This window comes from Macaca nemestrina, chromosome X (assembly GCF_043159975.1).
Source record: "Macaca nemestrina isolate mMacNem1 chromosome X, mMacNem.hap1, whole genome shotgun sequence".
In the NCBI taxonomy this organism is placed as follows: domain Eukaryota; kingdom Metazoa; phylum Chordata; class Mammalia; order Primates; family Cercopithecidae; genus Macaca; species Macaca nemestrina.
Genome location: NC_092145.1, coordinates 25,525,564 through 25,779,096, shown reverse-complemented (window position 1 = coordinate 25,779,096; position 253,533 = coordinate 25,525,564). Strand labels below are relative to the sequence as shown.

Below are 253,533 nucleotides of genomic sequence, written 5' to 3'. Positions count from 1 at the left end.
ATAGTATTCCATTATGTAGACATACCACAGTTTCTTTATCTAATCTTCCGTTGATGGAAACTTAGGTTGATTCCTTATCTTTGCTATTGTGAATAGTGCTGTGATAAACATACTATTGCAGGTGTCTTTTTGATATAATGATTTATTTTTCTTTGGGTAGATACCCGATAGTGGGATTGCTGGATGGAAAGTAGTTGAATTTTTAGTTATTTGAGAAATCTCCATAGTTTTCCATAGAGGTTGCACTAATTTACATTCCCACCAACAGTGTATAAGAGTTCATTCCCTTTTCTCCCCATCCTCACTAATATCAATTAGTTTTTCTCTTTTTAATAGTAGCCATCCTGACTAGTGTAAGATGGTTTCTCATTGTGGTTTTAATTTACACATCTCTGATGATTAGCAATGTTGAGCATTTTTTCATATGTCAGTTGGCTATTTGTCTTCTTTTGAGAAATGCCTATTTATGTCCTTTGCCCACTTTTTAATGGGATTACTTGTTTTTTGTTTTTTTTAAAAAAAAAAAAAACGGCCGGGTGTGGTGGCTCAAGCCTGTAATCCCAGCACTTTGGGAGGCCGAGACGGGCGGATCACGAGGTCAGGAGATCGAGACCATCCTGACTAACACGGTGAAACCCCATCTCTACTAAAAAATACAAAAAACTAGCCGGGCATGGTGGCGGGCGCCTGTAGTCCCAGCTACTCGGGAGGCTGAGGCAGGAGAATGGCGTAAACCCGGGAGGCGCAGCTTGCAGTGAGCTGAGATCCGGCCACTGCACTCCAGCCTGAACGACAGAGCGAGACTCCGTCTCAAAAAAAAAAAATAAAATAAATAAATAAATAAATAAATAAATAATAAAAAATAGAAATAAATAAATAAATAAATAAAACATCTCCTCCTCCCGTTTTCCTTATTCTTACTGAAATGCACATGATGTTTACAGACGGCAACATCAGGCAGTTCTACAATCACAATTGTTATGCTGCTTTGCAAAACATAAAAACAAAAAATTAAAAATCAAAAAAAGAAAATATCTATACCAAAGCAAATACAGACTATAATTATTTTCTAATTTTGGAAAGAAGCAAGTCTTGAAAGTAGCTTTGTTACTTCCAACAAACTATATACAAAGAAATTCTGTACAACTTACAGTAACTATTTCCCAAGACTGTCGCCTATTTCAGGGTGGAACAGTTTGAACTTATTGAACCACAGTGGGAAAGACAACTACTTAGCTTAATGGGGTGGGGAGGAGTACTGTATACTTCCATGGTAACTGTCTGCAAGTAAATGGACAAGGTCATAATCTATTTAGGGACCTGTTTTGTATGTCTCCCAACCCTGTACCCATCTTTTGTTTTGTTTTGTTTTTTTAAAGTACTTTCAAAAATAAAGCAAAAAAAAAAAAAAAAAAGATTGTAGAATTACAAATTCCTCCAACTTTTTTGTTTTCTAGATGGAGTCTCGCTGTCACCCAGGAGGCTGGAGTGCAATGGTGCAATCTCAGTTTGCTGCGACCTCCACCTCTGGGGTTCAAGGGATTCTCCTGCCTCAGCCTCCCAAGTAGCTGGGATTACAGGTACCCGCCACCACACCCAGCTAATTTTTGTATTTTTAGTAGAGACGGGGTTTCAGTTTCGCCATGTTGGCCAGGCTGGTCTCAAACTCCTGGGCTCAAGTGATCTGCCCACCTCAGCCTCCCAAAGTGCTGGATTACAGGCATGAGCCACTGTGTTTGGCCTCCTTTAACTTTAGAACTTTAAATAGGATGTCCTCAAATGGACTTATTTTAGTTGTTAGGGAGTCAATGTTTGATATTTAAATACAGTTCAGTTGCAGCCACAAGAGTTTGAATGTATTCCACACACTTCCCTTTGCCTTCCTGAACACCAGAAGAGGTGGGCCACAGAGCAAGGAATCTCAGGTGACTTAATTTAGTTCACCAGTGCCTACTCTGTTGAAGATCTGGATTTTCATTCCAGAGGAGAAATTCATGGGAAGGAGTGTTTCCTTTCAGAGGGTCACATACTAATTTTGAAAAAATATAGTTGGTGCAACTTATGCCAGGTAATTATGCAGATTTTTTGCTCTGAGTATTGCATGAAGGCTACAAAGTTGGAACAGGCAAATCCTGGGTATGAAAGCTTTAATTTAAATACTTCACTTTTTTTGTAGCCATAGTCTCTCTTTTCCTATTTTATGACCACTGAAGTATTCCCAGGCCCTGTTTGTTTGTTTGTTTTTGAGACAGAGTCTCACTCTGTTACCCAGGCTGGAGTATAGTGGTGCGATCTCAGCTCACTGCAACCTCCGCCTCCCAGGTTCAAGGGATTCTCCTGCCTCAGCCTCCCAAGTAGCTGGGACTACAGGCATGTGCCACCACGCCTGGCTAATTTTTTGTATTTTTGGTAGAGATGGGGTTTCACTATGTTGGCCAGGCTGGTTTCGAACTCCTGACCTCAGGTGATCCACTGACCTTGTCCTCCCAAAATGCTGGGTTTACAGGTGTAAGCCACCATGCCTGGCCTCTGCCTTAAACCTAAGTGTTATTAGTGGAGGGTGTCCAGGTTCTTGTTGTATTGGACAAAACAGAAAAAGCAAGGAAAGAATGAAGCAACGAAAGCAGATTTATTAAAAATGAAAGTATACTCCACAGTGTGGGAGCAGGCATGAGCAGCGGCTCAAGGGCCCAGATACAGAATCTTCTTGGGTCCAAATACACCCTAGAGGTTTCCCATTGGCCACTTGGTGTTCACCTCATGTAAATGAAGTGGTGGCCCACAATCACTCTGATTTGTTGCTGTCCGCAACCAATTTTGAAGTTACAAAATTACACTCTTATGTAAACCTGTGATTGGTTTTTGCAACCAATCAGAGGTACTTTCAAATTCCCATCTGCTGGGCAGAAAAGGTGGAGGTTTGCAAAGGGAATAGTCTCCGGTCCTTTTGTTATTTAGGTGTGGAAAGTTGGGGCTTCCCTTTCAATTTAGTTCTAGGAAGTCAGCATGAACCGGCCTTGGGTTCCCTGCCTCCAGACCCTATTCTCCTGCTTCATAAGAGTTGATGTATTGGTGGGAACAGCTGGACATGTAAGATGTTTTCGTGATTCCTTTTTTTAAATCACCTTTTGTATATGTAATAATACTGAGCAAACAATGAAGTGTTGCTCTAACAATTAAACCTAACTTGTGAGTGGAGAAATCATTCCCCTCTAAGTAGAAAGCCCTTAAATGTGCATCAAAACTGTTACCCAAAGTTTTGTATCTTAGTTACTGCACCTGACTTTAGGATACAAAATGTTTTTTGTCCAGTCGTGCCTTTCCTTCTGGAATTGTAAGTGAACACAATAATAATACTTCTTTATGCTGTTAAGTGGACATGTTACAGAGAACACAGTAGTGGTTTTTCCACTGTTGAACTAATGATGCTTTGTGAATGTACGATCTATGGAGAATCCCCTGTAGTTGTACCTGCTGATGCTGTCTTGTCTGTTGGGAAGACAATTTTGCATGTTTTTCTCTCCAAAATAATAATTATACCATTTATATTACAATCAGTATTATAGTAAATGTAAATGAAATAAGTACTGCACTCAAAAGTAAGGGATAGACTGGGTGTGGTGGCATGGTGGCTTATGCCTGTAATCCCAGCACTTTGGGAAACTGAGGCAGATCGCTTGAGCTCAGGAGTTCGAGACCAGGCTGGGCAACATAGCAAAACCCTGTCTCTACAAAAAAAAAAAAAAAAAAAAAAAATTAACCATGCTTGGTTGCACATGCTTTTAGTTCCAGCTACTTGTGTGGCTGAGGCAGGAGGATTGCTTGAGCTTGAGAGGTCGAGGCTGCAGTGAGCCATGTTCATACCACTGCACTCCAGCCTGTCTCAAAAAAAAAAGTAAGGGATTATCAGACTGGATTTAAAAACAGGATCTAACTATATGCTGTCTAGAGCAGAAACTTTAGATTCAATATATACTATAAATAGGTTGAAAGGATGGAAAATAATATACCATGCAATAACCATGAGTCAGCCGGCTATGCCAATGTATTAGTTTTCTATTGTTGTGTAACAAATTATCACAAATTCAGTAGCTTAAAACAATACCCATTTATTATCTCACAGTTCTCTAGGTCATAAGACCAGGCAGGTTCTCTACTTAAGGTTTCAAAAAGCCAAAATCAAGATGTTGGCCATGCTGGGCTCTTATCTGGAAGTTCTAGGGAAGAATCTACCTGCAAACATAAAACAGAATCTGCTTCCAAGTTCATTCAAGTTATTGACAGAAATGCAGTTCCATGAAGCTGTAAAACGGAACTCTCCATTTCCTTGATACAGTGGTCCCCACTACCATCAACTAAACAATAGAGCATCAAATCCTTTTTGTGCTTTGAATCTCTGATGACCTCTTCTGGTATTAGCCAGAGAAAATTCTCTGCATTTAAAGGGTTCACCTGACTAGGTCAGTCCTATAATCTCCATATACTAAGGTTAACTGACTCATGACTTAAATTATATCTGGAAAATTAATTCCTTCAGATATAACTCAGATTAACATTTTAATTTATTTAAAATTGATTATAATATAATTGACAAATAAAAATGGTACATATTCATGGTGTATACAACATGATGCTTTGATAGATGTATACATTGTGAAATGATTAAATCAAGGTAACTAACATATCTGTCACCTTACATACTTATCACTTACTTATCACTGGTGGGAACAGTTATCCTAGCACCATTTGTTGAAAAGACTGTCATTTGCACATTGAATTATCTTGGCACCTTCATCAGCCATCAACTGACCATAATTAAGGATTAATTTATGGACTCTCCATTATATTTCTATCCTCATGTCAGTATCTCACTGTCTTGATTACTATGACTTATATATACAGTAAGTTTGAAAGATGGAAATGAAAATTCTCCCATTGGCTCATTTTCAAAATTGGTTATTCTGAGTCCTTTGTATGTCCATATCCTGTACATATTTTAGGAGCAGTTTGCCAATTTCTGCAAAAAAAAAAAAAAAAAAAAGGAATGCTTGCTAGAATCTTTATAGTGATTTTTGCTTAATTTCTATTTTTTTTATTTTCGGTTTTAGAGATGGAGTCTCACTCTGTCATCTAGGCTAGAGTGCAGTGGCATTATCATGGCTCACTGCAGCCTCAAACTCCTGGGTTCAAGCGATCCCCCCACCTCAGCCTCTGGAGTAGTTGAGACTACAGGCATGCACCACCATGCCAGGCTGGGATGTCGTTTAATTTATAGATCAATTTGGTGAAAACTGTCATCTTGGCAATATTGGGTCTTACAATTCATGAAGATGGAATTTCTCTCCATTTACGTAGATCTCTTATTTCCCTGAACAATGTTTTATAGTTTTTGTGTATGTCTACATTTTTTGCTAAATTTATTTCTAAGTATTTTATTCCTTCTGATGTTGCTGTAAATAGAACTGTTTCCCTAATTTCATTTTCACATTTTCACTGCTAGTATATACATGATTTATTATATTTAACTTTCATCTCATATGCTTGATAAACTCACTTATTAGCCTAGATGCCTTTTTGTAGATTCCATCTGACTTTTTACATTAAAGATCGTCATCTGAAAGGAATGCTGGTTTTACTTCTTTCTTTCCAACTTGAACGGCTTTTATTTCTTTCTTTCCTGATTGCACTGGCTTCAAATTTCCAGGACAGTGTTTAACACAAGTGGCAAGAGTAGACATCCTTGACTTGTTTCCAGTCTTAGGAAGAAAGTGTTCACTTTCACCAGCAATGTTATGATGATGTTACGATGTGAGCTGTAGACTTTTCTCGTGACCTTTATCAGTTTGAGAAATTTACCTTCTATTCTGATTTTGTTGAGGATTTTAAAAAATTGTGGTGAAATATATGCAACATAAAATCTAACATTTTAACTATTTATAAGTGTATAGTTCAGGGACATTAAGAACATTTACATTGTTGTGCAAGCATCACCACCATCCATCTCCAGAGTTTTTCATCTTTCCAAACTGAAACTCTGTACCCATCAAACAGTAACTCTCCATTCCCTCTGCTCCCAGCTCCTGGCAACCCCCAATCTACTTTCTGTCTCTATAAATTAGGCCACTCTAATTACCGCATGTAAGTGGAATCCTTTTGTATTTTTTCTGATTCTATTTTACCTCCACCAAAAAAAAAAAAAAAAAAAATTTTTTTAGAGACAGGGTCTCACTGTGTTGCCCAGGCTGGAGTACAGTTCACAGGCACAATCATAGTGTATTATAGCCTCAAACTCCTGGGGTCAAGCTATCCTCCTGCCTCAGTCTCACAGGCACGCAAAATCTATTTTATCTCCATCAAAAATGGAGATAGGCCGGGCACGGTGGCTCATGCCTGTAATCCCAGCACTTTCCAAGGCCCAGGTGGGAGGATCATTTGAGGTCAGGAGTTTGAGACCAGCCTGGCCAACATGTCAAAACCCCATGTCTACTAAAAATACAAAAATTACTCCGGCATGGTAGCGCATGCCTGTAGTCCCAGCTACTCAGGAGGCTGAGGCACGAGAATCACTTGAACCCAGAGGGGAACAGGTTGCAGTGAGCCGAGATAGTGCCACTGCACTCCACCTGGGTAACAGAGCAAGACTCTGTTTCAAAAAAAAAAAAAAAAAAAAAAAAGGAGATAAAATAGAATAATAAAAAATACACAAATACACAATCCAAAAAAAAAAAAAAAAAGGCAGGAAAAGAGAAAATAAAAGGAACAAGTGGGGAAAATATAAAACAATTACAAAAATAATAGATTTAAACTTAATCATAGGCTGGGCAAGGTGGCTCACACCTATAATCCCAGAACTTTGGCAGGCCGAAGCAGAGGATTGTTTGAGCCCAGGAGTTCAAGACCAGCCTAGGCAACATAGCCAGACTCCATCCCTACAAAAAAATTTAAAAATTAGCTGGGCATGGTGGCACTCACCTGTAGTCCAAGCTACTTGGGAAGCTGAGGCGAGGCTCGCTGGGACCCAGGAGTTTGAGGCTGCAGTGAGCTATGATTGCAACACTGCACTCCAGCCTGAGCACTCCAGCCTGAGCAATAGAGCAAGACTCTGCCTCAAAATAAATAAATAAATAAACAAATAAACTTAATCATATAAATAATCACATTAAATTAAAATGGCCTAAATACTCCAATCAAATCAAAGATTATCAGATTGGATAAAAAAAGTAAAAACCAACTATATACTATCTATAAGAAACACACAGGCGAGGTGCGGTGGCTCAAGCCTGTAATCCCAGCACTTTGGGAGGCCGAGACGGGCGGATCACGAGGTCAGGAGATCGAGACCATCCTGGCTAACACAGTGAAACCCCGTCTCTACTAAAAAATACAAAAAACTAGCCGGGCGAGGTGGCAGGCACCTGTAGTCCCAGCTACTCGGGAGGCTGAGGCAGGAGAATGGCATAAACCTGGGAGGCGGAGCTTGCAGTGAGCTGAGATCTGGCCACTGCACTCCAGCCTGGGCGACAGAGCGAGACTCTGTCTCAAAAAAAAAAAAAAAAAAAAATGGAAACACACAGTCAGGTGCAATGTTTCACACCTGTAATCCCAGTAATTTGGGAAGCCAAGGTGAGCAGATGGCTTGAGCTCAGGAGTTCAAGACCAGCCTGGCCAACATGGCGAAACCCTGTATCTACAAAAAAAAAAAAAAAGAAAAATTAGCTGGGTATGGTGGGGTGCGCCTATAGTCCCAGCTACTTGGAGGAGGCAGAGGCAGGAGGATGGCTTGATCCCTGGAGTTCAAGGTTACAGTGAGCTATGATCATGCCACTGCACTTATCCTTGGTGACAAAGTGAAACCCTGTCAAAAAAAAAAAAAGAAACACATTTTAACATGAAGCCACTAATAGGGTAAAAAGTAAAAAGGATGAAAAAAAGACATGTCATGTTAACGCCAATCGAAAGAAAGTTCTAGGAGCTATATTAATATCAAAGTGGACTTCAGAGGAAAGAATATTACTAGAAATAAAAATGGTTATTTTATAATGATAACATGATCGATTCATCAAAAGGACTTAACAATCTTAAATGTTTATGCATCTGTGTTCGTTTTCTATTGCTGCATAACAAATTGTCACAAGCTTAGCAACTTAAAACAACATATATTTATTATCTCTCAGTTTACATGGATCAAAATTTTGGGAACAGCTTAGCTAAGTCCTCTGCTCAGAATCTAAAGAGGCTGTAATCAAGGTATTAGCTGAAAGCTTTGTTCTCCTGGGGAAATTCAACTAGGAAAGAATAATTTCCAGGCTCATTTCAGGCTCATGGTTGGCAGATTTTACTTTCTTGTGACTATATGACTGAGGGTCATACCAACTCGACACATTGACCAACTTCACCTAATTGACATTTATAGAACACTCCAACCAACCACAGCAGAATATACATATTTTTCAAAAGCACACAGACCATTTACCAATATATACCATACTTTGAGCCATAAAACAAGTCTCAATAGATTGTAAAGGATTCCAGTCATAAAAAGCATTTTCTCTAACCACAACTGAATTAAATTAAAAGTCAATAACAGAAAGACTTGTGGTAAATCTTGAAATATTTGTAAATTAAATAACGTATGCTAAACAACCCTTGGGTCAAGGAAGATATCAAATGGAAAATTAAAAAGAATTTTGAGGCTAGGCACAGTGACCCACACCTGTAATCCTAGCACTTTGGGAGGCCTAGGCAGGTGGATCACTTGAGGCCAGAAGTTCAAGACCAGCCTGGTCAACATGGTGAAAACCCATCTCTACTAAAAATACAAAAATTAGCTGGGCGTAGTGGCATGCACCTGTAATCCCAGGTACTCGGGAGGCTGAGGGAGGCAAATTCCTTGAGCCCAGGAGGCAGAGGCTGCAGTGAGCCGAGATCATGCCACTGCACTCCAGCCTGGGTAACAGAGCAAGACTCCATCTCAAAAAAAAAAAAAAGAAAAAAGAAAAAACAAATATACCACTTACTATGATTCCATTCATATGAAATATCTATAATAACAGGCAAATCTGTAAAGAGGAAAAATAAATTAGTGGTTGTTTATGGCTGGAGGTGGGGAGATGAGGAAAGACAGCTAATTGGTACAGAGCTGCTTTTAGTGGGGAAAAAATGTTCTAAAATTGATTTTGGTGATGGTTGCACAACCATGTGACTATATTTTAAAACATTGTATACCTTAAATGAATGAAGTGTATGATATGTGAATTATATTTCAACAAAACTGTTAAAAAATTCTAAACAAAAACAAATTCTAAACAAAAGTTAAGCAAATCAAATTCAACAATACATAAAAAGGATGATATATCATGACCAAGTGGGGTTTACCCCAGGAATGGAAACTTGGTTCAACATTAGAAACCCAATCAATTCAATTCTCATATTAACAAACTAAAGAAGACAAACCATGTGATCGCTCCACAGATACAAAAAGAGCATTTGACAATCCAAATGTATTCCTAATAACTCTCAGCAAACTAGGAATAGAAAGAAAATTTCCTCAACCTGATATAGGACATTTACCAAAATAAAAAATCTATGGCTAAATCATACTTAATAGTGAAAGACTGAATGCTTCTCCTAAGATGGGGAGCAAGACAGGGATGTCCACTCCGACATCTCTATTTAAAACACTGTATGGTAGGTCCTAGTCAATGCAATCAGATAAAGGGGAAAAAATGAATGCCATGAAGATTGGAAAGGAAAAAGTAAAACTTTTCTTTTTTTTTTTTTTTTTTTTTTTACAGATGACATGATTGTTTATGTAGAAAATTAGACAGAAACTACAAAAAGCTACTAGAACTAATAAGTGACCTCAGAAACATGACAGGATAAGAGATCAATATACAAACATTAATTTCATTTCTATATAATAACAGTGAACTAGAAATTGAAATGTAAAAAGCAATGCGGTTTTTTTGTGTGGTTTTTGTTTTGTTTTGTTTTGTTTTTTGAGACACGGTCTCACTCTGTCCCGCAGGCTAAAACAAAATAAAACGAAACCACATTGATGAGGGTCTTCCAAAGAGACACAGGATTCTGAATGGCATTTCTGTCAGGGAAAGAAAAGAGGGAGAGAGACAAGAACCAACAGAAAGAGTGCTCAATGGTCAAAGCTCTTATAATTTCAGCAATGAAATCAAGTACTGTTGGATTACAGCAAAAATTATAAAATAAATGCCCATGAGTGCATATTGGTATAAATAAATTACTAAATAAATTAATAGATATGGAAGAATAAATAAATTTCACATGCAGAAAGATTCCAAATAATTTATGTAGGCATTCAGCCCTAGAGGAAGGAGTCCATAACTCTCCACTCCTTGAGTGTAGGCTGTACACACTCGAAGAGTACAGTAAGGAAAACAAGGGGGAAAGGAATAACTTTACAGGGAAAAACCTAACGAATGCTGCCTCAGCCAGGTGATGAAGGACTCTGCTATGGTTCGGCTCTGTGTCCCCACCCAAATCTCATCTCAAATTGTAATCCCCACATGTCAAGGGAGAGACCTGTAACCCCCATGTGTTGAGAGAGGGAGGTGATCGGATCATGGGGACAGTTTCCCTCATGCTGTTCTCTTGATAGTAGGTGGGTTTTCACAAGATCTGATGGTTTAAGTGTCTGACAGTTCCTCATTCACATGCACTTCTCTCTCCTGCTGCCTTGTGAAGAAGGTTCTTGCTTCACCTTCACCTTCCACCGGGATTCTAAGTTTCCTGAGTCCTCCCCAGTCATGCAGAACTGTGAGTCAATTAAACCTCTTTCCTTTATAAATTACCCAGTCACAGGGAAGTTCTTTATAGCAGTGTGAAAACAGACTAATACAGACCCCATCAACGGTGAGATGTCATGTCGACAATATGAGCCTTTTTTTTTTCTTTTTTTTCTTTTTTTTTTTTTTTTTACAGTATGTGCCTTTGATATGATGCGATGAAATGGCACTTCCTCCCACAACCCACAATCAAGTCTACGCATGAGAAAACAGGCAAATCCCAATGAAGGGGCATCCTACAAAATACCTGACCAGAACTCTTCAAAACTGTCAATGTTATTGAAAACAAGGAACATCTGAGAAAATATCACAACCAAAACGAGCCTAAGGAGACTAAATGTAGCGTGATATCCTGGATAGAATTCTGGAATAGAAAGAAAAGGAGATTAGGTAAAAACTAGGAAAATCTGACTGAGTTTGGTTAATAATAATGTGTCAATACATTATTATAATATTAGGAAATTAGATCCAGAAATATATAAAAACGATATCATGACCAAGTAAGGTTTATCCCAGAATGCAAAGTTAGTTTAACATTTAAAGAAATCAATCAATGTAATTGACCACTTTAACAGAATAAAGTTTTAAAAAGTATATATTCATTTTAATAAATGCAGAAAAAGCACTTGAAAAAATCCACACCAGTTTATGATATTTTTAAACTTTTTAACAAACTAGAATTTTAAAAGAATTTCCTCAATCTGATAAAAAAGAATCTATGAAAATCTTATAGCTAACATGATATTCAGTGGTAAACAATTGAGGCTTCCCCCGCAAAGAATGGGAACAAGGAAAGGATGTCTGCTTTTACCATTTCAATTCAACATTGTCTTGGACGTCCTAACCAGTGCAATAAGGCAATAAAAAGAAATCAAAGCCATCCAGATCGGAAAGGAAGAAATAAAACTGTCGGCCGGGCGCGGTGGCTTAAGCCTGTAATCCCAGCACTTTGGGAGGCCGAGATGGGCGGATCACGAGGTCAGGAGATCGAGACCATCCTGGTTAACACAGTGAAACCCCATCTCTACTAAAAAAATACAAAAAACTAGCCGGGCGTGGTGGCGGGCGCCTGTAGTCCCAGCTACTCGGGAGGCTGAGGCAGGAGAATGGCGTAAACCCAGGAGGCGGAGCTTGCAGTGAGCTGAGATCCGGCCATTGCACTCCAGCCTGTGCGAAATAGCGAGACTCCGTCTCAAAAAAAACAAAAACAAACAAACAAACAAAAACAGAAATAAAACTGTCTTTATTCATAGATGATATCGATTTCCATACATGGAAAATCCTCAGGATCCTACAAAAACCAAATGCCAGAACTAACTAGTGAATATAGTGATATCACAGGATACAAAGTCAATATACAAAAACTAATTGTATTTCTATATGCTAGCCAAAAAAAAAAATTTGGAAATGAAATTTTACAAAATACCATTTATAATAGCATCAAAAATATGAAATTCTTAGGGACAAATTAAAGAAAGATGTGTATAATTTCTACAATGCAATATACAAAACATATAGAGAGAAATTAAAGAAGATTTAAGTAAGTAGAGAACTATACCATGTTCATAGATCGGAAGACTCAATATTAAGATGTCAGTTAAGGCTGGGTGCAGTGGCTCATGCCTATAATCCCAGTACTTTGGGAGGCCGAGGCGGGCAGATCACTTGAGGCCAGGAGTACAAGACTAGCCTGGCCAATATGGTGAAGCCCCGTCTCTACTAAAAATACAAAAATTAGCCAGGTGCAGTGGTGCACGCCTGTAATCCCAGCCACTTAGGAGGGTGAGGCACGAGAATCGCTTCAACCCAGGAGGCAGAGGTTGCAGTGAGCCGAGATCGGGCCACTGAACTCCCGCCTGTGACAGAGCAAGACTCTGTCTTATTAATACTAATTTAAAAAAAGATGTCAATCCTCCTCAAATTTATCTATAGATTCAATTAATTTTAATCAAAATCCCAGTAGGTTGTTTTTATAAAAATTGACAACCTGGTTTCTACAATTTATGTGGAATAGAAAAATATCACCAGGCATGGTGGCACACACCTATAATCTCAACTACTTGAGAGGCAGAGGTGAGAGGATCGCTTGAGGCCAGGAGTTCGAGTCCAGCCTGGGCAACATAGCAAGGCCTGCCTCATCTCAATTAAAAAAAAAAAAAAAAAAAGCTGGCATAGTTATTGTGTAATAATAGACAAATAGATCAATGAAAGTGAATAGAGACACCGTAAATAGACCCACATGTTTGTGGTGAATTTATATTCAACAAAGATGCCAAGGCAATTCAATGGGGAAGGATGGAGCAAATATAATTTGAAGAAATAATGGCAAATGATTTCCCAAATTTGGTGAAAGACATTTATGTTTAGGGTTAAGAAGTAATTGAGGCCGGGCGCGGTGGCTCAAGCCTGTAATCCCAGCACTTTGGGAGGCCGAGACGGGCGGATCACAAGGTCAGGAGATCGAGACCATCCTGGCTAACACAGTGAAACCCCGTCTCTACTAAAAAATACAAAAAACTAGCCGGGCGAGGTGGCGGGCGCCTGTAGTCCCAGCTACTCGGGAGGCTGAGGCAGGAGAATGGCGTAGACCCGGGAGGCGGAGCTTGCAGTGAGCTGAGATCCGGCCACTGCACTCCAGCCTGGGCGACAGAGCAAGACTCCGTCTCCAAAAAAAAAAAAAAAAAAGAAGTAATTGAACTCAGCTGGATGTGGTGGCTCACGCCTATAATCCCAGCACTTTGGGAGGCCAAGGTGGGCGGATCATGAGGCCAGGAGTTTAAGACCAGCCTGGCCAGCATGGCGAAACCTTGACTCTACTAAAAATACAAAAAAGTAACCAGGTGTGGTGGTGTATGCCTATAATCCCAGCTACTCGGGAGGCTGAGGAAAGAGAACCGCGTGAACCCGGGAGGTGGAGGTTGCAGTGAGCCGAGATCGTGCCATTGCACTCCAGCCCAGGCAACAGTGTCTGACTTCGTCTCAAAACAAAAACAAAACAAAAAGAGGTAACTGAACTCAAGAAGGATAAAAACAATGCCTAGGTGCATTATAGTCAAACTGCTGAATACCAACAATTAACAGAAAATATTTAAAATACCGTGAGAAAAATGATATACTACATACCAGGGAATGGTAATTTGAAAAACTGTTAAGTCCTCATAAGAAACAATAGAGGTCATTCAGTTAGGTATGATGAAAAAAAAAAATTGAAGATGAATGGTGGGGAGGGTTTCACACTAATATGAATGTTCCTTTTTTTTCTTTTCTTTTAAATAGAGATGGTGTCTCGCTATGCTGCCCAGGTTGGTCTCAAACTACTGACCTCAAGTGATCCTCCCACCTTGGTCTCCCAAAGTGCTAGAATTACAGGTGTGAGCCACCATGCCCAGACCTGAATGTTCTTAATGCCACAGAACTTTGCACTTAAAAATAATTAATTCTCGACCGGGTGCGGTGGCTCACTCCTGTAATCCCAGCACTTTGGGAGGCCAAGGTGGGTGGATCACAAGGTCAGGAGTTCGAGACCAGCCTGACCAACATAGTGAAACCCCGTCTCTACTAAAAATACAAAAATTAGCCAGGCATGGTGGCACACACCTGTAATCCCAGCTACTCAGGAGGCTGAGGCAGGAGAATCACTTGAACCAGGAAGGCAGAGGTTGCAGTGAGCCGAGATCATGCCACTGCACTCTAGCCTGGGTGAGAGCAAGACTCTATCTCAAAAAAAATTAATTAATTAACTCTGAGAAGATGCATTAGAATAAAAGGAAAAAACAAAAATGGTAAAATGGTAAATTTTGTTTTGTACATTTTACCACAATTTTTTAAAAAGAAATTATAGAGTTCAAAAGACAGTGGAACAGCATCTTTAAAATGCTGAAAGAAAGAAAGGACAACAATCAGGCTAGAATTTTTTTTTTTTTTTTGAGACAAAATCTCACTCTCTTGCCCAGGCTGGAGTGCGGTGGTGTGATCTTGGCTCACTGCAACCTCCACTTCCCAGGTTCAAGTGATTCTCGTGCCTCAGCCTCCCGAATAGCAGGGATTACAGGTGCCTGCCACCACGCTCGGCTAACTTTTGTATTTTTAGTACAGACATGGTGTCATCATGTTGGCCAGGCTGGTCTTGAACTCCTAGCCTCAAGTGATCCACCCATCTCAGCCTCTCCAAGTCCTGGGATTATAGGCGTGAGCAACCACACCTGGCCCAGAATTCTATATCTAGAGATAATATCCTTCAAGAATGAAGGTACTCATTACTCTCACACACTGCTGGTGAAAATATAAAATAGTACAGCCATTTTAGAAAACAGTCTGGCAGTTTCTCAAATGATCAAACATAGAATTGCCATATGACCCAGCAATACTCAAAAGAATTGAAAACAGAGACTTAGATGCTTGTACTTGAATGCTTACAGCAGCATTATTCGTAATATCCAAAAGGTGGAAACAGCCCAAAAATCCCATCAGTGGATAAATGGAGAAACCAATTGTAGTATATCCAAACAATGGAATATTATTCGGCTATAAAAAGGAATGAAGTACCAACACATGCTACCATGTGGATAAACCTTGAACACCTTATGCTAAGTGAAAGAAGCCAGTCACAAAATACCACATATTATATAATTCCATTCACATGAGATGTCCAAAAGAGGGAAATCTATAGAGACAAAGTAGATAAGTGGTTGCTTATGATTGTGTTGAATGTGGGAATAAAGGAATGGGGAAATGGAGGAATAGCTTAAATACAAAGTTTCATTTAGAGGTGATAAAAATGCTCTAAAACTGACTATGGTGATGATCACACTTATCTGTGATTATACTAAAAACCATTGAATTGTACACTTAAACTGAGTAAATCATATGATATGTAAATCATATCACAAGCTGTGGTTTTTTGTTTGTTTGTGTGTGACCAAGTCTCACTCTGTTGCCCAGGCTGGAGTGCAGTGGTGTGATCTCGGCTCACCGCAACCTCTGCCTCCTGGGTTCAGGCGATTCTCATGCCTCAGCCTACTGAGTAGCTGGGACTACAGGCATGAGTCACCATGACCGGCTAATTTTTGTATTTTTAGTAGAGACGGGGTTTCACCATGTTAGCCAGGCAGATCTCGAACTCTTGACCTCAGGTGATCCACTCGCCTCAATGTCTCAAAGTGCTGGGATCACAGGCATGAGCCACTGTGCCCCAGTTTTTGTTTTTGTTGTTGTTGTTGTTTGGAGTGGTTTTTTTTGTTTTGTTTTGTTTCTTTCTGAAACAGAGTCTTGCTCTGCTGCCTAGGCTGGAGTGCAGTGGCATGATCTCAGCTCGCTGCAACCTTTGCCTCCCAGGCTCAAGCAATTCTCCCACTTTGGCCTCCCTAGTAGCTGAGATTACAGGCACACACCACCATGCCTGGCTAATTTCTGTATTTTTTGCAGAGATAGGGTTTCTCCATGTTGCTCAGGCTGATCTTAAACTCCTGATTTCAAGCAATCTGCCACCTCGGCCTCCCAAAGTGTTGGGATTAGAGGCATGAGCCACCACGCCCAGCCTCAAGCTGTTTTTTAAAAAAGAATGAAGGTAATGGTGCTGGGAAAATTGGCTAGCCATAAGTAGAAAGCTGAAACTGGATCCTTTCCTTACTCCTTATACGAAAATTAATTCAAGATGGATTAGAGACTTAAATGTTAGACCTAATACCATAAAAATCCTAGAGGAAAACCTAGGTAGTACCATTCAGGACATAGGCATGGGCAAAGACTTCATGTCTAAAACACCAAAAGCAACGGCAGCAAAAGCCAAAATTGACAAATGGGATCTCATTAAACTAAAGAGCTTCTGCACAGCAAAAGAAACTACCATCAGAGTGAACAGGCAACCTACAGAATGGGAGAAAATTTTTGCAATCTACTCATCTGACAAAGGGCTAATATCCAGAACCTACAAAGAACTCAAACAAATTTACAAGAAAAAAACAAACGACCCCATCAAAAAGTGGGCAAAAGATATGAACAGAGATTTCTCAAAAGAAGACATTCATACAGCCAACAGACACATGAAAAAATGCTCATCATCACTGGCCATCAGAGAAATGCAAATCAAAACCACAATGAGATACCATCTCACACCAGTTAGAATGGCGATCATTAAAAAGTCAGGAAACAACAGGTGCTGGAGAGGATGTGGAGAAATAGGAACACTTTTACACTGTTGGTGGGATTGTAAACTAGTTCAACCATTATGGAAAACTGTATGGCGATTCCTCAAGGATCTAGAACTAGATGTACCATATGACCCAGCCATCCCATTACTGGGTATATACCCAAAGGATTATAAATTATGCTGCTATAAAGACACATGCACACGTATGTTTATTGCGGCACTATTCACAATAGCAAAGACTTGGAATCAACCCAAATGTCCATCAGTGACAGATTGGATTAAGAAAATGTGGCACATATACACCATGGAATACTATGCAGCCATCAAAAAGGATGAGTTTGTGTCCTTTGTAGGGACATGGATGCAGCTGGAAACCATCATTCTTAGCAAACTATCACAAGAACAGAAAACCAAACACCGCATGTTCTCACTCATAGGTGGGAACTGAACAATGAGATCACTCGGACTCAGGAAGGGGAACATCACACACCGGGGCCTATCATGGGGAGGGGGGAGGGGGGAGGGATTCCATTGGGAGTTATACCTGATGTAAATGACGAGTTGATGGGTGCAGCACACCAACAAGGCACAAGTATACATATGTAACAAACCTGCATGTGATGCACATGTACCCTACAACTTAAAGTATAATAATAATAATTAAAAAAAAAAAAAAAAAGAATGAAGGTGAAAAAAAAAAAAGACATTTTCAGATAAAGAAAAACCAAAAGAATTCATCACTAACAGAGTGCCTAAAGAAGTTTCTTAGGGTTGAAAATAAATGATGCTAAGGAAAGTCAAATCTTCAGGAAGGAATCCTAAGAACATCAGAAATGAAAAATAACTGGGTTATTTTTTATAATAATAACTGGGTTATTTTTATAATAATTTTATCTAATATAAAACACTATTTTCCGCTTAATTTACTAAAAATACCTTAAATTTATTTTTGGTTTACAGAGATGGGGTCATGCTCTGTCACCCAGGTTGGAGTATAGTGGCGCAATACCAGCTCACTGTAGCCTCAACCTCCCAGGCTCAAATGATTCCCCCACCTCAGCTTCCCAAGTAGTAGCTGGGACCACAGACAAAACCCACCATGCTTGGTTAATTGTTTATTATTATTATTATTATTATTATTATTATTATTGTAGAGATGGTGTCTCACTCTGTTGCCCACGCTGGTCTCAAACTCCTGGGCTCAAGCAATCCTCCTGCCTTGGTCTCCCAAAGTGCTGAGATTACAGGCATGAGCCACCGCACCCAGCTATAATGTTTTAAAGCCAAAATTGTAACATTATCTCATGGGGTCCAAATATGTAGTTGTAGCACACACAGCATTACAGTATAAAGAATGGGTGGAGGAAGATACTTTAAAATTTCCTGTTGCTTTTATTTCTCTTCTTTCTTTCTTTTTTTTTTTTTTTTTCCAGAGACAAGGTCTGGCTCTGTCACCCAAGCTGGAGTGCAGTAATGTCATTGTAGCTCACTGTAGCCTAAAACGCCTGGGCTCAAGCAATCCTCCTGCCTCAGCCTCCCAAGTAGCTAGGACTACAGGCGCACACCATGATGACCAGATAATTTTTAAATTTTTTGTAGAGACAGGGTCTTGCTGTGTTGCCCAGGCTGGTCTTGAACTCCAGTCTCAAGGGATCCTCTACTCTCAGCCTCCCAAAGCATTAGAATTACAGGCATGAGCAACCTTGCCCACCCTACTACTGCTTTTATAATCTGGGAATATGAAGATACTTTTCTCTTTAAGTTTAGGAACTGAAATAGCAAACCTGAATAAAATGTGTATGAGTTCTTAGATTAGAAATGACTGTGTGCCAAAATATTTTGTGCCTAAGAATTAATGTTAATCAAATATTTCCTCATTATACACGGTACCATATTGTTGATAATTATTGTGAGCAGTAGCATTTTCAGTTGGGAGGCCGAGGCAGGAGGATTACTGGAGCCCTGGAGTTTGGGAACAGCCTGAGCAACACAGCTAGATACCTATCTCTACAAAACATAAAAATAAAATCAGCCACGCATGGTGGTATGTGCCTGTAGTCCCAGCTATTCAGGAGACTGTAATGAGAGGATCACCTGAGCCTGAGAGGTCAAGGATGCAGTGAGCCATGAATGCACCACTGTACTCTTGCCTGGATGACAGAGTGAGACCCCATCTTTATATATACATATAAAACTTATCTCAGGTTAATGCTTTTGGTGATGTATGCTTATAATCAAATGCCCTATCTCTGACATCTTAACAATTTAATCAGGTAGAAGTCAGCAACTCTAAACCTAGTACAGAGAGGGACTGGGTGTCCACAGTTACTAGCTCATTCCCAAAAGCCCTCCTTAGAAGTTGGGTTTTTTTTGTTTTGTTTTGTTTGTTTTCAGAATAGAGACAGGGGTCTCACTACGTTGCACAGGCTGATCTTGAACTCCTGCGCTCAAGCAAACCTCTCACCTCAGCCTCCCAAAGTGCTAGGATCACGGCCGTGAGCCACCACACCTGGCCCTCAGAAGTTTTTGATAAGCTGAGCATGCACCTGGTATCCCAGCCACTCTGGAGGATGAGACAGGAGGATGCTGGGAGTTTGAGTCCAGCCTGGGCAACATAGCAAAACCCTGGCTCAATATAAAATAAAAATTTTAGGCTGGGCATGGTGACTCATGCCTGTAATCTCAGCACTTTGGGAGGCCAAGGAGGGTGAATTGCTTGAGCCCATGAGTTTGAAGCCAGTCTGGGCAACATAGGGAGACCCCCGTCTCTACAAAAAATTTAAAAATTAGCCGAGTGTGGTGGCATGCGCCTGTGGTCCCAGGTACTCAGGAGGCTGAGGTGGGAGGATCACTTGAGCCTGGGAGTTTGAGGCTGTGGTGAGCTATGATTGTGCCACCATACTCCAGCCTGGGTGACAGAGCAAGAAGAAGTAAAATTGTTTTTAATTATTAAAAATAAATAAGCAATAGAAGTTTTTATTAACACATTGACTTCCTATATTTCTCTTTTAAATTTTTTTATTTTTTTATTTATTTTTAGACGAGGTCTCATTCTGTTGCCCAGGCTGGAGTGCAGTGGCACAATCTTGTCTCACTGCAACTTCTGCCTCCTGGGTTCAAGTGATCCTCCCACCTCAGCCTCCCAAGTAGCTGAGACTACAGGCACATGCCACCATGCCTGGCTAAATTTTGTATTTTTTGTAGAGACAGGGATTTGCCATGTTGCCTCAGCTAATCTCGAACTCCTGGGCTCAAGCAATCTACCCGCCTCGGCCTCCCAAAGCACTGGGATTACAGGCATGAGCCACCACACCCAGCCCTCTTCTTATTTTTTTTAAAACTTGACTATGCTTACTGGATTCTTCCTGTATTTCTAAATACTGTTGCATGTTAACTATTATTAATTTGCATAGCTCTCATTGAGCATAGGATATATCTGTTTATCCAAATTTGTACAAATTACATAGACAAACACCATTTTGCAGCTCAACTTTCAGAATCATTTATTCTAAGCAGTAATATACTGACAAATGTTTAACAGACTGAGATAGCGGGAGGTAATGCTGGCTTGTAGCATGCTGGTTTCCATTATGTAAATATTCCCACCGTGGCCAATTTCAAATCACCAATGTGAAGTCAACCAGCTCATGAAGTTCCTGAAATTCTGACAATCAGCTTTTGGGAGCTGGTATGAGCCAGCTCTAGTACTCCACTGACTCTATGCTCCTTGATTTACATCTTCTTAAGGTTTTGGGTGACAGATAGAGGTGTAAGGAGAAACAAAAGCCGGCCGGTCGTGGTGGCCCACGCCTGTAATCCCAGCACTTTGGGAGGCCGAGGCAGGTGAATCACTTGAGGTCAGGAGTTCAAGACCAGCCTGACCAACATGGTGAAACCCCGTTTCTACTAAAAGTACAAAATTAGCCGGGTATGGTGATGCATGCCTGTAATCCCAGCTACTTGTGAGGCTGAGGCAGGAGAATCGCTTGAACCCAGGAGGCAGAGGTTGCAGTGAGCCAAGATCACGCCGTTGCACTCCAACCTGGGCAACAAGAGAGAAACTCCGTCTCAAAAAAAAAAAAAAAAGAAAAGAAAAAGAAAAGAATTAAATCACATGAAAACATATGTCCACACAAAACCAGCCAAAAAGTAGAAACAACCCAAATGTCCATGAACCAATGAGTTGTTAAATAAATTTGAGTCTATCCATATATTGAGAAACTATTCCGCAATAAGAAATGAAGTACTGGCCGGGTTGTGATCCCAGCACTTTGGGAGGCCGAGGCGGGTGGATCACAAGGTCAGGAGATCGAGATCATCCTGGCTAACACGGTGAAACCTCGTCTGTACCAAAAATACAAAAAAATTAGCCGGGTGTGGCGGCGGGCACCTGTAGTCCCAGCTACTCGGGAGGCTGAGGCAGGAGGATGGCATGAACCCGGGAGGCAGAGCTTGCAGTGAGCCGAGATCATGCCACTGCACTCCAGCCTGGACGACAGAGCGAGACTCTGTCTCAAAAAAAAAAAAAAAAAAAAGAAATGAAGTACTGATATATACTATAACATGGATGAACCTTGAAAAATTATGCTAACACAAAGAAGCCAGTCACAAAATACCACTATTTTATGATTCCATTCATATGAAGTCTCCAGAATAAAATCTATAGAGACAGAAAATAAATTAAACAATTGCTTAGAACTGGGAGGGGAAATGATGGGGGGTGATGGCTAGGGGATACAAGGGTTCCTGTTGGGATGATGAAAAATGTTCTTAAAATTTACTGTGGTCGTGGTTGCACAACTCTAAATATACAAAAAGCCATAGAATTGTACACTTAAAAAGTAAAAAAAAAAAAAAAAAAGACTGGATGCAGTGGTTGACTAAATCCCAACACTTTGGGAGGCCAAAGCGGGAGGATCGCTTGAGCCCAGGAGTTTGAGACCAGGCTGGGCAACAAACTGAGACTCCTGTGTCTACAAATTTTTTTTAAAAAATTAGCTAGGCGTGGTGGCACTCGCCTGTGGTTCCAGCTACTTGCGAGGTTGAGGTGGGAGGATCACTTGAGCCTGGGAGGTCAAGGCTACAGTGAGCTGTGATCTTGCCACTTGCACTTCAGCCTGGGCAACAGAGCAAGACCCTGTCTCAAAATGAAATAAAATAAAAGAATAAACCATTGATTGGCTGGGTGCGGTGGCTCATGCCTGTAATCCTAGCACTTTAGGAGGCTGAGGTGGGTGAATTGCTTGAGTACAGAAGTTTGAGACCAGCCTGGGCAACATGGTGAAACCCTGTCTCTATTCAAAAATAAAAATAAAAAATATGTATACTATTGATACAGACAATAACCTGAACAAATCTCCAGTGAAAAAACCCAATCCCGAGAAGTGGCATCCTGTATGATTCTATTTATATAACATTCTTGAAATGAAAATTTATAGAAATGGGGAACAGATGAGTGATTGCCAGGAGTGAAAGAGGAGGCAGGGGTGGGAGAGAAGTGGTTGTGCTACAAAAGGGCAACATGACTGATGCTCCTGGTGATGGAGTTTTTCTGTACCTTGGCTATATCAATATCAATACCCTGGTTATAATATTGTATTAGAGGTGGGGGGGTTTTCTCCTTTTTTTTTTTTTTTTGAGACAGAGTTTTACTCTGTCACCCAGGCTGGAGTGCAGTGGTGGGATCTCAGCTCACTGCAATCTCCACCTCCTAGGTTCAAGCAATTCTCCCTTCTCAGCATCCCAAATAGCTGGGATACAGATGTGCATCGCCAGGCCCAGCTAATTTTTTGTATTTTTAGTAGAGACAGGGTTTCACCTTGTTGGCCAGGCTGCTTTTGAACTCCTGACCTCAAGTGATTCGTCCGCCTCAGTCTCCCAAAGTGCTGGGATTACAGGCGTGAGCCACCGCATCCAACCACTTACAGTTGTATGTGAATCTACAAATATCTCAAAATTAAAAGTTTAACCAAAAAATAACATAATGGATGTTAAACACTCTAAATTCTATAATTGTGAGCAAATTATTATTATGTATCTTATGATAACCATAGCATGGAACTATTATGACTTTATTAACTTATTAATTTATTAAAAGCACTTAAGTCCCTACTATGTTCAAGGACTAGGTTAGATGTTGCATAGCATACAAAGTTATAAACTTACGGTAAAATCGTAACTGTTTTCATGTTGCAAGCTTTGGCTAAGCCTGGGTCCTTTTTGTGAAATATAAGTTGGGTGAAATATAAATATACTTGTGATGGGGGATATACATTTTTATTTACTGATAATCACTGATAGCTATAATCAAGATCAAATGCTGTTAACTAATTATCTTTCACAATTCCTATACCCAACTTTATAACTTGACAAAAAACCTCAAAAGTATGCCGGGGGCAGTGACTCACGTCTGTAATCCCAGCACTGTGGGAGGCTGAGGCGGGTGGATCACCTGAGGTCAGAAGTTCGAGACCAGCCAGGCCAACATGGCGAAACCCTGTCTCTACTAAAAGTAAAATAAAAAAAAAAATTAGCCGGGTGTGGTGGTAGGTGCCTGTAGTCCTAGCTACTTGGGAGGATGAGGCAGGAGAATCGCTTGAACCTGGGAGGCAGAGGTTTCGATGAGCCGAGATTGTGCCACTGCTCTCCAGCCTGGGCAACAGAGCGAGATTCCATCTCACAAACAAACAAAAACCTCAAAAGTATAACAGTGAACATTTGATCTCACTCCCCAAATCTGTTCCTTCCGTCACTAACTAGTCTTCTCCATCTCAGTAAATAGTCTACCACTCACTCACTTGTTCAAGGCAGTAACTCAGGCATAATCTTTCTCTTTCTCTTACCTCCCATATTCCTCTGGTGGGCCCATCAATAACACCACCTTATTCTAAACTATCAACATCTTCTGCTGTGCTACACAATAGCTTCCTGACTGGTTTCTTTGCTTCTACTGTTGCCCCCCTCCAATCCACTCTCCACACAACAACCAAAGTGATTTTCTTAAAACTGAGATTGTCGCCCCACCGACATAACCCTTTATTGGTAGCCTATTTTACTTAGACAAAATTCAAACTATACCATGGCCTACAAGGCCCTACATGCTCTGAACCCTGCCATCTCCCCATCCTTCTCCATCATTTACCTTCTTATTCATCATGATCCAGCCGCACTAGCCTTTCAGTTGCTAAAGTATACCAAGTTCTTCCCAACCCTGAGGGTCTGTGTACACATTCTTTTTGTTTTGTTTTGTTTTGTTTTGTTTTGTTTTGTTTTGTTTTGTTTTGTTTGAGACAGGGTCTTACTCTGTCCCGGGGTGAGTCTGCAGTGGCATGATCATGGTTTACTGCAACCTCAACCTCCCAGGAGGCTCAAGTGATCTTTTTTTTTTTTTTGAGACAGAGTCCCACTCTGTCACCCAGGCTGGAGTGCAGTGGCGCAATCTCGGCTCACTGCAACCTCCGCCTCCGGGGTTCAAGTGATTCTCCTGCCTCAACCTCCCAAGTAGCTCGGATTACAGGCGCCCGCCACCATGCCCAGCTAATTTCTGTATTGTTAGTAGAGATGGGGTTTGGCCATGTTGGCCAGGCTGGTCTCAAACTCCCGACCTCAGGTGATCTGCCTGCCTCGGCCTCCCAAAATGCTGGGATTGCAGGCATGAGCCACCGCACCTGGCCTCAAGTGATCTTACCTCAGCCTCTGAGTAACTGGGACTACAGAAGTGCGCCACCACACCCAGCTAATATTTTTGTAGTGAGAAGGGTCTCCCTGTGTTGCCCAGACTGGTCTTGAACTCCTAGACTCAAGTAGTTCTCCCGCCTCAGCCTCCCAAAGTGCTGGTATTATAAGCATGAGCCACTGTGTTGGACCCACATTATTTTTTATTTTCTTTTTCTTTCCTTTTTTTTTTTTTCTTTTTTTTTTTTTTTGTGAGACAGATTCTCACTCTGTCACCCAGGCTGGAGAGCAGTGGCACAATCTCGGCTCACTGCAACCTCCGCCTCCCAGGTTCAAGCAATTCTCCTGCCTCAGCCTCCCTAGTAGCTGGGATTACAGGCACACCACCATGCCCTGCTAATTTTGGTATTTTTAGTAGATACGGGATTTTGCCATGTTGGCCAGGGTGATTTTAAACTCCTGACCTCAAGTGATCCACCCTCCTCGGCCTCCCAAAGTGCTGAGATTATAGGCATGAGCAACCGCACCCAGCCAGCCCACATTATTTTCTTTGCTTTGAACACTCTTCCCTAGTTCTTCGCAAAACTGGCTCCTTCTTATCCTTTAGATCTCAGCTAAAATATTGCATTGGCTGTTCCATAATTCTACATGAGAGGAAAAAGGGGCAGCAATCTGATTAAAACTATGAAGGGGGAATTCTTAGGGGATCTATCTCAAAGCTGCATTTGCATAGCAAACACACTGTCTTTACTTAGATTAAGTAGAGACCAATAAAAATGTCAATGTTTTCTAAAATGCTTTTATTCATACTTTATATAAGATTAAGAAAACATCATCTGTCCATAAAAATATAATTTGGAGTACCCTGAGGGAAGTGGCAAGTGTTTCAAGAGGATGGAGAGGCTGACAGGGACTAGAAAGTTTTTTTAATCTTGCGGATAAGGGTCTATTTGCATCTTTTAAGTAGGGGCATGCTGTGGTCTAATTTAAATGATTGGCTGAAGTGAGACTAAAGACTAAAAGGTCAGTAAAATCATTATTGTTATTAATATTATGACATTTATTGAGCATTTAATATGTGACCAATACGTTGTCGCTCAGTATCTGGGAAGGACTAGTTCCAGGACCTTCATGGATATCAACATCCAAAGATGCTCAAGTCTGACATAAAATGGCATAGTATTTGCCTATAACCTATGCACATACTCTTACACACTTTTTTATTTTATTTTATTTTATTTTATTTTATTTTATTTTATTTTACTTTATTTTATTTTTTGAGATGGAGTCTCTCTCTGTCGCCCAGGCTGGAGTTCAGTGGCACAATCTCAGCATACTGCAACCTCCACCTCCTGGGTTTTAAGCAATTCTCTCTGCCTCAGCCTCCCGAGTAGCTAGTATTATAGGTGCCCACCACCACGCCTGGCTAATTTTTGTATTTTTAGTAGAGATGGGGTTTCGCCCTGTTGGCCAGGCTGGTCTTGAACTCCTGACCTCAGGTGATCCACCTGCCTCGGCCTCCCAAAGTGCTGGGATTACAGGCGTGACCCACCAAGCCTGGCCATTATATACTTTAAATCATCTCTAGATTACTTATAATACCCAATACAATTTGAATGCTATGTAAATAATTATTATACAGTATATTGTTTTATTGCATGTTTAGTATTGTTTTGGGTTTTTCTTTGTTGCCGTTTCCCAAATATTTTCTTTTATTTATTTTTAAAAATAGAGATGGAGTCTCACTCTGTTGCTCAGGCTAGTCTTGAACTCCTGGGCTCAAATGATCCTCCCACTTTGGCCTCCCAAAGTGTTGGGATTACAGGATAAGCCACCATGCCCGGCCTATTATCCCCATTTTAAAGATGAGAAAACAGGCCGGGCGGGGTGACTCATGCCTGTAATCCCAGCATTTTGGGAGGCCAAGGCAGGTGGATCAATTAAGGCCAGGAGTTCGAGATCAGCCTGGCCAATGTGGCGAAACCCTGTCTCTACTAAAAATACAAAAAAAAAAAAAAAAAAAAAATTAGCCGGGAGTAGTGGCGTGCGCCTGTAATCCCAGCACCTCAGGAGGCTGAGGCAGGAGAACTGCTTGAACCCGGGAGGCAGAGGTTGCAGTGAGCCAAGATCAGGCCATTGCACTCCAGCGTGGGTAACAAAGCAAGACTCCATCTCTAAATAAACAAATAAATACGAGGAAACAAAGGCACAGAGAGTTAAGAGACTTACTCAAAAATTATAAAACTAGGCTGGGCACAGTGGCCCACGCCTATAATCCTAGCAGTTTGGGAGGCCAAGGCGAGTGGATTGCCTGATCTCAGCAGTTCGAGACCAGCCTGGGCAACATGGTGAAGCCCTGTCTCTACTAAGATACAAAAAATTAGCCGGGTGTGGCAGCGAATGCCTGTACTCCCAGCTACTCAGGAGGCTGAGGCAGGAGAATTGCTTGAACCCGGGAGGTGAAGGTTGCAGTGAGCCAAGATCACGCCACTGCCCTCCAGCCTGGGTGACAGAGCGAGACTCCGCCCCCCCCGCCTGCCCCCCTAAAAAAATATATACAAAACTAGTAAGTGACAGAGCTAAGATTCAAACCCAGAGAGTCCAGCTTCAAAACTCAGGTTCCTCATCATGAAATGAATTTATTCGTTCATTCTTCATATTTAATTTCATGAGTATAAAAATGCTATAAAGCTTCCCTTTTCTATAAGATTACTGCAATACCACAGGCTTGAAATTGCAAAGGTCTGAACTAATACAATGGCAAACACGATGGAGAAGGGTAAGGAGATATTTGAAAGAGACTCAGGGAAGTAAAACCGCCAACGTGGGCAAACAGCTGTGGAGCGTAAGTGGGAGGGGAATCTAAGATGACTCTCAGACTTCTGATTTTAGTAACTGGGTAGTTGATGAGCCAATCATACAAATGGGAAATTCAGGAAAGGAACTCTAGTGGAAAAGATAGAAATTATTGGTCATTTCATGTTTGATGTGCTTTTGGGGCAAAAGGAATAGCCAGGAGACAATCAGATATACTAGTCTGGAGCTCAGGAAAGAGATTAGGGCTAGAGATGTAAATTTTGTTCTCATACAGGTGTTAAAGGCAGTTTCACTTAGGAAGAGTATCTGTAATAAACAAAGAGGGCTCAGAGCAGAATTCTCAGAAACATCATCATTTGTCGGGCGCGGTGACTCAAGCCTGTAATCCCAGCACTTTGGGAGGCCGAGACGGGCGGATCACAAGGTCAGGAGATCGAGACCATCCTGGCTAACACGGTGAAACCCCGTCTCTACTTAAAAAATACAAAAAAACTAGCCGGGCGAGGTGGCGAGGTGGCGGGGGCCTGTAGTCCCAGCTACTCCGGAGGCTGAGGCGGGAGAATGGCGTAAACCCGGGAGGCGGAGCTTGCCGTGAGCTGAGATCCGACCACTACACTCCAGCCTGGGCGACAGAGCGAAGACTCCGTCTCAAAAAACAAACAAACAAAAAGAAACATCATCATTTAGGGAGTAAGTATATTAAAAACATCCAGCAGAGAAGACTGAGGAAGATGGTCATAGGGTTAAGATACCAGGAGAGAGTGGTGTCATGAAATCTCAGGATGGAGTTTCAACAATGACAAAATTGTCTTTAATCCCACTAGAAAGTAAGCTCTAGGAAACTATGGGACATATCTGCTTTGTTCACCAATGTATTCCCAATGCCTAGAGGCTTGGCACATAGTAGATGGCCAAAAACATTTCATGAATAAGAAAACAAATTAGCTGGGCGTGGTGGCTCACGCCTGTAATCCCAGCACTTTGGGAGGCCAAGGTGGGAGGATCATCTGAGGTCAGGAGTTCGAGACCAGCCTGACCAACATGCTGAAACCCCGTCTCTGCTAAAAAATAAAAAAATTAGCCAGGTGTGGTGGTGCACGCCTGTAATTCCAGCTACTCGGGAGGCTGAGGCAGGAGAATCGCTTGAACCCGGGAGGCGGAGGTTTCAGTGAGCCGAGATCGCGCCACTGCACTCCAGCCTTGGCAACAAGAGCAAAACTCTGGGAAAGAAAGGAAGGAAGGAAGGAAGGAAGGAAGGAAGGAAGGAAGGAAGGAAGGAAGGAAGGAAGGAAGGAAGGAAGGGAGGGAGGGAGGGAGGGAGGGAGGGAGGGAGGGAGGGAGGGAGGGAGGGAACAGACAGTTATTAAATACCACACAAAGTTCTAGGAACCCAAAGACTGAGAGGTATCCATTTTATTTAGCAACTTTGGGTGTCGCTGATCTTGTCCAGAGCAATTTCTGTGGAATAATGGGGCAAAAGCAAAAATGGGAATGGATTAAAAGAATGAAAAGAATGTTCTTGTCTATTATTTTTCTACAATCATCATATATATATATATATATATATATACACACACATATATTAGGCAGGGCCCAGTGGCTCACGCCTGTCATCCCAGCACTTTGCGAGGCCGAGGCGGGCGAATCACTTGAGGCCAGGAGTTCCAGACCAGCCTTGCCAACATAGCGAAATGCCATCTCTACTAAAAATGCAAATATTAGCCGAGCATGGTGGCAGGCGCCAGTAATCCTAGCTACTCCGGAGGCTTAGGCAGGAGAATCGCTTGAACCTGGGAGGCAGAGGTTGCAGTGAGCCGAGATCACGCCATTGCACTCCAGCCTGAGCGACACAGCAAGGCTCTGTCTCAAAAATAAATAAATTCTTAAAAGTTGATGGGAGAAAAAAAGTTGTTTAAAATAATTTTTTTAAAGTTGATAGGAGGTGAGGAAGCGTAGCTACTGACGGCCCATTCTTGGATAAAATATTTTGACTCAGGAAATGAAGAACAGAGCTGCAATTACAAGGGATCAAAAGATATTTTTCCTTAAATGGAAGGAAACTTGTTTTGTTCACCATCGGATCTCCGGGGCCCGGCACAATCTGGCCACTTAATGGGCATTCAATAAACCCCCGAGCTGGCTGGTGGCCGGCTTGCAGGACGCTGTCGCACAAGGACGGGCGCTGGAGTCTTTCCTTCTGGATTATGTAGGGACGAATGAAGGCGCGGGCTCAGTCCCTAACAGCGCAGTACCTTCGCCCTAAGCTAACCCACCCTGGGCCGCGTGGAAACCAGGGACCAGGAGGACAGACACCGGCGCACCAGAGAAATACGGGGTGGGTGGAGAAAAGAAAGCCCCACCCGCTGACAGCCGTTTCATCTCCAGCCTCGCCGTTTTACGCAGGCCCCTCCCTACACGGCTCCTGCTTCTCACACGCCTTGTACGCAACGGAACTGACGTGTACGTCGCGAGCGATTGACGGAAACAGAAATTGCTTTGCGGCCGGCACGGAAATTGCTTTCCTTCGGCTTCCGTTCTTGGTCCATGTGAGAGAAGCTGGCTGCTGAAATGACTGCGAACCGGCTTGCAGAGAGGTGAAGGGCAACGAGGGGAGTGGGGATTCTGGGTCTCGTTGGGGGCCGGGTTCCCCAGCTTTTGGGAAATGGGCGCCCCCTTTTAACAGATGGCAGTGGTTCCCCTCAAGAGCTGGCCACTTGTTCCTGTTTTCCGCGATCCAGCCTTTAAAGCCCTTTTAATTTAATTCACTTACTCCGCTCCTCAGCTGTATAGCCGCATCCCTGTTGGTCCTGATGCTGTTTCTGCCTCCCCAGCTCTTTTACTATGTTTCACATTCCTCGTCACGTGACCCCTTTTTCTGCCTCTGCCGCGGCCCGATTTAATCCTCTGCGCAGGCAGTGCAGGCGTTATAAACTCCCCGAATCTTCGAAAGCTTTGCTGACTGGAGTCATCGCCACGTTTTGGCTCCTATGATGTTTTGTGCCTCCCCTCCCCGCCCCCGGAACTAAATGTAGTCCGTTTAGGAATGTTGGCTTTGCAAATACTAATAATATATGCTGTTAAGTAACGGTAAATTTTGTAATTTGTGGGTACCAGTCTCCTTAGTTAAGCACCTACTTTGCTAAGCAGGCCCCAGGGAAAATGGCTTACTCAGCTGCTTTCGACCTGTTTCTCCATTCCTGGGAACAAGTGATCAAGATGACACTTTTGATCAGGCTGCCTATCAAAGAGTCAAACATGTGGAGGATGCTTAGAAATATTAATCGTGAAACTGCCTTGCCTCCAGGGCTAGCAACAGCGTCTTTGGCCATATTATTCTAGGGTCTGACATTTTTACAGCTTCCCATAGGTCATAGGAAATGTTGTGCCAATCACTGAAAAGTGTTAGCTCTTTTACATGCAGTTTTGAGTCAGGCATCATTCCTGGAGGTGATGCCTGACATCAGTCTAAATTTCACGTCTTGACAAGTTTTCAAAGGCGTTCATGCTGCTTTATATATCTTCTGAGGGATAGGGCTATTCTGTGTTGAAGTTACAATGTTTACGAGATTGTTTTAATAGATTAGACATTGCTTCAAATAACAATATTTCTCTATTAAATTTCAACTTTTATTATAATTAAGGGATACATATACAGGTTTGTTACATGGGTATATTGCATTCACATTTCTTTGTTGCCTCTTTTAACAGCCTTCTGGCTTTGAGCCAACAGGAAGAACTAGTAGATTTGCCAAAAGACTACCTCTTGAGTGGGAGTGAAGATGAGGTGGGTGACAATTGCTAAACTGCCTTCAAAATTAGGGTAGAGAGCACATTCCTGGAATGGAAAGGTGTGACAATATTCTATGTATTTGTTCAGGTCTCTCAAATTAATTACAAATGGTTAGTGTTTCATATATAAGTTACTGTATCATATTAAGTGCTATAAGGATTTGGAAACTAAGTTACACTCACTACCCGCAAGTTGCATAAGTATAATTTATAAAACCAACCAAAACAGGCCCGGCTGGTGGCTCACGCCTGTAATCCCAGCACTTTGGGAGGCTAAGGCAGGGAGATAACCTGAGGTCAGGAGTTCAAGACCAGCCTGGCCAACACGGCAAAACCCTGTGTCTACTAAAAATACAAAAATTAGCTGGGTGTGGTGGTGTGTGCCTATAATCCCAGCTACTATTGAACCCAGGAGGTGGAGGTTGCAGTAAGCCAAGATCACGCCACTGCACTCCAGTCTGGGCAATAGAGCAAGACTCCGTCTCAAAAAAAAAAAAAAAAAAAAGACTGAAACACATGGTCCTCATATGATATGATTTCCCAAGTTTGGATTTCTATAGAGCGTTATTTAATTATCTGACTGAAATATGCATATGTATTTTAGGCTGGATCTCCAACAGATGCTATAAGAATTCCAATTCTTTATTTCCTTTACAAAAAAACACTTTTTTTTTTCCCTTGGGTTGGGGGCACACAACACATCTATTTTAATAACAAGGAGGGTGTTTTTTTTTTGTCTATTTTTTTCTGCTTGTCGTGTTCTTCGTAGGAAAAGCCAACTTAACTTGGAGGCCGGGTGTGGTGGCTCACACCTGTAATCCCAGCACTTTGGGAGGCCAAGGCGGGTGGATGACTGGAGGCCAGGAGTTCAAGACCAGCCTGGCCAACATGGTGAAACCCCATCTTTACTAAAAATACAAAAATTAGTTGGGTGTGGTGGCACTTGCCTGTAATCCTAGCTATTCCAGTGGCTGGGGCAAGAGAATCACTTCCAGGAGGTGGAGGTTGCAGTGAGCTGAGATCACACCACTGCACTCCTTCCTGGGCAACAGAGCGAGACTCTGTCTCAAAGAAAAAAAAGCCAACTTTGTAACTGGCTATGACTTACACTATATGTCAGGGTTTCCATGTTAGATCATACTATATATTTTATACAGAAACACCATTTTAAGCCCTTTTTGTCTAGAAGCAAGTTAGGACAGACACATGACATTAGCTCCCTTTTAGTTTGAGCTGGAATGCTTGCACACCAGACCTCTTCCAATTCCCCAGTTCTCTACTGACCAAAAGAACAAGAGATTTGGCCGGGCGTGGTGGCTCACGCCTGTAATCTCAACACTTTGGGAGGCCAAGGCAGGCAAATCACAAGGTCAGGAGATCGAGACCATCCTGGCTAACACAGTGAAACCCCATCTCTACTAAAAATACAAAAAATTAGCCAGGTGTAGTGGCGGGCGCCTGTAGTCCCAGCTACTCAGGAGGCTGAGGCAAGAGATTGGCATGAACCCGGGGGTGGAGCTTGCAATGAGCTGAGATCATGTCACTGCACTCCAGCCTGGACCACAGAGCGAGACTCTGTCTCATAAATAAATAAATAAAGAGCAAGAGATTTTATGTGAGACTCAATTTCCATGTTGTCTTTTCCCTCCCCCTCATCGTGATGGTTTTTCCTTTTCTGTGTCTTAGGGGGACAATGATGGAGAGAGAGAGCATCAAAAGCTTCTGGAAGCAATCAGTTCCCTTGATGGAAAGAATAGGTAACGTTCCTGTCAGTTACGGCAGGTTACATAGTTGATTCCATGAGATTTCTCTGCAGCTAATATTTATTGAGTGCTTCATGTAAAGACCTTAATACCAGTGCCTAGCATATAGTAAGCATTATGTAATTGTTAGCTATTACTAGTCTTAGTGCTATTACTGTAAGCATTTGCAGTCTTATTCCACAATGAAAATCTTTTAAAGCATTGAGTAGGCATTACTTAACCCCATTAGAGAAGTAAATTGACTTACCCCCAAGGTCAGCTGGCTAATATGTTATAGGTTCAGGTGTGTTTAATCTAAGTCCAATATGTTTTCCACTATGCTTACCTTGTAATAAAGAGAAGAGATGAGGGTTAGATAACCAAGTCCAAGTTAGGAACAGATCTCCTTGCTGCATCATGACAAAACCTGACCCTAGAAGAAATACAAGAAACCAAAGCCCTGTATGAAGAGAGAAGTGTTTGTCTCTCCCACCCCTAAGCCCCCATAAAATTTATCCATTCCTATTATATCGTTTTGCCTAATTTCAGGCGGAAATTGGCTGAGAGGTCTGAGGCTAGTCTGAAGGTGTCAGAGTTCAATGTCAGTTCTGAAGGTAAGTTGAACAAAAGAAGATACCCATGCATGAAACTTGTGGGGTTCCAAGGGCATAGTGTTCACCTCACCTCCCAGGAACTGTTTTTGATGTGGTTAATGACTCATACCATAAATACCTGGGAGAGTGGGTGAAGAAGTATAGTCAGATGCCCTTCAGTTTCTTCCATCTCTCAAAGCCTAGAAGGCTGTGGTCAAGATATGCTACCGAGTTTGATGAGATACTTCTAGGATAGAGGGACATGAATGAAGACAGCTGCCTCTTAGTAACTTAGTCATAATTCATATTTGTACAATTTCATTTTAATTTCAGTTCTCTTAACAATGCTTTGAGTTAGGAGACAGGCAAATGTTCTCTTCAGCCAGAGCTCAGAGAAGTCAAGTTACTTGTTCAAGGGCCTTTGCCTAGTACAGTGTTTTTCAACCTTTGCTTTTTTACTGCTCCCCTGAGAGGAGCCTTTTAAGACATTTTTTCCTCATTGTATCCCTCCCACTATGCCCCTTCCCCAGGAAATCAAGTCCTAAGGAATAAGAGTTTGTTGGACAGAGTTGAGCCTTGGAGGGACACAAAACATTGTAATATCTAAGATTCTTTTCATACTCCTCCAGAAAGAACCAATTTTCACCCTGGGGTGGGGGGGGTGGTAAAAATTGCCCCTGTTCAGAATACATGCTCTAATAAGTGGCAGCCGTGGGATTTTATCCTAATACTGAGTCTAGATGCCAAATCTTTTTCACCCTGTTCACAACTTAGGCAGCTAGAATGGGTTTTGCATTCGTAGTAATCACTGGTGTAGCCTCCTAGGGCAAATAACAATGTATTCCAAGCATACTCATTCAGCGGATATTTATTGTGTTTCTACTAGGTAGCAGTATCAGGAAGTGTTGTAGATACCAAGGCCACAGTAGCGAATAAGATGTGAGCTCCTGGGGCTTACTTTCTAATAAAGGGAGACAATAAGAGAGGATGATGCAATAAAGCGACTAAGTGGCTACTTTAGATTGGTTGGTCATGAAAGGCCCCTGAAGAGGCAAAATTGAAGCTGAGATCTGAATGACAAGTCAAGTGAACCATGCAAAGATTAGGGAAAGTATTTCAGGCCAGGGAACAGCTAGCACAAAGGCTCTAAGGTAGAAACATGCACAGCATGTTGAAGAATGGGAAAGAGGACCCTGTGACAAGAGCATGGTGGAGGGTGGGGGGTGACATGAGGTTAGAGAGGCAGATGGGGATTAGATCTCATAGGACCGTGTCGTTTAGGTAGATGAGATTCAAAGTATAATGGGGAGTCACTGGAGGATTTTCAGCAGCGTCATGACATGCTGTGGTTTATATTTGCAAAAGATCATTTTGGGCTGGGTGCAGTGGTTTACACCTGTAATCTCCAGCATTTTGGGAGGCCGAGGTGGGCAGACTGCTTCAGCCCAGCAGTTTGAGGCTGGCCTGGGCAACATGGCACAACCCTATCTCTACAAAAAAAGATGCAAAAAATTAGCCATGCGTGGTGGCACATGCCTATAGTGCCAGCTACTTGGGAGGCTGAAGTGGGAGGATTGCCTGAGCCTGGGAGGCAGAGATGGCATCACTGCTCTCCAGCCTAAGTGACAGAGTGAAACCCTGTCTCAAAACAAACAAAAGAAATACCACTTTGGTTGTTTTTATTTTTGGCTGTTATGTGAAGAATGAATTGCAATAGGGCAAGAGTAGAAGCACCAGGAGAAAAGAAAATGAGTTTTGAATAAACATTTTCCCCTATCTTCTACCCCCTAACACGTTTGGGGATAAATGTAGAGTGATAGTGTTGGCATGGCTAGAAATAGGCAATTGAAGTAAGAGAATTATTCCTGCTTCTCTGCACATTTGCCATCTACTGGCATTTTCTACTGAGGCTTCTGCCTACATTATATTGAGATCTTGCCTCACTTCTTGGTCTGACTAGAAAGTTTGACCTTTCTACAGGATCAGGAGAAAAGCTGGTCCTTGCAGATCTGCTTGAGCCTGTTAAAACTTCATCTTCTTTGGCCACTGTGAAAAAGCAACTGAATAGAGTCAAATCAAAGAAGACAGTGGAGTTACCTCTGAACAAAGAAGAGATTGAACGGGTAAGCTATAGAGAAGGTGGTCTATTAAGGGAAAGAAATTGTGTTGACAAGGGAAAATAGGGTAATAGAAAGAAGGGAAAAACCTGAAAAATGGGAGAAGGGGGAGCTGTGATTTCCCCACTATGGATAAGATTAAAAATAATCTAGGAGTGCCAGGCGCAGTGGCTCACGTCTGTAATCCCAGCACTTTGGGAAGCCGAGGCAGGCGGATCACCTGAGGTCAAGAGTTCGAGATCAGCCTGGCCAGCATGGTGAAACCCCGTCTCTACTAAAAATGCAAAATTAGCCTGGTGTGGTGGCACATGCCTGTAATCCCAGCTACTTGGGAGGCTGAGGCAGGGGAATCGCTTGAACCAGGAGGTAGAGGTTGCAGTGAGCCGAGATCGTACCATTGCTCTCCGGCCTGGGCGACACAAGTGAAACTCCATCTAAATAATAATAATCTAGGAGAAATTGCAGTCCTGAGAAGCAAGCAGTAACCTCTAGCATCCTGATTCTTTCGTGGGCTAAGAAACGTTGTTTCCTAATTTCTTGTTAGTCCTTTGGGTTTGATGCTTTAATCTTGTGGCTCTTTCCTTTTACATACTTTGTCTGCTTCAGATCCACAGAGAAGTAGCATTCAATAAAACCGCAAAAGTCCTCTCCAAATGGGACCCTGTCGTCCTGAAGAACCGGCAGGCAGAGCAGCTGGTTTTTCCGCTGGAGAAGGAGGAGCCAGCCATTGCTCCCATTGAACATGTGCTCAGTGGCTGGAAGGTGAGTACAACAAAATGAAACTGAACTTCATTGAAAGGTGAGATTTTATAAGTTGGAGATTTCAGAGCCTGCAATTGATTTGATTGGACATGTTAAGCTAAACCCCAGCATAAGTCATTTTAGCTTAGTGCTCAGAAAGAAGGGATTGCCCATAGTCATTGTCAGTCATGTGACTGACATGTCAGTCACAATAGCTCTGTGATCACTTTTTTTTTTTTTCTTGAGACAGGGTCTCGCTCCGTCACCCAGGTTGGAGTGCGGTGGCACGATCTCAGCTCACTGCAACCTCCGCCTCCTAGGTTCAAGCGATTCTCCTGCCTTAGCCTCCCAAGTAGCTAGGATTACTGGCACGCACCAACACACCCAGCTAAATTTTTGGGGGGATTTTTAGTAGATACAGGGTTTCGCCATGTTGGCCAGGCTGATCTCAAACTCCTGACCTCAAATGACCCGCCCACCTCAGTCTCCCAAAAGTTTTGTGATTACAGGAATGATGAGCCAACACGCCCAGTCTCTGTGTCACTTTTCATCTGCTTGTAGTATACAGTACTTGGCTATTTCCATGTTTTTGTGTTAAACCATGTGATTGCCCTTATAGCGGGAACATAATAATGTTTTCTTTCTTTTACTCCAGTTTTTTAAAAGCATTTAAAGCCACATTCTGATCCTAGGGAAATCAGGAACTCGGTAGTATTAATGATGCCTTAGTGAGGATATGTGAACAACAGAAGCCAAAGTTTGCTTGTACAGGAATGAATACCACATTAAAATATGTGTTGCTGGCAATGACTAGAACTTCAGCAGGTAACTTATTATGACTCTGAGCTGCAGGGCAGGGGTTTAGAGCTGGGTTTCCCAAACACCCCTAACAAAGTTTTTGTCTAAAACAAAAGGATAATTGTAAGTATATTTGTTTGGTGGGTGTAATGTTGCCAGTTCTTTTTTATTATGAGGTTATTCTTTCTATTTTAGTGGTGTTGAAATGTCTTTTCTTCTATGAAATGATGGTGGTAGTAAATGATGGGATTGGGGATGAAATGGTAGTTATGCTCTTGGCAAAATTAGAAGTTGGAAATCCTATGTTGGTCCCTAAAGTCTCGGTTTTTAGTCTGAATAGCTGCTTTAGAACAGCTAGCCTACTTTTCCAATACACCATTGGTATGGAGTCTATAGTCTATAATGGGCTGATTAATCTTAAATAGATGCCCTCTTTGTGCTTCTCCTCTTTACTTTCCAAAAACCCAAGAATAGTAGTTTCTTAGGTGTTGGGAAGTTGAGCTAATTAAAGCTAATCAAAGTAAACATTGCTTGCCACAATAGCTAGAAATTGAGCGAGTAGTTGCTTATTATGGGGATAAGCTGTTTCTGATGTTTTTGCTGAAGTCACTACCATTCTCTTTCTAGGAGGCTTCCTTTTCTACATGAAAAAGAGATCAGGTTTAAAGTGTGGCTGCAGGATGAAGGGAGACTTTAGAAAAAAAAAAAATCAGAGGTAATACAATTTGTAGGATTCAAAAATAAAAAAGCATAGAAGATATGTAGTGAAAAGTTTGACTCCACCCTCTGCCCCATCTGATCATTTTTACCCCCATACTCACCACTTGCATAAGTTTGCTGTTGTTGTTGTTGAGTTTCATTTTTATATTCACGTTTACCTCCTTTTTAAATAAAAAGAATGGTAGCATGCTACTACACACTGTCCTCCACCTTGCTTTTTCCAAATGACAGTGTAATCTTGGAGATAGCAGGAAAATGCCAAGTTTGTTATTAAAAACGAGATGGGGCCGGGCGTGGTGGCTCACGCCTGTAATCCCAGCACTTTGGGAGGCCAAGGCGGGTGGATCACCTGAGGTCAGGCGTTTGAGACCATCCCGGCCAACATGGCGAAACCCCATCTCTACTAAAAATACAAAAATTAGCGGGGCATGGTGGTGTGTGCCTGTAATCCCAGCTACTAGGGGGGCTGAGGCAGGAGGATCACTTGAACCTCAGAGGCGGAGGTTGCAGTGAGCCGAGATCGTGCCACTGCACTCCAGCCTGGGCAACAGAACAAGACTCCATCTCAAAATATATACATAAATAAATAAAAAATAAAAACTAGATGGTAGTGGAGGAGGTTACACTAAGAATAGCACAACCTCTTCAAGATAGAGTGAGGCTCAGATGTTATACATTGAATATGCCATGCCATTCATTCATTCTAAGACTGACTTTTGAGAAATTATGCTAGTAGGGCACAGAGAAATAAGGAAGTGCTTAGTTCAGAGGGTGCTTTGTGGCTAGCAACTCCTAGGTCTCTCCTTACAACTTACAGTGCAAAGTACCAACAACTAGTATATGCTGTATTAGGGTTTCTAGAGATTGAATATCAAGTCTCAGGCTGGGCACGGTGGCTCACGCCTGTAATCCAAGCACTTTGGGAGGCTGAAGCAGGTGGATCACCTGAGGTCAGGAGTTCAAGACCAGCCTGGCCAACATAGTGAAACCTCATCTTTACTAAAAATACATAAAAGAGCCAGGCATGGTAGCACATGCCTGTAGTCTCAGCTGCTGAGGAGGCTGAGGCAGGGGAATTTCTTGAAGCCAGGAGGCGGAAGTTGCAACGAGCCGAGATCACACCACTGCACTCCAGCCTGCAAAAAAAAAAAAAAAGAAAATTGAAAGTCTGTACTATAGTTTTGGTTCAGCTTCCTAAAATTTTGTTTAGCTGCAAATAATTAAGCGGAATATTGCATGAGAAGGCAATTGTAAACTGCAAAGTGCTAGAAATGCTGTAAGGTAACTTCTTTCACCCCTCTCCTCACTATTCTCTGTGTACACCACTATTTACCAAGGTATTCTCCTTGAAACCTTAGTCTCTCAGTATGCCCTCACAAGAGGAGAGGAGGCATTGCTAGAAAATGCTGCATGCCCCTCCTGGAGATTGGAGAGTCACAACATGCTTTAGCATTTTAAAGGCTGTGAAACAGGCCGGTTGGACGTGGTGGCTCACGCCTATAATCCCAGCACTTTGGAAGGCTGAGGTGGGTGAATCACCTGGGTTAGGAGCTCGAGACCAGCCTGGCCAACATGGCAAAACCCTGTCTCTACTAAAAAAATATACAAAAATTAGCTGGACATGGTGGCTTATACCTGTAATCCCAGCTACTCCGGAGGCTGAGGCACCAGAATCACTTGAACCCAGGAGGTGGAGGTTGCAGTGAGCCAAGATTGTGCCTCTGCACTCCAGCCTGGGCAACAGAGTGAGACTCTGTCTCAAAAAATAAAAATAAAGGCTATGAAACAATGGTGAAGACACCTGTTGGATTTAATTTAACTTAGGGTATACAAACTGATTTTATTAAAATTTCAATAAATTGAATTTTAAGCTTTTAACAGGAGAAGCAAATCTTGTTATCTGATAAGGAATGTGTTTGGGGAAGAGCTGGTCTGTCTCCACTGCTGCCTCCTCTCCCTCACCTTCTTCCCCTACTGCCCCACTATAACTTCTCTCAAAAGGCATTAGTGAGGGGCCTCCGAATTGCCAGATCCCAAGCCCTCTTAGTCTTCAGCGTATTTGACACCATTAGCACATTTCATTCTAAAAATCTCTCCCCTCTAGCTTCTGTGATACACTCTGGGTATTTACTCTCTCTGGCTTTCCTTAGTCCTTTTTATGCTTGCTCTGTAAATTCCATACTTTTGTTTGTTTGTTTGTTTGTTTGTTTTTTGAGATGGAGTCTCGCCACCACGCCCAGCTAATTTTTTGTAGTTTTTAGTAGAGATGGGGTTTCACCGTGTTAGCCAAGATGGTCTCGATTTCCTGACCCAGAGTGCTGGGATTACAGGCGTGAAAATTCCATACCTTGGCTGGGTGCGGTGGCTCACACCTGTAATCCCACCACTTTGGGAGGCCAAGGCGGGCAGATCACGAGGTCAGGGGATCGAGACCATCCTGGTTAACACGGTGAAACCCCGGCTCTACTAAAAATACAAAAAATTAGCCGGGCGTGGTGGCGGGTGCCTGTAGTCCCAGCTGCTCGAGAGGCTGAGGCAGGAGAATGGCGTGAACCCAGGAGGCGGAGTTTGCAGTGAGCCAAGATCGCGGCACTGCACTCCAGCCTGGGCAACAAAGCGAGACCCCGTCTCAAACAAAAAAGAAAAAAAAGAAAATTCCATAACTCTTGACTATCACTCTCAACCCCTTCTTTGGAGCTCCAGTCTTATATTCCATGTGACTAGCAGGAGTCACCTGGGTCTCCCATGTGCACCTTAAACTTAGTCCAGTCCAAAGTAAGCTTCGCATTTCCTTTCCCCAGACTTCCAAAACCTATACCCCTTCATTCTGCAACTCAGTTAACAGCGTAACTTCCTACCCCAGTCACTTAGGTTGGACCCTCAGTCATTTGATTCCTACTTGACCCCTTCACTATCTCCCTCTCCGCCAGCTTATACAGGGGCCTAGGCCTGCAAATTCTGTCTCTGTAATAGCCCTTAGGCTCCTATTTTCTCTTCATTTTCATTTTCACTGCCCTAATTGAGGCCCTCATCGAACCTTTCCTTTGGAACTTTACATATATCCTCTACACAATCAGCAGGATTTTCTTGCTGAAACACGAAATTGATTGTTGCTCTCCTTAAAATCCTTCAAAGGCTGTTCACTTACAGAATAAAATAAAATTACCTAGCATTTTAGCTATGTTGGACAACACATTCTATTACATACCACTCCTTTCCCTGTGTCTGTGTTTTTGCTTATGCTCATCTGTTTGGATTTTTTTTTTTCCTCCTGACAGAACTGTACTTAGGCCTCAAAGCCTAATTCAAAAGGTCACTTCCTTCCCCAAGCCTAACCTACCTCCTAATAATATTTAATGGTGATTTCCTCTGTGATTACCCCTATAGAATAACGTAGCAGTATGTATTTAACCCATTATGTTATGCTGTTTGTGTTGTATATGTCTGTGCTCTGAAAGGCTGTGAGCTCCATGAGGACAGGAACTATCTTAATCAATTGTGTATTCCTAGCACCCCACACAAGTGCCTGGAATATAGCTACAATCAACAAATGTTTGTAAACTGATTTGAATTGAAGGGACATTACAGCATTGTAGTATAAATCACTTTGCAGCCTGTGATTGATCACTACTGCAAATACTAAAAATGGAAGAACACGTACCTTTACTATTCAGTAAAACAGTTTTATGGTTAAATCAATAGCATCGTGTAACATGTGATGATGTGCGTTTATGCATTTATCCAAATATTTGTAAGTTTAATACTGACCATGATGTATATGGCTATTGAAGAAAACCACACATAATATGTGTGTGAGGTTTGAAACTAGCTCTGTTGCCTAGGGCTGTCTTTGTGCCTTGCCAGAATGTGGACCGTGGCATGATCGGCCTGATTATTTAGCCATCCTCAAGATAGCATGTGGAATAACTGGTTTACAGTACATTCGTTTCATACATACTCTGCCTAGCATGCAAAATTAACTGGAAACTGAGGAATTGGAGCCAAAGTTAGAAAATGAGGAGAGTTCAATTTGAACCATCAGGAAACAGGCTAATTACATGAAGGTCTTTTTCCTTTTTCTTTTTTTTTTTTTTAACATAATAAATAGAGATGGGGTTTCACCATGTTGCCCAGGCTGGTCTCAAACTTGTGGGCTCAAGCAATCCTCCTGCCTCAGCCTCCCGAAGTGCTGGGATTACAGGCCTGAGCCACCATGCCCATCCTATATTTTTTAAAGGCAATATCCTTTTGTGCTCAAGAAATTAAGACACACACCCCACCACAAACTACATTTGAAGACTGTGCCAAAAAAATGTCATGTTTTTTCTCATTTTCTTTCATCAGTAATTAATGATACCAAGAACACTTACATGCATGGTTTATAGCAGTGGGCTATGGTCAAAAAAAGTTGGGCTTCCCCTCTGAGATATTTGCAGATCTATTTCCTAGGTATATCATCAATGGCAAATAATGCTTATCTTAAGATCTAACCTCACAGGGCATGCTGGGCTCACGCCTGTAATCCCAGCACTTTGAGAGGCCAAGGCAGGAGGATTGCTTGAGGCCAGGAGTTTAAGACCAACCTGGGCAACATGGTAGGACCTTGTCTCTACAAAAAATAAAAAACATTAGCAGACATGGTGGCTTTCACTTGTGGTCCCAGCTGCTCAGGAGGCTGAGGCAGAAGGATCACTTGCACTAGAGGTGGAGGTTGCAGTGAGCTGAGATTGGAGTGCCAGTGGACCCCAGCCTGGGTGACAGAGGAAGACTCTGTCTCAAAAAAAAAAAAAATAACCGCCCCTTCCCTCTAGAAGTATTCTAAAAGAAGGCTTATGATATGCATTTGAGATTCCTAACTATAAAGTAATAGTTATGTGCTTCAAATAATACATAACAATACAGGGACTCAAGGGCAATGTGCCTAGATTCTTAAGAGAATGGAAATCTGTTTAACATATATTGGTAACCTGGGCCGGGCGCAGCGGCTCATGCCTGTTATCCCAGCACTTTGGAAGGCCAAGGCGGGCGGATCATGAGGTCAGGAGATCGAGACCACCCTGGCTAACATGGTGAAACCCTGTCTCTACCAGAAATACAAAAAATTAGCCAGGCGTGGTGGCAGGCACCTGTAGTCCCAGCTACTCGGGAGGCTGGGGCAGGAAAATGGCGTGAACCCGGGAGGCAGAGCTTGCAATGAGCCGAGATTGCGCCACTGCACTCCAGCCTGGGCAACACAGCAAGACCCGTCTCAAAGAAAAAACATACTGGTAACCTGAACACAGTGATCCTTCTCAGCAGTATTAGAGAGTAGCCTCAGCATCTCCCTGCTGAAGTTGTCATATAAGAATCAAATAAGGCTTTATTTACACTGCTGACAACAAGACTGGAACCCCCTTCTCTTGCTGTAACAGCCAATCCTATCCACTTATGATTCCAATTATAGTGTCATAAGTTAGATAATCATAGTAAAGAGAGAAAGCTGTAAGAGCATGGCTTAAGACTCAGAATGTTTTGTTGCTTCTTTAAGGCAAGAACTCCCCTGGAGCAGGAAATTTTCAACCTCCTCCATAAGAACAAGCAGCCAGTGGCAGACCCTTTACTGACCCCCGTGGAAAAGGCCTCTCTCCAAGCTATGAGCCTGGAAGAGGTAAGTGTGTCATAGGCCCTTCACACCCGGGCATGCCACGCTTCTCCTAGCATTTGTCTTCTGGCCCAGATGTCACTGTAAATATCATTTGTTGTAGGCAAAGATGCGCCGAGCAGAGCTTCAGAGGGCTCGGGCTCTGCAGTCCTACTATGAGGCCAAGGCTCGAAGAGAGAAGAAAATCAAAAGTAAAAAGTAAGGAGGCCCCTGTGAACTGGCCTTTGGTTCCACAGAAGAAAGTCATGTGGCTCATCATAAATTCTTTGGAGAGAACCTTTGATGCGGCAACTAGAGTCATGTAGATGAGGTCCCAAACAGGCGTGACTAGCCTTTTGTTCCCCACAAACCAACCTCATAACAGTTTTGCCAAAAAGAGGACTATTCAGTTACTTTCTCTACCTTCCAAGGCATCACAGAGTGGTTCTGCAGAATGAGCTCTGAATTCCAGAGCTGTTAAGGCCAATAGGGCTTCCTTCCTGCCTTTTTGCCTGTTTGAAACTTGTTGGCCACATGTGGTGGCTCATGCTTGTAATCCAAGCACTTTGGGAGGCCAAGATGGATGGATCACTTGAGCTCAGGAGTTCAAGACCAACCTGGGCAACTGGTAAAACTGGCTGGGCACGGTGGCTTATGCCTGTAATCCCAGCACTTTGGGAGGCTGAGGTGGGTGGATCACTTGAGGTAAGGAATTCAAGACCAGCCTGGCCAACATGGCAAAACCCCATCTCTACTAAAAATACAAAAATTAGCCAGGCGTGGTAATGTGCACCTATAGTCCCAGCTACTTGGGAGGCTGAGGCGGGAGGATCGCTTGAACCCAGGAGGTGGAGGTTGCAGTGAGCCAAGATCACATCACTGCACTCCAGCCTGGGTGACAGAGTGAGACACTGTCTTAAAAAAAAAAAAAAAAGAAACTTATTCTACTCCTCCCTTGAGTTATAGAGGCAAAGGAGACTCTTTGAGCCACAGAGGTCTACCCTGAGGACTGTGGGTACCAAGAATCCTGCCAGTCCTCTCAGGTCCCAAACTGACTCCCTATAGCCAACTAGCTCTATGATGCCCGTTCCAGCCCCCTGCCTAGGGAACCCATTGGGTAGTATGGGCACTTGTGCCTATGACATCCATGCTTCAGCTAAATTGCTAAACTCTTCCCTCCTACCCCTCTTACCCTACAGGTATCACAAAGTTGTGAAGAAAGGGAAGGCCAAGAAAGCCCTAAAAGAGTTTGAACAGCTGCGGAAGGTTAACCCAGCTGCGGCACTAGAAGAACTGGAAAAAATTGAAAAGGCCAGAATGATGGTGAGACTACCTCTTGCCCCACCCCCACCCCTTTGAACCAGCTTTCCTTGGAAGCCACTAAAGGTCTAAATCTCACTCTGTTCTTTCTTTCTAGGAAAGAATGAGCCTTAAGCACCAAAACAGTGGGAAATGGGCCAAGTCAAAGGCAATTATGGCCAAATATGACCTGGAGGTAAGAGACCCTTGGGGTGAGAGAAGATCTGGAATTGGAGGATGCTAGCAGAAGCAAAGTTGGGGAAGAGCCATGAGGATGGATGGAAAACCAGGAATCTAAAAAGGCATCAGAAAAATCTCTAAGGCAGAAAGGAAAATGACCAGAAACAAGGTGGAAAAGGAGAGATGAAAGGGAAACAGCATTGAAGGCAAGTCCAAAGCGGGAGAGGAGCTTTTTAAAATCTTACTTCACCTGTTGATTCCTTGAAGACAAAGAATTTGTCTTCCATTTTATACCACAGCTATTAACCCAGCATTGTATATGCAGTTTAAACAGTAGGTACCAGTAAGAAATACCAAGTCAAATCGAGAGGAGGCAGCTTTATGAAATGGACCAGGAAAGGTATTATTGCAGTCACTAATGACAGGGCTCTCATGCTGTGACTCTTTCCTCCAGGCTCGCCAAGCTATGCAGGAACAGTTGGCCAAGAACAAAGAACTAACACAGAAACTCCAGGTAGCCTCTGAGAGTGAGGAAGAGGAGGGAGGCACAGAAGAAAAAGTGGAAGAACTCCTTGTCCCTGATGTAGTGAATGAAGTGCAGATGAATGCAGATGGGCCGAATCCCTGGATGCTCAGGAGCTGTACCAGTGACACCAAAGAGGCTGCAACCCAGGAGGACCCTGAGCAACTGCCAGAGCCTGAGGCCCACGAAGTTTCTGAAAGTGAGGGAGAAGACAGACCAGTGGCAGAAGAAGAAATTTTGTTGAGAGAATTTGAGGAAAGGCGATCCCTTAGAAAAAGGTCTGAGCTCAGCCAGGATGCTGAGCCAGCAGGCAGTCAAGAAACAAAAGGTGAGCTGTGATCAAATGGAAGGGAGAAATTCCTAGTGCTGTGGACAGACTATGGGAGAAAAAAAAATGTGTCCACCCACACACACAACTGCATAGTGATTAGGCTCTAGGGACTTGCAAGAGTGCATGCACTGGATCCCTGTAGAGAAATTACATTCATAACTACTCTTCTTTGAAGGCATTTAATAAGCAGTCATCTGCATGGCCATGCAACGTGGTTCAGGCACATTTTCTGTTTTGGGGGGCTTACAGCCTTCGGAAAGCCATAATAACTAAACCATCCTTGAAGTTAGGGTGTGAGTTAGTGTTCCTGGTACCTACACACCAGGGAGAAGTACATATGGTAGAATGGCAAATCTGAAAGTCCATTCACACCTATAGACACAGATAGGTCAATTTTGAGACATTAGGAAACATCTTCTAATTGCCGGATTTTTTGGTTTTGTCGGTTAAGTAGGAGTGGCATTTTTAGCATTTCTTAATTCTAGTTTATGTGTGTCTACATGGGGTGAGACTTTACGGAATGAATGACTCCACGGGGCTACATGGCAAATTAGAATTGTGACTCCATGCTCAGGCTCTATTTGTACTTTATATTTTCTACCTGTTATCTTGAAGAGATCTTATTAACAGTGTTAGCACCTGTGAGATTGGTCAGAGTTCCCATTTCTGGCAATAAACCAGGACACTAAAAAGCCTGCCTAGGAAAACTACCTACATTGAGAAATCACTTGGCTATCTGGACAAATTACCAGGTCTGGTTTGGTTCCACATAGGAATGCATTTAGATGACGGCAAAAATCTGGTTTTACATGGCAAAAAAAAATTATTTTTTTTCTACTTTTTTTTGTTTAAGAGACAGGGTTTTGCTCTGTCATCCAGGCTGGAGTACAGTAGTACAGTCATACCTTACTGCAGCCTAAGACCTCCCAGGCTCAAGCGATCCTCTTGGCTCAGCCTCCCAACTAGCTGGGACTACATGTATGTGCCACCATGCTGAGCTACGTTTTTGTAGAGACTGAGGTCTTGCTCTGTTGCCCAGGCTGGTCTTGAATTCCTGGCCTCAAGCTATCCTCTCACCTCAGCCTCCCAAAGTGTTAGGATTACAAGTGTGAGCCACCGCACCCAGACTCCTTTTTTTTTTTTCCTTTGTTTTTTTCAGGTTTCCACATACAAAAATTTATTTTAAAAGAGCTATAATTTAGAATGTATTGTGGTGACCTTTACTTAATAGTTTTGGCTGGATATTTCTGGGATTAATAATTGCAAGCAGTCACTTCTGAGAGAATTTTGGAAAGCAGCACAGTGGGCTGAGATTGTTGGGGTGTCCATATATGGCCACAGGACCCTAGTGGCTTTCTCTTAAGCCCCCTCAACAACTGACCATCTATCTAAATGTGCAGAGCGGCTGACTGTGATATGAAAGGATGAAAGACAGATTTGCATTTCTTTAGACAGTAAATAAATCAAATTTTCTCAAACCTTCCAAGAGTGTCCTAAAATACTGGAAAGTCACGGACCCCAATGAAAATGAACAAGGAAACCTGATTCTTGAGAAATAAACATCCATGTGTCCAAAGGCCAGATCTAAGGAGCTACAATGGCTTCATGCCAAAGCTAGAGAGCAGGATCAACTTGGGAATGGTGGCAACTTGAGTCAATGAAAAAGCCAGTTTAGAACCATGTCACTGCCAGGTTTCCCTCCAGACTCTTTTTTTTTTTGAGACAGGTGTCTGTCATCCAGGCTGAAGTGCAGTGGTGCAACCTTGGCTCACTGCAAGCTCCACCTCCCAGGTTCAAGCAATCCTCCTGCCTCAGCCCGCAAGTAGCTGGGATTACAGGCATGCGCTACCACACCCAGCTAATTTTTGTATTTTTAGTAGAGACGGGGTTTCACCATGTTGGTCAGGCTGGTCTCAAACTCCTGGCTTCAAGTGATTCACCCACCTCAGCCTCCCAAAGTGCTGGGATTACAGGTGTGAGCCACTGTGCCCAGCCAGCCCCTCCAGACTCTTAAGACTAGTGTTATTTGCTCAGATGTTGCCAGTGGAAGTGTGAGCTACATCCACTGGATAAAGCAGCTACTTCATCCCTTGACTCAGCAACAGCAGATTATGAAATACTGCTTTAAGATACGGAGTAGAAATTCTTGAGTCAAGATGAAAATCCTGGCCGGGTGCGGTAGCTCACACCTGTAATCCCAGCACTTTGGGAGGTCGAGATGGGTGGATCACGAGATCAGGAGATCGAGACCATCCTGGCTAACACGGTGAAACCCCGTCTCTACTAAAACTACAAAACATTAGCCGGGCACGGTGGCGGGCACCTGTGGTCCCAGCTACTCAGGAGGCTGAGGCAGGAGAATGACGTGAATGCGGGAGGCGGAGCTTGCAGTGAGCCGAGATTGCACCACTGCACTCCAGCCTGGGCGACAGAGCGAGACTCCGTCTCAAAAAAAAAAAAAAAAAAAAGATGAAAATCCTGGATAAGGTTTTTATAAGCAGTAAAGCATAAATTACAATGAAGTTGCATTCAGAAGCCACCTGTTAAAGTGGCTTCCTTTTTTAAAATTTGGAACTTGGGGCAATCTTCCCAAGTGGGGTTTACTGCACGAGGAACTTAAGCCACAGTCCCAGTCATACAGTGGATCATTGGCAAAGCTGGGAATAGGACCCAGGACGTCTGCTTTCCAATATGCTACTTTTTTTTTTTTTTTGAGACAGGTCTTGCCCTGTTTGCCCAGGCTAGTATGCAGTGGCACAGTCACAGCTCCCTGCAGCCTTGACTTTCTGGCTCCAGCGATCCTCCCAGCTTAGCCTCCCAAGTAGCTGGAACTACAGATGCACACTGCCATGCCTGGAAATTTTTTGTTGTTGGGGGAGTGGAGGTGGTAGAGATGAGTTCTCACTATGTTGCTTAGGCTGGTCTCGAACTCCTGGGCTCAAGCAGTCCTCCCCACTCGGCCTCCCAAAGTGCTGGCATTACAGGCGTGAGCCACCATATCCAACATCGCACATGCTCCGTTTTTTTTTTTTTTTTTTTTGAGACAGAGTCTTGCTCTGTCACCCAGGCTGGAGTGCAGTGACGCAATCTCAGTTCACTGCAACCTCCGCCTACCTGGTTCAAGTGATTCTCCTGCCTCAGCCTCCCAAGTAGCTAGACTACAGGCACATGCCACCATGCCTGGATAATTTTTTGTATTTTTAGTAGAGACAGGGTTTCACCGTGTTAGCCAGGTCTCGATCTCCTGACCTCATGATCTGCCCGCCTCGGCTTCCCAAAGTGCTGGGATTACAGGCATGAGCCACCGCGCCTGGCCACATGCTACTTTTAATTACCAAACTCCGTTGCCTGCTATGATTAGTGTACTCTCTAGGAGATTCAATGTACAGAATCTTCTTTTCCCTGTTTGTCCTCGTTAGAATGTCTTATGTGGTACCTAGCACTTGGTGGGTGCTCAACAAATGCTTACCAACCAGACAACGTACATACCTCCTTTTCCTGACACAGCTTTCTTTTTTTTTTTTTTTTTTTTTTTTTTTGAGACAGAGTCTCGCTCTGTTGCCCAGGCTGGAGTGCAGTGGCGCGATCTCGGCTCACTGCAAGCTCCGCCTCCCAGGTTTATGCCATTCTCCTGCCTCAGCCTCCTGAGTAGCAGGGACTACAGGCGCCCGCCACCATGCCCAGCTAATTTTTTGTATTTTTAGTAGAGACAGGGTTTCACCGTGGTCTCGATCTCCTGACCTTGTGATCTGCCTGCCTCGGCCTCCCAAAGTGCTGGGATTACAGGCGTGAGCCACCGTGCCTGGCCTTTTCTGACAGCTTTCATTCTTTTTCCCCCAGATTCCAGCAGCCAGGAAGTGCTGTCTGAATTGAGAGTACTATCTCAGAAATTGAAGGAAAATGATCAGTCCAGGAAGCAAAAAGCAAGTTCAGAGGGGACTATTCCCCAGGTCCAGAGAGAGGAACCTGCCACAGAAGAAGAGGAGCCCCTGTTGCTACAGAGGCCAGAGAGAGTACAGACGCTGGAAGAACTAGAAGAGCTGGGAAAAGAAGAATGTTTTCAAAATAAGGAGCTTTCCAGACCTGTGTTAGAAGGGCAGCAGTCAGAGAGGACCCCAAATAATCGCCCTGATGCCCCTAAGAAGAAAAAGAAGGAGCAAATGATCGACCTACAGAACCTCCTAACCACACAGTCTCCCTCCGTGAAGTCTTTGGCAGTTCCCACAATAGAGGAGCTGGTGAGCAGAGCCAGGGTGGTGGGCCATTGTTCAGAAAGTGTCCTTGCACAAGGAGTAATGAAGCTTTGTTTCGCTGCGGGCACATTTCAGTAATTGAGAAGTCCAGAATAGTATAGGGCCAGGCTGGTCCTAAAACAGTGATGTTTTAATAGATGCAGATCTATGGGTGCTGTCAAGACCCCTATTTCCGAAACCCTGATCCACCAAAACTCCTCTGGGGTGACTCTAATACTGCTCTCAGAGGAAAGAGGGAGTAACTCAGAGTTCTGACCAGATCCCAGGCAGGACAACTCGAAGGTGAGTCATTGAACTGTTGCCAAAGTTTTATTCAGTGGGATCTCAAATGGTCTAAGACTCCCCAGTTAATCTGAAACTCAGTGAAGCATCCTGGCACCTGTCTTTTAAGGGATATAAGCTAGACGAAGCCTACAGTCTGGCCACTTAGAGCTCCTGCTGCTAACACGGGCCATTCCTTCCTCCACCCTGCAGCTTCGTTACTCAAAAGTTTAAAATTGTGTCATATGATAATGAGCTAGAGATACTTACCCTAGAGGGAAGAAAACTGGAGCATGATTGGCTGCGCACTAGTTTGTATCTCAAGACCATCATTGTTCAGCACTTCCCTCTAGGGGGCGCTAAAATGTCACGACCCAAAATTCAACCGTTCTCGCCATGAACCACAGCTCATAAGCCAAGCTGTAGCTCTCGCTTGTTTCTCCCCAGGAAGATGAAGAGGAGAGAAACCAAAGGCAGATGATAAAGGAAGCTTTTGCTGGGGATGATGTCATCAGAGATTTCTTGAAAGAGAAGAGGGAAGCCGTGGAGGCTAGTAAGCCAAAGGACGTGGACCTGACGCTACCTGGCTGGGGCGAGTGGGGTGGTGTGGGCCTAAAGCCCAGTGCCAAGAAAAGACGCCGGTAAGAATGCGGAAGAAAGTCTGTCAAAAGGGCACTAGGTTCTCCCCCATCGCCCTTCGGTGTCCTCCCTACCCTTTTGACTAAGTCCTTAATGCTCCTAGTCAGATGTCCTGTTTTGCTTTCCAGGTTTCTCATTAAAGCCCCTGAGGGTCCTCCAAGAAAAGATAAGAATTTGCCAAATGTGATTATTAATGAGAAGCGCAACATCCACACAGCGGCTCATCAGGTGAGAACTTAGAGAGTTCTTTAGCTGCCTGACTTTCTTGCTTGAGAGGAGTATTCTAGTAATCTGTAGTCAAGAGGGACGTGTGATCTTGACCACAGAATCAAATCTATTGTTTTTGCTGAATGGCTGTTACATTTATCATCTCAGATAGACTATGCTGTTTTAATTACTGGCCAGGAAAAAAGTTTAGAGTCAAGGTAATGCTCAAACAGAGGCTATAAGGTTTGAGCTGTAGCTTAAGAAAAATGAAGACAAACCGGTACTTGTTCAGGAGAATGAGAAGATTGTAAGTTGTGTCACATGATAACGAGCTGGGGATGTTTACAAGAGAAGAAAATTTGAGCGTGATTACGGTGTTCAAGTATATCGAAGGTTACTGTATGAAGTCACATAAAGTAGAAGTTAGAGGAGATACAGAATTCAAGGCTGCTCTGGGAGTATGAGTACATGTAAAGGGGACTCAAGAATGAGATTGGACTAGATGACCTTTATGTTCCCTTCAATTCTGACATCTGTCCCCAGCCAGTATATTGAAATGAGTTACATTTTTCCCTCTGAAGGAATAAGGAACTAATGGCTACAGAACAGAGGTAAGAAGATATACATTTCAGTAACATTCTTTTTTATCTTATTTTGTGAACCAATCACTGCAGAAACTGAAACGTAACTACTGCAGTCCCAATTAAGGCTATATAACTAGAAAATAGGCAGTTACACGATAAGGGAAGGGGGGAAAGGGTGCTTCAGTGGGCCAGGATTCCAGGTGATGGGTAGAGTATAGAGCTCAATAAAGACGACCCTTCCCTTCCAGGGGTCTATTTGTTTTTTTAATGCAGTCATGGCAAACTGACAAATAGTTTTCTAGGAATCTCCCCTGATTTTCATCTTTTTAATAAGTTACTGCAGGTTCCAACATGCAGTAGAATAAAGTGCTTCAAGGTGCCTAGGGGGGACTTCTGAGACTGAATACTTTGTCCAGGTGTTCTCTTTGTCCAGGTGTTCTCTTTTTCTGTTGCCCTGGTTGACAAGCACAGATGTAACCGTCAACCCAAATAAGACATTCCCTTAACTTAAAGAGAATTTGTTTCCTTCGCTACTACCAGGACCACCAGATAGTGCTTAGCTTCTCTTGAGTATTCCACTGAATGTTTCCAGAGACTACTGATTTGCTTTTTTTGTTTTTGTTTTGTTTTCAGATGGAGTCTCACTCTGTCACCCAGGCTGGAATGCAGTGGCATGATCCCAGCTCACTGCAACCTCCACCTCCCAGGTTCAAGCTATTCTCCTGTCTCAACCTCCTGAGTAGCTGGGATTACAGGCATGCGCCACTACGCCCAGCTTATTTTTGTATTAGTAGAGACGGGGTTTCAGCATGTTAGACAGGCTGGTCTTGAACTCCTGACCTCAAGTGATCTGCCTGCCTCGGTCTCCCAAAGTGCGGGGATTACAGGTGTGAGCCACCGTGCCCTGCCAAAGACTACTGATTTTTACATCCCCATTTTCTGCTTACGTGTCTTCCTCCTTTGGCCATTGCGGAAGTGTTGAAAGATTATTTAAATGTCTGAAGGTAGAAATGTGGTGGAGGAATACCAGGCAAGGAAACAGGAGCTTTGGGTTCTGTTCTCCAATGCTGCTCCTCATTTACTTAGGTCCATCATTTCCTCCCTCTAAGCCAAATTTTCAGGCCAGAGATGACCATTGCCAATATCTAGGGCCTTCCAGCTCTACATTCTGTGGTGCCAAAAGAAGATGAAGCCAAGTGGGCCGGGTGTGGTGGCTCACGCCTGTAATCCCAGCACTTTGGGAGGCCGAGGTGGGCGGATCATGAGGTCAGGAGATCGAGACCATCCTGGCTAACACGGTGAAACCCTGTCTCTACTAAAAAAAAAAATTCAAAAATATTAGCCGGGCATGGTGGCAGGCACCTGTAGTCCCAGCTACTCAGGAGGCTGAGGCAGGAGAATGGCGTGAACCCAGGAGGCAGAGCTTGCAGTGAGCTGAGATCACACCACTGCACTCCAGCCTGGGCGACAGCGAGACTCCATCTCAAAAAAAAAAAAAAAAAAAAAAAAAAAAAAAACCCAAACAAAAACAAACAAACAAAAAAGATGAAACTAAGTGTAATGGCCTGGTAGAGTTCAGGATTCGGGTTCCTTGAAACATCAATCCTAAGAGAGGGAAGGAGGAGACTGAGAGCATAAAGAGGGTAGAAAAGTTATAAAATCCACAGGGATACAAAATGGTCTGGATTCTTGCAGTCACAGTGTTACATAGGAAAGCTCACTCTGGGACAACAGCCCTGGAGCTCCTGTAGCTGGATAGGGACAGTGTCACTTGTAATCCCAGCTACTTGGTAGGCAGAGGTTGCAGTGAGCAGAGATCACCCCACTGCACTCCAGCCTGGGCAACAGAGTGAGACTCTGTCTCAAAAAAGAAAACAAAAACAAAGACAGAAGTAGTGTCAGGTTGGTTTTTTTAGACCCTGAATTGTTGAATAAACAGGGGATCCAGAGCCAACTTAGGCCCCCCTACTCCCAAATGTCATCAAGCAGATTTGACTCCTAAGAGCAGATGGGAGTGATGGGATGCCTTAACCTCTCAGTCTCTTCAGTTGCAGTCATCATGTGGAACCGTGGCCTGTACCAAAATAGTACCTGATGAGAGTTGTCAGTACAGTGTATAACTGCACCCCAGGCCTGCCTCATACCAAATCATTCTCCTTCCTTTCCAGGTACGAGTGCTTCCATATCCATTTACCCACCATTGGCAATTTGAAAGGACCATCCAGACCCCCATAGGATCCACATGGAACACCCAGAGGGCTTTCCAAAAGCTGACTACTCCCAAGGTCGTCACCAAGCCAGGCCATATCATTAACCCCATAAAAGCAGAGGATGTGGGCTACCGGTCTTCCTCAAGGTCGGACCTGTCTGTCATACAGAGGAATCCAAAACGAATCACCACACGTCACAAAAAACAGCTGAAGAAAAGCTCTGTAGATTGAGTTGCTGGAGGAGTGACAGCCAGGAGCCCTGACTTCACTTCCTTTGGTCCAGTTTTACTCTGGTACAGGGTGGATTCCAAAACTGGCTCAGTACATTGCATGTAGTTGAGCCACATTTTAAAAATAAAGGCATTTTTTAATCTATTTACCCGGAGTATATGTTGCATTGTCCCCCAGTGGAATCATTTCATTCAAGTCAGACACCTTTGGATTCTCCAGCATTGCATTTCTCGAGTTGCACTTGTCAGGGACTTCCTTTTCTTACCAAGGATTATGTAGTTGGTCCTAAATCGAAGTGGAGAAAATTCACTGTAGTCTGTAATCAAATATATCACATCAGATATGATCCACCATTGATAACTGCCAACTGGAAGAGACAGGGTTAATAATGATAAAATATTGTATATTTTAACCTCTGAACCTAGAAAGAGGATGTACAAACTGCAATTGGATTCTGCCCTAGACTGATCCTAAGACCAGGACGGTGCCAAAGCTGGGTTCTGTCCCCACAAGTCTAGCCACAGCCATTTTTTTCACGTGTGTGAGCTTCCCGGCTTGTACAGGCTGCTGTCTACAATATCTCGCATATAACCTTCTACTTATTTTCTCATAAGAAGACCAGGAGGTTTTACCCTTATTTTGTAGATAAAGGTAGATGTGATTTCAGAAGTAAACCTCTACTGCCTTTCCTTCCTAACTCAGGGCCCACTCCTCACCATTGATTGAAAGTGTAGTTTATTCAAGCATTGCTTTGCTATGTGACAGTTCACATGGGCTTCTCAGCTCTGAGGAACTTGGCCTGCCTCTGGATGGCAAGAAATATATGGAAAGAGCCCCTGCAGCTCAATTTCCTAACAAGGAATTTGGGAAACCTAATTCCAAAATGACACCACTACTGCACCTTGCCTCCTGCCTTGGAGATTCAGTCCCATCCCCAGCATTCTTAGACCACAGTGGGTTCATTTTTGTGTCACAGGTCCCTCTAAAAATATGCTGAACGTTATGAACTGTCTCCAGAAAAATGTGCGCACACACACATTTGTATGGCATTTTACATAAAGTTTCAGGGGTTTTCAAGACATTTGGAATCCCTGGGCCAAAAGTTGTACCACTCCCAAATTTTCTTTTGCAATCCCCCCAACAGATACGGCCTTCTCTTCTGAGCACACCACTCTCCAAATCAGTTCCAAAATGTTTAGACCTCAATGGTAGCTAGTCCCAGTATCTTCACGGGAGAAAATTCTCAGAATAGAGCGATGTATCTAGTGTTACACATCAAACTGAAGTGAAAAGCCAAAGGATAAATTTCTATGAATTGCCCAGCGGTCCCCTGTGGCCCCCTACCATTGCTCATCCTCTGGAAAGGGAAGAGAAATGAGTATGTTGAGCAGTGTTCAGTGCCCAAAAGGCATGCTTAAGTTATCCATTGGCTTGAGATTATCCACGATCCACTCGCTGGTTGACACTTAAAGTCAGTAGCCAGTGATAGGGGATGCGGGACCCCTGCCCACTCCTGCCTCCGTTTAAGAGACCACAACATTCTCTTGCACTCTTGAGCACAAAGCTGCTACCTCTGTCCCACCCACCCCCCAAATTGAAGCACCCAATCAAGTGTCCCCGGTAAACGGCCAATCCCCGTCTACTTTCCCGGGACCCTCTTCAGCTCCGTTTGCTCCCCACTACCCAGGAGTGATGCAAGCGACCCCATCCTTCAAAGGAGAGGGCAGGTGCCGGAACGTGCCATAAACGACGCCCATTCCCAGCCTTCCAAGCCCCCAAACGGATTCGATTGTTGTTTCGTGGGGCTTTTTTTTCTTTTCTTCCTCCGAACCTCCGAAGTGTTCTCCGTTCCCATTGGCCGAAGCTGCCCCTTGACGCCACCCTGGCCTTGCTCGCTGATTGGTCCATTCTGGATGTGCCCAAGCCTTTTTCCCAGGGTGTGGCGCCCCCCCGCCCCCAACAGGGTTCTGACCCCTGGCTCCTCCCTTCCCCCCAAGCCCCCCTCTCTGTTCCGAATGGTTCCGCCCTGGCTCGGCTCCCCCACGGCCCAGGCCGCTGCCCTTAGGGCCCCCGGACGGGGCGGGGCACACTGGGGACGGGCAGAGGGCGGTGGTGGCGCCTTCCTGCCGAGTCCGAGGCCGCCCCCGCCACCCTTCTCTAACCCTTGTAGGTCCCACTTTCCCCTGGGCAGTTCTCCTGCATCGGTAGCCCCGTCCCGTCTGTGCAGCCCCCACCGTGGTCTTTGGGTCATCCCGAACAGCGGCGTTAAATCCCTGCCCTCAGCGCTGCACACACGCCCATCCGCCTCCACCCTCGGGTCCCCGCACCACCCCCTTTCCCCGTGTCGGCTCCCCCTTCCCCTCCCGAGACCGCGGAAGCTCCGATCCCCTTCCCTCGCGGACTGTCCATCCCCAGGACCCCCGTCCCTGTGTGTGGCCAGTCCCAGCGGCCTCCCCTTCGCGGCCTCCCTTTGCCTTCGTGGCGAGCGTGGTGGAGCACTCCCGCCCCCCTTTTCTCCGTACCCCCGCGCTCCCTTCTTATGTTGTCCCTTCATGTCCCTCTCTAAGTCCCTCCCACACTATGCCCCCCCGCGGTACACACACACCCCTCCCCGCGAGGCGTCCCCCGGCGCCCCTCCCCTACCCCGCTCGTCTATGCCCCTCCCACCCACCCCGTCCTTTTGTCTCCTCTTTGGTCTCTAAGTCCCCCGCCCCTCCCTCGCTCCCGCCCTCACTCCCCCGAGCACGCTCTTATCTTCCCCAGGTCCCGGCGCCCCGCCCCGCGGCCGCGCCCCGCGGCCCCCTCCCTTCCGCGGCCCCGTCTCCGCCCTCCGCGCTCCGCCCTCCCCCCCGCGGCTCCTGCCCGCCAGCCCGGCCGGCCTCCGGTTCCCGGGTCGCTCCTCCTGCGGCCGCCGCCGCTCCCCGACCCACCCTTCCCGGGCCGGCGGCTCGCGTTCCCGCGCGGTCTCCGCACACACGCACCCCCGCCGCCCCGCTCCGCTCGCTCGCTCGCCCAGGCCTTGCAGCGGCCCGGCCCAGCGCAGCGCGCAGCCCGCAGCCCGCCCTCGGGGAGCCTCGGCGCCCCGTGGCCGCGGGCACCTAGCGGACGGGCGGGCAGGCAGCCCAGGAGCGCGAACCCGGGCCGTGCTGGGTCTCCCCCGCCCAGCCCGGCCCTCGGAAGCCTCGCGGGGCGCAGGCGCCCGTCGGAAATGTTTGGGGGACGGGCCGACCGCGGTTCCTCCCGCAGCCCAGGCAGGGCCGGCGCGTCCCGGGGAGTCGCCGCGACCTTACCTCCGGGGATGACTTGACCCGGAGCCTCCTCCCGGCTCCCGCCCCAAACCTGTGCCACCAACGCGCGACGCGCAGCTGAGACTCATGGCTTGCGGGAGGAGGGCGGGGGACTGTCCTGAAAATGCCCGAGCCTTGAGGGACCCTAAGCCAACCGTCAGACCCGGAGAGGCGAGGTCTAGTGACACGTCCCGGCCACCCAGGGAGAGAGGGCGAGCCCATGCCAAGCGCCACGGACCGCTGCCTCTCCGCCCGGGGTTCTCCCCACTACGCATTGCAGAGCTCTTTGTATAGAGCCCGCCGGACCCAGAGTGAGGGACGTGGCTCAAGTAGACAGAACACCCAGCCACCCACCCACATGCCAGTAGACACTTTTATTTAAAAGTCTGGTCGCATCGGGCACGGTGGCTCACACCTGTAATCCCAATACTGGGAGGCCGAGGTGGGCGGATCACCTGAGGTCAGGAGTTCGAGACCACCCTGACCAACATGGCGAAACACCATCTCTACTAAAAACACAAAAATTTAGCCGGGCGTGGTGGTGGGCGCCTGTAGTCCCAGCTACTCCGGAGGCAGAGGCATGAGAATCGCTTGAACCCAGGAGGCGGAAGTTCCAGTGAGCCAAAATCACGCCACTGCCCTCCAGCCTGGACAACACAGTGAGACTCTGTCTCAAAAAAAAAAAGAAAGGAATAAAAATCTGTTCGATGATGCCCAAGTTGACCGTGTTTTCTCGCCCCAACCTCTTCTCCAAGCCCTCACTTAGTCTTACCTACTTACCCACCAGACTGGAAGCTCTTTGAAGGGGGCCCTGTTTGTCGCAGTGGCTCACTCAATGGATCCCTTGTGATTGGCGGACAAGTGGATGTATTTGTTAACTGCTCGCCTTTGGGATCTGTGTCATTATTGTGTGACTTAAGGTTGTAAACTCTGGAGGGCCAGGACCGGGTGGGGATTACTAGCTCGTGCCAGGCACAGCATGATACCCAAAGGGATGGGCCATCAATGCTTTTTGAAACTGATGTAACTAATTATGCCGGAGGCAGATGCCTACCTCTTGGTCCCCAGAACTGCCAGTTCCAGGGCTAAGTCTGAGCGAGGAAGAAACTAACGAGCCGTCTTAGCTCATCCCCAATGGGAGGCCGACTCGCTGGGAACTAGACATGGCTGCAGTCACCACACGAACACACCGGGTAACGTGACTTTCTAGTACTGGGAATAGTTTGCAGGGAGCCAGAAACTCGACTTTAACTCCAGTTTGCAACTGGAGCTGGGAGGCAGAAAGTAGCCAGGTTTTTCTCAGTGTGAAGCAAACTGTCCCATATAAGGATCAAACCTGTAGTTCTTCATCCATTTGCCCCAAGATCGACCTGAAGCCCAATCTGTCAGAAGAGGGAGGCTGCAAACAAACTGGACCAGAGGTCAACAGCAATTACCCCAGGGGTTGGGGGGCGAGTCGGCGGGGACGGGGTGGGGGGACAGTGGAAGCACTCCTTCCTCCCATTTACAGGTGCAAGATTCACCCTGTACTTTGCAGCAGCTCATTTGTAACCTGGTCACTTTAGAGTTGGTCCAGCTCCCTGCCCACCTCACACCTCCACCCCCAACCAGACGGGTCCTCTCTGTCCTTCCTCAGCCCTACACTGTCTTCGCCCAAGTCAGCCTGCTCTAAATGGACATGGTCAGTGATCCAAGCAGAAACTGAAACAGTAACAATCGGACAGTGTCAAGAGACTCCGGCAGAGATGCCTCGGAGCGCCCGGCCTCCTCCTCTGCCTTGGCACAGATGTTCTTATTGTCCTGGAAAGAAATACCAAATTCCCTCCCCAAGCGTGAAGCGAGGATACTCTGGGACTTAGCCTCCAAGGACAGAGTCGCCGGCCCAGCCCAGTTCCCCTACCCCCTAATCAGACTGAGACGGTCACCATCCCTCTTCCCCATCCTAGCCGAGACATCTCCCCCTCACCAAGGAGATTATGGGGAGTGGGGCTGGAGCTGCATGAGAAGATTGCTAAACTGTTCTACAGGCCTCTTTAGGGACAGTTAGCACATCAAAATACATATTTGGAAAATGCTCACAATTAACACTGGGAGAAAAACAGTAAACACAGTGTCACTTTGCCAGGCTCAACAGTTTTGTTTTGTTTTGTTTAAATGCTAATGGCCTCAAATGGGGAGCAGCATCCATCAGTTAAATAAACAAGCCATTAGACTGAGACTAGAAGTGTCAACACATGACTAATCTACTAATTGGGAGAAGGCATGGTGTAGTGAGGAGCAAGGCAGCAAAGCATGCTGGAGGCTGTGGAGTGGACTTGCTTACGTGCAGAAGCACGTGGGATTGGAGCCAATGAGACCTGAGTTTGAGTCCTGCCTAGATCAGTTGTTAACTGTGTGGCCTTCAGTGAGTTACTTCATTTCCTTGAGCCGCCGTTTCACATTCTGTAAAATAGGGACATTAATAGTACCGACACCACAGGGTTGTTATAGGAATGAACTGAGATAATACAAGTTCTTGGTGCAATGTAGGAGCCTGCCACATCGTAAATGTTTGATGTCTGTTGGCTGTTATTGATCATAATAAAATACCTTGTGTACAGAAGACACTCAAAAAATAGATGAAAAAAATGACTTGTGGTTGCTAGATACTAGCAATAAAATGGTGAACATGGTCTCCAGACCCCCTGCCAAATACTACTGGCAAAGGGGATGCTTTTGGTGGGTTAATTCCAACTTCTTCAGGCCATCCCTTTAACCTGGAATTCACTCCAGCTCCTTAAGGATGGACTGTCCTGCCCGAGGGTTGCTGGGCTCTGGGGTCTGCTCTCCTGGCACCTGGCTAAGAAGCCTGGGTTAAGCTAGCCCTCCCAGGTGGGGACCAGCCAGGTACAATGATGAGCATCCTTCCAGTCAGCCAGGCCCATTCTTGCAGAGTATTGCAGGCTGTTCTTGGTTGCCTCCTTCCTGTTGTGGTGATCACAATATTGAGAGGGGCCAGACTGTGGAGGAAGGGAAGCAGGGAGAGGCACACAGGACTCCCAGAAGTAACTGTGACCTAGACAAAGTCCTTGGTCTTCGCTGCCTTGCCCTACCTTCTTGAAGCCCCATGTCCTCCCAGTCACCTGCCAAGAAGGCCTGTTCTCAGCCAAACGGAGTCTCCCTCTTCATCACCAGCCCTACACTCCTTCATAGACAGTCTCCTAGCCCTCTCCTTTCCTCCCTTCCTGTTCCAGGAGAGTGGTTCCCTCTATCAGAAAGGTTGGTAAGTTTAGAGAATTCCTTCTGTGCAAGTAAGGAGTTGAGCTGACAGTGGCTTAACATGCCACCCCTTCCCAGGTCTTGTAATTGCATATGAGCCTCCTCAACTTGAAAAAAAATCCTTAAGGTCCCTGGAAAGGAATGAAAACAGGTATCAGGGCCAGGAGCAGTGGCTCACACCTATAATCCCAGCACTGTGGGAGGCCGAGGCGGGTGATCACCTGAGGTCAGGAGTTTGAGACCAGCCTGGCCAACATGGTGAAACCCTGTCTCTACTAAAAATACAAAAATTAGCTGGGCGTGGTGGTGCACACCAATAATCCCAGCTACTCGGGAGGCTAAGGCAGGAGACTCGCTTGAACTTGGGAGGCGGAGGTTGCAGCGAGCCGAAATCATGCCACTGCACTCCAGCCTGGGCAACAGAGCAAGACTCCGTCTCAAAAGAAAAAAAAAAAAAAAAGAAAAGAAAACAAGTATCAGGGGACTTGTGACCCTTTGACAGGCTGAGGTGGCATGGGGAGGAGAAAAGTTTTACTCCATCAGGTCCTGTTTTGTCTCCTTATTCTGCCCTGAACTTGAGGCCCTGAACAGCCCCACACCAACCCCAAGAGGCACCCTCCTGTACAGTTCTACACCTGGAGCAACCCCTCCCCAGCAACCAGATGGGTTCTCAGGCTCCATTCTTCACCCTCCTCTCCCAGTTGAGCCCTGAAGTAGGCCCCCTCCTGGCTCAGCACTTAACTAGCAAATAGCAGGTTAGCTTGATCAATTAAGCCCTCTCCACAACTGTCTGTGGAGTGCTAAGGGGTTAATGTATTTTCCCTCCTGCCACACCCAGCTGAACTGCAGTTCTCAAAGCACACTATCACAGTTCTGTTCCAGAGTCTGTGCTGTTGGCAATTGCTTTTTTGAGCCTGGCCCACTGCAACCAGGACACCCACCCTGTTACTTGCAAATCAAACTCTCTTCCTCAAAGGACCACTTGACCTGTCCCTGCCTCGGAGAAGCTGCCAATAGTGCCCCAGGTGAAGCCATGTTCCCCTTTCCTATGGGTTCACACACTATGTCCCTCTTTGAGGGCCCCCTTGCACATTCCGCCTGGCATACAAATTAGTTGCTGACTTATCTCCCATGGGATAGACGGGATAGACATAATCTTCTCCAAGCCAAGAAGTGCTTCTTAGAGACCAAGGGTGCTTCTGTTTCTTTATAGTTTTTGTTTGTTTCCAATCTGCACAAATAAGTGGATTGTAACAGGAACTCCCATCACCTAGATTCCACAGCTAAGATTTTGCAACATTTGTTTCCACTTCATGTTTGTATTCCACTTCCACCAAAACAGTGCCTAGCACTGCCTTGAACAGCACTTTGAACAAAGAAGCCAGGACTGTGGGAAATGGTGGGAATTCAGGTTTGCAGAACAGGCTTCTGGGAGTGGCATGGGATGGGGATGTGGGTAACGAATATAAAACGTTGTCCATGCCTGAGTACCTATTATGAGCCAGGTGCTTTACAGGCCATCTCATTTCACCCTCACCACAACTTTATGGAGTAGGTACTGTTATTATCCCAATTTTACAGATGAGGAAATGAGGTTCAGAGAAGGAAAGGGACCTCCCTAGGTCACCCAGATAGGCAATGGCACAGCTGGGATTTAAATCCAAGCCCTGCGCCCTTCTCACTGTGCCCTGCAGCCTGCCTCAAAGGGTGCCGAACAGGCTGCCACCTGCTCTGCTTCCATTTCACAATGTACACAACATGCTTTGTGCATGCTTTGCAGAGTACTATGCACACATACACACACATGCACACCTGTGCAGTGACCTACATGGTCACACACTGATTTTTGTCCATGAGATGTCTCCTGGGTGGGGGGCTGGGGGCGAACCCAGGAGTTGAGGGAAGAGGGCAAACACCTCCCCCACCTCTGCTGAAGGCCATACTCTCAAAAGGGAAACAAAGTTTTTCTCCTTGCTGCCACCAGTGCAGTACATTCTCTTCAGATCTCCAAAATGACCTTGTAACCCGCACTCCTCTTCAGCACTCCTCTTCAGCCACGACGGTCTGCTCCCTGCCTCCCGCTGTCTGCTTCCTGCCTCCCGCAACAGACATTGCTCTTTGCAGCCTTTGTTCTTTTGCACCACCAGCCCCCACCCTCCACCTCCCAACATGGATTCACGATGTTCCTCCAGCCTGGGATGCCCTCCTCACCACTCTCTATACTTACATTCTCCAAGTCAAGATTCAAATCTCACCCCCTTCCAGAAGCCTTCCCTGATCCTGCCCACCTTCCAACCTTTTGATGTGGTCTGATTTTTTTTTCACCTGAATATTGATGCTCTGCTCTCTCTCTCCTTGTTATCTAGTTGTTTCTTGTAAGCTGTTTCCTGGACCACACTGTAAGCCCCTTGAGCTCACAGTTTCAGCTACAGAAAAATAAAGGAAAGGCTTTCAGGAAAGACATGTGGTCGGCTGCCTTTTTCTTCCCATGGTCCTCTTACGTCCTCCATGTTGCCTCTCGGGTTTCTGTCTTTGCTGCCACTGGCATCTTTTCTACAAAGACCAGGAGGTAAAAAGGAGATTCACATGTTTATCTTGATCGCTCCTTTTTATTTTTCCATTCTTGTCTTTCATTTGCCCAGGTGGGCCGAGGGCTAACTGGGGTCTGAAAAGCCTTAAAACACCCTGAAGTTACTCTCAGGTTTTTCTAGTCTCAGCATTTATGGGAGGGGAAACAAAATGTATTAGGGCTGGGCGCAGTGGCTCACGCCTATATTCCCAGCACTTTGGGACGCCGAGGCAGGTGGATCACTTGAGGTCAGGAGTTCAAGACCAGCTTGGCCAACATGGTGAAACCCTGTCTCTACTAAAAATACAATAATGAGCCAGCCGTGGTGGCGCACACCTGTAATCCCAGCTACTCGGGAGGCTGAGGCATGAGAAACTCTTGAACCCAGGAGGCAGAGGTTGCCGTGAACTGAGATGGCACCACTGCACTCCAGCCTGGGCAACAGAGTGAGACTCCATCAGGAAAAAAAAAAAGAAAAAGAAAAACCTACCAAAATCGATTGGGCTTGTTAATGCCTGCAGCACCACCTCCTACTTTTCTCCCCTTTATCTACTTCACCTCCCCTCCTCCTTCTCTTCACCGCCACCCCACACACCCCTGCCCCAAAATCCACAAGCACATATGCACCTACAGGTAGAAAGAGACAACCCATCTTCCAAATGTCAGGAACTTGAAACAGAGAAGTGTTGAATAAAGACGCAGACAGGGCCACCTCATGCCACCAAAGGAGTTATTATTTCCATTTGGCAAAATGCTGGGCATTGAGGAGTTACCCTAATATCTGAGCAGTGACAATAGGGATAAGAGTTCCCTACCAGGCCAGGCAGGATTGAGAAAGGCAAGGGTTGAGCCACACACCACCCCCTCCACCCCGCCGCCCCACCACCGGAAGTTTAAACTGAGGGTGGGTAGGAAAAGCCAAAATTGAATTATAGCTCTTAGTGCTACCTGTACTCCCCAGCTGGGGTTGAAAGTAGAGAGAATTCAAGCATGTTGTACCTGATTCTGTCTTATGCATTCTCACACATTCTCCTCCCACTCCACAGCCCAAGGTGGCAGGAGCAGGAAGGCTATTGCTGCTCCATTGCACAGATGGGGGAACTGAGGCACAGAGGGATGATATAACTGGTTCCATTTTCTCACAGGAAGGGAAATTCCTTTCCAGTTTTACAGACCTCCTTATCCCTGGGGGAGCCCCGTCACCTTGGCTGGGGTTCCCAGCACTGAGGAGTTCTGACAGAGTTTCCAGGAATGGAGGTAAAGATGGAATGGTCCGTTCTTTTCTGTCCCTCCAATTCCTTTAACCAGGCATCATGGGTCGCATCTTTTCCCTCGATCTTTTCTGGCGCTCCTCCAGCAGCTCTCTCAACAGTCTCCACCCCTGGGCCCCGCCCCTGCTTCCCAAAAGCCTTTCAAGAACTGCCTTTGGCTGGGCTGCTCCCATCCCTCAGCTAACTCGGGACCGGGAAAAGTCCTCTGGGCCAGGCCTTTCTGATCAGCAGGCTGAGGGCTCTGAATATCCACGCGAACTGGCAAGAGAGGTTTTCTAGACTCTCCGCAACTTCCAATGCTGCCCCTGAGCATCTTCCACTGGAGTTCTGGACTTGCCCTTGCCTTCTGGTTAAAAAGTGCTTGCCCGCCCGCCTGTAAGAAAGTGTCACCCTTGACCCTTGAAGGGAGGAGATTGTATTGATTCACTCATATTCCACCCCACATCCCTTTCAACAACACAGATTTACATGATGGGGGTAAGTGGGTGGGGAAACGGCTGACTGTGCAACACAGATCGGGATTCAGACCCTGGCCAGGGTTAGGGAGATTGGTCTGTGTATAAAGTTGAGGAGTCCATTGTGGCCTGGATTCAGATGAGATTCAGGACTAGGATTATAAATCGGGGAAATTGGCTAGGGGCAGCAGTTCATACCTGTAATCCCAACATTTTGGGAGCCCAAGGTGGGAAGATTGCTTGAGGCCAAAAGTTCAAGACCAACCTGGACAATATAGTGAAACCCTATCTCTATCACAAACACACACACACACATAAAACAGTCAAGGAAGTTCTCTCTTCTTGGGGCATCCTATTCAAGAATATCTAGTAGTGGTCTCTGTCAGGAACTGGGTTTAACTGGGATCCTTTGTTCTATGAAGCAGTGAAAAGGAGTCAGCCCTACGGGGCTTGACTTCTGGTTCCGACTCTGACACTAATTTTCTGGCATCAAGCAAGTTACTTCAGCTCTCTGATCCTCAGTTTCCTCATCTAAACAATGGGGGAATCAGTCTTTATCTCTAAGGTCCTATCTAGTTCTGAAAATATACTACTTTGGGTCTATGGGAATATAATAAATGTTATTCTATGGTCTCATAGGGTTAAAAATAAGACAATGTAAAAGAAAAGAATCTGGAAAAATGCAAAGTACCAAAGATAAATTAAAGACTACTCTTCTATATTAAAAATATTATAGGCTGGCTACTGTGACTCACACTTGTAATCCCAGCACTTTGGGATGCCAAGGCAGGAGAATGGCTTGAGCTCAGGAGTTCAAGACCAGCCTAGGTAACACAGTGAGACCTTGTCTCTACTATATGTGTGTGTGTGTGCGTGTGTATCACATGCTCATTGTAGAAGTTTTGAAAATACTGGAAACTATAAAGATAATAAAAATCACTTGTAGCCAGGCATAATGGCTTATATCTGTAATCCTAGCACTTTGGGAGGCCGAGGTGGGCAGATTGCCTAAGCTCAGAAGTTCGAAACCAGCCTGGGCAACATGGTGAAACCCCATCTTTACCAAAACACAAAAAATTAGCCGGGGCCGGGGCCGGTTGCTCACGCCTGTAATCCCAGCACTTTGGGAGGCTGAGGCAGGCAGATCACTTGAGGCCAGGAGTTCGAGATCAGCCTGGCCAATATGGCGAAACCCTGTCTCTACTAAAAATACAAAAATTAGCCAGGCGTGGTGGCGCACACCTGTAATCCCAGCTACTCGGGAGGCTAAGGCATGAGAATCACTTGAACCCAGGAGGTGGAGGTTGTAGTGAGCTGGGATTATGCCACGGCACTCCAGCCTGAGCGACAGAGCAAGACTCTGTCTCAAAAAAATAAAAAATAAAATAATTAGCCGGACATGGCAGCGCACGCCTGTAGTTCCAGCTACTCAGGAGGCTGGGGCACAAGAATTGCTTGAACCAGGGAGGTAGAGGTTGCAGTGAGCCAAGATGGCACCACTGCACTCCAGCCTGGGCAACAGAGCAAGACTCCATTCCCCTGACCCCCCCCAAAAAAAATCACTTGTAATCCTACCACATAGAGTGTAGCACCATTAACGTTCCAGTGTTTTACTTATATTTACTATATATTTTAGATAAAAATGAAATCATGCTGTAACTGTTTTGTAACCTGCGTTTTTCACATAAAATGTACATTGCATTTTTCAATGTCATTAAATATCCTTTGAAAACACGATTTTTAAGGGCCTCATGTGTTCCATTCAATGAATGTGCTGTAATTTATTTATCCAACCTTTGTTGGGTATTTAGATTGTTTACCCTTTTCCTGTTATTACAAATATAATATCTCGTTAGCATCCTTTGTGCATATTTGATTTTAGGAACAACCAGATCAAGAGGTGATGATGCATATTAAAATTTTATAATGGAAAAACTCAAACACATACAAAAGTAAAATAGTATAACAGCCCTGATTTTGTTTCACCTACATTCCCACCCATGTCCCCCTGCCAATGGATTATTTTTTGTTTTTTAAGCAAATACTGGATATCAGATAATTTGGGCATGCATATTTTTAACAAGTATAAACGCATTATATAAAATTCTAGAAAAGGCAAATGAAACTATAGTGACAGAAAGAAAATCAATGGTTGTCTGGGAACAGAGGTGGAGGAAGAGATGAATTATAAAGGGGCATGAGCAAAGTCTTGGGGGTGATGGATATGTTTTGTATCTTGATTGTGCCAGTGATTTCATGAGTGGGTACACCTGTCAAAACTCTTTGAATTGTATGATTTAAGTGAACTCAGCTAATTGCAGCTATATTATCCCTCAATATAGCTGATTTTAATTTTTAATTTTTATTATTTATTTATTTATTTATTTATTTTTGAGATGGAGTCTCGCTCTGTTGCCCAGGCTGGAGTGCAATGGCGCCATCTCGGCTCACTGCAACCTCCGCCTCCCGGATTTAAGCAATTCTCCTGTCTCAGCCTCCCGAGTAGCTGGGATTACTGGCATGAGACACCATGTCCAGCCTTTTAAAATTTATTTTAATAATACTTGGCTGGCCGGCCAGGCGCGGTGGCTCACGCCTGTAATCCCAGCACTTTGGGAGGCTGAGGCGGGCAGATCACGAGGTCAGGGGATCGAGAACATCCTGGCTAACGCGGTGAAACCCCGTCTCTACTAAATACAAAAAATTAGCCAGTCGTGGTGACCAGCACCTGTAGTCCCAGCTACCCAGGAGGCTGAGGTAGGAGAATGGTGAGAACCCGGGAGGCAGAGGTTGCAGTGAGCCAAGATCGAGCCACTGCACTCAAGCCTGGACAACAGAGCGAGACTCCATCTCAAAACAATAATAATAATAATAATAATAATACTTGGCTGGGCATTGTGGCTCACGCCTGTAATCCCAACACTTTGGGAGGCCGAGACAGGCAGATCTGAGGTCAGGAGTTTGAGACCAGCCTCGCCAACATGGCGAAACCCTGTCTCCGCCAAACTACAAAAAATTAGCCAGGTTTGGTGATGCACACCTGTAGTCCCAGCTACTCGGGAGGCTGAAACAGGAGAATTGCTTGAACGGGGGAGGCAGAGGTTGCAGTGAGCCGAGATGGTACCACTGCACTCCAGCCTGGGTGACACAGTGAGACTGTCTCAAAAATAAATAAATAAATAAATAAATAAATAAATAAATAGACAAACAAGTATATATGTATTTTTTCCAACTTGAAGGGTAAAAAAATGATATGTAGATATCTCAGTATTTGAATTTGTGCTTCTTTATTAATACTGAATGTTTTTCCTAGTTTATTGGCTATTAATATTTCTTGTTTTGAGAATTGCCAATTCATATCCTTTGCCCAGTTTTCTAATGAGGTGTTTATCTTTTTCTTGTGGATTTGTAAGACTTTTTTTTTCTTTTGAGACAGAGTCTCGCTCTGTCACCTAGGCTGGAGTGCAGTGGCGTGATCTCAGCTCAGTGCAGCCTCTGCCTCCCGGGTTCACGCCATTCTCCTGCCTCAGCCTCCCGAGTAACTAGGACTACAGGAGCCCACCACCACGCCTGGCTAATTTTTGTATTTTTAGTAGAGATAGCGTTTCACTGTGTTAGCCAGGATGGTCTTGATCTCCTGACCTTGTGATCCACCTGCCTCAGCCTCCCAAAGTGCTGGGATTACAGGCATGAGCCACTGTGCCCGGCCAAGACTTCTTTATATATCAATGATACTAAAACTCTGTCACACATTGCAAATACTCCTTGCCAGTTGGCCTTCTGATTTTGCTTGTGGAGTTATTATTTTTAAAATAAGAAGTTTTACATAGCCAAATCTATTCATCACATCCTTTATTGTTTTTTATTTTACCTTTATGCCTAGAAAGACGTTCCCTGTTCCCAGGATCAGGACATTCACCTATTTTCATCTAAATTGTTTATGGTTTCATTTCTGGCCATTCTTGTTGTAAGACTGGGTCTCACTCTGTCACTCAGGCTGGAGTGCAGTGATGCAATCATAGCTCATTGCAGTCTTGACCTCTAGGGCTCAAGTGATCTTACCACCTCAATCTCCCAAGTAGCTGGGACTACAGGCTCCCAAGTAGCTGGGACTACAGGTAGGTACTACCACGCCTAGGTAATTTCTTTCTTTTATATTTTTTGTAGAGACAGGATCTTGATATGTTGCCCAGGCTAGTCTTGATCTCCGGGCCTCAAGCAATCCTCCTGCCTTGGCCTCCCAAAGCATTGGGATCACAGGTGTGAGCTGCCACGCCTGGCCTATTTTTGGCCATTCTTGATCACTCTGGAGCATAGTGGATAAGCATCTCACTCTGGAGTGAGATGGAGCTAGGGCCAGGTCTCAGCTCCATCCCGGACGCACTAGCTGTGTGACCAAAGGCATCTTCAACTTCCTTGTCTATAAGATGGGGATAATAATAGTTTCCAACTTACAGGTTTGTTTTAATGATTAAAGGAAATAGTGTTTGTAGAGCACTTGGCCAGGGACCTATCAAAGCTAGTGCTCAAACATCCTTGAGTTTAACTGGCATTTTTGGTTTTGGTTATTTAGTATCCAAACACCCTGATGATTCCAAACAAATTCCAAGAAACATGGAAGGCAGATATCCCTCTCCCTCTCCACTGGCAATTAGGTAGTGGGGCTGTGACTCAGGGTCGGCCAGCCAGATGCTATCTCTCTCTCCGGACTTTAGAACTTGAGCAATACTGTACTGCGGGGAAAAGCAGCATTTTTTTTTCTGAATGTCTCAGCAGCCAGACCCACAGAAGAGCAGTGGCAAGTCTCTGGAGGGGCCCGTGGCATCACGGCATCCTAAACAAGCCAGGCCTGTGGCATGATCCTGGCGCTGCCTTCCTTGGTTCCTACCCTTTTCCTGAGGTTGGTTTCTCACCCTTCCAGTCACAGTGAGATTCCCATAGCCTTCCAGCAAACTCTTTCTCAGCTTATGGTAGAGTAAGGGTCTGTAGTTTACAACCAAGAACCTAACTAGGCTCCTCTGGGATTTACTTGGGCAAAGATCATGAAGTGTTAACTTTTTTTTTTCTTTTTTTTTTTTTTTTTGTTGAGACAGAGTCTTGCTCTGTCACCCATGCTGGAGTGCAGTGGCACAATCTTGGCTCACTGCAACCTCACCTTCCCGGGTTCAAGCCATCCTCCTGGCTCAGCCTCCCGAGTAGCTGGGACTACAGGTGTGCACCACCACGCCTGGCTAATTTTGTATTTTTAGTAGAGACGGGTTTCTCCATGTTGGTCAGGCTGGTCTCGAACTCCCAACCTCAAATGATCCACCTGCCTTGGCCTCCCAAAGCGCTGGGATTACAGGTGTGAGCCACTGCACCTGGCGCTGTTAACATTTTTTCTCCAAATCAGATATCCCCAAACCATTGGTTAAATAATGCAGTATTTTTCCACTAACTTGGGCTATATTTTCCATTAAACGAGCTCTTGTCCTTGGGACTGTCCTGTTGACTAGAATCCCAAGCCTCTCCTAGAAGCCCACTAGGTTTTTTATTCCCTTCTCCACAAGGAAAGTCTCATATTATAGAACTCCTGGCTGCCTGCTTGGTAGTGAACCCTCTGGATATCTATAGAGTCCTTGTCTTGGCCAAGCACAGTGGCTCACACCAGTAATCCCAGCACTTTGGGAGGCCGAGGTGGGTGAATCATGAGGTCAAGAGATAGAGACCATCTGGCCAACATGGTGAAACCCAGTCTCTACTAAAAATACAAAAATTAGCTAGGTGTGCTGGCGCACCCCTGTAGTCCCAGCTACTCAGGAGGCTGAGGCAGGAGAATCACTTGAACCCGGAAGGCAGAGGTTGCAGTGAGCCGAGATCAGGCCACTGCACTCCAACATGGCCACAGAGCGAGACTCCATCTCAAAAAAAAAAAAGTGCTTGTCTTGAAGCTGAAGGGCTGCATTCAGGAGTACGTCTGCTGAGCTTCAGGCTTTCCCATAGCAAGCTATCTATTTGACAGTTCCAGCCCCAGTTGAGAGAACCTCAAAGGCATAAAAGGGGTGGCCGGGCCTGGTGGCTTACGCTTGTAATCCCAGCACTTTGGGAGGCCAAGGTGGGAGGATCGCTTGAGGCCAGGAGTTCAGGACCAGCCTGGGCAACAGAGCAAGGCCCCCATCTCTACAAAAAAAAAAAAAAAAAAAAAATAGCTGGGCATGGTGGCATGCACCTGTAGTCCCAGTTACTTGGGAGGCTGAGGTGGGAGGATCACTTGAACCCGGGAGGCAGAGGCTGCAGTGAGCAGAAATCACGCCACTGCACTCCAGCCTGGGTGGCAGAGCGAGACTGTGCCAAACAAACAAAAAAACAAGAGGAGTTGATTTCGAAAAAAAAGAAATGGGCTGGGTGCGGTGACTCACGCCTGTAATCCCAGCACTTTGGGAGGCCGAGGCAGGTGGATCACCTGAGGTCAGGAGTTCAAGACCAGCCTGGCCAACATAGTGAAACACTGTCTCTACCAAAAATACAAAAATTAGCTGGGCATGGTGGTGGGCACTACTCCCAGCTACTCAGGAGGCTGAGGCAGGAGAATCACTTGAACCCAGGAGGCAGAGGTTGCAGTGACCTGAGATCGTGCCACCGCACTCCAGCCTGGGCGACAAAAGTGAAAGTCCGTTAAAAAAAAAAAAAAAGAAGAAGAAGAAGAAGGAGGAGGAGGAGGAGGAAGAAGAAAGGAAGGAAGGAAGGACCCAATTAAAGCACCGCATCCCCTCACTGGCTCCCTATTGTGTAATTATCATTCTCACCAACACCAGGAGAGAAGAACATCTAGGAAGATTCCTCCAGACATGGGAGCTTGATCTGGCTCTCCTGAGGCCTGCTGATGGCTACAGTGCTCACCCTTTGGTCTACTTTTATTTCCCCCGTGATTTACTTTTTTGGCGCCATCAAAACTGAGTTTGCAGAGCAGTGCTATCTCTGGTTGGAAGGGCGAAAACAGGACTGGCCTCCAAGGAATCCTTGAGGAAGTCCCCAGCCTAGGCTCAGGGGGCATTCTAGGGAGTGAGGAGAGGCAAAGATGGCCAGGGGAAAGAGGAGAGAGTCTGCTGAGGCAAGAGTCAGATTGAGTAACAACATGGTACCACAAGATCTGAGGATGTCTTGGCTGCCACTAAGCGTAAAGGGAGACACCACACACAAGGTCTGAGGATCTCTTGGCTGCCACTAAGCATAAAGGCAGACATCTGTGGAAATGCCTCAGTGAAAGTACGGATCCCAATAAATGTCTCAGGAAATAATTGGATCTGAATGTGGGGGAGGGGGAACAGGTGGTTCCACCTCAGAGTCAAGAATACTGCTGGGTGGTAAAGGGTAGAGGACAAAGGAGACAGTAGGCTTGAGAACTTTTAAAAAGCAACAGGAATCTACACAATGGGCTATTATGTGGCCACTAAACTGATGTTTACAAATACCTTTTTTTAATAACATGAGGAAATTCTTGTTATAATTTTAAGTTTTTAAAAAGGCAAGCTATAAAACTGTGTATTGAGTTACATCACAAACCTACGTGGAAAAAATAAGCATTTTTTTAAAATCCTGGAAGGAAATGCACCAAAATGTTAACAGCAGTTGTCTCTGGATGATAGTTATGTTACAGTATACCTGCAAAATAGTAAGGATTTATTAAGCCCCAGGTTCTGCGTTTGTCATTCTACTTACATAAATTATCATCATGGGCTGGGCTCATGCCTGCAATCCCAGCACTTTGGGAGGCCGTGGGCGGATCATCTGAGGTCAGGAGTTCGAGACCAGCCTGGTCAACATGGTGAAACCCCGCCTCTACTAAAAATACAAAAATTAGCCAGGCGTCATGGCATGTGCCTGTAATCCTAGCTACTCGGGAGGCTGAGGTAGGAGAATCGCTTGAACCCAGGAAACGGAGGTTGCAGTGAGCTGAGATGGCGCCACTGCACTCTAGCCTGGGCGACAAGAGCGAAACTGTCTCGCAAATAAATAAATAAATAAATAATCACCACGTCTTTGCATAATGACCCCGTGAGGCAACTACTCCCACTCCCAGTTTATAGGTGAGACTCCCAGAGACTAACATGCTAAAATACACAAAGCTCAGAAATAGCCTTATTAAAATTATCAATTAAAAATTATTTTTATGAGCCAGGCATAGTGGTTCATGCCTCTGATCCCAGCACTTTGGGAGGCCGAGGTGGGTGGATCACTTGAAGTCAGGAGTTCAAGACCAGACTGGCCAACATGGTGAAACCCTGTCCCTACTAAAAATTCAAAAATTAGCTGGGCATGGTGGCGTGCACCTGTAGTCCCAGCTACTCGGGAGACTGAAGCAGGAGAATCCCTTGAACCTGGGAGGCAGAGGTTGTAGTGAGCCAAGGTCGTGCCATGGCACTCTAGCCTGGGTGACAGAGTGAGACTGCATCTCAAAAAAAAATTAGTTTTTGTAATCCCAGTACCTTGGGAGGCTGAGGTGGGCAGAATGCTTGAGCTCAGGAGTTTGAGACCAGCCTGGGCAACATGGTGAAAACCCGTCTCTACAAAAAATACAAAAAAAATTATCCGGGCATGGTGGCGTGTGCCTGTTGTGGTCCCAACTACTCGGGAGGCTGAGGTGGGAGGATCACCTGAACCCAGGAGGTTGAGGCTGCAGTGAGCCATGATAGTGCCACTGCACTCCAGCCTGGGCAAATAGAGCAAGACCCTGTCTCAAAAAGAAATTATTGCTGGGCACGGTGCCTCACACCTCTAATCCCAACACTTTGGGAGGCCGAGGTTGGTGGGTCCCTTGAGCTTAGGAGTTTGAGACCAGCATGGGCAACATAGCAAAACCCCGTCTCTAGTGAAAATACAAAAATCAGCCGGGTGTGGTGGCGGCCACGTGTGGTCCCAGCTACTCAGGAGGCTGAGGTGGGAGGATCGAATGAGCCCAGGAGGCGGAGGTTGCAGTGAGCTGAGATCGCACCACTGCACTGCACTCCAGCCTGGGCAACAGAGTGAGACCTTGTCTCAATAAAATAAATAAATAAAAAGAAATTGTTATTTTCTTCTTTTCTCTGTCTTCTAAACTTTTGATAATGAGCATCTGCTTTCTGCCTTTTCCCAACAGTCCCTTTCCTCATCTAATTAATCCTTATATTAAGAATAAAAGAAAGCATTCTCTCCTGCTCCTTAGAATTTGTGATCTCTTTCTCAGTAGAGCCCAGAGTCCCTGGTGGGGAGGCACTCTGTCCCCAGTCCTGAGCACAGAGGGGCACACAGTGATGTTGAATAGATGTTTATAGAATAAAGGACTGAAGGAAGGAATAAATGAGTAACAGTCACAAAAACATTGATTGTAATGATGCTACTGGCTTGTATACACAAGGTGTTTGGTGAGAGAATAGTCTTTCACTACAACGTTGAGAAGGGTGCCCTTAGGTCTACAGCCTTCTTATGAGACTTTGGTCCCCATGGCCCTGGGCACCCAGCCAGCAATTTCTCAAATGATATTCCTAGCCTTGGGGACCCCACATTCTGGGCTGCCACCCACTGGGCTTGTAGCTATGTCCTTGTCCCCACTGAAATACCCCTGTGTTTGTCAGGCCCCAACTCCTAGTGCAGCCCAGTGGTAGCCAGAGTAGAGAGTGGTCTAAGCTCAGGGAGATGCTGGGTTCCCAGGGCCCTTGGGAAGCCCCCTGTGGCAAACAGGGAGTTGACTGAAATTTGCAAACTAAAAAGAATAACATGGCCAGGTGCAGTGGCTCATGCCTATAATCCTAGCACTTTGGGAGGCCTAGGCAGGTGGATCGCTTGAGCCCAGGAGTTTGAGACCAGCCTGGGCAACATGACAAAACCCCATCTCTACAAAAAAAAAATACAAAAATTAGCCGGTTGTGGTGGTGGACACCTGTAGTCCTAGCTACTTAGGAAGCTGAGGTGGGAGGATCACCTGAGCCTGGGAGGTGGAGGCTACCGTGAGCCGTGATTGTGCCACTGCACTCCAGCCTGGGTGACAAAGAGAACCTGTCCCAAAAAAAAAAAAAAAAGGAATAACAGATAACGTGATTCACATGATTAAGATGCCAGTCGGAAAGAACCAAGATGCCCAAGGAACACCTGACCTGCTCATAGGGACCTGGAATCTGGATTTGGAATCCCTGGCTGGGCTGTCCAACCCCAGTGATTCCAATTGTGAGCCCACATGTGCGACAAGAGAGAAAGGCAATGCCAAGGCAAACCTCTTAGTGCCCCTGGACCATACTTACTGAGTGGGTGGCTACCTCCTATCCTTGTGGGGCAGGGGGACAGGGGACAGGATACTGACTTCATTTCCTTCTGGCCCGTGTTTCCTCAATGGAAAAAGCAGGCTGAGGAAAGTTTTCATGGGACTTGTAGCACTTTGGAAAATCATAGCCAATTCCCAGTAATCAGCACTAACGATGGGCCAGCAGTAGGGCCTGCAATTAAAGAAAAATAGTAATGTTTACAATCCAATTTGTTTTATTTTAATTAATTAATGTATTTTTTTTTTTTTTTAGACAGAATCTCTCTATGTCGCCCAGGCTGGGGTGCGGTGGCGCAATCTCAGCTCACTGCAACCTCCAACTCCCAGGTTCAAGCAATTCTCCTGCTTCAGCCTCCTGAGTAGCTGGGATTACAGGCACCTGCCACCACACCCAGCTGATTTTTATATTTTTAGTAGAGACGGAATTTCACCGTTGGACAAGCTGGTCTTAAACTCCTGACTGTGCCCAGCCCCAATTTTTGTTGTTATTGTTGTTGGTGATTTTTTTGTTTGTTTGTTTGGACGGAGTCTTGCTCTGTCACCCAGGCTGGAGTGCTGGGGCGATCTCAGCTCCCTACAGCCTCTGCCTCCTGGGTTCAAGAAATTCTCCTGCCTCAACCTCCTGACTAACTGGGAGTGCAGGCGTGTGCCACCACGCCCGGCTAATTTTTGTATTTTTAGTAGAAATGGGGTTTTGCCAGGCTGGTCTTGAATTCCTGACTTCAGGTGATCCACTCACCTTGGCCTCCCAAAGTGTTGGGATTACAGGCGTGAGCCACTGCACCCGGCCCCCAGTTTGTTTTAAAACAACAGATTTACCTTTATAATTAAGAACCAGTCCAGGTTCCTGTTAGGAGCCGGCCTTGGTTCCAGTCTTTCTCCCCGGGAATAATCCCTCCACCTGCCCCTGCAGCCCTTGGGTTCCAGAGCTCTCAGCCTTCAAGGCCTGCCCAAATCCTACTTCCTCCAAGGAGTCTTCTAGTTCCTGTCATTTCTCCTTTCTCCATACTCCCTCTGGCACTTTGCTAGCACAGGGCACAGACCCTTCCACTGTCAGCCTTTTCTGTCTGTCCGTGACCTCCTCTCCCTCTAGAGTAAAAGCTTCCAGAAGGCAGCTCAGCCGTTTGGCCCATCTCAGCAGCCTCTTGGACCTAGTACCGTGCTTGGCACAGTGGACTCCTCCCCCAGCCTCATTTGCTGTTGCCCAGTGAAATGGACAGAATGGAATGGGGCCTACCCAGGGCCCCAATTCCCAGAAGGCTTGGGGTGGGGTACTGTAGGGTCCTGGAGATTCCAGATTCCAGAGGCCCTGGGGAAGCCGCCTGTGGATAACAGGGAATTGCTTGTATTTTGCAAGCTAAACAGGGGTATTAACCGGGCCCAATTACAGCCCCATTGGTAGTTCCAGGAGTGGGGAAGCCTCAAAACTAGCTCCCTGGGCAGAGTGAGATAGCGAGAATAAAGGGCTCCTTCTGCCGAAGGACGGGCTCTCTGGCCCCCATTCGGTCACTGGGCCCCCCAAGTGTGAGGCCAGAGAGTTGAGGCTGGGGAAAATAAGGAAAGGGAAGAGGAGAGCCGGGGCCGCCCTCCCCTCCTCCCTCGCGCTCCTCCCTTCTCTCGCGGTCCACGCTGGCCTCCGTCTTGGGCTCTTTGTCTGTCGGTCTGTCCGTCGGCTTTCTCTCGTGCTGGCTCTCTGCGCGTTCGCTCGCTCGCTCTCCTCTCTCTTCTCTCTCTCTCTCTCTCTCTCTCTCTGCTCTGCCTCTTCGGCTCACGTGACCGCCTGCTCTCAACGGCTCCGATCACCTCTTCCTGAGGCAGCACCTTTCGGTTGGTAACAGGAGACACTCGGGTGTTGGGGGCAGGATGGGTTTCCTTCCTCCGCTTTTTCCTCCTGGCCTTCTCGGGCAGTTCCAGCCGCTTCTCTCTGGCGCGGCCTCTGGCCCTCCACCCCTCCAGCCTCTCCCAGCCCCCACAGTGCTCGTTCCGTCTCCCCTTCCCCTCCGCACCGCCCCCCCCACCACCAACGCCGGGGCCTCCCTTCTCCCCAGCAGCCAGCCCACTCTAGGGAGGGGGCTTCGGCGCGGGGGACAGACAAAAGGGCCTGGACGGACCCGGGAGCACCCCTCTGCAGCTCCCCACCACCACCACGTGGCCCCTCCCTCCTCGGGCAGCCGGCAGCTTCCCCCTCCCCTGTCCAGCCAGAGGTCTGGGGAGTTCGGGCCCCGAAGCATCCTTCCGGGCCTTGTTCGCGCCAATCGCTCCGCCGCGGGTGCGGAGCCTCCGGGTGCTTCGAATACCAAGGAATACACCGGTCACGGGTGGGGGACACGCTCCGGGGGCGGAGGCAGCTTTCTCGGTTCCCAGGCTGGAGAACGGCCAGCCTAAGGGAAGAGACTCGGCCCCTGCCGTTGGAAGGTTCCCTGTACAGTGGGGTTGACAAGATCTCCGACCTCAGGGAGCTCCAGGTCTGATAGGAGAGACCCAGTCTCTCTCCCTTTAGCAGTTCAAACTCAACAGTAAGGATGAATCCAAAAGTGGGATGAAGGTGCCCTACAAAAGCAGAGCTGGCCTATGTGTTCGTGAACTTCTGGCTGAACCAGATTGTTTCTGGGCCATGTTGCCCAGCACTTAGCGAGGGGCCCTTCCCATCCTACCAACTCCTGCCACCAAAAGTTGGAATGAAAAGTGAGCTCCTTCCCATTCCATACCAAGGCCATTGAAGATCAAGGTTATCCAGTAAATCAGACAAAACATTCTCAAAGCAGCCTCAGTGCAAATGCACTCTTAGCTAGGGTCTAGAGCCGTGGCACTAGTCTGGCCCTAAAAACCATGTGCATGCATTTGAGAGTCTTCGGAGGTACTGTTTCCCTTAGTCCTCCTCCGCCCCCCGCAGCCCCCCACTGACCACTTAATACCATTTTAGTCAATAAGGCTAAGTGCCCTCAGGGGATATGCCTGTGGCCAGAGCCACACTTGCTGCACCTTAGGCATAGCCCTGGCCAATCCCAGAACAAAAGACCCAAATGCTGGGAGGGGAGGGGTGACAGAAAGAATTCCATCTCCAGTATCTCAGGGAGGAACTTGAGCAGAGAAGGGCCTCAGGCTTGACAAGCACCAGGCAGAATAGCACTTGCTTGCAACCAAACCTAGTAAGAATGGCCACCACAACTACTATTTATTGAACCCTCACAAACTGCCAAGTACATAGCACACTAATCCCAATAACAGTCTTATATGGTAGGTACTATTATTATCCCCGTTCAACAGATAAGGCAACTATGGTTCAGAGAAGGTAACTTGAAGAGGTCACACAGCTGGTTAGTGGCAGAGCTGGGTTTGGAATCCATGTCTGGCCAACGCCCAAGTCCAGGCCTCTAATCACTATACTATCCAACCTCTTTCCCACAAGGAGTAATTCTAAAACTCTCCCAGAAATAACAGAGACAATTGGGTCAGGGCATGGTCTTGCTGGAAATTGGCTATTTGCCAAAATGTGGAGAGGTCAACAGGGGCCCAAAGTCACCCGGCTGGCTTTGTAAATGCCACAGAGACTCCCACATAAAAGTCCAGACTCCTAGATTCCTTTTTTTTTTTTTTTTTTTTTTTGTATTTTTTTTAGTAGAGACGGGGTTTCACCATGTTAGCCAGGATGGTCTCGATCTCCCGACCTCGTGATCCGCCCGTCTCGGCCTCCCAAAGTGCTGGGATTACAGGCTTGAGCCACCGCGCCCGGCCGACTCCTAGATTCCTAACCTAGAATGCAAAGGAGACATCCTATCTGCCCAACCCCACAGACATCATCCCACTTCCGGTTTCTGTCTTCTGGGTAGCAGTAAGGTTTGCAGGATGCCAGGCCAAGGGTGAGCTTCTTGAACGCAGTGTTGTGGGGGTGAGCTTGATAATGGACCCCCGCTGCCCTACCCCCAGTCCTCCCTGGAGGGAGGACAAATAGGCCCATTGATTCGAAACTCTCCCAGAGGGCATTAGAGTAATGACTCTGGACTGTGTGATGCCTACACCCCCTTTGACCTGCTGACTGACCCCTGCCCTGGGAGGTTCCAAAGGCCACAAATCTCAGTTGCTTGTGGGCCATGTGGTTTGTGGCTGTTTGTAGTTTTGGAGGGGAGGGGGAAACGAGGGGGGTAGGAGACACTGCTTCTCACTGTGCTGCGCTTCCCAAGAGAACTAGCAAGGGGTGGGCAGGGCCCCTTCTAAACCCTGCCAAGACACACTGCAACTACTGATACGGGCTCCATCATTTATTTTTGAAAGCAGCAGGGCTCCTGGCTCATTTGCATACATGTTTGCACTGCCTGCTATATTTTGGTTTGGAAGAAGGGCACCAGGGCACAGAACATACATAACAGATTTGTAACTGGGCAGCTTGATCCTGCCCCTGGCCAGGCAAGCCAAAGGTGGCCCCTCACTCTTTGTGTCTATTTTTGAAAGCCCCTCTTAAGTGCAAAGCCCAGCACCAGGGATGTGTGGTAATAGAAAGACCTTGCCCCAAATGGGGTGCTTCTAAGCCAGGTGTGTAGGTGGATGGGTAGATAAGGCAGCACTTGACTTGAAAAAGGGATGAACGGGCATGGTGGCTCACACCTGTAATCCCAGCATTTTGGGGAGACATGAGGCGTGAGGATCACTTGAGCCTAGGAGCTTGAGACCAGCCTGGACAACACAGAGAGAACTTGTCTCTACAAAAACATGTTTTTGAGAATTAGCTGGACATGGTGGCGTGCACCTGTGGTCCCAGGTACTTAGGAGGTTGAGGTGGAGGAATCGCTTGAGCCCAGGAGGTCAAGGTTGCAGTAAGCCATGATCGCTCCAGTGCACTGTAGCATGAGCAATAGAGCAAGAGACCCTGTCAGACAGACAGACAGACAGAAAGAAAGGAAGAGAGAGAGAGAGAGAGAGAAAGAAAGAGAAAGAAAGAAAGAAAGAAAGAAAGAAAGAAAGAAAGAAAGAAAGAAAGAAAGAAAGAAAGAAAGAAAAGAGAGAGAAAGAGAAAAGAAAGAAAGGAGAAAGGAAGGAAGGACAGAATGAAGAAAGGAAGGAAGGGAGGGGAAGGAAGGAAGGAAGGAAGGAGAAAAGAAAATGGCTGGAAGTCTAGATTCCTAATTTCTATCATTCAACAAAGAAACATTTATTGTCTTTTATGTGCCAGGCACTTTAGTAGACACTGAGGTGAGATGATAAATATTGAGACCCTATCTCCATTATTGAGGTACTCCTAATCTAGCACAGTCAAATAGCCCTACGGCAGTGTGCCATCAGAGAGAATAATCGAGGCTTGCTAAAGTAGCACTCAGCTAGTGGGGTGGGTGTCTGAAGAGACTTGGTGAGGGATACGGTTGCTTAATTGAGTCTTAAGCATCAACCCTGCTCCCATTCCCAAGCTGCGTTTTGTTACAATTTTTTTATATAGGGTCTTGCTATGTTGGCCAAGGCAGTCTCGACCTCCTGGCCTCAAGCAATCCTCTCGCCTCCGCCTGCCAAAGTGTTGTGATTACAGGCGTGAGCCACCGCGCCCGGCCTCAAGCTGTGTTTTAAACCTCTATTCCTAATTCCCTGTGTGAGCTCAGCAAAAGATTGGGCTCTCTGGGCAGCCTCGGTTTCTTTCATCTTCAGAATGGGGGCAGTAATCTCTGAAGTGGGCCCGAGTGTGCTGTGTGCCCTTATCTCCCATCTCGCCTTATCTCCCATCTCGTCCTATGTCCAACATCAACCCCCGTGCGAGGGCATAAGACCAATTCCCTTAAGATACAACGCAAACATGTGGCAGAGCTGGAGAGTACGGAATAATGAGAGATGGAAAGAGTGGAAGCGAGATGGGGTTTCGCGCAAGGGGTGTGGCCCCAAAGGAAGGTGCGGGAAAAGGTAGGGGTTAAACCTCTATTCGGAATTAACCACCTTCATGGATTTAACCATCTTTCCAAAGCTCCTCCTCTCTCTAACGTTGAAGCGGGAGCTAAGTAGCAGCAATAGGTTCCCTCCCCACCCCCCTCCCACCCCATCCCCGCAACCTTAAGCAGCCGATCTTAAGGACCAAGTACTGAGGAATGGGCTGTCGTTTCCGACCTCCACCCCTCAACAATTGGGATCGCCTTAGTTTCTCCCCGGAGTCGAGCATTTGCCTGCACTTTAAAAAAAAATCCCAAACCTGGACCCCCTTTGGGGAGGGGGTTAACAGTTTCCTTAAGTTTTCTCTAGTCTGAGTAAAGGACTTCCTTCTAGTCGTCCTCAACTACCCCCTGGGGCTTCAGCGGGGGCCCGAGAGCTCGGGTCTGGGTCGGGGGCCGAGCAGGCTGCGCTGCCCCTCCAGGATTTCCTGCACTCGACGCGGCGAGGCCGGCTCGAACTTCGGCCTCCGACGAAGGCAACTCCGCTTCCCTTTAAAATGCAGCAACTCCCGGCCCCCGCCCCCGCCCCTCGGGCCGCCTCCTCCCCCTCCCCCTCCCCCTCCGCCCCCGCCCAGGCCCCGGCTCCTCCCCGAGCCCTAGGCGTGGGGGCCTCCTTGCCACCTGCCCGCTGCCCATCCCACATGCAAAGCGTGACCGCCGGGGAAGGAAGCCGAGCGCGCGCGCCCACACCGGCCCTGCGCCGCGGCGACAGCGAGCAGCTCGCCTACTCCGTCCGTCTGCGCTTACCCAGCATGCACTTCCAGGCCCTGAGCTATCTCGGAGCCGCAGCCCCGGGGTCAGAGCGGCCGGAAGAAACAGGAAGTTTGGGACGGTCCTAGTCGTGGGGCCGGGAGTCCTAAAAGGCAGGCCCTGAACTCCGTGCTGCCTCTCCCTTCCCCCGCTCCCTCCCTCTGGCGGACTTCCCTGGGGTCCGTTTCGGGGGCTGGCCTGAACTCCGAAAATCCAGATGTGTTTGGGGGTCATTCAAGGCACACTCCCAGGGTTCCCTTCGCGGTAGCATCTCCTGGCTTTATGGATCGAGGGGTGGGAGGAGGAGGGAGTGCTCCCGCCCTGGTGGGGTGGTAGTCTCCGAGGGGGCGTTGTCTTCTGCCCGCCGAGAGGGGGAAGGACGCTAGACTGGGGTGGAGGTTGGGGGGCTGGAGATTTGTCTCCCACGGTCAATTCCTGAGCGGATAGGGCAGTGGTTAGAACCTGGGGCAGTGGTTAGAACCTGAGGCAGAGTGCGGACTTACTGGCCCTCCTTCCCACGGCCAGTTAGCTTTGCTCTAATCTGCCCTCCACTTTGACTTAGGCTGCCCCATTATCCTCAGCACCATCTCACAGACCTGCGCTGCTGCTCACCAGGGGCACCGGGCAAGGGAGCCCCATTCCTAGTGCAGAGAACACAAAGGGCATGCCTGTTGAAAGTGATCTCCATTCGCACACCCCTTTGGCCAGGCAGGAAGGACTGGACTCTCACTTCCCTTGGCTTCCCTCTCAATCCCCACCCTACCTCAGCGTTAGCTAAACCACTGACCCAGGCAACCTCAACTGTCCCCACATGAACCTCTCGCTGGCCTGTAGCTGAAAGGAGTGTGGGTCACAGTTGATCCCAGTGGGCCATTTTGATATCAGTATGCCATCTGGCCAATCCTTTTCGGCTTGTGCAGACTAGTCGTTTGTGTGGACATACTCATTCTATAGCTTCACACTGCCAGCCAGGGACTTCTCCCTTCCTGCTCACTAGAGGTTTCCAAGTTCTCCTTGATGCCATCGACTCATTGCATCTTCCTAGATTTGCTGAGAGGAGGTGGTGGGGAGTGAAGAACTAGGAAGAATATTTTGGAGGTGGAAAACTGAAGATGAAAACTCATTGACTGTAGAATGATTGTAAAGTGAGACTGTCACGGCCGAGTTTCCATTACAGACATTCCCAGGCAGAATTAATTGGGCTTTCCCCTGTGCTCCCATAGATTAGAATTTATACCTCTATTGTCACATTGTATTGTAATTATTTGTTGACATGTTTCTCTCCCCCATAGATGGGGAGCTCCTGGAGGGCAGAGACTATGCCTTATTTATCTCCAGAGCTCCCTGCACAGATCCTTGCTTACAAAAGAGATATTGAATAAACGTACTAGAAATGGAAGGGGATCCAACGGGATGAACTTCAGGATCTTGTTCAGCACTAATATCCTGTAATGCAACTTAAACATGCGCCCACAGATATTCTCACGTTCATGTAAACACACAAACAAAGCAAATACACAAAATACCATCATGCCACAGTCGGGGTGTCACTCCTTGGAAAGTGAACAGATGTTACATGATGCCAAGTAAATGGCCTTTTGAAAGTTGAATCTCCAAACCTAAACATCTGAAGTGTCGACAGGCAACGTCATAACTGGTTGGGCTGATTTTGTTTCACTGCCCTGACTTTTTAAGCAGCCACAGCCCTACATAGTAGAAACAGTGAACATCTGAGCTTGAAAGGGCCCTGAGATGCTCTGGTACAAGTCTTTTCATTTTACAGATGAGAAGGTCCCTGGTCCAAAGTCAGACAGGAGCAGAAATGTCAGTCCTGTAATTCTTGACACTTAGAGCTTGCACATGTGTGACACGTTTGTATGCAACCTGCCTGAACCTGCACACATGGCTGCTGACATGCATAAACATGGTTGCATCCCCAACCACGTGTGCCACCACGACACAGGGGTACACCCTTCCCCCAAAACTTACCAAGCAAGTGAAGATGGCCCTATCCCAGCGTAGGGGGAGGCAGGGCTGGCTGTTGCTGATCAGAGAAGGGAAGGCAGGGGTCACCTGGGCCAGAGAGTGAAGGGGACCGAGAAGCCCTAGGTTTGCAGCTGTCATTGAATGTGCTCGGCTCACCCAGCTCCCCTCGGTTCTTCTCCGTCTCTCGGTCTGCAGAGGGCGAGGAGAGGAGACATTCCCGGCTCATTCCAACGAGCCGTGTGCACGCTGCAGGCGTGGTATGTGAGTAAGCGGCGCTCTTCCAGCTGCTGCCTTATACTTTGAGGGCTGACAGGCCACCCCCTCCCCCTAAACAAAACTGTGTAGTGGGGCCGCCGTCACCCACCACTGGCCTCTCTTCACACGGGCATGATTAAGGCAACCAGGACCGTAGCAAGCCCTTCTCAAAAGGAGAGAAATTATGGCTTTTTCTCCACCTCGCCTGAGCGCCTTTTCCTAGGGGATCTCCTCTCTCAGACCCACCTCCAACTGGAAATCTGCGCAGAGTTAACCCCCCGCCTGCCTCAGATAGCCTCACTACAGCACACTCTTGTAACACTCCAGTGGAGAGTATGAACCCTAATCATGGGTGCCTGCTCATATTTCCCATTAGGGTCCTGTCTCCCACCTCCACCCCATTTAATACTATCATCCCTGTCTTTGTATAGTGCTTCACAGCTTTCAAAGCACTCTCCCATGCATGTCTTACTTCACCCTTACCACACCTCATAAGGCAAGTATTAGTAGCTTCACTTTAGACACCAGGAGGCTGAAGCTCAGAGAAGATAAGCAAGCTGCCCAAGGTCACACAGTTGATGCACTGGGGTAGGGCAGGTCTACAATCTCCATCTTTGACTACAAAGCACAGTCTGTCCACTCTGCCACCCTAATGTCCAGTTGATATCCAGCTCTTCAAAAGGAGGGGGCTGTCATTCTGCTGCTTTTTTTCTTTTAAAAATTATTATTTTCTGACCAGGCACAGTGGCTCATACCTGTAATCCCAGCACTTTGGGAGGCTGAGGCAGGCGGATCACTTGAGTTCAGGAGTTCGAGATCAGCCTGGCCAACATGGTGAAACTCTGTCTCTACAAAAATACAAAAATTAGCCAGGCGTGGTGGTGCAGGCCTGTAGTCCCAGCTACTCGGGAGGCTGAGGCAGGAGAATAGCTTGAGGAGGCGGAGGTTGCAGTTAGCCGAGATTGTGCCACCACACTCCAGCCTGGACGACAGAGAGAGACTCCGTCTCAAAAAAAAAAAAAAGTAAAATTATTTTTATTTTAGAGACAGGGTCTTGCTATGCTGCCCAGGCTGGAGGGCAGTGACTATTCACAGGTGCAGTCATAGCACAGTGCAGCCTCAAACTCATTTTTCTGCTTCTTTTATACCTCCAGAGCACCTGATATAGGACTGGCTTTGTACATGTTGGGCATTCCCAGGCCAGGGTAGCCAGACAGACCCACCATACAACCTGCCAGGGAATCCGGGAAACTCCAGGACAGGAGACACTTGCAGGCTAATGGTGGTGTGCACCACCAGAGTCTTCCGCAGCTCCCGGCCCTTCTATCTGACTCAAGTTGCTGGGGCAGAGAGCAGTGCCAAGGCAGAGAGGAGAGCATCCCTCCATGTAGACCCCAGCTCTTCCCTCCCCCTCTCCTCTGGGGCTTCAGCGTGTCCGGAGCTCATGAATAAAGCTAATATTGGAACTAGTCGTATACTAGTATACTAGTCGGAGAGGGGCTGTTGTCTAGATCCTCCCTTGCAGGGACGGGTTGTGCCAATAGAATGCCCCGAGGCCCCAGCCCTCTCGTGATGGTTGGCTGGAACTAAGACGTCCCCCTCCCTCGCCCTTTTATGAGTCTCAGCTGATTTCCCTGGAGGGCGGCCCCACTAGCCAGCGCCCCCCATCCGCTACTGGACTCCCTCACTATACCTGGGCCCCGCCCCAACTGTCCTCAGGGGCGGGGCCAGCCCGAGGGCAAGCTGGGGCAGGAAGTGGTTGCAATTACACACTCCCGCCCCACACTGGCTGCCACTGCCAGAGTGACAATGCTAATTCGGCTGGCCCCAAACGTCAGGGCAAGGGCTAGAAGAGGGCTCAACCAGGGAAGCTCCTGGGCTGGAACGAAGCTCTTTTCCTGAGAGAAGGGAGTTTCCGACGTTAGGCTAGGTTGGAAGCCTCAACGGATTGCTGGTCACGTCCAGGGATGAAGGGAGGGGGTCGTGGGTCTCTTTCCCCACCCCGACATGGCAGTCACTCACACCGTCATCTCTTTTTAACCTGGCCACTAGCTGACAGCAGCTTTCCCAGCTGCTTGGGCCCCCTGCTTGCAACTGCCAAGACAGACAGCTCTGATCCCTCCCACCAGGAGAAGATGGGCTTTGATCCTCTACTACTGCAAACCACCACAGCACCGTGGTTTTTATATCCCCTACTCCTCCCTCATTTCTTAGGCATTCCCATCTGGGGCGGCTCTGGGCCAGGTGGAGGGCATGACTGGTATGGCCACAGCTATGGGCTGAGAACCATGTAGAGAGAGGGATGGATGGGGGAATTTGAGAATGTTTGGGTGGGATGACTTCAGAACTCTCTGGGTTGGGCTTTCACTGAAAGCATCGCTAGCTCAAAAAATTGGGGCTACATTAGAGGAATGGAGGTAGAAGGGGGCTCAGCGAATAGACTGGACAAATGAAAGAACATACGTTAGTCGGGGTGCAGTGGCTCACGCCTGTAATCCCAGCACTTTGGGGGGCCGAGCCAGATCTATCACCTGAGGTCAGGAGTTCAAGACCAGCCTGGCCAACATGATGAAACCGTGTCTCTACTAAAAATACAAAAATTAGCTGGGCGTGGTGGTACCTGTAGTCCCAGCTACTTGAGAGGTTGAGGCAGGAGAATCACTTGAACCCGGGAAGCAGAGGTTAACAGCGAGCCGAGATGGTGCCATTGCACTCCAGCCTGGGCAACAAGAGCGAAACTCCATCTCAAAAAACAAGCAAACATAAAACAAACAAAAAAAACTTGAGTATGTGAGGGAATGGGGATGGATGAGTGAAGTAGGTTTCTTAAAAGGCCCAGAAACCCAGTAGATACAGTGGGGGACTCTTTTTTTTCTTTTTTTTTGAGATAGAGTCTCACTCTGTTGCCAGGCTGGAGTGTCGTGGGGTCATCTCAGCTCACTGCAAATTTTTGGTTTTTTGGTTTTTTTTGAGACAGAGTTTCGCTCTTGTCACCCAGGCTGGAGTGCAATGGCACCATCTCAGCTCGCTGTAACCTCTGCTTCCCGGGTTCCAGTGATTCTCCTGCCTCAGCCTCTCAAGTAGCTGGGACTACAGGTACCACCACGCCCAGCTAATTTTTGTATTTTTAGTAGAGACAGGGTTTCATCATGTTGGCCAGGCTGGTCTGGAACTCCTGACCCCAAGTGATCTGCCCACCTCAGCCTCCCAAAGTGCTGGGATTAGAGGTGTGAGCCACTGTGCCCGGCCCAAATTTTAGTATTTTTATTAGAGACAAGATTTCATCATGTTGGCCAGGTTGGTCTTGAACTCCTGACCTCAAGTGGTCTGCCCGCCTTGGCCTCTCAAAATGCTGGGATTACAGGCGTGAGCCACCATAGTGGGGACTCCTCTTTTCCCTTCCCCAGCATCTTCTCCTGCAAGCCTAGGTTCCTATGTCTGCACTTTGTGAAGCATGAATTTAGGGCTTGCCTTCCCAGCTTCAGAGCCCCATTTCACATCCTCCTAATAGCTTCAGGGAACCCTCCTTTCCTTGTTCTATTGAAATTGCTCCCTTTCTCCCATGGCAGGCCTGCCCAATTTGCTGAGGTGGGCTGGGGCTCACTTTAGGGCTGCCTAAAGAGGAGGATCTCCCTTCCTCACTCTGCATGAGTTAAAGACTTGGCATCCCAGCTTGGGGGGCTAGCTGGCCAACAGCCCTTTTCCCCAGGGTGCCAGGCTCCCTGGAGACTGGGAAGCTGAGTCATAGGCAACTTCAGGCTCCACAGACAGCACAGCAAGAGAAAGAAGGAGGAAGAAAAAGAAAAGGGTGAAAAAAAATAGCCGGTCAGGCACAGTTGTTCACGCCTGTAATCCCAGCACTTTGGGAGGTGGAGGGGAGGCGTGGATTAGTTGAGGCCAGGAGTTCGAGACCAACCTGGCCAACACGGCAAAAACCTGTCTCTAATAAAAATACAAAAATTAGCTCGGTGTGGTGATGTGTGCCTGTAATCCCAGCTACTCTGGAGGCTGAGGCAGGAGAATCAGCTGAACCCAGGAGTCGAGGTTGCAGTGAGCTGAGATCGTGCCACTGTACTCCAACCTGGGCAACAGAATGAGAGAGACTCCAGAAAGAGAGAAAAAGAGAAAGCGAGAAAGAGAGGGGAGGGGAGGGGAGGAGAGGGAGAAAGAGAAAGAGAAAAAAGCCCACCATGTTTGTCTGTTAATAGAGTGCAGGAGGGCCTCCTGGTCCTGCCTTAGCCTTGCTTCACTCGCACTGGAGATAGAGATCACAATCAGAAGATTGTCTTTGAATATGAAGGACGACGACAGGACCCAGGATCAAATAAAGGAATAGGGATGGAAGTGTTTTGTGAACTATTAAGTTGTGTACAGATGTGAGGGATTACTATTATTTTTAATATGCATTATAAAATTTCGTTTTTCTCCCATGGATCTGGTTTATCCAATATTATTCTTTTTTTTTTTTTTTTTTGAGACGGAGTCTCGCTCTGTCGCCCAGGCTGGAGTGCAGTGGTGCAATCTTGGCTCACTGCAAACTCCACCTCCCGTGTTCACGCCATTCTCCTGCCTCAGCCTCCCGAGTAGCTGGGACTACAGGTACCTGCCACTACACCCGGCTAATTTTTTGTATTTTCAGTAGAGACAGGTTTTCACCATGTTAGCCAGGATGGTCTTGATCTCCTGACCTCGTGATCCACCCGCCTCGGCCTCCCAAAATGCTGGGATTACAGGCGTGACCACCACACGGGCCTCCAATATTCTTCTTCTTCTATTTTTTCTTTTTCTTTTTTTTTTTTTTTTTTTTTTTTTTGAGCTTGAGTCTCGCTCTGTCGCCCAGGCTGGAGTGCAGTGGCACAATCTTGGCTCACTGCAAGCTCCGCCTCCCGGTTCACGCCATTCTCCTGCCTCAGCCTCCTGAGTAGCTGGGACTACAGGCAATCACCACCACGGCTGGCTAATTTTTTGTATTTTTAGTAGAGACAGGGTTTCACCGTGTTAGCCAGGATGGTCTCAATCTCCTGACCTCGTGGTCTGCCTGCCTCAGCCTCCCAAAGTGCTGGGATTACAGGCGTGAGCTACCATGCCTGGCCCCCAATATTCTTCTTAATACAGGAGCATGGCAGAGGCAGGTTAGCCCTGGGGGTTTGGAGCTCCAGATGAAGCCTTGTGTGTGTGTCTGTGTGTGAGAGAGAGAGAGAGAAAGAGAGAAACATGTCTTGCTATATCTGTACCCTCAATACCCAGAACGAGCCAGAGAAAGGAGCTCAAGTGTTCACTGTCTGTCCATTGAATGGCTGATGGAATGAAATCAGGGAGGGGTGCGCCAACCCTTTGGCCTCCTCTGTTGCTGGTATAGTACTGATTTTGTACAGATGGGTCTCAGCTCCTTTCAGCTGCAGGAATCATGTCCTACAAACCCAGTCTCCCAAGTGCTGCTGAGTCCCTGCAAGTCTGTGGCAGCAGGTTGCTGTACCCCTGGATGTCTCTGTCACAACAAGAGGCTTGGTGTTCAGAGGCTCAGCACACAGCCAAGGCCATTCACACCACAGGTTATTGCTATTTGAGTCTTTTCAAGGGCCTTCAGGATCCTGCAAAGCCTTGGAACCGTTCTGAACATCAATCAGCAAACAAATGGGGTCATGGATGGGGAAGCACTTTGTGACCCGCAAAGCCCCATACAAATGTAAGGGATTATTGCATTGTATTGCAAAAAAAGCATTCCGATTCTTTGAGGATTGTAGTTATTTGGGTTTTGGCACACAGGAGTCTACTGCATTATAAAATGTGTATGTGTGGGAGTGCCTGTCGTGCGTGTGCATGTTCAGGGTTAGGATCTGTACATAGAAACCTACCTGGCCAAATAGCACATACAAAGGGTCACTTAGACCACACAAAGTCGATATTGGTGAGTTATCAAGAATTCCCTGCCCCTCTATCTTTTTCAATATGCTTTTTTTTTTTTTTTTCTGAGACGGACACTCGCTCTGTCTCCCAGGCTAGAGTGCAGTGGCACAATCTCAGCTCACTGCAACCTCTGCCTCTGGGTTCAAGCGATTCTTCTGCCTCAGTCTCCTGAGTAGCTGGGACTACAGGCACACACCACCACGCCCGGCTAATTTTTGAATTTTTTTCAGTGGAGACGGGGTTTCACCATATTGGCCAGGCTGGTCTCGAACTCCTGACCTCTTGATCTGCCCACCTTGGCCTCCCAAAGTGTTGGGATTACAGGCGTGAGCCACCGCGCCAGGCCTCAATATGCTTTTATATAGGTGCTCTCATTGGATTCTCCTCACAACACTATGCCACTGTTAAGTTTCCCTGAGTTGAGTTTAGTCCAATAAAGTACACCGTGAGCTTGGACGAATCTACTTTTGAGACTTGCAGGCCTGGGAGAAATTTTCAGGCAGAGAAAAACATGGTCTGTGTAGGTCCTGGCAGGACACTCCAGACCCGTGCCAACTTCCTTCCATTCTCTGTCCCCACAGAGCAGCTCTACAATGCCTCCATGATGACCTCCAGACCAAGAAGAAGGCTCTCTTTCAGTCAGACATTCAGTCAACAAACACACATTGAACGCTTTCGTATTGGTGCCAGGCTTTCTGCTAGGTCCTGGCACTACAGAGATGAAGAAGCCTTCACTGCTCCTCATTCACCCCTCACCTCTCCAGCACAGGTTTCGTGGCATCTTCCCCCTTCAAGGCTTGCCTTGATGTTCATTTTATTCTGCTAAGCAAAGGCGGGGCTAATGGTTTTGAATCCAGCCTGGTTATTCGGTCTCGGAGCAACAAGGGACCCTTTTGGAGAGGGCAACACTTAGAACATCAAATGGGGCTCTCAGCCGTGGGCAGTGGGTATCACAAAACTCCAGAGGAGATGCAAGCCTGTTTGAGTTTCTTTTTGTCCACACCCTTGAAAATTCAGGAGACAAAATCATGTGATCGGCCTTGTGTTGAGACAGCATTCTCACCTCAGCTTCAGGTCTGGAAGGCCTCTCTGGTAAGTCCAGCACAGGCTGTCACATTTTTGGGGGGCAGTTAAGGGGCTTTATATTTGGCCCCCAAGACATAGCCATGTGCATCCTTAGTGGTGAAATTATTATTATTGTTTTTTTTTTTTGAGACAGTTTTGCTCTGTTGCCTGGGCTGGAGTGCAGTGGCGCCATCTCGGCTCACTGCAACCTCTGCCTCCTGGGTTCAAGCAATTCTTGTGCCTCAGCATCTCGAGTAGCTGGGATTACAGGTGCCCGCCACAATGCCCAGCTAATTTTTTGTATTTTTAGTAGAGACGGGGTTTCGCCATGTTGCCCAGGCTGGTCTCAAACTCCTGAACTCAGGCAATCCACCCGCCTCAGCCTCCCAAAGTCCTGGGATTACAGGCTTGAGCCACCATGCCCAGGTTCAGTGGTGAAATTCTAGTTAGTTAGAATACTCAGGCAGAATGACATACCAGATTTTGGAATTTTCTTTTCTTTCTTTCTTTTTTGAGACAGAGTCTCAAAAGTGATTCTCCTGCCTTAGCCTCCCTAGTAGCTAGGACTACAGGCACACGCCATCACACCCAGCTAATTTTTGTATTTTTAGTAGAGACAGGGTTTCACCATGTTGCCCAGGCTGGTCTCGAACTCTTGATCTCAAGTGATCTGCCCACCTCGGCCTCCCAAGGTGCTGGGATTACAGGCATAAGCCACTACACCGGCCAATGTGTAGGCTTTTATCCCTCACCTCCCTCCCACCCTTTCCCCTGAGACCCAAAAGTCCATTGTATCATTCTTATGCCTTTGCATCCTCATAGCTTAGCTCCCACTTATGAGTGAGAACATATGATGTTTGGGTTTCCATCCCTGAGTTACTTCACTTAGAATAATGGTCTTCAGTTCCATCCAGGTTGCTGCAAATGCCATTATTTTGTTCCTTTTTATGACTGAGTAGTATTCCATTGTGTGTGTGTGTGTATATATATATACACACATTCACAATTTTTTCTTTTTTTTTAGACTGTCTTGCTCTGTCACCCAGGCTGGAGTGCAGTGGTGCGATCTTGACTCACTGCAAGCTCTGCCTCCATGGATCAAGCGATTCTTATGACCTAGCCTCCTGAGTAGCTGGGATTACAGGCATGTGCCACCACGTCCGGCTAATTTTTGTATTTTTAGTAGAGACAGGGTTTTGCCATGTTGGCCATGGCTGGTCTCGAATTCCTGGCCTCAAGTGATCCGCCTGTCTTGGCCTCCCAAAGTGCTGGGATTACAGGCATGAGCCACCCCCCATACCCGGCATATCTATCTATCTGTCTGTCTATCTATCTATCTATCTATCTATCTATCTATCTATCTATCTATCTATCTATCTCACAATTTCCTTATCCACTCGTTGATTGATGGGCATTTGGGCTGGTTCTATATTTTTGCAATTTTGAATTGTGTTGCTATAAACATGCCTGTGCAAGTATCTTTTACGTATGACTTTTTTTTTTACTTTTTTTTTTTTTTTTTTTGAGGCAGAGTCTCACTCTGTCGCCCAGGCTGGAGTGCAGTGGCCAGATCTCAGCTCACTGCAAACTCCGCCTCCCGGGTTCACGCCTTTCTCCTGCCTCAGCCTCCCGAGTAGCTGGGACTACAGGCACCCGCTGCCATGCCTGGCTAATTTTTTGTATTTTTAGTAGAGACGGGGTTTCACCATGTTCGTCAGGATGGTCTCGATCTCCTGACCTCGTGATCCGCCCGCCTCGGCCTTCCAAAGTGCTGGGATTACAGGCGTGAGCCACCGCGCCCGGCTTTTTTTTTTTTTTTTTTTTGAGACGGAGTCTTGCTCTGTCTCCCAGGCTGGAGTGCAGTGGCACAGTCTCGGCTCACTGCAAGCTCCACTTCCCGGGTTCACGCCATTCTCCTGCCTCAGCCTCCTGAGTAGCTGGGACTACAGGTGCCTGCCACCACGCCCAGTTAATTTTTTTTTTTTTTTTTTTTGTATTTTTAGTAGAGACGGGGTTTCACCATGTTAGCCAGGATAGTCTCGATCTCCTGACCTCGTGATCCTCCCGCCTTGGCCTCCCAAAGTGGTGGGATTACAGGTGTGAGCCACTGCACCCTGGTTGTTGTTGTTGTTATTGTTGTTGTCGTTGTTGTTTTGAGATGGAGTCTCTGTCACCCAGGCTGGAGTGTACTGGCATGATCTCGGCTCACTGCAAGCTCCGCCACCCGGGTTCAAGCGATTCTCCTGCCTCAGCCTCCTGAATATCTGAGATTACAGGCATGTGTCACCATGCTCAGCTAACTTTTGTATTTTTAATAGAGATGGGGGTTTCACTATGTTGCCAGGCTGGTCTTGAACTCCTTACCTCATGATCCACCCGCCTCAGCCTCAGAGAGTGCTGGGATTACAGGCATGAGCCACTGGGCCTGGCTAGTATGACTTATTTTCCTCTGGATAGATATTCAGTAGTGGGATTGCTGGTTCAAAAGGTAGTTCTACTTTTAGTTCTTTAAGGAAAGAGGTGGAGTTTTGCTATATGGCCCAAGCTGGTGTTGGACTCCTGGCCTGAAGTGATCCTCCTGTCTTGGCTTCCCAAAATGCTGGCTTTACAGGCTTGAGCCACTGTGCCTGGTCTGATTCCATGTAAATGAAATATCCAGAATAGGCAAATCCACAGAAACAGAAAAAAGATAGGTAATTGCCAGAGGTTGAGGGGAGGGGGAAACAAGGAGCAACTGCTTGACAGGTAGGGAGTTTCATTTTAGGGTGATGAAAACAATTTGGAACTAGAGAGGTAGTGGTTGTACAGCACTGGGAATGTACTAAATACCAGTGAATTTTACATGTTAAAGTGTTTTTGTTTGTTTGTTTGTTTGTTTGAGACGGAGTCTCAATCTCTCACCCAAGCTGGAGTGCAGTGGCACGATCTTGGCTCACTGCAATCTCCGCCTCCTGGGTTCAAGTGATTCTCCTACCTCAGCCTCCCGAGTAGTAGCTGGGACTACAGGCACCCACTGCCACACCCAGCTAATTTTTGTATTTTTAGTAGGGACAGGGTTTCACCATATTGGCCGGGCTGGTCTCAAACTGCTAACCTTGTGATCTGCCCGCCTCGGCCTCCCAAAGTGCTGGGAGTACAGGTGTGAACCACTGTGCCTGGCAGTTAATTTCATATGAATTTGACTTCAACTGACTAAAAATGTACTAGTTGGACAAGCTTGGGCAAGTCATCACTGAATCTCTCTGTACCTGAATTTCTTCATTTATAAAAGGGGAAAGATATAGTATCTACATTATGGGGTTGTTATGAGTATTAAATAAGCTAATATTTGTAAAGTCCTTCGATCGGTGTCTGGCACATACTAAGTGACATATAACTGTGTGTCAAATGGGGTCCATGAAGGGAAAGAAATAATAAAAAACCCTTGGTAGTGAAACGTTTGGGGATCTATGGTAAAGATGAAAAGGAAAAAAGTGCTTAATGTCCTTCAAGATGTAGTCCCAGAACCCACTGGTTCTATAATTTACTGTAGAGATTGTTTGAAATGCAAAGTAAGAGGCACCACCCCAACCTATTCAATAAAACCCTAAGTGGGATGGTGCCTTGGAATCTAAATTTTAGGGAGCTGTCCCAGGTGATTCTGATGTACATTAAAGTTTGAGAAAATTTGGTAAGAGTATAAACTGAATGTGTACTAAAGGCAGAACATTCATTCCCTAGATTGTAAAGAAAAAAAAATCCAAATCCCAGGTTTTAACTTGTTTTTAAATCATCTTCTAACTTTCATCACAAAATGGACAATTCCCGTGGAGCTCTTGCAGTTTAATGAGCAAGAACAGGCACACAAGAATACATATAAACACACATCACACACACACACACACACACACACACACACACACACACACACACAGAGAGAGAGAGAGAGAGAGAGAGAGAGAGAGCCGAACTAAGAATGGTATCTTTACTGAGTTATCTATAGCTCGTGACACTATGTGCTTACTCTCTGCTGTTAATGCTAGAAGCTCTATGCTGTGCTGCGTGGAGGACACAGGAAAATGTGGCCCTTGCTGTCTAGATATTTACAAATTCTAAGAGACAAGATGGCTACACTGGGGTGTCTGTAGGTGGTTGGTTTGAGAAGTGTGGTGTGTGTGGGGACAGAGGATTGATAGAAGGCATGGTGGGCAGGACTTGAGGGGACCCATGCCCCTACTGCTCCTCATGAATGCCTACTTGTCAGTCAATCCCAAAGTATTCATGGAGTGTGGTCTGCACAAATGCTGCCAGGCATTATGGGGAATGCTGACTTCTGTGACAAGATGCCTGCTCTCAGATGGGGCTGTCTAACTAAGGAACAGGCACAGAAGAGTGCTAAACTGTGCAGTACTTACCTACAGGGCCAAGAGTTCAGGGACGAGAGGACTTCTCAGAGGCAAAGGCATTACCCGAAAGCTTCATGTAGGTGGGGCTCAAAGGATTTGGCCAGGTGGAGGGGAGCTCAGGTGTAGGTACATTAAATGGATCAAGAATGATGTAAGTGGGTTCTGCAAGGCACCTCAGTCCCTGCTAACATCCCTAAGCCTGTACAGAATCACCACCACGGCAAGAGAAAAGCAGTACCCCGAATTCAGTGGAATTTGTTGAGTACCCACTAATGTGGGCCACTGAAATGGGTGCTGTTCTTCAATATTCTTTAGTCTCTTTGGGGCAAGAGGTAATAATTTTGCTGAAAGTTCTTGCTAAATTTTATTCTATTCTCCTTCCGAAAAATACCTCTTTTTCTTTATGTTCAGGTTGTGAGTTTTATTCCTAGGCTTAAATGAAGCAGGTGCTCTCAAGTTCTGAACTCTAAAAATTCCTTATTATTTTTTAAACTACTATGGAGCATCTACTGGGTGCCAGGCACTGTTCTAAGTGCTTAACATACAAGAACTCATGTGATCCTTATAACGTTTGCTTCTTCTTCTTCTTTTCTATATACAGAGATGGGGTTTCACCATATTGCCCAGGTTGATCTCGAACTCCTGACCTCAACTGATCCACCCGCCTTGGCTACCCAAAGTGTTGGGATTACAGGCATGAGCCACTGCGCCCGGCCCTTATAATGTTTTCAGGAGGTACTTATTAGCCCCCATTTCACAAATGAGGAAATTGAGGCTCAGAGAAAAGTATGCAAGGCAATAGTGCTAGGAAGTGGTGGAGCCAGTATTCAAACCATGTCTGTCTAAGTTCGGAGATTGTGTGCTTAACTACTGAGTGGGAAGAGAAAGACCAAAAGAGACCCAGACTTTAAAATGAGTCTTCGGCAAGAAGGGAAGTCAAGTCTGGGCCTCAGCTTCTTAAAACAAGTCCTACTCTGTGCCAAGGTGGGAGGTCTTGGGGGGAGATGAAGGAGGCTGTGATACACAGATGAGAAGTACTGAGTCCTTTTATCCAAGGAACTTAAAATCTAGTCGGAGAGATAGACAGGCAGAGTGTAGAAGTGCTAACTAAAGGGACAAGCTAAAAACTGTGGGGGTACCCCAGAGGAGCAGTCAACTTCCATAGGGAGGGTGTGGGTGTCAGGGAAAGGGGCATGAGAGAATGGTCTTTTGTTGGTTTGTTTGTTTGTTGTTTGAGACAGAATCTCGCTCTGTCACCCAGGCTAGAGTGCAGTGGCAGGATCTCAGCTCACTGCAACCTCTGCCTCCCAGGTTCAAGCGATTCTCCTGCCTCAGCCTCTCAAGTAGCTGGGATTACAGGCGCGTGCCATTACACCCGGCTAAGTTTTGTATTTTAAGTAGAGATGGGGTTTTGCCATGTTGCCCAGGCTGGTATTGAACTCCTGACCTCAAGTGATCCACCCACCTTGACTTCTCAAAGTGCTGGGATTACAGGCGTGAGCCACCGCACCCGGTTGAGAGAGCTGTCTTGAGTAACAGTTGAGTGAGATTTCAATAAGCTGAGAAGGACATGTAAAAAGCTGTGGGAGGGGCCAGGTGCGATGGCTCATGCCTGTAATCCCAGCACTTTGAGAAGTCAAGGTGGGTGGATCACATGAAATCAGGAGTTCAAGACCAGCCTGGCCAACATGGTGAAACCTTGTCTCTACTAAAAATACATTAGCTGGGTGTGGAGGCACGTGCCTGTAATCCCAGCTACTCAGGAGGCTGAGGCAGGAGAATTGCTTGAACCCGGGAGAGGGAGGTTGCAGTGAGCCAAGATCACGCCATCGCACTCCAGGCTGGGCGACAAGAGCAAAACTCCGTCTCAAAAACAAAAAACAAAAAACAAAAAACCCAACAACAAAAAGTGTGTGAGGCCACTATGGTGGTTCACACCTGTAATCCCAGCACTTTGGGAGGCGAAGAGGGAAGGATCGCTTGAGGCTAGGAGTTCAAGACCAGCCTGGGCAACAAACGAGAACTCAAGAACTCATCTGTACAATTTTTTTTTGAACGAAGTTTCGCTCTTGTTGCCCAAGCTGGAGCCCAATGGCGCGATCTCGGCTCACTGCAACCTCTGCCTCCCAGGTTCAAGCGATTCTCCTGCCTCAGCCTCCTGAGTAGCTGGGATTACAGGCATCTGCCACCACGCCTGGCTAATTTTTGCATATTTGGTAGAGACGGGATTTCACCATGTTGACCAGGCTGGTCTTGAACTTCTGACCTCAGGTGATCCACCCACCTTGGCCTCCCAAAGTGCTGGGATTACAGGTGTGAGCCACCGCACCCAGCCTCATCTGTAAAATTTTTTTAAGTGTTAAAAAAAAAAAAAAAAAAAAAAAAAAAAAGGCTGAGGAAGCAGAGCTGACAAAATGGATGCGTTATCCAAGGAATGCCGAGGGGGCCAGTCAGGTCAGAAAAGAGGGCTTGTGAGGGATATGGAAGGAAAGGAGGCTAGAAGTAGATCAGGGAGGGCCCTAAAGGCTAGATGAAGGCTCATGGACTTGATTTTGTTGGCAGTGGCCAACCATAACCAGTTTTTCAGGAGGGCAGATTTCTTAGAGTCCCTTCCACTTCTAGCACTGCATGTTTGATTAAGAACTTTGTTGGCTGGGCATGGTGGCTCACACACCTATAATCCCAGCATTTTGGAAGGCCAAGGCTGGAGGATCACTTGAGCCCAGGAGTTCCAGACCAGCCTGGGCAACATTGCAAGACCCTCTGCCCCCCCATCTCTAATGTTAAAAAAAAATTAATTTTTAAGAAAGAACTTTGTTTAGAGCCTAGGAGTCTCAGGGAAGAGGCGAGTGGTCAGCAAGCTGAAGAGCTTGACCTGGTGAGGCCTCCGGGGTGATTTCAGCCCCTTTCCTCATTTTCACTCCCTTGGCTATAAAATCCAAAAAGGTTATTGATTGTTTACAGAGTTCAGTTTATCCGGACATGCTGTCTCCCCATCCACACCTGGGGCTCTCAGAGGGCAGAGACCAGGCCATTTGTTCTCTGGGAGCCAGTACTTAGTATCCAGTACTCTGTAGGCAGCTGGAATATATCTACCTTAGCAACCCTTCTTGCAAAAAAGGCTCATGCCTTTGAAATTTACCAATAACAAATAGGGGCAAGGACTCCTCCCCTACCCCACTTGTCCCCTGAAAGATAAGTGAAACACTAGAGAGCTCACAGTGTAACACATGGTCACTCTTTCCTGCAGTTTGCACAGCTCTTTCTGTTTCCCCGCCCCGCCCCCCCTAACCCGTTCCCTTTCAAGACAGGTAACTTAGAATGAGCCCTTTGGCAGTCCTGAGATCCTAAGTTCCAAAACTAACTTCACCTTCAATTGATTGAGGTGCAGGGAACAAAGGGACAACTAGAAGCTTCAAATTTGCTTCATTCTGATAACTCTAAAGATCTAACCACTGGAATTTTTCTGGGGGGGTGGGGGGCGGGGTGGGGGCATAGGGCTGGGCTGTTTTACCAGCGAGACAAGGGCTCTGATCACAGAACAAAGCAGAGGATTAAACTAATTACCTATGGATTTAGTTAGAGGTTGGTTTGGGGCCTAAATTACCCTGGGACCCCCGAAATGTCCTGCTTTATCTAGTAAGTTTCAGGAGGGCAGAGCCCAGGCCCGTATCACCCTTAGGCCTCTGTGCTACACCTAAGGAGTTTGGTGATGCTGACACTGATAACTCCTGCATGGTCGGGTGCAGTGGCTCACACCTGTAACCCCAGCACTTTGAGACCCTGAGACTGGAGGATCACTTCAGTCCAGCAGTTCAAGACCAGCTGGGTAACATAGCAAGACCCTGTCTCTACTAAAAGTGAAAAAAAAAAAAAAAATTAGCTGGGTGTGGTGGTGGTGGTGCATGCTGTAGCCCCAGCTACTTGGGAGGCTGAGGCAGGAGGATCGCTTGAGTCCAGGAGTTTGAAGTTGCTGTGAGCCATGATTGCACCACTGCACTCCAGCCTGGGCAACAGAGTGAGACCCTGTCTCAAAAAAAAAAAAAAAAAAATCCCCAAAAACCAAAAACAAAAAAACTCCAGCATGAATCCAGTAGTTTACGGTATACAAAACTCTTTCCCATCCGTACCTCATTGCTCACGGGATGTTCCTGTGAGGGAGGTAGGGCAGGTACATTGATATCCATATTTAAGAGGTAAAGAGAAGACCAAAATACAGTCCGTGGTATCAGGCTGGCACTACTCAGTCAAATGTCAGGGATTGCTTGAGGTCCCATTGCTAGCGATGGGTAAGGAAGGACTAGGACCTGGTTCTTAGCACTTTCCCAAACACCCCTCTTTCCATTACACCAAGCTGCCTCTCTGAGAGTCCAGGCCTTGGTCAGTAGATGTTACTGATGGGAGAAACAATTAAGAAAAGCAATCTGCCTGAAAAAGACTATTTTGGCATTACATGGAGGCGCTATACCATACTGAAAAGAACCCTGGATGTAGACTTAGGACTACTGGGGTTGAGTCCTGGCTCAGGAACTCACCAGCCATGTGATCTTGAGCAAGCCACTCACAGATGCTCATAGACTCAGTTTCCTCAATTACAACATGGAGAGTTATAGTGAGAAACAAATGAAATAACACAAGTGAAAGAGTTTTGTAAACACTCCAATGCTATACAAAGGTAGGTATTATTATTATTATGGTTATGTTGTGGTTCTAGCCTCAAATAAAATAATCATTAATATCTACATTCTTCACAAGGTTTCCCACAGCTCTCCCCACCCTGCTCCTTGGTTTCCCATCATCTCCTGTAGGGCAGGAAGCCTGGCCCCCAACAGGAAAGGGCTCAGAGGAGCTAGAGCTTCAGCCAGGAAATAATCATCTTGCCCCAACCTTCGTTTCGCCAGATAAATGAGGCAGCCAAATGGTGAGACACGGACTAGTGCGAATCGAGGTGTTCAGGATCTGTTTCGGCCTCAAACCAAGGAGCAAAGTAGCCCTAAAGCCCTAAGGGCTTTCAAGAAATGGAGATTTAGTAATTTCTGGGTTAATTAAAATCAGCGATGACAGTAAACTCAACTTAAATCAAAGCAGAATTGGTGGGGTCTGCATCATTAGGCCCCACGGAGGCGATTTCCTCCCTAATAATGCATTTTGAGTTCACATATTGATTGGCTTAAACAGATCATTTCCAAATCTTCACGTTCCCCTTGATGCAACTTAGGCCAAATATTTTTAAGGGGTGTGTGTGTATGTGTGTGTATATGCGGTGTGCAGGAGTAGGGGTGGGGTGCATGAAAGGTTAGGAGTAGCCAAGTAGAATGTCTTGAGGAGAGGTTCCCAAAGCAAAATAAAATGGCCAGCGCCATGTCCACGTTGCTGGCAATAGCTTTTGACGGTGGTGAGCACAAGCAAGAGGGGTCCTAGAACACCAGGCCTCAGGCAACAGCAAAGCCACTGCAGCCTTAGATAGCTTGCTCCAATGCTCACCCACATCCCTCACACCAGGTGAGGGAGACATACCAGGCAAGGCTCAACTGCCATCTCTAAAGTACTTCCAAAGGAGAGAAGACACATCCAAGCTAAGAGATGGAACCTCTGGGCCTAGCAGGATCGAGGTGGGGTGGGGAGGAGGAGGAGGAAGACATTAATCTGGCAGGGCTTCCTTCTAGTCCAAATGACCCTCTGACTTCCTCAGCATGGATAAATATATAACAAATAATATCAATATATCTGCACATAAAGACTTTTTTCGAATTCCTGCTATTCATTTCAAATTCCGTTTACAAAGCACTGAATCCTCCAGGAACTGCTGGGCACCTCCCCTAATACCCTCTAGGCTGAGGCGATGCCTTTGAAGTCCCTATCACGGGCTCAGGGCTGGAGCTGCTAAGAAACACCCTAAGACTGAAAGCAAATCGGCCGGCAGCTTCAGCTTCTTCGCAAGCTGCTAGCTGCTGTCCTCGGAGTCAATGTAAAGTCATCAGAGTTCGAATGTGGACCGCAAGCTTCTCAGCCCTTCAGTCCCAGGGATGATCTGGGATGTAAACACACACGAGGGTTTATTCCTTTGGCCAGGCAGAGAGTCGTTAGGGTAAAGGGTAAGGGTCAAGGGGGCTCGGATTGGTGACTGAGGAGCCCAAGGAAAGCCGGCAGAAGCGAGTCCTCTTAGAGCTGGGCTTTTGGCTCCGAATCGTGCAGGCTTCCCACTTTACACAGACCTTTCATCCCCTTCCTCCTTCTTCCTCCCTCGGGTCTCTCGCCACCCGCCCCCCACCTCGCCTCCATCCCCAGATGCCTCCACGCCCAGGTGGTGTTGCCCACTGAGGGTGGCCCAGGGGGTTTGCAGCCGGGGAGGTTGCCACCACGGGTGGGCCGCCCCGGAGACGAGAGGCGAGGCGGCGAGCCCCGGCATTTTCCTTTCCCCAGCACCTGTCCCACTTCGGCGCCGGGGCTGGGGCTGCGCCCGCGGGCAGCCTCGGAGCCTGAGCGCCAGAACCACGCACTGAGGTCGCCCAGGGTGGGGAAGTGGGGGGCCGGGGGAGGGGCGGGGCATCCGGCGGGGACGTCTTCCCCACCGCATGCAAGACCCTTTGCGCCCCCCCAACATACACTGAGGCTAAAACAGGGGGAAGAGAGTCACACAGAGCACGAGCGAAATCGCTCGCTCTCCGACCCGAACAGCGCGTTGCTCGACCCCCCCCTTCCTGGAGCCGGGGGCTGGCCGAGGAAGGTGGCTCCGTTCTTTCCCCGTGGCCAGTGCGGGGTCTGCGGCTGCCCGGCGAGGTTCCGGCTTCCCCGGGCTGGCAGGGGGAGCCCCGAGAACTGCAGGCCCGCCCCCCCTTCCTCCTCCTCCTTCCCCTCCTCCCCCACGTGTCCTCCCGGAGCCCAGCGGCCTGATCCCAGCACCCCCCGCCACCTCCCTCCTCCCGCTTCGCCCGCTTCCCCGGCGGCGTGGAGAAGAGCAAAGTTGCGACAGCGGCTGGGGGCTCTGCCCAGGTAAAGGGGGCGCCGTGAGGCGGGGGTGGTGGGCGAACGGTGCGGCCCTGCGGCGGGGGCGGGGGGAGGATAAAGAAACTTGCTTCCCGCGGCCCCCACCCCGCGTGGGTTCCGATCTTGCGTGGAACGAGCCCTCGTGGCGAGTCGCGGCAACACCGCCGGGACCGAGGCCGGCACCTGGACCCGGACCCGGACCGCGCGCTTGGGTCGGCTCGGCGGGCGCAGGCAGCGGGCCAGGCCAGCACCCAGGCAAGGGCGGGGTGGGTGGCCGTACACCGGACCGAATCGGGGACTCCGGTGGCGTGGGCGCAGGCCGAACCCGGACCGGGCCGAGTTGGGTGGCGAAGTAGGACGTGGATTCGGGGGCGGGGCGCGGCGGGAGGGGGAAACCAGGCCTGGCCGGACTGGCCTGGGCGTGGGGGCGGGGGGCGAGTTCGGGGCACTTGCTGGGCTCTGGACCGAGCGGTAGGGCGGGGCGGCGCTAGGGGCTGGGCCGGACCCGCAGGGAGAGGGCGAGGGGAGGGAGAGCCGGGGGTGGAGTAGGGGCGTGGAGTTGTGGAGCGGGGTCTGGCCTCGGCCGGGGGCGAAGGTAGATCGGCGGGGCCGCGAGCGGAGGGAGGGAGGCCCGCGGCAGCGCGGCGGCAGCGAAGGCCAGCTTCCGCGGAGTTTGTGCCCGGGCTTCCCGGGCTCCGGCCGCCTCACGCGCACAAATGGGGCTAGGGGACTGAGTGGTAAGCAACTCCGAGTGTTAGACGGTGATCGAGCGGCGATTCCGGGAAAAGCGAGGAAAGACACCGTCTGCGATTATGCCGCACCCCCCACCCACCTCTTAGCATCTGGATTCTGCTCTCATAGTGGGGGCCGCGGACCCTCCCCGCCACAGTCTTTTTACTCTCCAGCACTCCCACCTCCTTTCCCCTTCTTCAGCCATCTGACTCTCCTAGGGGTATGTGTTTTTGGGGGTGGACGGCGACGGGGGTGGGGGATACTTTCCTTCCCGCGGCGGCAACCTAGTTCGTATCTTATTCCTACAAGGTAGCGTCGCTTCGAGTCGCGTGGACATTGGGGTTTAGATAATTTACCCCCCACCCAAGCGATTTAATGGCTGTTAAGCAAAAGGCGAATACCTGGATTTCCATGGCAGGGATGAGGTTTGAAGATTGGGATTCAACCCCAGCTCACTTCCACTACCAACCCCTCTTTCTTGTGAGCCACTTCCACGGGTATCCAAACCTGGGGGGGAGGGGGGACGGGAGTATTAATATGCTTCTCTATTTCTACACAGGGTCGGCGTGAGGAAGGACAGCTAGCCTTGGAGGGAAAGTAGCCACCAGTCCAACTCGGGTCACCCCCACCATTATTTCGGTGAGGGGGCAACGCTAAGAAGGGGATACTGGTGGGTAGGGGCCCAGTATAAAGGAGGGGGCTGGGTAGTTGTCCCCAGAGGGACTCCGTGTCTTGGCGGGGAGACAGAGAGGCGAGCCCCGGCTTCAGGGGAGGGGTTCCGGGGAGGGAGATGGGGGGGGTGGCGACGACGGTAGAGGGGGGCGGGAAGAAGGGGGAGTCACGCCCTGCCTGCAAGGGGAGCCTCCCTCAGGCCCCTGGGAGAAGGGGACTGAATGCGTCTGTTCTCTGCTGCCCAGCAGAGGAGATCTGGGGTCTCGAGATTTGCACACTGGATGGGCACCAGTGGCCTGAGAAAGTCAGGTCGGGGCATAAGGTGGAGAGCGTTGGAAGAAAGAGAGGGAACCCCTCGGCCGCGGCCCACTGACCCTCTCCCTTCCTCAACCTCCCCCTTCGAGGGGCGTCGAGGCGGGGGGGGCGACGTGGGGCTCCTGCAGCCCCGCAGATTGAGCGCCTCCGCCTCTCCCGGGAGTCTAGCTTTTTGCCCGGCTTGCTGCAGCCGCTGCTGCCTCCCTCTCCGGAATCCGCTCGGTCCTCTCAGCGATCCCCTCCTCCTCTCCTCCCCTCCCAGTGTCACCGGGGCTGCTTGGCTCTGCCCCCTTCGCCGCCGCTTGCTCCCTGCTTTCGTCCCTCCCTCTCTTGCTCGCTCCCTCCCTTCGCCTCCTCCTCCCCATTCCCCCCACCCGCGTAGGCGGCATTCTGGGAGTTGTAGTCCGGTGGCGCGGGGGTTGGCGCCGCCCGCGGACCCAGCCGGACTCCACTTCCCGTCGAGCCCTGCGACCGGCACCCACTCCACCAGGCTTCGCTCGCACACAGACACACACACACACCGCTCTCCCCCTCACTCTTTCGCTCGCCGCGGCTGCTGCCAGTGTGTGGCTCTGTCTCTCCTCCGCTTTGCTGAGCCCTCCCTTCTTCCTCTCAGTTCCTAGAGTCCGACCGCCGCCGCCGCCGAGAGAGAGGAGAAGGAGGTCGGTGGCGATAAGGGGCGGAGGGCGGCATCAGATCGGGGCAGTATTAGGCGGGTGGCGGTTAAGAGGGAGTAAGAGGGAGCCCGGGTGGCGGCCTGAGCCTCCCCGCGGAGCCGACCCGGGAACAGGTGCGTCTTTTTTCTCTCTCCCCCAACCCCTCCACCCCTTTTGACTCCCCGGCTTTTTCGTATCCCCCCACCCGCTTCTTTCTATCTTAAGCCTTTCTCCAACCCTGTTCCTTCTTCTCCCTGCGGCCGCTCGGCTTGCCCCCCGGGGGCGCCGTCCTCTTCGTGTCCCCGGACGTAGCGCTCCCTAGAGCTGGCTCTGTCTTCGCCCCTCCCTTCGGGACAGCTCCCCTCTACTTCCCACCTTCGTACCCCATCCCCTGACTTGCCCTACCCCCTCCTCGACCCCCTTCTCTCTTAGCCAGGTGAGACTCGTTCGCCACGATCCGAGAGTCTTCTTCCCGGCTGGGCGGGGGTCTCCATGGAAACGGGGGTCGGTTGATCCTGGGGGGGAAACCATAGGAATTACCCCACTCCTCAGAAAAGGAGGTGGAGGCTATGGTCTTGTTAACTACCTGACCCCAACCCCCGATCCAGGGATCCGACGATCCGAAGGGAGGCTGGCTAGCAGGGCAGGGCGAGAAAAGGTTTTTTTTTTTTTTTTTTTTTTTTTTTTTTTTTTTTTTTTTTTGGGGGGGGGTGTCCGTGATGAAGTCTTGAAGAGACCAGGAGAAAATACCCTCCAACCTCAGAGGGGAGGTGCGACGGGTGCTCTTCAGGGCTGCTTTCTTCCCGGCGCTGGGGTGCGGGAACCGTAGGGTAAGGGGTACCCCTAGGTGGCGGCGGGGCCTGGGTTCGGGAGTGGGAGTGCTGTGATGGGGGCAGGGGCAATTATCCGAGTCCCTGGAAAAAAGGCGGGGGATGACTTCGGAGCGCCCTGGCTCCGCTGCCCTCGCTCTAGGGGCGGGGGCCGCCGGGCCGGGCGCGGCGGGGAGGGGGCTTAAATTGAAGGAAGATGAGATCGGGGGCAATTCACACTAGCACCGGCAAGCCAGAGGGGAGATCCGGCGTGCAAGCCCTCCACCCGCTTCGCGCCAGGCCTGGAGGCAAGGGGTCGGCGAGCGAAGCCGAGGGCTGGAAGGAGGGAGGCTCCGGTTACGGGGCCGGGTTTCGGGATCAGGGGCAATCCCCCGGCCCTTGGAGAAGGAGGGAGAGGGATGGCCGCGAACCCCAGGGCTCCGCCACCCCGGGTCCTAAGGGGCGTGAGGAACGGACAGCAGGCCCAGCGGAGCTGGATTCGAGCGGATCGCGGCCGGGGAGTGGGAGGGCTTAGTGGTGGGCTTCGGGGGGAGCAGTCCGGCGGCGGGGCGGGCGGGCGGGGCGTGGGGCTCCGGCGGGCGGCGGGGCGGGGCCGGGGCGGCGCTGCTGCCGCCGCCGCTGCCGCCGCCGCCGCTGCTGCTCCTGCTGGGGCCGCCGCAGCCGTTGCCGCCGCCGCCGCCGCCGCTTCTGGGCGGGGAACGGAGGCCAAAGAGAGTCCCGTGCCGGAGCAGAGGGCGCAGGCGGCGCGCGGTGGGGAGGGGGCCGTCCTGGGGGCGGGGGCAGGCGGGGGGGTGGAGCCCCCGACGGGGGGCGGTACGAGCCGGGACGACGACGACGAGGAGCCCCGGGGGCCGGGTGCATGGAGGACGAGGTGCTGGGAGAAGGAAGGGGGGTGTGGGTCCCACGACGGGCCTCGTGGGCTTGGCTTCTCGAGGTTCGGCTTCGGGACAGAGCCCTGCAGGGGCGCCAAGAGGCCGGGGAAGGGATAGGGAGGTGAACGGGTCGGTGGAGGGGGCCCTCCTCGCCGGGGTCCCGCCGAGAGGAAGGCTGGGCCAGAGGGACGTCCGGGGCAAGGCTGGGAGGAGCCGGCCGCACCTCGGCTGGGGATTTCGCGTTATGGAGGTGCGGGAGATTGTTGTAGGGAAAGACGTGGTCGAGGGGAAAGGTGGGAGGGAAACACTGCAAACCCGGGAGGCCAACAGCACAGGCCCGTGGGGGTGCCCTTCTATTCCGCTCGCACCTCCTCCCTCCCTGAGTGGAAGCACTATGTTTTCGTTTTATTGTTTTGAAATTTTCAATGTTGGCTGATCGAAACTGTCGATGGGGTGATATTCATTCTTGATGTCTCCTGGAGTAGACAGTAAGCACAGGCATCATTTGGCGAGCAAGCATCTAGCCCAGGGTTTAGAGGCTCTTTACGTTAGTGTGGGAAGGGGGCCCGGTAACTTTGTGCCACAGCTTGACTACTGTTAAGGCAGTTTGGAGGTCGTCCCTTTGGTACAGAGGTGGAGTACAATTGCAAAAATCTTCAGTGAGACTTCTGGAGATGAGTTGTAGGTTAGCGTTACAGTGGTTAGCCCTGTGGTTCTTTCAACTTAGAAGGCTCTTTCTCAAAAGCATGCCGTTGAGTTACATGGGAAAATAAATGTGGATGCATTTGGGGTTGGGAGTGGATTAGGTTGATAATAAAATTTCAAGGTTGGAAGGGAGTTTTAAGGTTATTTACTTTTCTGTTGATATGTCCTGTCCTTGAATGTTGGAATTGAGGGAGCTTTATTATGGGGAAGATGGTAGATGGCACAGTGGAGGATGTCTGGTGCAGAGTTTAGGGTACTTTAATTGGATGGTGATGTCACCATGTGGTACTAAAGATGACAGTATGTAGGAGAGAAATTTGGGGGATTCCATTGGGGATTAAATGGGATAACCTAATTTTAAGAATCATCCCGGGGCTCCAAATAGAAGCAAAAGGCTGGGGAGGAGCCTGTACAATTTTGATGGAGGCGAAAAGTTAGTAGCAAAGACTGAGGGAGCTGGGAGGAGCAAGGGGCTTGGTGAGTCAAGTTAAGAGAATCTGAAGGTTGATAGTAGAGTTTAGGGATGTGGCCATCTTGACCAAGTCATGAGGATGTTGTTAGGCGGACATCTTTTGACAGGGCAACTTAGGCAACTGCCCTTGGGGCAGATGTGAGGGATGAAAGGTACAGGCCTTGGGGCACACAGCTTGAGTAAAATTGACCTTAAGAGGGCTGATCCTGATACCAGCTTTGCAAGAAGGGTGGGTAGATTTCTTTTCTTTTTTTTTTTTTTTTTTGAGATGGAGTCTCACTCTGTTGCCCAGGCTGGAGTGCAGTGCCACAATCTCAGCTCACTATAACCTCCGCCTCCTGGGTTCAAGTGATTCTCCTGCCTTACCCTCCAGAGTAGCTGGGACTACAGGCGCCTGCTACCATGCCTGGCTAATTTTTTGTATTTTTAGTAGAGACAGGGTTTCACCATGTTGGCCAGGCTAGTCTTGAACTCCTGACCTCAGGTGATCTGCCTGCCCGGTTTATTTTTGTCCTGGCTGTAAGTCATTGATGAGGAAGGAGAGGGGACACTGATATCTGAGTTCAGGAGGACTAGTTTTTGGTTTTAATTTTTTTTGGTTTTTTTTTTTTTTTTTTTTTTTTTTTTTTAGAGTAGGCCAATAAGGAAGGGACAGCAAATCAAATCATTGGCATAAGGCAGAGAAAAGCTAAGGCCCCGGCAAGCTCTGCTGCTGGAGTCTGCATTGGGCAGAGTGGAGGGAGTTCTACAAGACATGATGGCTGCACCAAGAACACTCATGTGGGTCTGGCTATTTTGATTTGTCAGGAAAGTGTAGATAAAGAGGGAGGATCCCTTTCTCAGTGACATAGACATTCTTGGGAAGAAAAGAGGGGTCCTCCAGAGGGCTCTGCTTCATTTGTGATGCAGTTCATGAAATAGAAAAAAATGGGCTGGGTGCCGTGGCTCAGGCCTGTAACCCCAGCAGTTTGGGAGGCTGAGGCAGGCAGATCACTTGAGGTCAGGAGTTCAAGACCAGCCTGGCCAACATGGTGAAACCCGTTTCTACTAAAATCACAAAAATTAGCCAGGTGTGGTGGGGCGTTCCTGTAATCCCAGCTACTTGGGAGGTGGAGGCACAAGAATTGCTTGAACCCGGGAGGTGGAGGTTGCAGTGCACCAAGATCGCACCACTGCACTCCAGCCTGGGCAACAGAGCGAGAGTCCATCTCAAAAAAAAAAAAAAAGAAAGAAAGAAAGAAAAAGAAATAAATGTTTAGTACGGGGATTGGAAGATCTCAGGACACTATTAGTTGGATTATGGGTTGTAGAGAAGGGCTTGTTTGAGAGAAACAGAATTATGGGAAAAAAGGACTTGGACACTAGAGAGAAGGAAGGCAAGAAGAAGTCAGGAAGAGGGCTGGTTGAGCAATGAAGGGAAAAGAAAGGTGATCATCACTGGTCCCACGTAAGGGCCAACTAAGGAAAAAGTCAAACCTTGAAATCGCCAGGACAATGTTTTCCAAAGTAAACTCTGAAGAACTCTTAAAGCTCTTTACAATTTCATGCTGGAATCACTAAGGTTGGGGCAAGAGAGAAGGAAGATATGGGGTAAAAGTAGGGTTGGGGAGAAACTGGCTTTTAGAGAGAAATACAAGCATATTTATCCATAAGGAAATAGGGAAGTTAGAGATTATATACAGGTTAAAATGCAGAATGTGAGAGAAAAAGAGAGGAATTAAGAGCCAAAGGAGGAAGATATTCACTCAGATGTCTTTTGGAGCTGGTGTTAGGGAGCGGGAAAGCTTGCCTTTGACAGCCACTGCCCTGGGAGGGCCCAGGAAGCAGAGGTTAGCTGGGATCCAGGCCTTACACATCTAAACATTAATTAGAAAATTTAGACTAAAGTAAGGATACCGAATGGGGGGAGGGATTCACTGTCCTAAATAGAGTGGACTTGAAAGAAGGAAAAAGTAGGAATCCACCAGTGTTTCCAGTCTGCAGGTGGGAAGGATCCTAGGTATGAGGAGATGAGTGATGGAAATTCCAGGGTGAAACTGGATAAAGAACACTGAGTGGCATGAGAGCCTGTGGGCCAGAATTGGAGGGTGGGGTTAGGGGCATGGAAGAGAGGCTCTAATCAGGGCTTGGACTGGAGGCCATATAGAGTAATTCATTGATTCTAGGCTGAGCTAAGCTTGGGATGAAATAGAACAGCCAAAGAGAGTAGAGAGCTGTTCTTCAGGGCCCATCAGCATCAGAATCAGAGTGAAGAAATTCGAGGTCAAGTTTGGGTGGGAAAGTGAACACCAGAGTGGAACGGAGAGGGCGCTGGAGAAAGTGACACAACAGTTGGGGTAGAATAGGAAAAGGGAGAAGCCACTGATGATTACATAACCCGGAGGGAAGACCCTAGGCCTTCGGGTTTTCAAAGAGAAGGGAAGTTTCTTAATGCTGGAGTTTAAATTAGGTGTGAGTCCATGCTTGCCAGAGTGTTTAGTGTCAGGATGGCCAAAGAGGGAGGTAATATCTCCTTTTTGGCCACTAGGATGCTAGTACAGTATTTGATAGAATTTTACATATGAGCTAGGCTTTATTAATGCCCATTTTTGAATGGTTATCCTTAAAATAATGTAGAAATGGTTCTTTTTCTAAATTAAATCATTCCCTTTCCCACTGTTCATAACTTAAAAGCAATCTTTTATGATGAGAACTTTCTTTGGCGAACTGAAGTTTCATTCTGGTCAAGAGTAAAATTTAACTCTGTGTTTCTATCCCCATAATTCAAATATGCTGTTCTAATTTTCTAATTTTTTATTCTAAGCAGAAGCCACCCTTTCCCCATAAAACATAAAAAGGATCTTTTTTTTTTTTTTTTAAAAAAGGGGTAACATGCAGGCTGCATGTCAAGGTCATATTTTCCCTGGTCAATGAATTGTGATGAATTTGAATACAGCTGATGTATTATTTGTAAAATGTGGTAATTTTCAGATTTACTCATCACAGTATGTGAGGCAGGATACCTCTTCATTTGTATTTTAAGAAAACCTTAAGCTAAAGGTCCATGAGGAATCCAGAGTACCAAGGAGCAGGGAAAGCTTTGTGTTTTGAGCTTCTTTACCGTCGGTCTGCTAAGAAACAAAATTTGGTTACCTCATTACTAAGGTATGCCTAGAAATCATAGTGTTAGTGCCATTTAAGGGTACTGTTGAGTTTTGTTATAATGCTGATGTCCAGGGACAAGGAGAACAAGCAGATTTTTGCTTTTCCAAGCTTTGTAGAGAAGTGCACCATGTATGACTATGATCACAGAGGTGAGTTGATGCGCTCTATACCTGAATCCATGAGATGATTGTCTTCTGATAATGAGGCTTTACTCAGTTTAACTTGGTTGTACCACACCCCAGTTAGTATAGTACAGTGGTTCTCAGACTTGAGCTCCTCAGAATTGCCTGGGGCGGGGTGGGGGGTGGGCTTTGGAGACAGACAACCTCAGGTTAGAGTGCTTGCTCTTCTACTTCCCAGCTGTGTGGCAGGAGGCAAGTCAGTTAACTAACTTTCTCTCTCTCTCTCTCTCTCTCTTCTCTTTCTTTCTTTCATTTTTGGCAGAGTCTCGCTCTGTCGCCCAGGCTGGAGTGCAGTGGCACGATGTCGGCTCACTGCAAGCTCCACCTCCCAGGTTCAAGCCATTCTCCTGCCTCAGCCTGGCAAGTAGCTGGGACTACAGGCGCTGGCCCACACCCGGCTAATTTTTTGTATTATTATTATTATTTTTTTGGTAGAGACGGGGTTTCACTGTGTTAGCCAGGATGGCCTTGATCTCCTGAGCTCGTGATCCACCCGCCTCAACCTCCCAAAGTGCTGGGATTACAGGTGTGAGCCACCGCACCCAGCCTTTTTTTTTTTTTTTTTTTTTTGAGACAGTCTAGCTCTGTCATCCAGGCTGGAGTACAGTGGTGCGATCTCGGCTCACTGCAACCTCCGTCTCCTGGGTTCAAGCTATTCTCCCACCTCAGCCTCCTGAGTAGCTGGGATTAAACGTGCCCACCACCATGCTCAGCTAGTTTTTGTATTTTTAGTAGAGATGGGGTTTCACCATGTTGGCCAGGCTGGTCTCGAACTCCTGACCTGAAGTGATCTGCCCACCTCAACCTCCCAGAATATGTTGGGATTACAGGCATAAGCCACCGTACCAGGTCTTCACTTAACTTACTTTCTTTCTTTTTCTTCTTTTTTTTTTTTGGAGATGGAGTCTTGCTCTGTCACCCAGGCTGAAGTGCAGTGGTGCTATCTTGGCTCACTGCAACCTCCGCCTCCCGGGTTCAAGTGATTCTCGTGCCTCAGCCTCTCGAGTAGCTGGGATTACAAGCACCCAGCACCACGCCCAGCTAATCTTTGTATTTTTAGTAGAGATGAGGTTTTGCCATGTTGGCCAGGCTGGTCTCGAACTCCTGACCTTAGGTGATCCTCCTGCCTCAGCCTCCCAAAGTGCTGGGATTACAGGCGTGAGCCACTGTGCCCGGCCCACTTAACTTTGTTGAGCCTCAGTTTTCTCATCTATACAATGGAGATGATAATACTAATTTCACAGGGCTGTGAGGATTACACAGAATCATCCCAGGCCCATAGTAGGTGCTCAATAAATGGGACCTATTATTATGTTATTACCTAATTTTTCTTGTTCAATTGTATCCTATTATATTATAGTAAACATGGTGGCAGCGTGAAAACTATCAACAGCTTCTTGGTGGTCCCCTTATATCTTGATTCTCTGTCCTCTTTCTTCATATTCCTGTTGTATTAGTACACATTTAGCATTTACAACGTCCTAGGAAGAAAGAGCTTGACTCATCACTGCATCCACCTTTGAGATGGAAGTGGCGGCTTCTTTAACAGCTATGCTGTAACACTGCTCAGTAGTTCAGGACAGGAACTGAGGAGTGTATATCCAGTTGAAACTTTAGGGAACATTTCAGGCCATGGGTGACATTTTTAAAAACCTTTGCTTTCTGAAAAGGGTTGCTGTGTTTATTTTATTTTATTTATTTATTTGAAAGTGTGCAGTGGTGTGATCTCGGCTTACTGCAACCTCCACCTCCCAGGTTCAAGTGATTCTTCTGCCTCAGCCTCCTGTGTAGCTGGGACTACAGGTGTGAGCCACCACGCCCGGCTAATTTTTGTATTTATATTTTTTATTTATTTTTTGGGAGTGAGTTTCATTCTTGTTGCCTAGGCTGGAGTGCAATGGTGCAATCTTGGCTCACTGCAACCTCTGCCTCCTGGTTTCAAGCGATTCTCCTGCCTCAGCCTTCCGAGTAGCTGGGATTACAGGCACCCACCACCACACCCGGCTGATTTTTGTATTTTTTCTAGTAGAGATGGGGTTTTGCCATGTTGGCCTGGCTGGTCTCGAACTCCTGACCTCAAGTGATCTGTCCGCCTTCGCCTCCCAAAGTCTGAGCCACCACGCCCAGCCTATTTATTTATTTATTTATTTATTTATTTTATTTTTTTTTGAGACGGAGTCTCGCTCTGCCGCCCAGGCTGGAGTGCAGTGGCCGGATCTCAGCTCACTGCAAGCTCCGCCTCCCGGGTTCAGGCCATTCTCCTGCCTCAGCCTCCTGAGTAGCTGGGACTACAGGCGCCCGCCACCGCGCCCGGCTAGTTTTTTTTTTTGTATTTTTTAGTAGAGACGGGGTTTCACCGTGTTAGCCAGGATGGTCTCGATCTCCTGACCTCGTGATCCGCCCATCTCGGCCTCCCAAAGTGCTGGGATTACAGGCTTGAGCCACCGCGCCCGGCCTATTTATTTATTTTTGAGACAGGGTCTGGCTCTGTTGCCTCAGCCTCTCGAGTAGCTGGGACAGGCCACCACGCCCGGACAATTATTTTTATTTTTATTTTTAGTAGAGACAGGGTCTCCCTGTGTTGCCCAGGCTGCTCTCAAACTCCTGAGCTCCAGCATTCCTCCTGTCTTAACTTCCCAAAGTGCTGAGATTACAGGCATGAGCCACTGTGCCTAGCAGAAAATATTCTTTTTATTTTATTTTTGTTTCTGAGATGGAGTCTTGCTCTATTGCCCAGGCTGAAGTAGAGTGGTGCAAACTCGGCTCACTGCAGCTTCGACCTCCCAGGCTCAAGTGATCTTCCCACTTCATCCTCCCGAGTAGCTAGGACTACAGGCCCATACCACCAGGCACAGTTGATTTTTTAAAAAAAGTTTTGGACCAGGCACAGTGGCTCACGCCTGTAATCCCACCACTTTGGGAGGTCGAGGCTGGCAGATCACTTGAACCCAGGAGTTCAAGACCAGCCTGGGCAATGTAGCAAGACCCTGTCTCTACAAAATAATACAAAAATTACCTGGGCTTGGTGGCGCCAGGCATGGTGGCGTGTGTCTATAGTCCCAGCTACTTGGGAAGCTGAGGTGGGAGGGCCACTTGAGCCCGGGAGCGCCACTACAGTGAGCTGTGATCATGCCACTGCACTTCAGCCCGGGCGGCAGAGTTGAGACCCAGTCTCAAAATAACAACAACAATAACAACAATAACAAAAACTCTTTGAGCTAATACTGTTTAATGAATGCTGTATAGATACACCTTTGAATGAGTAATATATATAAAGTTGGTTGAACCCATAGCTGAGTCTGTTCTGTTGTGAGAAAATAGAAAGAATAACCTGATAATGGTCTCTCCAAATATCTGTGTATGTAGTCCAGGAGACTTTTATAAAAGCAAAAGTTGGGTGAGGAAGAATTGTATTTTTAAAACTATATATATATACACATATATATATATATATATAGAGAGAGAGAGAGAGAAACCGGGTTATGAGACTGGCTAATTTTTGTATTTTTTGTAGAGACAGGGTTTCACCATGTTGCCAAAGCTGGTCTGGAACTCCTGGGCTTAAGCGATCCGTCTGCCTTGGCCTCTCAGTGTTGGGATTACAGGCGTGAGCCAGTGCGCCCGGCCAGGAATTGTCTTTAGGTGAAAAAATGCATATCATGAATATGGTGTACTGAAATGGAGACACCAGAGGGCCACTGTCACAGTCTATGGCAGGGAGGACCCAGAAGCATCTCAAAAGGGATTCAGAATGTCTCATATTACAGTGATTCAACTTTAGAGTGTGAAAAAAGCACTAAATATTTATATAGTCCTGCTGAAGACCAAGATTGAGGAAAGCCAATTTGTGTTTTTGGTCTAGCAGAAATTAGAAGTACTCAAAAAATGACCCTAGCTATTTAGGGTGACATTTTGAGGTTGCTTTGCATTTTGAAAGGACTGATTAATTTCACGATGATCACTTAAGTTTTGTGTGACATCTGGAAGTTGTATAAAATCTTGTATCCAGAGCCTAGGTCTATTATAAAGCTATGATGAGGTGTTTTCGTTAAATGGAGTAAAGTAATTTTCTTACAGCAGGAAATGGAAGTGAGTACTGTTTGAATAATAGGAAAAAAGTATAGCAATGGGTAGAAAGCAAAAAGAATCTGGCGGTATGAAAATGTAAGTGAGGCCAGGCACACTGGCTCACGCCTATAATCTCAGCACTTTGGGAGGCAAAGGCAGGAGGACTGCTTGAGGCCAGGAGTTTGATTCTAGCCTAGGCAACACAGGGAGACCCTGACTGTACTGAAAAAATTTTTAAATTAGCCAGGTGTGGTGGCGCACACCTGTAGTCCCAGCTGCTTGAGAGGCTGAGGTGGGAGGATCGCTTGAGCCTGAGAGGTCAAGGTTGCAGTGAGCTATGATCATGCCATTGTACTCCAGCCTGGGTTACAGAGCAAGACCTGTCTCAAAGAAAGAAACAAAATGTAAGCAAAAGATTAAAACTTTTGCATTTGACTACTTCATTCTTGGAATAGATTACCTATGGTCCTTTTTTTATTTTTTAATTTTAATTTTATTTATTTATTTTTTTTGAGACAGAGTCTTGCTTTTGTAGCTCAGGTTGGTGTGCAATGGCACAATCTCAGCTCTGACCCCCTGGGTTCAAGTGATTCTGCTGCCTCAGCCTCCCGAGTAGCTGGGATTACAGATGCCCACCACCATGCCCAGCTAATTTTTTGTATTTTTAGTGGAGACAGGGTTTCACCATATTGGCCAGTCTGGTCTTGAACTCCTGACCTCAGGTGATCCACCCGCCTTGGCCTCCCAAAGTGCTAGGATTACAGGCGTGAGCCACCACGCCCGGCCAGCCTGTGGTCCTTTTTTAAGTGCTTTCATGTTATTCCGAATTTTTAGTAGGGACTAGTAGTTCATTCCCATTTTGCAGGTGACACGGTAAATGGACATAGAGAGATAGTCTGAGATGGCTGAGAAGTGGGGACTGGGAGTGTTCTCCAAGTTTTCCCACCGCAGTGTAGGCTATGGGTCCTAGAGTGTATCACTTTTCAAGGCATTACTAGATTAGATGGTTCTGTTTAATATTGCTGCTGTTTGAGTAGATGGTTCTGAATGGATTTTGGATGTTCCTAAACATCAGATTGACCCTGAAAAGATGGGATCCAGCACTAGTGAGGAGCGTGAAAAGGGCGTAGCATGTGTCTGGATGCTAATGCTCACAGAGGAACTCCAGGGAGATTGCAAGCCCCGGCCGCTCAGCTGAGATGACTGTCCAGCCTCCTGAGGTGACTACTTTGGGGTAACTACATTCATTTGAATGAGTAAACACTCATGCACTTAACAGGCAGTTAACATTCCTTTGTATCCAGTCTCATAAATGTTTATAGGTAAGGTTTTAGACATGGAAGTACCCAAAGAGTCTATGAAGGTGTCCGTGCTAGACCTGTGTGCCGGCAACTAGTTAGCCTTCCCACTGAATACCAGAATTAATGTATCTGGGCAAAAGATACAATATGCCTTATAAGACTGATCCCTTGGGGTAGATACCCGTGGAAATATTTGGATAGGAAAAAAAAATCCAGGGGAAGTAGAAAGTGTTAGAATAGATTTTTAGTCAGGCAAAAGTTTGGGATGAACAGCACAAAGGCCCTTCTTCCTCCTTTAAATTGCCTGGCAGATTATTTCTAGTTGATTTTGTGTGTGCAGTAGTAGAGGGACCAAGTTGGCATGAAGGGAAGCAAAGTAAAGTGTTTGGGGGCATGTCTATGGGACTTTTCTTTTTTTTTTTTTTTTTCCGAGACAGAGTCTCACTCTGTTGCTCAGGCTAGACTGCAGTGGCATGAACTTGGCTCACTGCAACCTCTGCCTCCCAGGTTCAAGCGATTCTCCCGCCTCAGTCTCCTGAGTAGCTGGGATTACAGGTACCCACCACCAAGCCTGATTAATTTTTGTATTTTTAGTAGAGATGGGGTTTCACCATGTGGACCAGGATGGTCTCGAACTCCTGGTCTCAAGTGATCCACCCACCCCAGCCTCCCAAAGTCCTGGGATTACAGGCATGAGCCACCACGTCTGGCCTGTCTATGGGACTCTTGAGTTTCAGGGAATGATATTTGGTTAATGGTAGGGAAAGATGAGGGAATATAGATATTTGGGGGAAAGATTGAGGAGAATTTTAGAATACCCTTATATGTATTAGATCATTAAAGAACAGTTTATTTTTATTTTTATTTTTTGACATGGAGTCTAGCTCTGTCACCCAGGCTGGAGTGTAGTGGCCTGATCTTGGCTCACTGCAACCTTTGCCTCCCAGGTTCAATCAATTCTCCTGCCTCAGCCTTCTGAGTAGCTGGGATTACAGGCATACACCACCACGCCCAGCTAATTTTGTATTTTTAGTAGAGATGGGGTTTCGGCATGTTGGCCAGGCTAGTCTAGAACTCCTGACCTCTAGTGATCCACCTGCTTCCACCTCTCAAAATGCTGGGATTACAGGCATGAGTCACTGCACCCGGCCAGAACGGTTTAAATTGGGGTAACTTCCTCATTGGGGGCACGGGTTGCGGTATGTAATCAAGTAGGGAAAACAGGAATGTTAGTCTTCTAACACATTCTGTTGAATACACATGGAAGAAGGCAGAGTAATCAGGAGGGCAAGCTCTGTAGTAGGAGTTCCACATCTAAAGCCGGGTAAAGTTGTCCTTGCTGGGTGTGTATACATTTTCCTGTGGAAAACAATGAGCAGATTTGCCTTCACTCTAAAAGACTTCTGGGCAGAAGTCATGGCCTTTTCCCTCTAGCCCTGAGATCTCAGTGTCAGTGGTCTTTTGGATCTCCTCAGGGGTGTCTTGGATGCTGTTTTTCCCAAGTGGAATGATGAGGTGGCCTCTCCTTTTGCTGCTGTAAAGTTCGCCTCTGTCTTATGGGAGCTTTACCAAGAGCTCTGGGTCTCTATTGGAGGAGTAGGTCCCAAAGTTGGTTTTCTTTACTTATTAGTCATCACTGACCCAGCCCTCCTCCTTAAACTGTCTACTGGCCACGCCTATCCTCTCGAGGACAGATCCAGGGCCAGGCTTCGAGATGAATATTTTCCGGCTCTTTCATTTTTTTAAAGTCATAATTGCTTCCAGGTCACCAGGCACTATGAACCAAAAGGAACCTGGGGGAGCAGGACCACATTTCGTTTTATTGAGAACTTCTTAAGCTTGGGTTTCTAGTTTACTGTCTTGATGGTAGAGTCCAAGCATGAATAAATGGGTAGGTTTCATGCTATGTGTAGAAGACCGAGTTGTGTTCCACACGTTGCCAGCTCTGAGTGTTCTGCACTTAAGGGGTCTTTGGCCACAAAGGGAACTACATGATCCTGAAGTATTTGTCAGCTGCATGAACACCCTGTCTGATCATTTTCTTTTATTTATTTATTTTTTTGAGACAGGATCTCTCTTTGTCACCCAGGCTGGAGTGCAGTGGCATGATCTTAGCTCACTGCGGGCTCGACATCCTGGGCTCAAGGGATCCCTTCCACCGCAGCCTCCTGAGTAGCTGGGACCACAGGTGTGCACCATCATACCCAGCTATTTTTTTTTTTTTTTTTTTTATAGAGATGAGGTCTCATTATGTTGCCCAGGCTGGTCTCAAACTCCTGGGTTCAAGGAATCCTCCTGCCTCAGCCTCCCAAAGTGCTGGGGTTATAGACATGAGCCCATGCCTGGCCTCGTCCTGTTTAAGGTTAAAAACCTCATAAACAGTGCCTACCTCAGTCAAAAACATTTGTCAGATAGATGCTCTCTCTGTTACCTCCTTTAATGTCCTCCTCTTCCTCATATGCATGATGACAACCATGCTTTCGCTTGTAATTATTGTGAAATCTGCATGTTTTGGCATCTTCATTTCAAAACAAAACAAAAAAATCCTATCCCATCTGTAAAATCTCCTTTGAGATTTTAGTGCTGCCTATCCCCTATTACTAACTCCCCCAGCCCTGACATAGGCTATAATTTGATGTTATTCTTCCCCTTTTGAGAACACATTCTCTCTAAACTTTTCTAAAATGTCTGTCTTTAGTGCTTCCCCACAGTGTTTCAGTTTGGCCCATGATGGTGAAATATTTCAGGTTCCCCTATTTCATTTTTTTTCCTTTTGGTTGTTACATGTGATGGGCTTTTCTTTTATGCTTATCATACCTGCCCTTGTCTTCCAGTGTGTTCTATTTGGATTTGTTTTAAAGATCTCTGCTTCATTATAGTTTCTCTTCCACTACCTGCTCGCCCTCAGCTTAGCTGCTATTTTTCACCATCTTAAAGTTATTGTGGCCAGGCGCGGTGGCTCACGCCTGCAATCCCAGTACTTTGGGAGGCCGAGATGGGTTGGTCACGAGGTCAGGAGTTCGAGACGAGCCTGGCCAACATGGTGAAACCCCGTCTCTACTAAAAATACAAAAATTAGCCAGGCATGGTGGCCCATGCCTGTAATCCCAGCTACTCAGGAGGCTGAGACAGGAGAATCACTTGAATCCAGGAGGTGGAGGTTGCAGTGAGCCAACATCGTGCCATTGCACTCCAGCCTGGGTGACAGAGTGAGACTCCATCTCACAAAAAAAAAAAAAAAAGTTATTTCTCTCCCATTAGTTCTTTTTTTTTTGTTTGTTTCCCCTGTTCTGTAGTGTGGTGATTGTCTCTGGCTACCTGCTCTTGGCTGCCCACTTGTTGGATTCATTTCCTGGGATTTTGGGCAGGCCTTTTACTTCTCTGTGCGTATGCCTCCTAAATTGAAGTTTTACATATGTAAATATATTTTTTTCCAGCCACACGTATGGCTTTGGGTTGGCAGAGCACTTGCTCTCCTTTGTCCTCACCGTGAGTTGGATATATCTTTTGAGTTTTTCCCCCCAACGTAAGGATAGCTCACAGTGGTTCCTCTGCCTTCTAGGCAGTGACCAGCGTTGATTCTTGGGCCATGCAGCTGTTCATTTCTTTAACAATTACATGGTTGTGACATCTGGGAAAATCCTTTGAGGTATTTCATATCCTTGTGCCTGTGCTTCCTGGGTCATTTGGGATTACCAGGTTTCTTCCAAGTTCCTTTTTGGAACTTTGCTTTTGATGTGATGATTTCCATCAGAGAGAGGGAGAGTGGGCGGGGTGGTGGGGGGAGGTGGAAAGGGAGAACACATGAGTACCGGTGCTTCAAGCAAAAGCCAGCATACAAGTGTGTAAACCAGCGGCACCTACCAAGTGTGGCATGCCTACAAGGCTTTTCCTTTTTGCTCACCTCTCCTGGGATACTAATTTGATTGGCTATAATATAATAAAACAAGCCCCTAGGCCTACTGAATCAGAATCTCCAGGACTGAGACCTAGGAATCTGTATTTTGAACAAGCTCCTTGGTGATTCTGGCTGGGAAACATTGGTTGACACTGACCCTCCTGACTCCTCCCTTCTGTGAGCATTCGCGCAGGCAGGAGCCTGTTCTCTAGGGCTGCTTTAGAGGTTCCCTTTACTTTCCCTCTGGCTGGGGAAGACCAATCTTGCCTTCTTGTATAGACCATGTAGCTCAGTGTCAGTGTTCTCCTGCCCGTGTTTTATCCCTCCCCTTCTCTCCTCTCATCTGCAAAGGCTACTGTTAATTAGCAACAGTGGGCTTCAGATAAGAAGCTATTTGGGACGAAATCATGATAAAAAATTGGGAGGCAAAGATTTAAGTGGATGCTCCATCTTGAGGATCTTGTGAAAATGGGGGTATCCAGAATCAGCGTTGTTCTCTACGTGGTCATAGCACGTGTATTATATAGTAATTATTTTGATATTTTAACTTGGTTTTATTTTGTGTGTGGTTTTTTTTTTTTTTGGCCTAAAAGCTCTTTATCTAGGTGATGTTGTATGATGTTCTGTTTCCAAATGCCTGTGTTCCCCCTCTGATTTCTGTCTCAGACCCTACATACTACTAATCCTAATCCTCTCTGAATAGAACAATAGGAAACCTGAGAGTGAAAAATCCAGCGTCACTAATACCTGCTGCCTATGGATATTTAGTAGCAACTGAAACTTGTACTTTGTGTTGAAACACATCTTTTTTTTTTTTTTTTGAGATAGGGTCTCCCTCTGTTGCCCAGGCTGGAATGCAGTGGCCCAATCTCGGCTCACTGTGACCTCTGCCTCCCGGGCTCAAGCAGTTCTCCCACCTCAGCCTCCCAAGTAGCAGGGACCACAGGTATGCACAGCCACACTCGGCTATTTTTTGTATTTTTTTTTTTTTTTTTTTTTTTCTGAGACGGAGTCTCGCTCTGTGGCCCAGGCTGGAGTGCAGTGGCCGGATCTCAGCTCACTGCAAGCTCCGCCTCCCGGGTTCACGCCATTCTCCTGCCTCAGCCTCCCGAGTAGCTGGGACTACAGGCGCCCGCCACCTCGCCCGGCTAGTTTTTTTGTATTTTTGTAGTAGAGACGGGGTTTCACCGTGTTAGCCAGGATGGTCTCGATCTCCTGACCTCGTGATCCGCCCGTCTCGGCCTCCCAAAGTGCTGGGATTACAGGCTTGAGCCACCGCGCCCGGCCTATTTTTTGTATTTTTAGTAGAGATGGGGCTTTGCCGTGTTGCCCAGACTGATCTTGAACTCCTGAGCTCAAGTGATCCACCTGCCTCAGCCTCCCAAGGTGCTGGGATTACAGGCATGATCACAGTGGGGTTACAGGCCACTACCCCAGCCTGAAATGCATTTTATGGCAAGAACAGCCCCTTCCATTGCTTGAGTCCTCTAATTCTTTTCTTCCCCCCCCAGACGGAGTCTTACTCTGTCGCCTAGGCTGGAGTGCAGTGGCACAATCTTGGCTCACTGCAATCTCTGCCTCCCGGGTTCAAGCAATTTTCCTACCTCAGCCTCCCGAGTAGCTGAGATTACAGGTGCCTGCCACCATGCCCGGCTATTTTTTGTATTTTTAGTAGAGATGGGGTTTCACCATGTTGGCCAGGCTGGTCTCGAACTCCTGACGTCAGGTGATCCACCCATCTAGGCCTCCCAAAGTGCTGGGATTACAGATGTGAGCCACCATGCCTGGCCGAGTCCTGTAATGCTTAGTAGAGAGAAAAGATGAAATGAGTACCTGGGGTATCAGCCAATAGGCTGAGCTGGTTTTGTTTTTATTTTTATTTTTGTTTTAGACAGGGTCTCGCTGTCACCCAGGTTGGAATGCAGTGGCACAATCTCAGCTCACTGCATGCTTGACTTCCTATGCTCAGGTGATCCTCCCACCTCAGCCTCCCAAGTAGCTGGGACTACAGGCACCCGCCACCATGCCCGGCTAATTTTTTGTAGAGATGGGGTTTTGCCATGTTGCCCAGGCTGGTCTTGAACTCTAGGACTCAAGCAGTCCTCCCACCTCAACCTCCCAAAGTTCTGGGATTACAGGTGTGAGCCACTGTGCCCAGCCAGTGTTGTTTGTTAAAATGGGGATATTCCAAGATATTCTGAGAAACAGTCAAAACTTGATTAACCAGGATGTTCAGGGAACGGGGTCCCTGTTAAAAATGTTTCTAAAATTATGCTAACCCACATAACTGTCTTTGTAATGTTAAAAGATAATTGTCAGAAAAAAGGTAAAAAATCATGACTCTCGTACAGATATAAAAATGAACACGTGTTAAAGATTTTATTTTACTCATTAATCAACAAGAGAACCAGACAGATGTTATAGCTGGTTCAAACAAAAAGTCAAAAAGCACAAATTTATGTGGAGTAAAGGAACTAAATTGCAAACGGAGGCAAAAGTAGTTTTTCTACAGTGGGGAGGAAAGTCAATCCAAACTCTATGGGACAAGACAGACTTCGCATATACATCAGTTACCTGCAATTTACAGAGATGCAGAATAGCTTGAAGACAATAACCTGAGCTAAAATCAGATAGCCCAGAAGGTTATACTATAGACAGTGCATAGGTTTTTCATTAGAGTACAAAGGTTTTTCTGTAGTAAGCAAACATGGTGGATGCTTTGTGTGTGTGTCGGGGGGGTGGGTGTTGATTTTGCTTCTTGTGATTTCTCAGGGCCGTCACTTCAGTTCTTATCCAGAATTCAGTTCCGTATAACATGCATTTACTGAGTAGTTACTATATGTAAGGTGTTGTGGAGGAACCAAAGACAAAAAAGGATGCTATTTCTTTTTCTTTCTTTCTTTCTTTTTTTTTTTTTTTTTTTGAGATGGAGTTCCACTCTTGTTGCCTAGGCTGGAGTGCAATGGCAATGGCGCAATCTCAGCTCACCTCAACCTCCACCTCCCAGGTTCAAGCGATTCTCCTGCCTCAGCCTCACAAGTAGCTGGGATTATAGGCATGTGCCACCATGCCCGGCTAATTTGGTATTTTAGTAGAGATGGGGTTTCCCCATGTTGGCTCTGCTGGTCTCAAGCTCCTGACCTCAGGTGATGTGCCCGCCTTGGCCTCCCAAAGTGCTGGGATTACAGGCGTAAGCCACTGTGCCTGGCCAAGGATGCTATTTCTTACCTTAGGTAGCTGATTGTCTGGTGGGGGAGATAAACATGCCTTGTCCCCAACTAACCAAGCTAGAGAGGAGAATAAGAACCAGTGCTGTGGAAGAGGTAGGGATTAAATGCTTGAGGATAACCAGAGAGGGAGGGGTTAACTGAACTCTAGGGCCAGGGCTAGGGGGATGATGTGATGACATTTAAGCTGGGTCTTGAGAGAAGACAGGGAGAGGAAGAGGGGGAAGCAGGAGAGGCCATTTCAGGGTGAGGAGGGAGAAGAGTCCTGAAACTGGATGGTGTGTTTAGGAAGGGTTGGGAGCTGGGGGTGGTGAGAGTGGTGGGGAAATGGCAAGATGTGGTGGAAGAGGAGGCTGGAGAGGAGGTTTGAGGCCAGGTCATGAGGGCCCTGAAGGCTGTGCTGAGAATGGCTGGCTAGATCCTAGAGGCCGGGGAAAGCTGTTGAAAGCTTTTGAGGAAGGAGGGGGTGACATGATCGACCTGGAGCTTTAGAAGATGAATTTATTGTAGAATCAAGAAATTGAAGGCAGAGGGAGCAGTTAAGAGGTGATTATAATAGTCTGGGTGAGAGCTGATGAGGGCCTGCACCAGGGTAGTGGCAAGAAGGGTAGAAGGCAAGGCTGGAGATGGCATTATTAAGGCATGACTTCTGATTGAATATGGGCGGCAGGGGAGAAAAGGAGTTGAAGACGACAGGGCGGAAATTTCCAGGCTAGGGGACAGTAGTGCTGTTAAGTAAGCTAGGAAACACGCTGCTACTGGACATAGGGGGTGGGGAGCAGGTTTATGAGAACAGATAATGAGTATGGTTTGAGACACGTTGAGTTGGAGGGGCTTGGTGGTCATCCAATTAACAGCGAGTTGCTGGCAGCTGGAAATTCTGGTCTGGGCTTAAGGAGAGAGGTCAAGGCTAGAGATACAGATTTGGGAGTCATCAGCGCATCAAGGGGCGAGCTGAAACTGTGGAAGCTCATGAGCTGAGAGAGAAGGCGGGGCAGGGCTGACAACTGGCATAGAGGGAGAGAGATGGGTGGGGGAAGCCAGGGAGAGCCGGCAAAAGGCAGACTAGGAGGAAAAGAGACAGAGGGAGACCAGGGAGGGACCAGAAGAGGGAGACTGAAGGCCAAAGAGTAGAGGGGAGGGGGAGGCACAGGAGAGGGAGAAGGGAAAGGAGGGGGAGAGGGAGGAGAGAATGAATGGGAGACTGAGGGAAATGGGGAAGGTGAGATAAGCAAGAAAAAGAAAGGGAAGGAGAGAGGTGGGAACGGGGAGAAAGTTGGAGGAGAGGGGATTGTGTGTGTGTGAGAGAGAGAGAGAGGAGAAAGGCAAAAGGTGAACAGCTGGGAGAATAATAGGGAGAGAGAAAGGTGAGGAGGAGGAAGAGTAAAGAGAGAGAGCTGGGTAGGGGGATGAGGAGAAAGAGGGAAGGAGCCTTGAAAGATAGGAAGGGGAGGAAGTGGGAGAGGGTGGCAGAGGTGAAGAGAGACAGAGATCAAGGGAAAGGCCAGGCCCCAGTGAATGCCCAAGTCTTTGGGGTGGGCAGTGGAAGAGAAGGGCCCCGGAGAAGCCATCAGGCAGTGGATCAGGAAAGACAAGAGAAGGGAGAGAATAAAGAGAAGGGGCAAGGGCAACGGTATGCCGCTCTGCAGAGATGAGGAGGAGGATGAAGCCCAGGTAGGGTGGATGCCCCTCTCTCTTCTCCTACCACCTCCACACTGGCCTCCTGGCTCTCCCTTGATATTTGTGGGCAACCTCCCGCCTTAGGACTTTCTTGTACACTCTTCCCTCAGCCTGGAATGCTTTTCTCCCAAATATCCGCGTGGCTACTCCTTCACTTCATTCCGATGGTTTAAATGTCTCCTTTACAGCAAGGCCTACCCTGCTCACCCTATTTCAGATAGTGGCCCTCCCCACCTTAGACTGTGTCCTTGCCCCTTAGTCTGTGTTGTACTATCTCCTCCTCCTCCTCCTCCTTTTTTTTTTTTTTTTTTTTTGAGACAGTTTCACTCTTGTTGCTCAGGCTGGAGTGCAGTGGCGCAGTATCGGCTCACCGCAGCCTCTGCCTCCTGGGTTCAAGCAATTCTCCTGCCTTAGCCTCCTGAGTATCTAGGATTACAGGCATGCACTACCACGCCTGGCTAATTTTGTATTTTTAGTAGAGACAGGGTTTCTCCATGTTGGTCAGGCTGATCTTGAACTCCAGACCTCAGGTGATCCACCTGCCTTGGCCTCCCAAAGTGCTGGGATTACGGGCATGAGCCACTGCACCTAACCTGTTGTACTATCTTCTAACATGCCGTGACATACAATTATTTAACATGCTGTGACATAGAAGTATTTAACATGTTTATTGTCCATGTCATCCCCCTGGGATGTAAGCTCCACATGGGCAGGGATTTTGTTCTGTTTTGTTAATCGTTGAATCCTCAGTACATAGGATGGTGCTGGCTCATAGTAGGAATGCAATAAATTGTGATACTGTGTTGAATGTGGACAATCTCTGAAAATTGAAAAACGGATACATGAAACAAATCCCTCATACAACTATATCTTACTGTGATTTACTTCTTTGGAAAGTGGAGAACAACATACAATTCTGATAACTGTAGGGTTCTGTTCAGTTGAACTTCAGTGAATAAGGATTTTAGTTAATAAGCTAACTTGAGAGCTTAAGGGTCTCAAGACAAGCTCATTGGATAAAGCTTTTTCTTGGTGGCTCATTTTTTCTAGAAGGTAAATTGACTGTGCCCTGCTTGTGAAAGCGAGAGAGGGACATTGGCTGGTGAAGAGAGTGTTGGAGCATGGAGACAACAGACTGATAGGAAGGGACAAGGACGGAAACACGTGTTTTGTTTTGTTTTGTTTTGTTTTGTTTTATTGAGATGAAGTCTTGCTCTGTGGCCCAGGCTGGAGTGTGCTGGCACGATCTCAGCTCACTGCAACCTCCGCGTCTTGGGTTCAAGCAATGCTTGTGCCTCAACCTTCCGAATAGCTGGGATTACAGGTGCGCACTGCCATGCCAGGCTAATTTTTTAAATTTTTACTAGAAACGGGATTTTACCATGTTGTCCAGGCTGGCCTCGAACTCCTGACCTCAGGTGATCCACCCGCCTTGGCCTCCCAAAATGTTGGGATTACGGGCGTGAGCCACCGCGCCCTGCCGAAACATGTGGTTCTTGATGGAACATTGTTTTCTGTTTGTTTGCTTGTTGGTGGTCAGTGTGCAAGGAATACCACACCTGATTTGGAGGGAGCTTGAAACCAGGTTAGATACATGTGTTATGTCCAAGTCAAAGTCAATGGAGTATTTTTGAAGGACTTATAAAAAACAGCATGTGCTTCCTCTGAAGAGTGTAAATTGGCTACGTCACTCAAATACTTCAGTACCTATGGATTAGAGAGTAGAAGAGAAAAAGGTCACCAGTAGTGTTTCAGTGCACCACTCATATATGGGTATGACTCTCTAATTGTAGTTGGTTAGGCTAAATGTGTGTAGAAAAATATACTGTCATCTCATTTGTCTGAAATAGATTGAATTTCCTTGAACACTCAAGCATATCTGTCTTTTAAGATAATTTAAAACTCACTCTAGGTGATTAACAATGTCCTCATCTCCATCCTGAAACCTATGGATTCCTAGAAAGCTAGTGCTCCCTCTTCCCGGTTTAGACCTTAATTTTCCATAGCAGGCTGGCTGCTTTAACATTTTGATGCTGTAATTACCTTTATTGAAACATTGCTGTGTAAAAGGTGATTGAAGCAGCTGTCCCTGTTACGAGTTTTGATTTTCTGGAATTCTTTTCCCCAGGGGGAGTGGCCACAGCAGGTCCTATCTGGTGGTGAGTGGCTGTCATGATCTCTACAGCACCGCTCTACAGCGGCGTGCACAACTGGACCAGTTCTGACCGGATTCGCATGTGTGGCATCAACGAGGAGAGGTGAGGAGGCGGAAGGTGGCCGCTGCTGGCCTCCAGTGAGTGGTACCTCATCACCAGAGGGATAACTGCACACAATAGGGCCTGGGGAGGGACCGTGGGGAGGAGACTCTTAGTTGTTTCTAATTTTCCTGTGGTGGGATGGGGATGGGGCTGTGTGAGTGGCCTGATCTGCCATGCTATCTCTTTTCAGACGAAGGTGAGGAGGCCAAAAAAATGACCTTTTGCCAGCTAGCACTTGTCTACTCATTAACAACTGTCAGACTGGGGAGTAAGGGGAAGCTCAGGCAATGGCAATTTTTTTTTTTTTTTTTCTTTTGAGACAGGGCCTCACTCTGTCACACAGGCTGGAGGGCAGCAGCACAGTCTTGGCTCACTGCAACCTCTGCCTCCTGGGCTCAAGTGATTCTCCCACCTCAGCCCCACCAGTAGCTGGGACCACATGCGAGCAACACCACGCCCGGCTAATTTTTTTTTTTTTTTTTTTTTTTTTTTGTAGTTTTTGTAGAGACGGAGGTTTCACCATGTGGCCCGGGCTGGTCTCAAACCCCTGAGCTCAAGTGATCTGCCTGCCTCAGCCTCCCCAAATGCTGGGATTACAGGCATGAGCCACTGCCCATGCCCGGCCAGCGATTGCAGTTTTTATTTGCTGCCTCAAAGTTTGGTGCTCAAGGATATATATAAAGTATTTTCAGTCCTTGATCTAGGTCTGGAAGAAAGATGGTTTTATTGTTCAGATTTCTGCTGGGAACTGGCATTAGGCATTCTGGTGGTCAGCGCTTTCCCACCTCATGAGGCTAATTCCAATTTGAAGTGAGATCCTTACGAAGTATCAAAGGATGTTGAGACCGCCTAGCATAGTCTTGAGAGTTGGTGACACCTGCCTGACATGTGTGTGTTTTCAGTTATCTGTTCCCCAGAATATTTGGTTGACCAAGATGTGCTATTTCCTGATCATGCCCATACCCAAAGCACTCAAAATGGCCTTCAGAATTTACATTTGGCTTTCATAACCCTTGATCAAAGAGCTGTGTGTGATGGCTGCAGTGCCTCTCTCATTTTTTAAATTTTTTTGAGACAGAGTCTCGCTCTGTCACTCCCAGGCTGGAGTGCAGTGGTGTGATCTCAGGCTCACTGCAAGCTCCACCTCCTGGGTTCATGCCATTCTCCCGCCTCAGCCTTCCACATAGCTGGGACTACAGGCACCCGCCACCACGCCCAGTTAATTTTTTGTATTTTTAGTAGAGACAGGGTTTCACCATGTTAACCAGGATGGTCTCGATCTCCTGACCTCATGATCTACCCACCTCGGCCTCCCAAAGTGCTGAGATTACAGGCATGAGCCAGCGCGCCCGGCCTTTTTTTTTTTTTTTTTTTTTTTGAGACAGAGTCTGGGGCTACAGGCACATGCCACCACACCTGGCCAATTTCTGTATTTTTAGTAGAGATGGAGTTTTACTATGTTGGCCAGGCTGGTCTCGAACTCCAGACCTCATGATCCACTCACCTCGGCCTCCTAAAGTGCTGGGATTACAGGCATGAGCCACTGCACTCGGCCGCCTCTCCCGTTTTTAGAGAAGGCACTGCTCTTTCATGTTTGCTGGTGTTTTTCTGTTGTTTCAACCCACTGACTGTTTAAATTCAAATATACATCAGATAAATCACCAAGACACAGAACAATATGGCTTTCCCTGGGATTCAAGATTTGACGTTTCTTGGGTAAACTTTAGAAATGTGTGTGTGTGCATATGGGGGAGTATTGGTGATTTTGAGGGGAAAAGGAATGGAAGTCTTTGTGTTTATCTACTTTCTTCTTCTGTTCCTAACCGAAGAAGTATATACTTATCTGAGGTCAAGGTTAGCAGAATAGACCTTTCTATTTTCTTAAGCCATTAGTGCCTGATAGCTTAATGTTCTCTGTACTGAGAAACAAGTTAGAGATGGGCTTAAAAGGAATTTAATTTTAGGATACAAGAGTAAAGACCATGGAAAATGAGATGAAATTCTCAGGTGCTCAGGAAGAAAAGTGTTTTCCTTTACATATGAAGCATGTCCTCAGATGATCACTAGGAGATGATCTAGGGAAAGGCAGGGTGATAATAATGATTTGCATAAGTATTCATTGGCAGGTCATGTTGACCTAGTTATAAGTAGTTGAGACTTTGATGCAGAAATCTGGACTAGAGCCTTCAAAAGACCAGCAGGACCGGGCGCTGTGGCTCATGCTTGTAATCTCAGCACTTTGGGAGGCCAAGACGAGTGGATCACCTGAGGTCAGGAGTTCAAGACCAGCCTGGCCAACATGGCGAAGCCCCGTCTCTACTAAAAATACAAAAAAATTAGCCAGGCATGGTGGTGTATGCCTGTAATCCCAGCTACTGAGGAGACTGAGGCAAGAGAATCACTTGAACCCGGGAGGTGGAGGTTGCAGTGAGCCGAGATTGCACCACTGCACTCCAGCCAGGGTGACAGAGCAGGACTCTGTCTCAAAAACAATAAAATTAAATAGTAATAAAAAAAGACCAATAGACAAGTTACCTTAGTTCACCATCTACTGTAAATCCCTGCCAAGAAGGGAGCAGGAAGTAGACTCAAAATCTGATTTTCCCTCCATCTTGTTTTTTGTTTTTGAGATGTAGTCTTGCTCGGTTGCTCAGTCTGGAGTGCAGTGGCACGATCTTGGCTCACTGCAACCTCCACCACCTGGGTTCAAGTGATTCTCGTGCATCAGCCTCCTGAGTAACTAGGATTACAGGTGTGCACCACCATGCCTGGCTAATTTTTGTATTTTTAGTAGAGACAGGGTTTCACCATGTCACCCAGGCTGGTCTCAGACTCCTTATCTCAATCTGTCCACCTTGGCCTCCCAAAATGCTGGAATTACAGATGTGAGCCACCATGCCTGGCCAGATTTTCCCTCCTTCTAAACCTGTGCTTGGTGCTTAAGATGACCCTTTTTTTTTTTTTTTTGAGACGGAGTTTAGCTCTCGTTGCCCAGGCTGGAGTGCAGTGGTGTGATCTTGGCTCACCACAACCTGTGCCTCCTGGGTTCAAACGATTCTCCTGCCTCAGCCTCCTGAGTAGCTGGGATTAGAGGCATGTGCCACCACACCCGGCTAATTTTGTATTTTTAGTAGAGACGGGTTTTCTCCATGTTGGTCAGGCTGGTCTCGAACTCCCGACCTCAGGTGATCCGCCCGCCTCGGCCTCCCAAAGTGTTGGGAGTACAGATGTGAGCCACCACGCCCGGCCTAAGATGACTTTTTAAGTGTTGTCACTTTTCATCTCATCCACCCTTTATTATCACCTTCTTGCTATACAGTCTAGGCCATGTTATCACTGGTTTCCAAAATGTAATCTCATCTTATTTAAAAATCCTTTTCCTTGGCCTTTTACAACTTGTAGAATTTAGGAATTTGGGGTACAAAGCTGTGCCTGGGGTTCAACTCTTAAAGTGATGTTTTAGAGGCCTGCCAGCTTTGGTAGCTGCGATTGAGGATTGCAGAACAGGAGGCATAGGCTGGCCCCAGGTGGCTGTCTCTAGGCAAACCTACAGCTAAATGTGTCTGCTTGCCTGCTTGCATCCCTTCTAGGATTAATTCATGCCTTCATTCAACAAACATTTATTCAACATAATGAGAGCAAACCAATAGTCCTAGTACATTGGTGGTGAGTGCCCTAGAGTAGCATGTCTGGGTCCGGTGGGAGTCCAGATGCAAGAATTGACAAACCTCCCGGTGGGAGAATAGGGGAAGGCTTCCCAGAGGCAGTGGCATTTGAGCCCGGGCTTGAGGAATGAGTAGGAGTTTGAGGTGAGAGCTGGTATTTCCCTGGGACAGTAAGAGCACAGTGTGGCGGCGCACAGTGGCTCACGCCTGTAATCCCGGCACTTTGGGAGGCTGAGGCGGGTGGATCACCTGAGGTCGGGAGTTCGAGACCAGCCTGACCAACATGGAGAAACCCCGTCTCTACTAAAAATTCAAAAATCAGCTTGGTGTGGTAGCACATGCCTGTAATCCCAGCTACTTGGGAGGCTCAGGCAGGAGAATCGCTTGAACCCAGGAGACGGAGGTTGCAGTGAGCTGAGATCACACATTGTGCTCCTCCAGCCTGGGCAACAAGACAGAAACTCTATCTCAAAAAAATAAATAAATAAAAATAAAAAAGCTCAGTGTGTTTGGGGAAGGTCCGAGTCAGAATGAAGGCAGTCTTGGGGTACTGTGGGACTCGAACCAGGGAAAATCTCCCAGGACTGGAAGGTAAGGAGCCTGGTGTGTGCTGGGTGGTATATTTCTCTTATGGGTAGTCTGGGCCCAGCAGGAACTGAAGAGGGTCTGGTTTGACAGTGGTGCTAGCCCTTAATAATTAGGGAAACAGCCCTGAGGGGTCATGGCCGTTTCTGGTTTAAGTTCCACAAAACCTTGAACATAACAGCTCTGCCTCCTCTGTGGTGGGAAGAAACAGCAGGATTGATTTTCAGTCCTGACTGAAGCCTGCTATGATCTCTGTACCCTCCTGCCGCCCCTGCCCCCGCCAGCTGCACGTCGTAACCTTGCCTGGTTGACCCAGCTCTTCCCGGGCCCCCTCCACTGCAAGTTACTCCTGTCCCAGGCTCTTCTCTCAATGGAGCAAGTTAATGTTTGCTTAGCTCTGCCCACCCCTCTTCTCAGAGGATTTGAAACACGGCTGCATGACATTTTGCAGCGCCTTTGGGGCTGGCACTCAAGCGTGGGTATGGCTGGAGTAGCCAGGACTGCTGTTGCTTGGCCTGGTTCTGTGGTTCTCTGGCAGCTGCCTTCGAGAGCAGGGATTCTGCTTTCAAGGTGTGATTTCAGGCAGCGTGGGAGCTTGCAAGGGGGGAGTGAGGATGCAGCCCACTGCCTTTTGTATGACCAGGAGGGGAAAGAATATAAATAAATAGCACCTTCCCATGTGGGGTTGCTTGGGGAAGGTGCTGCTTGTTTTCCCTGGAGTATTCCCCCCAAAATCATCCCTGGCAATTCTAGTGGGAACACGCTTCCCCCTGGCCCAAGGCTGGGCATAGGTCTCACTTTTGTGGTCTCTTAGGAGTTGATGTGAAAGTATGTTTTCCCTTTCCCTCAGGCCCTACCTCCCTCCCCTTCCCGAGACCACCCTGACTGCATCTAAAGCCCTTGCCTCTCCTTACGGTCATTTCTGTTTGTCACCAACAGTCACTTCCAGCAGTGGAGCCCTCCCACTTCTGCCAGCCTAACTGCCTTTTAAAGGGAACAAGCCTTTCCCCCTCGGTTAGCCCCTTCTGGATCCCTGAAAAGATGGGGAGAGGCCCGTGGTGATCCCCCTTGCCTTTTTTGCTTCTCTTGCCCCAGGTACAATTTTGGAGTCCCTGTTTCAGTGGGAGGGAGGGAGTTAGCAGCGCCCTCCCCCTTCTTGTTGGGGTTGGCTTCAGCACCCTGACTGCCCTTTGGCTAGGGTGACTGGGGAGGCGGGAGCTGGCTTCTTCAGGGCTGTCTTCAGGAGCTTGGGGTGAGGCTCTAAAGAAGGGAGGCAAAAATTAGCCAGGCGTGGTGGCGCATGCCTATAATTCTGGCTACGCAGGAGGCTGAGGCAGGAGAATTGCCTGATCCCAGGAGGCGGAGGTTGCAGTGAGCCGAGATCGAGATTGCGCCACTGCACTCCAGCCTGGGTGACAGAGCGAGATTCAATCTCAAAAAAAAAAAAAAAAAACAAACCAAAACAGGGAAAAAAAGGAGAGAAAGAAGGGAGGTGATTTCAGGCACAGTGTATTTCCCCAGGGGCACACAGAGCAGTCCTGTGCCTTGCCCACCCGGGAAACGCACTGCAGCATCTATGTTGGGGTTTTATTCTTTAACCTCAACCTCCTCCTTGGCCACTCCCACCCACAGCTCCCAAGGGCAGGGGGCAATAGTTTTTTTCTGTTGTTGTTGTTTTGAGACAGGGTCTCACTCTGTCGCCCAGGCTGAAGTGCAGTGGTGGGATCTCGGCTCACTGCAACCTCTGCCTCCCAGACTCAAGCGATTCTCCTGCCTCAGCCTCCCAAGTAGCTGGGATTACAGGTGCCTGCCACCACACCCAGCTAATTTTTGTATTTTTTAGTAGAGTTGAGGTTTTACCATGTTGGCCAGGCTGATATGGAACTCCTGACCTCAGGTGATGTACCCACCTTGGTTGGCCTCCCAAAGTGCTGGGATTACAGGTGTGAGCCACCGTGCCTGGCCTAATAGTTCTTGCTGTACTTAAAATACCAGACTTTCAGTGGGTAACTTCACCCTTCCAGTCTAATACCACCCCCTCCTTTTTTTTTTTTGGTTAGGATGTACCATTTTCTATGATGCTTACCTGAAATTTGGAGAAGACTTTTTGAGCAGGGGGAGATGCAGTTGAGTTTTCCTCCTTTGGGACCCAACTGTCTGGCCTTGAGTCTTTTTCTCTGGGGCATATGAACCTGAATTTGGGGTCTGAGGCCTTTCGGACGGGAGAGAACAAAGTGGTGCTGGGAGACTGATGGGGGGGTGGGGGGGCACTGGCCGGAGATAGGATGTAGGCAAGGATAGAAGGAGGGTAGAAGGGAGGGCGTTGCCTAGAACTCTAGAAAAGGGGGCAGTGTCTCCTGGAGGGAAAAAAGTAGTATTCTTAAAATAATGCCTCTCAGCACCCAGTGACCTGGTGGCCTCCAAGTGGTATCATTACCAGTGCTAATAAACGTGTCTCTGCTCTAGGCAAGCCAGGAGGTGAATAGGTGATGATTCAGATGTAGACCTGAAAACACAACAGGGGTTTATTTGTTTTAGAAGAAGATTACCCATATGACACTTTTAGCCAGCTGCCCTTAGATACTTAAGATTGTATTTAAAAGAAAAATGGGTTTTGCATACCTTTTGAGGCATTCAGTGGTTCTCATGTCTCTCCCTTTGAGCAATGCCCTGTACATCCTGGGTGGCCATTTTGGCAGGTAAGCTCCAGGGAAAAGGTAAAAGTGCTAGGGTGTCCACACTCCTGGCAAGAGCCCTAGAAAACAGGGTAAACAGTCCAAAGAAGGGAGTCTAGTCAGACTGGGCTCTGGCAGGGACTTCCAATGCTAGGTGTGGAGCCTCCACTTTGTAACCAAGAACCCCCAGTTCCTTGTAATCCTCCTCACAATCTCACCTCACAGGAAGTGAGACAGGAAGGTTTTATGGGGACCCAGGAAGGCAAGAGGCATTCTGGGGAAGGTGGTGGTGGCTCTAATCCTGGGCCTCATGTCCCTTCTCTGGTTGTATCTTCCATGCTAGAAGAGCACCTCTTTCTGATGAGGAGTCAACGACAGGCGACTGCCAGCACTTTGGATCTCAGGATTTTTGTGTCAGCAGCAGTTTTTCCAAGGTAAGAGGCTTTATGGAGCCACGTGCTGTCCACCAAAGGATGGAGTTGAGCTGCCCAGAAGGTGTGCCCAGCCTGCCATCCCAAGAAGTGGGCAGAAAGGGACAGGGTCTCTCCCAGGAGTTGGTGTTGGTGGGACACAAATTGGCTGGCTGCCCTCTGCGTCTTCCGAGACCTGGTTGGTCGAGTTGCAGAGAAGACCAGCAGTTGCCTCTCAGGGCTCTCAGAACACTTGCATCATCTTCAGCGAGCTGGCTGAAATGTGCATGCTATCCTGTCGTTGCAGGTGGAGCTCACGGCAGTTGGAAGTGGCAGCAATGCCCGGGGGGCAGACCCAGATGGCAGTGCTACAGAAAAACTTGGGCACAAGTCAGAAGACAAGCCTGACGATCCCCAGCCAAAAATGGACTATGCTGGGAACGTGGCAGAGGCCGAGGGCCTCTTGGTGCCCCTGAGCAGCCCGGGAGACGGGCTCAAGCTTCCCTCATCTGACAGCACCGAGGCCAGCAACAGCAGGGCCGACTGCTCCTGGACTCCACTCAACACCCAAATGAGCAAACAGGTTGACTGCTTGCCTGCTGGAGTAAAGGCTTTGGACTCTCGGCAAGGTGTTGGAGAGAAGAATACTTTCATTTTGGCAACTCTGGGAACCGGAGTCCCTGTGGAGGGGACCCTGCCTCTGGTTACCACTAACTTTAGTCCTCTGCCAGCCCCTATCTGTCCCCCTGCTCCCGGTTCAGCCTCTGTCCCCCCCTCTGTTCCAGATGCATTCCAGGTTCCCCTCTCCGTCCCTGCCCCAGTCCCCCATTCAGGGCTTGTTCCAGTCCAAGTTGCCACTTCAGTTCCAGCTCCTTCCCCTCCCCTAGCACCTGTCCCGGCTCTGGCTCCGGCGCCACCGTCAGTGCCCACGCTCATCTCTGACTCGAACCCCCTTTCCGTTTCAGCCTCGGTCTTGGTGCCTGTGCCAGCTTCTGCTCCCCCTTCGGGCCCGGTCCCCCTGTCGGCTTCAGCTCCTGCCCCGCTTTCAGTCCCAGTTTCAGCTCCTCCCTTGGCTCTCATCCAGGCTCCTGTGCCCCCTTCAGCTCCAACCTTGGTTCTCGCTCCCGTCCCCACTCCGGTTCTGGCTCCCATGCCGGCATCCACACCTCCAGCGGCCCCTGCCCCTCCGTCTGTGCCCATGCCCACTCCAACCCCGTCTTCCGGCCCACCTTCTACCCCCACCCTCATCCCCGCCTTTGCTCCCACGCCGGTGCCTGCACCCACCCCAGCCCCCATCTTTACTCCAGCCCCCACACCCATGCCTGCTGCCACGCCAGCTGCCATTCCCACCTCTGCACCCATCCCGGCCTCCTTCAGTTTGAGTCGAGTGTGCTTTCCTGCAGCTCAGGCACCAGCTATGCAAAAAGTACCCCTGTCCTTTCAGCCAGGGACAGTGCTGACCCCGAGCCAGCCGCTGGTATATATCCCACCTCCAAGCTGTGGGCAGCCGCTCAGTGTGGCCACACTGCCAACCACTCTAGGGGTCTCCTCCACTCTTACGCTCCCTGTCCTGCCGTCCTACCTGCAGGACAGGTGTCTCCCAGGCGTGCTAGCCTCCCCAGAGCTCCGTTCTTACCCGTACGCATTTTCTGTGGCCCGGCCTCTGACTTCGGATTCCAAGCTGGTGTCTCTGGAGGTGAACAGGCTCCCTTGCACTTCCCCATCCGGTAGCACCACCACCCAGCCTGCACCTGACGGAGTCCCTGGGCCTTTGGCAGATACGTCCCTCGTCACTGCTTCTGCCAAGGTGCTTCCAACTCCACAGCCTCTGCTGCCAGCCCCCAGTGGGAGCTCAGCCCCACCACACCCCTCCAAGATGCCCACTGGCACCGAGCAGCAAACAGAAGGGACTTCCGTTACCTTCTCTCCTCTTAAGTCACCGCCACAGCTGGAACGAGAGATGGCCTCTCCACCTGAGTGCAGCGAGATGCCCCTTGATCTGTCCTCCAAGTCCAACCGCCAGAAGCTTCCATTGCCGAACCAGCGCAAGACACCCCCCATGCCTGTGTTGACCCCCGTGCACACCAGCAGCAAGGCCCTCCTCTCCACAGTCCTGTCTAGGTCTCAGCGCACGACCCAGGCTGCCGGCAGCAACGTCACCTCCTGCCTGGGCTCCACTTCCTCACCCTTTGTCATATTTCCTGAGATCGTGAGGAATGGGGACCCGAGCACCTGGGTGAAGAACTCAACTGCGCTGATTAGCACCATTCCTGGCACCTACGTGGGAGTGGCCAACCCAGTGCCTGCATCCCTGCTGCTGAACAAAGACCCCAACCTGGGCCTCAACCGTGACCCCCGCCATCTCCCCAAGCAGGAGCCCATCTCCATCATTGATCAAGGAGAGCCGAAGGGCGCTGGTGCCACATGTGGCAAAAAGGGCAGCCAGGCTGGTGCTGAGGGACAGCCAAGCACAGTGAAACGATACACCCCAGCCCGCATTGCCCCTGGGCTGCCAGGGTGCCAAACCAAGGAACTCTCTTTGTGGAAACCCACGGGGCCGGCAAATATTTATCCCCGGTGTTCAGTCAATGGGAAACCTACCAGCACCCAGGTCCTGCCTGTTGGCTGGTCCCCATACCACCAGGCGTCTCTGCTTTCCATTGGCATTTCCAGTGCTGGGCAGCTGACCCCCAGTCAGGGGGCGCCCATCAGGCCCACCAGCGTTGTTTCGGAGTTTTCTGGTGTGCCATCTCTCAGCTCCAGCGAAGCCGTGCACGGACTTCCCGAGGGGCAGCCACGGCCTGGGGGCTCCTTTGTTCCAGAGCAGGACACTGTTACAAAGAACAAAACTTGCCGGATTGCTGCCAAGCCTTACGAAGAACAAGTCAATCCTGTCCTCTTGACCCTCAGCCCTCAGACTGGGACCCTGGCACTGTCTGTTCAGCCTGGCAGTGGGGACATTCGAATGAATCAGGGGCCTGAGGAATCAGAGAGCCACCTCTGCTCTGACAGCACTCCTAAGATGGAAGGCCCCCAGGGGGCTTGTGGCCTGAAGCTGGCAGGAGACACGAAGCCTAAGAACCAAGTGCTGGCCACCTACATGTCCCATGAGCTGGTCCTGGCCACCCCCCAGAACCTGCCTAAGATGCCTGAGCTGCCTTTGCTACCTCACGACAGCCACCCCAAGGAACTTACCTTGGACGTGGTTCCGAGCAGCAGGAGGGGCTCCAGCACCGAGCGCCCACAGCTTGGAAGCCAGGTGGATCTGGGGCGAGTGAAAATGGAGAAGGTGGATGGTGATGTGGTCTTCAATTTAGCCACCTGCTTCCGGGCTGATGGCCTCCCAGCGGCTCCCCAAAGGGGCCAAGCTGAAGTTCGGGGTAAGACCGGGCAGGCGCGAGTGAAACAGGAAAGTGTAGGGGTCTTTGCTTGCAAGAACAAGTGGCAGCCAGATGATGTGACGGAATCTCTGCCGCCCAAGAAGATGAAGTGCGGCAAAGAGAAGGACGGCGAAGAGCAGCAGCTGCAGCCCCAAGCCAAGGCCATGGTCCGGAGTTCCCACAGACCCAAGGTAAGTGCCGAGCTACGGTCCAGGGTGGGGCCGAGACACTGCTGGTCTACTTCGTGCTGTGGATGGCAACCTCCTGTGACCCCTACCCTGTGACACAGTGCTGCTGGGCAGCTGTGTGAACTGAACGGATTGGAAGGCTTTTGTAAAAGGAATAATAACCTGCTGTCCCCTCCCTAGGTCACATTTTCCATATACGGTGTCTCAGCCTGGGGAGAGGCTGGCTTGTAGTTTGTAGGATGTGGGAAATGATTCCGTCCCTGGGGTAGGGAAACCATTGTCCCAGATGAGGTCGGAAAGCGGAAGAAGGTATTGGTGAGGGAAATCAATGAATAACAAGCTCTTCCTTGAATAACCATTCTTCCTTTTCCTATACTGAGAGAACACTGGCCTTGAGAACTTAGGGATGGGGAGAGCAGGGGCCTCTGACGGGGTTGTTCCTTGCACCGCTGGTGGGGGGCCTGCTTGGGATTTGCTGGGAGCCTTGTGGGGTCAGAGCCAATTTGGCTTCTGTGCTAATCCATCAGTTTCCTACCCGCTCAAATGCTCGAAGCAGCAGATTTGGGTTTTGGCCCATTGGGAATTGGATGGGCAAGGCAGGTTGGGTGTCTGGGTGTTGGTCTTAACAGGCTATGGATGGTGGCAGAGTTCTAGGCAAAAAGGTGGGCTAGGAACACTTGATGAGAATCCCCTGGTCCCCTAGAAGGGACCAGAGGCCACTGGTGATCCAAGGAGAATCTTGAAACATTTGAGGATAGGGTTTATTGAAAATCTAGAACAGCTTGAAGTTCTGTTAGCAAGCTTTCAAGTTGGATGTTGACGTACACTAAGGGACAAATTTCTGGCTAGAGCACTGTGAATTTGTCTGTGGCAAAAGTTTATGGTCTTTTCTGGACCATAGACCATTTCGAAAAGCTAATGAGAGCTATGGAACTTGTTCCCAGAAACGTGACCTCAAAATTTTGCCAGTAATTTCAGGGGGTTCATGGACCTGACCTCTGCCCCATCGCCCAAAGCCCACCCAGGGACTCCAGGTTAAGAACCCCTGAGATAGGTGTTTGGATGGCTTTTAACTCACAAACCTCACAACCACCCTGGTATGTCAGAGACACATGAAGTAGGAACGTGGGTCATGACGCAGTAGAGCATATAACATTTGGCAGGTAACTGCCATCTGCACTCGGTGGTAATAAGAATAATAATTCATGTCGTTAGAGTTGTGTTTCTACATATGTTATCTAATCCTTACAGTAACCCTATGAGGTGAATGCTACACCAATCTACAGGTGAGAAAATAAATGAAACAGAGGCTCAGAGAGGATACACTACCCAGTTACACAGCTACTAAATGGCAGAAGTAGAACTCAGACTCTGGTCTCTGGTTCCAAAGTCCATGTTCTTCTTCAGCCAGCTATACCACCGTATTATCTTCTACTCTCTTTCTTTTCTTTTTTTTTTTTTTTTTTTTTTTTTGAGACGGAGTCTCGCTCTGTGGCCCAGGCTGGAGTGCAGTGGCCAGATCTCAGCTCACTGCAAGCTCCGCCTCCCAGGTTCACGCCATTCTCCTGCCTCAGCCTCCCGAGTAGCTGGGACTATAGGTGCCTGCCACCTCGCCCAGCTAGTTTTTTGTATTTTTTAGTAGAGACGGGGTTTCGCCGTGTCAGCCAGGATGGTCTCGATCTCCTGACCTCGTGATCCGCCCGTCTCGGCCTCCCAAAGTGCTGGGATTACAGGCTTGAGCCACCGCGCCCGGCCATTTTTTTTTTTTTTTTTTTTTTTTTGAGTCAAGGTCTTGCTCTGTCACCCAGGCTGGAGTGCAGTGGCTCGATGACAGCTCATCGCAGCCTTCACCTTCTGGGCTTAAGCAGTCTCCCACTTCAGCCTCCCAAGTAGCTGGGACCACAGGTGTGTACCACTATACCTGGCTAATTATTTTTTGTAGAGACAAGGTCTCATTATGTTAGCCAAGCTAGTCTCGAACTCCTGGGCTGAAGTGATCCTCCTGCTTCAGCCTCCCAAAGTGCTGGGATTACAGGTGTGAGCCACTGCACCTGACTGTCTTCTACTCTCCGCCCATGGAACTGTTTCACTGAATGTTTTGCAAGTTTTTGTTGCATGGCTACTGTATGCCAGTCCTTCCCAGGCAATGGGAATACATCTTCAGGAGGGTGGTATCGTAGATTGATGAGGAGTATGCTCCCTGGAGCCAGACACAGAGCCTGGGTTTGAATTTTGGCCCCACCTCTTCCTAGCTATGTGCTATTAGTCAAGCTACTTAATCTCTATGGCCTTCAGTGTCTTAATCTATACACAAGACAATAATAGTACCTACTCATAGAGTTGTTGTGAAGATTAAATGAGATGATGATATAAAATGTCCATAATAGGCAAATCCATGGAGACAGAAAGTAGACTAGTGGTTGCCTAGGGCTGGGGAGGATGGAAGATTTGGGAAGTGACTGTTTAATGGGTACTGGGTTTCCATTCAGGGTGATGAAAAAGTTCTGGAGCTAGATAAGTAGGGATGGTTACATAGCTCTATGACTATACTAAAAACAACTGAATTTTACACTTAAGTGAATTGCATGGTATGTCTCAATAAATTATATCTCAGTAAAGCTGTCATTTTAAAAACGATTAAAGAATGCGATATACATAAGTGTGTAGAGTAGTACCTGACACATAGTAGGTGTTCAGTTAGCGTTAGTGGTTGCTGTTATTGTTAGCATTACAACCAAAATACATGTGGTCCCGCCTCTCATGAAGCTTATGTCTTACAGATGACTCAGTGACAGGTGGGCACTGCTCCATCCTATATTAGATGAACAGTTCAGTGGGCCCACTGTCAAATGCAGAGGGCAGAGAATAAAATTACAAGATCAGGGGCCTGGAAGCAGCTCTTCACAACTGCCTGTAAGGATTTAGTAAATGTCTATTTTTTGGAAGTGCAAATCACTTCATTCTTTTTTACATGCCACCTTCCTGAGAAGGAAACTGTTGATCAGCAAACTAAGATCAGGGGTTTGTTTGAAACAGCCCCTTTCAGGGCTTGGCCAAGAATGAAAATAGTCTCCTGTTGCCAATACCACCTGCCCAAGTCCTCTCGGGATCCTAAAGGGCCTTCTGCATCACCAGCAGAGAGAAAGTTCTGCTTCATTTGGTGTTGGATGTATTTTATTGTCTTCTCATTCCTTGGAAAATTCTTTGGAAAATATTTCAAAACTCTGTTAACCAGAACATTCGTCTCACACAGTCTCCCCATCCTCCCAACTTCATGCATAAGTTGGAGTGTGCGAAATATTTTTATTCCTGACCTCAGGTGATCTGCTCGCCTCAGCTTCCCGAGGTGCTGGGATTACAGGCTTGAGCCACCGCACCCTGCTAGATGTTCTGTTTTACTTGTTTTTGTCTTAGGAAGTAAAAGTTAATGACCTGTATTTGAAAGAGCCAGCTAAGAATGATATTCAGAAATAAACAGGACATGTTCAAATGTATGTGCATTTGACTTTATTCCCCCTGACTTAAAATAGTTTTTCTCCAGCCATACTTGAAGGTCAGTTTTTAAGCAGCAGTTCCCCATCTTCCTCTTTGCAACCAATGCTTTCCTCCTCCTAACACTTTGGTTTGTAGGAACTGGCAGCGAGCCAAGGGGGAAACTGAACTTGAATTTTTAGTTCAGGCCTCTGCTGAAAATAAGAAGCAGGAGGAGTTCATGGGATAGGAGGAGTCCTGGAATTTGATGGGTAGCAGTGATTCCCTGTCCCTAGAGAATTAGGAGGCCCCAGCCCCCGAAGATGTTCCATCAGTAAGGTATGTGCCATCCCCTTAGCTGGAGGTACACCACGATAACCTTCTAGCAGGCGAGGCATGGGTCAGCTTAGGGAAAAAACAACTCAAGCAAGTTTAACCCTTCCTTTCCTCCTCGGACCTGCTTTTATTGTTCCAACGTTTTGCTTATTCTGCACTCCCTGCATACTAGAATACTGGAAATCCCTACATTGCCCTATTTCTTGTTTAGTGGCATAGAGAGACCTCAAAGCTCATGAGAATACGTGACTGTTAGGCTGAGAGTGTCCTTGCAGTGTATGAGCACAGCCATTGTGCCTCTTAGATGTGCCAGGCAGTGGGCGTGGGAGAAGCTGAGCTGAAGCAGCCAAGGAAGTGATTCGGGGAAGATAGGTAGTGAGAGCTGATGCCCAGAGGCCTGGGCTGGGGGCCAGGAGCCCCAGGTCCCAGTCCCAGTCCTGGGTCTTTCTCACTGCAAGCACAAATGTGCTAACTTGCAGGTTGGCCTGGTAAGTGGCAGTCCCTGAGCCAGTGGACACATGGGGTTGTGTGTTACCCTGGACAAGTCATTCAACCCTTTGTCTTAGAGCCTCCGTTTTCTTATCTGTTCAGTGGGGATAATATTAGCTTCTCCTCCCAGGGTTGTGGGGAGGATAAAATCCAATAATAGAGATGAGAGCATTTGGACAAGCTGAAAGTGCTGCAGAGTATAAAGTGGCATTATGAATAATGCCTGGGCCTTTTCACTGGGTTTTATAAATATGAGGATATTTGAATTGCTCCGGTGTCATGTTTTTCTTCTTGCCTTAGTTGAATCTATTTTCTGGTATTAATTTACACGTGAAAAGAGACAATTTTTCTTGAGTTGGCCTGTACTGAGAATTATTTTCAGTTGTTGGTGCAATACCATTCACAGTGAAGTTATTTGAACAATGTAGTCTCCCAACTTGCAGAAGAGGCATTTTGTTTAATGCCGGTCTCTCCATTGGTGTTTGGGTACAGAGAGTATGGGGCCTGACTTTGCACCTTTTAAAATGACTTTGGGTGTTTATTCACTGGCTTGTGAACGCAGACTCTGTAGACCTCTTTAAAGTGATGGGGTGTGGACGCCTACGGGGATTAGCTGGGGCCCTGGACTCAGTCCAAAAGAACCCCTGTCGCCCACTGTGGAAGGCAGCGCACGGCCCCTTGCCCCTGGTCCCCCACTCTGGGCAGCTCATGCCTCCAGGTCAGAAACAGGACACCCAGCTCAGCCCTGGGAGAGCTTTCTTAAGAAGCGAAACTGATCTCAGACCTGACCCTCTACCTCTCCACAGTGCCGGAAGCTGCCCAGTGACCCCCAGGAATCCACCAAGAAAAGCCCCAGGGGGGCTTCAGATTCAGGAAAAGAGCACAATGGAGTCAGGGGAAAGCACAAGCACCGGAAGCCGACAAAGCCGGAGTCCCAGTCTCCAGGAAAACGAGCCGTCGGCCACGAGGAAGGTAGGCCCCGAGGCCCTGGCCCTCTGGGCTGGCCTGCAGAGGGATCCCCGGGGCACGGTGGTGAGGGCAGAGGGGCTCAGGCGCTGACTCCTTCACTCTGGAAAAGTGAGACTTCTTCAGTGTGGAAAGAAGATATGATTGACCCCTCTGAAGTCTAAGGTGAGCGAGCAAGGATCAGGGGCCCCTTCTGCTCCCCCTGGGCGCTAGAATAAGGCTGAAGGAAGTGGTTTTCAGACACAAACACCAGGCCCACAACACAGTAGCCGACCCATTTCCCCGTGATGGGTCTAGGCTCAAAGAAACAAGTTTAAGGAGAATTTAGACAAAAACCACAGAATGGGGGTTCATTATGCTGTCTTTGGGTATACTGGAAAACTGCCATTCTGAAAAGATAAAAATCAATAGTTAGCTAGTTAGCTAGGAGAGTTTAGAGAAATCTTAAACGTTTATTGTCACTTAGGGACACACAGAATGTTTGGGAGGAAGGGGCTGGTATGTGTCCCTAACCTGTCCGTTTTGCCACTAATAGTTTCTGGGCACCCTTATCAGGGAGAGAATCCCCAGCATTCCTGAGCATAGGAGTCCAGGTGCATGGTCTTGCCCATCTGACATGACTATTACCTGCCTCTTCTGGTCTATTTTTTTGGTTTTGTTTTGATTTTTTGTTTTGAGACAGAGTCTCGCTTTGTTTCCCAGGCTAGAGGGAGTTCAGTGGCACAATCTCGGCTCACTGCAGCCTCAACCTCCTGAGCTCAAGTGATCCTCTGACCTCAGCCTCCTGAGTAGCTGGGACCACAGGCATGTACTAGCTACTCACAAACATCTGGCTGATGTTTGTAGTTTTTGAAGAGATGGGGTTTCACCATGTTTCCCAGGCTGGTCTTGAACTCCTGGGCTCAAGCTATTTCCCTGCCTCAGCCTCCCAAAGTGTTGGGATTACAGGCGTCAGCAACCGCGTCCAGCCTGATCTGTTCTTAGCCGTTTTTCTCTGTTCACTGGCTCCTTGTTCCCATCTTCCCGCCTCACTCAATCCTCCAAGATTCACTGAGGTTGCCCTCCTCTGTGACCTGCTCCAGCTCAGGTAGAACTTTTTTTTTGTTTGTTTTGTTTTGTTTTTTTTTGAGATGGAGTCTCACTCTGTCACCCAGGCTGGAGTGCAGTGGCGAAATCTCAGCTCACTGCAAACTCTGCATCCCGAGTTCAAGTGATTCTCCTTCCTCAGCCTCCCGAGTATCTGGGACTACATGTAGGTGAGCACCACCATGCCCGGTGAATTTTTGTATTTTTAGTAGAGGCAGGGTTTCACCATGTTGGTCATGCTGGTCTCAATCTCCTGACCTCAGGTGATCCACCCATCTCGGCCTCCCAAAGTGCTGGGATTACAGGCATGAGCCACCATGCCCAGAAGAACTTTGTTGAGGTGCAGCAACCTCAGAATCCTAAGGGCAGTGGGGCCTCCTACTTTCCTACTTTCTGGCACACCATTCAGTTGATACTGTGCACTGCCTTTTCTGATATCAGCAAAAGTGACCAAACTCCCAGTTTTTAAAAACCACCTGGAACCATGCATTGTCTACGAGAGACACATATGTGATGGTCATGTAAGGGGACCAAATAAATGTAACCCAGAGTAACCACAGGGTAAACACAAACTCTTTCTCAGTCTCCCCGCCCTGAGCCTTATAGGTGGGCTTTCTGGTCTTTAGGCTTTGATTGTAACATTGCTGCCTTCTGTCCCCAAACCACACATCACTCCAGGTTCCTTGGAAAAGAAAGCAAAGAGCAGTTTCCGTGACTTTATTCCTGTGGTTCTGAGCACCCGCACGCGCAGTCAGTCTGGTGAGTGAGACTAAGGTGATGGCCCCTCTAGGCATCCTCTATGAAAAGAGAGATCGAAATCTGGTTGAGCAGTTTTACCATGGGCCCAGGTGTCGAGTTGGGAATTTGATTCGCTGTGCCACAATGCCCAGCTCCTTGCAGAGATAAGAGAGCCCTGGGTGGGGGCAGGGGACAAACAGTCCTCAAATATTGCCCACTTTGAGGACTATTTGTTCAACTTTTCAGAGCAGGGATTTGGCATCTCTTGTTGGGAGCTGATGGTGGAAAGAGGTAAGGCCTGTGCCACTCAGGAAAGCCTGTTCAACTCCAAGCTTTGGCACCTTGTCATTACTGGGGCCAATCTCAGGCACAGACTTTTAACTTTTGACCTTGGTCTTATTGCCCTGTGTGACAGGCATCCTCAAAATTGGAAAAGTCATTGAATCGTCAGGGCTGGCAGAATCACATTTGGCTCCCTGAATTTGTATTGGTCAACCTCCAGGGACTAAAAGAAGCTAGCCCTTTCTAGCCACCACTACCTTCTGCTAGCCTCCACACTGGTATCCAGAGCTGGAGATGGTTGCCCCATTCACCCAATTTCCATGCAAATTGGATAGAATGGGGAAGCAAGGTATAGTGTAAACTCAGTTATCTGACATTCTATTAACTAGCACCTTAGCACATGGCAAGTGAGGTGGTAATTGGGGCTCATAATGATGGCCTGGAGGCCTTGCAAAATCCTGAAGTGTCCTCTGAATTATCAAAGAGCGACTACATTACAGCCAGTTCTATTTTAGTGTTAAACACATTGTACCGTATTTGATTCTTTGGAAATTGGTGATTCCTTTGTGATCTCTATGATGATTCTGTATTAACCAGAATATTAGATTAACCAGAGCACTTTGTTTTGCCTGGCCTATATAACGGAAAGTATGCTGTTATTTGCTGTCTTTTAGCAGTCTGACTAACTTGAAGCTTTGGTCAAGGGCTACTTACTCTATTTGCCTCGAACCATTTCTTTCTTCTGCTGACCTTGCTTGGGTCTGGGGACTGTTGAGTTAATAGCTGGGCCTTGGGAGAAAGATGGTGGTATCTCACAGCTGCTTCCGAGGAGGAAGGTGTCAAATCTCCTGTAGTGTGAAACCAGGCCAATTTAGGATGTACTTTTGTTGTTAGCAGAGTTGAAGGAAAGAGTGGACAGAGAAAATGTCCTCTTGGCAAGGTGGCTGAGGAAGGCAGGAAAGGTATCATCCATCCTGGGGTGGTGGGGGAGGAGGGGGAAGCGCTTGCCCAGCAGTGAGGAACAGCTACAACCCGGTGGAGGGAGGCGCCTGGGAGGAAGCTCCACCCCTGAACTCTTGGCAAGTCAGGAGGAGGTGGGGTCAATTTAAGGGAAGTGGGCGTGCCTGGGTGCATTTGGGCGTGACCCAACCAGACTCTCACAGATCACAGGAAAGGGACTCCTTCTTGCTTTGCTTTTCTTGAGACTTTTCTCTTGTGATGATTCTGCTTGGCCTGGGTGGCTCTGTCCCCAAGATTGGCGGTGCCACAAAAGGAGTATGTCCTCCCTTGCCCTGTCTGAGACCCCAATTGCCCTCTCCTAGCCCCTGATTTCCCAGGGACCCGTGGCCCTCTCCTGCCCTTCACAAAATACTTGGCACCTTATAAGAGCTAAGCAAGCGTTTTGGGTGTGAATTCAGGTAACACTGTAACGTGGATGAGTAAGGGTGTATGTTTTTAATACTTGATGTTGTCTGGTATATTGGACTCTGTAAAGCACATATGCGTGAAAGATCTTATTTGAGCCTCAAAACAGCCCTGTGAGGTCAGTAAGGGGAGAACAGTATCCCCATTTTATAGATGAGGAGACTGCACTGAAGGAACTTTCCCGAAGGGTACAGCTTATTACTGGCAGAGCCTGAACTTGAACCCAGACCTTCAAACTCCTAGTCCAGGGCATTCACTTCGACACCATGCTTTGTCCTTTGAAGAAGTACCTGACCATCCTCTGTACATCCCGTCCACAGGAAGCATCTGTAGCTCCTTTGCTGGCATGGCAGACAGTGACATGGGAAGCCAGGAAGTCTTCCCCACAGAAGAAGAAGAAGAGGTAACCCCCACCCCAGCTAAGCGTCGAAAGGTGAGAAAGACCCAACGGGACACCCAGTATCGCAGCCACCATGCCCAGGACAAGTCTCTGCTGAGCCAGGGTCGAAGGCACCTGTGGCGAGCCCGAGAAATGCCCTGGAGGACAGAGGCTGCCCGACAAATGTGGGACACCAATGAGGAGGAGGAGGAAGAGGAGGAGGAGGGCCTGCTGAAGAGGAAGAAACGAAGACGGCAGAAGAGCCGAAAATATCAGACTGGGGAGTACCTGACGGAGCAAGAAGATGAGCAGCGGCGGAAAGGGAGAGCAGGTAAGGCTGGCCAGGGCTCTGCTGTCGCCGCAGCCTGTTTGGCTTCTGGGAACCCTCGGGCATCTCTACGCCAGCCAAAGGCTTCGGGACCCAGAGAAACCCGGTGCTATGATCTCCAGCTGCCAGAGGGGGTCACTCAACTCCAGCTCCCAGCCTTTGGCTTTGGGTTGACACTGAATGAGTTCGGATTGGCCTGCAGGTGAGCAGAGGACATGAAGGCCCAAGCCCTCCAGTTTCTTATAGAAGTCTGAACCTGTGGGCAAGGCCACGGTGACATCCTTGGCATGGGACAACTGGATACCAGGGAGTTCTCTGGTTGGCTTGAGGGAGTCGAGTCTTTTGGGAGGACGGGTTCTCTCTCCTAGAATCTTGGGTTCAAGAAGACAGAGGGCATCGGCTGCCTTTCCTGGGATACTTGCAGCCTCTAAGCTAAAAAGAAGTACAGTGGGTTCTTCAAACCAACAGAAGAACTTCAAGTAGAAACGGGCACAGCATTGCTTTATCCGTTAAAGCCACAGTGATTATTCAGAGACGGAGTGAAGCTTTGAGGTGACCCAAAGTGGCATCATTTTTGTTGGACCTGAGTTAAGAAGGCAGGCAGCCCAAAGAGAAAACCAGACTTTCTCTGATCACATCAAATGCTGTGATATACCATCCTGGAGGCACAGACTGTCACAAGACGCTAGTATCAGTATGTTCCACTGAGTACTGTTCAGGCCCATTCCTATAGTGGATTTCTAAATAAGCAAAAAGCACATCTCTGGGTTTTATAAGAACACCTCTGTCTCTCACTCTCGTTCTCTGACCTCTACCCTGGAAGCAGCAATTGATTGCCTCCTATAATGTATTCATCCTGAGCTGCCAGTAAACATCCGCTGTCTCCTTTTTAGCTAAAACTGAATAACCTCATATTGAGTGGGTAGTAGATTCCAGGTTTGCTATAATGCAAAGACGGCTTAACCTCATTTCCGGCTCTGTTTAAGTGGAGATATATATGATACCCATCTCTACGTTCAAGAGAGTAATTGAGCTAATTTTCATCAACTATGTGACAGAGTGGGAACAATTTTCTCTCTCTTCTGCTAGAGCAATAATAGATTGATCAGGAATAAGTTGTCAAGCTGTTGGCCTCAGCCACTTGTGTTAGGATGAAGAGGAGCTTTTGTGTATCACCTAATCTTCCCTAATGGCACCTGGTTTCCTAGCATGGAAGCTTCCTGTGGAACGTATTGGCACTTGGAACCAGAAGGACCTTCAAGGTTGCCTGGTCCAGTTTGCCACCCAATGCAGAGATAGAGATCTCCACAGCATTCTTGACAGGTAGCCAGCCAGCCTTTTCATGAACACACCTCCAGTAATGCAGAGAACACCACCAATCAAGGCATCCTACTTGATTTGGGGGGAGCTTCAGTTGTTGGAACATAGGTCATTCTTCCTCCATGGATGTGTCTAAGGGTTTTGCATTGAGGCAGCTGGATTTGGCACGTGGTCTGGTCACTTTCCTCCAGATCTGATGATGGCATCTTCGTGCAGGAATTTGGCAAAGGCCAAAATGAGGCAGGTTACACTTCTGTCTGAGCCTCCTGACTTTCTTTTCATCCTGGTTTTGGTTATGTCCCTTCTTGACCCGCAGAGCAGGTAGGCAGAGCCACTTCTACTCACACACCTGCCACCTCTGCTGTCTGGTCCTTTGTAGGCTACTTATAAAGCCTTCACTTCTCTGTAATTGAATAAACACCCGAGCCTGCCCTGCCCTGGATAAACAAGGTGGGCTGTTTCTTTGCCTGTAGCATTGAACACTGTAATACGACTTCTTCATGTTTCCTGGAGTCCTCACAAGGCATGGTTCTGTTCCTTCCTCTTTTGTCTCAGCCCAAATGTGTTGCATCAAAAGCCCGAGTTTAGAACATTCTGATTGGAAGTGCTATTAGAGACCATGTAGTACTGCATGCAATTCCTGGACAGGCTATGGGGCCCCACTAGTGGGCTGAGGCTAGTTGGGAGAAAGGGGTGGCATGACAGCTGGCCTTCCAGGAACTGTGCATAAGCTGCAGCCAACTCCTCATGCTGGAATGATGGCTCCCACATCTGGATCTGCCTTTGGCAATGTCACATGTGAGAGCCCATGTCAGGGTTGGGGGAGGCGAGCTGAGAACTCTTCAATCTCAGTCCCTTCATTTCACTAATTGCTAGGCATGGTGTTCATTTCGTGGGGAGGAAAACACACGGGCATGGGTCCACCTCAAGAGCTTGTGCTTAAATAACAGAATAATGATGCCTTACTTGTTATAACACTTTTTGAAAGGGATTTTGCATGTATTACCTTATTTCATTCTCATACCACTCTTGTGATGTAGATTATATTCTCCCCATTTTACAGATATGGCAACTGAGGCTCAGAGCAATTAGGACTTGAGCCCAGCCAATCACACAATTGACGGCCAAGCCAAGCAGCACTAATCTTGAGAGATGAGGCTAAACACACAATCAGTCGCCCCTACACACAGGGTTAGGACGGACCCTGTGGGATGAAGCTCTTGATAATGGAGTTCCTGGCAGGCCTTTTTGAAATTAGAATGTGCTTTGTTCAGCAAGCTGTGGCTAAATTAGAGATGTTGCTGGTGTGTTCTAGTGACACCAGTGACTTGATTTTCACCCAGAAAGGGCAGCAGGTTTCTGCCCTTGACTGCCAGCTAAGTAGGCTCATGGTACCTTCTAGTTTCAGGGAGTTCCTGTAGCTTTGATTTTTGTGTCCTCGGAGAGTGACAAATGGGACAGTCAGGTGAGTAGAGCTGAGGCCATGAAGGCAGCCTTCTACCTTTTCCTCCCTGTTCCCCATGTACTTGATACTTAATGTCAGCAGGACCGCCAGATTTGCTTTCATATGGGACTGGAGAAAGAGACAAAGGGAATGGGGAAAAAAGTGAAAAGAAATTCTGATTTGCTCTGGGTAAAATCCTGTTAAAATTACCCTCATCTTAGGGCTAGCCAGATGGGCCGCCCCCTGCTGGCAGGGCTGGGAGCTGTCTCCTGCTTGTAGAGGAGGGACTTCGATGTTGAGGTATGGTATGTTCATTCAAGAGGCATTTAGTGGAATAGTCAGGACTGCACTGGATATCGATAGCTGATAGTTATACAACTTTGCACTGCAGTTCTAATCCCCAAAGTCCTCTGATTCATCTTAGAGGAAGGCATTGCTTTTCTGTGTTCCATTTCTTTGACGTCCGTTCTTTTCCTGTTTCTTGCCTTCAGATTTAAAGGCCCGTAAGCAGAAGACTTCCTCCTCCCAAAGTTTGGAGCACCGCCTCAGGAACAGGAACCTTCTCTTGCCCAACAAAGCCCAGGGGATCTCGGATTCACCAAATGGTTTCCTCCCAAATAACCTGGAGGAGCCAGCCTGCCTTGAAAATTCAGAAAAGCCATCAGGAAAACGAAAGTGCAAGACCAAGCACATGGCAACCGTCTCAGAAGAGGTAAAGGTGCGTAGCCATCAAGGGGTATTGTATAAGGTGTGTGTGTGGGAGGTGGGCAGAGGAGGCAGGAGGGAGGGAGGGATGGGGGGATATGGGGAGGATCAAATTAACCCATATTTAGTAAGGAATTCTCAAACTAGTTCTCGAAGGGTTGGGGGTGGATTTGAAGAATGGGAACTAAAGTTATAGTTAACTATAAGTTCTGGCCCATGATGACTTTTCCTCTACAATCTTTAGATCTTCTTTGAGTTAAGGAAGAATTAAAGAATATGGCAGGATGTTAGCCTGAGTAGCTTGTTAACATCCAATCAAGAAGCTTTTGTCTGGGTTTAACTTACTGGAAACCAATCATGAGACATTCTGAGTCAATCAAGGTAGAAAACAACTTGTAGGAGGAAGGATTGTAAGGTCCAGACAAAGGTTGATTGAGGGTGAGGCTGAAGGAATTCCACTGGGGCCCAGATTCTAGCTACTTCTCCCTTCCCCTGCTCCCCAGTTCGTTAACTTCTCATGGAAGCATAGGAGGCAGTGAGTGGGCAGTTACCAATCAACGGCCAGGCAAGCATTCCTAAAACCCTCATCCCAAATCAACATCTCTTTTGGGTCTGATGTTCATGCCATTGGTGTTAGGTTGCATGTTGTAACCTTAGAAAAAATCAGTCCTCAACCTGGGTGAACTTTACATTTGAGAGAAGTGAGGGTCCAGGTTCAAATGTATACTCATAATATGTATTTGTCATTGACAGCCAAAAACAAAAGCCCATCTTCAGCTTGTTTTGGTGGTCATGATTCTTCTTTTTTTTCCTCTCTCTCACTCTTTTTTGAGAGAGAGTCATGCGCTGTCGCCCAAGTTGGAGTGCAGTGGCACGATCTCGGCTCACTGCAACCTCCGCCTCCCGGGTTCAAGCGATTCTCGTGCCTCAGCCTTGTGAGTAGCTGGGATTACAGGCGCCCGCCACCACGCCCAGCTATTTTTTGTATTTTTAGTACAAAAATGCAAAAAATCACCATGTTGGCCAGGCTGATCTCGAACTCCTGAGCTCGAGTGATCCACCTGACTTGGCCTCCCAAAGTGCTGGAATTACAGGCGTGAGCCATCACGCCTAGCGCTTTGGTGGTCATGATTCTTACTGGGATCCCCGAATGGCACTGGCAAGAGGTGGGAGCCCCAGGTGCTCGTCTCCCCTCCTTTCCCCTTCCCCCTCCCAGAACCTCTTTCCAGCTCAGACAAGACTCAAGCTTATTTCCTCATCTTGAAGAATGGAGCTGCTGCTTCTTGCCCTTTCTGTCTCATAAGGGTGCTTGGGGGAACAAAGGAAGCAATGTCTGTGACAGACTTTGATAACCATAAAGTACTCTCCGAGGGTTGCTGTGCATCATTGTGCTTCGGACGGAAGCAAGAATGAGGGAATAGAAGCATGGCATGGCAGGGTAGCAACGTTCATTCCCTTGACCCCCCAGAGTGGGAGGACAGGGGCCCAGGGAAAGAGCAGGGAACTCTGGTCTGTGCCAAGCAGTTCATTCACATTATCGCTCTTAATTCCCACAGTGGCACTTGGGAGGTAGGCACCTTTATTATACTCATTTTGTAGTGAGGAAACTGAGGCTCAAGGAGGTTAAGGGACTGGTGTGAGGTTACTGGGTTTCCTGAGTGATGCAGTTGGGATGTGAAATAGGCCTGTCTGCCTCTGGATCCCTGGCTCGTTCCATATGTCTCTCAGGCTCTGAATTGGGTGGCTTCTGTTTGTATCCGGGAGACACTGGGGGAGGAGGGCAGTTGGACAGAAAATGCCGCCACCACAAGCAGCACTGGGAAAAGGTGGGCGTCACAGGCTCCTGCTTCCCCTCCCCTTCCCCCGTTCCTCCCCAGACACTCAGATGGATGGCCTCAGCCCACACAAAGGTAACCAGCGCCCAAGATTCAGCAGCACACTCACATGCTTCTGTCTGGTTATTCTGCCTGGCAGTGTGTCTGCTGCAGTGTTCTCCTGGAGAGGTTTTTGCCCCTCCCCATGACCTTCCTTTCTCCCTCCCACCTTCCTTTCTCTCCCAGCCACCACCACCTGCTCCGGTTGCCCCCATGGCATGGGGCTTTGTAGCAGGAAGCAAGGGTGGGGGAGGGCGGGGAACGCTCCTGCAACACTAAAAGCGGGGCATTGGCCAAGGGCTTCTTCCCACAGGGGCTCAGAGCCAGGGGGAAGGAGGGGGGGAGGGGTCCCCCCACTTGTTCTTGCTCCTCCCCCTCCCAGGCAACTTGCCTCGCTGCTGCTTTCTGGCAGCTTTGGCCCCCAGAAAGGAGAGTCACCCTTTGGTTCCTGGCTTGGCTTAGCGAAACCCTGGTACTTTACCCAGCATCCTCCAGTCCTGCCATTGTACACTCTATCCTCCTGGAGATAAAGCAGCATTGTACCCTCATAGCTAGTGCCTTCCTGCTAAGGCTTGTACCTCTCTGCCCTTTCAGGATGGGGACTGATCATGGCTTCTCGCTGTCTTGGGATTAACCAGAGGAAACAAATGCCCTGAGCCCTCATCTTCTCTTCTCTACTGCTCCTTCCCTGACTCAATATCTTTTTAGGCAACTGTTCTGGCCATCCAGGGCTCTGTATACAGCTGGCTTGAAACAGGTCAACAAATATTTGTTGTAATAATGTGGCCAGGTATGGTGGCTCACGCCTGTAATCCCAGCACTTTGGGAGGCTGAAGCAGGTGGATCACTTGAGATCGGGAGTTTGAGAGCAGCTTGGGCAACATGGTGAAACCTTGTCTCTACTAAAAGTACAAAAATTAACCGGGCGTGGTGGTGGGTGCCTTTAGTCCCAGCTACTTGGGAGGCTGAGGCAGGAGAATTGCTTGAAGGCAGTGAGCCGAGATCGTGCCATTACACTCCAGCCTGGGTGACAGAGCGAGACTCTGTCTCAAAAAATAAATAAATAATAATAATAATGTGTCCAGCCCTGAGTTAAGTGCTGTAAGGAACAGAAAAATGATGACAATATGAACCCTGTCCCCAAGGAGCTTAAAACCTAGCAGGAGAGGTGAGACTTATGCATGAAACTGGATGGAAAGAAGAAAGTGAGGCATCAGATTACGTGGTTCAGACTTGGTATTCTGGCTACACAGAGGAAGAGGGCCTAGAGTGTTGTGGAATATGGTAGAAAACAGAGGATTGAAGTGAGACCTTGATGTTCTGAGGGGTTTGGATAAGTCGGAAATACTAGTTATCTATTGGGGTATAACAAATGACTACACAACTTAGCAGCTTTACACAACAATAAGCATATGTTATCTCACACAGTTTCTTGGGGTCAGGAATTCAGGGGCTTAGCTGGACCTGGCTTGGGGTCTCTCGTGAGGTTGCAGTCAGGTGTCAGCCAGGGCAGTATTCCTCTGAGAGCATGACTGGAGGATCTACTGCTGGGGTAGCTTGCTCGAATGGCTGGCATATTGATGCTGGTTGTTGGCAGGAGGCCTCCTCTCCCTGCCCCATGGATCTCTCCAACGGGCTGCTCAAGGGTCCCCAGGACACGGCAGCTGGCTTTCCCCACAGTGAGTGATCCAAAAGACAGCAAGGCAGAAACCACAGTGTCTTTTAGACCCTAGCCTCAGAAGGCACCTACTGTCATTTCTGCAGTCTCCTATTGGTTACACGGGTCAGCCCTACTTACTGTAGGAGGAGGGTACATAAGAGCATGAAGATCAGGGGATCATTGGGGCCATCTTAGAGGCTGACTCCCACAGTCTACCCTCTGGCCTTCCCCAGTGATTCCTGTCTCTCCCACATGCAAAGTATGCCACCTCTCCCAGTGCCCCCCAAAGCTTCATCCAATTATAGCATCAACTCCAGGTTGAGAATCTCTTTTATTTATTTATTAATTATTATTTTTTGAGGTGGAGTTTCGCTCTTGTTGCCCAGGCTGGAATGCAATGGCTCTATCTGGGCTCACTGCAACCTCCGCCTCCCAGGTTTAAGTAATTCTCCTGCCTTAGTCTCCGGAATAGCTGGGATTACAGGTACCTGCCACCACTCCCGACTAATTTTTTGTACTTTTAGTAGAGATGGGGTTTCACCGTGTTGGCCAGGCTAGACTCGAACTCCTGACATCAGGTTATCCAACCGCTTCAACCTCCCGAATTGCTGGGATTACAGGTGTGAGCCACCATGCCTGGCATTTTTTTCTTTCTTTCTTTTCTTTTCTTTCTTTTCTTTTTTTTTTGAAACAGAGTCTTACTCCGTCACCCAGGCTGGAGTGCAGTGCTGCAGTCTTGGCTTACTGCAACCTCTCCCTCCCGGGCTGAAGCGATTCTCATGCTTCAGCCTCCCGAGTAGCTGGGACTACAGGCGTGCACCACCACACCCAGCTCATTTTTTGTATTTTTAGTAGAGACTGAGTTTCACTGTGTTGACCAGGCTGGTCTTGAACTCCTGCCCTCAACTGATCTGCCTGCCTTAGCCTCCCAAACTGCTGGGATTACAGGCATGAGCCACCACTCCCAGCCTCTCCTAGTGTTTTGTGAGCACCTACCCTGTTCCCTGTTCATTATCTCAGAGACCCTGCAAGGAAGAAAATGGGGCTCGGAGAGGGAGGGCCTTGCCCCAGATCTTGTAGCTAGGGGATGGCAGAGACAAGGTTCAAACCCAGGTCTGCGTTAGATCTTTCTGCCACCCCAGGGGGGTCTGAGTATGATATGGGGACACAGTGTGATGGAAGATGGGAACATTCTGTGAGGGCTGGATGTGGAAGGAAGGTTTTTTGCTACAAGTGTGAAGCTTTAGCAGCTGTGACTAGTCAAAGATAGCTGGCCTGGCATGGTGGCTCATGCCTGTAATCCCAGCACTTTGGGAGGCCAAGGCAGGCGGATCACTTGCAGTCAGGAGTTCGAGACCAGCCTGGCCAATATGGCGAAACCCCGTCTCTACTAAAAATGCAAAAATTAGCTGGGCGTGGTGGCACATGCCTGTAATCCCAGCTACTCAGGAGGCTCAGGGAGGAGAATCCCTTGAACCTGGGAGGCAGATGTTGCAGTGAACAGAGATCACACCACTGCACTCCAGCCTCAGTGACAAAGTGAGACTCGGTCTCAAAAAAAAGATAGCTGTCTCATTTCTCTTCACTCTCAGAGTTTGCTTCTGCCTATTTACAGACAGGACTTGTAAAAGCCTCAATAAATGGTGATTGAGGCAGGTAAAGAAGGCATGCAGAGTCTTGAGAGAAGCTGGGATATCCCCTCAATCTCTGATTTACAATTCCCGTGGCATTCCTTGGTTTATGGGGTTGAGCATTTGAGCCTCTTCATATCTCCCCACCGGCTAGAAACTCACGGGAACCTGTGTTGATCCTGGAGAGACTTCACATGGTTAGCGCCTGGCCCAGCCTCTGGCCTCAAACCTGACAGTAGTCTCGGCCATTTGGGGTAGTGTAAGCAAAGTACAGCATGGACACAGATAAGGTGAGATGGCCTTGGCCGCTGAAGGCAGTGATGACCCTGGTGGATGGATAAGCTGCCTGGCCTGACCTGACCTAGGACTGCATCTCTGCTTTCCAGGGCAAAGGTCGCTGGAGCCAGCAGAAGACACGATCTCCCAAATCTCCCACCCCAGTGAAACCCACAGAACCATGTACACCCTCTAAGTCCCGAAGTGCCAGCTCAGAGGAGGCCTCGGAGTCACCTACAGCCCGGCAGATCCCCCCAGAGGCACGTCGGCTCATAGTGAACAAAAATGCTGGTGAGACCCTCCTGCAGAGGGCGGCACGTCTTGGCTATAAGGTAAGGGAATTCTCCACTGACCACAGGGCGCCGTTGGTCTGAGCATCTATGAAGAAGCTTTTCTCCATGGGCTCTTCTGGTGCTTGAACCCAGGCTGGCCTCCCTCTACACCCCAGATTACCCTGGGACTGCCTTGCCCCTCATCACTCGGATCTCAGTGTGTGAGAATGCAAACTTGTTTGAATGTCAATTTGGGATAAATGCAATTGAAACGGTATCATGCAGTATATTCCTAGACCAGGAACGCAATTTTTGGATATCCACGTTGTCTTGAATTTCTCTGTATGGTGGTTTCCCAACTCAGAAAGGAACAAGGGGTGATTTATTGCTCACTCTTCATCTCCTCCTCCAGCTTCCCCTCATTTCTGCCTCTCAGAGGGGCCAGGATCATGTTTGAGGGGCGAGGCTGAGCTAACCCCACCTTATACTACTTCCCTATAGATTAGAAAAAAGGCAAGAAAGGAAGCTGGCATTTATTGAGCACTTCTTTTGTCATGTTAAGAGCCTGATTACTTTATATTATTTAATCTTCACAGTAAGCCGAGGGAGTAGATTTATTATCCCCATTTTATAGGTGAGAAAATCAAGGCTTTGCAGTGTTCAATGATATGTCCAAGATCACTCAACTACTACGTATATGAGTCTGAATTCAAACCAAGGTCTTTTGATTCCCAAGTGCTGGGGTAGGTGGAAGACTGACTCATTCACCATAATTCAGTTACACCTTGGACGTTTCCATTGTTCCCCACTTTTTGTTGAGTGTGTATCTTTACCTACCATATGGATTATTTCCTCAGGGTTTGCTCCTAGCAGTGGAGTTGCTGGGTTAGTTACAGAGTGTACCTTTGGTTTTAAGGCTTTCCATCCCTATACCTGACTTGTTTCACACCAGCCACGCTCCCAGCCAGACTGGTCAGCCCTGGGGAGCTGACGTGACAGTGTCTCACTGGCAAGCAGCCCATCTTTCATAAGCACCTAGTGTGGGTGCCTGGATAGCTGCCAAGGGAGACCTAAAACAAAAATGAAGACCAATCCCTGCCGTCAAGGTTAATTTAATTGTCTTGTACCCTGGGCAAAACCAGCAAACAGGAAACCATCGGAGGGGCCAATGGGACAGGGCTGGAGCACTAAGGCAGCCTGTCAGGGAGGGTGGAAGGAGCCCTCTTAGGCCTTGGGGAAAAGGCAAACATCTGCACTGGTGAGGAGGGTGGGAAGCTTTATGCTTTCTCCCAGGTAAAGGAGCTTGACAGTTTCTATATACAGGCAGCAGCACCCCCGACACAGGCTGCACACACAGTCACTCTAGCCAGCTAGCCTGTGAGCTGTCAGGCAGAAAGGTGGAGTGGCCCATCTCCCCAGTGCCCCAGAGAGGACTGGCAGTGGTGTAGCTGTGGGGCCATTGTTTGGAAAGCCAGGCAGCCATTAATGCTGCCGGCCTCTCCCCTCCTCACCTCGTTCACCCAGCTTCAGCCCATGCTAGCTAGGGTGCTGCAAGTCCCTGGGGTCCCACCTGTAGTCCTTTCATCATCTCAACCCAAGGAAGGCAGTCATTAAAGTGTGGATGAATGGCAGTATTGGATTATCCTTTTTTTTTTTTTTTTTTTTTTTTTTTCTGAGATGGAGTCTTGCTCTGTCGCCTAGGCTGGTGTGCAATGGCGCGATCTCCGCTCACTGCAACCTCCACCTCCTGGGTTCAAGGGATTCTCCTGCCTCAGCCTCCTGAGTAGTTGGGATTACAGGCACCTGCCATCACACCAGGCTAATTTTTGTATTTTTAGTAGAGAGGGGGTTTCGCCATGTTAGCTAGGCTGATCTCAAACTCCTGACCTCAGGTGATCTGCCCGCCTCGGCCTCCCAAAGTGCTGGGATTACAGGCATGAGCCACTGCACCTGGCCTGTTGGATTACCCTGATTTGAGGGGAGGGCTAGAACTGACTGTCCTGGCTTGAACACTGGTCCTGCCGAGATCCGCATCCAGGGATAGTCCTTAAAACAATTGTCTTCCTTATTCTTGAATTGCCACCAGAAACTGTGCTGTCCACCACATCTCATTTCCCTGGTCTGGGGCTGGCTTGCCAGGCTCAGGGAGTCAAGATCTGAGTGCTTGAGCTCTGGGTGGGCAGGTCAGCCTCTCTGAGGACCTCACCTCAAATACCACCACCCAGATGAGTGTCCTTGGCCATAAAAAAATGTCTTTCCAGGCCAGGCACGGTGGCTCACGCCTGTAATCCTAGCACTTTGGGAGGCCAAGGTGGGTGGATCACCTGAGGTCAGGAGCTCAAGACCAGCCTGGCCAACATAGTAAAACCCCGTCTCTATTAAAAATACAAAAATTAGCCAGGCATGGTGGTGTGCGCCTGTAGTCCCAGCTACTTGGGAGGCTGAGGCAGGAGAATCACTCGAACCCAGGAGGCAGAGTCTGCAGTGAGCAGAGATCGCACCACTGCACTCCAACCTGGGCAACAGAGTGAGACTCTGTCTCGGGAAAAAAAAAAAAAAAAAAAAAAGTCTCTCTGCTGCCAAGGAAACAGCCCAGAGCTGGGGCGCTGGCAGTAGTGGCTCAGGACTGATGTTGTTAATGAAAGATTTTGAGGTGTGTCCCTGCTATAAAGAGCAGGCTCTGAGACTCCTCAGATATTTGGGGAGCTTTGAGTCTCAGGGTTCTATAAGTTCAAGAATTAGCCCTCTCTTTGCTCATGGAGTTGTCCCTGTCCCCACAGGATGTTGTTCTCTACTGCCTCCAGAAAGACAGTGAGGACGTGAATCACCGTGACAATGCTGGCTACACAGCCCTGCATGAGGCTTGTTCCCGGGGTTGGACCGACATCTTGAACATCCTGTTGGAGCACGGGGCCAACGTGAACTGCAGCGCGCAGGACGGCACGAGGCAAGAGGGCTACATCTCCCCCGAGTCCTGCCCTCACTCCCAGCTCAGCCTCTCTCTCAAAAGACCTTGCCTGCTGCTGGCAGGGCATGGTGGCTCACGCCTGTAATCCCAGCACTTTGGGAGGCCAAGGCGGGCGGATCATGAGGTCTGCAGTTCAAGACCAGCCTGGCCAACATAGTGAAATCCCATCTTTACTAAAAATACAAAAATTAGTTGGGTGTGGTGGCACGCGCCTGTAGTCCCAGCTACTCAGGAGGCTGAGGCAGGAGAATTGCTTGAACCCAGGAGGCGGAGGTTACAGTGAGCCGAGACCACACCATTGCACTCCAGCCTAGGTGACAGAGTGAGACTCCGTCTCAAAAAAAATAAAAAATAAAAAGTAAAAAAATAAAGACCTTGCCTCAACCTGAACCTTCGTAGCACACCAGACTGTGAGTTGCAGAGAGGCCTTGACAGGAGGAGTTTTGGAAAGACTTCTATAGGCTCGAGAGGGAACCAGTTTAGGGCAGGAGCCAATGAGTTAGTTCCCAGATGGTCAGACCACATCAGTTACTAAGGGGAGGCTGCGGTTGTCTAGGGATCATCGCATCATGTGCAGCTGTCACCAGGAAGACCACTCGGCCTTCCCTCAACTCATCCTGGTGGGGGACCTGTCTCAGACAGAATAGGAACTGGGAGGTTGACCTGAGGGTAATATCCAGATTTGATTTTTAAAATTTGATCTCTAGACACTGTAAGAAAAATACACCTGCTGTGTCTTGGAGAAATTGTACCCATTCTCTTCTGTTCTACCAGAGAGCCTACTTCCTGGGCAACTTAGAGACAGGAGCTGCAGATGCAGGAGGGGGCTCCACTTGGGTTCTGCCTGGCGTGTGGAACCATTCTGCTCATCTCTGCTCTCAGGGAGTCACCCAGGGCCTGCAGTTCGTATCCCTCTACAGCTGCCCCCCACCCCCTTTTTTTTTTTTTTTGAGATAGAGTCTCGCTCTGTTGCCCCGGCTGGTATGCAGTGGCACAATCTTGGCTCACTGCAACCTCTGCCTCCCGGGTTCAAGGGATTCTCCTGCCTCAGCCTTCCAAGTAGCTGGGACTATGGGTGCCCGCTGTGACGCCTGGCTAATTTTTGTATTTTTAATAGAAATGGGGTTTCACCATTTTGGCCAGGCTGGTCTCAAACTCTTGACCTCAAGTGATCCACCCGCTTTGGCCTCCCGAAGTGCTGGGATGACAGGCGTGAGCCACCGCGCCCGGCTCCCTGCAGCTGCCTGAACTCTATTGTAGGTCAAGGACCCATTCTCTAGTGAACTCCACAACTACCAATAGAGCTCCACTGTGCCATGGGAACTGTCCCAAGATGTCGGGGGAACGTCAGAGAGAGAGTAATGGCAGGGAGGAAAAGGGGGTGCAGACAGAGGAGGAGTTGGGGAGATGGTAGTGGAGAGTGGCAAGGCTACAGTGGTTCCCCTGTCCTAAGTCTTAAACCATATTACACCAAGGTTACCTGGGGTCAGCTCAGTGTTTTCCCCTGGTGCGGTAGCCTTAAGTCTAGACACCCCAGTTCCCACTTGGGCCCTGTTATCCTCATCCTGTATCACCTCCATAGGCCAGTTCATGACGCGGTGGTCAACGACAACCTGGAGACCATCTGGCTCCTACTGTCCTATGGGGCCGATCCCACACTGGCTACCTACTCGGGTCAGACAGCCATGAAGCTGGCCAGCAGCGACACCATGAAGCGCTTTCTCAGTGGTAAGTGTGGTCCAGACTTGACACTGTTGTCCTTGGGGCCAGCCTCTGATTCCTGAACTTGTGAGGACATCCTCTTCATCTCCTTCCACCTTGAACAGCTCTCATGAGGGCCATCTGCACTCTTCACCTGCTTTCCTTCAAAGATCTCAAGAATCTCAGTTTGCTTGAAAAAGTCCAAAGGCCACTTCCTCTTATCCCCTTACTGCAAGTGTGTGCATCCTCTTCAGGGCCCTGGGAGCCCACAGGGAACTATTTCGTAGATAGGGATCTAGGGTGGGCCTCTGTGTGAGGGCAGCAGCCCCACTAGCAGACCTAGCTGGGGGACAGAATGTGTTGACCTGTGCTTTGAATGGGATGTCAGTTGCAACGAAGTGATACTTAGCATTTTGCTTATGTGTTTGCAATTTCTTGCTTGTAATCAAAGTAGAACCCCTGGGATGCTTCCCGAAGCTTCATTCTTTACAGCCCTTGCCTGTGGGAACTGTGGTGTTCCCTCTGCATCCCAGGGTCCCCCTTTCTTCCATTCCTTTCTTTTCCTCCCTCACCTGCCCCTTCTGGAAAGTGTCTGGTGTTGAGGCCCATGGCAAGGACCACAAGCCAACATGCATTTATTTTCTCATTAGTGGATAGCAGCTGTTTGTCTGCAGTTAGATAGCTCTACTGAGTTGGGCAGGGGGAGGAGGGAAGGAGGGGAGACTAGCTTGGGCATGCTCAGTAGGAATCTCCTCAGACTTGACCTCTGAATAAAGGAACCCCGCCTCTTATTGACATCACAGTTTGGCCCTTGCTCTAACAGTGACTTCTTCAGACTGCCTGAGCTGCAGAGCAGCTGGGAGTTTATCTCTGAACCTCCTTGGAGGCTGCAGTGTTTGTATTATGGTTAGAACCCCTCTCTGGCCAGGAGCCAACAGGACTAAGGATTGGCCCAAGGCTGCTCCCTCTTCTCACCCAGGCTTTGGCCCTAGTTAGTCCCGAACCACTACACCCCCAGATATATGGTTCCAGGCTCCCAACCAGGGGCTCATTTGTTTATCCGACAAAGGTTAAGTAGTTGATAATGGAGGAAGAAACAAAGAGGACCTAACTAAAGGCTCTTATGGAAGGCGAGGACTAGATAGGGGGTGAGGGGGACTAATGGGAGGCTGTTGTGGGAGATCTTGACTCCTGCTCAGCCAGCCTCCACCCACGTCTCAGTTGAGCTGACTAAACCTTGGAGCACAGGCCTCAGGCCTGTACAGCCTGACTAGCCTCTCCCAGGCCGGAGACAGGATGGCTGCCTTTTCTGTTTTCCCTCCCTCCAGCTCTGGGTTCCCAAGCCCCTGTCCTTGAGAGGCAGAGCAGCCTTGGAATGTTCATTCAGTCATTTGTCCTGGGCCAGTGGTGACTGTTGCTCCCCTTAGCTGAACCATCCCTAGGGGTGCAGGGCTCGGGGCAAGCCACCATTGGTGGCTCCCTCCCACATGCTGTGCACACATGCACTCTCTCTTAGACACATACACGTGCTATCTGCACTCCACTGGATTCCCAGGAAAATCTGAGACCAGCAAGCATCCAGACATCTTGATATGACAAAGGCACCACACACAGCTCTGTCTTTGAGAAACTGGTCTAGTCCCGAGGCCTCCTTAGGCTAGAAACTGCTGTCCTGAGGCTCTCGGGGCTCCTAGATCTAAATACCACTCTGACCACCTTAGTAAGCAGATGAACTCTTTGCTTCCCCAATCCCTTCTCCAAAACCCCAAAGGAGTTGGAATGTGGAGACCATTTTAAGTAGTTAAAAAATGAGAAATAGGCTGGGTGCAGTGGCTTATGCCTGTGGTCCCAGCACTTTGGGAGACTGAGGTGGGAGAATTGCTTGAGGCCAGGAGTTTGAGACCAGCCTGGGCAACATACGGAGACCTTGTCTCTGCAAAAAAAAAAATTAAAAAGTTAGCCAGGTATGGTGACTGCACTCCAGCCTGGGCAACAGAGTGAGACAGTGTCTCAAAAAAAAAAAAAAAAAAAAAGAGAGAGAGAGAAATAAACATGTTTCTCTTATCTTTCTGTCTCCTCATCCCAACTACTAGCTATCTTTTGGTTTTGTTTTGTTTTTGGAGATGGAGTCTTGCTCTGTCTCCCAGGCTGGAGTGCAGTGGCGTGATCTTGGCTCACTGCAACCTCCACCTCCTGGGTTAAGCGATTCTCGTTCCTCAGCCTCCTGAGTAGCTGGGATTACAGGCATTTGCCACCATGACTGGCTAATTTTTGAATTTTTAGTAGAGACAGGGTTTTGCCGTGTTGGCCAGGCTGGTCTTGAACTTCTGCTAGCCAGCTTTTTGACACCTCCTGAAACTAACTTGAATGCCAGTCTATGTTGCAGAATTCAAAGAAGACTTTTTTTTTTTTTTTTTTGAGATGGAGTCTCCCTGTGTCGCCCAGGCTGGAGTGCAGTGACGCAATCTCAGCTCACTGCAACCTCCGCCTCCTGGGTTCACGCCATTCTCCTACCTCAGCCTCCCAAGTACCTGGGACTACAGGCGCCCGCCACCACGCCCGGCTAATTTTTTTGTATTTTTAATAGAGACGGGGTTTCACCGTGTTAGCCAGGATGGTCTCGATCTCCTGACCTCGTGATCTGCCCGCCTCGGCCTCCCAAAGTGCTGGGATTATAGGCGTGAGCCACCGCGCCCAACCCCAGAGGAGACTTTCCTTAACTCTAGTATTTCAGATATGTGGGGGGGGTGTGTGTGTGTGTGTATGTATATGTGTCTATATATATTTGAGACAGAGTCTTGCTGTGTTGCCAAGGCTAGAGACTCCAGCACTTCCTAACTTGTCCTGGCTGAGCACCTTTATTTAGATTTGTTAAAAATTACTAGAGACAGGGTCTCGCTGTATCACCCAGGCTGGAGTGCAGTGGTACGATCATAGCTCAGTGCAGTTTCAAACTCCTGGGCTCAAGCAATCCTCCTACCTCAGCCTCCCAAGTGGCTAGGACCACAGGTGTGTGCCACCGGTCCCAACTAATTTTGTATTTTATCTTTTTGTCGAGATACGGGGTGTTGCTATGTTGCCCAGGCTGGTCTGGAACTCCTGGGCTCAAGCCATCCTCCCTCCCGCCTTGGCCTCCCAAAGTGCTGGGATTACAAGTGTGAGCCACCACGCCCAGTCTTCATTTAGACCTTTTGCTCAATTTATGGGCATGGAACTGGCTTAATAATGGGAATCAGGAGCCAATGGGTTGCTATAAAGTACACCAGCTCTTTTCCATGCAAAGGCAGCCTGGGACCTTGGCCTACCACCCCAGGGAGGCAGGCACTGGTGGGAGTCAGCAGGCTCTCAAGAAGCAGGGGCACTTAGGCCCAAAGGCTGTTTGTAGGTTGTGTGAGAGGACAACACTCAGGGACTTTTTTTAAAAATTGAGGTAAAATTTACCTAGCATAATCATTTTAAAGTGAACAATTCAGGCCGGGTGTGGTGGCTCACGCCTGTAATCCCAGCACTTTGGGAGGCCAAGGCGGGTGGATCACTTGAGGTCAGGAATTGGAGACCAGCCTGACCAACATGGTGAAACCCCGTCTCTACTAAAAATACAAAAGTTAGCTGGACCATGGTGGTGCACGCCTGTAATCCCAGCTACTCGGGAGGCTGAGGCAGGAGAATTGCTTGAACGCAAGAGGTAGAGTTTACAATGAGCCGAGATCACACCACTGCACTCCAGCCTGGGTGACAGAGCGAGACTCCGTTTCAAAAAATAATTAATTAAAAAAAAAATAAAGTGAAAAATTCAGTGGGATTTAGTACCTTTTTTTTTTTTTTTCTGAGACAAATCTCACTGGTACCCAGGCTGGAGTGCAGTGGTATGATCTCAGATCACTGCAACCTCTGTCTCCCAGGGTCAAGTGATTCTCCTGCCTCAGCCTCCTGAGTAGCTACGACTATAGGTGTGCGCCACCATGCCTGGCTAATTTTATATTTTTAGTAGAGGTAGGTTTCACTGTATTGGCCAGGCTGGTCTCCAACTCCTGACCTCAAGTGATCCATCCGCCTTGACCTCCCAAGGTGCTGGGATTATAGGCGTGAGCTACAGCTCCCGGCCCATTTAGTACATTCCTAATGTTGTGCAGCCAACCTCGGGCTGTTTGGATGCCTTGGACTGAGTGTTTGGCTCTCATTTTTCATGCCTGTGTGCCTCCCTGCCAAATCTCCAGGAACCACTGGGTAGGCTGGTAGGGTGGCTGCAGGGAGCACCCGAGCATGGAGACTGGAGGCTGGGGAAACTTTTTCCTCCACTGTTCTACCTCCTCAGCCCCTACACCTAGATATATTTACATGGACTTCTGATGTATGTATGTATGTATGTATGTATTTATTTCTGAGATGGAGTCTTGCTCTGTCACCAGGCTGGAGTGCAATGGCACAATCTTGGCTCACTGCAACCTCCGCCTCCTAGGTTCAACTGATTGTCCTGCCTCAGCCTCCCAACTAGCTGGGATTACAGGTGCCCACCATCATGCCCAACTAATTTGTTGTATTTTTAGTAGAGATGGGGTTTCACCATGTTGGCCAGGATGGTCTTGATCTCTTGACCCTCGTGATATACCCGCCTCAGCCTCCCAAAGTGCTGGGATTACAGGCGTGAGCCACCATGCCCGCCCTGATTTTAATTTTTTTACTTTGCTGTCTGGCCGAGGTATTTAAAATGCTTTTGGCTTTTTGTCCCCAAGCATTTGCTTGACAAGACCCTCTGTCGATTAATTGTCTTCATCCTCCCCTAGTGGAGTCCAACTGGGCAGAAAATGAAGAAGAATCCCTTTAGGGTGCACAGGGCTCTATTTTTGGTGGGAGGAAAAGGTGAGCATTAGCGTCAGGATTATGCCTCATATAGCACTTCCCTGGCTGTGTGCAAAGGCCCCTGTTCTGGAAAAGTTGTTGGGGGAATCAAATCCTTTCATTTTTTCTTTTTTCTTTTCTTTTCTTTTTTTTTTTTTTTTTTTTGAGACGGAGTCTCGCTCTGTCGCCCAGGCTGGAGTGCAGTGGCCGGATCTCAGCTCACTGCAAGCTCCGCCTCCCGGGTTCGGGCCATTCTCCTGTCTCAGCCTCCTGAGTAGCTGGGACTACAGGCGCCCGCCACCTCGCCTGGCTAGTTTTTTGTATTTTTTAGTAGAGACGGGGTTTCACCGTGTTAGCCAGGATGGTCTCGATCTCCTGACCTAGTGATCCGCCCGTCTCGGCCTCCCAAAGTGCTGGGATTACAGGCTTGAGCCACCGCGCCCGGCCTCTTTTCTTTTCTTTTCTTTTCTTTTTTTTTTTTTGAGATGGAGTCTCGATCTTGTTGCCCAGGCTGGAGTGCAATGGCGTGATCTTGGCTCACTGCAACCTCCACCTCCTGGGTTCAAGCGATTCTCCTGCCTCAGTCTCCCAAGTAGCTGGGATTACAGACGCCCACCACCATGCACGGCTAACTTTGTTTTTTCAGTAGAGATGGGGTTTCACAGTGTTGGTCAGGCTGGTCTTGAACTCCTGACCTCAGGTGATCCGCCCACCTTGGCCTCCCAAAGTGCTGGGATTACAGGCATGAGCCACTGCGCCCGGCAGTAAATCCTTTTCTAAGTACAAAGAAATGTCACTATGTTCCCGTATCCTGAAGTGAGTCCTTTTGTAAAGCAGAAGATAGATAATTCATCTGGGTTGTAAATATAGATTTTCTTATATTGGATTGGCTTAAAGTGAGGCGCATTTCTCCTGAGATCATGAAGGATGGAGTGGCACTCCTGTATTCATTCGTTCATCCATCCATTTAGTGAGCACCTATTAGATTTCAGGTGCTGTCCTGAGTACAGGAGGCCAGACAGTGAACTCTTTCTATCTTATGCTTGGGCTTGGAGCGCCACACCATCCAAACTCCCTGAGAGGCCTCTGGAAGGCCTCCCCCTCTGGCCAAATTACAGGCAGGTATGTGACTGATTTACCTTTGTCCCTTTGAAGAAAAGAGCAATATCCAAGCTGGCTGAAGGAAAATAGACTTGTTTTTCCTCATCTGTCGGAAAGAATGTAGGGCTTACCCGGAGTTGATTCGATTTGGTTTGGGACATCAGAGGAAGTATCAGGACACTCTGCCTTCCACCTATGAAAGGGTTAGCAGTTTACCGCTTGAGGTCACTGAATCACAGGTTCTTGTTTTTCTCTGCCATATGACCCCATGTTGAAGACTACTTGTTTTTTGTTTTTCTAGCCTTTCATGTCCCTCAGCTGGTGAGTTAGTTAGAGGAGATGGGGAGGGGTATGATCAGACCCTGAGAAATAGACAAAGTGCTGGGGTAGCCTCTTGAATTGAGGTGAGAGGCTCTATTCTTACCATGAGGCCTTAGGATGATTTTTATTTTTTAAAATTTATTTGTTTACTTATTTATTTATAGACAGGGTCTCATTTTGTTACCCAGGCTGGAGTGCAGTGGCACAATCTGGGCTCACTGAAGCCTCGACCTCCCACGTTCAAGCAGTCCTCCTGCCTCAGCCTCCCGAATAGCTGGGATTACAGGCACACATTACCACACCAAAATAATGTTTGCATTTTTTGTAGAGGCGGGTTTCACCATGTTACCCAGGCTGGTTTTGAACTCCTGGGCTCAGGGGATCTGCCTGCCCTGGCCTCCCAAAGCGCTAGGATTACAAGTGTGAGCCATTGCACCCAGCTCCTGCGGGTGCTTTTTTAAAAAAGAATTTATCGAGATGAAATTCATGCAACATGAAATCAACAATTTAAAAGGAAATAATTAGTCTGGTCACACTGGCTCACACCTATAATCCCAGCACTTTGGGAGGCCGAGGCAGGTAGATCACTTGAGCCCAGGAGTTCGAGACCATCATGGGCAACAAAGTGATTCCTCATCTTTACAACAACAACAACAAAAATTAGCTGGGCATATTGGCACATACCTGTGGTCCCCACTACTTGGAAGGCTGAGGCAAGAGGATCGCTTGAGCCCACGAGGTCGAGGTTCAGTGAGTCGTATTCATGCCACTGCACTCCGGCCTAGGTGACAGAGCAAGACCCTGTCTCAGAAAAATAAAGCAAACAATTCAGTGACATTTAGTATATTCACTACCTTGTGCAACCACCTCTATCTAGTTCCAAAACATTTTCTTTTTTTTCTTTCTTTTTGAGACAGAGTCTCACTCTGTCACCCAGGCTGGAGTGGTGCAGTGGCACGATCTTGGCTCACTGGCACCTCCGCCTCCTAGATTTAAGCAATTCTCGTGCCTCAGCCTCCTGAGTAGCTGGGATTATAGACATGCACCACCACGCCCAGCTAATTTTTTTTTTTTTTTTTTTGAGATGGAGCCTCGCTCTGTTGCCCAGGCTGGAGTGCAGTGGCGCGATCTTGGCTCACTGCAGCTTCCACCTCCCGGGTTCACGCCATGCCATTCTCCTGCCTCAGCCTCCCGAGTAGCTGGGACTACAGGTGCCCACCACCACGCCCGGCTAATTTTTTGTATTTTTAGTAGAGATGGGGTTTCACCGTGTTAGCCAGGATGGTCTCAATCTCCTGACCTCGTGATCTGCATGCTTCAGCCTCCCAAAGTGCTGGGATTACAGGTGTGAGTCACCACACCCAGCCTCCCAAACATTTTCATCACCCCAAAATAAAACCCGACACCCATTAAGCAGCTGCTCCCCATTCCCCCTTCCTCCCCGCCCCCCGCCCAACCACTAATCTTTCTGTCTCTATGGATTTCCCTATTCTAGACATTTCATATCAATGGAATCATACAGTATGGGGCCTTTGTGTCTGGCTTCTTTCAGGTAGAATACTGTTTTCAAGGTCTAGCCGTGTGTTAGAAGGTTTCAATTCTTCATTCCTTTTTATGGCTGACTAATATTCTCTTATGTGGATATATACACCATTGATGGACATTTGGGCTGTGTTCCCCTTTTGGCTGCTTTGAATGGTGCTGCTGTGAGCATGCATGTACAAATACTTGTTTGAGTATCCATTTTCAGTTCTTTTGGGCATATACCTAGGAGTGGAATTACTGGACTTAGGGTACTTTTTCAAGGAAGGGATAAGAGAAAAGGGCTGGAAGCGTGGCTGGGGTGGGGGGAATCAAGGGAAAGGAAGGTCCCTCTTCATCTGGACTGTTTGTGAACGTCCGTGAGGAAATGGGAATGGAAGCCGCACCACTGACCAAATCTTGGAGCTCCTCCTGTGTGCCACTCATGAGCCTGTTTGAGGTTTAGCATCTTTGCTCATGCCAGTTAACTTTTGGCTGTCTCAAAAAGGCAAATTCACCTGCAAATGACAAAGATTGGTAGTCAGTGAAGAGAATTAGAGGAATGTGCCGGAGGCTTTGAAGGAAGTTCCCAGAGAGGAGCCCCAGGAATGTGGTGAGCTAGGGCTGCTCTGATGGAATCCTTGTGTGACCTCTTGTGGGGGGAGGGGGACATCAGTCATTTGAATGCATATGTTTTGGCATGTTGGTTAAGCAAGCACTTTCTAGTCTCGCCTTGTAGGAATTCCTCCCTCCTTTCCTCTCCGTATATTTATTAAGCTCTTACTATGTGCCAGGCACTGGGCTTAGGTATGGCAGAGACAATGGTAAACAGGACAGGCATGGTCGCTGTCTTTTTAGAACTTATGCTCTCACTCCATAATCTCCCATGACACCTTACACAGGGCTAGCACAGAAGAGACACCCACTTAACTGACACATGTTTCTGGAATAAACTACTTCCAACCCTCAAGTGACATGGGGCACAGAGGAGCACCTGAGCCGACAGAGGGACTGCAGTTGTTTTACAGGGAGTGCACAGAAGATCTAATGTGCATGACTAGAGGTGTCCCACTCTGGTTGCTCAGCCATGACTCTGAAAGCTTCTCTCTGGCTGTCTTTTCCTACTGGGGGAAATCCTGCATCACCTAGAAGGTTGCTAAAGAAATGAATCATTTCAGTAGCTCACAATGCTAATAGGTGTTCTTGTTGATAGGATGATCCCAAAGGGATATTGGGTCATGGTGGTGCTTCCCATTGGGGGAAACTCGCTCTGCTTCTTTAAGTTGGCTGCCAACTTCCTCCTGGGATTTGCTTTTCAGGGGGCACTCTCACCTCACCTGTGCCCTTTGGACTGTCTCCTGTCTGGTTGCCCAGGTATCACCTGAGGGCTGGTGGCAATCATACACAACTTAGTCAGCTTGCCAGTTGTACAGGGTGTGGCATATTGGCTGAGCCATGTACCCAGATATGATACAGTTGGATTTGTCGCAAAAGCCAATGGACCTGCTTTTTGTCCAGGTAGGACTAAGAGGTGAAACAATTCCACTAGATAGTGCCTAGCTAGGAAATGAGGAGGCTAAGGGGTGGCCTTAGCCTCCTCATTTGTCTTGCCTTGTCTGTAGAGCAAGTAAACAAAAGATTGTTAAAACTTTTATTGTGGTCAAATACATAGAACCCAAAGTTTACTATTTTAACCATTTTAAAGTGTGCAATTAAGTGATAGTAAGTACATTCACAATGTTGTGCAACTACCACCAGTATCTAGTTTTGAAACTTTGCCATAATTTTAAAGGAAAATCCCGTCCCCATTAAGCGTCCCCTCCCTCTCCCCCCCCGCCCCCCAGGCCCTGGCAACCACCAATCTGCTTTCTTCTGTCTCTATGGGTTTGCCTCTTCTGGACATTTCATCTCAATGGAATCATACAATATGGGACCTTTGGTGTCTGGCTTCTGTCACATAGCATCCATGTGGGTAGCATGTGTCAGAATCTCCTCTTAAAGGCTGAATAATATTCTACTGTATGGATATACCACATTTTTGTGTGTTTATCCATTCATCCATTGATGGATGTTTGGGTTGTGTCCACCTTTTGGCTGCCATGAATAGAATTGCTATGAATGTGCGCACAGACAGGTACTTGTCTGATAACCTGTTTTTAGTTCTTTTGGGAGTGGAATTGCTAGGTCATATGGTAAGGCTGTGTTTTACCTTTTGAGGAATGACCAAACTTTTCCACAGCAGCTGAACCACTGTATATTTCCATCACAAATTTCATCAGTTGATGGGCATTTGGATTGTTTCCACCTTTTGGTTTTTGTGAGTGGAGTTGCTGTGAACATTCCTGTATAAGGGTTTGTGTTTGCTTGTTTGTTTTGAGACAGAGTCTTGCTCTGTCGCCCAGGCTGGAGTACAATGGCACGATCTTGGCTCACTGCACCCTCCGCCTCCCAGGTTCAAGAGATTCTTGTGCCTCAGCCTCCTGAGTAGCTTGGACTACAGGTGTGTGCCACCACGCCTGGCTAATTTTTATATTTTTAGCAGAGACTGGGTTTCGCCATGTTGGCCATGGCTGGTCTCAACCTCCTGACCTCAGATGATCCACCCACCTCAGCCTCCCAGGGTGTTGGGATTACAGGCGTGTGCCACTGTGCCCTGCCTCATGTGTAAGTTTTTGTTTGAACACCTGATTTCAGTTCTTCAGGATATATACCTAGGAGTGGAAGCAAAAGGATTTTATGAGGATAAACCTGGCCATTTCCCCATGTTCTTCAAAGATGAACCAGAAGGACTTATGCTTATTTATATTACTATAAATTGGAGAGATTGTGATTCGATAAATGAACATTGTGACCAGCAGGGAATTAAAATCCTGGGATAGGTCTAAGATTCTGCTTGCAGGGTTAAAGCTCTACACCATGTAAAGTGGAGGTCCCAAACCTGAATGCCTTCAGGCTTAAAAGGGAGAAGCAGGCTGGGTGGGGAGTGGCGAATTGGAGCCAGCATGTGTTGCTATTCCCTCCAGCCAGCTGTTGACATGCAGGAATTTGGACACAATGTTGACAGATCAGATTTTTTTTTTTCCACAGAAATATTGGGAAATCTGGATTTTTAAGTGAAAATTTAAATTTAAAATTTAAAAATGTTGGAAGTGGGGCCAGGCGGGGTGGCTTATGCCTGTAATCCCAGCACTTTGGGAGGCCGAGGTGGGAGGATCGCTTGAGCTCAGGGGTTTGTGATCAACCTGGGCAACATGGGGAAACCCCATCCTCTACAAAAAATGTAAAAAAAGTATTAGCCAGGTGTGGTGGTGCACACCTGCAGTCTCAGTTACTCGGGAGGCTGAGGTGGGAGGATCACTTGAGCCTAGGAGTTCAAGGTGCCATGAGCTATGACCATGCCACTGCACTCCAGTCTGGGTGCCAGAGCAAGACCCTGACTCCTAAAAAAAAAAAAATTAAAATGTTGGAAGCACATGGGGATTTTTTTTTTTCTTTTCTTTTAAAGTACTGGGTCAAACACCAGGCAGTCAGTGGGTTAGATTGGTCTCCTGTCCCCTTGTTTGCAGTCTCTGACTGAGAACAGGAAGTGTGTGTCTCTCTCATCACTCCTGGCCTCTCTTGTGGTCCTTCCTTCCCTTTTCCCATTCCGTTAGCCCCATATGCATGGACTTCACTTGGGCATTCCTTCCCCAGCCTAACCTCCTTGTCTCACTGCCTGCTCTTCTTTCATCAGATCACCTCTCGGATCTTCAGGGCCGGGCAGAGGGTGATCCCGGTGTATCCTGGGATTTTTACAGCAGTTCTGTGTTGGGTAAGTTTTAAGTGGGATTCTTCCCACCCTCTTCTCAAGGACAGGAGTAGCCCTGTGGTGGTATCCCTTCTTCACCTTTTAGTGGCTTACAGACCCTTTCAGACCGAACCCAAACCCGAACCCATCCTCCCGTGCAGACTCAGAAGTCATTTGCCGAAACCAGGAAATGCAGCACTGATTTGGACACAGCCATCCCTCACTAGCCCTCTACCACTCCCCACCCTGGGCATTTAAAAAATTATCTTTCTTCTGAGGTCCCTTTCTTCTCCCTGGCTTTGTCTTAACCCTGCCAGAAGTCCCTATGAGCATTGTCACCTATTCCAGTATTGCTGACACTCAAGAGGGACCCCACCCGTCACCTGACAGCTACCATTCCCTCCCTACCCTGCCCCCATGATGCACACGCAGTTTTCAAAATAGCTACTGTCTTCCGAAGCCCTTAGCCTTCTGGCCGCAGCTTTCCTCTCTTGGAAGACTAGCACGTCTTTATCCATGGTGGTCATCTAGCATTCGTCCTTTGGGCTAGGGGCTGAAGATGAAAGGAAACACCCACTCCTACCCTTGGGGGAAGCTGGAGGGGAGAAAGTCAGGATGGAATGCAACCAGCCACACCCAGAATGTGGGCTGGGGAAAGGAACCCGCCGAGCCCCCTCTGGGCTTTGTGGGAGCCCTGCAGGCAGTGAGATGGCTTGGGAAAGCTGCAGCTAGAGAAGGACAGGTGTTTTTACCTTGCCCTTGTCTGCTGATAGTATCTTCAGGCTTCCATCTCCCAACAGCTGGGCAGCTCATCCTTGATGTCACCTTGCTTTTGCCGGTTGGAGGGGGGAGGAATATAATAAATCTCTGGCCACACAATGATTTCTTTCAGGACTAGAACTTTCATGTGCCCTCTGAAGGATGTGAGCCATGGGACCGGCAAACCTCGTCCCTGACTAGGGGCCTGTGGCCTTGTCATTTACCTCCCAACTACCACCCCCCCATGCCCCTTTATCTGCTTGGCTCATTTCTTTTCTTCGGTTTTGTACATGTATCTGAGTCCTAATCCCCTATATGCTCCTCTTACAGAGGAAAAAGACGGGTTTGCCTGTGACCTCCTACATAATCCTCCTGGGAGCTCTGATCAAGAAGGAGACGATCCAATGGAGGAGGATGATTTCATGTTCGAACTCTCAGACAAGCCTCTTCTCCCTTGCTACAACCTCCAAGTGTCAGTGTCCCGTGGGTAAGTGTCTGAGAGATCCAATGGCGACTAAGTGCCAGGATCCTGGCAACAGTGGACCACCTCACTGGGAAAGTGGAGTTCTCCAGGAGGAAGTGAAGACCTGGCCAACAAGTGCCATTACACATGACAAAGGCTAACCTGCCCTTTTAGCCCAGAGTAGTCATGTTCAAACTAGAGGCTACAGGCTCCATGGACATTGACTATCTGCATTTCCTGAACCTTAAATCTAGATTCTCTCTCAGAAGGCTTTTTTGCACTGTTACTGGGTATAAAAGATAATCTGAGAGATACTTGGGCCGATGAACTGCTAGAATCTTTGGAACATTTTTGTAGTTTCTGAGGGTAAACAGATAGAATATTTGAAATTGAGATTGTTGGAAAAGCCAGGACATATGGTTGCCGTAGCCGTGGGGCCACTGGGGTCCTTCAGTAATCTACAGCCTAGTTTCTCAGTGCCATAATGTTAGTAGCGCGGTGGTGCCAACATTGTCAGCCTAGATGACTGTGCATATTATGTTGGGGATCACCCATTCATTTAAGGAGACTAGAATATAGAATATGCCTGACACGTAACATTAGATTGAACCCAATTTAATATTTATTTGATGGTTCTGGAGGGAGTTCGACAGCCGGCAGGGCCATGGTTCTTGTTGAGTTTCCCCACATGTCAGTGTGTGGAAGTGCTGGTTGAGAGAAGAAGAATGCAGGCTCAACTGCCCTTTTGTTCTTAGCCTCCATGATTTTTTTCTCTCTGATTGGTGTCTTCATGTATTTCAAATACTTTTCCAAACAATTGTAAGGATAATTTTTCTTTGATATCTATTTTTTGAATGTCAACTCTATGTTAAAAACCTGTGAACCAGTGGCCGGGCATGGCCGGTGTAATTCCAGCACTTTGGGAGGCCAAGGCGGCTGGATCACTTGAGGCCAGGAGTTCGAGACCAGCCTGGCCAACATGGTGAAACCTCGTTTCTACTAAACATATAAAAATTAGCTGGATGTGGTGGTGGGCACCTGTCATCCCAGTTACATGGGAAGCTGAGGCAGGAGAATTGCCTGAACCTGTGAGGCGGGGCTTGCAGTGAGCTGAGATTGCCCACTGCACTCCAGCCTGGGCGACAGAGTGAGACTCTGTCTCAAAACAAAATAAAATAAAATAATAAAATAAGCCAGTGAACCACCATGATGTACACAGGATAGGGAGCTGGGTAGACGATGGATGAGGAGGTCTTTAAGTAAGAGCCTCTGTTTAGGGCTCTAATCATTAGACCACAGTTTCTTTGCATTCCCTGCCCTCCCTCCGCCCCCCCCCAACTGCCCCACACACATGGCCTGATCAGAATAAAAATAGCATATATGATGGCACTAGTAGGGATCAAGTTTCAGGGGCTTTTGGTCCTTATTCTTCTGGACATAAGCTGATCCCTGAGGGCAGGGCGGGGCCTCTGGGATATAGTATTGCAGGGTTAATTAATTCCTCCGATGTATTCAGCACCTCCCTCTCTGAAACAGGATCTTGGGCTTCAGGCAGTAAAAGGACCAGGGTAGTCTGCATTAGGTACGGACAGAACACGGGCCACAGAGGGCTGCGTGCCCCTCAGCGAGCCGGGTGGCAGGCATGTGGTTAGCCCGGAGCCTGGTAGCAGCAAAGCTGGTTTTCCTGACGTGACATCCTCTAACGCTCGCTCTAGAGCTGCCTTTCCCCAAAGCCGCAGCACACTGTGAAAATGTCTGTTCTTCAAGAAGTTGGGGGTGGGGTTGCTAGCGTAGAATGATGCCTCTGAGGCCCTATGGGGTGCAGAAGGGCCTTTTGAATCACGAAAGCAAGACTGAATTCTCATCACTAGTGTGAATGTTCTCAGGGCTTTTTTCCCATTCTTTGGAAGTGATGGTCCAAGTGTATGATATCTGTAGTCTCCTTTTCTTAACCCAGAGCACTCCATTTCTTAATCATGTGAGATAAGAGCCTGCTGTCATTTGGGAGAAATGTTCCATTTTAGGGATGAGGACTGTGGGTCTGGTTCGATGTTTAAGGCACTGGAACAGAACATTTGATTCTATAAACATGTCTTAAACAGCTGCACCAGTTCAAACCCTGGGGACCAGAACTCAGCTCTGGCCTTCAAAGAATCCACCGTCTAGTGCAGTAGACAGACAAGTATATAATTAACTCTAATAAAAGACAAAATATCCTAAGCAGATTTATTGTAAACAAACAAACAAACAAAAACTTCCAATAGTTTCAGAAGGGTGCCAAATACAAAAAGTTCCAGTCCACCCTGAGCCCCCATTGCTGTGCTGCAGAGTGAACCACAGTTTAAGGTTCTTTTGCAATCCTTTCAGAAATGGGCTTTGTTAGTAATATTACAATAGGGATGTGAATCAAATGCCAGGAGACCATGGGAGATGGAGGAACAATGAGTTACACCAAGGGAAGGTTTCACAGGTGATACAGTATCTATCTGAGCTGGGCCGGGAAGGAGAGAAGGATGGAGAGCAAGGCACTGAAACATACAAGTTCAGAAAGTAGGGGGAGTCCTTTATCATGTGGCTGGTGCTTGGAGGGGTGGGGGATACAATGTGGCATGTGTGTGTGTGTGTGTGTGTGTGTGTGTGTGTGTGTGTGTGAGAGAGAGAGAGAGAGAGAGAGAGAGAGATTGGGTAGACATTGGGCTGAAGAGGTTAGAAGTTCTTATATCATGCTAGTGGCTGGGCATGGTGGCTCATGCCTGTAATCCCAGCACTTTGGGAGGCTGAGGCGGGTGGATCACTGGACGTCAGGAGTTTGAGACCAACCTGGCCAATATGGTGAAACCCCGTCTGTACTGAAAATACAAAAATTAGCCAGGCGTGGTGGTGTGCGCCTGTAATCCCAGCTACTCAGGAGGCTGAGGCAGGAGAATCGCTCGAACCGGGGAGATGGAGGTTGCAGTGAGCCGAGATTGCGCCACTGCACTCCAGCCTAGAGACTGTGTCTTGGGGAAAAAAAAAAGAAGAAAACCATAATGGTAACAGAAGATCCAATGAGGGTGGGTGGGGGTGCAGAAGAGTGACTCTTGGCAAAGGGAAACTGGTTGGGAGGCTGACAAGACGGAGCCCAGGCCAGAAGTGGCAAAGGCTGGAACTGGGATAGTGGAATAGCGAGGAGGGAAAACCCTGTGAACCGGGACCACTCATGTGGGGAGGCAGCGCTTCTTCCCGCATTAGTCAATGTAAGCGTTTGGCCCGGGATCAGCCTCTCCAGCACCCCTCCCAGCTGTCCCTAGGCTGCCACCCAGTCGGGTGTGCTCAGCAAAGTCAGACTCCGACTCTCTGTAATGTGAGCTCTGGCCCTGCAGAAACGATGGTGCTGCCGGAGAAAACACTCGTCTAATGCATTCCAGAGCCAAAGAGAAATGCCTTTTGGATTACCCGCAGTTTAGGCCTTTCTCCACGGCTCCCCCTCTGCTGGGGAAGATCTTGGAGCACAAGGAGGCCAGGGAAGCTAGAGTGAGAACAGGAGAGGGAAGCCAGCCAGGGTTGGCAGGGGCGGGAGTCGGGGGAAAGACTGGTCCCAATAGATGGCAAATGCCAGGTCACAGGGGTACAGGGTAAGTCCCCAAGAAGCCTGCTAAGAGTTTTAGGTTCTAGAAGGCCCCTTTCCCTCCTGCTTGTGTTATTTTGGAAGAGGTGGTCACCGACTGCGTGCTCGCCATTTAGCTGAAAGCTGGGCCAGGCATTGCAGGGGACAGAAGACATTTGCCTCAGCTATACCCAAGGAGCCTGTGGTTTAGCAGGGGACAGGGGAGCCAGACTGGCAGTGAGTTATAATGGGGAACACTGGTGGTCACACAGCCTTTGTGGACTTTGCAGAGTGTTCTGGGTCAGTGCCCCCACCGCTTCCTCTAGCTCCTTCCATAACTCCCATCCTTGCCTTTGCAGGCCCTGCAACTGGTTCCTCTTTTCTGATGTCTTGAAGAGGCTGAAGCTTTCCTCGAGGATCTTTCAGGCCCGGTTCCCGCACTTTGAAATCACCACCATGCCCAAGGCTGAGTTCTACAGGCAGGTGGCCTCCAGTCAGCTGCTGACCCCTGCTGAGAGGCCTGGAGGCTTGGACGACAGATCCCCCCCAGGCTCCTCTGAGACTGTGGAGCTGGTGCGGTACGAGCCAGACCTACTTCGGCTCCTAGGGTCTGAGGTGGAATTCCAGTCTTGCAACAGTTGACCGGGAAAACAGCCCCTCCTCTTCTTCTTTCTCCTCCCGAGTTCACCCTTCCCCCACCTCCTTGTCTTTCCCCCACCGAGCACCAGACTGCAGAATGAGGCAATAATATGGACCAACAAGAAGCCGCCTTATCAATGCCAGCATTAGCGACTGGACTGTTTTTGTTTTTTTGGTTACAATTAGTTCTCATCTCCCTGTCGTCGTCATTGTTATCGTGGTTGGTGATGGGGGTGGAAAGTTGAACTCCACGTCTGAGGACAAGAGGTCCCGGGGGTGGTGGGAGGTGGCGCTGGGGTCCCTTGGACTGGCCTCCTTGTTTATGACCAAGACCAAACCTGGGCCCTGGGTGGCCTTGGCCTGTCCCGAGGAGAAATGAGAAAATCCCAGATCTCTGAGCGCCCCTCAACTCCATTCCCCTGTGTTCTTCTGTCTTCTGTAGTATTTATTTTATTAGTATTTAATTTGTATTGTTTCATTGGTTTCTGATAAGTCTGTATCACTGTGACGATTTGAGACAACTTGTTGTATTGAGGGACTTTCTGTACCTCCTTTTCTTTTTCTTTGTTGATGAGCTCTGACAAAGCTATTCCCAGGTGTTTTTTCCCCCACTGGGGAGGGGGTGGGGAGGAATGGGGTGGGGGGACATGGACTTGTGACTAACGAAGCTGGCTGCTGCTGGCCCAGGGCTGGGGGCTTGGGGGTAAATCCTGAAGCTTTGGTGCTCCCCCACCCGCCCCCTCCCGCCTTTTGCAGCAGCCCTGCTATCTTGAGATTAGTGTTGACGGGGAGGGGAGGATTGTGAGGCGCGGGGTTAATAAATTACTCTAATAAAGGAGCGTGGAGAAGGGATCTGAGGGGTGAGGGTGCCCCCTCCTCATGCCTTCTTCACTGCCCCCCCTCAGAGTGCACAATACGAGTTTGTTCCTGCCTCCACTCCCCCACCCTGTTCTGGCCTCCCTGTCTCAAGATACTGAGCCTCTCACCTCCCAGCCCTTATCACCCCCATCCCTGCCCCTTTTCAGACTCATAGCACCCGTTTCCTTCCTCTCCTCCTTCCTCCTCCCTCAGCCCCCCATTCTCCTTGGGAATCTGCAGAGGGCTCTGGGACTGACTGCCAGATGTGAAATCCAGGTGTCAGCTGTTTCCTAGGCAAGGGCAGGAAAGTGGTCTCCAGCCCTTGCTCCACTCCTGCCTGGGGGCCTGGGGCTGAGTGGTGGCCCCGCCTGGCCTCCCCCGGCCTCCTGGCCTCCTCCTGGCCTCCGGGCCTCCAGCGCTGGGTTTGTCGAGTGAGAGAGAGAGAGGAGCTTGGGTTGCTTCCCTGTCCCCACCCCCTCTGTGGCATTGTCCCTCCCACTCTTCTTATTTTTCTACCAATTGCTATTTTTCCGAACAATCCTTGTAGAGTATGTACCATCCAAAGGCAGGAGGGCCTCGCCGTGGCCGGCTCTGGTTGGAGATGGTACAGTTTTATTGTACAGGTGCTAAAACAACAACAAAAAAAAAAGAAAATGGAAAAAAAAAAAAGATTAAAAAAAAAAAGGAAAAAAAAAGCCAGTTTGAGGATGGGACAATCTGTTCTCTAGAGGCTCCTGAGCCATGCGGGAGCATTGGTGGTTATTTTCTTTGTATTGTGTTTGTTCTTTGTTCCTGGGGGAGAAGTTCTCAGCCCCTTCTATAGGACTGCTCCCCACCCCCACCGTACTGCCCAGTTGGTTTTGAACAGTTGTTTTCCCTTTTTAAGAAAAAAAATACATATATATATACATACATATATATATATATATATATATATAAAGTTGAGGGGTTTTGGACTTTAATTTGTTGGTTTTGTTGGGGTTCCTGGTATTGTGTAGTTTATTTCATGTTCTGTTTGCCTTTCCTTTTTTCGCATTTGGGTGTATATTCTGGCTGCCCTTTATGTTTCATTTTAAGCAACTGGCTGTGGAGTCAAAAACACTTGCATACTGAAAAACCTGTGTCAGGGCTTCTGTCTCCCGTCACTCTTTTTCTCTCCTCCCCTTTGGGACTTTTTGGTGGTTTCAGAAGGTGGGCATTGTGATTCAGTAAATAGGGAGTCCCCACCATCCTGCTTTGCAGCTGTGGGTCCCGAGAGGTACGATGAATGAAGGCAAGGTGGAGTGACTAGTGAACGTTGGGTCACGATCTAGAAAGAAAAAGAAAGGGGCAAATCCTGGGGGCGGGGCCAGTGGGGGCAAATGGAGCATCTGGCTCCTGTTGCTTTGGTTTGGAGTTGAAGCAGGTGCCTGGGCAGTCCTTGTTTCCATAGGAGTAACAGGGTTGGAGGAAGTAGCCCTCTCTTTGGTGGCTGTGGGAATAAGCCTCAAGGAAGTCCTCTGCCTGCCCTGGGCCACCCTGCCGAGGTGGCATCTGGCTGCATGGCCTCATCACTGCCCTCACTGTTGTGCCAGCGCTCCCCACCCACAGTGCAGGCCTTCCACGGTTCTGTTTTCCTGCCACCAAGCTACCATGAAGGCAAGATGCCCATCCTAGATTTTGCAGTTTTTCCTCCCACTTCAGAAAAACAGTGGTAGAAGCTATGATTCTTGTGATTGCTGGTTCCAGAATGCACCAGTGACAGAGGAAGAGGATGTTCAAGAGGCCTGGGATGAGGCCTTTTGAAGCTCTTTTCTCTTAGGGCCTCTCACTGTGGCTTTCGAGTCTGGAGAGCCCTGTCAGAGAGTGTAGAGGCGAAGGGATCTGTGCGTCCGGCCGGCTGGAGTCCAGCCATCCCCAGGAGTGAACTCTAAGCTGCTGTCTTTGCTCAAGCCTCAGAAGCTTGACTCGACCCAGGCCCAAGCATCATCCTCTTTGAACCATAGCATTAATCTTCCTCATTGGTCCTCCTCTCCCCACTTTCTGATCCCAAGGCCCTATGCAATAGCCACTTTTGTCAGATTCCTAAACAAGCCCACAGTGGTTCTGAATTCAGGTCGATACTGTGCTTGGAACTTGCAGTTAAGTCCAGAAATCTGACATGTTGATAGGTTATGAAAGCCATGTGGTGAGTATAAGAATTCAACTAGGCTCAGGATGCTATGGGAGCTCAGAGGGATGGGCAAGGGCCCTGGGAACACATCCTAGAAGAGGTGATGCCTGGTTGATACTTTAAAAGGTAGAAATCTAGGAATTAGAGGTGGCAGGGAAAGAGTGTTTGAACTGAAGGGACAATCTGAGCAAAGGCTTGGAGACAAGGGGAGTTAAAAGCAAAACCAAACAGCAGATTGTTTTATTGCTTTTTGGGTTCTTTGCCCACAGCTTACCTGGAGTCCCACTGCCCTTCTGCCAGGTTGGAAAGATTAAGGCAGGAAGTATGGGCCGTGGCATTAAATCTACATCCCCGGTCAGGATTGGGGTGAGGATGGCTTGGTGGCCTCTTACTAAATATCTCCCAGTCCTTTTAGTATGGTGTAGAGGAAAGAGCCAGCACCACTCCTAACTACCTAGGCTGACCTTGGGCGAGAACCTAATCTTTCCCAGCCTTCATTGCTCCATCAGCCAAATGGAGGCCAATGTACCCACCTACTGACAAAGCATCACACTGAAGACCAAAAAGATCTGTTTAGCCAACATTAGTTCCTCCTTCATGCAGAGCTCAGGAGCCTATGGTTAATGAGGGTCTTATCAGAAAGCTCTTTGGGCTTGAAAGAGAGGCTCTGTTCAAGTCTTGGTGGGAGGAGGGATCATCTCTGCATCCCTATTTGGCGTGGGGTAGGTGGGGTTGGCGGCGATGGTGAATGGGGCAGTAAACTCCTGCCCTGTTCCATACTCTAACCCAATAACCGGGAGGCCTTGGTGGGTAACTGTGTCCCACCCATGCAAAGACCAGTGTGTGTGTGTTTGGGGAAGGGTGGGGTCCGCCCCAGGGGCATCTGCTCAACTGCTGGGCAGGGGGACGCGAAGTGCTCGGGCCTTCTGGACCCCGCAGCAGGGACGGGCCGGGGCTCCACTTGTTTCCCTAGCGCTCCGGCTGCCACCGCGCGGGGAGCCGGCCGAGCCGCAGCGTCCGGCCGCTGGAGCGACGTCTTTAGGCCCCGCGCCGGTCCTTGGGAGCCGCGCTCGCGCGGCCGGCGGTCAGGTCCCTCCGCTAGCAAACGGCTGTCTAGGGCGCCTCGATCGCTCTGCCGCTTCATGGTAGAAGGCAGCGGCGCGCGAGGGGAGCGAAGGGCAGGCCGGGTGGCTGCGGCGCCGCGTGCTCACCTGCTGGTCCGCGAGGCTGGGGGAGGGGGCGCCGGGGGCGGGGCCAGAGCGCAGTTGGCCAATGGGGGAGCGCATTCGGCGGCCAGCTAAATTCCCCCTGGAAAGTGAAGGGGGCGGGGGCCGAGGGGAAAGTTCGAAGCTCCGGAACAGCGGAGGGCTTTGGTGGCGGCCGGAACCGTCCGGGGACAGTTGTGGGCGCAGGGGCATGATCGAGGGACTGGAAGACGCCGGCCGCGGCCGCGGCCGCCTCCGCCAGGGACGGTAGGCCCCGCCCTGGGTGCCCCTCCCTTCCCGGGCCCCGCCGGGCGACTCGCCCGCCATCGCTGGCTCGACAGCGCCACCTGCTGGACGTCGGCCTCCACGTCCGGCGCGCCAGGACCGAAGTTCTCGGAGGCTGGGACCTCCGTCCAGGAGGGGAAGAAGCTCACTCACCCCAGGTTCAGCGACTTCAGAGCTGGAGGCAACTGCCTCTTTTGGAGTACAGGATGGGATCAGAAAGGCCTGTGACCCTCAGAATAACTTCTTGTCCCGCCCCACCCACTGGAGCTGACACTTCCACCCGACAGCCTCACCCAAGGGTGAGGAAATAGTGGCGAGGCAGTCCCTGGAAGCGGGCAGCAGCAAAGGGCGGGAGTTCAGGAGTTGCATGTGGCACCTGGTGGCAGCAACGCACAGCTGGCAAGCAGCCCCTGGGCTCCTCGTGGACCCTGTGATCCGGGGGTGTCTGTAACACTCCAGGGGCAAAGGAAGCAGCCCCCTGCAGTGTTATAGGAGCCGGCAGAAAGCCGCCTTAGCTCCCAAGTGTGGATTGTCCCCCTCCCTCTCCTCTTGCCTGCCGTAGCATAGGGCAGAGGTCCCAGAATTAAAATCAGGACCCGTTCATTCTTTCAATAAGCATTTATTAAGAACCTACTGTGTGTCAGGCACTGTGCTAGGCACTGGGGGATACATCAGCGACTAACACACAGTCCCTGTCCTTGAGGAGCTCCACAGTCTATTGGCGGGGAACCCTACATAAACAGGTCATTAAGGAACTGCAGTGTGCTAAGTGCTACCATAAGAGGTATTTACAAAGTGCTGTGAGGTGGCTCAGGGCTGTAATCCCAGCACCTTGGGAGGCTGAGGTGGGCAGATCACTTGAGGTCAAGAGTTCGAGACCAGCCTGATCAACATGGTGAAACCCTGTCTCTACTAAAATTACAAAAATTTGCTGGGCGTGGTGGCACGCAGCTGTAGTCACAGCTACTTGGGAGGGTGAGGCAGGAGAACTGCTTGAACTCGGGAGGCTGAGGCAGGAGAACTGCTTGAACTCCGGAGGCAGTGGCTGCAGTGACCCAAGATTGCGCCACTGCACTCCAGCCTGGGTAAGGGAGGGAGACTCTATCTCAGAAAAATAAAACGAAGTGCTGTGGGAACCCAGAGGAGGGAGTAACATCAGCTGCTGGGAGATGAGGGTCATCTCTTGACTCCTGACTCCATTAAACCACGAAAAGGCAGAGACTTATTGCCACTTGACTCTGGTTAAAATTAACCTGTCTCCTGAGGTTCTACTCTAGCCCTCTCCCATAACTATATCAGCACAGGTTAATCAGTTTAGCTAGTTTCACACTTGGAGTAAGAAAGAAACTGGACAGGGAAGTTGCTTTAGAGGTAGAGGATGTTCAAAATAGTAACAAAGTTTGAGTGCTAAGGTGGGGGGTGGGGTTGGGGATACCATGAGGGCACTGAGCCAGGGAGGGCAGGCCCAGAGCAGTGGAGCACCTGGGGCGAGTGCCTGGGCAGAGGGGAGGTCAGAGGCCACCTACCTCAAAGTTTGGTCCCCATCTCCCACCGGCTCCATCAGTAACCGTTCCTTGATGATTTGTACTGTGCCACCGTACGTGGTTGATACAGTCCCTCCCGCTATTCAAGGAGGTAATGTACTAATTGGGGACACTAAATAGGTACAGGTCATTGAAGATTTAAGTAACAGTTTGTGATTATAATGGAAGAGATGTCACAGGGTGTTCATGATCAGTTGCTGAAAGAGTGGCAATTACAATAAGTTTAAAATAGCTCACTTAGGACAGGCTGGTCTGGGGAGGCAGAGTCCATGAATCGAGTCTTGAAGGAGGGACACAATTTAATTGGTACTAGGAGGATAGGAAGGACATTCTGATTGAGCGGAACCAATCAGATCTTGAAGGATGGATTGTACCTTTTTTTTTTTTTTTGAGATAGTCTTGCTCTGATCACCCAGGTGCAATCTCGGCTCACTGCAACTTCTGCCTCCAGGTTCAAGGGATTTTCTGCCTCAGCCTCCCTAGTAGCTGGGATTATAGGCACGTGCCACCAAGCCCGGCTAATTTTTGTATTTTTAGTAGAGATGGGGTTTCGCAATATTGGCCATGCTGGTCTCGAACTCCTGACCTCAGGTAATCCACCCACCTCAGCTTCCCAAAGTGCTGGGATTACAGGCGTGAGCCATCGTGCCTGGCTGGGGATGGATTTTCTTTCTTTTCTTTTGTGTGTGTGTGTGTGTGTGTGTGTGTGTGTGTGTGTGTGTGTTCCCCCCCCCCCCCGAGATGGAGTCTCACTCTGTCGCCAGGCTGGAGTGCAGTGGCGCGATCTCGGCTCATTGCAACCTCCGCCTCCTGGGTTCAAGTGATTCTCCTGCCTCAGCCTCCCGAGTAGCTGGGACTACAGGTGCCAACCACCATGCCCAGCTACTTTTTGTATTTTTAGTGGAGACGGGGTTTCACCATGTTGGCCAGGATGATCTCGATCTCTTGACCTCGTGATCTGCCCGCCTCAGCCTCACAAAGTGCTCGGATTACAGGCATGAGCCACTATGCACAGCCAGTGGATTGTATTTCTAAAGGAAAAGATACATAGAAGGGAAGATTATTCATTAAGAAAACACAAGAGTGTGTAAATAATGTTGAGTTTGTCTGTATTGCCTAGAGCAGGTAAAAGATAAATGGAGGATCTTGGTTTCCAGGTTTAAAATGCTTAGACTATATATAGTAGATAATAAGAGCAAAAGCACAGAGTTTGGAAATTGTAAACAGAGGCATGTTCACAGGCCAGCAAATCCATCAGTTTGACTGGAGCAGTGCCTTGGGGTATGAGTGGTGGCAGGAGGAGCAGGGTGAGTTGACTGGGGAAGTCAGTTAGGACCCAAAGGTGAAGGGTCTTGATGGCAGGCCAAGGACTTGGAGCTTTGTCCTGAAGATAGGGCTGATGCTAAGCTTAAAATACTTCCGGAGCTACTCCCCTGAGCCCAAGTGCTCCCCCATCCCTACTCCAGGACCCCTGGACTGGCTTCAGCAATGAAAGGATTAAGTATAGAAAGGATTAGAGATGAAGTGTTTTGAGTATCACCCCTACCTATAGGCCAGGAGTCGTCACTGAGGGCATTTTATCAAAGGGCAAATGGGAGGGGTTGAGACATCACACCGGGAGCCTCTGTGTGTAGTGTGAGCTAGGGTGGAGGCTTCTGGGCATGTGGAATAAAGGCGAGGTTTTACGGACATTGCAAACCACACGCTGGACTTCAGGAGATGGGAGAGGGGAATGGGGGTGAATTGAAGGGAACGATCAGACGGCTCTGAAATTTCAAACTTAAGAGGTCAGGAAAACGGTGGCACCATTAACAGAAATAGGCAAGTCATGATGGCCTTTTTGTTTGCTTGATTTATTATTATTATTATTATACTTTATGTTCTGGGATACATGTGCAGAATGTGCCGGTTTGTTACATAGATATACATGTGCCATGGTGGTTTGCTGCACCCATCAACCCATCATCTTGGAAAGGTTTTTTGTGAGTGTGGAAATAATTTAAAAAATCCATTGTTGGCCAGCCGTGGTTGCTCACGCCTGTAATCCCAGCACTTTGGGAGGCCAAGGTGGGTGGATCACTTGAGGCCAGGAGTTGGAGACCAGCCTGGCCAAAATGGTGAAATCCTGGCTGTACTAAAAATACGAAAATTAGCCGGGCATGGTGGTGTGTGCCTGTACTCCCAGCTACTCAGGAGGCTGAGGCAGGAGAATCGCTTGAGCTTGGGAGGCAGAGGTTGCAGTGAACCGAGATCATGCTACTGCACTCCAGCCGACAGAGCAAGACTCTGACTCAACAGAGGGGCTATCTTTAAGGGGCTGACAAGTATCCATGTGGAAATGTCCAGCAGATCGCTGGAAATGTGAGCCAGGTGCTTAGGAGAAAGGGTGGGACTGGAGCTCTAGATTTAAGACCCATCTCCGAGGAGCCACAATGAGCCCCAAATGGATGAGATTCTTGAAGAACAGCCACATTGGAAGTGGTAGGTGAAGAACCAGCCCCAGAAAGGGTGATGGGGGACGCAGGAGAGCCCAGCTAGTGTGTGCTTACGAGGGTCGAGGACTGTGAAGAAGACATTTGATTTCACCACGAGGTCACTGATGACCTTCCAGCAATGAGTTTCCATGGAGTTGGAGTAGGGGTGGCAGAAACCAGATTTCAGGTGGGGACGGGGCTACCCCAACCCATGCAGCACCTTTGTGCAAAATTTTTTAATGGTGACCCTTTATCAAGATGCTCACTTTCAACCATCAGGAAACTCATCATAAACTGATTTTATTAGAAAAAGGCACTTTAATGCCAACTGCTGGAAACACGCATAGAAAATACATTTGCACAACTAAACGCAGTGCCCTCCAGGGGGCAGGGAGAAGAAGAGAGTGGGAGAGGGTGATAATTGGCTTGGCGAAGAAGAGAAGAGCGAGAGCGCGGCCAGGGGAGGTAGTTAGGTCAAGTGGATGGTTTTGTACCAAGGACACAGCAAAGGTCCTCAGGCACTGATTCACATTACCCAAAGTCACCAGATAATAGAGTTGTTTCTGTGGCTGAAATTTCTTAGCCTTGCCCCAAACTTGGCAAGAGGGAAGCAAGCTCGTTTAAAGAAGGGAGAGGGGAGGAGATCCAGGCCATTGGCCTAGGGGTTGGCTTTGAGAGAGAATAGGTTGACCCTTCCTTGGAAAGAGGGAAGGGGGAAGCAGGGAGCCACGAAGAGAGAGAGGTGCCATGGGAACTCCCGGCTGCCGACTCCCATCTTCTTGGTGAAGGAGTCAGGGTTAGGTGTGAAAGTGGGAGATGAGGGGCATCGGTCCACCCGAGGAGGTCTGCTGCAGTCATCATGGAGGCAGGCTGGTTCGCCTTTGAGGTGAGTTGCAGGCAGGCTGAGCAGCAGAAACCATGTGGTAGGTGCCCATGCTTGAGCAGGAATGGGGGTGGGCCCCATATAGGTCGCTGCTGGACTAGCCCCAGTGACGCCTGACAGCTGGAAAATGTCAAAAAGTTATCAAGAGGGAGCCCAGGATCAGGGAAGTAGGCTGGGGTGTCAGCAAAGGCTATTGTCTGGCGGGGGGCTGGTATCACACAAACAGCCCAAGCCCGAGGCACAAATATTCAATGAATTCAGCTCTGACTGGGGGCTTTGTGGCTAGCTCTGAGGCTGGAGGGCACTTCACCCCTGTCTAATCCTTCAGCAAAGCACTCTGGGGTGGCCCACGATTCCAGCCTGACCGCATGGTGACTGTGGTTGCTAACACGGCAAACTCTAGGAAGAGTACCTTGGTCCAGCCAGTGAGTGCTGCTCCCAGAGCTGACTTCCCTTCCCTCCCATCGTGGTTTTATCCTACTCGGCCTTCGTGTCCCTGAGGAGCGCATCTTCCCCAATGTGCATGCGCATCAAAGCGTTCCTACTCTGCACTCGTTCCAGCTCTACAACATCTCCAGATTCAGGGGATCAAACTTGTACCCCATAGTCTCAGAGCAACTGAATCTTGGCATGAACAAAGGGAATTAGAGAATGCTTTCCCTTAAAAACAAAATCCCTATCCCTGTGGCTGATCCACGGAGACATACACACACCTTTGGAGACAAGACCTCACAGCTACAGTCCTGTCCTCCCCAAAGAAACTAAGATACAGACCAACAAGTACACACAAGTACATACAGGGATAGTCACATACGGGGTAGTAAATTCCCTGTGTAGGGAATGCAGCCAGTGAGATAGAGCCAAGTAGAAGTGCTCTTCTCACGAAACTGCTGCACAGACCCTGGCCACAAACTTCTGCCTGGCCCAAGGGTTTTTCCCTCCATCACCAAGTCAGCCCATTATGCTGGCAAAAGCATATCCCCTAGTGCTCTTGAAGGCCATAGTCTGATGCCAGGGATGCTTAAGCTGGGCAGTTTGGCCACAGTGACACCAGGCAGAGCTGGGGAACTGGGGGTCAAGTGTGTTGACATCCCACTGAAATGCAGGGGCAGGTGTGCTACTGAAGTCGGTCCCTATGAAAATGCTGCTCAATTTTGCCTGGTGGGTCACACTTGCCTTGACCCCTTTGCTTATATGTCATGGGGCTCCATCTTAATGAGGGAAGTAGGGTTGAATGGGGAAAAGGGGGCTGGGGTGGGGGATCTTGTCAGAAGGCTCCCAGATGTGGTCACACTAGGCTCAGCCATCAACAGGGACCCTGGGCCTGAGGAGAGCTCAAGTTCAGCCACCGGGGTCAGCCCAACAGTGGGGCGGCTGGGAGGAGACAAAGTCTGGTTGCCCAGAAGGCTCGGATTGTGGGAACCCCTGGAAACCACTTGGGTTGGAAGTGGCTGAAGATGAGCCTGATCTCTCAGGAGCTCCCTCAGGGTCTCTTCCGGAACCAGCAGCCCCTCCATGGGGGCCCCCGTCACCATACCCTGAACATAGGAGGAGGGCCTCAGTGGCCCCTCCTTGACCCCAGGGGCTGCTGTGGTGCCAGAAGTCCTGATGAAGGCAGCAATGACAGTCCCAGGGGGCTGAGAGCTGGGCCCTGCTGGTCCAGCCCCTGTGACCGTGGGTGGTGCTGGGTTGGTCGGACGGTTGGCCCCAGCCAGAAGTTGGGGGAGGCCACTGAGAATCAGTGGAGCCCCTGGGGCTGCCACCTGGCTGTCTTGGAAACTGGCGTTCAGGGGGAAAGAGGCCTGCAAAGTGAAGGTGTCCTTGAAAGTAGAGGCCGCTGGAACACTCTGGAGAACGAGCTGAGTGGGAGCAGTAGTATTGGCAGGAGGCCCATTGGTCAGCACCGTGGTCAGCGGGATCGTCTGCAGGGTCAGGGCCGAGCCCGACCCCACGGGGGCCACTCCTAGGTGGATGTTGCTGGGCACCGAAGTCGCACTGAGAAGAAACAGAGAACAGAGTTGGTTAAGGCAGGAGGTGTCCCCCAGCTGGTTAGGAAGGGGGGCAGAGAGGAATGGAGCTGAAGGTGTTTGTCGATTTCTTTGCTGTTTTGTTGCTTTTTTTTCTTTTTCTAGAGACAGGGTCTCACTCTGCTGCCCGGGCTGGAGTGCAGTGACACGATTATTGCTCACTGCAGCCTTGAAGCCCTGGGTTCAAGCAATCCTCCTGACTCAGCCTCCCAAGTAGCTGGGACTACAGGTGTGTGCCACCATGCCCAGCTAATTTTTATTTACATGTATTTATTTATTTTTATTTTTTTGAGACGGAGTCTCGCTCTGTCACTCAGGCTGGAGTGCAGTAGCGCAATCTTGGCTCACTGCAACTTCTGACTCCCAGGTTCAAGCGATTCTCCTGCCTCAGCCTCCCAAGTAGCTGGGATTATAGGCAAGCACCACCACACCCAGCTAATTTTGTATTTTTAGTAGAGACGGAGTTTCACCATGTTGGCCAGGCTGGTCTTGAACTCCTGACCTCAGGTGATCCACCTGCCTCGGCCTTCCAAAGTGCTGGGATTACAGGCGTGAGCCACCGTGCCCAGCTGTAGTTCACATTTATTAAGTACTTAGTATATAGGTTTATAGGTCAGGGATCATTCTAAGTGATTGACATGTGGCATTTCACTCAATCCTGAAAACAGCCCACAAGTGGAATAAGAACAATCTGATTTTATAGATTGGGGAAAGTGAGGCACAGAGAGGTTATGTATTAATAACTTGCTCCAAGACCAGCCATACCTTTGTTATCCTTTGATTTCTTCCAAGTGGGGATGCTGGGGTCTCACAAGGCCTTGATGTGAGTCCCTGCTCTAGTGCTTACACAGCAAGTGTACATAGGTGAGTAAGCACTACACAGCAGGCCTTGTGACCCCAGAGCTCATCTTCCTCACCATTCCACTCTTCTGCCTGCCCTCCTCGAAAGGGTGTCTCACTGACCCGCGCCAGCTTAGTGGGAGGTCCATACACATAACCCAACAAGTCCAACCTTCTCAGGGAAAATCGGAGGCCCCTTAGTGGGGATGAGAAGTAGTGAGAGCTTGCCGGGTACGCCTGGAGGTCCCAAGGGGTTCACAGCAGGCGGCTCTAGAACATTCTCTGTTGCTTCTTTTCTAGAATAGAGGAGGCTTAGGAGGATGGGCCAGGACACGGAGGCCCTGGTGGCTCCCTGGGGAGCCGCTCTTGTGTAAGCCCCCGGATATGTGACCTCAGGCAAGTGACTTTCCCTCTCTTGACCAACAAGTGCCCTACTGGCTTCTCCATGGCTCTGGGAGGATCCCATGAGCCTGGAGACAGAGCAGAGCTTGGCAAGAAGTTGAAAACTGAGCCCTGCCGGGTGCAGTGGCTCACACCTGTAATCCCAGCACTTTAGGAGGCCAAGGCGGGCGGATCACTTGAGGTCAGGAGTTTGACCAGCCTGGTCAACATGGTGAAACCCCGTCTTTACTAAAAATACAAAAATTCGCTGGGTGTGGTGGTGGGTACCTGTAATCCCAGCTACTCGGGAGGCTGAAGCAGGAGAATCACTTGAACCCGAGAGGCGGAGGTTGCAGTGAGCAGACATCATGCCACTGCACTCCAGCCTGGGTGACAGAGCGAGACTCCATCTCAAAAAAAAAAAAAAAAAAAGAAAAAAGAAAACTGAACCCCAAAGTGATGTACTATGTGAAGACTCATGCAACCTGGGTGCCTTTACCTCACAGCTTTGGTGAGCTTGACCTGGCCCTCTGCTGGAGAGACAAGCATGGTGGAGGTAGTGGGGATCTCCTCGTCTAGCGACAGTCCCAATTCCAGACTCGCAGATGGCTGGAGACCGACATGCTGAATTTTTGGCTTCTCCCAAGAAGAGCTGCCCTTGACCTGGGGGGCAGATCTGGATGAGACCCTGGAGCTGGTTCGCCGGGTGGTACTGGCGGAGGCCACAGAGGCCGTGGAGGCCTGAGGAGGGGCTGCTGTGGCTTCGCTGCTCTCGTCCTCATCTTCAATGACCACCAGGTCCTTGGGCATCTCCTTAAACTGGTACACCAGCCTCTGCCCTTCCACTTTGGCCAGGATACCTCTTTGGTAGTAGTATCTAGAGGAAGAGGGGCGGGGAGTTGGGAGTTAGCCGGGAGCTGGGTGGGAGACCTTCTACCTCCATCTCCCCGGCGCTCCTCTCCCAGGGCTAGGCAAGCATGAGGCTGAGTGAGGCTGGCTGGGGAGCCAGCTGAGGGCCCAAGGGCAAGGGAAAGGATATGTCAACACCTGGACTTGGAAGGCTTTTATGACATTCCTGAGATTTCCCCCTGAGGACTCAAAGGATCACAGAAAGGTTTTCAGATGCCACCCCCTCCAACCCCCTGCTTTGGGGTAGAGGACAGGGAATGACTGAAGGAGGGAACTGAGAGTGAGGGGATGGATGGCGAGGACAGCAATCCCCCAGCCTGAGAGACCACCTCTAGGACAACTCAAGCCCACCTCCCTGGGGCTCTGGCTTGCAGATGTAAAGAAAGCCCTTCTTGGGGAAGAGGGGATGCTGAACTGCTCTTCCATTATAAAAAGCAAAAAGGAGGCCAGGCCCCTAATCCCAACACTTTGGGAGGCCAAGGTGGGCAGATCACTTGAGGCCAGAAGTTCAAGACCAGCCTGGCCAACATGGCGAAACCCCATCTCTATTAAAAATACAAAAAATTAGGCCAAGTGCGGTGACTCACGCCTGTAATCCCAGCACTTTGGGAGGCCGAGGCGGGCAGATCACGAGGTCGAGAGATCGAGACCATCCTGGCTAACACGGTGAAACCCCGATTCTACTAAAATTACAAAAGAATTAGCCAGGCGTGGTGGCGGGCGCCTGTAGTCCCAGCTACCTGCAAGGCTGATGCAGGAGAATGGCGTGAACCTGGGAGGCAGAGCTTGCATTGAGCCAAGATTGTGCCACTGCACTCCAGCCTGGGCGACAGAGCGAGACTCTGTCTCAAAAAAAAAAGAAAAAGAAAAGAAAAGAAAAAGAAAATACAAAAAATTAGCTGAGCGTGGTGACATCCGCCTGTAATCCCAGCTACTCAGGAGGCTGAGGCATGAGAATCGCTTGAACCCAGGCAGTGGAGGTTGCAGTGAGCCGAGATCGTGCCACTGCATTCAAGCCTGCGTGACAGAGCAAGACTCCGTCTCAGAAAAAAAAAAAAGAAAAAAGAAAGAAAAGAAAAAGAAAAAGAAAAAAAGAAAAAAGAAAATACAAAAAAAAAAAAGGCCAGGTCAGAGATACAAGAGGACGGGGGGCTCTTCCTCCCAGAGGGGGCCTGGGGAATGGACATAGGAGCAAGCTAAGAGGAAAGTTACGAGACTCGTTTCCTTATGATCAATCAGGTCTCCACAAAAGCGAGGAGGACTCCTTGGACTTAAGGAAGGGCTGGTGATCCCCAGGGCAGGGGTTCTGTGTCCCAACAGCTCCTACCTTAGCGCCCGCCCCATTGTCTCATAGTTCATGTCAGGCTTGTTTTTCTGCTTCCCCCACAGCTTGGACACAGCTTTGGAGTCCACCAGTTTGAAGATGCCTTTCTCTCGCTGGGTCCACTTGATGTACTTGGGACAGGTGTTTCTGTCTTGCAGAAGCGCCAGGAGGAACTCCCACAGATAGATGGTGCTGCCTGCAGAGGGGCAGGCCATGAGGGGCAGCCTGGGCAGCTGGGGCACCCTGGCAGCAGGGAAGGGGCTCCCTCCCCACCTCACCTGAGTCCCAGCTGTCCGTACCTTTGCCATCCTTTGATTTCTTCCTAATGGGGATGCTGGGGTCAGTGACAGGTGAGGTACTTCGGTTGCCCTTGGTCTTCCGGACTATGAGGGAAAGGTGAGTAGGATGAGGAGCAGCTTCCGAGAGAGGGCCCGGGAGCTGGCCGAGTTGGCTGTGACAAGGCCAACAAGGAGGAGGCAGGTCACTGGGGCTGGAGGCCCCAGATTACTCTCCACAGCCACGGCCCTCAGGCCTCTGCACCCTCATTTTCAGGCCCCCAGGGTAGCACTGCAACATGGCTACAATGTGGAGAAACCGAGTGCTTGCAAATAAGTCACCTTTGTGAGAACAGAATCTGCCTAGCCTAACTTCTGATATGGAAAGGCAGCCTAAAGGCACCGCTGTTGTGCAGGTCAGTGCGGTGCTGAGGTTTGGTTGCCATGCTGACAAGGCAGTATCAAGCAGCCATCGCCTGAGTAAATCAATAACACCGGGGCTTGGGAAAGCCCAAAGTCCTCTCTCATATATGGCTCGGCTTTATAAGCTCTGCAGAGGGAGATAAGCACCCGGCATGACTAGTCTTTTATAGGCTGAGGCCCCAGAGGTCCGGGGACTGGCCAGGGGTCCGAGCCTGGTGTCCAAACGCCGAGCCTAGGATTCAACCTATCAAGATCATTAATGTTTCTGAAAGAGTTTATGCAGATCCAGGGCAGACAGGGGCAGCATGGGAAATGTCAGGCTACTGGCAGACTAATGGATGAGGCCAGGTTTTACAGAAGGGAGGCCTTTTGGTCCATCCGTGTCACGCCGGAGAGCTGGCCTCATAACACATCCATAAGCCCTGACCGCCCCCCACGCCCCGCCCATCCCCTCGGAGACACACATACACTCACTCTTCCCCACTTACTTCTCTTCTTTGATTTCCCAGTCTTCTTGGCACTTTCCTCTCTGGAGGCCTTCTCCTCCAGAGAATGCCCCTCCTGGTCACTAGTGTCACCTGCCCTGTTCAGGGCATTGGGCTCAGAGGCAGGAAACAGGTAGTTGGGCAGCGTGACGGCTGGTGCAGGGTCTGAGTCTGGAAGCATTTCGGAGGTATTGACTGCAAGGAGAAAGGCCTGAGGTGGGCGGGGCCCAGGGCAGGGCTGGAGCGGGGTCTCCCAGAGCTGGAGAGATGGGTAGGTTCCAAGGGAGGGCAGGGGGGCTCTTCCCCCGAACCCCAGACACAGGATACACCTGAAAATGCTTCATGTGGCTTGTACCACGAGGAGAGGAAACATCTGCAGAGCTGTGGGCACGAGCTGGCCCCAATCACCACTGCCGCATTTATAGCCCACTGTTGGTGGTGGGGAAGATCTAGGCGGCACCCCAGGTAAAGGGCCACCTTAATTTAGTCCTTGGCTCATTTTACGACTCAAAGGGGCCTTAGAGATCGTGTAGCCCCATTCCTGTGTTTTCCTGATGAGGAAACTGAGACAGGCCCAGAGAGGGGAAGTCATGTACCCAAGATCACACAGTAAGTTTGTGCCCAGTACAAATAGGCACCGATTGTTGGATCCTGGATGAATACTGGGGAGAGTCAGGACTAGAAATATCTCATATTTCAGCTTTATGGTTTGCTTTCCCTCACTGTGCCATAGCACCCCTTGGGAGAAGGCAATTTGGGGGGACCCTCCTGTGTATCTGCCTGAGGGGCATTGGGAAGAGCCTGCTTTGGGGGCCCTCTGGGGAGTTAGGATCTTGGTAGGATGGGCAGGGATCACTTATTTTATTTATTTATTTAGACAGAGTCTCGCTCTTGTTGTCCAGGCTGGAGTGCAATGGTACGATCTTGGCTTACTGCAACCTCTGCCTCCCGGGTTCTCCTGCCTCAGTCTCCCAAGTAGCTGGGATTACAGACATGTGCCACCACGCCAGGCTAATTTTTGTATTTTTAGTAGAGATGGGGTTTTGCCATGTTGGCCAGGCCGGTCTCGAACTCCTGACTTCATATTCTGCCCACCTCAGCCTCCCAAAGTGCTGGGATTACAGGTGTAAGCCACCGCACCCGGCCCGGATCACTTATTTCTAAAAGAGCCACATGCTGCATCTCTCAGTCTTCCTGGGAGCTAAGCAAAAGAGCAGAGGGGCCTGAGAAAGGCACCCTGGCCAATATTATTCAGCCTGAAAATGGAAAAAAAAAATTTTTTTTTTGAGATGGAGTTTCACTCTTGTCACCCAGGCTGGAGTGCAATGGCGCGATCTCAGCTCACTGTAACCTCTGCCTCCTGGGTTCAAGTGATTCTCCTGCGTCAGCCTCCTGAGTAGCTAGGATTACAGGCTTGCACCACCATGCCCAGCAAGTTTTTATATTTTTAGTAGAGATGGGGTTTCACCGTGTTGGTCAGGCTGGTCTCGAACTCCTGACCTCAAGTGATCTACCCGCCTCAGCCTCCCAAAGTGCTGGGATTACAGGCGTGAGCCACTGTGCCTGGCCTGAAAATGGAAAGAAATTCTGACACATGCTACAACATGGATGGACTTTGAGGACATCGTGCTAATTGAAATAAACCCATCAGCAAAATACAAAAGGATAAAAGTCATATGTATATCGGCGGGTGTGGTGCATGTATACCTGTGTGCACACATGCCTGAGAAACCAATACACGGATTTCATATTTTTAAATGGAATTATTTTGTTGCCTTGAGTTCAGGCACTGGGGTTCAAACTTACAGATTTGCTTCTCATCCAGGATATCGCTGGGAGACTCCATATTCAGCAAGACTTCTGCGGTTGACATGGTGTGCGAGGTGGCCTCATTGTCATCTGGTCCGGTTCCATGGTGGGAGGAGAGAAGAAAAGTTCCCTCAGGGCACAAGGCAGGGGGTACAGCTATAATCAGGGCCAGCCCGAAGAAAGGATGGTGGTAAGCATCCTTCAGGCTGACCCTGAAGTGAGTGCTAAGTGAGGGAGAAGCGGGACCCTGACCAGAGGTACTGAGGGACAGCCAGGAAGGACCCAGCACCCCTCCTGACCTAACTCTCCACCCCCTCATCTGGTCTTCACTCCTCATCGTCCCACCCCATTTCCACAGACCATGAATCTACTAAGATAGTTCCCTCCTCTGTGAAGCAGCACAACTTTTTGGCTGGTGGCCTTGCCCATTCTGCACGGGGTTACTAGAAGCCATTGTGGGCTGCTGTTCCCTAAAGACACAACCCCTTTTTCTACCACACCTTCTCTGCCCAGGAAGGGAACAGACCTGTCAGCAAAAAACTGCCTTCCAGGATCTGATCCTGCGTCATGCACAAGGTCCCGTCTGTTATGATGCCATTGTGGTCGTCCAACTCCAGTCCCGAGTACAGATGCAGTAAATCAGGGTAGGGTACCTGCTCCACGATCACAGCTGGGAACACAGAGGGGTCTTCCAGCTATGGAGAAGATAGGGATGTGGTTCAAGACCCACCCAGCTCTTCCAGCAAACCCACCCTACCAGAATCTGGCCCTCTGTGCAAGTCCTTATTCTTGGGTTCATCAGGGACTGTCCTTTGTATAGGATGACATCACTCTGGGTCCAGCCTCATTAGGTGATGCTTTCAGTGGGTTCTTGATCAACAGAGATGGGTTAGCTCTGCACCACCAGCACTTTAAGTTTTTGTTTTTCTTTTTGTTTTTGTTTTGAGACAGAATCTCGCTCTGTCGCCCAGGCTGGAGTGCAGTGGCATGATCTCAGCTCACTGCAACCTCCGCCTTGGGTTCAAGCGATTCTCCTACCTCAGCTTCCCAAGTAGATGAGATTACAGGCGTGTGCCACTATGCCTGGCTAATTTTTGTAGTTTTTGTAGAGACAGGGTTTCATCATGTTGGCCAGGCTGGTCTCGAATTCCTGACCTCAGGTGATCCACCCAACTCAGCCTCCCAAAGTGCTGGGATTACAGGCGTGTAATTACAGCCACTGCGCCCAGCCAAGGGCAAGCTCTTTTTTTTTTTTTTTTTTTTTCCAGATGGAGTCTCACTCTGTCGCCCAGGCTGGAGTGCAATGGCGCAATCTCAGCTCACTGCAAACTCTGCCTTCTGGGTTCACACCATTCTCCTGCCTCAGCCTCCCGAGCAGCTGGGACTACAGGCGCCCACCACCACACCCGGCTAATATTTTGTATTTTTAGTAGAGACGGGGTTTCACCGTGTTAGCCAGGATGGTCTCCATCTCCTGACCTCATGATCCGCCCACCTCAGCCTCCCAAAGTGCTGGGATTACAGGCATGAGCCACCGCGCCTGGCCAGGCAAGCATTTTTAACTGGTTGTAGTTGTGGTTTAATCCGTGGCCAGGTTAGGGCTCAGTCTACGAGGATTAGATTCATTCTAAGGCCATTGGGAATAGACTAGTTGATGGCAAGGGCAAGGGGCTCAACCTATAGTCGGGGGACAGGGATTCAGCCTAGAGTCAGGGTTGGGGACCTAGTTCACAGCCAGAGTTAGGGGCTCAGACATCTTCGGGCTCCATCTGTGGCAATGACAGTGGGAATGAAGACAGAACAGAGGCATTATAGAAGTAGAAATGTCAGGACTCAGTCACTGCCTGGATGGGGGAGAGGGGTTCAATTTCCAGCTTTATTCAACAGGGACATGGAGATACTGCTCATGCCAAGGGAGGGCCCAAGAGGAGGAAGAGCGGGCTGTGGACCAAGATAAGGGCTACAATGTCTGGATGTGGTGAGCTTGAGGTACCTTTGGGACATCTGAAATAGAGATGCCTATCAGGGAGTCAAAAATAAGTGTCTAAGAGTTCAAAAGGGAGCTGGTGGTCGCTCAGTCCCTTGGAGTAGATAAGAAAATTGAGATGAGAATTCAACCCCTAGAGAACATAAGTGTTCTGAAATTAAGCAAAGCGAAATTAAAAAGCAGTATGACTGCATGTGTTTTTTTTTAAAAAAAAACTCCATATAGAGGCTGCATGTGGTGGCTCATGCCTGCAATGTCAGCACTTTAGGAGGCTGAGGCGGGTGCATTGCTTGAGCCTAGGAGTTCATACACGAGCCTGGGCAACATAGCAAGACCCTATCTCTATTTAAAAAAAGAAAAAAACCTCTATATAGAAGCAAATGTACCAGGATGTTAATCATAGTTTTCTTTTTTTTTTTTTTTTTTTTTTTTGAGACGAGAGTCTGGCTCTGTCACCCAGGCACGATCTTGGCTCACTGCAACCTCCACCTCCCAGGTTCAAGCAATTCTATTGCCTCAGCTTCCCAAGTAGCTGGGATTACAGGCGCCTGCCACCATACCTGGCTAATTTTTGTATTTTAGTGGAGACAGGGTTTCACCATGTAGGACAGACTGGCCTCAAACTCCTGACCTCAGGTAACCCATCCGCCTTGGTCTCCCAAAATGCTGAGATTACAGACATAAGGCACCACACCTGGCCATGGTTTTATTTTCATTATGGAGTTTTGAATGATTTTTTTCCCCCTTTCTACTTTTTTTGTATCTTCCAAATTTTCTTTCATGGGAATGTTGATAATTCTTTTTGTTGTTGTTGTTTAGTCTCAAGAACTGTTTGTGGATGATAATTCTTTTTTTTTTTTTTTCATGCAAAAAGAATGAGAATGGTCCTCTCTGTGTAGTGTTCCTGAGGGATCCAGAGAAATAAAAATGGATAAAAGATCTTTAGATTTGGCTGTGGGCAGTCACCCTGGCTAGATCAGTGTGAGGGCAGTGCTGGGGTCCCAGGCCAAGTCGCAGTGGATCTCAGTGAGGACAGACCGAGGTAAGCAGTTGGGTATAGTGATTAAGGTCCTAGCGTCTAGAGCTGCACTGTGCATGATGATATCCACTAGCCACGGGCGGCTATTTAAATTTAGAGGTAAATAAAAACTTTGGAGAGCTTAAAAATTCATTTCTTCAATTGCACTAGCCACATTTCAAGTGCTATATAGCCACATGTGACTAGTGGCCCCATAATGGACAGCACAAACAGAACATTTCCAGCATTCCAGAGAATTTCTTTTCTTTTCTTTTCTTTTTTTTTGAGATGGAGTTTTGGTCTTCTCACCCAGGCTGGAGTACAATGGCACGATCTCAGCTCACTGCAACCTCCACCTCCCGGGCTCAAGCGATTCTCCTGTCTCAGCCTCCTGAGTAGCTGGGATTACAGGCACCCGCCACCACGCCTGGCTAATTTTTGTATTTTTAGTAGAGACGGGGTTTCACCATGTTGCCCAGGATGGTCTCAAACTCCTGACCTCGTGATCCGCCTGCGTCAGCCTCCCAAAGTGCTGGGATTACAGGCGTGAGCCACCGCGCCTGGCCTCATTCCTGAGAATTCTGTTGGATTGTGCTGATCTAGAGCCAGAGTGCCTGGGCTTGAGACCAAACTCTGCTGCTCACTAGCATTATGACCTTGGGCAAGTTACCAAACCTTTCTGTGTATCAGTTTCCCCATTTATAAAATGAGAGTGATCACATGATTGACCCCCTAGGATTGTTTAAACAGATCAATACACATAAAGCACTCAGAGCAGGTTCTGGCGTAGACTAAGCTCTCATTAAGTGTTAGGTATCAGGGGCTTGTAGGAGACTGGTAATGTTTTATTTCTTAATTTGGGTGGTAAGGGCCTGGGTATTCATTTAATACATGTCTATATCTAAATATGATTTCTGCACCTTTTTGTATTTATCATACATTTCAAAATAAAAGTAGTTTCCTAAGAGGTGTGAAAGGGGCTGGGTGTGGTAGCTCACACCTGTTGTTTTTCTTTGTCTTTTCCTTTTTTTTCTTTTTCTTTTTTTCTTTTTTTGAGACAGAGTTTTGCCTCTTGTTGCCCAGGGTGGAGTGCAATGGCTCAATCTCAGCTCACTGCAACCTCCACTTACCGGGTTCAAGCGATTCTCCTGCCTCAGCCTCCTGAGTAGCTGGGATTACAGACATGCGCCATCACGCCCGGCTAATTTTGTATTTTTAGTAGAGACAGGTGTTCTCCATGTTGGTCAGGCTGGTCTCGAACTGCCAAACTCAGGTGATCCACCTGCCTTGGCCTCCTGAAGTGCTGGGATTACAGGCGTGAGCCACCACGCCTGGCCGGCTCACACCTGTTGTAATCCCAGCACTTTGGGAGGCCTGAAGCAGAAGGATTGCTTGAGCTCAGGAGTTTGAGATCAACCTGGGCAACATGGCAAGACCCCATCTCTACAAAAAATACAAAAATTAGGCCGGGCATGGTGGCTCACACCTGTAATCCCAGCACTTTGGGAGGCCAAGGCAGATGGATCACTTGAGGTCAGGAGTTTGAGACCAGCCTGACCAACATGGTGAAACCCCGTCTCTACTAAAAATACAAAATTAGCCAGGCATGGTGGTGTGCGCCTGTAATCCCAGCTACTTGGGAGGCTGAGGCAGGAGAATCACGTAAACCCAGGAGATGGAGATTGCAGTGAGCCGAGATCGCGCCATTGTACTCCAGCCTGAGCAATGAGAGCAAAACTCTCTCTCTCTCTCTCTGTAGAGAGATATATATACACACACACATACACACAAAATTAGCCAGGTGCAGTGGCATGCGCCTGTTGTCCCAGCTACTTGGGAGGCTGAGGTGGGAGGATCACCTGAGCCTGGGGAGGTTGAGGCTGCAGTGAGCCACTGCACTCCATCCTGGGCGACAGAGTGAGACCCTGTCAAAAAAAAAAAAAAAAAAGAAAGAAAAAAAAAAAGAGTGAAAGGGAGGTAAGAAAGTAAAAACAGAGTGTGGAGACTACCCTGGGTGGAAGAAAGGAACTAAAAAGGTGCTATTTTGTAGGTGGGGACAGAAGGGAGAGAAGTTTTTCTTTTCGGGTTGGGGACATCTGAAAGATGTTCAAAGTTGAGGAAAGAAATCTGAGAGATCTAAAAGATACGGGAGGCCGGGCGCGGTGGCTCACGTCTGTGATCCCAGCACTTTGGGAGTCCGAGGCAAGCGGATCACCTGCGGTCAGGAGTTCCAGACCAGTCTGCCCAACATGGTGAAACCCCGTATCTACTGAAAATACAAAAATTAGCTGGGCGTGGTGATGCGTGCCTGTAATCTCAGCTACTCCAGAGGCGGAGGCACAAGAATCGCTTGAACCCAGGAGGCAGAAGTGGCAGTGAGCCGAGATCGTGCTACTGTACTGGAACCTGGGTGACAAGAGTGAAACTCCATCTCAAAAAATAAAAATGAAAAGTAGGCCGGGCGCGGTGGCTCAAGCCTGTAATCCCAGCACTTTGGGAGGCCGAGACGGGCGGATCACGAGGTCAGGAGATCGAGACCATCCTGGGTAACACAGTGAAACCCCGTCTCTACTAAAAATACAAAAACTTAGCCGGGCGAAGTGGCAGGCGCCTGTAGTCCCAGCTACTCGGGAGGCTGAGGCAGGAGAATGGCGTGAACCCGGGAGGCGGAGCTTGCAGTGAGCTGAGATCCGGCCACTGCACTCCAGCCTGGGCGACAGAGCGAGACTCCGTCTCAAAAAAAAAAAAAAAAAGAAAAAAGAAAAGTAAAAGATACGAGAGACAGGATGTGATGGATGGTTTGAGGTTTTTTTTTTTTTTTTTTTTTTTTTTTTTTTTTTTTTGAGACGGAGTCTCGCTCTGTCGCCCAGGCTGGAGTGCAGTGGCGCGATCTCGGCTCACTGCAAGCTCCGCCTCCCGGGTTCATGCCATTCTCCTGCCTCAGCCTCGCGAGTAGCTGGGACTACAGGCGCCCACAACCGCGCCCGGCTAATTTTTTTTTTTGTATTTTTAGTAGAGACGGGGTTTCACCGTGGTCTCGATCTCCTGACCTTGTGATCCGCCCGCCTCGGCCTCCCAAAGTGCTGGGATTACAGGCGTGAGCCACCGCGCCCGGCCGGTTTGAGGTCTTGAAGGATGCAGGAGAGAACAGATTAAGTACAGAGGTTGGGAGTTACCCTTGCAAGGAAAAGTAACATTTCTTTCTCCTGGGCCAGTGGGAAGGAAACAAGAACAGATATTACAGATAAAAAGAGAGAAGAGAGGGAAATTGAGGGCATCCTGGGCTTTGAACTTCTCTGTGGATTGGAGGAGAGGCTGTCCACTGAGGGTGGAGGAATAGGTTGGAAGGTAAGAACTGCTTCTGTGAAAAACAGCCTCTATGAAGAAAAGAAACAACTGCTGAGTGGACTAGAAACAAATGAAAAATGACAAGTAGCATTGAGAACTCATGTATGGTAGATTTTTCTTCCTTTCTCCTTGTCTGATGCCCTCCACAAGGCTAGGCACACCACGTATGTTCAATAAAATAGAGCTGCTTTAGGTAAGGAGGTAGACAGAATGTCCAATGTGCTCAAAGGCCACTAGGGGGCAGGCTTTGGTAGGCCGCTAGAGATTGGACAGTTTTCCATCCTCACAGGATTTAGAATAGAGAGCATCTGAGTTAGACTGGAATGCCCTTTGGAGATAATCCAGCTGGATCGCCTCTTGGTGAAGATGGGGAAACAGCAGTCAGATAGGGTAGGGGTCCAGGCGCGGTGGCTCACGCCTGTAATCCTAGCAGTTTTGGATGCCAAGCTGGGCAGATCACTTGAGGCCAGGAGTTGGAGACCAGCCTGGCCAACATGGTGAAATCCCGTCTCTACTAAAAATACACAAAAATTAGCCGGGGGTGGTGGCAGGTGCCTATAATCCCAGCTACTCGGGAGGCTGAGGAGAATGGCTTGAACCTGGGAGGCAGAGGTTGCAGTGAGCCGACAACATGCCACTGGACTCCAGCCTGGGCAACAGAGAAACTTCGTCTCAAAAAAAAAATAATAATAATAATAAAATAAAATAAAATAAAATAAATAAAATAGGGTAAAGGAAAGGACTTGCTCAGGTGACATTGTGGCCAAACTGGGATCAGAACCCAGGGCTCCTGACTCCTAATCTTCCATTCCTTCTACTGTGCCTGGATGCCTCTTCTCTCTCCATTTTGTGGAAGGAGGAGAATGGAGGGCAGTGATGAGTCTGCCAGGACACCATTCAATGGGTACATCTAAATGCACAGAAAACGTGCCAGTGCAGGGAAGGTATGGAGCAGTGAGGACCTGAGTGAGCGCCAGAATCCTGTCCTATTTTCCAACTTCCTCCCACCAAAAGACCTCATTTCCAGCTTGCCCTGGATCCTCAGGCTGGGGCCAAAAAGATGACTGTGAAAATGTCAGGGCCTGGACACACATCCACAGTTCAGCTGGCAGCGCTCATTCTTGCTATGTGGCTGTCTCCACAGCTTTCTCACTGTGACACTTTGGGAGAAGAGAAGTGGCCGAAAAATGCATTCGATGGTCAGTGTACCCCTTATGCGTTCGGTTCATGTTGCTGACTAACCAACAGCCCAGCTGATGTACTTAGCAGCTGTTTGGCTGGCTCGATGATGGCATGTGGGCAGCCAGCTCCCTAAATGACTGCCCGGTGACTCCGGACCAGCCTCATGAGTGACTGGCTGGCACGCAGGCCCAGTGCCCTGAGCATAGTAGGTGCTTGATGGATATTTGCCGATTGGTTAGCTGTGCAGCCGGCTGGCTCCCTGGCTGTCTGCCTGGCTGTCTGTGTCTATCTGATTGTCCACATGGGCTGACTGTGCTCTGTTCTCTGGGGCCATACCTGGTGGATATCATCATCCATCCCGTTGCTTGCGAACTCAAAGATCAGGTCACTGGGCTGTAGGGTAATAGCCATGCTGTCTTTTCAGAGAGCTGACAATGGGATTATCAGAGCCCTCCAGAACTGTAGGGCTTTCTTGATGAAGAGACACTACCCAGGTACTTTGGAGCCTAGGGCCTACCCCCCGAGCTGCGGTAAAATAGGGGGTGGAGAGAGCTGGAATAGGTGGTGGCCTAAGCCAGGCTCAAGGCTGCATTCTGGGCTGGACCAACCACAGGAGCGACCTAGAGAGAAGGGAGAGATGGGGACAGTGAGTAAGTCACCTTCCTTGAGCTCCGTTGCCGGAACTGCCTATGAACCAGAGGGACCCTGCCATGCTAAGGCAGACTGCCAATAGAGGAGTGGTGGAAAGGGGAGGATGAGGAGAGAAAAAAAGCGACAGAGAAGAAAGAGGTCAGGGAAAGAAAGAAGGAGAGAGAGGAAGTCAACTGAATGGCCTCCAGCGGGAAGTGGCTGAGTGTTGGTGCCTGTCTGGGTCACCAGCATAGGCATCTCACGCTAGTCCCAAAGACACACAGCCTCCCTCCCTGCCTCCCCGCCTTCCCCTGGAGAAACTGACAGATGGAGGAACTTTGCACTCTCTCCACCCTGAAGACTAATCCCCAGGGCATGGCCATAGGGGGAGTCAGGGCGCCCGGCCTGGCCTCATGGACAAGGTGGCAGCATGGAGAATCCCTGTAACTCCCTTGGCTTGGGGGAAGAATCGTGTGAGGGGCTGAGTGGGGGTCTGTGGGTATACAGAGTGCTCTTCTGACTCTGCCTGACTCCAGGTGAAGTCAGCCTAATTTTACCTTGGGAGTGGGGGTCAGTTAGCTCTGAGGGGCCATGTCTACGGAGGAAGAAGTGGGGGTGGTCACACCCATGCCTGCCTCACTGTGGGGGTTGTGCTGTGTGAGGACCAGCAGTGGCCTGCCTCTGCTCTCAGGGATGGGACTCTCAGACGGAGCCAAACTTCCAGAGAGCCTGGAGACCGGGGGACAGGCGGGCCACGCACCCTGTTTTCGTCGGCACTCCCCACCCTCACCACCACCGCTGCCACCCGCCAGAGAGCGTGGCCTCTGTGCTGTGTGTGGGTTTGTGTTCTTGGTTCAGCTTTGCTTTCAGTTTCAAGACTGAACTGTCACCCTGGGAACTGGCGAGGAGAGCCCCGGCTGGAGGAGGGGCAGGCGGAACCTTCCCCATCCTCTGGGGCTGGCTTGGGCCCCTTTTCCAGGAAATCTTCTGTGTCTGCCGCAGCCCAAACACACCTCCTCTTGCCCCACGTGCCCTCAGCGCTCACGGTGTCACATGGCGCCCGGGCCTGCATTTGTTTCCCCTGTCGCCACTCCTCAGGGCTGTCAGTGCCCAGGCGCCTCATGTGCGTGTTGTGGGTGGTCACACCCAGGCCTGCCTCCCACAGCCCCAGCCCTCCCACCTCCCTCCTCGCCAGCCAGCTCTACTCCTCCACCCCATCACTGGAGCTTCTCCACTTCCAGGCGCCACGTCTTTCGTCCCCTGAGCTCGGTTCTGAGTGTGTGGATGTGCATGTGGGTGGGTCCACGAACAGCCTGGCCTCACCATGAGCGCCTGAAGAATTAGGGCCATGCACCATAGCGGGAGCCACACACTGCACTCCACCTCCTTGACACTCCCTTGGCAGTGCCGGGGTGGCCAAACCTTCTCCTGGCCCGGAAAGAAATGAGGAACTTCAGAGAGGGGCAAAGGGGAGGAAAGGGAGGGGGACCACGGTGACCTCCCTGATGACCGCTCTCCCCCACAGGAGACACCCAGGCCTCTCCTACTTCCTTTCCGTTAGCCCACAGGGCTGGCCGTGCCCTCACCCCACCCCCACCCTCACCCCCACACCTTTCCACCCACCCCAGCAAAAAGTCGGGAGAAGTCGCTCAACTCAACCTGTCAGGTCTGAATTACCCTTTGGACGAGTGAGAGGCTGAGTACTGGGAGGAGGCGCCTGGGAACCTGCAGCCCTTGCCCTGGGTTCACTCCTCCCACCACCACCCTACCCCCACCAGACCCTGTCTGCAACCCATTCTCCACTGGTCTGTGAAGCCTCCCAAGGCCATTTATGCTTGGAAGGTCTGTCCCCCCACCTCCCGCCACTAACCTAAGCGCCCCAAGGCTTGCATTCCACAGCAGCTCCCGCCCTCCCACAGGCCTTCTGTCTGCCCCCAGGAAACATTCTCATACTAATCAAATTAAAGGTGATCACTTTCACCTAATCCCACTTTGTCTAAACATGAAACTCCTGTGTGTGTCCCCTCCCCCAAGGTCACCCGCTATAGCCCTTCCCTTTGGGCTTGCTCATCTCTTCTTTCCAGATCAGGATTTCATGTTTGCGAGTTCATTGCTGGTGCTGTCTGCCTGGGCTACTTTTATGCACCTTCCTTACCTCCCCCGTAAGACAGAGGCTTCCTTGAGGGCAGGAACAACTGAGTTGTACGTTGATGAAACCTTAGCACCTTGCATCATGTGTGGCATGTAACACACTCAATTTGTGTTTGTGGAATGAATGCATGAATGAATGAAGGGATGAACGGGTGGATGGGTGGATGGATGGATAGATTTGTGGTATGGGTCAGTCAGCAACTGTGAGGTGTGTTCTCTGGGCAACATTTATCTGTACACAGTGGATGCGGGTAGGTGTCACGTACTCTGCCTTACGTGAGAATGAGAAAAATGCGCATACCTTCTGGGGTGACCTCTGTATGTTTTTGCATTGTCATTTACCCGGGTGCGCTATTTGTGTTGGCTGTGGCTGTGCAAGCGCACTGTAGGTATATGCGTGTGCAGGGTGTGTGCATGTGTCCCAAGCATGGAGACGTGTGCACGAGAGCCTCTGTGTGTCAAAGGGCTGCCCTGGTCTGGCCGGCAAAGCCGCAAGCTCAGTTGTCAGTTCCTCCTCTGGGCCAGCCTCAGCTGCCTTCGTGAGAATGACAAACCCGAGCTAATGCTGGCTGGAAGTGGCTGTGCTGAAGATGGGGGTGGGGTTCTCAGGAAGAGAATGCCAGTCCCAGCTATGTGGCCCATGGGTCACGGGGGTGAGATCCCCCAAAGTCCATGTGCTAGGGAGCTGGTGGGGGAGGGAGGCAGCCAGGGCCCTGCACTGCATTGAATGGGATGCTTGGTCACCAATGCAGAGAGGTTTGAAATCAAAGAGAGATGATTCCCAGGGCATTCTTTTCTGTGTCCACATGTTGAAGTAGCAAAATCCAGGACTTGGTGGATGCAGGCTTTGAGGGCTCGAGTTTGTGAGGTATTGTGAGGCTGTACCCGGCACCCAAGGCTCATCCTCGTGATCATCTGCCCCGAGCCTGAAGCTAAGGTCTTGAAGGGCTGGAGGGGGAGGAAGTAGCTGTCCTACTCTTTTGGCCGAGGCTGAGAAACCATCCCGCCCTAACCTTCCAGTCCAGAAAGTTTCCCCCTCCCCCTTGAGATGTTTGAGGATTTGAAAGTGAGAGGTGGAGAGCAGCTCATTTGCATGTTCACTCACTCTCCCCAGCAGAGGAGTGAACCCCCCTTCAGTCCTTCAAAATAACCTCGTTCTCCCAGGAACCTGAAACCAAAGATGCCACCACCATAGGAGGTGCGCCCTGCAGGCCAGGGAGGCCCCCACCAGGGGCTCCCCTCCAGTGGGCCCTTTGGCTGGGATGCAGCTTCCGTAGCCTAGAGTCCTGGATGCTGCCTCCCCAGTGAGTGGAGGATTCAGGGGGCACACACGGACACTTGGCTCGGGGAATTGAGGTGCCTGGGAACCCTTAGTAACTGGTGGTGAATTCCCCTACCTTGCCCCATCCTTGCACAGCTCACAGCTTGCTCCAGTCACAGTCCACTGGCAGGGTGGCAAGAGCTCCACTCCCTTCGCCCCCTTTGAGGCCCTACAGGGTCTCTGGCTCCCAGCGCCTGTCTTACTTGGGCCAAAAGCAAAGCCTGTGCGAGAGTCTGTGCCCCTGGGTGCTCTCTGAGTGTATGGACCGCAGGAGGGAGTGTGCAGGCGAAGGCGCCGACCTCCCGGCCCACAAATAGACACCTCTGTAGCTCTGACTGCATTTCAAAACCGAAGCAAAATAGAAGTGGTTTGGGCTGCTCCTGTGTCACAACTCAGCCCCCTTCAGACGCACAGACCCTTCTTGGGGCTGTCACTGAAACATACCAGGCAGTGTCCAGCAACCACTCATCTGAGCCTCCCCTACAGGAAATAGCCCTAATGTGAAAGCCACGTCCACAGTCTCCGTGGAGTGAGTTTAAATCTACACCCGTTCAGCTGAGCCAATGGCTCTCACAGAATTGCCGGTAACACCCGTGGCATTTTCACACATGCCAGGAAACATGGAGGCCAGATGGTCAGCTGGGCCACAAAGCACAATTCTCCTTCTCCGGTTCCTTGTCCCCTCGGAGCCAGCTCTAACTCCTGAAATACCTCATCCTCCATGAAACCTTTCTGGAATTCTCTGGAAAGGAAGTGACAATTTCCTTCATGCCATTTCCCACTCCCTCAACACCCCTCCCCCACAACCACAAGCAAAATGGAAACTACCCCAGGAACAGCTGTACCCTCGACTGAAAAACAGCCCGTCCTCCGGCGAATAGTCCTCAAGCAGGGAACTGCCTGCTGCACCATGTGACCAGTGGCGTGAATTTAAGAGACAGAAGGCCAGAGTCAGGACTATATCCAGTCTGTAGTCCTGAGCAAAGCAGAATTCACCCATCCACAGGACTCGAACCCACAACCTCAGTCCAGTTACGACTGGACTCCAATGAGCAAGCTAACCCTCCTCCTTAAGCAAGTGCCCAGTGAAGGGGTCCTAGTCACCGCTATTTTGTCAGCTCTTTCTCCTATTCCTTTCTTTCTACCACCCACTCTATTTGAGATGAAACCAGGAAGAGGGAGGGAAAAAAAGAAAGGTTTTGCAAGCTCTGTTGGTTGGGGTTTCTCTGCGCTTATTTACAAGAAACCCAGTTTCCTTCCTTGCTCCTCTGTCACCACCTGATTCCAGCATAGGGCTTGTCCCAACTCTGACGGCGAGGTGGGCCCAGGACTCTTCCCCAGTTACAGGCCCCGCTCTCACACCCTTCTCAGCTCTCCTCTTCCCCTACCTTCTTTCCAGGCCTTGGTCTGTCCCAGAGGAGGAGTGATTACATGGCAGGTCCCAGGCAAAGAGATGCTTTCTCCTCTTTCTCCAGGGGACCCACAGCCCACCCACAGTGTAGACTGCCTAGGGTCCGGGAGGAGGAGGAGGGAAGCGTTCCGGCTGCATCCTAGCAAGATGTGTGACCATGGAAAAGTCGGCCATCTTTCTGGGCTGTGGTTTCTGTCATCCTTCGAGCGGGTGAGGGTTGTGAGTAATCCAGGCTTAGCAGGCGCTCACCAGGGAGTCTCAGGTGAATAAAGATGGCAGTGGAAAAGCACTTTGAAAATTAAAAAGCGTTCATCCAGATGATGAGTTTCAGGTGACCTCCCAGAGAGCAACAGGGGCTGTGGGCCCCATTAAGCTCCAGACGGTGGACCCCACTGGCTCCAGAATACACAGGGTGGGGCTGGAGGGTTCCAGCTGTTGGGTGGGAAGGGGCTGACTCCTCGCCTGGGCTGGGGGCCCGGCAGGGAGGGAGGAGCAGGCTGCTGCGGCTGGTGCAGCGCTATGGGTCTCCTGTCCTCACCCCGCCCCAGCTCTTTGGGTTGTGGTTATGTGGCAAGAAAGAGCACTACACTACAGAAGCCCCATAGGGGAGGAAGAGGAGGGGGAGGGTTAGTGACAAAGACAACCTATTTCCCCAGCTGCCCTGAGAAGGCCAAAAGAGCACCCCCTGGAAGTGCCTGCGGCCACCACATCACCATCTCTAGTGCTTCAGGGACGAGGCACAGGGCAGTGGCACTAAGCCAATGACGGGAGAACCCACTGCAGGAAAAGGGAGAAACCCAAGTGTGTGGCAGCCACTAAACCCCAGTATAATAGTCTGCCAGCTCCAGCCTAGGAGAGCCCCCAGAAGCCCCTGCAGACCCTAAGATCATCAGCTTTCCAGCTAGAAGTCCCAGCTCTGCCTTGGGGTTGAGGCAGGTCACTTTCGTCTTTTGTAAAACAGGGATCTCCTACTTAGCTCAAAGGGTTGTTGCAAAAGGCTAATGAGCTAATGTAGGCAAAAGCTCTCTGCTATGCCCCAAACGTGTTTTTCTTTTTTTCTTTGTTGAGACGAAGTCTCACTCACTCTGTCACCAGGGCTGGAGTGCAGTGGCGCGATCTCGGCTCACTGCAACCTCCGCCTCCAGGGTGTGCCTCAGCCTCCTGAGTAGCTGGGATTATAGGTGCGTACAACCACGACCAGCTAATTTTTAAATTTTTAATAGAGATGGGGTTTCACCATGTTGGCCAGGCTAGTCTCGAAATCCTGACCTCAAGTGATCCACCCACCTCGCCCTCCCGAAGTGCTGGGATTACAGGCGTGAGCCACCATGCCTGGCCAGCGTGTTTTCCAATTCCCTGGTCTGATTTGTTACTTTGGGGCTGTGGTAAAGCATATCTTTACCTAGACAGAGAGGAAGAAAGGGAAATGGAGGTGGCGGGATGAAATGAAGGCTGAGGGGACAAAAGCAACAACTATAAAATGTATGGTAGAGAGAGGAAACCAGTTTGACTAGAGGGAGAGAGGAGCATTGCTTGGGAAGCTGGATAAGTGGATCCATGGAACTGTGGAATATGAACTTAATATGGAAACTGACTGTGAGTTACTGTAGATTCTTGAGCAAGGGAGGGGTATAACAAGCAGCCCTTTAGGAAGGGCAGTTTGATCTGGATATAAGAGTGGGCCTGAGGCAGGAGAATCACTTGAATTCAGGAGGCAGAGGTTGCAGTGAGCTGAGATTGCGCCACTGCACTCCAGCCTGGGCAACAGAGTGAACACTCCATCTCAAAAATAAATAAATAAATAAAACAAGAATGAGTCTGCGAGTGGAGGAGATGGAAGAAGACCAGGTAGGGTAGCTGGAAGTCAGGAGGTGAATCCCAGAGCCACCCCAAAGGAAAGAACTTGATAGACTATGGGGAGATACAGTAGCTGTAGAGACCCCAAGATGTGCAGCGTGTTCTCGCTGTAAGAATGTTAAAAGATATTGCCAGATGCGGTGGCTCATGCCTGTAACCCCAGCACTTTGGGAGGCCAAGGAGGGTGGATCACCTGAGGTCAAGAGTTTGAGACCAGCCTGGCCAACATGGCAAAACCCCATCTCTACTATAAATACAAAAAGTAGCTGGGGCGTGGTGGTGGACACCTGTAATCCCAGCTACTCGGGAGACTGAGGCAAAAGAATCGCTTGAACCTGGGAGGGGGAGGTTGCAGTAAGCTGAGATTGTGCCACTGCACCCCAGCCTGGGTGACAGAGCGAGACTCCATCTCAAGAAAACAAACACTGACTAGAGACTAATTAAATTCATTAGTGGTTTTTTTAGAAGCTGGGATAATCTATGACTTGGTACCAACAGGATATTAAGTCAGATAACTTTTATTGAAGGGACAGTGTTCTTTGTCAAGGTCCCTGCCAGGCCAGTGCGTGTCCTAGAAACTAACGCGAAGCCTCCTTGCTCAGATCTGGAACTTTCCTGGGCAGCAGGGGCCATGGTGTGGTTGCTGCCTGCTTGGCACCGGCTGCTCCTCCCAAATGCGCCCTTCTGCCACTGGCCAATCCCCAGGCCAGCAAAAGCAAAGGACAGTACTTCAGGCACAAGAGCAGTACTCCAGCATCCCTTTCACAGAAGGGAGGGGTGCCCGAAAGGATGAGGTGGGAAGACAGCCTACCAGGGCCTGGCCAGACAGGGAGGGCAGCCTCGGCTCCAGAAGTCATTGAGAGCTCCTGGGGTTCCTCCTTCTCTCTCACCCGCACTGCTAAAACCTCTCCTTAAGACAGAAGGCCGGGCACGGTGGCACACACCTGTAATCCCAGCACTTTGGGAGGCCGAGGCGGGTGGATTGCTTGAGCTCAGGAGTTCGAGACCAGCCTGGGCAACATGGCAAAACCCTGTCTCTACTAAAAAAAAAAAAAAAAATTAGCCAGGCGTGGTGGCACATGCCTGTAGTCCCAGCTACTCAGGAGGCTGAGGTGGGAGGATTGCTTGAGCCTGGGAGGTGGGTGCCGTGGTGAGCTGAGATCACGCCACTGTACTTCAGCCTGGGCAACAAGAGTGAGACCTCGTCCCCAAAAAAAAAAAAAAAAAAAAAATTCCTCTCCTTGAGTCAGAGGAGTCCCAGGACATCGAAGTTACAAGTTATAAGAGACCTGAAAGATCATTGCTTCCATCCCTCTTATTATCCAACTTCAGATACCACAGGAGAGGAAGTGACTTGCTCAAGGTGACACAGCTAGTTGCATTGTGACTCCCAAGTGATTCTCATTCCTCGCCTCCTTCCCTGCTCATTGTCTCCTGGCATCCTCAGAAAAGCCAACCCTTTCCTCTGGCAAGAACACACAGCAGCCAAAGATTCAGGGCTGGCCAATAACAATGAAGCCACGGCTGGGCGTGGTGGCTCATGCCTATTATCCCGGCACTCTGGGAGGCCGAGGTGGGCAGGTCACTTGAGGTCAGGAGTTCAAGATCATCCTGGCGAACATGGTGAAACTCTGTCTCTACTAAAAAATACAAAAAAAAAAAAAAATTGTCTGGGCGCAGTGACTCATGCCTGTAATCCCAGCACTTTGGGAGGCCGAGGCAGGCAGATCACCTGAGGTCAGGAGTTCAAGACCAGCCTGGTCAACATGGTGAAACCCTGTCTCTACTAAAAACACAAAAATTAGGGCCAGGCATGGTGGTGCGCTCCTGTAGTCCCAGCTATTCAGGAGGCTGAAGCAGGAGAATCGCTTGAACTCGTGAGATGGAGGTTGCAGTGAGCCAAAATCGCGCCACTGTACTCCAGCCTGGGCGACAGAGCAAAACTCTGTCTCAAAAAAAAAAAAAAAAAAAGGAAGAAGCAGCAGCAGCAGCAGCCACACACATGCAGAGCATGTTGAACCTCCACAGTGCCTTCCCTACCTCCACCTCCGTGCCTGTGATCATACTGCCCCCCAGGCCTGACAGGCCCCTTCTCAACTTCTGCAAGCCCAATGTCCACAAGTCCTTCAAGATCTGAGGCAAATGTCACCTTCTTTTCAAAGCCTTCCTTGCTTCCTCCCCACCTGGCACATTCTCTCCTCTTCCTCATGACACCTTAGCTTGACTTCTTAGACCAAAGCAGGGGGTTATAAACTATGGCTCATGTGCCAAACCCAGCCCTGCGGTCCATTTTTAGATGGCCCATGAGCTAAGAATGGTTTTTACATTTTTTAATGATTGGGAAAAATCAAAAGAAAAGTATTTCATGACATATAGTGTTTTTTCATATATGTATTTTTTGTGACTGGGTTTTGCTCTGTCACCCAGGTTGGAGTGCAGTGGCACAATCATGGCTCACTGTAACCTCTGCCTCCCAGGCTCAAGTAATCCTCCTACCTCAGCCTCCCAGGTAGCTGGAACTACATGAGCATACCACCGTGCCTGGCTAACTTTTTGTATTTTTTGTTGAGACAGGGTTTTGCCATGTTGCCCAGGGTGGTCTCAAATTCCTGGGCTCAAGCAATTCTTTGCAGGAAAGGTTTGCTGAGTGCTGGACTAAAGGCTTCAGTGTGAATAAATTCACCAAGTTCATTTGTTTTTTAAAATTTATTTTAGGCCGGGCACAGTGGCTCACTCCTATATTCCCTGTACTTAGGGAGGCCGAGGCAGGTGGATCACTTGAGGTCAGGAGTTTGAGACTAGCCTGGCCAACATGATGAAACCCCATCTCTACTAAAAATACAAAAAAATTAGCTGGGCGTGGTGGTGGGCACCTGTAATCCCAGCTACTCGGGAGGCTGAGGCAGGAGAATCGCTTGAACCTGGGAGGCAGAGGTTGCAGTGAGCCGACATCGTGCCACTGCACTCCAGCCTGGGCAACAAGAGGGAAACTCTGTCTCAAAAAATATATATTTTTTCAAATTTGTATTTATTTCTTTTTCAGAGATGGGTTCTTGCTGTATTGCCCAGGTTGGTGTCCAAGTCCTGGCCTCAAGCCATCCTCACACCCCCGCCTCCCAAAGTGCTGGGATTACAGGCGTGAGCCACCACACTTACCCAATCATGTTCATTTCTGAGAAGAATGTCACAGAGCACTTGGGGATGGAGGTGCCTGCAGGGAGGTGCGGGATGCCAAATACAACTCAGCAGATTCTCATCAGAAAGAAGGTCCTGGGCTGGGGTTAGGAGACGTGACTTCTGCCCATGATGTGACCTCTAGCAGGTCACTTCTGCTTTGTGTGCCTCGGTTACCTCATCTGCACAATGAGGGAGGTGATCTAAGGGCCTGTCTAGCCCTAGGACTTAGACAGGCAGTGATCAACTGCATTGCCATCTCCCACAGTTCTTAGCAGGCACCGTCCTGATCCTCAGAACAAAAGCTTACAGAAGGGTCCTCTGCCCAGCTGTGGTTTTCCGCTGCCCCCCGCCCCCCCCCCGGTGGGTCTCCCTCACTCCACACTCACCTGCCCTGCCCCACCCTTCCCCTCTGCTGACCTTTCTGCCCTCCTCTCAGAATTCCTCTCCTTGCAAAATGAAGATGGCCTCCTCTGAAAGAGCCCTCCCCTCCCTCCAGTCAGGTGGGCTAAAAGCCTCTGCTTTTCTGGGAGGGAGGCAGGGAAAGGACTCTCACCTCTCCCCAGTCTCCCAGGGCCCACAGCAGACAGGCAGTGGAGTAGGAGATAGGGCCAGCTCTCACCGCACCCCTGCTCTGCCAGCGGAAACAGCCCTTCTCTGCCACTTCCTGTCCCAGAGGTTTCAGCAGTTTCCCCTTCGGGGCCTGCTAGCCCTCCCAGCCCCGCCCCTGCCTCACACAGGTCAGGGAGTGCAGAGAGGGGAGGGCCCTGTGTGGTGAGTGGGGAGGATCCCTCACAGGAAGGCCGAGGAGACAGCTGTCTACACAAGGGGACGCCCCAGTGGCAGGTCTACCAGACTACTTTGGGCTAGGAGCAGGTACAGGCGGATGCAGTACCTGGGAGGGAGATTGGGACTCTCCTGCTACCACAAACCCTCTCCACAAACCCTCTCCTGCTACCAGATGAGTAGAAATGACTTTATCACTTTACCTAGCTGTCACCTTGAGGGATGGGGTGAGCCTGATCTTAGAGGATTGGATAAAAAACTGGAATATAAATGCTGAGGTCAATGTCCAGGAGGGACTAGCCCAGGGTGGCTTCGAATGGAGAGACAGGTTTAATGAAGCAAGAGGATGAGAGGTTAGTTCATTGGGGCAGATGACATTGAAATCAATGTCACTTCATAATTTTGCAGGCACCTTGTCCCTAGCACCAATGGACACAGGCAACAATGGAGGGCAAAGTACAATTGTCCCCTGGCATACTTGGGGATTGGTTCCAGGACCACCTGTGAATACCAAAATCCACGCACACCCAAGTCCCGCAGTTGGCCTATGGAGCCCACAAATCCAAAAAGGTGGCCCTCCCTGTACTCAGGTTTCGAATCTTGGGAATATTATTTAAAAAAAAAAATCCACATATAGGCCAGTTACGGTGGTTCACGCCTGTAATTCCAGCACTTTGGGAGGCCAAGGCAGGCGGATCACCTGAGGTCAGGAGTTCAAGACCAGCCTGGTCAACATGGTAGTGCGTGCCTATAATCCCAGTTACTTGGGAGGCTGAGGCAGGAGAACTGCTTGAACCCGGGAGGCGGAGGTTGCAGTGAGCCGAGATTGCGCCATTGCACTCCAGCCTGGGTGACAGAGCAAAACTCCGTCTCAAAAAAAAAAAAAAAAAAAAAAAAAAATCCACATATAAAGTGGATCTGTGCGGTTTAAACCCATGTTGTTCAAGGGTCAACTGTATTATATCACATGTGGGTCAAGGGTAGAGGCATTTTCTGGGTGATGGAGCAGGAAACTCTCACATTCCATGGTGGCTGATGACTTGGTGTGGTGACTTACACTCATAAGTACCTCCCAGGTGCTGTTGCAAGGAAGGTGGGGCTCCTAGCCGTAGGGCTGTGTGCCTGTGAGGTTATTGTGCAGGCAGGTGACCCACTCAGTGAGACCCTCCCAAGGCCATGGGTCAGAACAGCTATAAGCAGCCTGAGGCTTTGGACCTCTCTGCCCAGTTGGCAGTCCTCCTGGGGACAGGCCAGAACTACGTGATGCTGACTCTAGAAGCCTTGCTGCCTGGTTCGGGGTCCTCGTGGTGAATGGACACAATCACCTTGGCTTCCCCGTGGTCATATTGTTCCCTGAGGTTCAAGCAGCTGTGCAAGAAGCTAAAGGGATTCCTATAAATGATGGTTCTGGATGGGCCTGCAAAAAAAAAAAAAATGGCTGAGAAGGTGATCTTCATAACTCTCTCAGCTCGGAGGCCATATTCTTATATCTTTGGCCAAGAACCCTGTCCAGCCAGGCCTCCTGGCATGAGACCAGGGGCCAGGCACGGTGGCTCACACCTGTAATCCCAACACTTTGGGAGGACGAGGTGGGTGAATCACTTGAGGTCAGGAGTTCAAGACCAGCCTGGCCAACATGGAGACACCCCCATCTCTACTAAAAATACAAAAATTGATCGGGTGTGGTGGCTCACACCTGTAATCCCAGACTTTGGGAGGCCAAGGTGGGTGGATCACGAGGTCAGGAGTTCGAGACCAGCCTGGTCAATATGGTGAAACTCCATCTCTACTAAAAATACAAAAATTAGCCAGGCGTGGTGGTGCAAACCTGTAGTCCCAGCTACTCAGGAGGCTGAGGCAGAAGAATCACTTGAACCCAGGAGGCAGAGGTTGCAGTGAGCTGAGATCACGCCACTGCACTCTAGCCTGGGTGACAGAGCTAGACTCTGTCTCAAAAAAACAAAAAACAAAACAAAACAAAAAACAAAAATTAGCCAGGCATGGTGGCGGGCGTCTGTAATCCCAGCTACTCGGGAGGCTAAGGCAGGAGAATCGCTTGAAACCCGGAGGCAGAGGTTGCAATGAGCCAAGATCACGCCACTGCACTCCAGCCTGGGCGACAGAGCGAGACTCTATCTCAAAAAAAAAAAAAAAGAGAGAGAGAGAGCAGGGTCCCATTTTCCCTGTCCCCTCTCACTCTATGTCCCCCCAGGACAAAGAGGAACCAGTTCCTTCAAGATACGACCCCGCCGCCCCTGAGGGGAGTGCCTGCTTGTCCACTCCTGCAAGCTGGAGTGAATACGGCTTCACAGCTGGTAGGGAGAACACCAAGGAAACCTTAGAGACAACATCTGGTTGTGCACCTGGGCTTCTGCCAGCCCCTCCCTACATCTGCAGCACAAACCCAGGGCCAGGGTTTGGTTGCAAGCCTGGCTTGAAGCTGGTGGCACGCGTTTGGGTGGAGGGGGTGGAAGCGCTTGAGGTTGGTGCCAGCTCAGGGCGAGTACTTGTGGGGTTGGCAGTGACCTGAGCCGCTGGTGGGCCCAGGGTGGTGGGTGTGGCCACTGTGGCCTCGGGCATGGCCTGCTGGGGGAGGGGCGGAGGGGCGTGGGTGCTCGCGTAAATGTGGGCAAGATTTTCTTTTGCGCTCTCTGATACCACTTCAAGTTGCTCCCCCTGCTTTGGGAAAAGGAGGGTCAAACAGTAAAACTGACAAGGTGACAGGGTGGTGTGCAGGGAAGGTGGCAGGGATGTGTAGTTCTGGGGTGCGGGCTGTGGGATTGCTGTAGCACCAGGCCCTGGATATAAAGTATCTCCTTTTAGTCTTACACTACACCGTCCCTGCAAAGGAGCCAGCCAGTGGCACAGCCGGGGTTTGAACCTAGCTTTATTTCCAACTACTACATGAAATGAACTTTGTTTTCAGTGAAATCTGTTTTGGTAATAATTCTGTTTTAACAGTTTCATTTGAAAAACAGTAGAAGTGAAGCTCAGAGATTAGGTAACATGATCAAGGCCACCACTGCCAGAGAATGGAGGCAGAACTCAAACTGGGGCCGGTGTGACCTTGATCTTGAAGTCCCTGCTTTTCCCTCTGTCCATGCTAGCAACCATCTGCTAAGATCCCTAGCTCAAGTCTGGCTCACAGCTCTCCACTTCCAAGCTTCAGAGCCCCTGTGAGGCCGCTTCAACAGAGGCTTCCCAGGCTTGTGTCCCATGCCCCTCAAGGACTCAATGTCAACCCAAGCTCCATCTAGTAAGTCAATTCTAACTTCCTGGGCCCAGTCTGCACCAAAATGGTGACCATGTGAGCTCTTGTGGTCAGTTGCGGAGACGGAGTATTGTGGAGGGGGAGCCTTCCAGCTCTGATGATGTGGAGGCCGACTCTTCCTATAAGCTCTGCTGTTTCCAGAGAGTTCCTGGCTCCAAACCTGAAGTAGCCACAGCATGGTCCCTGCCCCATAAATATACACTTGCTTTTGGCTTACACATAATGTAAGTCTGGGCTCTTATCTTAGGGTGTTGGTTCACATGTTTATTCAAATATTTATGGAAAGTCAGCCTTGAACACCTCATAGGTGCCAGGCCCAGGGCCAGGGGACTAATCACGGGCCCACCCTATTCTCTGTGGTAGAGTCTCCTTGTATTGAAGTTCCTAGTAAGCTTGGTAGCCCATCTGCCTAAACAATATTGCTGGGTGCTCCACCCCCTCAAAACATGTTTGTAGGAAATATCTTCAAAATTGAGGCCCAAGGGTTGGGAGAAAATGGGGAGTGAATACTAATGGGTATGGGATTTCTTTTGAGGGTGATGAAAATGTTTTGGGTTTTGTTTTGTTTTGTTTGAGACAGAGTCTCACTCTGTCACCCAGACTGGAGTGCAGTAGCGCGATCTCAGCTCACAGTAACCTCTGCCTCCTGGGTTCAAGTTATTCTCAGCCCCCTGAGTAGCTGAGACTACGGGTGTGTGCCACCACACTGGGCTCATTTTTGTATTTTTATTAGAGATGGGGTTTCACCATGTTGGCCAGGCTGGTCTCAAACTCCTAGCCTCAAGTGATCTGCCTGCCTTAGCCTCCCAAAGAAATGAGATGACAGGCATCAGCCACCACGCCCTGCCTGGGGGTGACGAAAATGTTCTAAAATGGATTCTGGTGATGGATGTACAACTCTGTGAATAGATTAAAAAGTACTGAAGTGTACGCTTTAAGAGGGTGAATTTTATGGTATTTGAACTATATCTAATAAAGCAGTTGTCTTTTTTTTTTTTTAAACTGAGGCCCAGAGAGGGGCAGCGGCCCACTGAAGGCCATGCATAAGCTAAGGTCTTCTGGTTGATGGCTCCAAGGCTGTTTCCTCCTCCCGGCCTCCCTATAATCCTAGCAAGGGTAAGTACAGGGTCACGGAGTATGCATGGCAGGTCCAACCTTATGCAAGCTGCTTTCCTCGGGGTAAGCAGTGGAAAACACTTCCAATCAAGGACTTTAATTTCAGGTCTGCCATTAATGTGGCCAAGTCCCTGCCCCTCTCTGAATCCCAGTTTCCCCATCTGTAAAGTGAAGTGGGCGAGTTTGGTAATGTGTTGCTAAGCTCGGCCAGTTCTGAACCTCTGAGGTTCAGTACTGCAAGGGGCCAGGTATGGTGGCTTGCGCCTGTAATCCTAGCACTTTGGGAGGCTGAGGTGGGAGGACGGCTTGACGCCAGGGGTTTGAGACAAGCCTGGACAACATGATGAAACACGTCTCTAAAAAAAAAAAAAAAAAAAAAAAGCCAGGTGCGGTGGCTCACACCTCTAATCCCAGCACTTTGGGAGGCTGAGGCGGGCAGATCACCTGAGGTCGGGAGTTCAAGACCAGCCTGACCAACATGGAGAAACCCTGTCTTTACTAAAAATGCAAAATTAGCTGGGCATGGTGGCGCATGCCTGTAATCCCAGCTACTCGGGAGGCTGAGGCAGGAGAATCTCTTGAACCCGGGAGGCGAAGGTTGCAGTAAGCCGAGATCATGCCACTGCACTCCAGCCTGGGTGACAGTGCGAGACTCCATCTCAAAAAAAAAAAAAGAAAAGAAAAGAAAAAAAAAGTGAGCACTATAAGGCAGAATAGAACGGAGTGTCAGATTCGTGGCTCTCCTTTGGTTGCTGCAGGAGGCCTCTGACACAATTAAGTGTTCGAATCGATGCTCCTCACTGATAGTGATGATGAAGATTTCCCCCTGAGAGTCAAATTCTCTCAGACAATCCTGCTGACTGTCTCCATGAGGGGCAGCTCAGTTCTGATTTCGCCTCAGCAGTGCTAGGTGGTAGAACCCATAATAGAGACCCATTGATCGTGTCCTTTGGAGATGTCAGGAACCAGGTTCTTGGCCTGGCGCCCAGGCCAGCAGCCCCACCTTGCACTGAGCTTGCCTTCGTGGTGGAGGGAGTGATCCTTGATGGCCACCAGCCTAGCCCCCGCTGGACAGGATGTTTCCACATCGAGCCCCACTTCCTGCAGCTAGGCCTGGGCTCCGGTTTCCCCCCTCTCCTGCCATCTGGTCGCCTGCCCTCTGCCCCCTCCCCTTGCAGGGTGTTTACAGGCTGCCTTATCAGCCTGGGGGATCTGGGCCTCACCCAGCCGGCTGCCCCCGCCCTGCCTGGCCCAGACAGCCTGCCCAGGGCCCTACCTGCTCTTTCGTCACTACGGGCTCCCGCAGCCCGGAGCCCCCCTGAGCCACAGGCAGGCAGGGGGTGTGGACGAAGGATTGCTGCCTGGCACAGGCCCGCAGTGCCTGGGGCCCTGCCTGCCAGAGCTAAACCTGAATATTCATAGTGCTTTATGCAGCTTGCTCAAGCTGGAGAGGGCATGCGTTCTTTTTAAATTGTACCTTCTCTATCTGCAGGCTATGGAGACAGGAATGAGACGCTGGTGCTGCTAAGGAAGCTAACTTTGACCTGAAGTGTCTCCACAGCTCTTCTGTCCTTAGCCACCCAGAGATGATGGAGGGTAGCTCTAGGCTGGAAGGCACTGCGAGTCCAGGCAGATATATTTGTTTCTTACTGGAGAGCACTGTAAACACTCTAAGCTAAAGGTAAGGCTGAATGAGGGGCTGCAGGCTGGCTGTGATGGAGGAGATGAGGCTGGCAAGTCCTTGGGCACAATCTTGGCCAATCCACACCCAGGCTTCTGAGCCTCATGGGTCCCAAGCTGTCTGTGTCCAACCCATCCTGGGATCTATGCACCCACCCAAAGGCTAGGATGAGGCCAGAGCTAACCACTGAGCGAGCCAAAAACATTATCTCCCAGGACAGAAGGGCCTAGATTTTTCCATCGAATGTGTTTGAATCACAAAGGGAGACAGGGATGGAGACCACAAGCAAATGAAGATGCTGAGGGTGACAGATTTCCCTTACAGCACTTGAGGCTAAATTTCTGAAAGTTCAACCTCTGACCCACCTGTAGGCAGGTCCTACAGAGACAGGGCCTGCATGCCAAAGCTGACCAAGCCCCAGACTAGGCGTCAAAGCCACAGTCCGGATCGGGTTCATTTTCCAAGGGCCTCCATTTTGTTCACTGATAAATCACTTAAAATGTACTCGAGGCAGTAGATTGCAACATTCACATTTAAGATCAAAAGTCATATTTCCAAGAAATTTTAAGAGACTATGTCCTTCTAGGTCTCTAGAATACAGTTTTCAGTAGTTTGGGAGCACTTGGGTATGAAAGTTTGGAAAAACTCTGCTAAGTCAATTTTGCCATTAATGGGCTATGTAACCACAGGCATGCCACGTCACAGGGCTCTCGCAGCCTCGGGCCTCCCTCCCTAGAGATTTCATGCTATCCAGAGCTCCACGCAGGCTTACTGACCATAGTGGCCATTGGGGCTCCACATTTCTTCCCTCTATCGAAACTTTCAGGCCAGCCGGGTGCAGGGGCTCACGCCTGTAATCCCAACATTTTGGGAGGCCAAAGCGGGTGGATCTCCTGAAGTAAGGAGTTCGAGACCAGCCTGGCTAACATTGTGAAATGCTGTCTCTACTAAAAATACAAAAATTATCTGGGTGTGGTGACAGGAGCCTGTAATCCCAGCTACTCGGGAGGCTAAGGTGGGAGAATTGCTTGAACCCAGGAGGTGGAGGTTGCAGTGAGCCGAGATCACGCCACTGCACTCTAGCCTGGGTGACAAAAGCGATACTCCGTCTCAAAAAACAAACAAACTAAAAAAACAAAAAGCTTTCAGGCCACCATCTCATCTTCCCTAGAACAAGTTTGTCTACCACTCAGAAAAAAATCATAAACCATTTAGTGTTAATGTGTTAATAGCTGATATTGTGTTAAATGTCATCTCTCACATATATATATATATAGACAGAGTCTCACTCTGTTGCCCAGGCTGGAGTGCAGCAGTACTATCTGGGCTCACTGCAACCTCCACCTCCCAGGTTCAGGCGATTCTTATGTCTCAGTCTCCCAAGTATCTGGGATTACAGGCGCGCATCACCACGCCCTGCTAATTTTGTGTTTTTACTAGAGACGGGGTTTTGCCATGTTGGCCAGGCTGGTCTCTAACTCCTGGCCTCAAGTGATCCACCAGCCTTGGCCTCCCAGAGTGCTAGGATTACAGTCATGAGCCACCGCCTGGCTCTTAAAACCTTTTCATTTAAGGAGACCATCTGGAACTAACATGTTTGAGCCTGAGAAGGGGCTCCAGGGCAAGTGGTCACCTGGTGGGGCCAACCAGCAGGTGAGCAATAGGGTGTTTCTCAGTGGTTCTACCTCCCGTCATCCCAGTAGCCATGGAGTGAGCTGGTCTTCACCATCTATACCCCATACCTGTGGGTTCTGTTAGGAAGCTATATGGAGTGAATGTGAAAATCCTTTGGAAAGCTAAAAACTAGGCCTGGTGCGGCAGAAAGCCCACTTGACTGGGAGTGAGGAAGATCAAGTTCCAGTCTTGGCCCAGCCTCTGCCTAGCTCCTCCCTCAGCTTCTGAGCTTGCGCCAACTCCTACTCCAGGACACACATTGACATCGATGGCTGTGACCACACCAGCCGGACTCGGCAGAGCCTTATGGTCCAAACTCATCTGCTCAGTTAGTTTCCAAAGGTCCTTCACAGTCTGACCCCACCCTACCTACTCCGGCTTGTTTCCCATGATTTCCCAACTTAAGCCTGGGCTTGAAGCCCAGTGGTCTCCTCATGGTCCCCTGAGGGAACATTCCAGGCTCATTCACGGAGTTTCTCAGGCCTGCCATGCCTTTGCTTGCTCCTTTTTGGCTAATCGAATAGTGCCTATCCAGCAAGGTCCCAATCACGTCCCCCAACCTACAGAGCTGGTTATACCCTCAAAATTATGGTCTGCACCCATGGAACCCCCTTCTCTGAACCCCCATGACCCTTAAATTCTACCACAAGATTTATTAATCCCACAGGGTCTTGAATTGCCCTTTAATTATTTCATGGGTATCTCTTGTTTCCCCAACAGGTAGTAAAATCCATGGGATCAAAGCCCATTTCATCTTCTGACTAATACAGGTGTGGGCATTCATTAATGAAGTCCACGTAAATTCTCAACAAGAGTGAGATCCCTAGAAATGAGACCACAGGTCCTGATAGATCTTTGGGCTACAGACTAGGGGTAAGGTAGCTGTAGAGTTGGGCAAATGACTCCAAGGCTCTAATGTTACTTTTCCTCTCTTGCTCCAGGCCTCTGTTAGGGGCAAGATTTATTAGCTAGAGTCATTTATTCCAAGTGGCACTGAGAAGGCAGTTGATGATCAGGTCATCACCAAAGCATTCTCTCTTTGTACAAAACCACAGTGTTTCCACCCTGGGGTTATTGGTTGATCACTGAACCCTCAGGAAACACTTCATTCTGGATCAGGTCTGAGAAGTAAAGTGATTCAAGAGAACATGAGGAAAGCATTTTATTTAAAGAAGCCTTTTGTTTTCTGGACAGACGAGGCTGAACAAGAATATGATTGGCATCTATAAAATGATGTATGAGGCAGATAGTCATGGATTTATTCACCAAAAATTGGTAATAAATGAAGAGCAAATAACAAATAAGTAGTCCTATTTTACAAATGCATAATAAAGTTAAGAAACTTTTTAGGCTAAGAATATCAATTAAGGCCGGGCGCGGTGGCTCAAGCCTGTAATCCCAGCACTTTGGGAGGCCGAGACGGGTGGATCACGAGGTCAGGAGATCGAGACCAACCTGGTGAACATGGTGAAACCCCGTCTCTACTAAAAAATACAAAAAACTAGCCGGGCGAGGTGGCGGGCGCCTGTAGTCCCAGCTACTCGGGAGGCTGAGGCAGGAGAATGGCGTGAACCCGGGAGGCGGAGCTTGCAGTGAGCTGAGATCCGGCCACTGCAACTCCAGCCCGGGAGACAGAGCGAGATTCCGTCTCAAAAAAAAAAAAAAAAAAAAAAAAAAGAATATCAATTAAAAGATAAGCATCATCTAAAATAATAGTAACATAAGAGACAAACATGATTATAAAATAAGATATAAAAAACAAGCCGGGCTCGGTAGCTCACACCTGTAATCCTAGCACTTTGGGAGGCCGAGGCGGGTGGATCACCTGAGGTGGGGAGTTCCAGACCAGCCTGACCAACATGGAGAAATCCCGTCTCTACTAAAAATACAGAATTAGCCGGGTGTGGTGGCACATGCCTGTAATCCCAGGTACTCGGGAGGCTGAGGCAGGAAAATTGCTTGAACCTGGGAGGCGGAGGTTGCAGTGAGCCAAGATTGCGCCATTGCACTCCAGCCTGGGCAACAAGAGTGAAACTCCATGTCAAAAAACAAACAAACAAACAAAAACAATGCCAGACTGGGCAGAGTGACTCATGTCGGTAATCCCAGCACTTTGGGAGGCCAAGGCGGGTGGATCATTTGAGGTCAGGAGTTTGAGACCAGCCTGGCCAACATGGTGAAACCCCGTCTCTACTAAAAATATATTTTTTTAAAAAATGTATCTGGGTGTGGTGGTACATGCCTGCAATCCCAGCTACTTGGGAGGCTGAGGCAGGAGAATTGCTTGAACCCAGGAGACAGGGGTTGCCGTGAACTGAGATCGCACCACTGGCACTCCAGCATGGGCGACAGAGTGGGACTCAATCTCAAAATAAAATAAAATAAAACACCAAACATATTTGTTACAACAAAAATTACCACAAGTGGGATAAATGCAAATATTAAAAGAAAATGTCATGGACAAGTCAACCCTAAAAATCATATGAAATCGCAAAAGACTTAAACTAGCCAAAAACAACTTCAAAAAAGAGCAAAGTTGAAAGGCTAATACTACCTGATTTCAAGAATGATTATAAAGCTACAGTAATCAAAACAGTTGGCATTAATGTAAAGAGAAACAAGTAGACCAATCAATGGAATTGAATACAGAGTGCAGAAATGGGCCAACATATAGACAATGGTAGTAGACTGATGATAGCTTTTTCAACAAATAGTGCTAGAATAATTAGATATTCATATGCATAAAGAAAAAAAAGGCTGGGTGCAGTGGCTCACACCTGTAATCCTAGCACTTTGGGAGACCGAGTTGGGAGGATAGCTTGAGGCCAGGAGTTCAAGATCAGCCTGGGCTACATAGTGAGAACCTACATCTACAAAAAAAAATTTTTAATTAGCCCGGCATAGTGGCACACTCCTGTGGTCCCAGCTACTTGGAAGGCTAAGGTGGTAGGATCACTTGAGCCCAGGAAGTCAAGGCTGTAATGAACCATAATCACATCACTGCACTCCAGCCTGGGCAACAGAGCAAGACCAAGATAAAGAAAGAAAGAAGAAAGCAAAAGAGAGAGAGAGAGAGAAAGAAAGAAAGAGAATGAAAGAAAGAAAGAAAGAAAGAGAGAGAGAGAGAGAGAGAAAGAAAGAAAGAAAGAAAGAAAGAAAGAAAGAAAGAAAGAACGAACGGAAGGAAGGAAGGAAGGAAGGAAGGAAGGAAGGAAGGAAGGGGAGGGAGGGAGGGAAGGAAGGAGGGAGGGAGAAAACAGAAAAATTAACTCAGCAGATCATAGACTAAAATGTAAAGACTAATATTATAAAACCTATAAGAGAAAATATGAGACCAAATATTTGTGAACTAAGGCTAGGGGAAGAGTTCTTAGCTACAGCACCAAAACTATGATCCATAAAAAGAAAAATTGAAAAGTTGCACTTTCATCAAAATTAAAAATGTTTGCTGAAGTCAAAAGACACTGAGAAGGGGATTAAAAGAAGCCACAGACTATGAGAAAGTATTTGCAAAGCATGTATCTGATGCAAGTCTTGTATCCAAAAAATATAAAGAACTCTCACAACTCAACTACAAGACAACAAACAATTCAGTTTAAAAATGGGCAAAAGATTTGAACAGACACCTCAACAAAGAAGACATAAGGACAGCAACTATATGAAAAGATGTTCAACATCATCAGTCATCAGAGAAATACAAATTAAAATCACAATGAGATACCACTGCACACCTATTAGAATGGCTAATTAGAAGTGGTCACCTAATGAGACAGGTGTTTTCTGTGCATAGATTCTCACAGAATTAGCGGAGCTGAAATAGCCTCTGTTATCCTCAGGGGGCATTATAGGAAAAAGATTAGCTCCTCATTCTATGTCTAAGTACCTCCTTGTTATCGGGTCATCAGGAATTTCGGGAGGTTAAGAATAATTGCCACCATCCCATCCCCCAAAGTCTAGCAGTTCTAACTGAGGGGTGGGGACCAAGGGACTGGAGTGGAGTGCTTTACTCAGGGGTGGTCCAGTTTATCCTAGGCTGCCTGTCCCTGCGGGTGGTCACAGGCTCCTCAAGCAAACACAATCCAGTCAATAGCAAATGGAACCTCCAAGTTACTCTCTGGGAGGCCTCTGGAAGGGGAATGGCCCCTAGTCCCCTGGGAGCTCTTCTGGGCAAAGGCAGTGCCCCAGCCTCAACTCAAGGCCTCTGGGCATTGGCCCAGAATGGACCCATCATCTATTCTAGTGAAGGGTGAGAGTGAGTGGTAGTCAGCCAGTTGGCTCCCAGAATTTTACACTCAGTAGGGTAATAACAACAATCTGATGATTGCTAAACAGTTCCCAGGAGTACAACATTAGGCCTTCTCTCAAAGAAACTAACTTACTCTTATTTCTGCAATGAATGATGCTCAAAATGAAAATGGTGAAGGACTAAAGAAGGCCATGTTAATACAAATATTAACGATTTGAGTTTTGCTCACTACAGCACTGCCTGCCTTTCAGTATATTACAAACACGCACACACACACACACACACCCCTTCTATTACATCCTCCTCCCATCCTGTGCAATGGCCAAGTTAACAAAAAGCAGAAAAACCTGGAAAATCTCCCTCTTAGTTTCAGAAATGGGTGTGGCATGCCCTGCCAGCATTGCCAAAGAAGTGGTTGGTCCCTAGAGGCTGGCAAACTCAAGGGTGTGTGAAGGGGAAATGGTGACAATAATAATAACTGTTACAGGAATAATAATAACAGCAGTGAACACTTACTGGGTGGGTACTACATGCCAGGCACTCTGCTGAGTGCTTTATATGCATCGTCTCATTTAAGCTTCACTCCAACCCTGTGAGGTGGGTGCTGACTCCCAGAGTGGTTAAGTAACTAGCTCAATCGCAAACAGTCACACAGCCAGTAAGTTTGGCATATAAATGTAGAGAGCCTGTGCTCTTCCTCCTCTAGACAATAACGTGTATTGGGAAGGATATTGGGTCACACTGGAAGAGGAAAGGAAGCTTCAGGAGAGTCAGGTGTTCTGAGAGGCAGGAAGTGCCCACACTGGGCCAAGAAAATAACCCATCAAGAAGGTGGCAACTTGGTTGGGCGCGGTGGCTCATGCCTGTAATCCCAGCACTTTGGGAGGCCAAGACAGTGAATCACCTGAGGTCAGGTGCTCGAGACCAGGCTGGCCAACATGGTGAAATCCCGTCTCTACTAAAAAATACCAAAAAAAGAGGCCGGGCGCGGTGGCTCACGCCTGTAATCCCAGCACTTTGGGAGGCCGAGATGGGTGGATCACGAGGTCAGGAAATCGAGACCATCCTGACCTAACACGGTGAAACCCCGTCTCTACTAAAATTACAAAAATTAGCCGGGCACGGTGGCGGGCGCCTGTAGTCCCAGCTACACGGGAGGCTGAGGTAGGAGAATGGCGTGAACCCGGGAGGTGGAGCTTGCAGTGAGTGGAGATTGCGCCACCGCACTCCAGCCTGGGCGACAGAGCGAGACTCCGTCTCAAAAAAAACAAATACAAAAACAAAAAATACCAAAAAAAAAAAAAAATTAGCTGGGCATGGTGGTGGGCGCCTGTAATCCCAGCTAGTTGGGAGGCTGAGGCAGGAGAACTGCTTGAACCTGGGAGGTGGAGGTTGCAGTAAGCCGAGATCACGCCACTGCACTCCAGCCTGGGCGACAGAGTGAGATTCTGTCTCAAAATAAAAAAATAAAAAAAAGAAGGTGGCAACTCAAGGGAAAGCTTGCTCAGCCTAGACAAACTACTTAGCTTGCTTCTTGTTAGCCTCTCTGAGAAATGTTCTGGCACTTTCCCTTGCAGACCTTCCTGCATAAAACACCCTTCCCTGCTCTCTGACCCTCCTCCTTACCCTGGAAGCAGGCTGGGGTCTCTTTGCTGAGAAACTCACCTTAGGGCATGATTTCCCAACCAAGAAGTCAGGGCCCTCTGGTATGTCCCTTTGGTGCTGAAATGTGCTGGGGAGGGGGCAGGGCAGTGAAAGAGGGAAAATGATGAGTGTGTGCATGTGGCAGGGGGATGTCTGGGAGTTTTTTATCCAATTAAACCCAACAACGGTCAAGCTTCCTCCATGTCCAGCCTTAGGAGACACAGAATCAGTGGAAGCAATATATGGCTAGTCCTTAGCGGTCTGGGCAGAAACACACGAAACTCTACATTCTTTATTTCCCAGATGGTGGAGTGGGGAACAATTATGAAAATCTCTCTCCTCCACCTGAAGCTCTGGGCTTCCAGAGAAATCCCAAAACCCTAGGGAAAGGTGGGATCCAGCCAGCCTGCGACTGCCGTGAGCACGTGTGGCATGTCAGTTTTCCTGTCATTTAAGTGCTCTATGTCTCCCCTGCCGTCTCTCCCCCTCCCCAGGAGCCTGTGTGTGTGTGTGTGTGTGTGTGTGTGTGTGTGTGTGTGTCTGGTGAGGGAGGGGTTTCAAATGAAATCCCCTCAGCTTGGGTGGCAGGCTGGCCAGCCAGTTTGTATCTCCCGGAGTGGAGACAGGGGTTTGCACCGAGCCACCCACACTCGCTGACCTGGTCTTTTATGTGACACGCACTTGCCAAACAATCATCCAGGCTTCGAAGGTCAGTTCGTGGCCAGGGAATAGAGAGAAAGGCGTCTTTTCTTCCTTTTCTGCTGAGCCAAATCTCCCCCTTGCTTCCCCCCACCCCCCTTCAAGGTCTAGCCTAGGCCCGCATCCCTCACAAAGCCTTCCCTCCCTCCTCCAGCTGCTGCTGACCTCCAGTCCCGGCTGCGCTGGCCTCTGCTCCAACAAGCACAATTAGCACCTGACCAGCCACTGGCCCGGCTGCTTGTCCTCGCCTCTGATTGTTTCACTGTCTTAGTCATCTCTTCCCCAGCGCCTCCTCCTCTCATCTCCCCCACGGCACCTAGCATCGGTTGGGCACACAGTAGGTGTTAATAAATGTCTGTTGAATTGAAACTCAGCAGCCCCTATGAGGTCAGAACCCTCATAAGCACCCCGACCAGCAGTTTCTTGGCAACCAGCACTGGGGCCCGAGCTACAGGGCATTAGCAGTGAGGCTGCTATTACAGGACACACGAGGCTCAGCAGCCAGAGATTTGCAGGCAGGTTGGTGTTGATGAGAAAAGCCCCTGACCCTAGGAAAGCACCTATGGGATTGTGGGTACCTTGCAGGAGTTTCCTTTCTCCCCTGCAGAAGTAGTTTTCAGTCTGAGAACCACAAAGAGAATAAATTGGAAGAGAAGCCAGAAACCTCTTTGCAGCTTAGAAATCCAGGAGAGATGCCAAGCCCGGGTTGGGGTCAGGCCCTACCCTGAGGACAGAAGGCTGCCCAGGGCCTTTCCCAGCTCAGTGGGGGATCCTGGGGAGACAGGGGGCGTGGCAAACATGAGCTCTTCCACTGTAGGGGGCTATAGGGATGTATGGTGGTGTCCCTAAGAAATGCCATCCTGCCCTGGAACCCAACAAATGACATCCTGCAAGATTGCCATCTGTAGCTCATGCAGAAACCAGTGTCCTAGCCAGGCACGATGGTTCACACCTGTAATCCCAGCACTTTGGAAGGCCAAAGCGGGCGGATCACCTGAGGTCGGGAGTTCAAGACCAGCCTGGTCAACATGGTGAAACCCCATCTCTACTAAAATATACAAAAATTAGCTGGGGAAGGTTGTGGGCACCTGTAATCCTAGCTACTCAGAAGGCTAAGGCAGGGAGAATTGCTTGGGCCTGGGAGGCAGAGGTTACAGTGAGCCGAGATCGCGCCACTGCACTCCAGTCTGGGCGACAGAGCGAGACTCCATCTCAAAAAAAAAAAAGAAAAGAAAAGAAAAGAAGAGAAGCCAGTGTCCCTTTCCCTCGAATTCACCCAAATCCTAGGCAAGACTCTGTGTGTGGGGAGGGTGGGGGGTGCATCGAGACCAGAATCTGGCCAAGGTCTTCAGGCAAAGAGAAGCCCCCAAGTCTAGGGTGCTTGATCCCCCACACTGGCTCAGGGATTTGATCCCGGCTTCCGATTACAATTATTTATATAGACGATGTATCCTCTCTCCCTGGCCCCCTCCCATACCCCTGCTCCGACTCCAGCCCACACGAAAAGGTACACGCAATCCCGGAAGGCAGGTGGTGTCTTCCTCACATCCATGTTTTCCTCACTGCCACTTCGTTGGGGCCTGGTACTAGGACTGGCTCTGAGCGAGTGTTTGCCGAATTGAATCTGAGTTTTAGGCGCTGCATTAGGCAATATCGTAAGGGCAGCTAGCACTTACTGTGTGCCATGTGCTATTCTAATAAGCATCTTTTTTTTTTTTTTTTTTTTTGAGACAGAGTCTGGCTCTGTTGCCCAGGCTGGACTGCAGTGGCCGGATCTCAGCTCACTGCAAGCCCCGCCTCCCGGGTTCACGCCATTCTCCTGCCTCAGCCTCCCGAGTAGCTGGGACTACAGGCGCCCGCCACCTCGCCCGGCTAATTTTTTTTTGTATTTTAGTAGAGACAGGGTTTCACCGTGTTAGCCAGGATGGTCTCGATCTCCTGACCTCGTGATCCACCCGCCTCGGCCTCCCAAAGTGCTGGGATTACAGGCTTGAGCCACCGCGCCCGGCCTCTAATAAGCATCTTATATGTATTCATTCATGTATTTGATCCTCACCAAAGTGTTATAAGGTAGGTCTCATGTGACAGATAAGGAAACTGGGGCATACAATTGACTGGGATAACATAGCTAGTAAATAACAACGCTGGGATTTCAACCTAGACAGTCAGGCTTTAAGAACTGGAGGTAGGCCAGGCGCGGTGGCTCAAGCCTGTAATCCCAGCACTTTGGGAGGCCGAGGCGGGTGGATCACGAGGTCAGGAGATCGAGACTATCCTGGCTAACATGGTGAAACCCCGTCTCTACTAAAAATACAAAAAACTAGCCGGCGTGGTGGCGGGCGCCTGTAGTCTCAGCTACTTGGGAGGCTGAGGCGGGAGAATGGCGTGAACCCGGGAGGCGGAGCTTGCAGTGAGCCGAGATCACGCCACTGCACTCCAGCCTGGGAGACACAGCGAGACTCCGTCTCAAAAAAAAAAAAAAAAAAAAAAAGAACTGGAGGTAGCTGGGCTCGGTGGCTCACGCCTGTAATCCAGCACTTTGGGAGGCGGAGGCAGGTGGATCACCTGAGGTCAGGAGTTTGTGACCAGCCTGACCAACATGGAGAAACCCCGTCTCTACTAAAAATACAAAATTAGCCGGGCATGGTGGCACATGCCTGTAATCCCAGCTACTTGGGAGGCTGAGGCAGGAGAATCGCTTGAACCCGGGAGGTGGAGGTTGCGGCGGGCCGAGATCATGTCATTGCACTCCAGCCTGGGCAACAAGAGTGAGAAACTCCATCTCAAAAAAAAAAAAAAAAAAAAAAAAAAGAACTGGAGTTAAGGAGTTCAAGATTACAGTGAGCTGTGACTATGCCACTGCACTCCAGCCTGGGTGACAAAGTGAGACCCTGAATTAAAAAAAAAAAAAAAAGAAAATACTAAACATAAACAAAAACTGGATGTAAGATGAGAAAATTGGGGGGGTAGGGGATATTGAAAGGATGAAGGCCAAGCTTAAGAGCAGAAGAGCAGAGGTTTCCCAGGAAAGCAAATTCCTCAGCCTGTGTCTAGCTGGGTCTCTGTGACACAGGGCCTGATTTTTGCAGGATGAGGGGCATTTTGGACATGCTATCCATCAGGCCCCTAGAGACAGACCACAGCACCCTCCTTTTTAGATCCCAGTATACGCCAGAGAAGACAGAAGCCACTGTGTCACCACTTAGCACTAGGTGAGGGAGAGTGGATTTTGGGCCCCTAGGTTGTCCAGGGGTGGGCGCCAGTTCCTGAGCAACCACCGAGCAAACAGTGCAGCAGAGGGAGGAATGCCAGACATAGTTGCAAACAAGCCACTCCTTCGGCTCACAGCAAGAGGCTGGGTGAGGGTGGTAGTATGGAGCCTGCTTCATGGTTCCCCCCCCCCCACCAGCCCCCAACAAGAGATCCCAGGCTCTGAATCCAGCCCCAGAAACAACCACATGCAAGGTAGCCTCTTCCTCACACCGGCTGGCTGGGATAGGAAGTCCTCCCTGATAATCTTCACTGAACTCCAGAGAGCTCCCCCTAAGCTGCTCCTGTACTGGATGCACTGAGTCTGAATTAATGGTCAAGAAAGCACTTTATAACCAGGAAAACCCAGTGTAACTAACTGCAAGGAAGGACTGGCATTCTTGCCGGGCATACGTGTTCCCCGGGCATTTTCAGTGCCAAAGTCTCCACAAAGGGAAGAGCTAGAACTGTTCCCTTCACCCACCTCCAACCTGGCACTCGGGCCAGGGGTCAGCTCGCAGGGGGTGAGTCCCCAATGGGCGTGCCCACCAGCTGTTGGGGTTGAGCAGTGGTGGTTCAGGCCCTGGGGTGGTGACCTCACTTCCGCTCCTACCTCCCCACCTCCCCAGCACTCCTCCCATTTGAGGCCCCACCAGGCCAAAATCGAGAAGTCCAAGGTTAACTGTTCCTTCCCACTTTAAGAGCTAATTAAAATAATTAGCCACAATGAACTGTCAAACATTAACCCGGAGAGGCTGCAGGACCAGACAGGCCTCTCTATCACAGGCCGAGGGATGAGGGGCAGGAATCAAATGGCCATCAAATCCCTCAGCTGGGGTATGGTGGGGGGCAGGGGCGGCCCAGGAGGACCTCACTGAGCCGAGGTGCCAAGGGTTCAGGAGGTGACTCTGGTCAGGAAGGTGATGTCCAGGCATACGGTGGTGAGAAAAAGGCGTTAGGGTTAGGGTGCGGTGGACGAGCCAGGAATTCATAAAGCGGTCACCGCCTCAGCAGTCCCTCAAGCCTCCAAAGCAAGGCGCTGGCGTGAGGGGACCCCGCACGGTGCGGCTGCTGAGTCCCCTAGGCGGCGGCCCGGGAGGGAACGGGGAGGCGGGAGAGCCGGGGAGAGCGGGAACGCGGGAGCGGGAAGGCTGGCGGCTGGCTCACACGGAAACTCCGGCCCCTGCCAAGAGGTCTCTATTTTGGCGATCCAGTTCTCCAAGTCATAGGTCTGCGTGCGCGTGTAAGCGTGTGACCCTAAAGCCCTGGCCCCAGAAGCCCCGGGGGCAGTCGGATCAATCTAGCAGCTCCGCCACAGTCCGCCCCACCTCCTCTGCCCTCGGGCGCCCAGCTTCTGGGGGCCCCGCTGTCACGATCGGCCCCGTCACGAAACCCGAGCTGCTGGGGGTAAGGGAAAACAGGGGCCCCTACCCCGACTCCCCGACTCGGGGAATCCATTCCATTTCCATCCCGGGATCGAGAGCCCTGGTTCTCCAGCACACGCGCGGCGGGGCGACGCCAGGGCGGCTCGCGACACGCCGCGACTCTCCAGCCCTTCCCCGGGCCCCCAGCCCCACGCCGGGGCCCCAGCGCTCTCGATTCCGCCCTCAGGCAAACTTTTCCAGGTCCCCGAAGGCTCGAAGAACCGGCGCCATCGACGTACCTGAGGCCGAGTGGCTCACGGGCCCAGCTTGGTCGCCGGGCCAGGGTCTGTCTCCGTGGTCCCCTCCCCGCTCCGGGGGCCGAGACGCGGGTCCCCAGCCCCGCCAGCCCGTCCTCTCCCCTCGGAGGCCAGGCGAGTGGCGCCGGGAGCTCGGCGCCGGCGAAAGGAGAAGTGGAAGTTGAGCGCGGCGCCCGGTCCGTCCCCGCGGCCGCCGGGGCCGCCGTCCCCCGCCCTCCCTCCCCGCCCGCCCTTCCTCCCCGCCCGCCTGCCCCCGCCACCCCGCGCCCGTGACTCACCTCGGCGCCGGGGCAGGCTGGTCCGGGCGGGCGAGGCGCAGGGCTCTCCCACACGTCGCGCCGCCAATGGCAAGTTGGAGGGAGAGATGCAAATACCAGGTGAGACGGCGGCGCCCCTGATAAAACCGGGCGGGGGGCGGGGTGGAGCGCGCGGGTAGCTGGGCGGACGCCGGGGAGGGCCGGGCCAAGACAGGGGGCGGCGGGGGCACCCGGGGAGGGGGCGCGAGCCGGCGCAGACCTGCACCGAAACGAGCGAGCGAAAGGGGAAATTGCACTAGAGACACACACGTCCCCGCAGGCGGCGGCTGGGGCGGGCGCGAAGGAGGCAGGGCGGGAGGGAGGGAAGAGCCGGAGGGAGGGACCGACGGGAGGGACCGCGGGCGGGCGGGGTGGGGGAGGGAACGAGGGAGGGACGAGGCATCTCGGTGGAAACAGCGCCCCTCCGCCCCGGCCCGCCCGCCGCGGTCGCCAGCACGGCAGGGGGAGCCGTGCCAGGGGCCCGCGCGGCCTCTCCTTCCCCTCGCGGCTCGCTCGCGCCCGGGGGACCACGAGGCAGGGCGCCCGCAGAGCCCGCGTCGTGCCCCGCGGCCCGGGCGGGCACCCCCTACTCTGCTTCTTGCCAGCGGGCCCCGGGGCTCTCTGCTCGTTCGGCACCCTTCCCGGTTCGAAGCCCTCACACAACGCCCCGCAAAGAAATCCCTTCCCCGCGGACTCGGGAAGGTTTCGTCCAGCCCCCTCGGTCCGTGCAAGTGGAGACTTGCTTGACGCCTTTGGGCCAAGCCCTGCGCTCCACATTATTGAGCTCCTGGGGTGTGCGGGCCCCAGCGGGAGGGCGGGCCGTGCGGCGGGTGAGGCCGCGAGATGCCCAGAGGATACAATTTTGCAACGATATGCCCGACTCCGCAGAATCCGGGGCGGAACACCTGGGGTGATTGGAGAGTTTCGGCGACTTCGTAGGGAAGTCGAGTCTAGGACTCCTGCGGGGAGTTGGGGTGGGGGACGCAGGAAAGATATGAGTCAGGGGAAGGGCTAGGGGCAGAGGGGCTGGCCCAGCAAGTGCAAAGACAGCCAGAGCTCGGGTGCTGGAAGAAAGCCCATCCGTACCTTTCTTCCCCTGTCCAAAGCCAGGCTGCTCTACTCCACGCGCCCACTTGAAAGCCACTCACGCACGCTCCCCTTCTATCTCCCCTTTGCCCTCTCTGACCTGCCTCGACATCAATATCGCCCCCTACATGGATCTGCGGATAGGAGGCTCTGGAGAGAGTCCGCTGGGAATTGTTACTCTGTATAGTTCCACGTGGTCTTATTGGGGGTGGAGGGCAGCCAGACCTAAGCCTTGGCAGAAAGCAGCAAGACTAAAGGGGCCCCAGGGGATGTGGGCCTTCTAAAGGGCTTCAGGTTGAAGGACCTGCTCAGCCTCCAGCATCGGCCTGCTTCTCCTGCCTTGGGAAAGGATAATCCCAGGCGCAGGACTGGGGGACAGGAATGGTGGTGGATGATGGCCACAAAGGCGGCTGCAGATTACAAGTTCCCAGGGAAAGATCCTGTGGCTGGACTGGGGCGCCGGCCCATGAGACCTCCTGGGTACTCGGAATCAAGTCCCCAAAACAAGCACTTTGTCTTTTACAAGCGGGCATGCTTTTCCCAGGGGATTCCAGATCCTGGAGACACACAGTTCTCTGCTGGCCTCTCATCCACTAGGGTGCCCTCTCAAATTTGGGGTAGGTTCCAGATGTCCCTAAGCCCTCTTTACCTTGACTTTGGACACACACGTCTGCACACGCGCGCGCACACACACACTTTCCCATTTTGCTAAGAGTTCAGTGGTCTGTAACCTCAGACAGACCTGGGTTCCTATTTCAGCTCACTATTTACCAGCTGTGTGACTTTGGGCAAGTCACTTAAACTCTCTGAGCCTCACTTTTCTTCTTTAAAAACAAAACAAAGCAAAACTAGGCTGGGCGCGGTGACTCATGCCTGTAATCCCAGCACTTTGGGATGCCGAGGTGGGTGGATCACTTGAGGTCAGGAGTTCAAGACCAGCCTGGCCAACATGGTGAAACCCCATCTTTACTAAAAATACAAAAATTCACCTGTGTGTTGGTGCGTGCCTGTAGTCTCAGCTACTCAGGAGGCTGAGGCAGGAGAGTCACTTGAACATGGGAGGCAGAGGTCGCAGTGAGCTAAGATTGCACCACTGCACTCCAGCCTGGATGACACAGCAAGACTCCATTTCAAAACAATAAATAAATAAAATAAATTATTTTTTTATTTTTGTTTTTTATTTTTATGGGTACATTGTAGGTTTATGTATTTATGGGTTACATGAGATGTTTTGATACAAGCATGCAATGTGTAATAATCACATCAGGGTAAATGGGGTATCCATCACCTCAAGCATTTCTCCTTTCTTTGTGTTATATACAATCCAGTTATACTCTTTTAGTTTAGTTGATTTTTTTTTTTTTTTTTTGCCCAGGCTGGAGTGCAATGGTGCAATCTCTGCTCACTGCAGCCTCTGCCTCCCAGGTTCAAGTGATTCTCCTGCCTCAGCCTCCCGAGTAGCTGGGACTACAGGCATGCGCCACCACACCCGGCTAATTTTTGTATTTTTAGTAGAGACGGGGTTTCTTCATGATGGTCAGGCTGGTCTCGAACTCCCGACCTCGGGTGATGCATCCGCCTTGGCTTCCCAAGGTGCTGGGATTACAGGCGTGAGCCTCTGCGCCTGGCCTTAGTTATTTTTAAATGTACAATAAATTATTGTTGACTGCAGGCACCCTGTAGTGCTATCAAGTACTAGATCTTACTCATTCTAACTATATTTTTGTACCCATTAACCATCCTCACTTCCCTGCCCCCAGCCTCGCTTTTCTTATTTTTAAATTGGAGACGATACGAACCTACCTCCCAAGGCTGTGGCAAGGACTGAATGAGATTAAAATGTCTATGGCGGTGTCTGGTGCCTAGTAAGTCTTCAATAAATGTTAGCTCTCTTAGTCGTCATGTTCATCTTCATTTCCCTTTCTCAACCCAGCTCTCAGGAGAAAGTATGACAGGGCCAGGGCTGAAGTTGCTCAGGACTAATGGTGGATCCCTCCGGTGAGTGAATGTAGTTTGAACCAAGGCTGAAGCCTCAAGGCAGCACGCAAGGAGAGGTTTTCCTTTTGGGAAGGGCAGGAAGACAGGTCGGCACTGCCAACCAGCTCATGGTGACTGGCCCTAACGCCTGCCAGCGCCCTGCAGCCCACGGCTTGTGGGAATCCCATAAGTTCCCACCTTCCCCAGCCTCTCAGAACTAACCACAGCCCCATGATCTGCGCATTGCAGCCAAAACAAGCCCCACCCACCTTGATGAAAAAGGCTGACCTCGCTTTGGGGAGCCGTGGGCCACCTGAATGACCTTCCTGGCTGCCCTTCTCCTTTCCCACACGGCTCGCCGCTCTTCCACTTACCTGCTGGGTGAGCCCCAGCCAGATGGGGCCAGCCAGGCTGAGATCACCACTCTCCTGACGACAGCCACGCTGTTTCTACCAATGGCTCATTCCCTGACTTGGCAGGAATTCCCCTTCTCGAGTTGCCCATGGATGCCCAGCCTGCACCATGAGCGGAGCACTCTGAGCCTTTCTCCTTCCAGCCCTGCTTCCCCCAGTCTCCAACCCTGACTGGGTGGTCTCAAAACTTCAGTCCTGCAAAGAGCAGAGGGGCCTCTGTGTTGCCCACAGCCCATGTTGTTCCACCTCCCTACTTGCACACTCAACTTGTCCTTCCACTTTAACAGCCTTCAGTGACCCTCTTTGTCTCCTTCTTCTTTTTTTCCAGAGGCAAGGTCTTGCTGTATTGCCCAGGCTGGAGTGCAGTGGTACGATCATAGCTCGCTGCAGCCTCCAACTCCTGGGCTCAAGCGATCCTCCCTCTCTTTGGCCTCTGGGGTAACTGGGACTACAGATGCACGCCACTATGCCTGGCTAATTTTTGTATTTTTTGTAGAGACAGGGTTTTTCCATGTTTTCCAGGCTGGTCTTGAACTCCTGGGCTCAAGTGATTCTCTCACCTCGGCCTCCCAAAGTGTTGGGATTACAAGTATGAGCCGCCATGCCTGGCCTTTATCTATTTTTTCAAGCAGTGCCTGATAGGCCATGTTTTCCTGCACATCACCCCAGGTTCTTTGGAGACGAGGTGGCTGATTTCTCCCTCCCTCTGCTCACTTAACTCCTTGTCCTCAACAAATTCTATTCAAACTTGTGGCCAGAGCAAAATACCACAACGCCACAGTTTCTGTGGCCAGAGCCCGAACATACCACCATAGACACATACTAGAAAAGTTGCCTATTGGCCAGGCACAGTGGCTCACGCCTGTAATCCCAGCACTTTGGGAAGCCGAGGCGGGTGGATCACCTGAGGTCAGGAGTTCAAGACCAGACTGACCAACATGGTGAAACCTCACCTCTACTAAAAATACAAAAATTAGCTGGGCATGGTGGTGGGTGCCTGTAATCCCAGCTACTCTGGAGGCTGAGGCAGGAGAATCACTTGAACCCGGGAGGCAGAAGTTGTAGTGAGCCGAGATCATGCCACTGCACTCCAGCCTGGGTGACAGAGAGAAACTGTGAAAGAGAGAAAGAGAGAAAGAAGAAAGAAAGAAAGAGAAGGAAAGGAAAGGGAGGAAAGGAAGGAAAAGGAAAGTTGCCTATCGATCAGAATTTTGGAATGAGGAGTGTATTCAAAAGCTGGGAGACAGGTTATGGTGTAAAAGGAAGCCTCCCACCTATAAATCTGAGAAGCCCCCTATAATCCTTCCTATAAAGCCAGTACTCATTCTTCTGTTGCATTCAATAACCCCAGGTTTGCCTCTGTTGGGTTTACGTGACAAGGCCATGGGTATCCAAGTGGCATGCAGAGATCTCCAAGTCAAGGTTGTGTCTGGTCAGCATAAGCAGTGTTTGTTCTAAAAAGCTTGTTGAATAGCTGCAAAACAGAATTCCTTTCTTCAAGCAGTGCCTGATAGCCCATGTTTTCCTGCAAATCACCAATCACCCCAGGTCCCTTTTTTTTTTTTTTTTTTAGACAGAGTTTTGCTCTTGTTGCCCAGGCTGGAATGCAATGGTGCAATCTCAGCTTACTGCAACTTCTGCCTCCCAGGCTCAAGTGATTCTCCTGCCTCAGCCCTCCTACCTCAGCCTCCCGAGTAGCTGGGATTACAGACGCCTGCCACCATGTCTGGCTAATTTTTTGTATTATTATCATTTTGAGATGGAATCTTGCTGTGTCATCCAGGCTGGAGTGCAGTGGCAGGATCTTGGCTCACTGCAACCTCCGCCTCCCAGGTTCAAGCTATTCTTCTGCCTCAGCCTCTCGAGTAGCTGGGACTACAGGTGTGTGCCACCATGCTCGGCTAATTTTTGTATTTTTAGTAGAGACAGGGTTTTACTGTATTGGCCAGGCTGGTATTGAACTCCTGACCTCGTGACCCACCCGCCTCGGCCTCCCAAAGTACTGGGATTACAGGCATGAGCCACTGCGCCTGGCCACCCCAGGTTCTTTGGAGACAAGGTGGCTGATTTCTCCCTCCCTCCCCTCACTTAACTCCTTGGCATGTGGATCTGTGTGCAACATGGGCTGGTTATACCACAACTTTTCTTCACCGATGACGGTCTGTTGCCTTGGCCTATATTGGGGGTGGAGGTGGACTCAGGTTAAAGCACAGGCATGCAGATGAGAGGATGAAGTTGGTAGCCACTTCCCAGATCACAACTTTCATCTGCACCACCCTCAGAGGCTGGGAGGCATTCCTGACTGGGGCTCTTGGAAAGCCACTCAGTCCCTGCAGCTCACCCTGCTGAGTTTACAGTTATTAAAACAGTTATACATTGGCCAGGCACGGTGGCTCATGCCTGTAATCCCAGCACTTTGGGAGGCCAAGGTGGGCGGATCACGAGGTCAGGAGATCGAGACCATCCTGGCTAACACGGTGAAACCCCATCTCTACTAAAAAATACAAAAAATTAGCCAGGCATGGTGGCGGGCGCCTGTAGTCCCAGCTACTCGGGAGGCTGAGGCAGGAGAATGGCGTGAACCCGGGAGGCGGAGCTTGCAGTGAGCTGAGATCATGCCACTGCACTCCAGCCTGGGCGACACAGCGAGACTCCGTCTCAAAAAAAAAAAAAAAGGAAAAGAAAAAAGAAAAAACAAACAGTTATATATTTCTCCTCCCAGCACCATGAAAGCCCCTACAAAACTTCAGAAGATCACTGGCTTTCACCTGTCGTCAAGCTGGACAGCAGCTCAGGAGGGCTGGCTGCCTGGAGGAGATGATGCCGACACAGGAGGCGCTGCTGGCCGTGAGTAGGTGCTCGCCACGTCAACCCTGAGCGTGGTGGCTGCTGGGAGGCATTACCCCCCAACCCCCGACAGCTGGGGAGTGGGCCTGTTGTTTGGGAAACAGATTCCGTGTTCTTCAGGAGGGCCCTCTGGGATGGTGGGAAATTTGGAGGGTGGGGGAGATGGAAAGACTCAAACGTGTGGTTCATTTGAAAAGAAAAAAAAAAAAAGTGAGGATGAAGTGGCTTTGGGCAGAGTCAGCAAATGAGATGAGGGCAAGCGCCCTGAAGTCTCTAACTCTACTGATCCCCAACCTCTACCTTGGAGCCAAAGCTCAGCTTGCAAAAGTCCCTGGGACCAGGGCAAAGAGCCCACCTGCCCTGGGCTCCTATCAGAGGCAGTACAACATCCAGGGGTTTGGGGCCACTGTCCAGTGGTGCCAGAGTTAACCCCTCAGCCATGAATATCTGCTGGCCCAACGCCTGTCCTGTGTCGTCTCTTTGACCTCTGATGTGTCCTCAGAGTGAAGCTGGGGAGGCCCTGGCCTTGGCTGATCTCCCCACAGCTCCGTGCAGGCGAACCAAGATTGTCAACACAGGGAGGTTTTGCCAGAGCGAGCACAAAGTGAATTTCTGCAGGCCCTTGAGTGTGCTGGGGGATGGGGACACAAGTAGCCATCAAGCTGGCATCTCTTCCTCAGATGGAGAAGAGACCCAGGGGAAGGGAGGGGCCTCCAGTCACACTGCACAGGGCTCTATGTATTATATAAAGTGAATGCCACTGCCCAGAAGTGTGCAAGGAGGTGGCAGTAAGGCCAGATTCAGGAGAGTTGGGGAGGGCACTTGGAGAGGAGAGATCAGGAGAGGCTCAGACTGGGACACCACAGTGGGACCATGGGGCCTGGCCCCAGGTATCCAGGACTAGGGATGAGGTGGGATGGGGGAGTAGACGTCTATGAGGGGAACTCATTAGACCCCAATTTCATCCACTCTGCATTCTCCCAAGGGGCAGGCCCGGGCTGAGGTTTGTACCAGGAGGTAGACAATTCTGCTCTTTGGGATTGCCACAATCCACTGGGAAGTGAGGACAGGCCTGAAACATTTGCTAGACAGAGGCATAGCAGAGGCCCAGTGGAAATGCAGCCACTCTCCGGTTTCCTCACCCTGCCCCCACATCAGGGTTGAGGGTGGTTGTTGTTGAATGCAGAAAAATATAACAATGTGTATAAAGGTGCAGTATGAGTCACTTCACGGAATGTCTAGGCCCCTTTGCTGGCAGCAAACAAGCTTTCCAGCCCTCTTTTGAGGAAGCCATCCAACTCGGCGGCTGCTGCTGGTTTGTGTGTGTGAGGGTGTGTGAGTGTGCATGCGGGTCTGTGTGCAACATGGCTCTCTGGGCCTTGCCTGGCTATGTGCATGTCTGTGTGGGTCTCACAGAAGTGAGTGAGGGTGTAACTGTGTTCGGGGTGTGCGTGTGTGTGCATATGTGTGTATGTGTGGGCTCAAGTCTTGGATGTCAGGTCCCCTTGTGCATGCGTGTGTGTTCGTGGAGGGCGTGTGCATATGTCTGTCTGCGAAGCAGTATGGTATGTGAGCCTGTGTGTCTCAGGGTGTCTACGTGTACATTTTTTCATCGTCACTGCCAAATTATCTTCCCATCTCTCCCCTCACAAAGAGAAGGGCTGACCGAGTGGAGCTAGCAATCCAAAAGGGAGGCGGCCAGGGACGAGAGAGGGACTGGAGGGAAACCAAAGCAATTCCACTCTTCAGAGGAACGTGTCAGCCAAGGATGAAACTGAAACCGAGACAGCAGCTCAAAGGCACCAGACCCTGGGATCGTCCAGGGGCTTCGGTTCCTCCCACTCCCCCACCCCCTCCAGCCAGCTGTGGAGATTAGTCAGCCCAAAATTCCCATCCCTGCAGCCTTAACTTGGGGTTGAGTTTGTGATGCTGAGTTAGAACTTGGACCCGTGGTTAGCACGTGACCCCATTAGCTCCCATTATCACATTAACACAAATTAGTATATCAGATCCTCTCCTGGTCACCTAGGGGGGCTTGGGGAAGAGCTCACGGCTCAGGTCCTGCTCTAGGAGAAGAAGCCGGTGCCGTGGCATCAGGAGAGGGCACAGGCTGAGACTGCAGGTCAGGTTGGGGACAGAAAGAGGGGGCAGGGGGCGTTAAGCTTTGCTGATCTGATCTTTTTCCTCGGTCGTGCTCTGGGAGGAGACACCTTGGGGAGGGGGCTGGTAGAAAGGAGGGGGCTTCCAGGAATAGCTGGGCACCGCCCTGTAGGAAAAAGGCCCGGGCTCTGAGGTCTGGGCAGGAGACAGACGGTATTTCTCCTGGCACACAGTGAGACCTGGGAACGTTTAGGATCCTTTGGATTCCCCCCGCCCCTTCCCTTTCTTTATGGAAAGTCTTTAGATAACTTTCTCAGATGGTTTTGGACACCCTGAAAGCAGGAGAACTGGATGGACTGAGAGGGGAGGAGAGGCACCCAGAATGCTAGCACAGGGTGCAGCTTTTATTTCTTGGCACAGAAAAGAGGGACACACTCTGCCCATAGATTTTATGTCAAGTTGTATCACAGAAGTGGCCACTTCAGCTTCTGGAAAGGGCGGGGTTGGAGCCCCCAACAACTTTTCCCCACAGGTTCTGGCCACAAGGTTATTTTTGTGCCTTAATATTCTCAATATGTTAACTAAACAGCCACCTCATAACCACCAAGCACCACAAGGATGTCCAAGGCAGCATCATGGCTTCTAGAGTTCAGGGCCTGCAAGAAGTTAGGACAGGAAGTTCTATCTATGAAGACAGAGGTTGCAAGTTTGAGCCCCAGATGAGCCTCTTAGTTTTTTGTTTTTGTTTTTTTTTTTCTTTTTTCCTTATATAGCTGCAGAAGACCGGGTTGACAAGCACGGAACACCTAACTGTCCCTCTAGATCCGGACTTGAGCAGAGTCTCTACCTCTCATTTTGGCCGAGCAGAGTGTCAGGCTGTGCCCCAGCCTTGGCCACAGTCTGCATCCCTATGCTGGAGATGCGTTCTAAGTCTCATGGGAGCCAGGCTAGAGAGTGGCTGTTCAGGGAAACCCACCCCCAACGCCTCAGACACGACTCAAAGTTTCCATTCTACTGCCCGAGGGTCAAGAGCGCCATCCCCAGAGAGCAAAGACCGCCCGAAACCGCAATCCCTTTGCTGAAGTTAGGAGCCGCCCGGGGCTCTGCGGGACCTGGGAGGTGGCTCGAGAGACTTTGCAGAAGCGCGCAGGAACCAGCCTCCGACCTGGGGTGCTCGGCCGCGGGGCTGATCTCCGTACTCTCCCGCCACTGGGGTGGGAGCGCGTCCTTCTCTCGAGTTCGGGGACCGCCCGAGAAGCAGCGGGGGCTGGTGGCCTTTTTCTCTCCACCCCCTTTCTGGGCTCGCGCGCCTTCCAAGCCCCGATCCTGGTGGGGCTGAGCGCCCCCACCCGCCCAGCAGTGCTGGGCGCCTCTGCAGCGCCACCTGCACGCGGAACGCGGCGGCAGCGGCGGGAACTGGCGTCCAAGGAGGAGCAGCAGGAGGAGGAGATATCGGCTCCTCTGCCCCCAGCTTTCCTCGCTGGCACGAGGCCTCCCTTCGCCGCCTCAGCCCCAAGCGGCCTGACCAGCCCAGCCCCGAGCCTTGTCCCGCGCCCTCCCCGGCGCAGGCAGCCAGCGCCCCGAGCTTCCACTCCTGCTGCTGCGTTCTGAGCGGCCTCCTGCCCCGGGCGCCTCTTCTGGGGAAGCAGTGAAGTCACACTGAGCCCGATCCGCTGACTCATGAGAATGAGACTCTTCCCCGCTCCCCGGCACACCCTTTGAAACTTCCCCTCAATCCTTTTTTTCTTTTTCTTTTTTTTCTCTTTTTTGCTGGAGTCTGGGTCTTTCGCCCAGGCTGGAGTGAAGTGGCGCGATTTCGGCTCACAGCAACCTCCGCACCCCACCCCCGGGTTCAAGCGATTCTCCTGCCTCAGCCTCTGGAGTAGCTGGAATTACAGGCGACCACCACCACGCCCATCTAATTTTTGCATTTTTAGTAGGGTTTCACCATGTTGGCCAGGCTGGTCGCGAACTCCTGACCTCAGGTGATCCGCCCGCCTCGGACTCCCAAAGTGCTGGATTCCTTTCTTTCTGTTCCCACCTCCCTTCCTCCTCCCGTCCTGACAGGCGAACTGGGGCGGCTCTGGGCTCCCCGGGAAGGATTCGGTGGGGCAGCTGGGAGGGCAGTGGTGGGTGGGAGTCCCCATGGAGACCTCTGCTCCCCTGTTCCAACCTGGCCACTTGTGCTGTTCTGGGGGTGCACAGGGCCAGGAGGGAATTGCATGTTTGCAAGATTGGGCAAAGCTCTCACAAAGGTATCCCTTTGTAATTAGCCACTGCATTCAGGGAGTGCCTGCCCAAGGGAAGGGGTCTGGGGATCCCCTTCCCTCTTCAGAACCTTGGGACTGCCTGGGGGGTTCACCTGGAAGCTGATGGCTTGTCTTTGGAAACACCTGTTTTAATGAACAAGTGAGAACACAGGCTTGCTTCAGGCGGGATGTGGAACAGCTTCTGCCACTGAAGGGACAAGTGTGGAGTGTTCTGAGCCTTGAGCTGTTCTGGACCCCAGCAGCAAGTCAAGCTGATCATCTGAGAGGTCACTGGCCCTTTCTCCTGGAACTTGATAGTGGACCAGTTCAGGATAGGGTGGGGGTGACTTGGAGGCCCAGAAGTCTGGGTTTTCATACCACCCCCTTGTGCTACTAGTTTGAGGGCAGTGGAAGGGATGAGAGGATTGGATTGTCTCATCACCTCTCCACTGGGGTGGGAAACCAGAGTCACACCCTGGTTGCTTAGAATATTAGTTTCCACAAGCTGCCTAAGGGCCTCAGGCCCAGGCAGGGAAGGCTTCAAGCTGGAGGAGCCCTGCTGGCCTCTGAAACACCTAAAGCTCCCCTTTCCTTCTAGAGAGGCATAGTCCTTAAGCACCCTTTCCCACCCAGCAAATCTGGTACTGGATTGGCATTGTTTCCCTGTGTGCAATTTCCTTTTGTCTGTACGGTAAGCCAAAGCTGGGTGTTGAAGTTTGCAAGCTTCCTGGCTTGCTTGTCACTGCACTTCAGGGTACGGCTCTGCCAAGGCCATGGTCAATATGGAAATGGCCATGGACTAGGAGCAAGGGGGGTGGGAGGTAGAAGGGCTGGTCTCAGGGCTTGGGCTTATATGGCACGAGGGAGCTTTTCTGAGCTCCCACCTTAGTATTAGGTTGAAAGCCTGGGTTATGATGGCTGTCCACAGAGCAGTTCTGTAGGGCATGTTTGTTGGGAATTGGGAGCCCATAGGAATGCGTGTGCTAGGATCATGGCTGACAATAGTCCCACTGTCAGGCCTTCCTTGGGGGAAATTCTGGGTTTGAAGCCAAACTTTAGCTTAGGGGCTGAAGGATAACCCGTTTCATGGAGCCCAGTTTTGAGGCTGTCAAACTCTCCATGGAGAGGAAATAAGATAATGTACAATGTACAATTTCTAGGGGGTCCCAGGTCCAAATGTAACTGGGTAGGTCAAAGAAAAATAAACTATAAACAAAAGCCATAAACTAAAAACAAAACAGAAACCAGCAAAACTTGTACATCTAGTAGAGCCAAAGGGACAGCAGAGGCACTGGGAGATGGCAGTCTCTCTAGACCTTAGAGGTAAACAGCAACTGAGAGATGGAGAGATGAAGAAAGTCCCATGCAAACACCGAAAGACTGTTGCATACACAGGAGGTCAGGGCTGAAGGTGAGAGATGATCTAGTCTGTTCTCTCATTTTACAGATGAGGAAGCAGAGAGCTCAGAAACTAGTTGCCCAAGGCCATCCAGGCAGTGAGCGGCAGCACTGCAGCTGAAATCCGGAAGAGTATTCTTTTCACTGTGCTCCTCTGCTTTGGGAGAAAACACACGAGCAGGGAGCAGCCCCTGGAACCCGAAGAGGAAACACAGGGAAAAGGGAAACAAGGGGTGGCCAGGCACGGTGGCTCACACCTGTAATCCCAGCACTTTGGGAGGCCGAGGTGGGTGGATCACCTGAGGTCAGGAGTTCAAGACCAGCCTGACCAACATGGTGAAATCCCATCTCTATTAAAAATACAAAAAAAATTTAGCATGGTGGCGGGCACCTGTAATCCCAGCTATTTGGGAGGCTGAGGCAGGAGAATCGCTTGAACCCGGGAGGAGAAGGTTGCAGTGAGCCGAGATCACACAACTACACTCCAGCCTGGGTGACAAAGCAAGACTCTATCTCAAAAAAAAAAAAAAAAAAGGGGGGGCCGGGCGCGGTGGCTCAAGCCTGTAATCCCAGCACTTTGGGAGGCCGAGACAGGTGGATCACGAGGTCAGGAGATTGAGACCATCCTGGCTAACACGGTGAAACCCCGTCTCTACTAAAAAATACAAAAAACTAGCCGGGCGAGGTGGCGGGTGCCTGTAGTCCCAGCTACTCGGGAGACTGAGGCAGGAGAATGGCGTAAACCCGGGAGGCGGAGCTTGCAGTAAGCTGAGATCCGGCCACTGCACTCCAGCCTGGGCGACAGAGCGAGACTCCGTCTCAAAAAAAAAAAAAAAAAAAAAAAAAAAGGAAAACAAGAGGGGAAGACTGCAGAGATTCCGAGAGGACGTGGGAGAATGAAAGATCTGAGGAAGAGTGAAGAGGGAGACGTGTAATCTCTGGGTGAAAGGAATGTCAGCTCCATCCTCTATGAAGCAGGGCACTCTCCAGATTCTTTCCAAAGTGATGACAGAGAAGACACAACCATAAAACGGGGGAACTATGATTTGGTCGGAGAAGAAAAAGCCTAGAATAGGCCAGGCACAGTGGCTCATGCCAGTAATCCCAGCACTATGGGAGGCTGAGGTGGGAGGATCGCTTGAACCCAGGAGTTTGGGAACAGCCTGGGCAACAAAGTGAGACCTCATCTCTATTTTTAAAAATGCCTAGAATAGATAGAACAGTAAAGCAACTGGTGAAGCAATGAAGTTCCAATCGGAACTCACATATCATACTCCCAGCAGTTAGGTGACACTGATAATCCCTGTTGACTTGTCTGTGGCCACCACTCAGTTATAAAGCCATTGAAGGAAGACAGGGACAATATATTACTCATCTTCCTATCTCCAGAGCCTAGTACAGTACTATGGCATGCATTAATTGCTCAGAAAATGTTAAAGAAATGAATACATTTATTTTTATATTATTTATAAATTCAATACCTGTGCTAGGTGCTCCCTGAGAAGCATCTTTGTGTTGTACTGCAAATGCCAAGACATCCTAGGTGAGAACCTGCCTGGGAAGCCAGGTACCTCTGTCCCCCAACACAAGACACAACTCCTGGGCTTTCCCCAACCGAAACACAGACCTTGGAGGCTCCACCAGGACTAGGTAAGGTCTTCAGAAAGGCACAGGACTAGGCGAATTTCACTGGGGTCTCTGCCTGATAGTGGTCCTCCAGAGGATATTTTGGCTATTTGTGTCCAAATTGTCAACCCCCTCTGGTCAAAGACCAGGAACACGGTGGTCATACAAGTTGGGTTTATTGCTCATTGCGGCAAGAAAGAAGGCACCCCATGGGGGAATCGTGACATGCCTCAGGAAGAGGGTGCTAGAAAAGACTTAGAGGATTCAGGTCGGGTCAGGGGATTTGGAGGAAGGTTTAAGGAAGTCAGGCTTTGTTCTGGACTGGATGCTGGTGATTCTGTGATTGGACTGAGTATCTTATCAACTCAATCTTATCTAAGAGGAGGGCAGACAAGAGCGAGGCTGAAGCTGCAATTGGTAAGGAAGCAGCACCTACTCAGAAAAACCAGGATGGGGGTGGGGGGTGTTTGGTCATTTTCAAGGTTCAGGCAATGTTCACGTTTTCATCTGTTCACATGATTATGGAGCGGTCTTGTTTTTGTCTCAATCCACCACGGTCACAGAGTAGCCTTGTATAATGCTGATGTCCTATGAATGTATGTTCAGCAGAACACCCAGATCTAGCCGTGAGTGCCAGGCCAGTTGGTAGCAACATCAAGTCCTGGCCGACAGTACTGGGCGAGCTTCCAGAGACGCCAGGGGCTGCTTTTCTTTCTGCAAATGTTCATTTTGAGAGGATCTCTGGTTCCCATCGAGGGCTTGGCAGTCCAGTATCTAAATATTTAGACCCTCCCTGTCCTCTTTGACCTAGTCACACCCATATGTAGAACCAGCCAGGCAGGGGAACGTCATCACTGGCTTGGGCTGAGTGTATCTGTGTGTGGTTTTGTGTGCGCGTGTCTGTGCCCGCCAGGAATTCCCTGATAAGATGGGAAAGAGACCAGAGGCAGTCTTACTTCACCTCTGGGCCCAGCAGAACTTCCCCTCTGCCCAGAAAGCAAGGCACTGGGAGCGAGTCCCAACAATCTCTAGGGCAGCAAGGGTGCCTGGCTTTAGGTGGAGTCAGGGAAGGACCTACAGAAGGGATGTGGCAGCGGCCAAACTGGAGAGGAGCGGGAAAGGGAAGGGGCAGTGGGGGAAGGGAGGGGAGAGTTCCTTTGTATAAATGGGTCTCTTGAGAAGCTGCTGATTTTCCTTCAAGGAAGCAGCCTGCAGTAGGTCACTGTGGAGTCCCACCCCCAGCCCTTTCTGTTTAAAGCCTCTTGTCTCCAAAACAGGCCCTGTTGATTACAACAACAACAACAAAAATCACAAATGTTGACCTCATCCTTCACTAAGAGGCTTAATCTAACCCCTTTCCAATCAAACTTCCTTCCTTCCCTCAGTTCCACCTCTCCACCTTTAAAAACATTAGGACACTCCCTGCTGTGGCTTACAGGTAGCCAGGCAGAGGTTAGGACCATCACTAAGTGGTGCCAAGGACCATCTGATACCGTTTGTGAAATGGCCAAGGAAAGCGAGGTTGAAGTCAAATGGGTGGGCTCCAGATGCCTGCTCTTTGGGCAAAACCTGCCTCTTCTTCCCAGGGTGGGACTAGCCCTGCACCGCACTGTGGTGTGGTCTAGCTGATCACAGACCAGGTATTGAGGGCCAAACCCTGACTGGCACTGCTTGTCTGTGGAGTCAGAAATCAGACCCTAGAGGCTGGTGGCTCATGCCTGTAATCTCAGCACTTTGGGAGGCCGAGGCGGACAGATCACCTGAGGTCAGGAGTTTGAGACCAGCCTTGCCGTGGCGAAACCCCACCTCTATTAAAAATACAAAAATTAGCCGGGCGTGGTGGTGTGTGCCTGTAATCCCAGCTACCGGGGAGGCTGAGGCAGGAGAATCGCTTGAACCTGGGAGGTGGAGGTTGAAGTGAGCCGAGATCACCCACTGCACTCCAGCCTGGGCAACAGAGCGAGACTCCATCTCAAGAAAAAAGAAAAGAAAAGAAAGAAGTTGCAGCCCAGGATCCTCAGGGGCTTGGGCAGATTAAATGCATCCTGGGGTAAGTGGCAAGTTGTGACAGTGAGTGAAGTGGTTATGATCTGAACATCCTCCCATAAACAACCTGAATTACAGATATCAGAGGCTACAAGACAGAGGTGCATTTTTAGTCAGCTCTGTTATCTAGCATCATCCAGCCAACTGACCAAGGACTTGCTCAGCACCTCACCAGGGTGCAGCATATGGTCCCCATCCTGAGAAGAAAACATGGGCTCTGCTCTGAGACAGCTGCCAATTCCTTTAGAATGACTTAAAGAACAATTACACTCAAAGGTGCTAAGTGCAACTGGAGTTCAGAGAGAAATCATGCATGGGCACTAGTCCAACTGGTACCATGCCACCAAGGGAGGACTTGATGTAGGCCTTGAAAGATGAGCAGGATTTGGATAGGTAAAGGGAGGAGGGATGGCGTTCCAGATGTGAAGAGCATGAACACAAGTTTAAAGGTGGCAATAAACCAGGTGTGTGTGTGTGCATGTCTGCATTAAAAGTCACGGGGAAGGTGAGACAGGCAGAGTGGGCTTAGTACTACAGGAGACTTTGAACCTGATGTGGTTGGTGACAGGGAGTCACTGTATATTTTTAAACAGGGAGGGGACATGGACCAAGTGGTGGTTTAGGAAGTGGCCTAACAGCAGTGGTTGACTCAGGATGGCTGCTGTGGCTGATCTCTCCATTCCTGGCATGGCCACAGTACTTTTTGTGTCCTTCTATGGACGTAGCTCATTGTATTGGAGTTCTGCATCCATGTGTCTGCATTCCTCACCGACATCAGGTCGTCCTTAAAAGCAGTGGCCATGTTTTATCCATCTTCCTATTCTGACATCTACCTAGCTCAGAGTAGGCACCCAATGAACACTGATTAGATGAACAGATCATTTAATTTCAATCCACTGAATTACAATGACATACCATACAAGGATAACTACTGTCAAAGAATTTGACAAAACTGTATACAACACTAAAGCAAGACAAATCACAATTTGATCTTTTCTTAATGATTTGTGGAACACTAGGATCTTAGTCTTACCCCCATCTCGGTAAGCAGCAATTACTGCTGTATAATAATTTCTATATCACAGGATACTAGATGAGGTTTTGTTTTTTTTTTTGAGATGGAGTCTCGCTGTGTTGCCCAGGCTGGAGTGCAGTGGTGCAATCTCCGCCCACTGCGACCTCCGCTTCCCAGGTTCAAGCAATTCTCCTGTCTCAGCCTCCTGAGTAGCTGGGACTATAGGTGCACGCCACCATGCCTGGCAAAGTTTTGTATTTTTAGTAGAGATGGGGTTTTACCATGTTGGCCAGGATGGTCTCGAACTCCTGACCTCAGGTGATCCACCTGTCTTGGCCTCCCAAAGTGCTGGGACTACAGGCGTGAGCCACTGCACCCGACTCTAGATGAGTTTTCTACATATGGATTTGGATATATCATTTGGATATGATCACATTCGACTAAACCTGTATCCATATAGTATTGCACATATAGTATTGCATGGTATACCTATACTGCTAATTCTTATGGTGGAGATTTGGCTTGTTCTCCCAGAGTTCAGAAGGGATTTGGTTGAAGCTGAAACTGCCCTTAATCAAACCCAATATTAAAAAAAAAATCCAGACTAGTGGTAATTTTCTTTTTATATACATGGAGTTTCACAACAGGACTCTTGAAAGTAGTAACAAATTCCTCTTAAATAAGATTTGACGTTTTTAGGCCGGGCGCGGTGGCTCACATCTATAATCCCAGCACTTTGGGAGGCTGAGGCGGGCGGATCACCTGAGGTAGGTAGCTTGAGATCAGCCTGACCAACATGGAGAAAACCCATCTCTACTAAAAATACAAAATTAGCCAGGCGTGGTGGTGCATGACTGTAATCCCAGCTACTCGGGAGGCTGAGGCAGGAGAATCACTTGAACCCAGGAGGTAGAGGTGGTGAGCCTAGGTTGCACCATTGCACTCCAGCCTGGGCACCAAGAGCAAAACTCCATCTCAAAATAATAATAATAATAATAATATTTGATTTTTAAAAGTTAAGCAATCTAAAATGCCAAACAATGAGTTGACTTGTGAAACTCTGAATTGTATTCCCAGGAAATAATCTGTAAAGTGAGGTATGCCCATAAGCGTATTTTAGAAAAAAGGAGCTTAAGAGAGGACAGATGTCTGGCATGAGGACAACAGGCAGAAGAGTCAAGAGATGATGGTCCTTCCACGAGTCCGTCTCCAGGTTTAACTGTGAAGCACCAGGTCTCTGAACTCAGATTTGTAGTAAGTGCCCTTTCTGTCCCCTGCAGGACCCAATCCAGTTCTGGGACGGGAGTTGTTCCAGGTTAAACGGAGTCTATTCCATACATTTATTTGTTCACTAATTCGACGATGATCTATGAAGCACTTAGTATGAAGCAGACCCTGTGCTAAGCTCTGGAGATAAAACCGTGAGCAAGGCCTTAACGTCAGGGCTCCTGCTTCCAGGAAGTCATGGGCTAGCAGGGAGACACATACACAAGGATGAGGCTTGGAAGGCTGGGAAAGTCTTCAGAGATAGTGAACTTCCTGAGAGGAGA

The 253,533-nt window shown here is 49.0% G+C and overlaps 3 protein-coding genes across 16 annotated transcripts; 2 read left to right on the top strand and 1 right to left on the bottom strand.

Annotated features, from left to right (window-relative positions):
• Positions 1–29,913: 29,913 nt before the first annotated feature.
• On the top strand, positions 29,914–54,441 carry LOC105468462 (UTP14A small subunit processome component). The gene is made up of 15 exons (XM_071089176.1): positions 29,914–30,053; positions 31,168–31,243; positions 32,935–33,005; positions 33,540–33,604; positions 35,564–35,706; positions 36,307–36,462; positions 43,487–43,606; positions 43,704–43,798; positions 44,779–44,902; positions 44,997–45,074; positions 45,513–45,909; positions 49,753–50,150; positions 50,874–51,067; positions 51,194–51,293; positions 54,025–54,441. The coding sequence occupies exons 1-15, from the start codon at positions 30,028–30,030 to the stop codon at positions 54,295–54,297; spliced, it is 2,316 nt and encodes a 771-aa protein (XP_070945277.1). The 5' UTR covers positions 29,914–30,027; the 3' UTR covers positions 54,298–54,441.
• Positions 54,442–102,603: 48,162 nt separating this feature from the next.
• LOC105468463 (BCL6 corepressor like 1) lies at positions 102,604–180,720 on the top strand. 10 transcript variants are annotated; one of them, XM_071088970.1, is made up of 15 exons: positions 102,604–102,654; positions 103,940–104,019; positions 127,531–127,660; positions 134,929–135,019; positions 135,303–138,566; positions 143,666–143,831; positions 145,590–145,670; positions 147,677–148,066; positions 151,319–151,545; positions 157,084–157,305; positions 160,026–160,192; positions 161,796–161,941; positions 173,430–173,507; positions 174,573–174,729; positions 178,651–180,720. In XM_071088970.1, exons 3-15 carry the CDS (start codon positions 127,575–127,577, stop codon positions 178,931–178,933), a joined length of 5,358 nt encoding a protein of 1,785 aa, XP_070945071.1. In that variant the 5' UTR covers positions 102,604–102,654; positions 103,940–104,019; positions 127,531–127,574; the 3' UTR covers positions 178,934–180,720. The 10 variants fall into 10 exon arrangements, with proteins under 10 accessions (XP_070945071.1, XP_070945070.1, XP_011716943.1 ...); XM_071088969.1 differs by having other exon boundaries at positions 103,940–104,050; XM_011718636.3 differs by lacking the exon at positions 102,604–102,654 and adding an exon at positions 103,246–103,600.
• A 7,003-nt stretch (positions 180,721–187,723) lies between these two features.
• Positions 187,724–236,336, bottom strand: LOC105468464 (E74 like ETS transcription factor 4). 5 transcript variants are annotated; one of them, XM_071089181.1, is made up of 9 exons: positions 236,313–236,336; positions 204,676–204,959; positions 197,331–197,499; positions 196,802–196,894; positions 194,999–195,190; positions 194,112–194,195; positions 193,816–194,008; positions 192,079–192,456; positions 187,724–190,326 (listed from the first exon to the last, which is right to left on the bottom strand). In XM_071089181.1, exons 2-9 carry the CDS (start codon positions 204,748–204,750, stop codon positions 189,522–189,524), a joined length of 1,989 nt encoding a protein of 662 aa, XP_070945282.1. In that variant the 5' UTR covers positions 204,751–204,959; positions 236,313–236,336; the 3' UTR covers positions 187,724–189,521. The 5 variants fall into 5 exon arrangements, with proteins under 5 accessions (XP_070945282.1, XP_070945281.1, XP_070945280.1 ...); XM_071089180.1 differs by lacking the exon at positions 236,313–236,336 and adding an exon at positions 235,209–235,479; XM_071089179.1 differs by lacking the exon at positions 236,313–236,336 and adding an exon at positions 234,913–235,053.
• Positions 236,337–253,533: the final 17,197 nt, after the last annotated feature.

Coding starts and splice junctions, on each gene's coding strand:
- LOC105468462 (XM_071089176.1), top strand. CDS start 30,028: ATGACTGCGAACCGGCTTGCAGAGAG. Junction 45,075..45,512: donor TGGCCAAATATGACCTGGAG/GTAAGAGACCCT, acceptor TCTTTCCTCCAG/GCTCGCCAAGCTATGCAGGA. Junction 51,068..51,193: donor AGTGCCAAGAAAAGACGCCG/GTAAGAATGCGG, acceptor TTTGCTTTCCAG/GTTTCTCATTAAAGCCCCTG.
- LOC105468463 (XM_011718641.3), top strand. CDS start 127,575: ATGATCTCTACAGCACCGCTCTACAGCGGCGTGCACAACTGGACCAGT. Junction 148,067..151,318: donor GCGGCGGAAAGGGAGAGCAG/GTAAGGCTGGCC, acceptor TCTTGCCTTCAG/ATTTAAAGGCCCGTAAGCAG. Junction 157,306..160,025: donor CGGCACGTCTTGGCTATAAG/GTAAGGGAATTC, acceptor CTGTCCCCACAG/GATGTTGTTCTCTACTGCCT.
- LOC105468464 (XM_071089181.1), bottom strand. CDS start 204,750: ATGGCTATTACCCTACAGCCCAGTGACCTGATCTTTGAGTTCGCAAGC. Junction 195,191..196,801: donor CCTGGATGAGAAGCAAATCT/GTAAGTTTGAAC, acceptor TTCTCCTTGCAG/TCAATACCTCCGAAATGCTT. Junction 194,196..194,998: donor TGGGAAATCAAAGAAGAGAA/GTAAGTGGGGAA, acceptor TTTCCCTCATAG/TCCGGAAGACCAAGGGCAAC.